At 43.4% G+C, this 288,358-nt stretch overlaps 3 protein-coding genes and 1 long non-coding RNA gene across 5 annotated transcripts; 1 reads left to right on the top strand and 3 right to left on the bottom strand.

Moving 5' to 3' along the window:
• Positions 1 to 129,768: 129,768 nt before the first annotated feature.
• Positions 129,769 to 172,310, bottom strand: LOC140717023 (uncharacterized). 2 transcript variants are annotated; one of them, XM_073030216.1, is made up of 10 exons: positions 172,147 to 172,310; positions 159,560 to 159,865; positions 155,661 to 155,918; positions 149,199 to 149,315; positions 144,231 to 144,311; positions 142,344 to 142,466; positions 142,173 to 142,256; positions 138,785 to 138,892; positions 136,126 to 136,163; positions 129,769 to 130,543 (listed from the first exon to the last, which is right to left on the bottom strand). In XM_073030216.1, exons 1-10 carry the CDS (start codon positions 172,202 to 172,204, stop codon positions 130,526 to 130,528), a joined length of 1,191 nt encoding a protein of 396 aa, XP_072886317.1. In that variant the 5' UTR covers positions 172,205 to 172,310; the 3' UTR covers positions 129,769 to 130,525. The 2 variants fall into 2 exon arrangements, with proteins under 2 accessions (XP_072886317.1, XP_072886319.1); XM_073030218.1 differs by lacking the exon at positions 159,560 to 159,865 and having other exon boundaries at positions 172,147 to 172,305.
• Positions 171,718 to 210,744, top strand: LOC140717048 (uncharacterized). Its single transcript, XR_012096430.1, has 3 exons — positions 171,718 to 171,848; positions 179,934 to 180,004; positions 210,297 to 210,744. It is a non-coding gene; the product is annotated as an uncharacterized lncRNA (long non-coding RNA).
• On the bottom strand, positions 208,949 to 255,427 carry LOC140717041 (uncharacterized). The gene is made up of 9 exons (XM_073030229.1): positions 255,293 to 255,427; positions 234,882 to 235,187; positions 233,807 to 234,064; positions 227,624 to 227,740; positions 222,949 to 223,029; positions 211,786 to 211,908; positions 211,614 to 211,697; positions 210,698 to 210,796; positions 208,949 to 210,372 (listed from the first exon to the last, which is right to left on the bottom strand). Exons 1-9 carry the CDS (start codon positions 255,339 to 255,341, stop codon positions 210,302 to 210,304), a joined length of 1,188 nt encoding a protein of 395 aa, XP_072886330.1. The 5' UTR covers positions 255,342 to 255,427; the 3' UTR covers positions 208,949 to 210,301.
• A 3,978-nt stretch (positions 255,428 to 259,405) lies between these two features.
• LOC140717013 (uncharacterized) lies at positions 259,406 to 268,900 on the bottom strand. The gene is made up of 2 exons (XM_073030209.1): positions 268,698 to 268,900; positions 259,406 to 267,191 (listed from the first exon to the last, which is right to left on the bottom strand). Exon 2 carries the CDS (start codon positions 262,962 to 262,964, stop codon positions 261,369 to 261,371), a length of 1,596 nt encoding a protein of 531 aa, XP_072886310.1. The 5' UTR covers positions 262,965 to 267,191; positions 268,698 to 268,900; the 3' UTR covers positions 259,406 to 261,368.
• Positions 268,901 to 288,358: the final 19,458 nt, after the last annotated feature.

Here is a 288,358-nt window from a genome sequence, read left to right as displayed (position 1 = left end):
CCCACAGTCCATCGTGGGTACATTACGGAGGGCTATGCAAACTTGACCAGGCATTTGCTGCATGAAGAGCTTTTTAAAAATAAAACAACGATAGTGATTTCCCAGAAGAGAGAGCAGAAGCTCTGAAATCGCTCAGGCTAGGCAAGGAGAGCAGTTGTTCGGGATGCTGAGAGTCTGATAGTCCAAAAGTCTGCAAAAGGTGAGTTTTCAGTGATTGGTATTTATCATGTTAAGGCGGGTGTTCTAGTAGACTCACCACTCTCACAGCCGTGGAACTGCTGAGTGACGCTACCACATAGAAATATTTGGTGCTGTCGCCGGAGATTTCTCACAGCACGAATTGGGCCTTGGCTCGTGCACACCAAACAATGGTATTTGGCTCCCAAAACTCCAGCAGTGCATTGGCCGACATGTTCAATAACTCTGGAATCAACCGAGAGCATCAGGAGCACCAGTGTAGGTTTTCAGGAATAAAACAGTGGAGGAACCTTATGTTTAGAAAAATCCGTAGCAAATCATTTATTCAACATCAAAAAACTGAATACAAAGCACATTAAAGGTCCTCTGTATAATTACCTCATCATGTCAGCCAACCGTCTTAAAGTAAATCCCAACCCAATGTTCGTGGTTGTGAATCCTTCACATTTCCATCAATTACATTACCCTACAAGGGCTTCAGCAGACTTCCAAATTTCAGCAGCTTTCCTTCATGTGTATTCAATACCCTTCATTGGTATTGAAGGGTGGACATTGCTGTAGTGTAACTGCACAGCGTTCAAGATTATCACTGAAGAATCAATACAAAGACAGCATTGTTATGGGTCAAGCTGGCAACACAAAGCAAACTTTCCAGGTTGTATTGTGGATGATATTTCAATTGATCTGAATTATGAATTGAAAGAACAAATACAGGTGATTCCAAAAAGATGGTATGTGAGAGGGAAATTTCAAGGTGATTTTCATGATCAGCAGCCCAAAATCCATTAGATACACCCAAAAGTATTCAGGAAGCAAAATCTTTGTGACCAGTGTAACTGTTGCTCTCGTCACATCCTGAAAAACAAATGTGTGAAAAAAAAGCAACCACACAAAATTGGGCAGTGGCCCTTTCCGTTATTGGCCTCTCACTGCCCTGGTCATCTCACTACAGGAAAGATGTGGTTACTATAGAGAGAGTGTAGCGGAGATTTACAAGGATGTTGCCTGGAATGGAGGGAGCATACCTTATGAGAATAGGCTGAGTGAACTTGGCCTTGTCTCCTTAGAGCAACGAAGGATGAGAGGTGACCTGATAGAGGTGTATAAGATGATGAGAAGCATTGATCGTGTGGATACCCAGAGGCTTTTTCCCAGGGCTGAAATGGGCAACACTAGGGGGCACAGTTTTAAGGTGCTTGGAAACCGAGGGGATGTCGGGGTAATTTTTTCACAAAGCTGTGGGAGCGCAGAATGCACTGCTGGCAGCAGCAGTGGAAGCAGATACGATCGTATATTTTAAGAGATATTGAGATAGGTACAAGGCGGTGAAAAAAATAGAGGGCTATGCACTAGAGAAATTTGCGGCAGTTTCTAGAGCAGATTACATGTTTGGCACAACATTGTGGGCTGAAGAGCCTGGAATGTGCTGTAGATTTGTTTGTTTCTCTGTTTATTCACATTTAGGGAAAATGATCCTGAGTCAACGCGTCATGTTAGCTGGAAATAGTGTGTCCTGAAATGTAACAATGAGGTGTTTCCAATGGCAGATTCCCATCCACAGGAACAAAACACATGTAAATTATGAAATTATGTAAACTATGTAAAAAATGTAAACACATAAGAGAACATGTGTTCTCATGGACAATATTTCTCAGCCATTTTAAAGGCTCTGAGGAGATCAGGGTGCAGCATCAACTTCACGCAAATCATGGCGTCCTTCAAATCGAGGCACTACGACAAAGAGAAGAGTTTTTGTTATGTGCTGCGATCAAATCTTTATGCTCATATAGCAGCAGGAAAACAGATGGCAAAGAGAGACAGAAACCACAAGATGGACAAAACAGAGGAGGTAGTGAGATGGGTCTAAATTTACAACCATCCTCACAAACAGACGCAGACTGGATGGAATTAAAATTACAATAAAGAAAATTTAAACAAAATTCATCAAGTTCTGGTGAAACAACCATTTCTCAGCTTTCTGTTAAAGGAGTCCAGCAGAAGTGAGACCTCCTCTTCCTCATACAAAATGAACATGATTATAAGACTTGATACTTACAGCGATACGTTGCAAGGAACACCAAGATGATTGTAACACAGCTGACTATCAGCGCAGTAGGTACGGTCCATGTATAAATGCTGGTGTGACAGCTTTGTTCTGTGAATGTATAGCATCAAACACATTGAGTTCACAATGCACAGCTCACGTGGGAAAATATAAAAACTTGCATTAATGTAGCTTTTTACTGTGTAGAACATTCCAGACAATTCCTCAGGAGCATTATCAAACAAAACTTGATGCTGAATTATCTGAAAGAACATAAAAGTCTGCAGAGCAACAAACAGTCTGTTGAATGGTTGATGAACATCTGTAGGGGAAAGGAACTGTCAACTTTTCTGCTTGAAACTGCATCAGGACTAGAGAGATACTGAGTATAAAGGAGAGAGGGGGAAGAATGAGACAGGGGCCATTTGGTGATTCGTGTGTCAAGGAGGGGTGAAGCATGAAAGGCAGATTGAACAAAGCGGGGGGAGGGAAAGAGGGATGACATTGGCAGTCAGATGAATGATAGATGGAAACAGACAGAAAACAAACAGGCAGATGTAGCCAGGTGGTGGGGCAGGAGGGTAAATGTGAAGACAAAGAGGAGGGAAATAAGCATTGACACGAATGCAACCAGTGCTGGAAAATAAGCAAGGAAGGGGATAATGGCAGCCATTGGGGAGAGGTGCTGAGCAGGTGGACACAAAGACTGATGGGGGAAAGCAGTGGTGCTTGATGATCAACATGTTCCATGGGCAGAAGGGTTTGTTCCATGCTCTCTCTCGCTGTGACTGCAGCAGAAGAATTAGTCCGGAAAGAACACTGCTGTGAACTGGAATTGACATTATGGAGAGAATGGCCTTCTGCATCGCAAAGATATATGGAATTAATTTATGTACAATACCATGTAAGCAAACACTGTAGTAAACTTACTGCTTTGCTGAATCTCCTCCATCAAAATACTGACCAAAATGAGGATCACAGTTATATCATTCATGCAAGTGGAAGGATGAGAATCTATGAAATACAAATGATAATTGGTTTGGAATATATGGTTTTATCTTTAAATCTGGAAATTTTATTAAATAGGCAAATTGCTCCATACCTTTGTTTTCTTGGAATTCCTCAGTAAACAAGCAGCTGGACTTCCGAATGACAACTGGTGCAACAATGGCCAGAAGATGAACACTCACCATGCATAATGCAACGGTGGGGATAAAGTTCACACCTGGAGAGCAAAGATTCAACAATATTTGCTGGTCATTCCTTTGGGAAATTAAACTGATGTGTCACAAGCACACGATTACACATTTTGTACACGTCTTCTAGGGATATTGCTGACTGCATTTGTTCTCTTTAAAATTTTTGCTCTGTACTTCACAGCAGGTAAATCTTTTTCACATTAGATAGATAGATACTTTATTCATCCCCATGGGGAAATTCAACTTTTTTTTTCCAATGTCCCATACACTTATTGTAGCAAAACTAATTACAACCAATACTTAACTCTGTAAAAATATGATATGCCTCTAAATCACTCTCTCAAAAAGCATTAATAATAGCTTTTAAAAAGTTCTTAAATAGTTTACTTAAATACTTTAACATATCTTACTCCTGGCGGTTGAATTGTAAAGCCAAATGGCATTGGGGAGTATTGATCTCTTCATCCTGTCTGAGGAGCATTGCATCGATAGCAACCTATCGCTGAAACTGCTTCTCTGTCTCTGGATGGTGCTATGTAGAGGATGTTCAGGGTTTTCCATAATTGACCGTAGCCTACTCAGCGCCCTTCGCTCTGCTACCGATGTTATACTCTCCAGTACTTTGCCCACAACAGAGCCCGCCTTCCTTACCAGCTTATAAAAGACGTGAGGCGTCCCTCTTCTTAATGCTGCCTCCCCAACACGCCACCACAAAGAAGAGGGCGCTCTCCACAACTGACCTATAGAACATCTTCAGCATCTCACTACAGACATTGAATGACGCCAACCTTCTAAGGAAGTACAGTCAACTCTGCCTTCCTGCACAAGGCATCTGTGTTGGCAGTCCAGTCTAGCTTCTCGTCTAACTGTACTCCCAGATACTTGTAGGTCTTAACCTGCTCCACACATTCTCCATTAATGATCACTGGCTCCATATGAGGCCTAGATCTCCTAAAGTCCACCACCATCTCCTTGGTCTTGGTGATATTTAGACGCAGGTAGTTTGAGTTGCACCATATCACAAATCACCATTAAGCACTACAAACCTTATCCACCTACTCTCAATAAGTCTAGAAAACATAGAAACAAAATGAGGTTATTCGGCCAATTGAGTCTGCTCCGCCATTCCTTCATGGCTGAATTCTCTCTACCACATTCTGCTGCCTTATTTCCATAACCTTTGACACCCTGACTAATCAAGAACCTATCAAAACCCACTGTAAATATACTCAATGACTTGGCATCCACAGCCATCCGTGGCAATGAATTCCACAGATTCACCACCATCTGGCTGAAGAAATTCCTCCTCATTCTGTTCTAAATGGACGTTCCTCTATTCTGAAGATTTGCCCCCGGTCCTGGACTCACTCATTATGGGAAACATCCTCTCCACTTCCACTCAATGTGGATCTCTCAACATTTGATTGGTTTCAGTGACTCCCTTCATGCTTCGACACTCCAGTGAGTACAGGCCCAGAGCCATCAAATTCTCCTCACAAGTTAACCTTTTCATTCCCAGAATATTTCTCACAAACCTCCTCTGGACCCTCTCCAATGCCAGAATATCTTTTCTTAGATAAGAGGAACAAAACTGCTCACAATACTCTGAGTGTGGTCTGATTGCCTTAGCATTACCTCCTTGCTTTTATATTCTAGTGCATTCGAAATGAATGCTAACATCACATTTGCCTTCCTTACCACTGACTCAACCTGCAAGTTGACCATTAGGGAATCCTGCACAAGTCCCTTTGCACCACTGAATTTTGAATTTTCTCCCCATTTAGAAAATAGTCCACGCCTTTATTCATTCTACCAAATTGCATGACAATACACTTCTCTAGACTATATTCTATCTGCACTTCCTTTCCCATTCACACAATCTGCTAAAGTCCACTTGCAGACTCCCTGCTTCCTTACTAATACCTGCCCCCACCCCACCTATCTTTGTATTGTCTGCAAATCTAGCCAGAATACCATCAATTCCGTCATCCAAGTCTTTGACATATAATGTGAAAAGCAGTCCTAATACAGACCCTGCAAAATGCCAGCAGCCAACCAGAAAAGGCCCTCTTTATTCCCGCACTTTGCCTCCTGCCAGTCAGCCAAACTTCTATACGTGCTTGTATCTTTTCTGAAACATCATGTCATGCAGCCGCATGTGCAGGATCTTGTCAAAGGCCTTCTGAAAATCCACTGGCTCATCTTTGTCTACCCTGCTTGTTGTTGCCTCAAAGATTTTGAGAGGCAAGACCTCCAACTGAGGAAACCATGCTGTCTTTCGCCTATTTTATCATGTGCCACCAAGTACCCCAAATCTTCATCCTTAATAATGGACTCCAAAATCTTCCCAACAACTGAAGTCAGGCTAACTGGTTTATATTTCCTTCTTTCTGCCTCCCTCCCTCCCTCCTTAAAGAATGGAAGAACATTTGCAATTTTCCAGTCCTCTGGACCCATTCTTGAAAGATCATTACTAACGCCTCCACAATTGCTTCTGCTACCTCTTTCAGAACACTGGGGCATAGTCTATCTGGTCCAGGTGACCCACCTTCCTTCAGGCTTTTTATCTTCCCAAGCACCTCCTCCTCAGTAATAGCAATGACACTCACTTCTGCCTCCTAACACTCCTGAATTTCTGGCATACTGCTAGAAGACTGGCACAAACTACTTATTTAGTTGGTCTCCTATTACGACGTCTCCAGCATAATTTTTGAGTGGTCAGATATTTACTCTCACATCTCTTTTACTTTTTATATATCTGAAAAAAAGAATTAATAAATACCCACACGTTCCCTCAACCTTCTCAACAAATTTAGAAAGGGTTGCAGTGGAGAGTCTCCAGTGACAGTTTATAATTTCTGAGAAGCTTGTTTGGTACTCCGCTGCACAAAGTGATGTTCAGCTTATGAATGCAGAATTGGATATCAATCACTCCTTATATAAACACTGATTTTTCACAGAACATTATCTAAATATTTTTTGCTGATGTGGAAAATTAATTTCTCAACAAGCCTTATGATTTACCAAAAAAATTCAACATTTGTGTATCTGAAATAGAAGCAACAGCAAGATTTTTAAAGCTGGTCATTTTACATGTCTCCAGATAAAATATAAGAAAAAAAACTGGAGGAAAAAATAATCTGGATATTGGTGACAACTGGAGAATAATGGGCCTCCATTTAATCTCAAAGTGAAACAGTTTGATGATTGAAAGCTAATTTTTAAAGACACACTTTCTTATCTATGCAGGACCCTATTAATATCTTCTTCTATACTAGTGTCTAGCTTACCTTCCTTTTCCATCTTTTCTCTCCTTATTGCTTTGTTTAGTTGCCCTCTGTTTATTTTAAAAGCTTCTCAATCTTATAACTTCCATCTAAATTTTGCTACATTATATGCCCTCTTTTCTTTTTATACTACACCTGACTTCCCTTGTCAGCCACAGTTGCCCCATCCTCCTTTTAGAATACTTCATCTTCTGGATACATCTATCCTGCACCTTCCAAACTGCTCCCAGAAACTCCAGCCGTTCTATCATCATACCTGCTGTGTGCCCTTCCAAGCAACTTTAGCCAATTCGTCTCTCTTATGCCTCTGTAATTTCATTCACTCTACTTTAATACTGAAAGGTCTGACCTTATCTCCTCCCTCTCAAACTGTAGAATGAATTTTACCAAAATGAAACATGTGCCTTCAATTTACACTCGTGTAACCTGCTCACAAAGGCCCAGTTTATGTTTTTATCAGAATCATTTGCATTCAGCTCTCATCATTCTTACTCCACGAGCAATCTGCAGCCTCTACCACCAGGGATCACAAGTGCATTGACACACTCCTATTTCCAGATCCTCTCCAAGTCACTCATCATCCTGAATGACAGACTCATCCACTGATAGTGTGATGGCCACACTGAAGATGACACCAGCATCACGGACATGACACAATCTAGAAATGGACTGAATGTCAGTACGTTGAAAAAGATTCAGGAGCTCACTCGCACCAATACAGGAGTGAGATGTTTGAATTCCACACCTAGTCAGTATTGTTCAAAGTCCTTAAGTTCAAGGTACTTTTGTGATCAAATTATGTATAACATATGTAGCCTGGAGATTCATCTTCGTGCAGCCTGCCACAAAACAAAAACTTAATAGAATCCATGAAAAAACCCACAGGAGGGACCATCAAACATCCAATGTGCAAAAAATAACAAATTAAGTAAACAATATCAAAAGTAAACAAATAACATGTGGCAAATAAACCACAGGCCTGAAAGTGAGACCACGGCCACTGGTCAGTTCATCGCTGAGGAGAGTGCAGGGGGTCAAGACTCTGGCACCTCACACCCAAGGATAGTAGTGAGGAGAGAGGGAGACAGGTCAGATGCTGGCAGATGGAACCACAGCACCATAAGATATAGGAGCAGAATGAGGCCATTTGGCCCATTGAGTCTGCTCTGCCATTTCATCATGGCTGATCCAATGTTCCACTCAGCCCCAATCTCCTGCCTTCTCCCCATATTCCTTCATGTCCTGAGCAATAAGGAAAGCAAGCTCTGCCTTAAATTTACATATAGACTTGGCCTCCACAGCTGCATATGCCAAAGACTTTCAAAGATTCTCCAATCTCCACCTAAAGTAATTCCTCCTTTTCTCAGTTCTAAAAAGAATGCCCCTCTATTCTGAGGCTGTGTCCTCAGGTCCTACACTCTCCCACCATAGGAAACATCCTCTCCACATCCACTCTGTTCAGGCATTTCACCATTTGATAGGTTTCAATGTGGTCACCCCTCATTCTTCTTAATTCCTGCAATTATAAGCCCAGCACCGTCAAAAGCACTTCGTATGCCAAGACATTCATTCCTGGAATCCTTTCTGTGAATCTCCTTTGAACACTCCCCAGTTTCAGCACATCCTTTCTTAGATAAGGGGCCCAACGCTGCTCACAATACTTCAAGTGAGACCTCACCAGTTCTTTATAAAGTCTCAACATTACATCCGTGATTTGATATTCTAGTCCCTGAAATAAATGCAAACATCACATTTGCCTTCCTCACCACAGACTCAACCTGCAAAGTAACCTTTAGGGATTCCTGCACAAGGATTCCCAAATCCCTTTACACCTGTTTTTTTTTGGTATTTTCTCTCTATTTGAGGGTGTTGTGGATAGTCTGGAGGGTTGTCAGAGGGTACAGTGGGACATCAGCAGGATGTAAAACTGGGCTGAGAAGTGGCAGATGGACTTCAACCCAGGTAAGTGTGAAGTGGTTCATTTCTGCAGGTCAAATTTGAAGACAGAATATAATATTAATGCTAAGACTCTAGGCAGTGCGAAGCATTGAGAGATCTTGGGGTCCATGTCCATAGGACACTCAAATCTTCTGCACAGGTTGACGGTGTTGATAAGAAGGCATTCATCAACCATGGGATTGAGTTCAAGAGCAGTGAGGGAATGTTACAGCTATATAAGACCTTGGTCAGACTCCACTTGGAGTACTGTGTTCAGTTCTGGTCACCTTATTTCAGGAAGGATATGGATAATATGGAGAGAGTGCAGAGGAGATTTAGAAGGATTTTGCCTGGACTGGAGGGTGCCCCTTACGAGAACAGTTTGAGAGAACATTGTCTTTTTTCCTTGGAGCAACAGAGGATGAGTGGTGACCTGATAGAGGTGTATAAGGTGGTTGTGTGGATAGCCTGAGACATTTTCCCAGAGCTGAAATGGACAACACGAGGGGGCATAGTTTTAAGGTGCTTGGAAATAGGTACCGAGGGGATGTCAGGGGTAAGTTTTTCACAGAGTTGTGGTAGGTCTGTGGAATGCACTGCCATTGGAATCCACTACTATTATATCTGGAGGTGGTAGAAACAGATACAATAGGGCCTTTTAAGAGACTCTTAGATAGGTCCACGGAGCTTAAAAAACATAGCGGGCTAGGTGCTAGGGAAATTCAAGGCAGTTTCTGGAGTAGGCTACATTGTCAGCAGAACTTTGCGAGCTGAAGGGCCAGTAATGTGCTGTAGATTTCTATGTTCTATGTTAGTAAACAGTCAATACTTATTCTACCAAGGGACATGACCATACACTTCCTGACTCTATTCCACCTGCCATTTCTTTGCCCATTTTCCTAGTGTGTCCAAGTCCTCCTGTAGCCTCTCTACTTGCTCAGAACTCCCTGCTCCACCACCTATCTTCATATCATCAGCAAGCTTTGCAACAAAGTTATCAATTCCAAAATCTAAATCAGTGAAATATAATGTAAGAAGAAACAGTCCCAACACAGATCCCTGTGGAGCACCACTAGTCACAGACAGTCAGCCAGAAAAGGATCCCTTTATTCCCACTCTTTGCCTCCTGCCAATCACCCACTGCTCCATCCATGCTAGCATCTTTCCAGTAATACCACGGGCTTGTAGCTTGTTAAGCAGCCTCATATGTGGCGCCTTGTCAGAGGCCTTCTGAAAATCCAAGAACACCACATCAACCAATTCTCCTTTGTCTATCCTGCTTGTCACTTCTTTAAAGAATTCCAACAGATTTGTCAGGAAAGATTTTCCCTTGAGGAAACTCCGGCTTATTTTATCATATGGCTCCAAGTACCCTGAGTATCCTCAATAATCAACTCTAACATTTTCCCAACCACTGAGGTCAGACTAACTGGCCTATAATTTCCTTTCTTCTGCCTCTCTCTTTTCTTGAACAGTGGAGTGACATTTGCAATTTTCCAGTCTTCCAGAACCATTTGTGAATCCAGTGATTCTTGAACGATCATTGTTAATGTCTCCACAACATCTTAAGCCACCTCTTTCAGAACCATAGGATGTTCACATCTGGTCCAGGTGACTTATCTACCCTCAGATCTTTCAGTTTCCCAATAACCTTCTCTCTACTTATAGTAACTTCACACACTTCATGACTCCTGACACCTGGAACTTCCACCATATTCATGGTGTCTTCCACAATGAAGGATGATGCAAAATACATGTCCAGTTCGTCCACCATTTACTTGTCCCCCATTTTACCTCACCTGCATCATTTTCCAGCGATCTGTTATACACTCTTGCCTCTCTTTTACACTTCATGTATCCGAAGAAACTGTAGGTATCTTCTCTAATATTATGGGCCAGCTTACTTCCATGTTCCATCTTAAAAGTCCTTCTTAATGACATGTTTTGTTGCCTTCTGTTGGTTTTTAGAAGCTTCCCAATCCTCTAATTTCCCACTAAATTTTCCTCTATTATATGCCCTCTCTTTGGCTTTTTTGTTGGCTTTGATTTTTCTTGTTAGCCGTGGTTATGTCATCTTTCCTTTAGAATAGTTCTTCTTCTTTGTGATGCATATATCCTGTGCCTTCTGAATTGCGTCCAAAAAAATTCCAGCCATTGCTGCTCTGCCATCATTCCTGCCATTGTTCTTTACCATTCGATTGTGGCCAACTCCTCTCACAGGCATCTGTAATTCCCTTTACTGCACTGTAATACTGATACACCTGACTTTAGCTTCTCCTCAGATTTCAGAGTGAATTCCATCATATTATGATCACTTTCCCCTAAGAGTTCTTCTAACTTAAGCTTTTTAATCAATTCCAGTTCATTGCACAACACCCAATCCAGAATAGTCGATGCTCTAGAAGGCTCAGCCACGAGCTGCTCTAAAAAACATTCTAGAAATTAACCCTCTTGGATTCCAGCACCAACCTGATTTTCCCAATCTACCTGCATATTGAAGACCCCCATGACAACTGTAACATTGATCTTTTGTATGCATTTTCCATCTTGCATTGTAATTTGTAAATCTCATCCATGCTACTGTTTGGGGGTAGGTATACAACTCCCATCAGGGTCTTTTTACCCTTGCAATTCCTTAGCTCTATCCACAATGATTTAACACCTTCTGATCCTCTGTCACCTCTTTCTAATGATTTGATTTCATTTTTTTTAACCAATAGAGCAACGCCACCCCCTGTGCCTTCCTACCTGTACTTTTGAAACAATGTGTGTCCTTGCTCCCAGCTATAATCTTGCAGCCATGATTCAGTGATGCTTTCAACATCATACCTGCCAATCTGTAACTGTGCTGCAAGTTCGTCTACCTTATTCCGTGTACTGCATGCATTCAAATACAACACCTTCAGTCCTGTATTCAACCTTTTCGATTCTGTCCACCTTTATTGCAACTCATCCAATTGACTGCAATTTTGCCCGGTCAGCATCCTCTCCTCATGACACATTGCCTTTGTCTGCAAACCATCTTCAGTACCATTATCTGCCTTTCCTGCTATACTACTTGCATTGAAATATATGTAGCTCAGGGCACTAGTCGCATCATGCTCAACCGTGTGATTCCTAACTTTGATGTCTTACCAACATCTGCCTCCACTACCTCTCCACTAACTGTTCTGATACTCTGGTTCCCATCCCCCTGTAATGCTAGTTTAAACCCCACCATGCAGCAAACCTTCCCACTAGAGTAATAGTACCCCTCCAGTTCAGGTGCAAACCGACCTTGGAAGAGAGCCCAATGATCCAAAAATTTTATACCCTCCCTCCTACACTAACCCTTATCCACGTATTAAACTGTATAATCTTCCACGATCTGGCCTCACGAGCACGTAGCATGGGTAGCAATCCTGAGATCACAACCCTGGATTTATTTAACGTAGCACCTAATCGCTTGAATACCCTGTGCAAAACCTTGTCACTCATCCTACCCATATCATTGATACCTACATGGACTAAGACTGTTCACCCTCTCACTTAATGAGGTAGTGTTTTGTGCCCAGGTTGGATCAGTCAATGTGCATGCCAAGGAACTCTGTGTTCTTCACACTCTCCACGGCAGAGCCATTGATATGCAATGGAGAGTGGTCAAACTGCACCTTCCTGAAGTCCACAATCATCTCTTTCTCTTGTACATATTAAGACTCAGGTGGTTGTTCTTACACCATTTGACAAGCCTTTCTACAACCCTCTCTAACTGCAAATTCATCATTGTTGCTGACGAGGGCAACCACCGTTGTACTGTCAACAATCTTGATGAGGTGCTTTGAGCTGGATCTGGCAGTGCAGTCATGAGTCACACGATATTATAATAATTTTTCTGGTAAACTCGGTCTGTTTAAAGGACGCATGTATGAACAGAACCAGGTGATCTTAAAGTGAATACAGGAACTGGAGCCCTAGAGTGTGAAAGGGAGCATCGAAATGGACTCAGGTCAATGGATGGGGAGTATGGGAACCAGAGTCCATGAACGGGTGACTGCACGGGAATTGGAACCCCTCTGAATGGAAAGGAAGCACTGACACTCGAGCCCTAGTGGGTGGATGGGAAAATCAGTGACCTTCACCTGGTGAGCTCATTGCCAAACCATTGGGATTTCTGAATTAGATAGGGATAACTGGATCTTTACTGCAATCAGGGTGTTTTGTGTGTACTCAAAGACGTAATCATTCTATTGACTCTCTAATGGCAAATAATGCATCAGTCAAATGACCATTCACATGTTATACATTAATACTTTTAGACTCTCGCTACTTAAACACTTGCACAATATGGTGGCTATTCAGTATATAATCAAACAGGACGCATCTGCTCTATTATTGCTTCATGATTTATGATCCTGCAAAAGAAGATAATTTATTACTCGTAACCATAGAAGCTTGTTGAATCCGCTTGTTGATTTCATTTCCTTCCTTCTAACAGACTTTTATCTCCCTTGCTTAAAATAGGGTTGATTTCTTTTCCATCACACTTTCAGGCTGTTTATCTGTAGCCACATAGCTACAATTACTGTTGTAATTAAGTAGCCACATAAATACAATTACTGCATTCGGGCAGATGGGTCTTGTCAGCCATAGTTGGCAGCTCATCTAGAAGGAAGATTCTGATCTCAAACCTCTGCTGCCTTGCAGCTATACCCACTCATGGGGTATATACCCTGAGGGAAAAATCCGGAGCTGGAGTCCTTAAGGTGGTCCCACATTGAGTCCAACGCTGACTGGCAACTCCTGCAATACTGTTGATATCAAACTGTATTGGTCTCTCCCGTTCCTTTGGGTTCATCAGATGCGTGGAGAGAGAGTTGTACATCAGCAGCAGCTTGCTCTCCACATCACACTGCCTAGGCCTGCATATCTAGACAGCTAGACAGCAACATCTATGGTTGATCTTGACCAACAGAGGCCTCACTCATTCCCTGTTGAAGCAAGATCCATTGATGTGCATGTTTAGATTTCTCCTCACATTGGGCCTTCTACCGTGGGGTTATGGGAGGAAACCAGAGTTCCTGAGGGGAAACGTATGCAGTCCCAGGGAGATTGTACAATCAGAACTCAGAAAACACCAGAAGTTCAGGACTGAACCTGGTTCTCTGGAACTATGAGGCAGCAGTACTTATGTCAGCCAGTGACTTTGTGGCTCTTTTTGAGCGGTGACCAAACTCTGAAACAGACGCTCTAGATTCTCCTCCCTCGTGCCTTCAACACAAGACTCCACTTGAATAACTAATGAGCCAGTGAGATTGAAGACAGATTTCTACTTCAATTCTATTAGGTCACACAGGCTGCTCGTCCATAACTTTATCGTTCCCATTTATATATTATTCCCAATCTTTAAACTTAACTTGCATCAAACACTCAAACAGGCATAATTTGAATTACAACCTCATTAACAGAAACTATGCAACAATTGATATGAGTTGTGCTGCCTCCTTTTTATTATATTGCCACTCTTACCAAGTTCTCACATTTAAAATAGAAAGAGTATTTTGAGCACCTGGATTGATCTCTTCCTGATCAATAGTGTTATAAAATACAGTAAGTTTATATGTAAATGGGTTTGGGTTGTGGGACACACACACACACACACACACACCTTTCACAATGTACAGGCAGATATTACTTCTAAACATCCTGGAGATAATGAAGTGATAGGGTTTACAATTTGTGGATTTACCTTTAATCCCCATCCATGAGGCAAGTGCAACAAAGGTAGCAGCAAGAGACAGAACTCTGAAAATCATCAAGCTCAAAGACGCTGTGGAGATACAATAAAAAACAGTTCAAATCCACTGTCACTCAAGGGGACCTACTCTTTTCCTGTCTACTCTCTTGCTTTTAAAACATCTACATATAAAAGGATTTGGGAATATCTTTGATCTGTTGCTTAAAGACCATTTAATGCCCCCTTTAGCAGTCATAATGGTTTTCTTAATGTAGTTCCTCTATAAACCTCAAATCTCATAATAACAATTTGATAACAACCTGATAAAATGCCTCCTCTTTCTGTCACTCCTCTCTCTTTCTTCCACTCACCAAGACTACTTCCTGCAGACGGATGTTGTTTCCCCTTCAGCAGCTGCATCCAGTCCATCTTTACCAGGTTCTGTCTCATACAACTGAAATCAGCCCTCGACCAATTTATCTCTAATTCAACCTTCTCCATTTCCATGATTAAAGTTTATTCATTTGGGATCACTATTCACTAAAGGTTGCTTTACGGAAACTTCCACTAAAGTAAGGTCAAGTACAACCTGGCCCCTGGTAGGAATTTCTACAGACTACTTTAAAAACACTTCCAGGACACATTTAACAAATTCAACCCCGTCTAGGTCCCTTACACCAAAACAATCTCAGTCAAATATGAGGAAGTTATTGCCAGGAACAAGTGTTCGTCATACAGACAATGGTCACTATAAAGCTATTTTTGCTACATTAATCTACGATGTTTAAAATGTATATTGTTCTCCCAGTCCGAGAACAATGAGAATGGTAATCAGTCTCGGGTGCAACATCCAATAACATCCATTCGACAATGGAACCAGTTCCATTACCTCAGATAAGAAGTGCATGTGTGAATGCATACAGGTATGGCACGTTGTTTTGGTCAGAAATATTTTCTCTGTTCTGTTCTCTGCAGGTAGGACTGATGGAATATTTAGAATAGAAACACAGACACACATTTTCAATGAAGGTCAAGGATGCCAGGTAGTTCAATGAACTGAGTCCAAAGACCATAGTAGCAGCAGGTCCAAGGAAATCCACTGCTTCACCAGGTCTTTAAAGTATTTTCCATCCATAAACACCATTGAGAAGGTTCTCTTGAATGTCTTTTTTCTTTCAATTATTTCCACCTCCCCGCTTCAAGCTTCCCTTGTTTTAGTAACACACTCAAAGAGCTGGAGGAACTCAGCAGATCAGACTAAGGAATAAGCATGTTTCGGGCTGAGACCCTTCTTTAGGACTGGAGAGGAAGGTGGAAAAAGCCAGAATAAGGTGGGTGGTCAGGGGAAGGAGTACAAACTGGCAGGTGATAGGTGAAACTAGGTGAGGGGAAAGGTGTGTGTGTGGGTGAAGTTGATGAGGTAAGAAGCTGAGAAGTGATAGGAGGAAGAAGTAAAGGATTAAAGATGAGGAATCAGACAGGAGAGGACAGTGGATTAGGGAAGGAGATAGGGCATGAGAGGGAGGTGATTGACAGGAAGGAATGGGTGAAAGAGGAACCAGAATGGGAAAAATAAAAGGGAGAGGGACACCTGCGTGTGGCCTCATCTTGATGGTAGAGGAGGCCATCAACAGACATATCGGAGTGGGAGTGGTCTGTGGAATTGAAGTGAGATCCCGCCACTACTGGAGGACTGAGCAAAACGGTCTCCCAGTCTGTGGCAGGTCTCTCCAATGTATAAATGGCCACATTGGTTGCACCGGATACAGTATATCACCCCAGTTGACTCGCAGTTGAAGTGGTGCCTCACCTGAAAGGACACACGCAGGTCGATGGAGCAATACCTTATCTCCTGCCGGCATGAACATTCGACTCACAGACCTCTGTTGATACCCCTGCCCCCCCTTACCCCATCCCTATCTATAATTTTAGGCTGGTTCTCTTTCTCTTTTGTCCCCCCTACTACAATCTCCCCCCAGCCCTACCTTTCTTTATCTTTTATTTCCCATAATTTTCCACCTTCCCCCTAGCCCATTTCCCTCCAGCCTATCACTTCCCAGCTCTCTACTTCATCCCTCTCCCCACTTCCTATCCCCCATCGACCATCCCATGTTACTTCACTCCTGATGAAGGGTTTCGGCCCAAAACATCGCCACTACCTCCTCCCATAGATGCTGTCTGGCCTGCTGAGTTCTGCCAGCATTTTGTGTTTCTATCAGTACATCATTTGACTTACCTGATGATCCAGTGTGCTACTGAGCTTTCCTGCTTGTTCCTGGGCTTGATTGCAACCTGAGGAGGAAAACTTTTGGAATGCATCAGTTAGTCACTGGCCTTGTTGCAAACTTAGTTGTCATCAATGCTTGCTCATTGCTTGAATTATATATTCAAGAAAAACAAACTGGCTGCACACCCACACAGCTTGAAGGAAAGAATGAACTACTGATAGATACACTGACGATATCATGGGATTTACCACTTAGGTTTGCAAATGATTAACATCACTGCTTATCCAAAAAATGGAGAGAGTTTGCCAGGGAGGACTCTTAAAAGGACACGTGTGCCATCTGTGAATGCTTGTACTTCAGGGAATATCTTCAATATAAGTATTCTTATTTAGTTTGCTCCAATAGGCTCACTGAAAAGTATGTAAATTCTTGTATCTTTGAGTAGGTGCTTTCTCTTAAGATGTGGCAGAGGTCATCGGCAGTGGCAATTTGGAATGATACAAATGCTGGTAGGACGAAAGTGACTGTGTACTCTGAGCTCCACGGCAAACCAGTCAAGGCACACACCAGGTCGCATTCAAGTTTGTGGGAGGGGCGGGGGGTGGGTCACAGACCTCACTAACCACAACGAATGAAGTTTGACCACTGACCTTTAAAAAGCAGAGTCTCCAGGGAGACTTTATTATTGTACAAGTCTCTACATAACCTGTTAAATTTCCAGACACAAAGATGTTGCAGTTAGCTTAATTTAAGTTTTAGGCCTAACAAGTGATAGGAAGAATCAAACACCAACACAGAAATGAGACAAGTATCTTGGCAGCTGCTCAGAAACTACAAAAACGTGTTTGTGTTTAAAGGCACCAAGTTAAGCTCACTTTTGAATTACTGCATTTTCACTTTGCAGTTATGTGTGCAAAATTCTACTTGTGGGGAATTTTTAAAAAGACATTTGAGAAAGTTTAAGTATGTTGCAAATCTGAAAGAAAAGCCAACAGTTCATTGACCATCTATGGAGAGTGACAAAGGTTAATGTTTTGGATTAACGGCTTCTTGTCAGGGGTTTTTCTACAGAACAGAGTTAGCTGGAAAGAAATCAAAAGGATCAGAGGTAATTCTTGGATAACAACAGCAAATGGGGTTAGACTCACAAGGTAGAAGTTTTGAGAGATTTCAGAAATAACTAATGATTTTTCACCATGCAACTCTCTATCCTGAGTTTGCAAGCTCCCAACAGTTGGCCCTGAGCCGGTGTGTCTGGTTGGTTGCTGTACCCAGAAAAATCTCCCCATTGCTTGATTCTGCGCAATGCATGGCAGGAAGATTTAACCACAATGGTGGGCTCATCAAGGTGGCACTTTTATTAAACGGACCAGTGCACCTACGGCACATGTCCTGTTTTATGAAGGGGGACAAAATGAAGTCATTAAAGAATTTCATGTTTGAGAAAGTCTGGATCAAAGAAGCATTGCTTTAAAAATTGAACAGGGCCTTTCAGGACTGTTTACAAAAGGCACTTTTTCCAACGAGAGAGTAATAGAAACCTATAAGACATGCCCCTCAGACATTGAGGTTGGGTCAAGTAAGATTTTCAAACTAGAATAACTACATGCAATTATGGCACAGGTGGAAATGGCTTGAAGGATTAGCACCTCTCACCTAATAAAAACACTGTCCTTCCTCAAGATATTACATGGGATTATATACCACTAAGGCAGATTCAGACTAATCTGTTCATACTGGTGCTTATGCTCTATTTCCTACTAGACCACAAGATATAGAAACAGAATTGGGCCATTTGGCCAATGAGTCTGTTCCACCATCTCATCAAGCTTCTGCCTTAAATATAACCAAAGACGGCCTCCGTAATCACCACTCTGTGGCTGAAGATATTCCTTCTCATCTCAGTTTGAAATGCACGTTTCTCTATTCTGAGATGAGTCCTTTGGTCTTCGACTCTCCTACCATAGGAAACACCCTCTCCATTGAGCCCTTTCAATAGTCAATAGGTTTGAATGAGATTCTCCTCATTCTTCTGAATTCCATTGAGTGCAGGCCCACAGTCATCAAACTCTCCACATATTATAAGCCTTTCAAGCTCAGATTAATTTTCTTGAATGTCCTTTGAACTGTCTCCAATATCAGCAAATATTTTCTTCACTAAGAGGCCCAAAACTGCTCACAATAGTCCAAGTGAGGCCTCGCCAGTGCCTTATAAAGCCACAACATTACTGCATTATCCACTCTTAAAATTAATCACTGTGCTTCAATACCTCGACTACAATATCTGCTTTTGCAATTAGATCCTCAATTTCCTCACTTACAGATGCCACTCAGTTTAGATTGGCAACTGCAGCTCCTCCACAATCACCATCAGCACAGAAGCAGCACAAAGCTTTGTACTTATCCACCTCCTATACGCACTTTATACTTATGACTGTGCAGATAAGATAAGTGGATAAGCACAGCTCAAATGCCATATATGCTTGCTGATTCCAGACAGTGCTGTTGGCCATCTCAAAACCGATAACAAATTAGCATATTGGAGGGAGATTGAATTTAACTGAGTGATGCTACAACAACATCTCACAAAATGTCAGGAGGAGGTAACCGGTGATCCGAAGCCCTACACATCGGGATATTAGAGGTGAAGAGGGGCAGCAACTTTAAATTCATTTGTGTTATTAGTTCAGCGGATCTGTCCTGGGTTCAGCATGCAAGTGCTATTATGTAGAAAGTACAGCAGTGCCTCTATTTCTTTGAAGTTTGAAAAGATTCAGCATGTTATCTAAAACTTTGACAAACTTCTACAGCTGTATGGTGGGAAGTATATTGGCTGGTTGCTTCACAGCCTGGTATGGAAACACCAATACCCTTGTGTAAGATTCAAAATTAAGATGTGCGTTTCTGACAGGTCCGGGTTAAAGTCTAGGGACAAGTATGATTTAATTATGTTTAGGGACAACTGTGATTTAATTATGTTTGGGTTAAAGTCTGTAAACAAGTGTGATCTAATTATGAATGCAGAAGCCTTGATAAAATTAACTGTTTGTGGAATCATTGAAGTCCTGAGATATGGACTATTGTTTTACAGAAACGTGTAAAAAAACAACTCCAAATATGGAATGGGATAAGACTATGTACCTCCCGAGTCAGGGAGGAGGGGTGGTAAGGAAGAAGGATAAAACCTGCTGCCCTGTAAGGTTCAGGGTTCCCTTCTCTGAGGGGGCCCAGCTCTGCAGAACTGTTAATAAACTTTGTTTCCTTGAATTTGTCTTGAAGCCATTATTCGGGAGCGTGGCACGTTTCTGACAACTTGGGGCGCTCGGCCGGGATCCACACTCCGGCCGTGAGGGGGGCAAGGAAGGACATCGGAGAAGGTGCACCCTGCCGAGTTCGGCAGTCCCTGATTCCTTGCTCGTCGCCCCGCGCGGCTTGAGCGAGTGATATCCGGCGGACTCAAGGAAACAAAGAGGGGTTGTCGAGGCAGTTGAGACAGTGAGCGATCGAGTAATTTCTGTGCACAGGACCAAGGTAAGAGATCCTGTAGTGACGTGGCACACGAGAATTGTGGAACTACGGGGTTACCCTGAAGGTGAATCCTGCAGAGACGTAGTGCATGAGAATTGTGGAACCACAGGGTAGCCTGCGTGTGGATTCCTGGGCGATCGTGGTAATACAGGTTCCGGAATTGGACAGGAGTGACCGAGCTAGGTGGGTCACATTCAAATTAAATTCCTGCAGAGACGTAGTGCACGAGAATCGTGGAATTACGGGGTGCCTGCGGGTGGATTGGAACCGGGCAAGTCCTCGAGATGGGGAATAAGGGGTCTAAGAGAGACAAGGGTAAAGGAAATCCAGGCGCCAATGATGAAAAATATGCCGGGGTACCCCCTGATAGTCTGTTGGGACGGATGCTAGAAAATTGGGATTACGGGAGGCGAAAAGGGAAGTCAAAGAGAAAAATTATACAGTACTGTGAATTCTGGTCCCGCCAGCCGATCCAAGGGTCGGCTGTGTGGTGGCCTAAGTTCGGGTCTAGCGAGGATTGGGTACAACAAGCCCTTAATCTGTATGTGAATTCAAAACCTAACGTTAAACCCGAAGAAAGTGATTATGCCCTATGCTGGTTACCAACGACAAATAGTTATAAGTTGAAAACGATAAAGGAAGGGGAACAGAAAAAGAATACATGGGAGGTGCTCAACCACCTGCCGCCCCCATATGTGCCCCCTTCCGCTCCGCAAATCGATGACCTTGAGGCAAGGGAAAGTGAAAATGAATCGGCAGCGGCAGCCGGAGAAGATGCAGACCAGGGTGAAGAGGGAACGGAGCGTGCAAAACCGCAGGGTGTAGAAGCTAGGAGGGTGAAAACCAGGTCACAAACAGCTAAAAATCACAAAGAGGAAGTCGAACAGACCGCCAGACTATATCCTCTGAGAGAAGTGCCTATGGGAGGAGCAATTGGAGGGACGGGGTATGTTAATGTTCCCCTGTCTAGCGCTGAGGTACGGAATTTTAAAAAGGAAATGAAAGGCCTATTAGAAGACCCCGGGGGCCTGGCCGAACAGTTGGATCAATTCTTAGGACCCAACATTTATACCTGGGATGAAATGTACTCAATTATGGGAACCTTGTTTTCCACCCAAAGAACGACAAATGATAAGACAGGCGACCATAGTAATGTGGGAAAAGGAAAGGCCAAACGAAGCAGAGCCGCAACAGAAATTCCCTCTTGTGGACCCAGGCTGGGATAAGCAAACGGAGGGGGGCCGGAAAAATATGAGGGATATGCGAGAATTCCTGATAAAGGGGATAAGGCAGGCGGTCCCCAAAGGACACAATTTCACCAAAGCCTTTGGGAACCACCAGAACCCCGATGAGACCCCGACCGATTTCCTGGATAGGATTCGGAAAAATATGCAACAATATGCTGGGGTAGACCCAGAGAAAGAGGTGGGACAACAGTTAATACGAGTGGAGTTTGTGTCTAAAGCCTGGCCAGACATTAGGAAAAAGTTGGAGAAAATAGAAGATTGGAATAGCAAGCCCTTGAGTGAATTACTCCGTGAGGCACAGAAGGTCTTTGTTAGAAGAGACAAGGAGAAACAAAAGAAGGCAGTTAGGATAATGGTCCAGACGGTCCAACAGGTGACCGCAGACAAAAGAGAAAGAAGAGACCCATGGCCGGGACGAAGTGACAGCCAAGATCGAAGTAGGGGACCCAGGAGGGCCCCTAGATGTTTTCACTGTAACGAGGAGGGACACTTCAGGCGCGAGTGCCCCAAATACCGACGGGAAGTGCGCTCGTATGCCATGATGGAAGATGAAGACTAGGGGGGTCGGGGGTTCCTACCCTTGGGGAAAAGAAACTATCGACAGGAACCCCTGGTAAACTTGAAATTAGGTCCCCAAGGGTGTGACACAACCTTTATGGTAGATTTGGGTGCCGAAAGATCTAGCGTAATCCAGATACCTCCCGGCGCCCGGACAGGAACAAAAGTAATGGGGGTATCCGGTATCGGAGGAAAGACAATACAAGTGCCCATTGTGGACAACGTGGAAGTCGGATATGAAGATAGGGCAACAAGGCAAGACCTTCTCCTGCTACCCTCGGCGGGGTTTAACCTATTAGGAAGGGATCTGCAAGTTCAATTGGGTATTGGAACCGTGCCAAGCAATGGAGAAATAATAGTAAAATTATTCGCATTAAAAGAAGAAGACGATCAGAAAATAGAGCCCGAGGTATGGTATAGAGAGGGAAACGGGAGGATTGAACATCAGCCCTTTACAGATCACCTTGCTACCGGATGGTCGCCCAGTGAGGAGGAAGCAGTATCCCATCGCGATGGAGGGAAGAAAAGGGCTGCAGCCGGTGATTGAAGGACTGATCGCTGACGGACTACTGGAGGAATGTATGTCACCGTATAATACCCCAATACTCCCGGTGCGAAAGCCAGATGGGACTTATCGGATGGTACAAGACCTGAAGGGGCCTAAATGCAGTAGTCCAAACCCGATACCCGGTAGTGCCCAACCCCTACACACTGATGAGTAAGATCTCCCCTGACCATGAATGGTTCAGTGTAATAGATCTAAAAGACGCCTTCTGGAGTTGCCCGCTAGAAGAGAGCAGTCGTGACATGTTTACGTTCGAATGGGAAAATCCTACAACGGGGCGGAAAAGACAACTCCGGTGGACGGTCCTGCCACAGGGGTTCACCGAATCACCTAACCTATTTGGGCAGGTCTTGGAGCAAGTACTAGCGGAATTCCAATGTGCTCCAGAGAGCCAACTGCTACAGTATGTGGACGATCTATTACTATCCGGGCCAACACAGGAAGGGGTGCAGGAAGACACCATCAGACTACTGAACTTCCTGGGGAAGCAGGGGCTACGGGTCTCAAAGAAAAAGTTACAATTTGTAGAAAAGGAAGTAAGGTATCTGGGACACCGGGTCAGTAAAGGACAGCGATGCATTACCCCAGAAAGGATAGCTGGAATAATGGGAATGTCACTACCACATACCAAGAAGGAGATACGCACCAGTTAATTTGCGATGCACTTGATTTCGAATGGAAGTACCATACCCCGTGGCATCCCCAGAGTTCGGGAAGAGTAGAACGAATGAACAGCACCCTGAAGGCACAGCTAACCAAGTTGATGTTGGAAACCAAGCTACCATGGACCAAGTGTTTGCCGATCGTTCTCCTGAGAATACGAACTGCACCCCGCAAGGATATAGGAATATCTCCTTATGAGATGCTCTTTGGACTGCCATATTGGAATAAAATAGAGGGGTATCCCACACTACAGGGAGGTGATTTATTTGTAAAGAACAATTTACTGGCCTTGTCCCGTTCCTTTGCAGAACTGCGGAAAAAGGGTCTCTTGGCCCAGACTCCGCTGCTCGATTTTGCTTTACATCAGATCGTGCCTGGAGATTGGGTTCTGGTAAGGACCTGGAAGCCGGAGAAGTTACAGCCACAGTGGGAAGGCCCTTTCCAGGTCCTGCTAACAACAGAGGCGGCTGTACGGACAAAAGAAAAAGGGTGGATACACGCATCCAGGGTAAAAGGACCGGTGAAGCCCGAAAGCCACACTGAGTGGACCTGTGTTCCCGGTGAAGAACCGTTGGTGGTGAGGCTGAAAAGGCAGCAAAAATGAACTCTATGTGGACTGTAACATTATTGACTGTAATATATTTGATTCTATATGTTGGGGAAATTGAAGGGAAATGTGACAAGTGCAGAACCGTGGTACGAGTGGGGCAGAGGGTGTTCCCAGGATCATTTGTGTCCCACTCGCATGTGAATGATCGATGCTATGATCTAAGCAAGAGAGAAACATGTTGGGAGAATAGTAAACCTTATTACCAAGTCTATAATAAAGGAAACATGGGACAGGGGGGGACCATGAGAAGTCTCAGCTGTCCCAGGAAAGACTGGTGGTTGTGTATAAACAAGGGAGGGCAGTGGGACATCCCATCTACACTGGTTAAGGAACATGCAGATAAGGTAAAGAAGATTATAATACAGGATGAGAAGAAAAAGGAGGCGGAAGAGCGCGAGCAAAGGAAGGCGGCAGTGGTCTCCACGGACCCGTCTATATATCAGGAGATAGAGAGAGATATAGTCCTCCCCGATGTTAAAGAGAACCTCTTTATAGACTTAGCGACTCGGATTGCCACGAGCCTAAATGTGAGTGGTTGTTGGGTCTGTGGAGGACCGCACATGAGTGAACAGTGGCCGTGGAGGGGTGAGAGCTTGAGTGTGTGGGAATTGCTTGCGCACAATTGGACAAATGTTCCAGACCGGAAGAAGCAAAGGTGGAAATTGACCAATTACCCGGAGGGACAAGTATGTGTTGAAAGGAAGGGGAAAGTAAAGGTGGGAGAAAGTCCCTGCCGAAGCATTAAATTAGCAAAGAGGGAAGGTAATGTTACCTGGTGGCCAGAGGAGCCAGCATGGTACATAACCAGAGAACCGAATGGCAGTTGCGAGGCCGTAGGAAACGGCTCTAAATTCTGGAAGTGCAGCGGAACGAATCCGTACAAAGGGGTCCCCAGGGTCAGGGAAGTATGGAAGGAAGCACAGAAAGGAGGATTTGCCCCGGAGGGGTTATTCTGGATCTGCGGTAATCAGGCGTATACCAAACTACCGTGGGACTGGGCGGGTGTTTGCTTCCTGGGTCTCATAAGACCGGAGTTCTTCCTCCTGCCTCAGGAGGGTGACCGGAAGCTGGGAATTAAGCTGTTTGATTCATTAAGGAGAGAAACACGGGAGATAAAGGTGGGCGAGTGGGGTGATGAGTGGCCACCGGCTCGCATCATTGAATACTATGGGCCAGCGACCTGGGCCCAGGATGGGTCGTGGGGGTATCGCACTCCTGTCTACATGTTAAACCGAATTATTAGACTGCAGGCGGTGGTGGAAGTGATAACCAATCAAACGGCACTGGCATTGGAGCTGTTGGCAAAACAGCAGAGTCAGATGCGAACAGCAATATACCAGAACAGGCTGGCTGTGGATTACCTATTGGCCTCTGAAGGCGGGGTATGTGGGAAGTTCAATCTTACAAACTGTTGCCTTAAGATAGACGACAGTGGAAAGGCCGTGTTAAAAATATCCGACAAAATTCGGAAGCTGGCCCACGTGCCAGTACAAACCTGGAGATCCCTGGGGAACATGAGTTGGCTAGACGGGCTACTAGGAGGGAGATGGTGGCGCACCGCTCTCCTTGTAGCAGGCGGGGGTCTAATGATTCTCTTGATCCTGCCATGCTTGATTCCTTGTATACAGGCACTGGTCAGGCGTAACGTATCCCAGCTCCAGGCCGTAGCGATATCCCAACATGGGACGAATGAGCTAAAGATTATGCTATTAAAGAAGAAAGTTGACCCTTAAGGGGGGGCGGAGGAAGGGTGGTGGGCCCCCTGGGAGTGAGAGAAATGCTAGCTGAAACGCACATCTTAAAAAGAAAAAGGGTGGTATTTATTGTAAGATTCAAAATTAAGATGTGCGTTTCTGACAGGTCCGGGTTAAAGTCTAGGGACAAGTATGATTTAATTATGTTTAGGGACAACTGTGATTTAATTATGTTTGGGTTAAAGTCTGTAAACAAGTGTGATCTAATTATGAATGCAGAAGCCTTGATAAAATTAACTGTTTGTGGAATCATTGAAGTCCTGAGATATGGACTATTGTTTTACAGAAACGTGTAAAAAAACAACTCCAAATATGGAATGGGAAAACACTGTGTACCTCCCGAGTCAGGGAGGGGAGGGGTAAGGAAGAAGGATAAAACCTGCTGCCCTGTAAGGTTCAGGGTTCCCTTCTCTGAGGGGGCCCAGCTCTGCAGAACTGTTAATAAACTTTGTTTCCTTGAATTTGTCTTGAAGCCATTATTCGGGAGCGTGGCACGTTTCTGACAACTTGTATGAAAAAGCGTACAAGAATGCAGTGGAGATGGCCCTACCCATCATGAGTAAAACCCTCACAAACACAAAGCAAATCTACATGGAGTTCTGTTATAGGAAAGCACCATCCATTATCAAGGACCTCCACCATCCAGTCCATGTTTTCTTCTCAATGCAGCAATCAGGAAGGTACAGGAGCCTCAGGACCCATACCAGCAGATTCAGGAACAGTTATTTCCCCTCAACTATCAGGCTGTTGAAGCAAAGGGATAACTTCACACAACTTCACTCACATCACTGAACTGTGCCCATAACCTGTGAACTCCATCCCATGTTTTCAATACTTAGCTTATTTATTCAATATCATTATTATTTCTTTCTCTTCCTTTTTGTATTTACACACTTTGTTAATTTTTTGCACATCAGTTGTTTGTCCATCCTGTTTGGGTGTGGTCTTTCATTGATTCTATTGTGTTTCTTGTATTTACTGTGACTGCTGCCCAAGTAAGTGAATCTCAGAGTTGCATTTGGTGAGATACATACAGCACCATTAAATTTACTTTGAACCTTGAATGAGAAAGTAGCATGCAGACAGGACATTGCACGAAACCAATCACAGCATGATGACTTACCTCTTCTCATTTTCATGGAGAAATGCAAGGAGATAATAATAATAGCAATGCCAACAGCTGGAAGGATGAATGCAAGTGTTGACTGTGAACCTACACAGAAAAACAAAAGAACATTTGCAATAAAAGCTGATCTGCCTCCATATCCATTGATTTGCCTGTATATTAAAAGCCCATTGATTTCAACCTTGATATGCCCAATATCTGAATATAGACACCTCATCAAGTGGATAATTGCAAATAACCATAAAACTTCTAACCCAAATTGTTATCTTTTCCAGACTCATTGCTGCATTCCTTATTTCTAAGTGAATGAGTTCTTGTCCTGAGTTAAGGACACTTAATTCTCAGTTCCTAGTTATGAATTAAGATTTATTGGTTTCCTTGTTTCATTGGCCACCAACCAGATGTCGCTAATATTCACCAGCATCATTTTAAACTGGAACAGATTGTATCTTATGAAGTTATAATAACTTCTGGCAACAAAGATACAAATATATTTTGATATGTTGAAAATAAACATATTAGCAGAATTAAATTTGCAAGTTATCACACAATATGAGAGATCGCAATATCAAAGCAGGCCTTAGACATCCAGAGAATGAAACACAATGCCAATGGAAAGAAGAAATCACATTCTACCACATAAAACTATATATCTCCTGACAAAAGTTTCTCTGGTAAATATCTATGTCTGAATTCATAATGAAAATTAATTATATAAAGTTGGTGTTCTTAAGCCAAACCTCTGCTCTCCTTTAACAGCCATGAAGATCTCAAACATTAGTTATACTTTATCCTTCCATCAAAGTTCACTTATCTTCATTACAGCATTTTTTTTCTGCAACAACCCAGTTCACAAATATTCCAGGCATTAATCGATTAACTGCTCAGCATCAAGAGCAGTTGAAACTATGCAATCATTATCTTTCAAATATGTGAGTTAATATTAAATTATCCATGGCAGTAAAGTGATAAATTTATACATCATGGACACTGGCTCTTCAGATTATCATATCCACGCCAAAGTTTTTGCACATTACATCTATATCCTTCCACGCCATATTTATTTAAGCACTCCCCATTGCTTTTTAAATATAGTAATTGTATCACACAGTATGGTAGAACACAATTACAGCAACACATTCCAGTGTTTTGGGTACAAATAGCTTTGGTGTATAAGGAGGTTTCTTCTTTTGTGGGAGTTTTCTTTGTGTATTGGGGTTTCTTTACGTTACTGCGTATACAAATCAAAATGGCTTCTTTGTTTTGTTAAAAGTAGGAATGCTTCTTTGTTATGAGAGAGTGCTGGAAGCTTGTTTGGGTTAAAATTTACTGATAACGAGAATTGTATTCATTTGTTAACCAATTTGGATTAATGTTATTCTCTCTCTTCTGAGTCTATAAGCTATTGTTGGCGGGCTTTTGGGGAGTCAGCGCAAGGGGGTGAGAGAGAGAGAGGATGTGATGCTGTAAGCTGGGTGATGGAACAGACCCCAAGCGGGGGTCTGAGGCTAGGAGGTTCAGCGAGGAGAGGAGACATGGATAGATGTGCTTGGTTGACCACTTCAGGTGGTCCTGAGCTGCGAGCCGAGGAGGTCTGAGGGGATCGAATCGTTAATTGAGCTCCAACGGTTGGACTTTGATAAGTTTGGCACCTTTGCTTTACCTTCATATATACTGTATTGTTATTAATCACTTAGTTCTAGTAATATCTACAAAGTAATCATTTAATTGCACATGGTGTACTGTATTAATTGGTGGGGTTGGGGACATCACACAGCATCTACACGAGCTGATTATCCAGTTTGGTGGGGCTGAAGGCTGCTCCCCCTAGAGGGAAGTGAGCCTGATGCTAGCCAGGGGGCTACAGGTGTATATTAAAAGCCTAAATGAGGATAAAAGTCATGATTGCCAAGCCCAGAAAAGACAGAAAACATGGAATTCTGGTAAACAACAAGCAAGATAGTGCTTTAGTACACACATACATAGAATAATGCCATGGGTAGAAAAATGGCAGATGGTGTGCAACAGAAATATTAAAAGCAAGTAGGGATAGTACAATTAGTATTTAAAATATGGAGCATGTTTAGAAAACTACAGGGATATCTGAAGAGTCAGAAGAAATTGAGAAGTTTGTAATATCTGGGTTTAATTTACAGGGCAATATAACAAAAACTTTGTCCACAATGGCCAGCTCCATGCGGATTATGATCTGCTCTCAACACAATATCCAAGGAAGATGTGAATGTATTGAGGGGTGCCGATACATTTTTTGAACATGACCCCTAGAATGAATGACAATTCTTTTAAGGTTTCTGTTGTTTTTTTTATTAATTTTCATTTTGCAATAGAAAATGCTCAATCATAAAATGTATTCACAAAGCAAACTAGGGAAAAGACATCAAGATATAGGAGCAAAATTAGGCTAAATTGGATCGTGGCTGATCCAATTTTCCTCCCAGTCTTTTCACTTTCCCCCCTCCCCCCCCATACCTCTTCATGCCCTGAAGAATCAAGAACATTTCTACCTTCACCTTAAACATAAATAAAGATAGTTTCCACAGCTGCCTGTGGCAAAGTTTTCCATAGATTCAACACCCTTTGGCTAAACAAATTCTTCCTCATCTCCATTCTAAAAGGACACCCCTGTAATCTGGAGCCATGTCCTCTGGTCTTAGACTATCCTGCCATAGGAAACATCCTCTCCACATACATTCTATTAAGGCCTTTCACCATTCAAAAAGTCTCAATTCAGACACCCTTCATTCTTCTGAATTCCAATGAATACAAGCCCTAAGCCATTAAGCACCCTTCATACAACAAGCCAATCAATCCCAGAATCATAATCGTGAACCTACTGCAAACCTTCTCCAGTGTCAGCACATCTGTTCTAAGATAAGGGGCCCAAAACTGCTCACAGTACTCAAAATGAAGCCTCAGTGTTTTACAAAGTCTCAACATTACATCTATGCTTTCTTATTCTTGCCCTCTTGAAATGAATGCCTTCCTCACCATAGGTTATTTGCAGGTTGAATCTACAGGGAATCCAGCACACTGTTGTTGTATTTTCCCTCCATTTAGAAAGCAGTTTACAATTATACATTGAGCCTTTGAGAGACTGCACCTAGAATATTGTGTGCAGATCCTGTGTGAAGAGATTTCGTTAACCTTTACTCGACTGATTCTTAAAATTTGTCATATGAAAAGAGATTAAACAGTCTGGGCCTACACTGGAATTCAGAACAACAAATGATCACATTGAACCATGTTATACAAGATTCCATGGGACGTGGAAGAATGTGTGCAGAAACATTTCCCCTGAATGGGATGTTTAATCTAATCACATCTCGGAGCAGTGCAAGAAAATGATTTTCCAAAGGAGAAGTGAGACTTCGGTATTCTCCAGCTTTGAATGTTTGGTTGCACGGAACAATCAAGACTGATTCCAATGGATTCAATTATAAAGGCAATGAAAGGTTTGTTGGGAAAGGGGGATGTGGAAAATGAGCTGCCATGAACATATTAAATGCAGGAGCGGTCTCTAAGTGGTGAAACTTTAACAGTTGGACGAAACTACTTCAAACCTAGGAAATATACCAATTTTTTTCATTTGCAGTGTCTGTTCTATTCCTGGTGTAGATTCCATTTCCAGAGTAGGTCCCATTCCCGGTCCTGCTGCCAGTGTCATAAATCGGGTGTTGGATCAGGACCCAACTGCAGGACACAGGCACTGGAGTCTCAGAAACAGGACGAGACGGAACCCAAGGACGGGACAGGATGCAGTCTAGGCAGGGGAAACAGGATATGGATATATAGATATAGATATATATCCCTCTCCCTCTCCCCCCCCCCCCCCCCAACAGTTGGCACCCAGCTTAATGGTGCATTACCGCCTCCTTCTGTTCCGGAGTATGCAGTATCACATTCTAAATCCCTTCAACCAATTGCACGCATACACATACCCTAACCTACACTTTATCCTCCCCATCCTAGTACCCTATTTCTGTTTATCCATCATATCTTATAAAAAAAACCCTGTACCCCTTAAGAAAGCTAAAAATACCCTGACCTGTGTTCTCTCACCCATGCCCAGCAACCCTTTTAATGTGAATTCCTGTACCCTCAATTCCCTTAGATTAATTCTCATCATCTCTCTGTATCCCATACTTCCTGCAACTTAGAACTACATGTTCTATTGACTCCTCTTCCTGACATTCCACACACAATCCTGTCTGGTGTTTCCCTATCAATTTCAGTGTTTGGTTTAGTGCACAGTGCCCCAGCCTTAACCTAGTCCACACAATTTCCTCTCTTCTGTATCTACTTCCTACCCTAGTACCTGCAACACTTTTTTGTATTTGATATAAATGCCTCCCTTTCCCCTCCCTGTCCCATCTTTCTTGCCACATTTGGTTATTTTTTTCCCAGATTACACACTTAACCTCTGCTTTACTGATACTAATGTGCATTTCTATATTTTCTTTCTTTATTGCCCTCTTTGCCAACTCATCCACCCTTTCATTGCCCTTCACCCCTACATGAGCTGGAACCCATAGAAATTTAACCTGACCTCCCTGATTTGCAACTCTTGTGACTGATTGAAGGACTTCATGAAGTACATCTTGCTGGCTGTTTGAGTGAGAAGACCTTAAACTTGCTAGAACTGATGATGAATCTGAGCATATCAACGCTTTGACTAGTCTAGCTTTCTCCACCCAATGGAACGCAACCAATACTGCCATCATCTCCACTGTATACACCGCTAACTTATCAGATGTTCTTCTGCTAATAGCTTTTGCTGGTATAGCCACCCCAAACCCTGTCACTCCTGTCTCAGGTTCCTTAGCACCATCTGTATAGACCTGAGTATAATCACTATACTTTTCCATCACATGACAGTTAAATGCACTTAACAAATCAGTTTTATACTTTCCTTTTTACCTCTAACAAATGCCAGTCTATGTCAGGCCATACCAGCTTCCATGGAGCTACAACCGGATAAACTACTGAAGGACTTATCCTTAGATCAAACACTCCACATGATCTAGCAATATCATTCCCTACCCGACTAAAGTTTTCCCTCTGAAACCTCCCATTTTCCCAGGACTCCTGCAACACTCCTTTAGCAGGGTGAGAATCATTGTGTCCCTGCAAATTAACCCAGTAGTTTGCCATCAATTGTATCCTTCTTAATTCCAAAGGCATTATTCCCATTTCTACCTGCAGGGCTGATACTGGTGATGTTTTAAAAGCCCCACTGCACACTCTCAAAACCTAAGCCTGAATCACATCTAGTTTCCTTATAAGAGACCTAGCTGGTGATCCATATGCTACACTTCCATAATCCAACACAGATCTTACTAAAGCCACATACATTCTCTTTAATGCTGAACAACTTGCTCCCATTCCCTACCAATCAAACATCTCATCACGTTTATTATTTTTTACATTTCTCCTCAACTTTCCTGATTATGGTCTGCCCATGTTAATCGTGAATCAAATACAACTCCCAGAAATTTAAATGATCCAACCCTTTCTAATTCAATCCCATACATCCTTAACTTCTTCCCTACTTCAATTCTTTTCCTAGTGAAAAATACAGTTTGAGCTTTTTTCCCACTGAAAATCTACATCCCCAATCATAACCCCACTCTACCACTTCATCAGTTGCTCCTTGTAGTTTCCTGATTATATGCTCCGTGTTCCTGCCTCTTTTCCACAAGGCCCCATCATCCACAAACAGTGACCTACCTATATCCACTGGTACCTTTGTGAAGACATCATTGATCATAATGATGAAAATTAACGGGCTAATCACACTACCCTGAAGTGTGCCATTTCCCACTATTTTGATCATTCTGATCCAATCCAAACTTGAATTTTTCTACCAAACAAAAAATCTTTAATCCAATTAAAAACTCTCCCCCCAACCCCCATCTTGTGCAGTTTAACTAATAATCCTTCCTTCCACATCATATCATAGGCTTTTTCAATGTCAAAAAACACTGCAGCTACTGATTCCTTATTTGCCTGGGCCTTTCTTATTTCAGTCTCTAACCTTATCACTGAGTCCATGGAATTCCTTCCCTTCCTAAAACCACTGATAACTTGCCAGCATTCCTCTCTTCTCAAGATCATATGATAACCTTTCAGTTATCATCCTTTCCATTATCTTACATATATTTGATGTTAGTGCTATTGGCCTGTAGCTAGTGGGTTTTGACGGATCCTTGCCAGGTTTCCTTATTGGAATTACTACTGCTTCTTTGCATGCACTTGGTAATCTTCCCTCTGCCCACACACGGTTATAAAAATGCAGTAACTTCAAGAGCGCTCCTTCTCCTAGATTTTTTAGCATAACATAGCATATTAGATCTTTCCCTGGGGAGGTTGGTCTCGATCTCTTTATTGCTCTCACCATTTCTGCCAAAGTAAATGGATCATCAATTATATCATCTGTTTCTTTCCTCCTGTTTAACATACCTGGGTATTGACTCATTGTTCTTTCCCTTCTCCTACGCCCTTCAGACAAATTTTCTGAACTATCTATCTTTACAAATGACTTGGCCATGATCTCAGCCTTATCCCTGCTGGAGACTGCTGTTTCCTCCTCAGATATTACTGGATACTCCCAATCCCTTCTATCTCCCCCCATCCTCTTAATCATTCCCCATACCTCTCCCACAGGTGTTGTTCTTCCTATTTTGTTGCAAAAACTCCTCCAACTTGCCCTTTTAGCTTGACGTATAGTTCTTCTCACCACTGCCTGTGCCTTCTTATATTGAATCAAATGCTGCATATTATGGGTTCTTTTAACTAGCCTGAATGCTCTGTTGCTCTGTTTCTGTTTGTTTTTTTTTTAATACAGCCTGACAACATTCCTCTGTCCACCATGGCACTATTTTTCTATTCATCCTATTTTTACTCCTGGGTATAGATCCTTCTGCTGCCATAATAATTGCTGAAGTCACCTGACTGTTTAATTCATCTATATTTCCAGAAATGTCAATCTTTGTCAATGCTTCTTCACTTAACTTCTGGAACTTGCCCCAATCTGCTTTTCCAAACACCCACTTTGGGATTCCACCACATGGTCTTACTTCAACTCTTTCACCCACTGAACATAAAACTGGGTAGTGATCACTGCCTACTGTTGAAGCAGTCCAAACTCCCCAGTTATTAATGCCAGCCAAGACATTAGACACTAACGTAATATCTAATACCGACTCAGTTCCTGTTATGTTTATCCTTGTTCCTCTACCATCATTCATACCAAATCCCTTTCTTCCATCAAATCTTCCATTACTGTTCCATTTGAATCTGTAATTGGATCCCCCCCATATTGTGCTGTGAGCATTGAAATCTGCACACCACACTACTTTATGCCTATTTTGTCCTTGTATCCTTAGTAGGCTGTCCAAATCCAACCTTTTACATGGATTGTAGTAGTTAATTATAACCATTCCCTCCCCTCTCTCCCATATTTCCACCACTATGTATTCCTGATCATCTCCTTTTTCCAGTACTCTATACGGTATATCTTGCTTGATTAACATAGCACAACCTCCTCCTTCCCCTAGATTTCCATCTTTCCTGATCATTGTATACCCATGTACCACAAAGTCTAAAGCTGGTTTCAACCAAGTTTCCTGAATACACACTACATCCGGTTTTACAACCATTTCCTTAATAAAGTCCTTAAATTCCTGGCCATTGGCCAGTAAACTCATTGCATTCCATTGCAAAAGAATCGCCATAATGAGTACTAACCAACCCATGACACTTCCTGGCTTGACTGATTAGTGAGGTTCTCCCTCATTTCTTCCCATGTCAGTCCTACTAACCCTAAATGGTTTACTGCTGCTTTGACAACAAGCTGAATTTTGTCACTTTTTGACTTTACCTCAGCCGTACTATTAATCACTCCTGCAATGAATGTTACTAGAGCTTTTTTCCCCCACATTAATCCTGTAATTTACTCTTCACTGCATCTCTTGCATCCCTATTGCTCTCTGGTCATTAGGAGCATTATTTTGTTCTCTTGACATTCTTACAGCTTCTGCACAAGTGATCTTTCTTTTCAATCTTATTTCTTGAATTTTATTCTCCCGTCTCATAACCTCACACCCACTATACGCCACATTATGAGCTTCTCCACAATTACAGCATTTTGGTTGCACTCCTGTTCCACACTTTCCATATTCATGATCATCCCCACATCTAGCACATCTCCTCTGCCTTTTACAGTTTTTAGTTATGTGTTCAAACCTTTGACATTTATAGCACCTCAATGGCTTTGGCACATATACCCTTACTGGGTAACTCATGAAACCCAGGAACACTTTCCTTGGAACGCTTTCTTCATCAAATTCAATCAATACTGTTTTAATTTCCTTTTTCATTCCCTCCTTTGTTGTTTTCAGTCTTAGAACATTAATTACTTTCCCCCCTTTGATATTCCTCTTCAACTCCTCCATGTTGATACTCATTGGTACAGCCGTGATCACTCCTTTACAACCACCATTTCGTGCTCCCACCCTTCCTGTATATTCCACCTTGCATTTCCCTATCTCTTTTAGCTTGAGTGCTTTCTCAAGTTGTTCCTCATTCGCACATCTTACCAATAGATTGCCATCATTAAGGAATTTTGCAAATACTATGTCCCCTATCTTATTTGCCAGAGTTGTTGCTAGCACAAACGGGTTAATATTCTTCACGTGTCCTTGCGCCTTCTCATTAAAACTAATTATGACAATACCTCCTCTCTGAACTTGTTCATCTTCCTCACTTTCAGAACTCTCTCCATTGTCATTTCTTATTCTTTTATTCCCTTTGTCTCGGTTTTCATTCATCCATCCCCTCACTATCTCCTTATTCCCTTTATTTCTCCCTTCACAATAATCCATTTCTCCCCAGCTGCCTACGTCTGATCCCAAATCCCTATCCCGCTCCTTCTCCACCCTCTTTCCCTCAGCCCCTCCTCTCGCCTTGTCTGCCATTACTAGACCCAGGCAACCCCCTCCCAGCAATTCCCTCTCTCTTTCCCTCAACAAGTTCCAAACCACTTTCACACCATGCGCCAACTCCCTTGCCCGTCAGCAATCGTCGGCCGATCACACAACGACGATATTCACTACCAGGGCATTTATATTCCCAGTTCCAATATGAGCCTCACGTGTTTCTAGTTAAGTCCAACAGCAGCAAGGGGCCGCCGGAAAACCTGGAGTCCAGAGTCCACGGACTTCGAACTGAACCACCACAGACAAAGTCGGTTATATCCAAGCGATGGACTGTCAAATTGAAGCTGCAAATTTCCGTTCCCGTTTTGTGGGAGATGGATAATTCATAAACCCCGCTGTCGCTGATCTGCAAATCTCTCAGCAGCAAGGATGCATTCTCCGGAGAAAAAGCTGTCCGGTGTTTATACTGGTCGGAAGTGGTGTTTAGCTGTCCACATTCAGCAAAACTGTGGCTTCTGTTGGACGGGCAACGATAATCCACAATTTCCATCCCTGCTCTGCTCCATTTGATCCGCAGATACCCTTGAATGTCTGAAACTTTACGACAGGCGGGGAAATGTACAGACTGGCCAACGATCCCGTTCAAACGTTCCTGATGTACTTTCAGTGTTACAACGACTATAGGAAATAGTAAATAACTTAATATAAAGGGGCAATACCTGAATAATGAAATAATCGCTTAATTCATAGTATAACTAATTGCTACAAAAATTCACTGTGCTTCATATATTTCAACACCACGTGATATTCTTAAATCCGACGGGTTTACCGCTGGAACGTTCCTTACCCCATGTCTGAGACATTCTTCGACATCGGTAATATTTATTACTAACGATGGACTGGAATCAGTGGAAAGACCGACTCATGTTGCACCTTACTGAAAACCGAATTGTTTACAGTATGCACCAACTGATGAATACAACGCCGGTGTTGTGAGATTGTCTAAATTGATAATATACGCAGTAGAACCGGCTTCAGTTCTGTCCCTCAATTGTTCCAGACAGTTTTCATTCGGTAACTTGAGATTCTGTCCGGAATGGGGGAAAATACACAGACCGAGGTTAATTGGTCCATCCAGCAGGTGCCAGTTCTTTGAAAAACCTTTCTGCTTCGGAGCACTGCCCTCTACACCCCAGCCACGCATACCCGCTTCAGTTTCCCGCAGTTTTATCGTATGTTACCTTACCAAAGCTGTTTTGTTTATTGAATTGACCGCTCGACTCAGCACATTACTTCGACCGCGTTTTATAGCCTATAACCCCTTTGATCACATCCAATTTCCAAAGAAATATTAAAATATATAATTTCTTATACTAATCGTGGAACTTCTTACCGTTAACAACAAAGAGAAAAGTGAAAAGAGTGGCGGTGCACAATCCAGAATTCTCACTAAAATGCATTTTGCTGCAGGTTGTGTGTGTTCAGATAAGTTGAATTTATGGCAGTAATGTCAGGCCGCTTTCAGTCCTGAGATATCGATTCTGATTCTCGTCAATCACGGGTGGGAAAAACTGATAAATCTCTGGCCCCAACAAACCACTATCAGGGCGCAGGTTCACGAATGGGTATTAATTTAACCCATGGTCAACGTCCTGACACCAGGGTGATGTCTACTTCCTGGAAAGCTCACTATAGCTTCAGTGCAGCCTTGGCGAGATACTGGTGAGGTCTTTTAGTCGATGTTATATTTCATGGGCTTTCAGACTGTCATAAAAAAAACAACAAATAAATGTCCACACTAATGCAATTTGCTTCAGGGTGGCCGATACTTTGGGGATAGAAGATTGTTAGTGTGTTATCACCGCTGCAGTATGCAGAACTTGGCAAAAGAATAAGGTAGGTGTCTGTTGAGATCCAAACGGCATTGGCAACAGTGAATTGCACTGAAGACAATTGCAGGGCAGTTCAAAGGTTCAAAAGTCAAATTTAATGTCAGAGAAATGTACACAATATACATGTTTTCTTCGCAAACATCCTCGAAAACAGAGGTACGCCAAAGAATGGACGACAGTTAAACTTGAAACTCCCAAAGTCTCCCCCAGTTCCCCCTCCAGAGAGTAAGCGTCAGCGAGCAGCTATCCCTCCTCCCCCTCCCCCCACCAGCACAAAAAGCGTGCATCGGTACCATCACAGAACCGATGCGTGTGCCAAGCGATAGCAAAGCACAGACCAAAGATACCCCAAAAGCTTCGCATTTCATCCGAAATTCGACAAACCACGGGTTCTCTCTCTCCCTGGCAAGGGAAAGGGAGGTGTCCCGCATTTTCACAGCGACCGGGAGACATAACAACAACCCGTTGGTTTACGAAGTTAAAAGTCCTTTTCGTCGATTTTTTCGGTACATAATTCAATTGGCAAGGGCAAGCACCTGTTATTGGGAGGGAGTGACGGTCTGAGTTTTCACCATTGATCACACCAGGACTGCAAGTTTCACACTGCAATCGATATTGCAACCTAGTTCAAGCAACCTGACAGTCACCACTTTCAAAAAGAAAACTACCCATCTGGAAACATTAAACAAGAGATTCTGCGGTTGTTGAGAATCTAGGGTAACACACACAAAATGATGTACGAACTCAGCGGGTCAGACAGCATCAATGAGAAGGTATTAAAAAGCCATTGTTTCAGGACAGAAACTGTCTTGCTTGTGTTATATGTTCCTCTTAGGAGTGCGAAAAAATATCTACATGTCGTCGAGGTACACAACGCGAACTTGTTAAGTTTTTCCCTCAGAATGTCATTAATAAATGCCTGAAAGACATCTGGAGCGCTGAAAAGCCCAGAGATTCACTAAGTACTCATAATACCCTGTCAGGGTATTAAAAGCTGTCATTCATTCCTCCCGTTCACAAATACGAAATGAATTATAAGCGTTACTCGGGTCCAGTTTTCTGAAACCAGTTTCGCTTTGCAACAATTCAAACGCTCTGTTAGTTAGGGGAAAGAGGCAACGATTCTCAAATATTATTTTATTTAAGTCCTTGTAATCTTTGCAAGGTGATATATTCTGCATGGAGGTCGGTGACCAGTGGTGTGCCTCAGGGATCTGTTCTGGGACCCCTGTTCTTCGTGATTTTTACAAATGGTCTGGATGAGGAAGTGGAGAGATGGGTTAGGAAATTTGCTGATGACACGAAGGTTGGGGATAGTGTGGAGGGCTGTCAGAGGTTACCACAGGACATCGATAGGATGTAAAACAGGGCTGAGAAATGGCACATGGAGTTCAACTCAAATAATTGTGAGGTGGTTCAATTTGGTAGATCAAATATGCTGGCAGAATATAGTATGAATGGTAAGACTCTTGGGAGTTTGGAGGATCAGAGGGATCTTGGGGTCCGAGTCCATAGAACACTCAAAGCTGCATGTACAAGTTGACTCTGTGGTTGAGAAGGCATACGGTGTGTTGGCCTTTATCAACCATGGGACTGAGTTCAGCAGCCGAGAGGTAATGTTGCAGCTGTATAGGACCCTGGTCAGACCCCACTTGGAGTATTGTGCCCAGTTCTGGTCGCCTCACTACAGGAAGGATGTAGAAACTATAGAAAGTGTGCAGAGGAGATTTACAAGGATGCTGCCTGGATTGGGGAGCATGCCTTACGAGAATAGCTACAGAGAACTTTGCCTTTTCGACTTGGAGCGACGGAGGTTGAAATGTGACCTGATAGAGGTGTATAAGATGATGAGAGGCATTGGTCGTGTGGATAGACAGAGGCTTCTGCCCCGGGCTGAAATGGCTATCACGAGAGGGCATCATTTCAAGGTGCTTAGAAATAGGTACAGAGGAGATATCAGGGGTAAGTTTTTTTTTATACAGAGAGTGGGGAGTGCGCGGAATGGGCTGCCGGGGACAGTGGTGGAGGTGCATTCCATAAAGACTCCTGGATAGGTAAATGGAGCTTAGAAAAATAGAGGGATATGGGTAACCCTAGGTTATTTCTAAAGTAAGTACGTTTGGCATAGCATTATGGGCCGAAAAGCCTATATTGTGCTGTAGGTTTTCTTTGTTTCTATGTTTTCATGTCTCAGGATCCCAAATTTATTGGTTCCATATAAAATAATCCTGATCCCGCCGGGGTGTACGTGGTCTGATAGACCCTGAGGCGAGTTCTTTTTTGAATTTACTTGCGTATGGCCAGAATTTCGGGTCCTGAGAGAAAAATGTCTTCGTCCTGCTGGACAGCCCTTGACAATAACACTGTCACAAACATAGCGCCTATCACACGGTAGTGTGATTGCCATCTCTTTACTATAAACCTCAAAGAAGTCTCCAGACTCGGGAGGGGAATTTTTTGAGAGACCATCATTGGTCGTAAATTCAGGAATGTCAGAGGCAGGCTCAGAAAAACGGGTGACCGACTCGGAAAGTCGGAACATCTGGAAGCCCAGTCCAGGATACAGCCATCGGACCAATCCATAAAGGAGCCATAGAAACATAGAAAGCCTACAGCACAATACAGGTTCAAGCTGTGCCGCACATTTCCCAGCCTTAGAACTACCTGGGCTTTACCCATAGCCCTTTATTGTTCTAAGCTCCATGTAGCCATCCAGGGGTCTCTTTGAAGTCCCTATCGTTTCCGCCTCCACCACCACGTCTGGTAGCCCATTCCACGCACTCACCACTCTCTGCGTAAAAAGCTTACCCCTGACATCTCCTCTGTACCTACTTCCTTAACTATGCCCTCTGGTGCTAGCCATTTCAGCCTTGGGGAAAAGCCTTTGACTACCCACACGATCAATACCTGTCATTATCCTGTACACCTTTATCAGGTCACCTCTCATCCTCCGTCGCTCCAAGGAGAAAAGGCCGAGTTCACTCAACCTATTCTCATAAGGCATGCTCCCTAATCCAGGCAACATCCTTGTAATTATCCTCTGCACCCATTCTATGGTTTCCCGTCCTTCCTGTCGTGAGGCGACCAGAATTGAGCACAGTACTCCAAGTGGAGTCTGACCAGGGTCCTATATAGCTACAACATTACCTCTCGGCTCTTAAACTCAATCCCACAATTGATGAAGGCCAATACACCATATGCCGACAGAGTCGACCTGCGTAGCTGCTTTGAGCGTCCTATGGACTCGGACCCCAAGAGCCCTCTGATCCTCCACACTTCCAAGAGTCTTACCATTGGAATGGGCCATGTTGCGACATCAACTCAATAAATCAGCAACAAATGATATTTTACTGTATGACATTTATTTCTAAAATGGAATCAGAAGCAGAGTCAGGTTTTATTATCAACAGCATGTGTCGAGAAAACTGTTAACTTTGTGCGGACGTACAATGTAATACATGATAAATATAGGAAAAATAAATTAAAGTAAGTATGTAAGTATATGTATGTAGATTAAATAGTTAAATTTAAAATAGTACAAAAACAAGACTGATAATAAAGTGAGGTAGTGTGCATAAGTTCTATGTAGGACTCAGATGTCAGGGGGGAAGAAGTTGTTCCGGAATCGATGAGTGTGTGCCTTTAGGCTTCTGTACCTCCTTCCTGACGGTAACACTGAGAAGACGCTATGTCCTGGGTGATGGGTTTCCTTAATAATGGCCGCCGCCTTTCTGATGCACTGCTTCTTGGAGCTGTCTTAGATACTACAGAGGCCAGTACCTGTGGTGTAGCTTCTGTCGATCTGTGCAGTAACCTCCCCACCTCCACACCCTCCCCCGTACCAGACGGCGATGCAGCCTGTCAGAATGCTCTCCATGGTACAATCGTAGAGGTTTTCGAATGTTTTAGGTGACAAACCAAATCTCCTCAAATTTCTAATGGAATATATCCGCTCTAGCATTCTTTATAGTTGCTTCGATATGTTGGGGCCCGGCTGGATGCTCAGATATAGTGAAATAGTGGTGAGGATTTTTTAAGCTTTTGCTGAATATTGGAAGGAGTGCTGTACCAATTTTCAGAAAAGCCGTGGTATTTCGAAATTTCAAATAAAATAATTGTTACAAAGACATATAACTATTCTCGAGTGATTTATCGTCAATGTCAATTTCATCGCGAGAAAGGAATTTCCCCAATGCATCAGGAAAGCTGAATGTATAATTTAAAAAAATGTGAATAATGCAGGCAGGCCTCGGAATATTCCTGAATTTCCATGGTCCTATAATGTGATTTAACGTTCATGGTCATTGAACTTACTTTACACAGTTTAAATAACAAACACGTTTTGACCTGTTGTAAAGACAGAGAAATTGGTAGCAAATAAAGCACGTGTCTGCCATCGCGTGGGGACCAGATATGAGAATGGCATATGTGACCCTAATGTCAAGTGAGATGTCGCCGTCCATATTTCTGAAGTACAGCCGCTCTATCCAGTGGAAGAAAAGTTGGAGAGAAATGCGAAAGAGACGGGCATGTGGTCTGTGCAATATTCCCTTGTGAAATGCAAACAATTACAACATATTTCAGACGAAAGAAAATACTTCCGTCTGAAATCAGGTAGACTATGTAGAGAGCCCAAATCTTCAGGATGTCAGTCCTCCTTAGGTCTGATACAAGATAAAACTTCCGATTGTCAGAAATTAGTATATACGCAATTTGCAATGTGAAAATGAAATGCTGTTTCGTTTCCTTTTCATTCATTGCAAGAGTGTGAGAAACTACGTAAATCAAAGGAATAGGACAGAGAATTAAAGAGGCTGCTAACTCGTCTGGATGTCATCTTGCAGGAACGAATGGAAGAATTTCAGTTCGTTTCGCCAATACAGAGATTGCATAGGAAATATCGAACTAGTTGCTTACCTAATGCCATCAACTCTACTGTGGCAGACTGCCGACAGCAGCTCACCATCGCCCTCTTCTGGCATTATATCTGGAATATATTTACACAGAAAAATAGGAACTGAAATGACATTTTTTTAAGGAAACGCTATATACAGCCAAGCGTGCTTAGATTAATTTTACCTAGGACAGAGGAAGTAAGTGGAATAACAGACATAAACGTACACAACAGTCAGAGAAAACTTCGAAAGATAGTTTCATCAACAAAAACAGGATTCAACACTCCACGCCTGTATAAGAAATTCTGATTTTTTTAAAGTACGCCCCAGTGAACTTAAATGAAACGACAACCCAGGGAAATTGGGAAACTGGGACTATAAACGACAAACTTAACCAATGGAAGAGCATGACCCCCCCCTCCCGCCCCCCAAGGAATACATCTCCATGTTCTGAGCAGACTAGATATCGACAAGGGAGTGTCGAACGCTTAGCTCAGAGTTGGAGACCTCTTCCCAGAAACAGAAGGATTTTTTCAATACAGGATCAAGTGGTTTACACAAAAAAATAAAAGATGCATAATAGAATTCCAACAATTGCAAGACAATAAACGCAGAAAATGCTCGAGAGAAACCAGAAACAATCCAGCACATCACAGGATCCTCTAGCAGTCTACCTCAATCTGATTACTTACACGGCAAACACAATTCACCAAAATCTTGCTCTGAAGAAATAACAACCAGGAAAGACAAAAGGAGAATTGTTTGGGAGTGTGTATTTGGATTTTCAGAAGGCCTTTGACAAGATGCCACACACGAGGCCGATTTACAAGACACGAGCCTATGGTATTACAGGAACGATTCTGGAATGGATATATAGTCCTCCTGAATGCTAACTTTGCATTTGCCTTTCCCACCAGACTCAGCCTGCAAATTAACCTTTAGGGAATGCTGGAAGCTGCCTTGAAGAACACGGACGGTTCCTTTATGTACACTTCAGTGCTGCAAGGAATCTGTGCCCAGCTGATTATACTCCAGTATCTTAAGAAGCTTAAAAAGAGTCATTCTAATTACAGACAAAAAATCAGGCAGTTTGAAACTGCCTTCCATACGTTACATGTTCCTCTGAGGAGTACGACAAAATCTAAATGTACACAAACGCAAACGTATTAAACATTTCCCACAGAATGTCATTAATAAATGCCAAAGGGACATCTCTTCCGGGGCAGAGACCAGCCCAGAGATTCACTAAGTATTCATAATACATTGTCGTGGTATGGAAAGCTGCCATGCACTCCTACCGTTCACAGCACGAATTGAAATATAAGCGTCCTCGAGTCCAGACATCTGAAAATACTTGCCCCTTGCAATAATTCAAAAGCTGTGTTAATTTGGGGAAAGGGATAACGATTCATAACTTATTTTGTTTAAGTCTCTGTAATACATGCAAGGTCTCAGGCTCCCAATTCTATTTTTGATTACAGGAAAGAGAACCCCGTTCCCACCAGAGAAGAGAAGGATCTGATAAATCCTGGGGCGAGAGTCTTTTTGAATTTACTTTCCAATGGCCAGCCTTTCGGGTCCCGACAAAAAAACCTCATGTTGGTCTCAATACTCGGACGGAGGGGAGAGAATTTTTAGAGAACTTCATTGGTCGGAATCTCAGGAATGTCAGAGGCAGACTCCGAAAGATGAGTGACGGACTCGGGAACTCGGGATATCTGAAAGCCCAGGGCAGGATACTGCCATCAGACCATTCTGTAATGGGGCCATGCAGCGGCATCAATTCGCTAAGTCCGCAAAACATATTATTCTATGACATTTGTTACTAAACTAGAATCAGAATCTGAGTCAGTTTTAATATCACCAGCTTATGGCGCGAAGTTTGTTAACATTGCGTGGCAGTACATTGCAATGCATGATAAATATAGGAACAATAAAATGCAGTATGTATACAAATGTATATTAAATAGGTACATTAAAAATAGTAGTGCAAAAATACAAATGGCAAAAAAGTGATTTAGTGTTCATGGGTTTCATTTATAAACCGGATGGCAAAAGGGAAGATGTTGTTCCTGAATCGCTGAATGTGTGCCTTTCGGCATCTGTACATCCCTTCTGACGGTGACAATAAGAAGAGAGCATGTGCTGAGTGATGGGTGTCCTTAATAATGGACGCCGCATTGCCTTGGCACCGCTCCTTGAAGATACAGCAGCATGCAAAAGTTTGCTCATTGCGGCCAAAAAGCTCTATTTGAACTTCATCAGTCCACAGGACTTGTTTCCAAAATGCATCAGGCTTGTTTAGATCTTAACTGATGAAGTTAAAATAGATCTGCCTAGAACTTCCCTAAGGCATTTTTCTAAGTTCCCTCCAGTTATCTAAAAGTCTCCTGAAAGATTCCATTGTATCCGCCTCCACGCAACCACCGCTCTCTGTGTGAAAATTTACCTCGACATACCACATGTGCCTATTCCCAAGCACTTGAAAACTGTTCCCCTCGTATTACCCATTTCATCCCTGGGAAAAAGCCTTTAGCTATCCACGCGATCAATGTCTCTCGTCATTTTACACACCTCTCATCCGCCGTCGCTCCAGGGAAAAAAGGCCAAGTTCACTCAATCTTTTCTCATAAGACATGCTCTCCAATCCAGGCAACATCCTTGTAAATCTTCTTTGCACCCTTTCTCTATAGTAGCCACCTCCTTCCTGTAGTGAGGTGACCAGAAATGAACAGAGTACTCTAATTGGGTCTAACTAAGGTCTTATATAGTTTTAACATTACCTTGCGGCTCTTGAACTCAATCCAATGGTTGATGAAGGCCAAACCACAATATGCCTTCTTAATAACACTGTCAACCTGCGTGGCAGCTTTGAGTATCTTATGGACACGGTTCCCAACATCTTGCTAATCTGCCACACTGCCAAGAGGCTTACCATTAATATTATATTCTGTCTTCAAATTTGACCTAGCAAAATGAACCACCTCACACGCATCTGGGTTGAAGTCCATTTGTCACTTCTCAGGCCAGTTGTTCATCCTATTGATGTCCCGTGAAAACTCTGACAACCCTCCAGACGATCCACAGCACACCCAACTTTTGTGCTATCAGCAAACCTACTAAGCCACCATTCTACTTCCTCACTCAGATCATTTATAAAACAAATCACTCAAACAGACCTGCAGAAGAGGACTGGTCGCCTTCCTCCATACTGAGTATGAACCATCTACAACCACCCTTTGCCTTCTGTGGTCAACCAAATTCTGGATCCACAAAGCACGGACTCCTTGGATCCCATGACTCCTTACTTTCTGAATAAGCCTTGCATGGGAACCTTATCAAATGCCTTCATAAAATCCATATACGCTACATCTACCGCTGTACCTTCCTCAATGTGTTTTGTTGCATCCTCAAAGAATTCAATCAAGCTCGTAAGGCACGACCTGCCTTTCGCAAAGCCATGCTGACTAACCCTAATTAGATTATGTCTCTCCAAATGTTCATAAATCCTGCTTCCCAGGATCTTCTCCAACAACCTGTCCGCCAGTGAAGTAAGATTCGCTGGTCTATAATTTCCTGGGTTATCTCTACTACCTTTCCTGAATGAGGGAACAGGTTTTGCTAACTTCCAATCCACTGGTACTTCTCCCGTCCGAATTGATGATGCAAAGGCCATTGCCAAAGGCTCAGCAATCACCTCCCTCGCTTTCCATAGTAATCTAGGGTATACCTCATCCGATTGCGATGACTTACCTAACTTAGTACCTTTCAAAAGCTCCAACATGTGCTCTTTGTTAATTTCTATACACTCAAGCGATTCTGTCTGCTGTAAGTCATCGCCACATTTGCCAAGCTGCTTTTAGAACATAGAACATAGAACAATACAGCACAGTACAGGGCCTTCGGCCCAGAATGTTGTGCCGACCCTTAAACCCTGCCTCCCATATAACCATCACCTTAAGTTCTTCCATACAGCTGTCTAGTAGTCTTTTAAATTTCACTAGTGTATTTGCCTCCACCACTGATTCAGGCAGTGCATTTCATGCACCAACCACTCTCTGAGTAAAAAACCTTCCTCTAATATCCCCCTTGAACTTCCCTCCCCTTACCTTAAAGTCATGTCGTCTTGTATTGAGCAGTGGTGCCCTGGGGAAGAGACGCTGGCTGTCCACTTTATCTATTGCTCTTAATATCTTGTATACCTCTATCATGTCTCCTCTCATCCTCCTTCTCTCCAGAGAGTAAAGACCTAGCTCCCTTAATCTCTGATCATAATGTACACTCTCTAAACCAAGCAGCATCCTGGTAAATCTCCTTTGTACCCTTTCCAATGCTTCCACATCCTTCCTATAGTGAGGTGACCAGAACTGGACACAATACTCCAAGTGTGGCCTAACCAGTGTTTTATAGAGCTGCATCATTACCCCGCGATGCTTAAACTCTATCCCTCGACTTATGAAAGCTAAGACTCAATAAGATTTCTTAACTATCCTATCTACCTGTGAGGCAACTTTCAGGGATCTGTTGACATGTACCCCCAGATCCCTCTGCTCCTCCACACTTCCAAGTATCCTACCAGTTACTTTGTACTCCGCCTTAGAGTTTGTCCTTCCAAAGCATACCGCTTCACACTTCTCCAAGTTGAACATCTGCCACCGCTCAGCCCACTTCTGCATCCTATCAATGTCTCTCTGCAATCTTCGACAATCCTCTACACTATCCACAACACCACCAACCTTTGTGTCGTCTACAAACTTGCCGACCCACCCTTCCACACCAACATCCAGGTCATTAATAAAAATCGCGAAAAGTAGAGGTCCCAGAACCAATCCTTGTGGGACTCCACTAGTCACAACCCTCCAATCTGAATGTACTCCCTCCAGCATGAACCTCTGCTTTCTGCAGGCAAGCCAATTCAGAATCCACCTGGCCAAACTTCCCTGGATCCCATGCCTTCTGACTTTCTGAATAAGTCTACTGTGTGGTACCTTGAACCTTTTCACTGGTGAATACTGAAGCAAAGTATTCATTAAGTACTTCCACTACCTCCACCGGATCCATGCACATGTTTTCAATGTCGCTACTGATTGGTCCCATTCTCACATGGCTCATCTACTTGCTCTTCACATACTTGTAGAATGCCTTGGGGTTTTCCTTAATCCTATTCGCCAAGGCCTTCTCATGGTTCCTTCCAGCTAATTTCATTCTTCATCTCCTTTCTGGCACCCTTTTAATTTTCTAGAGCTCTACTTGTACCTAATTTCTTGAATCTTCCATAAGCTTTTTCTTTTCTTCTTAACTAGATTTTCTACATCCCTTGTACACCATGATTCCTTTACATTGCCATCCTTTCCCTGCCTCAATGGAATATACCTATGCAGAACGCCATGCCAATGTCCTGAACATTGGCCACATTTCTGCTGTAAATGTGCAGTTATAGTCATCTAACTACAGGCAGGGTATCAGTAAGATTGAAAGAGTGCAGAGAAGATTTACTAGGATGTTGCCGGGTCTTCAGGAGTTGAGTTACAGGGAAAGAATGAACAGGTTAGGACTTCATTCCTTGGAGCGTAGAAGAATGGGGGGGGGGGCGGATTTGATAGAGGTTTACAAAATTATGAGGGGTATAGACAGAGTAAATGCGAGTAGGCTCTTTCCACTTAGATTAGGATAGATAAATACGAGAGGACATGACTTTAGGGTAAAAGAGGAAAGGTTCAGCAGGAACATTAGGGGAAACTACTTCACTCAAAGAGTAGTGGGAGTGTGGAACGAGCCGCCATCTGATGTGGTAAATGCGGGCTCAATCTTAATTTTTAAGAATAAATTGGATAGATACATGCATGGGAGAAGTCTGGATAGTTATGGCCTGAGTGCTGACATGGTCCAGTCCGTGGATTCTGTACTCCGATTATTCTGTTTTTCCCTTGTTCCTCTGGGTGCCTTAATTGAGGCACTTGATTCTCGTTTTGGGCTGGCAAAATAAATAGCGCTGGCGTCCAGTGATTCCTTGCTGACACCTGATCAGGTTCCTTTCCCAATACCAGATCAAGTACAGGCTCGCCTGTAGTTAGCATCTCTACATATTGCATCAGGAAACCTAGCAAACCATACCCCATCTAAACCACTTGCTCTCAGGAGATGCCAGTCAATATTAGGAAAATTACAATCACCCATCACAACAACCCAATTATTATGACGCCATTCCAGAATCTGCCTCCCTATCTGCTCCTTGATGCCTCTATTATTATTCGGTGTCTAGAAAAAACACCCAGTGAGCTATTAGCCCCTTCTGGTTTCTGACTTCCAACCACAATGACTCGGTAGACAATCGCTCCATGACTTCCACCTTTTCTGCAGACGTGATACTGTCCCTGATTAGCAATGCCACTCGCCCACATCTTCTGCCCCCTCCATGTCGTTTTCGAAACTTCTTAAACCCGGCACACTGATTGAAACCCATCAAATGTTGAAAGGACTAGATACGCTGGGTGTGGAGAGGATGTTTCCTTTGGTGGGGTAGAGGGCACAGCCTCAAAATTCAGGGGCCACCCTTTAGAACAAAGATAAGGAGGAATCTTTTAGCCAGAGAGTAATAAATCTGTGGAATGCTCTGCCACAGACTGCGGTGGAGGCAAAGTCCATGTGTATATTTCAAGAGGAAGTTAATCGTTCCCAAATTGGTCAAGAATCAAAGGATATGACGAGAAGGATTGAGTAGAGTCCGGGATCAGCAATGATGGAATGGCAGGGCAGAATCAATGGGTTGAATGGCCGAATCCTGCTCCTATGTCTTATGGTCTTATGGGCTCACATGAAACATATGTGGAGACTGGCGAGTGCACGGAATGGGCTGCCGGCGACGGTGGTGAAGTCAGATACAATAGGGTATTTTAAGCAACTCTTGGATAAGTACCTGGAGCTTAGAAAAATAGAAGGCTATGGGCAATCTAGGTAATTTCTAAAGTAAGTACCTGTACATGTTTGGCATATCATTCTGGGCCGAAGGGCCTGTATTGTGCGGTGGGTTTTCTACATTTCCATGTTTCTATACAGGATTCCTAGAAATTGTTTGCAATGTAAATATAAGATATTGTTTCTTTTCCTCATTATTCATTGCAAGAGTGTGGGAAGCTACGTAAGGAGATGTGAATGGGAATTGAACAGAGCACTAAAGAGGCTGCTAACTGATCTGGAAATCATTTTTCAGGAACGAATGGGCACTTAAAATAAGTTACAGAATTTCCATTCCGTTCACCGATTGCTTTGGAGATATGGTATTAATTGTTTACCTAACCCCATCATTACTACCGAGGCAGAGACGGTCGACGGAAGCTCACCATCGCCGTCTGATGGTATAATATCTTGGTGTGAATCCGATCTGGAAAATTACACAAAACATAACTGAAATAATATTTTTTAGAAAGTACCATTTGCACTCAAAAGCGCTTGGATTCTTAGACAGAAGGAAGAAAAAGAATAACAGACATAAAAAATAGGCAGCAGTCAGATAATAATTCTAAAGATATACATTCATCAACAAAAAGCGGATTCAGTACTCCACACTAGCATATGCAATTCAAGTACTCATAAATAATTTTAAATGAAAGCACAACCCAGAATAAAATAAGAAATTTACGCAATAGAATAAACAGTTAACCAATGGAACAACATGACGCTCCATGGAATATATTCCCTTGGCGTGAGCAGAGTATATATCGACGAGGAAGTGTCAAATGTCTAGCTAGGAGTCGGAGGTCTCTTCCCAGAAACAGGAGGGTTCTCTGTAACAAAATAGGATCCAGAGGCTTACAGAAAAAAAATTATCAAAAATACATTATAAAATACAAACAAATCCAGGAAGATAAAAGTAGAAAACTTTGAGAGAAGCCAGAAACAATCCAACACAATGCAGTATGCTGCAGCAGTTTAACTTAATCTGATTACTTATACAGGCACAAACAAGTAGAAAACATCATTCACCAAAATCTTGCTTTGAAGAAATAACAAGCCGGATAGACGAAGAGAAATCGGCTGGTGTTGTGGAATTGGATTTTCAGAAAGCCTTTGACTAGATGCCACACCTGAGGTTGTTTAATGGTTTTACAGGGAAGATCCATCAAGGATATTCTAGTCTACCAGAAATTAATGCTAACATTAAATTTGCCTTCCTCGCCACAGACTCGATCTGCAAATTAACCTCCAGGGAATCCTGCACAAGGAGTGCGAACACCCTTTACGCCCCAGTTTTTAAATTTTCTCCCAATTTAAAAATAAACAAACCTTTCATTTCTTCTATCGAAGTGCATCACCATATATTTCCCGACAATGTGTTCCATCAGGCATTTCTTTGACAATTATCCAAAGGTGTCAATCTCCTTCTGAAGCTTCTTTACTTCTTCAAAACTACCTGCCCCTGCACCTCCCTTTATATTATCTGCAAACATTAGAATAAAGCCATCAATACCATCATCCAAATCGTTGAAATATAACCTAAAAAGAAATGGTCCCAACACAGAGTTCTGTGGAACACCACTAGACACTGGCAGCCAACCAGAAAATGCTCCGTTTATTCCCACTCTTTGCCTCCTGCCAATCAGCCACTCTTTTTCCGTTGCTAGTATCTTTCCTGTAATATCATGGGCTTGTAGCTTGTTCAGCTGCCTCATGCGTAGCACCTCGTCTAAAGCCTTCTTAAAATCCAAGCACACAATATCAACCGATTTTCCTTTGTCTATCCTGCTTGTTATTCAAAGAATTCCAACAGATTTGTCATGCAAGATTTTCCCTCGAGGGAAATATCTTGACACCTTAGTAATCGGCTCCAACATCTTCCCAACCACTGAGTTCTGACACTGGCCTGTAGTTTCCCTTGTTCTTCCTCTCTCCCTTCATAATGAATGGTGGGACATTTGCCATTATCCAAACTTCTGGAAGCGTTCCAGAATCTAATGATTCTTGAACGGCCATTACTTATGCCTCCACGACCTCTTCAGGCACCTCTTTCAGTACCTTGGGGTGTACACAATTTAGTACAGGTAACTTATCTAACTTCACACCTTTCAGTTTCCCAAGAACCTTCTCTCTATTAATTGTGACTTCACCTGCTTCATGACCCCTGACACCAGGAACTTCCACAATATTGCTAATGTCTCCAACAGCGAAGAATGACACAAAATACTTATTCAGTCCGTTCGCCATTTCGTTGTCGCCCACTACTATATCTCCAACATCCACTTTCTGTCAGGGTCCGATCCGGAACCGCGTTCCGGGTTTTGATCCGGTCCGGGGGCTCCGGACTCCGGGTCCTGCAGTTGTCCCTCCCTTCACCCGTGATCTAGTTAGGACCCTCCTGGTTCAAGGAGACACACCTGTAACTCATTGAGCTGCAGGTGTTTATAAGGGGCCTTGGGACTGGCACCAGACGGGTTGGTCGTTTTGTTCTGTTTCCCCGCCGGCTCCGAACTCGTTTCTGCATTCTGTTATCCTGCCCGGGTTTAGTCCTATTCTTCATCATGCTTCTCTGCCCGTACTAGTATTGCCAGGTTAGTCCGCTCTTCCCCCTTTCTTCCCATGCGCTGGTCCCGCTTCTCCGCTCGGTTTTGTTTCTCGCGCGGTCGCGCTGTCTGCCGGCCGTTTCTGAGTTTCCCGTTGTCATGGCTGTTGTGTTGGTCGACCTGGACCTATGCCTGTTCCTATCCCTTGCCTCCGTCGGGCGGCTCCGGCTGACGGGCCGTGGCCTGGCGGGAGTTCTACCTCCTCCTTCTCTTCCGCCCGAACTCTGGGAGAGTGCCCACACCCGCCTAGGAGTCCGCGTCGTGCCCAGGTCTCCGGTGTTTCCGCCTGGGAGGCGCCCCTATCCGGGATACATGCGGCCCGCCCAGGGAGGGCTCTCTGCTAGCCTATCGCCACCTAGACCTGCCTGAGCCTGGGGGACGGCCCAGCCTGCCTGAGCCTGGGGGACGGCCCAGCCTGCCTGAGCCTGGGGGACGGCCCAGCCTGCCTGAGCCTGGGGGACGGCCCAGCCTGCCTGAGCCTGGGGGACGGCCCAGCCTGCCTGAGCCTGGGGGACGGCCCAGCCTGCCTGAGCCTGGGGGACGGCCCAGCCTGCCTGAGCCTGGGGGACGGCCCAGCCTGCCTGAGCCTGGGGGACGGCCCAGCCTGCCTGAGCCTGGGGGACGGCCCAGCCTGCCTGAGCCTGGGGGACGGCCCAGCCTGCCTGAGCCTGGGGGACGGCCCAGCCTGCCTGAGCCTGGGGGACGGCCCAGCCTGCCTGAGCCTGGGGGACGGCCCAGCCTGCCTGAGCCTGGGGGACGGCCCAGCCTGCCTGAGCCTGGGGGACGGCCCAGCCTGCCTGAGCCTGGGGGACGGCCCAGCCTGCCTGAGCCTGGGGGACGGCCCAGCCTGCCTGAGCCTGGGGGACGGCCCAGCCTGCCTGAGCCTGGGGGACGGCCCAGCCTGCCTGAGCCTGGGGGACGGCCCAGCCTGCCTGAGCCTGGGGGACGGCCCAGCCTGCCTGAGCCTGGGGGACGGCCCAGCCTGCCTGAGCCTGGGGGACGGCCCAGCCTGCCTGAGCCTGGGGGACGGCCCAGCCTGCCTGAGCCTGGGGGACGGCCCAGCCTGCCTGAGCCTGGGGGACGGCCCAGCCTGCCTGAGCCTGGGGGACGGCCCAGCCTGCCTGAGCCTGGGGGACGGCCCAGCCTGCCTGAGCCTGGGGGACGGCCCAGCCTGCCTGAGCCTGGGGGACGGCCCAGCCTGCCTGAGCCTGGGGGACGGCCCAGCCTGCCTGAGCCTGGGGGACGGCCCAGCCTGCGCCTGCCTGAGCCTAACCTTATCTGCCTGAACCCCTGCTACCCTTAAGTGCCATGGCATCCCCATCCTGTCCTTCCCCATAGTACTTCAGTGCCTGCATCCTGCGTTTCAGTCCATCTGGCCCCTCTTGACACTTTCCACTTTTCCAGTGGACTGAAATCCACTCTCTCCACTCTTCTACACTTTACGGATCTGTAAATTCTTTCGTTATCCTCTTTAATGTTATTGTCTAGCTTACTTTCGTATTCCATCTTTACCTTAATGACTTTTTAGTTGCCTTCCGTTGTTTTTAAAAGCTTTCCAATTCTTTAACTTCCCATTTTTAATATTTTTTTTCCTTTTGGGGTTCTTTTGAAGACCCTGACCTGAAGTTGCTGGCTGACTTCGTTCTTTGCAGGAATGGGACCCGCTCTCGCGGTTTCAGGACTGGCCGTTATCTTAGGCTATGCCAAGGGTGTAGCCTAAGAGTTTGGCTCGCTTTTGCGGGCCTAGGATCTCGGGGCTCTGGAGACGAGCGGATCAAAGGTCGGTGTCCCGGACCAGTGTGTCGTGGGAGCTGGAACATCTTTGGCTGTGTCCGGAGTACTGAGATCTTTAGCCACAGAGCTCTGAGCAAACGACACAACGGAGTTTTGACATCGTAAACCAGCGAGTTGTTTGTTATGTCTCCCCTCTCGCTGTGAAACGGAGACATCTTTCTCCTTCATTAGGGAGAGAGCCTGTGTTATGTCGAATACAGGGTGAATGCATGGTCTTTGCGTTGGCTGCAAGTCTGTCTTTGCTGTTGCTTTCCTCACGCTTGAGTGCTTGGTGTCGCGTGCCAATACTTTTTTTTGCCGGTGGGGGAGGGAGATCTTTGCTTACCGCCACTTATCTCAGTGAGAAAAGTGAGTCTTATTTCAGTGGTTGGTAAGTTGATGGAGAAGATCCTGAGAGGCAGGAATTATGAACATTTGGAGAGATATAATATGATTAGGAATAGTCAGCATAGCTTTTTCAAGGGCAGGTCGTGCCGTAGGAGCCTGATTGATTTTCTTGAGGATGACTAAACACATTGATGAAGGCAGAGCTGTAAACGTAGTGTATATGGAATTCAGCAAGGCATTTGATAAGGTACCCCATGCAAGGCTATTCAGAAAGTAAGAAGACATGAGATCCAAGGGGACATTGCTTTATAGACCCAGAACTGGCTTGCACACAGAAGGTGAAGAGTAGTTGTAGACGGGTCATATTCTGCATGGAGATGGGTCACCAGTGGAGTGCCTCACGGATCTGTTCTGGGATCCTTATATTTCGTGATTTTTATAAATGACCTGGATAATGACGTGGAGGGATGCTGATGACACAAAGGTTGGAGATGTTGTGGATAGTGTGGAGGGCTGTCAGAGGTTACAGACGGACATTGATAGCATGCAAAACTGGTCTAAGAAGTGGCAGGTGGAGTTCAACCCAGATAAGTGTGAAGTGGTTCACTTTGGTATGTCAAAAATGATGGCAGAATATAGCATGAATGATAAGACTCTTGGCAGTGTGGAGGATCAGAGGGATCTTGGGGTTCGAGTCCATAGGACGCTCAAAGCAGCAGCGCAGGTTGACACTGTCGTTAAGAAGACGTATGGTGTATTGGCCTTCATCAATCATGGAATTGAATTTAGGAGCTGAGAGGTGATGTTGCAGCTATATAGGACCCTGGTCAGACACCACTTGGAGTACTGTGCTCAGTTCTGGTCGCCTCACTACAGGAAGGACGTGGAAACCATAGTAAGGGTGCAGAGGAGATTTACAAGGATGTTGCCTGGATTGGGGAGCGTGCCTTATGAGAATAGGTTTAGTGAGCTCGGCCTTTTCTCCTTGGAGTGGCAGAGGATTAGAGTTGACCTGATAGAGGTGTATAAGATGAGAGACATTGATCGTGTGGATAGTCAGAGGCTTTTTCCCAGGGTTGAAATGGTTGCCACAAGAGAACACAGGTTTAAGGTGCTGGGGAGTAGGTACAGAGGAGATGTAAGGGGTAAGCTTTTTTTACTCAGAGGGGTGAGTGCATGGAATGGGCTGCCGGCAACGGTGGTGGAGACGGATACAATAGGGTCTTTTAAGAGACTTTTGGAATGGTACATGGAACTTAGAAAAATAGAGGACTATAGGTAAGCCTAATAATTTCTAAGGCAGAGACATTTTTCACACAAATGTGTGGGCTGACGGGCCTGTATTGTGCTGCAGGTTTTCTATGTTTCTAAGAAATACAAAAAGAAAAGAGCCTATTTGAACTTAACAGTCAAATGTACACAAATTGGAGCTCAGAATTTCACTGATCTTCAATCGATCTCGGCACCTAGCTTCATTGACTCACCGTCCCACACCGGGTCGAATTCTGTGACCTGTTCTTTCAGCGTTTTCTCTCATCTCCCGCCAGACCAACCTTAGTGTCCCTCACCAAAGAACCTCCCCCCAGTTCCAGCATCCTAATTGGATGGTACACTTGTCATCATCCCTTATCTTCAACAATAACCCAAACAGGCTGAAAGCAGCACAGACTGCTTTTACAGAACTGCTAAATGAAGTACCTATGACATAACAGTAAAGATGAGAACCACGGCATTGCAAAAATAAATGGAGGTACATTGCACAGACCATCTCGTGGAGAACTTTCTTTCTATTTATGTTTGTATTGTGGCTGCTATTGGTCTGAATTACTTCCGTGTGAAGCCTTTTATACTTTGAATAAAATTTTCTACTTTACTCAATTCTGATTAAACAATGTGCTAACTTGAAACCCAGAATCACAGCCAAGACCATTTAAAAATGGGCGAGGACGTAACATTACACCAATAACTTGTCGTTTATTGATCATGATGCATTTGAAATGGGATACTGGAAATAGTGGCAGCCACGAGATAATGTGAAGTCGAAAGTATCCAACAGCAGCATTAAACTTTCGTTATAACATAGTTTTTAAAAATTTATATATCCATGTTACTACCTCGGAATGCGTTCTAAGAATGTCTTCTGAGATGTTATCATCTGCCCTCAGGAACCCTCTTCTGTGCTGGAGAGATACAATGGGAGTAAAACGGACATGCGCATATTAAGCATCGGGATATGTCAAGGGAAATCTCTTTAGTGCATAAAAGGAACGCAATTTCTCTGTGGTAGTTGAATCCGGATCACATTCAGGACGCCATCTGGTGTACGCGTACATTTATTTATTTTTGTGCTTAAATCAGTCCATGCAGAACAGTCATTTCAATAATGATTTGGAAGCCCAAATTATTACATTTCTTTAATGGTTCTTTGCAAGATAATTTGCGCTTAGGGATTCCTGTGTACAATCTTATCCAGTTTACTCTGCATTTGAAAAAGTAGCATTGAAGCAAGAAAAATCTCCAATTTATTTCAATCAAACTGAAAATCATAAATATATAAGGACATTAATTTCAGAAGTTCTTTTTTGCACGTGATTATCATTCAGTTTTATAACTCACCCGATTTGCCACTACAGGTATTGAAATACGTACAAAATATGTCACGTCTTCCAAAGCAACGCCCCAAACTATTCCAAACTTACCATCCACCTCCTCATTTCCACTGGCCACAATTAATCCTCGCTAGTGCGGTCAGTCGAATAATCTCCTGCGACAGCTTGTTGCTACAGAAAAGCCGCCCCAAATTATGACAACAGCTCAACGTTGACAACTTTAAAATGACCTCCACGTAAAACGTGGTTGTAGTTCACCGTAAATCCTGCTTCGATACAAGTGAATTTCACGCTCTTACCTGATGCAAAGTGATAATAAACTGACAATACAAAAGTCTTAACGTTGTATTCCCCTGTAAGAGTTTATTCTCGTTAATATTGTATAATTACGTTTTTCTGCTGTTAGAGGCTAACTAATGGCTATTGCGACTTTTCTGTCGTGGGATGTTGGGTCTTTCTAAATGCACTACTCGTTGTAGGGTTACAATGGCTGTGGTAGATCTACTGGTGATAATATTTGATGTACTATTGTATGAGATTAATGACCTATTTTCCGCGTTCATTCTTGGATTACATGCCTATTTACATCCTCAGCGTCGCCCTAAACTTTCCAGACATCGATCGCTCCGGCGCTTAACTGTTGCCTTCAAGTTCGATCGTTTCATCGCCATTTCTTTTCAGAAGCTGAGAGGCAAGTATCGTACAGAACGGACTGCAACAAAGGTTACTTTGGCTGTCTTTGGACTAAGTTTGGTACAGAATATTTCAATTTCCTTTCAAAGCGAATAGATAGATAGATAGATACTTTATTCATCCCCATGGGGAAATTCAACTTTTTTTTCCCAATGTCCCATACACTTGTTGTAGCAAAACTAATAACATACAATACTTAACTCAGTAAAAAATATGATATGCATCTAAATAACTATCTCAAAAAGCATTAATAATAGCTTTTAAAAAGTTCTTAAGTCCTGGCGGTTGAATCGTAAAGCCTAATGGCATTGGGGAGTATTGACCTCTTCACCCTGTCTGAGGAGCATTGCATCGATAGTAACCTGTCGCTGAAACTGCTTCTCTGTCTCTGGATGGTGCTATGTAGAGGATGTTCAGAGTTTTCCATAATTGACCGTAGCCTACTCAGCGCCCTTCGCTCAGCTACCGATGTTAAACTCTCCAGTACTTTGCCCACGACAGAGCCCGCCTTCCTTACCAGCTTATTAAGACGTGAGCCGTCCCTCTTCTTAATGCTTCCTCCCCAACACGCCACCACAAAGAAGAGGGCGCTCTCCACAACTGACCTATAGAACATCTTCAGCATCTCACTACAGACATTGAATGACGCCAACCTTCTAAGGAAGTACAGTCGATTCTGTGCCTTCCTGCACAAGGCATCTGTGTTGGCAGTCCAGTCTAGCTTCTCGTCTAACTGTACTCCCAGATACTTGTAGGTCTTAACCTGCTCCACACATTCTCCATTAATGATCACTGGCTCCATATGAGGCCTAGATCTCCTAAAGTCCACCACCATCTCCTTGGTCTTGGTGATATTGAGACGCAATACGTGTATGTTATTGATAATATACCATATTTCTGCAAAGTGAAGACGCATCTCTCTAGTTTACCTATATGTGAAGTCACATCTCCCTAGTATACTTCTTCATTGACATTACATTAACTGCATTGGTATCATTTCTGTTGGTTGCGCTACTTAATGCCCTGATCACCAGAAAAAGAAAGGGACTTATAAGAAAGGAAAGCTCGAGGATTACAATGACCCAGAAATTGTTGATCGCAGAAAATCGATCATGTTGCTGCTCTCTATATCAAGCTGTTTCATACAGCTATGGCTGGTAACATTCGTACATTTCATACGCACACAACTTGGGGGCGTTTGCTTTATGCTCACGGATTATGACGATCCTTTCGCAATCATGGAACACACTGAATACTGTATATGTTTCAGTGCCCGAGTTCTAGGACAAATACATTTATTTATGCCTTGGCTCAGGCTAAGTTCAGAGAAGCATTGGCGAATTATGTTAAATATCCTTTTACTTTTGTTGAACATATTTTGGTGTCATTCAAATCTGAAGTATTCTAACCTCACGCTAGATGTCGCTTAGCATTAATCATAGCCTGGTATCCAAATCCGTTTACATTTGACACGTTATAAAAGATTTTTCAACCACCCAATGATGACATTCCATCTGAAGTTCTGAAACTATTAAATCCACTGGATCATCTCTGAGGTATCTGCATCATCTAATTTAAATGACTCGAGCCTTGAAAACAAATCATAAATGATATGTGAATGATATGCAGATAAATTAAACTCGGATTGTCCCCGTAGAATTTACAGAATGGATTTCCATGTTTGTGCTGTTTCAAAGATGAATCCAAAATTACTATAGAAGTATTGTACAATACAAGAATGCTCTGACTAAACTCTTCAAATTTCTGGGACTCTCCACACCCCCATCAAAATATTTTAATCTGTGTGCAGCGATACAATGAGTCTTCATTTGATGCAACACCAATGTATATCATCTTTGACAGAAGTTTTGTAATTTCTATGGAAAATACCACTTGCAGCTTATTTCCTCATCGGATACCATCTGCCAATTTTCACACTCCACTCTCGGCAGTTAACAGAAATCGTGAATCTGGAGAAACTGCTACAACAGCTGAGGTGAAAACATTAATTTTTCAAAGCGTTAGATGTCGTACTTAGGAACAAATTATCAAGGTATATGGGTAGATCCAGCAAGAATCTGCTTTTCATTTACACTCCGTGGCCACTTAGTTAGCTAGAGGTCTTTCGCTGCTATAGTTCATCCACTTCAACGCTCAACTTGTTGGATGCTCAGAGATTACCTTCTGCTCTCTATTGTTGTAACGCGTGATTAATTAAGTTACTGTCGTCTTCTTATCAGCTTGAGCCAGTCTGGCCATTCTCCTCTGACCTCTCTCAAGGTGTTTTCACCCACAGATGTTTTTTCTGATTTCTGAACCATTCTCTGTAAACTCCAGGACTGTCGTGCATGAAAATTCAAAGGAATCAGCAGTTTCTTGTCATGGTCCCTTCTGGCAATCCCCCCACCTGGCTATTTACCTCGGGAAATCCTCAATCTCCTCGTTTAGTATCCAATGATTCCCAGGTTCCAGTAACTACACACACCTGCTTTCCATCAACAAATGTAGGATAAAAACCCTGTGATCACAACAAGGAGCTGCCAGTTTGTTGATCGACTCTGGTGTGAGTAAACTTGTTTCATAGTTCCTAGGACTGCCAGTTCTAAGTCTAGCATCGCTTCTGGATTCCGATTCCACACTCGCTATGTCAAGAACGCCTCCCGACTCTGCCTCTGTGCCCATGGTCTGCATTTTGGTTTGTCCACCGCCTTGCTCGTGTAACATTTCTGGCAATTTACCACCCTATCTGGCACCAACAATCATTCCACAAACAAAGTCAATTATTTATTTGCCACCCTCCTTTTTTTCCCTCTCTGCCCCTCTCATAATCAGACTTTGCCTGTTCTCCATCTCCCTGTGAGCTCCCCTCCCCCTTTCTTTCTCCCTAGGCCTCCCGTCCCATGATCATTTCACTTCTCCAGCTCTGTATCCCTTTCTCCAATCACCTCTTCAGCTCTTAGTTTCACCCTCCCCACCCCCGTCTTGTCCTATCATTTTGGATTTCCCCCTCTCCCTCCTACTTTCAAATCTCATACTATCTTTTTCAGTTAGTCCTGATGAAGGATCTTGGCCCAAAACTTCAACTGTACTTCTTCCTATAGATGCTGCCTGGCCTGCTGTGTTCCACCAGCATTTTGTGTGTGTTGCTTGAATTTCCAGCATCTGCAGATTTCCTCCAGTTTGATAGATCACACTTCTTGTCTATGCCAGTGTTTGATCTGAACAGCAACTGAACCTCTTGACCATTTCTGTATGCTTTTATGCATTGAGTTGATGATTAGGTTTTGCATTAACGAGCAGGTATACAAGGTCCTTTATAAAGTGGCAAGTGAGTGTTTAAATATAATGTGCATAATACCAGAACAAGGAATATTTCCTTTCTGACTTTTACAGCAGAACTACACAACATGTTTAACTTCTTTGGCAAAAGTGAACATACAGGAACTCTGAAGCCTTTGGAAAATACGTTGTTAGCATTCAGTTTTAGGAATATTCACATTAGGTTTTACGTGGAAATAGTTAATTTGTTGTAGCATGCATTGCTGTTTTTTTTTATAAAGCAAACTCAAAACATTAAAGGATCTTTAGGTGATTGAATCACTTAGTGTCAAACGAAGGCAAGTCCTTGACCAGATGATGTAAAGGTAGGAAAGGTTATTTTTTTGATTTTTGAAAGGCTAGTGTTTACATCACTTATAACAACAAATACATCCTAAGTACAAAATCATTGGCTACATGGCTTAAAGTCAAGTCTTGAAGTTAAACAGATGTACACCTAGAAATGGGCTCTTCAGTGATCAGGTTTAAGCCAACCACCAACTGCCCTTATTCACTAATTCCAATTTATTCCCCACATTCCCATTAATTTTCTCCATATTTCTCTGATGGCAATTGATAGTGGCAAATTAACCTACCCATCTCTAGACCATTGGCATGAGGGTGAAAATGGTAGCACCTGAAGGAACCCCATACTATCACCAGGAGACTATGCAAACTTGCTCTGATAATGCCCAAGTTGGGGATCAAAGCCAAGTCATTGGAGCAGAGAAGCAGTAACACTACTGTCCTGGGGGTGTGCCTTGTACAGATTGTTGAGTCGTTTCCATTTGTGATTGGTTAGTTTAGAGGCTGTAGCTGCTTTTCATGTTGGATCACTGCCTGGTGTTCAGTTTCAAATCCTCTGGGTATATAAAATAGCACGTGGAAGGGGCTGCCTGTTGAATGTATGTATGTTTGCTGTGTATTCAGCTTCGTAACTTGGGAAACATAAATGTTTGGTCAGATTGCTATTGTTTCTGAATAAACTATTAATATACCTATTTGTTCAATGGATTTCCTGTCTCTCTTGCCAGGCCTGCAAACCTGATTCAACATTACAACTACTAACTTCAATCTGTGTCACCAAATGTCCTACACTGTTAACCACCATTTGTTACATTGGCATTAGTGTATCAGTTTTTTTTTCTATCCAGATCATAGAGTCAAAAGATAATACAGAATGAAACAGTTTCTTCAGCTCCACTTGTCCAATGCGCACATGGTGTCCCCAAGCTGATCCCTTTTGTCATGTTTAGTCCATATCCCTCTAAATCTCATCCTCATGTACGTTCCTCAACATCTCCTCAATGTTCTTAATTTGAATCTCTTCTCAAAATGTCCCTGTTCCTCCTCCCCAATGGTAGTAATAGGAACAGAGCATATACTAGATAGTGAGGATCCTAAATAATGCATGGCAGTTCTTGAATCATTGTAATTTTAATGCTATTGTCAAATATATTTATTGTGCCTATGACCGCAAGAAACTGAATTTAAAATATGGTCACAGCCTCGAAACCAACCTTGCTCCATGGCCTCTGTCTCCACTTAATGCTGTCTCAATAAAGCAGGCAGCACAATCAAAGAGCCCACCAGCCTGGACATTCTCTCTTCCCCAATACACGCAAAATGTTCAGCAGTTCAGGCAGCGTCTATGGAAGTGAATGAACAGTCAACGTTTTGGGCTGAGACACTGCTGAGTTCCTGCAGCATTTTGTGTGTTGCTTTCGATTTCCAGCACCTGCAGAATTTGTTGTGTTTATGATTCTCTCTTCTGTGCCTTCCCAAAGGGCAGATGATATAAAAGCCTGAAGCATGTAGAGCCAGGTTCTGATCCTGCTATTATAAGACCATTGAATAATCCTGAGTAGGATGAAGTAGACTCTTAACCTCAACTTGTTATGGCCTTGCACTTTCTTGTTTGTCTGCACAACACTCTCTGTACTACTTTATTCTGCATTCTCTAATTGTTTTACCTTGTACTACCTTAATGCACTGTTGTAATGAATTGATCTGTGTGAAGAGAATGCAAGTTAAAATTGTCACTTTATCTTTCCACGTGTGAAAATAATAAACAATTTATCAATTGTTTATCAGGAACTCAGCAATGTCTCAGCCAGAAATGTTGACTGTTCATTCACTTCCATAGATGCTGCCTGAACTGCTGAACATTTTGCGTGTATTGGGGAAGAGAGAATGTCCAGGCTGGTGGGCTCTTTGATTGTGCTGTCTGCTTTATTAAGACAGCATTAAGTGGAGACAGAGGCCATGGAGCAAGGTTGGTTTCTAGGCTGTGACCATCTTTTTTCCAGTTTTCTTGTGGTCATAGGCACAGAAAATATAATTGACAATAGCATTAAAATTACAATGCTTCAAGAGCTGCCATGCATTATTTAGGATCCTCACAATCTAGTATGTGCTCTGTTCATATTACTACCATTGAGGAGTTACGGGGACATTTTGAGAACAGATTCAATCCCTGTGCCTTCAGATTTCTGTGTGGTCAATCTACGTTTCTGTGCTATTCCTCTATTGCACTACCATATTTATTTATTCATTTTTGTAATATAGTAAGTATGTTTTCACTGTACTGCTGTCACAAAACAACAATTTCATAACATATGCCAGCAATAATCAATCTAATTCCAATTCTGATTGTTAAAATCATATATAGCAAGTTTCATTTATTGTAAGCGAAGATCACAATGAATACAGGTTTCATTGGTGAATGTGTATGAAAGAGAAAACATTGATGACAACTGGATCTTAGCTCATTCCTAAGCTCTTCCAGTCTGGTCATTCAAATCCTCTTCATAACACCAATACAAAGGTATTCCATTAAAAATGCCTCTTTAGGCAGCAAAACAATATTTAAGTACATACATAAATACTTCAAAAATATTCTGTTCTCAGATCCAATAGTAAAAGATCAATGTGCAGAGAAAGAAACGTTCAGTAGACTACCAAGATGCATCGAATGTTAGGAGGCCTGAACAGATTCGATATGGTAATGTTATTTCCCATGGTAGGGGAGTCTAGGACAAGAGTGCACGACTTCAGAATTGAAATAACATTTAAGATAGAGGTGCAGAAAAAATTACTTTAATAAGAAGGTGGTAAATCTGTGGAATTTGTTGCCACGAGTGGCTGTGGAGGCCAAGTCAACAGGTGCATTTAAGGCAGAGATAAATAGGTTCTTGATTAGCCATGACATCAAAGGTTATGTGGAGAAGACAGGGGAGTGGGGATGACTGGAAGAATTCAATCAGCCCATGATAGAATGGTGGAGCAGACTCGATGGGATAAATGGTCCATTTCTGCTCCTGTATCTTATGGTCTTATGCTTGCAGTGCCGATCATCTAAGCGAAAAAGTTATTTACATGTGCTCCACACAGTGGCATACTCGACTGTTTCTTTGGGAAAACGGATGTTCCTTTTTTCCTTGGTACATTCAGGCCATTGAAGTTCTGCATCTTGTGTGCCAGCTTGTTCCTGTGTTTTCTATAAACAAAAAGACAAACAATTTACTGAACTGTACAATGCCATCAGCTCTTCACTGAAATATTTTTGAAAGACATCGGTAAACCAGCTGGTTTTCTACAACAATAAATAAGATGCTTGAGGAACTCAGAGAATCAGGCAACATTTGTAGACAATAGACAATAGGTGCAGGAGTAGGCCATTCGGCCCTTCTAGCCAGCACCGCCATTCACTGTGATCATGGCTGATCATACACAATCAGTACCCCGTTCCTGCCCTCTCCCCATATCCCTTAACCCTGCTATCTGTAAGAGCTCTATCTAACTCTCTCTTGAATGCATCCAGAGACTTGACCTCCACTGCCTTTGGGGCAGAGCATTAAATTAAAGGGAATTAAACTGCTGACAGCAGTTCATCTGGTCTGAGATTTTAACAGCAGTTCATCTTTGTCTTGTTTCATAGTTACCATTCATGATTGGCAATTGGCCAAATAATTCATCTGCATTAGAATGTCCTGATAGGGTAAGCACACATATAGCAAGCAAATATTATAAATCTTCTGCATTCTCATCAATATTTGCATTCCAGTATGCTTATTATTAGAGACCATAGTTACATCCTAAGATAACAAGGCTAGTTCATGAGATCTAATAAGCTAATGTCCACTAAATTCAGCACAATTCTTTGATTTCAGGTATAAGAAGCCATCATTGCACGTGGGTAATGTATTAATGTGTTATTTCAAAATGTTACCAATTCCCTAACCTTTCCTATCAATGTATTTACTTGTGGTCCCATACTCATATACACTCAATCCTCTGCTTCTACAAAGCCTTTGTGAGAGCAAGAGCATATTGTGGGACTGCAACAATGTCCTTCAAGTAAATATACCCCAACATGTTTCAGAGTCCTTTTCTATCAATAACTTTCTAAGAAACATTCATATATGAATTACGTGCAGTAGAAGGCCACGCAGACAGTCAAGCCTGTTTGACATTGTATAAAATTGTTGCTGATGTGAGCGCAACCTTAGCTCTATATTGAATGGTAACCTTACACCAACTTGCCATCATATCTATCTGTTTCTACCTTAAAAGTTCTCAAAGATGCTGCATCGACCACTCTTTTAAGGAGAGTTCACAATCCTAGGGGAGAAAGTGATTGCCTCAACTCTGGTTTATTTTTAAACTGGGAACCTTACTTCTAGATTACAAATCTGAAAATTTCCTCTTTACACTCATCCTACCTCGATCCCTTAAAATCTCAATGTTATCATCATCGTCCCAATTAACTTCTGCAGGTACAAGCCTTACCCGTCCAAGCTTTCCTCATAAGATATACTGCCTATCCTAAGTATAACTCCTGTACCCTGTCTCTGTACTGCTTCCAGCACATTAATATCCATCCTTAAATAAGGATTGGAATGTCTGCCCACCATTTATAGTAAATATAGAATATGCTGCTTCAAGGAGGCAACATCTGTCATCAAAGCACCCCAACATCCAAGCTATGCCATTTTCTCGTAGCAACCATCAGGAAGATTGGGCAAAACCCTGAAGTCCCATACCACCAGGTACAAATACAGCTACTTCCCTTCAACAATTTTGTTCTTGAACCAACTGACAAACCCTTATCATTCCAATTTGTTAACACTATGACCACTTTGATCACTTTGCACTAAAATGAACTTCCCAAAGCTGCTTATATGATGCTATGTGCCTATGATGATGTTGTTAGTAAGTTTTTCTTTGCACCTGTGCACACACGTACTAGTACATATGATAATAAACAACTTTGATCTTGAGTTGAATTCCATCATTTCCCAATTCTATTGGCTTGAAAGATTCTCTGAGAAGTGCATCTCCATCAGGTCTTCATCCTGAAAAAAACCCTGAAGAATGCTGATAAACAGATGGTCAGTCAGCAATTGTGGAGGGAAATGGATAGTCAACATTTCAGGTCAAGCACTTCATTTGCCATGTTGCAGTGTATTTGCTAATTCTAGATCATTTTCTCATTTTGACAGGCATCTCAGCACCTGACCCTGTTTAGGGTATTAGAATGGTCAGAGCATCACTCTGTACCATTGTTAGATCTCTGAGAAGACAACCACTCCATTGTAAAAAACATAATATTCTTATAAACACCAAATCTTCTTGCTAACACTGTCTCAAAGAAAAAACATTGATCCTTGATCACTCTTTAGTGATGGTATCTGAGGAGAGCCATTTGCTCCTGTGGCTAGACTCCATGAAATATGCTGGGAAACTGCTTATGGATCCACAGCATAGCATTTCACTGCCATTACACACTGCAGCTCAATACCCATTCAACATAAGCAGTTTCCCAGCATATTCCATGAAGTCTAGCCACAGGAGCAACCTGAAAGAATCACTGGTGTACTTCTGCAGCTCACAAATTGCATCCAACTCTAAAACAGTGACACATGCACAAACTTAGCAACAGTTTCCCTGACTTTTTGCAGTTCAGTAAACATATTCCTTTAATTTGTTCACTGTTGTGATACTGGTTTTATAAGGCGAGTATTTTTGTCATTGCTAATTGCCCTTGCAAAGGTAGCAGAGAACTACACTCTTGAACCTCTGCAGTGCTTCTAATATAGATTCTGTCTGGTGTGAAAAGTGCCGCATTCAGCATCTGTAACTTAAGGTTGAGCCTGCAAGGTGGCGGTGTTCCCCTTGTAATATTCTTTCTGTCTGGTAATCAAGACTGGGCTTGGAAGGTGCTGTCAACATAATCAAAGCAAGTCATTGCTGTATGTTTTGTAGATAGTGCTAACTTCAGTCAGTGTCTGCCAAAGATGCAGGGGAGGATGCATTGTGATACTGATTCAGCAATGAGATGTGAATAGATTGAGCGAGAAGAACGAAGACTAGCAAATGGAGTTTATAGTGAGGAAGTAAAAGGACTTGCACTTTGTTAAGATATGTCAAAAATGACAGATTGCTATTTATAGTAAATGGAGAGAAATGGAAGAAGTGCAGTGGGAACTAGGTGTACTGATGCATGAATCAGAAAATGATGGAAGAAATGTCCAACAGGTAACCCAGAAGTCAAATGATGTTTTGATCTTCAAGGCAAAGGGATTAGGGGTTTAAAAAAAAAAGAGAAAATTTGTTTCATTTGTACGGTATGTTGGTTAGACTACAATGGATGGGCAAAGTACTGGAGAGTTTAACATCGGTAGCTGAGCGAAGGGCGCTGAGTAGGCTACGGTCAATTATGGAAAACTCTGAACATCCTCTACATAGCACCATCCAGAGACAGAGAAGCAGTTTCAGCGACAGGTTACTATCGATGCAATGCTCCTCAGACAGGATGAAGAGGTCAATACTCCCCAATGCCATTAGGCTTTACAATTCAACCGCCAGGACTTAAGAACTTTTTAAAAGCTATTATTAATGCTTTTTGAGATAGTGATTTAGATGCATATCATATTTTTTACTGAGTTAAGTATTGTATGTAATTAGTTTTGCTACAACAAGTGTATGGGACATTGGAAAAAAAGTTGAATTTCCCCATGGGGATGAATAAAGTATCTATCTATCTATCTATCTATCAAATATAGTTTTGGTCCATAAGACATTGGAGAAGAATTAGGTTATTCAACCGATTGAACTTGCTCCACCATTTGATTGTGGCTGATTTATTTTACCCTCTCAACCTTATTCTCCTGCCTTCTCCTAGTAACCTTTGTTTGATGCCCTCACTAATTAAGTACCTATCAACCACCACAGCCATGTGTGGCACTGAATTCCAGAGATTCACTCCGACTAAAGAAATTTCTCCTTACCTCCTTTCTAAAGAGACATGCTTCTTTTCTGAGTCTGTGTCCTCTGCTCCTAGACTCTGCCACTATTTGAATCATCCTTTGCACATCCTCTGTGATCAGGACTTTCAATCTTTGGCAGGTTTCAAGGAGAACCAATCATTCTTTTAAATTCCAGCAACTACGGGCCCAGAACCATCAAACTCTCCTCATATATTAACTCCTTCGTTCCTGGGATCATTCTCTTAAACCTCTTCTTTACCTTCTCCAATGCCAACAAATCCCCTTTTCTTAGATGTGTTGCCCAGAACTGCTCACTATAGTCCAACTGCAGTTTGACCAAGGACTTCTAAACCTTAAGAATTACATGCTTGCTTATATATTCTGGTTCTCTTGAAATTAATGCTCACATTGCAACATTGAAATTGCCTTCCTTACTACCAACTCAGCCTGTAATTTAACTTGTAAGGAATTCTGCAGTAGGAATCCCAAGTCCTCTTGCACCTCCAATTTCTGAATTTGATCCCCATTTAGAAAAGACAATGCCTTTATTCTTTCTACCAAAGTGCATGACAATCATAGCCTTTATTCCAAATGGCATTTTTGTTGCCCATTCTCCTAATTAAACTACAATACTATATACAAGACATAGGAGCAAAATTAGGCTCCTAATTTAGAAAATAGACAATGCGTTTATTCTTTCTACCAAAGTGCATGACAATCATAGCCTTTATTCCAAATGGCATTTTTGTTGCCCATTCTCCTAATTAAACTACAATACTATATACAAGACATAGGAGCAAAATTAGGCCATTTGGCCCATTGACACTACTCCACCATTCAATCATTGATGATCAGATCTTCCCCTCCTCAGCTCCACTCTCCGGCCTTCTTCCCATAACCTTTAATGTCATGGCCAATCAAGAACCTATCAAACTCTGCCTTAAATACAACCAATCATCTGGCCTCCCCAGCTGGACATGGTAACAAATTCTAGAAATTCACCACCATCATGCTAAAGAAATTTTCCTGCACTCCCATCTACCCTGAGGATGTGCCTCTTGTCCTAGACTCCCTCCCCCAGGGGAAAGTCCTTTCCACATCCACTCTGTCTATGCCATTCAACATTAGAAAGGTTTCAATGAGATTCCCCTCACCCATCTTTTGAAATTCCAGTGAGTACAGGCCGAGAGCCGTCAAACGTTCCTCATATGATAATCCTTTCATTCACAGAATTATCCCTGTGAACCTTCTCTGAACTCTGTCCAAATCCAACACATATTCTCTTAGATAAGGAGCCCAAGACTGTTTACAATACTCAGTGAGGCCTCACCAGTCCCTTATAAAGCCTTAGCATCACATCCCTGTTCTTAAATGCTAGACCTCTTGACATGAACATTAGCATTACATTTGCCTTCCGCACCACTGACTCAATCTGCAAGTTAACCTTTAGGACGTTCTACACAAGGACTCCGGATTCCCTTTGCATCTCAGATTTTTGGATTTTCTCCCATTTAGAAAATAGTCTGCACTTCCATTTCTTCCACCAAAGTGGATGACCATGCATTTTCCAACATTGTTTCATTCACCACATTTTTGCCCATTCTCCAAATCTGTCTAAGTCCTTCTGCAGCCTACCTGTTTCCTCAATACTACCTGCCCCTCCACCAATCTTGGTATCATCTGCAAGTTGGCAACCAAACCATTTATCTCATCATCTAAATCATTGATTGCAACATAAAAAGTAGTGGTCCTAACACAGAGCCCTGGAGAACATCACAGGTCACTGGCAGTTAAATGGAAAAAGGATCATTTTACTCACACTTCCTGCCTCCCTCCTTTTTAAAGAGTGGAGTTATAGCCCTCCAGAATCATGCCAGAATCCAGTGATTCTTCAAAAAACATTACTAAAGCCTCAACAATCTCTACTGCTACCTCTTTCAGAACCTGAGTGTGCAGTTCATCTGCTCTGGGTGACTTTTCCAACTTTACCTCTTTCAGCTTTTATAGCACCATTATTGTTGCAATTGTAAATGTACGCAGTTCTCTTCCCTCACACCCTTCAACATCTGTTGAACCCCGCAAGTGTCTTCCACAGTGAATACCAATGCAAAATACTCATTTCGTTCATCTGCCATCTCCTTGGCTCCCGCTATTATTTCTCTAGCCTCATTTTGTAGCAGTCCTATATCCACTGTCATTTCTCTTATTTTTTCTATACTTGTAAATGGTTTTTCTATCTACCTTGTTGTTTGCTAGCTTGCTTTCATATTTCATCTTTTCCCTCCTTATGATTCTTTTAGTTCCGTTCTGAAGGTTTTTTAAAGCTTCCCAGTCCTCTGTCTTCCCACTAATTTTTGTTTTTGCTCTATGCCCTCTCTTTTGGTTTTACAAAGGCTTTGACTTCCCTTGTCAGCCACGGTTGTATGATATTACCATTTGAGTATTTATTTGTTTTTGGAATACATCTATCCTAAAACTTCCTCATTTTTCCCAGAAGCTCAAGCCATTGCTACTCTGCTGTCATCCCTGTCAGCATCTCCTTCCAATTTACTTTGGCCAAATTTCTCATACCACTGTAATTTCCTTTACTCTACTGTTATGTCAGAAGTTACTTTCTTCCTATCAAATTTCAGGCTGAATTCAATCATATTGTGATCCCTGCCTCCTGATCCTCCTTTACCTTAAATTGCCTAATCACCCCTGGTTCATTGCATAACACCCAATCCAGCATAACTGATCCCCAGCTAGGCTCAATGACAAGCTGCTCTAAAAAGCCACCTCATAGGCTTTCAACAAATTAACTCTTGAGATCCATTACCAACCTAATATTCCAAATCTGCCTGCATGTTAAATTCACCATTACTGTCATGACATTTCTCTTTTTACATGCCTTTTCTATTTCCATTGTTTTCTGTAGTCTCCATTCCAGATACTGTTTGGAGGCCTGTATATAACTGCGTTCAGGGTCAGGGTACCCTTGCGGTTTCTTAACTCAACCCACAAGGATTCAACATCTTCCAGTCCTATGTCATATCTTTCTATTGTTTTGATGCTATTCTTTACCAGCAGAGCCACACCAACCCTCTATCTACCTTCTTATCCCTCTGATACAATCTGTAACTTAGAACATTCATCTTCCAACTACATCGGTCATTCAGCCATGATTCAATCATGGCCAAAACATCATACCCAACCATCTGTAAGGATGCCAAAAAAATCATCCACCTTATTTATAATACTCCGAGCACTGAGATATAACACTTTGAGTACTGTATTTGCTGCCCTTTTTGATTCAGCATCCCTACTGCACCGATACTCACTCTGGCTGTAATTTTATCCAATCATCTGCCTGCCCTTCCTAACTGTCTAGCTGCAAGCTATCACTCCTATCCAGAGTCCCTTCACTCTGTTTCCAATTCCCATGCCAAATTAGTTTAAATCCTCCCCAACAGCCCCAATCCATCCCCCTGCAGCAGCTTCTCAGCCATGCTTTTATCTGCCAAATCATCCTGTTTCTACCCTTACAGGTAGAAATTCAGAATTTACTTAACTGAAAATACTACTTCTCAGCTTTCCACTGTGCTCTCTTCAGGACCTCTTTGCTTTTCCTTCCTATGTCATTGGTACCAATATGTACCAAGACGTTTGGCTACTCCCCCTCCAAAGCACTGTGGATGTGATCCGAGACGTCCCTGACACTGGCACCTGGGAGACAACATTCCATCCGGGTGTCCCGTTCACATCCACAGAATCGATCTGTTCCTCTGCCTAACGAGTCCCCCATCACTACCGCTCCCCTCTTCTTGTTCTTTCCCTTCTGCACCACGAACCCATGCTCAGTGCCGGTAACCTGGTCTCCATGGCACTCCCCTGGGAGATCATCCCCACAACAGCATCCAAAATGGTATATCCATTATTGAGGAAAATGGCCACATGGGTGCTCTGTGCTAACTGCCTATTCACCATCCCATTCCTTCTCCTGACAGTCATCCAGCTACCCACCTCCTGTAACTTAGGGGTGACTATTTCTCTGTAATTCTGATTGATTATCCTCTCACTCTCCCACACAAGTCAAAGATCATTCAGTTGCTGCTTCAGATTCCTAACATGATCTTCTAGGATACATTTCACGCAGATGTAGTTGCCTGGGAGACTCTGGGTCTCCCAGAACTCCAACATCTGGCATAAAGAACACACAATGGCCATTTAAACTACATACACTAAGTACCCCTGACACAGTAAGAAAAAAGGGAAACTTAACAGAACCTTGCCCAGAGTTGAAGCCTCATTTGAGCTAATCTGTCCAAGTCCTTCTGCAGACTCCCTGCCCTCCACTTTGTATCATCCGTAACCTCGGGCACGAAGATCATCCAGATAATTAACATATAACGTGAAATGGAGAAGTATAGACAAAGTAAGAGAGAAAAGTGTGGATAAAAATAAAATAGAAGCAAGTGTTAAAACAGAGAACAGTAAGGATGGAGTGCAAAAAGTTAAGACAAGATTTCTAGATTTTAAAGGCACAATGAATGTAAGGGCACTTTATCTGAATGCTGGTAGCATTCACGACGAAGGCAATGAACCTGTGGCACAAATCAGTATGAAGGGGTATGATTTCATGGCCATTACAGAAACATGGCTGCAGGGTGAAGAGAATTGGGAATTAAATATCCAAGGATATCAGATAATATGGAATGATAGACAGGAATGTAACAGAGGTGGGGTAGCACTCTTAATTAAGGATGACATCAGAGTAACAGTGAGAGACAATATAAGATCAAAGGAGCAGCATGTTGAATCCATCTGGGTAGAGATTAGGAATAGTAAAGCAAAAGAAAATCACTGGTGGGAGCTGTCTATAGGCCATTGAATAACAACATTACAGTGGCACAGGCAATGAACCAAGAACTATCTGAAGCATGTAAGAATGGAACAGCAGTTATTGTGGGGGACTTTATCTTGCACACAGATTGGGTGAATCAAGCTGGTCAAGGCAGTCTTGAGGAAGACTTCATAGAGTTCATACCTGATCGCTTTCTTGAATGGCATGTTACTGACACAACAAGGAAACATATCACCTTGGATCTCGTCTTGTGCAATGAGACAGGTAAAATTAGCAATCTGGTGTCAGGAATCCTCTTGGAAAGAGTGATCATAGTATGACTGAGTTTCTCTTACCAATGGAGGGTGCAATAATTTGACCTAAAATCAGTACATTATGCCCAAACCAGGGAGACTACAACAGGATGAGGGAGGTGTTGGATCGGGAGGACTGGGAACCCAGACTATATGGTGGGATGGTTGAGGAACAGTGGAAAACTTTGAAAGAGATTTTTCATGGTGCTCAACAAAAGTATATTCCAGTTAAAAGCAAGGACAGTGGGGAGAACCAGCAATGGATAACAAAGGAAATAAAGGAAGGTGCCAAACTAAAAGCTCTTGTGTACAGAGTCACAAAGATAGTGGGAAACTGGAAGATTGGGAAACCTTAAGAAAGCAACAAATAACCACTAAGCGAGCAATAACGATAGGCAAGATAGATTATAAAAATAAACTAGCACAAATTACAAAAACAGATAGTAAAAGTTTTCATAATTATATAAAGTGAAAGAGGGTGGTCAAAGTGAATGTAGGACAAGGTGGAATTGATATTGTGCAATGAGGAAATGCCTGAGGCTTTGAATGACTACTTTGTGTCAGTTTTTACAGTGGAAGACACATCTAATATGCCAAAGATGGATGATATGGATGCGATGGGAGGTGAGGATGTTGATACAACAGCTATCACTAAAGAGGTAGTACTAAACAAACTTGTGGGTCTAAAGATAGACAAGTCCCCTGATCTCAGGGTACTGAAAGAAATGACAGAGGTTATAGTAGAGGCTTTGGTGATAATTTATCAAAATTCTCTGGACTCTGGGCAGGTCCTGACAGCTTGGAAGAAGGTGAATGTCACAGCACTGTTGAAAAAAAGGATGTAGGCAAAAGGCAGGTAACTATAGGCTAGTTAGTTTAATATCTATAGTTGGGAAAATGCTTGTAGATATCATTAAAGAAGAAATAGCAAGGTATCTGGAAAGAAGTGGATCCATCATTTTTGTATGTTGTATTTTCCTTGTGGTTTAGAATAAAGGAAGTAGAACATACACTCAGTGGCCACTTTATTAGACAAATCAGCATACTTGCTCATTAAAGCAAATATCTGATCAGATAAACTTGTGGCAACAACTCAACGTGTAGAAACAAACAGACGTGGTCAAGAGATTCAGTTGGTTTTCAGACCAAACATCAGAATGGGGAAGAAATGTAATCAAAGTGACCTTAACCATGAAATCATTGTTGGTGCCAGATGGGGTGTTGGAGTATTTCAGAAACGGCTAATATCTTGGCATTTATACACATGGCAATCTCTAGAGCTTACAGAGAATGGGGTGAAAAGCAAAAACATCCAGTGAGCGGCAGTTCTGTGGGTAAAAACAACTTGTTAATGAGAGCAGACAGAGGACAATGCCCAGACTGGTTCAATCTGATGGAAAGGTGACAGTAACTCAAATAATCACATATTATAACAGTGGTATGCAGAAGAGCATCTTGAAATGCAGAACATGTCGAACCTTGAAGTGCATGGGCTACAGTGGCAGATAACTACAGACATGCACTCAGAGGCTACTTTATTAGCTACAGGAAGTACCTAATGAAGTGGAAACTGTGTGTGCAACAGTACAGTACAGACCTATCAGCTGATGATGTTGTGCCAACCTATATAAACATACTCCACAAACATTCTAACATTTCACTCATACACAGCTCATTACCCTCCATTTTTCTTACAGCCCTGTGCATATCTAAGAGTCTCTTAAATGTCCTTTATTATTTAATTTGGTTTTAGAACCACTTGCTATTGCTCTTAGGGATTCTAATTCTGTTCAGGGTATTAAGAGAGGGAATAAACTACATAAGGTTTCATTACATGCGGATGATTTATTAGTTTACATTTCAGACCCTAGGAAATCTATTCCCTGTATGTTATCTATATTTACTGAATTTAGTATTTTCTCTGGATATAAACTAAACTTACATAAAAGTGAATTATTTCCTATTAATAATTACTCTGATTATTATGATCAAATACCTTTTAATATTGCTAAAAAATATTTTATTTACCTTTGTATTAAAATTACTAAAAATCTTAAAGACCTATATAAGTTTAATTTCTTTCGTCTAATTGAATATATACAACAAACGTTTTCCAAATGCTCGCCTATGTCAATGTCATTAATTGGTCAAATAAATGCTATAAAAATGGTCATTTTACCGAAATTTTTATATACATTTCAAGCAGTTTCATCCTTTGTTCCGAAAATGTTTTTGATAGAATAGATTCCATGATCCTGTCATACATTTGGAATAATAAAAGCTCCAGAGTGAATAAATCTTTATTGCAAAAATCAAAAAAAGGTGAAGGACTGGCATTACCAAATTTTAGATTTTATTATTGGGCAATTAATATTCATTATATCACCTTTTGGATTCACGGTACAGATAACCAGGACTGTCCTTCATAGTTATATTTAGAGGAGAATTCGGTAAGGGGGTTTTCTTTAGCTTCTTTATAGGGAGCTCCTCTTTCTTTTTTGATCTCCAGGATAGGTAAACAAGGTCTTAGTCCTATCGTGAATCATACTTTAAAAATTTGGCGAGCAGCTTATTTAAAAATTTGTTTTCAGTTTGTAGATTTTTTTGATTTAAATAACTTTGTACTCTCTAGTAATATCCATTTTAACTTTTTCTTTAAACCATCAACTCTGGATAAGGCTTTTTTAATATGGAAAACTAAGGGAATAAAAACTTTTTTAGATTTATTTTTAGAGGACTGTTTAATGTCTTTTTCACAACTAGTGGATAAATATGATATATCTAATGCACATTTTTTTTTAGATACTTACAAGTTAGGAATTTTTTATGTGATTTTAACTGAATTATCCATTTGTTCATTTACCAAATATGATACATGCTATTTTTCAGCTTAAACCATTTCAAAAACAATTGATAGCCATTATATATAAACAGTTAATGAATGCATGTATAATGCCTAATGATAAGGTTAAACATGCCTGGGAAATGGAACTTCAGCATTCACTTTCAGATGATCAATGGAGTAAAATTTATTATTTAGTTAACAATTCATCTATCTGCGCACGTCACTCCATAATTCAGTTTAAGATAGTACACAGGGCGCATATGTCAAAAGATAAACTAGCGCATTTTTTTTCTAATATAAGCCCCACCTGTGACAGATGCAACGCTGCGGTGGCTACTTTAACTCATATGTTTTGGTCCTGTGCAAAGTTAAATAATTTTTGAAGGGCTGTTTTTAGAATGTTAACAAAAGTTATAGGTTTGGACTTACAACCTAATTCACTTATGGCAATTTTTGGGATTATTCCAAAGGAAACAGGAAGTGTTCCTGCTTCTGCTCAACATGTGATAACATTTTCAACTTTATTGGCTAGGAGAGCTATCTTGTTATACTGGAACGATTCTAATCCACCTACTGTTTTTCTTTGGCTCTCCTCCATTATGTCCTGTTTAAGTTTGGAGAAAATTAGAAGTTGGACATTTGACACACCTTTTAATTTTGAGCAAACCTGGTGACCTTTTATTCAATGTTTTCATATGATCTAATTTTTTTCTTTCTCTTTCCTTATTTTTTTTTTGGTAAAAATTTTTGTTCTTTCTTTTTTTCCCTCTTTCTCCACGAAGGTTCAGAACTGACCAGAAGGATGTTTTCTTTTCTCTTTTATAATTTTATCCTCAAATGGACTGCCCAGTCTCTTTTTTTTAAAATTTTAGGTTAGTTTACTGGTTTTTTCTCCCCTTTATTATAAAAAAAATTCCAGTCTTTTTTTTTGTATGAATTGCCAAGAGGAGTTGTGTTTCTTTGGTTATACACACTAGCCTAATATTTCAATTATATAACTCTGACAGTATATATCCCTTTCGTTGTTTGTACGTTTATTGCATTATGTATTTGATATAACTTCTCTGATTTGTATCTATTCATTTTTGTTTTTAAAAATCCATAAAAAAATTGAAAATGAAAAATAAAATGAGAAACTACCTCTGGTAGCTCTCCATGGATTTCCTCCATCGACCTGAGATGCAAGTCCTCTACTATGAACCATTGCAACCGTGGGTGTTGGCTCTCCTGTCTATGCCTCTCATAATCTTACATACATCTATCAAATCACCTCTCATTCTCCTTCATTCCAAGAGCAAAGTGCTAGTTCACTCAGCCTATCCTCACAGGACAGACAGCATCCTGGTAAATCTTCTCTGCAACCTCGCCAAAGTTTCAACATCCTGCCAAAAACACAACCAGAACTAACCATAATACTACAAGTGGTCCAAGCTGAGTTTTACAGAGCTGCATCACTGCCTCTTGGCTCTTGAATTTAATCCCAGGACTAATGAAAACCAACACACCATATAGCATCTTAACCCTATCAATTTGTATGGCAACTTTGAGTGATCTATGGACTTGGACCCCAAGATCCTTATGTTCCTCCACACTGCTAAGAATCCTGCTATTCTTTTACTCCACCTTCAAGTTCGACCTTCCAAAGGGTATCACATTACACTTTTCCCAAATGGAAGTCAGTCTGCAATTCTCCACCCTGTTCTGCACCTTGTCTGTATCCTGTTTTAATTTACAACAACCTTCTACACCATTGACAGCATGTTCAACTTTGCTGTCAACTACAAATTTACTAAACCACACTTTCACCTCCTTGTCCAAGTCATTTATAAATATCACTATGGCCAGGTTCCTAAAACAGATCCCTGTGGCACACCACTCATCACTGACCTGCGGGTAGAATGCACTATCTACTACCTCCTCCTGCTTTCCGTGGGCATGCCAATTCCAAATCCTCACAGCCACGCCTCATGATCTTCTGAATTTGCCTACCACAGGGAAACTTGTCAAACACCTTCCCAAAATCCACAAACACTGGACACCCCCCAACCTAATTTCACCAGCTTGCCACTTTCTCAATTAGGCTTCTACAACATAATCTGCCCCTCACAAAGCTATGCTGACTTTCCCTAATAAGACAATGATTCTCCAAAAGCTCATGGATCTCATCACCTTGAATTCTCTCCAGAAGTTTATCTGGCACTAACGTAAGACAAACTGGTCTATAATTCCCAAGAATTCCCAGGAACTCTCTATTACATTTTTTGAATGTTTTTTTATGAAATTAATATTTAGGGAGGTGGATGGGCCATTTAGACCACAATAGTGTTAATTTCTTGATAGCTGTTAAATTAGAGGAATTTAGGCTATTCTGTCACATTCAGGATTTCTGTCTTAGAGATGGTGTGAGCAGGGTAGTTGCGTGCTGTGGGAAGCCCTATAATAGCCAAAGTACTTACTCGGATGCTCCAGTTGAGTTGCTGGTCTGGAACTGAGAAATAAAGAAGCATTAAGTTATATTAAGTGACGTTACTCAGGATTAGCTTTCCACATGGAGAGACAATGACCTTAAAGTAATGTAAAATATTTAAATGGAAAGAAACCTTACTGTCATGATTAACCATTTCTGACACTAATTCTTGGTTTTTCTTCTGGTTTCATGTATATCCATAACTCTACCACAACACACTGCTTCACCAGCATCTGCAACCCAGCTGTTGGAGAAATGACGCTGTTCTTTGCTTTGAGATACCAAGGTCTACAATAAACTCAACGTGTCAGCTAGTTTATGCATTACATGAGGAAGAAACATTTTCGGTTCATGGGTGAGAATAATGACTTAGTGGCTGCAGGAGGCATTTTGATATTCAAGACTGCCAACTCCAGCTTCATGGTACTAGTCAGGCAATAATGTAGATGAGTAGTTCTGAACAGATTGCAGGACTGTTGTCATGGTCTCCAGAAGGGAAGATGAATGCAATGTTATTATTCATTTCAAAATGATTAGAATATAAAAGCAATAATGTTATGCTGAGGCTGTATAACGTGATGAGTATTGTGAACAGTTTTGGGCCCCTTTTTTAAGAAAGGATGTGCTGAAATAAGAAATTTAGAGATTCACAAGAATGAGGTCAGGAAGGAAATGATTATCATACAAGCAGTGATTGAAGGCTTTGGGTTGTTCGCAAATGAATTCAGAAGAATGAGAAGTGATTTCATTGAACCCTATTGAATGCTGAAAGGTCTAGATAGAGTGGATGTGAAGAGGATGTTTCCTTTGGTAGGGGGAGAGGGTGAGAGTCTAGGACCAGAGGGAATTGCTCAAAATAGAAGAATGATATTTAAAACAGAGATGAGAAGGAATTTATTTAGCCAGTGTTTGGTGAATCTCTGGTGTCCTTTGCCACAGGCAGCTGTGGAGGGAAGGTCACTGGGTGCATTTAAGGTGGCGGTTGATACATTGTTGATCAGTCAGGGCATAAAAGGTTATGGGGGAAGTCAAGAGAATAGGGTTGAGAGGGAAATGAATCAAACATTCTGAAATAGGGGGGCAAACCTTTTGGACTGAGTGGCCCGATTCTGCTGCTATATCTTATGATCTTACAAACTAACACAAGCAAGTCTGGAAATATACCCTCACTATAGTACAGATGTCCAACTCTCTCTTGAAAACTCCCTGCTGCTGGTTCAGGATTAGCAAAGCTCTGGAGACAAGGACAATGGCTGCAAATTCTTTCCTCCACCATTATGTTTTCTCAGTAGTCTCATTGCCCAGCTCAGAAGAATAAATTTCTTTTAAAGTAAACATGAGGTTCTCAGGCAACCGAGAGACTTTGTGCATGGAATCCCTCCCACATCTGCTCCTCTCACTGGGCCAAGGCTATTAGAATGGCTACAAATAATCTTCTTCGAAATACCTCCTCCTCTTTGGGCTTATCCTGCCCCATTGACACGTAGCTGATCTCATTCAAATTTGATGAAATGAAGAAAGGAGTTTCCTTTCTTCTCCTGCCTGATTGGACCCCTTTGGTCCTAAATGGTTCTCCTTGTGAAATGTGCCCTGAACTCCAATCTTTTGTCATAAGATGCAGATATCAGACCTGGTGTTCCATGGGGGCAGGTACAATGGAATGTTCTGCCTCAGATGCAGGTGCTGGCTGAACTTTGTGCGCCTCAGAAGATTTCTCCTCTGGAGCAACAAGTTATTAAATGTGGCTCACTTCCCTGCCTCTGTACAGAAATCTGGAGAATACTGGCATCTGTTAGATGATCCTTTAGCAATGTTCAAGCCTTCTGAATCCTCATTTCCACCAAGTCAGTCTCATGACTTCAGTGATTACACTTGCACCCTGTAGCACTCAACATCTTTCCGCTGTTACTGCCTTTTGGATCACTTTAAAAGGGCCACTTGGTCCCAGTTGCAGGGATAGAAGCCGAGGTTAATGACCCATGATGGTCTGGCACTACTGCACCTTAAAATCTCCATTTCCCAAGAAAATACCTGGTTGCGCATTTTCATTCAATATTGATACTTCATCTGCAGGAACAGTTCTTCAGATGCAGAAATTTAACGTTCCTTGAATTTTACATGGAGTATTACAAGTTCCTTTAATCATGGCTTTCTTATCTAAAGCAGAGTCTTTGTGTCTTCTCTGTTGTGATGACTGTGTTAAGTATTTGATTCTACATATCTTGAACCATATTCAAGTATTAATCCATAAATGGGCACCAATCACCTTTAGATATTGTGCTAAACTGTGAAGGAAACTGTTAATTGATATCATACACAAACCATTGACATTTTGCAGACAGTGATTTGGCACAATTTAGAGATTTGTGTGTGAGATAAATTACTACTTCCAGCTGTTTCATGGTCAGCTACCCTTTGCTACTGATGCCAGAAGTGTTTTTTTTTTGGAAACAGGATCCCCTTACGTAGAGGTGCCTGCCTATAGACAAAGCACCTGTAGTAATGAGTGAGGCTGAGAAACGGTGCAATCAAATGAGATCCAGCAGCGTTATCTGCACACAGCATTTTCAAGTGTCTGGGGAAGCTTGCCTCATTACCCATTAATGTGTTACTTTCTCCTCTGGAAGTTCCTATTCAAACCTATTGCACAAAGTTGGCCAGCTCTGATAGCCACCTACTCTTGACAGACTTTACCAACAAGAGATGTTGAGTTGGTACAATATTATTGTCTCTTCTATGATTGTGAAGAAAAGTCAAGGAAGTAGATATGAGGGGGCATAATGGAGTGTTGTTCAAATTGTGCAGCTAACCTTTTCATAGCTACCATAGGGCAGGAGGCATTAATGTCTGAGGTTCCACACCACCAGGTTCAAGAACAGCTAGTTTCCTTCAGCCAAGCAGTTCTTCAACCAACCCGCACAACCATAATCATTACAGTTTGTCAGCACCATGATCACTTTGCACATAAAAATAAGTGTGTTCTGTATGTAATGCTTTTGCAAGGAAGTTTCTCATTGCACCTGTGCGTACAATTACTTGTGCATGTGACAATAAACTCTAATTGGATTACTCTAATAGCAGTCATGGCTCTGCCCAAATGCTCCTGGCCTGCACAAGACTCTTCTTTAAAAAAAGCTCTCTTTAACCACATCTTTGAATCACATATTTTATGTGGACAAATATCAAATTTTGTTTTCTGATTTTCCTCAGCAGTTTATGACATTGAAGGCATGATATAGTTAAGGTCTTTAGCTGGTTATGGAAGCTATGTGGGTACAAATGATTGAGAGGAAAATACCAATATGTGCTTCACTTTGATAAAATGTGAGAGGCAACAAAAACCTTTAAAGTGGTCTAGCCTAGCAGTTAGAAGCACACATAAGTGTTTCAACAGTTGAACTAAGGTGGGAGCAGCATCAGGCAATTTTGCAGAGGTGTTTTATTGCAGATGAACTTCTGACCACAAAGCTACATTTTCACAGTTGACACTATATGCTTGCCAAAAAGTTCCATTTGTGTTTCATTAGATGAGTTGTGGGAATCTTTTGTCTGTCAACCACTAATTATTTTTCTCAGCAACAAGATAGATCTCAACATTGTGTCTGGAGTATTATACTTCCAATCTTCTCCACTCCAACTGTCCTGCAGATAGTGCTCTGGTATCACTTCCACTATTATGCATCTGAACACTTGAAACAAACTCTGACAAAACATTTTATGGACTATCTTTTAAAAATACAGGTGATCCATTTCATTTATGTCTGCATTAAGTCACTTTTTAAATTATTAATTTGGTACTGATCTATCCATTTGTGGCTGCGTGTGTTGCTTTCAATGTTTAATGTTACACTTTTAAATTATGGTTTGAACTCCGTTTGCATAGAATATACAAGACTAAATAGTCTATTGTTAATAAAAGTATCTCCTCTTCCCTTTTTTAAACAGAGATACTCTATTGGTTACTTCCTGACTGAGCAGAAGATGCAGGGAGTCCCATCATCAATGACAATATCTCATAATTAACCACCGAGAGCCATTTGATTGCTTTCTTGATGCTGGTTCATTGGTAGATCTCTATTAAATCCACTCAATATCCATGCAATGGCTCTATATTTCCAACCACATATCCAATTTTTTTAAAAAATTGATTCCAAACCTCAGAATATACCAAATGATTTGGCCTCCACAGCCACCTGCGGCAATGAATTCCGCAGATTCACCACCATTGGCTAAATAAATTCCTCTTCATCTCCATTCCAGCTACTATCCACATTGTTGAATTGCCAGCTTTGTGGCTTTTCAAAACTCCAATTACATAGAAACATAGAAAGCCCACGCTACAGGCCCTCCAGCCCACAAAGTTGTGCTGAACATGTCCCTACCTTAGAAATTACTAGGGTTACCCATAACTCATACCCATTATGATCTGATAATCAATGCAGATCACAAAGAACAGAAGTCTGGGGAGTATTATTGTGTAGTTCTCTGCAATCTGAAAAATCATTGCTCACCACTACTGTATCTCTTCAGTCAATTATGACAATTTCTTTTGAAATTATACAGAATCATCAACTACATGGCCTCCAATAATACTTACATGCCTTCAAAGACCTCAAACAAGATAGTAAACTATAAGTTACTATTAATAAATCTGCACTGTATTTTAGCTGCCGGCCTATACATTATTAATTTCAATTAATTTTGACGTATTTTATTGTTTTTAACTAATTATTCACCTCTGATAAAAGTGTAACTGACTTGTTAATGGCAAATTTGATCAATTTTCCCTTCTTTAGGAGACTTATAGAACTTAAAACCCTCCAGTGCACCAACATTCCATCAAGGAGGCTTGAAAGGCAAGAACGACTTGTTATGAGCAGGCCAGTTGAACTATTATCAGTGGTGAACAAACAGGAGGATTTAAAGACCATAACATTTATAAATCTCTCCCTTATTGATGCGAGATGTGTTTCATCCTGAACAGGGGATACTTCTTCAAACCCATCACTTTAAATTACATTCTTTTTATGCATCCCATCTCCTGCACCAAGAAACATCATTATTAGAACCTGCTTTCCCTTAGTTATTTCAATCTCTACATTTTTCAATCACCCTGAAAGATCTGTGTGGATTCCCTTTCTTGTCTTCACATACAACTCAGTATTTGAATTCTCTACCCCTCTTTGAATAGACAAACCACACTCAATTTTATTAATTTTTAAAATTTATTTTAATTAGAAACATAGCGTGGAACAGGGAATTCCGGCTCAACGAGCTGCACCATCCAGCAACCCACCCACTCTAGCCTAATCATAGGATGAGTTACAATGACCAATTAACCTACTAACTGGTACGCCTTTGGAACATGGAAGGAAACTGGAGCAGCTGGGGAAACTCGTATGCTCACAGGAAGGACATACATACTTCTTATAGACCGTGTCAGAATTAAACTCCAATACCCCTTGATGTAATAGCGTCTCACAAAACACTATGCTACCATAGCGCCAAAATAGCATAATTATTGTTGTACTATCCAATTGTTTTATTCTAGTCCAGATGGATCAGATCACTTCTAATTAAAGAGCACAATACAACAGACCTGGAGAACTGATACATACACAGAAAAGTTCAGTGAAACATACCCCTGTGGCATACCACTAACCAGTACTAGACACTGCAAACATATTCAATGCAAAAGTTATCTTTTTCACCTTTTGCAATTTACTTTCCACCCTTGCATTTTACGTCATTAGTACACTAGTCTACATGAAAACATTTGAAGTTCCCCTATACCCAGTATATCTGGTACCTTCTCACTTGTTATTTTCTCAGTTATTTTGTGGGCTGACATCAGTTGAGTTTTACACGGCTCAGATGAGCTCCAAGCAGAAACTGGAAAGAAAGATAAGATCTGTTGCCTGCTGAATGCAGCAACATCAGTAGCATGTGGTTACTTGACCACCAAAGAATTAAACATCTAATACATGACTGAGTTAGCTATTAACAATTTGTAACAATCAGATTGTTTGCATAATAAACCATTCCTTGTGCCCAGTATATTGAAAAAATACAAGTATTATGCTCTTCACAATTGCAGTTTCATGTGTGTAAAGAATTACAATGCACCTTAATTATATGACAATAAATTTGATCCAATTATTTTTAAAATAATTTGAATCATTTTATTATCCATATTATACTTTGTTAAGAAAGAACATTCCAAACTAAGCATCATTTCTAATGGCACAGATTAGAACATATTTGTAACAAATATTCAAACAATACCAGATGAGCGGCAACATATTGTTGTATATACAGAAGCCTATTGTGTCTCATTGATGAGCATAATGCTGATAGAGTTAGATGTGTTGTTAATAACTTAAAGGGAAATATTCTCCTTATGATCATACTTCTCTAAGTGCAGATTTCCTCAGATTGATTTGAAATTTTCTCAAGCTAATTTAACCCCGAAAGATATTTTTTTTAATGCATTTCATCCCATCTTACCACTTATGATACAGAAATGTCATTGTTTCTCAGGTGTGAAAACTACATGTTTCAGCAAATCTTCAATGCCAACCTTTTAAGGAAAAAAAGATGAGTCCTGTTGCTTATTTACATGCATTACTCTTTAGCTATTCATATAAGTATAACAGACAGAATAAAATAAATGAAATATTTTAGAAAACCTGTTCAAAATTATTAATATTAATCTTTAAAAGATAAATGAGAAATATCATTTCTAAGTAGTATTGTTATTGGAACGATTTACCAGCAAATACTGATGTGTACTCCACACCTGCAAGGATTTCAAAATGCATTATATAATGACACGTGTTCTCGCAACTGTCTAGCTGGCACCAAGCAGGAGTGTGACATTTCCTTGAAAATAACTTATTGCTCACAGGTTGGAAAAAAAAAATTTATTGCTTCGCTTTGCAGTAAAGAAAGTCATTATATATCTTTTTATTATATGTGTAGCCCTGCATGCCATCAAAATTTTAGCGTGTGCCCATTTATCTCCTGCAGTACTATTCTTCACCAGCCTATACAAGTTTGGTTAACCACCAAGAGCACATTTCCAACTGATCAATCAGCTGTCAATGTAGCATCAATTACTGATGAAATGCATGTCTCTTTCGATGAAAGCATTCTGTTTGTCTAAGGATATAAATATGATATTGAGTACAAAACCCTGCAACCTCACCAGTACGTGCTATTGTTTCCATTCTACTGCAGCCATCTTCTGTTTTCAATCCTGTCAATATCTAAAGTGTAGCCCCTTCTCCTTTCTTGTTCATATACTATTGTAAAACTACACAACGGTAACGTCACCCTAAATCTGTCCTGTTAACCCTCTCAGACCTTTGTATGTTTCTGTGAAACAGAAGACCTTGTCAACCCAAACCCTCTTCATTTGGCAATCTTACCATTTGTAATCATCTGTTTCTCTCCTGAAATAGTAATAAATGATAATTTAGCCAAGGGGAAAATTATTTAAGTAGACCTTACTCACAAGTACATGAACATTCATTTACAAAATACGCACTTGCAGTGGAAATAATTTGCATTGATGCCAAAGTCCAGAAACTCATGATTCTTAACAACTTGAATGGGAAACCTTATGCCAAAATGTTATTTCAACCTGCTCTACCGAGGCTAATAAAAAAAAGTGATGCAAATTATTCAGTAATCTGTGCAGAACAGGAAATCACAGTAAACTGCCCTATTTTATTACAGTTTTAAAAAAGTGTCAGTAATGATTTATTATACAACTGATGATTTCAAGTTATTTATGCCCGCAATGCATGTGAGAACCACAATTGCTTAAGATGTTCACATATATTTTTGGTCAGTTTCCTTTGCATTAACACAGATTAGACATGTATTTTTTCATTCCTTCAATCATAATTTTAAAACTATTTGTTTAAAATATCTGTAATGAACACCAGCATTTACTTGAATACAAGTGCAGTATATTTCCTGGGTCAACTGTTTCAGGTCAAATCCTAACCACAGATAGTGCTTTTAGTCACAGGAGAACAGAACATAGAACAAAAGAGCACAGTATAGGCCCCTCAGCCCACAATTTTGTGCTGACATTATTACTTACTTCAAGATCAGTCTCACTCTTCCCTCCCACATAGTCATTCATCTTTCACCCACATGCTTATCTGAAAGTGTCCTATATGTCTCTAACGTATCTGCATCTACAATAATGTCTGGCAGTACTTACCACTCTGTCTAGAAAGAAACTGACTCTGATATCCCCCTATACTTCCATTCATACTTGTAATAGCCATTAGCATTCTGGGAATGGGGCACTGGCTGTCCACTCTATTTATGCCCTTTATCATACTATGCACCTCTATCAAGTCATCTCTCATCCTCCTTTACTCCAATTAGAAAGCCTGATCTCACTCAAACTTATTCAAAAGACATGTCTCTACCCCAGGCCGCATCCTGGCAAATCTCCTCCACATTCTCTCTAAAGCCTTCACATCCTTCCTACAATGTGGTGAACGGAACTCAACACAATACTCCAAGTTTGGTCTGATCAGACATTGATAGAGCTGCAACATTTCCTCGTGTCTCTTGAAATCAATCATCTGAACAATAATTACTAGTATACCACACAACTTCTTAACCATCCTATCAACTTGTGCAGCAACTTTGAGAAATCTATGGGTTTGGACTGCAAGATCCCTCTGTTCCTCCACAGTGCTAAGAACCTGCTATTGTCCTTGTATTCTGCAATCAAGTACAACCTTCCAAAATTTATCACTTGTCACATTTCTAGATTGAATTGCACCTCCCACTTCTCAGCCCAGTTCTGCATCCTGACAATGTCCTCTGAGAGCGTTCTGCATTATCCGCCACTCTGCAACCCTGGTGTCATATGCAAAATCACTGGCTCATCCTTCTTCTTCAACCAAATCATTTCTAAAATTCACAAAGATCAGGGCCCCAGAACAGATCCTTGTAGAACACACGTCATCATGGACTTCAAGGCAGAATACGTTTAATCTACTACCCCCCTCTGCCATCTGTAGGCAAACAAATTCCAAACCCACAGATCCAGGTTTCCTTGCATTTCATGCCTCATGACATTCATACTGTGCGTACATGGGAACTCTTAGTCAAGTACTTACTGATTTCCAAATAAACCACATTACCGCATTACCTTCTTCAATTTTGTTTGTCATACTTTTATCCTCAAGCTATTCTGCCTCAGCATTGCCCCATGTTCGAAAATAATTAGTCTTGCTAAAATGGTCTTTAGTGTCACCTGCAAACATGCTCATTTAGACAATACCATAAGACATAGGAGCAGAACTAGGCCATTTGTCCCATTGAGTATTCTCTGCCATCCCACCGTGGCTGATTTATTATCCCTCCCAACCTCATTCTCCCACCTTCTTCCTGTTACCTTTGATATCTTAACTAAAAATCAAACTATCCACTTCAAATATAATGAATAACTTGGCCTCCATGGCAATAAATTCCACAAAATCATGACCATCTGGCTGAAGAAAACTGGCCTCACATCAGTCTAAGTAGATGTCTCTCTAGGCTGAGGCTATTTCCCCCTAATCCTAGGCTCAGCAACCATAGGAAACATCTGCCCCACATCCATTCTATCCAAATCTTTCAATATTCAATAGGTTTCAATGAGATCACACCCCATCCCCATTCTGCTACACTCCACCAATTCCATCATACAAATCATTCATATAATCTGAAAAGAAGTGGTTCCAACACCAGTCTCTGCAGATCACCATGAGTCACCAGAAGCCAATCAGAGAAGTTCCACTTTATCCCACATATTGCCAACCACCTATCAGTCAATCTTCTATTCATGCTAGTATCATTCCTGTAATATCATGTAGTATCTTGTTAAGCAGCCTCATGTGCGGCACCTTAAAGACCTTCTGAAAATCCAAGTAAGCAACATTCACTGCCTCTCCTTTGTCTATCTTGCTTGCTATTTCCTCAAAGAATTCCAACAGAATTCAGGCAATGTTTTTCCTTTACAGAAACCATGCTGACTTTGGCCTATTTTACCATGTGCCTTCAAATAACACAGAACTTCATCCTCAGTAATGGACTCCAATATCTCCCAACCACTGTAGTCAGGCTAACTGGCCAAAAATTTCATTTCTTCTCCCTTCCTCCCTTCTTAAAGTGTGAAGTGACATTAGCATTTCTCCAGTCTTCTGGAATCATTACAGACCAGGTCCGACACTCTCTTCAGCTACCACTTTCAAACCCTGGGGTGAAGTCATTCTGGTCAGGGTGACTTATCTACCTTCTGACTTTCCAACTTCCTAACAACTTTCTCCTTAGTAATAGCAACTGCACTCAAATCTACCCCATGACACTCTCAAGTTCCTGGCATACTGTTGGTATCTGCCATAGTGAAGAGTGACACAAAATACTTACTATTAATCCACTATTTTTTGTCTCAAATCACTGCCTCTGCAGCTTCATTTTCAAGTGGTCTAATATCCACTTTTTTTCTCTTTTACTCTTTGTATATCTGAAAAATTATTTTGCTATCCTCTTTTATATTATTAGCTAGCTTCATTTTTCATCACCTCTCTTCTAATGGCTTTTTAAATTGCCTTCTGTTTGCTTTTCAAAACTTCCCACTAAGTTTTGCTTCACTATATGCCCTCACTTTTGCTTTTGTACTGTCTTTGACTTCTCTTGTCAGCCAAGGTTGCATCATCCTCCCTGTAGAATACTTCATCTTTGGGATGTATCTATCCTGCACATTCTGAATTGCTAGTGTCGTACACAGGGATCATATGAGGAGCATGTGATGGGTTTTGGCCTGAACTCATGGTGATTTTGAAGAATTAGTGGGAGGAGGGGAAATCTCATTGGAACCTCTCAAATAACTGAAGGCCTAGCATGAACATGGCAAAGATTGTTCCATGCATGGGACAGACTAAGACCAGAGGGCTCATCATCAGAATAGAGGGATATCAATTTGGAACAGAAACAAGGAATAGGTATGTGGTGAATCTATGGCATTCATTGCCACAGGTGGATGTGGAGTCAGGTCATTGTGTGTATTTAAGGCAGAGGTTGATAGAGTCTTGATTAGTCATGCTGTGAACAGTTACCAGAAGACTGGAGAATTTGGTTGAAGGAGAATAAATAAGCCACGATGAAATGACGTAGCAGACTCATTGGACTGAATGGTCCAATTCTGCCCATATCTCTTTTGATTTTATGGTCTATGTCCCCTTCCAATCAGCTTTGACCAGCACCTCCCTAATGCCTCTGTAACTCCCTTTACCCCACTGTAATACTGATACATTGTCTCCCCCTCAAGCTGCAAAGTGAATTGAATCATATTATAATCACTGTTTCCTAAGGGTTCCTTTGCTTTAAGCTCCGGAATCTAGAATTGCCCTTCCCTGATGGGTTCAACCAAAAGCTGCTGCAAAAAGCCAACTCAGGTATTCTACAAATTCACTCATGGAATCCAATCTACCTGCATACAGAAGCCCTTCATAACTATTGCAACATTTCCCTTTTCACATGCCTTTTCCATCTCCAATTGTAATTTGTATCCCACATCCTGGCTGCTATTTGGAGGCCATCAGCGTCTTTTTACCCTTGCAGCTTCTTAACTCTACCCACGAGGATTCTAGATCCTTGATGTTATCTCACATCTCACTAAAGATTTGATTTCATTTTTTTTGCAACAGAGCCACCCTACCCCCTCTGCCTAACTGCTTACCTGACTTTCCTTTTGATACAAAGTGTATCCTTCAATGTTTAGCTCACAATTATAGTCTTCTTTCAGCCACGATTCAGTCATGCACATAACGAGGTACCAGCTAATTCTCTAATGCACTACAGCATCATCTACCTGAATCCATATATTGTATGCATTCAGAAATAATACCTTCAGCCCTATAGCCATTGACCTTTTTGATTTTATCCCACTATGTTACACAATCTCAGCCTACTGACTGTAGTTTTGCCCTACTATCCTTCCTCAGTCCCGCTACACACTGCATCAACTTGTATACCAACTGCCCCACTTTCAGTCCTATCACTCCAGTTCCCGTACACTTGCCAAATTTGTTTAAATCCTCCCCAATGACTCCAGCAAACTTGCCCATGAGGATATTGGTCAGCTTCAGGTTCAGGAGTAACTCATTCTTTATGTGCCGGTCATACCTTCCTCAGCGGAGATCCCAATTATTCAGAAATCTGAAATCCTGTCCCCTGCTCCAATACCCCACCCACAAATTCCTCAGATACATCATCCTATCCTTACCTTCACTGGCACAAGGCACAAGCAGAAATCCATAGATTCCTACCCTGGTGATCCTACTTTTCAGCTTTTCTATCAATTTTCATACCTGTGCCAATAGTACCAATGTAGCACAACTCCTCACTCTAGCTCCTATATATCACCTCCTCATTCTCCTGACTGAGCCAAAAACAATTGAACTGCAGCTCCAGTTCCTTAAAACAGTCTCTAAGGAGGTGCAGCTTAGTGCACTTCTGTACTGATGTAGTTATCAGGGAGGATAGAGGACTGCCAAAGTACCCACATCTCACACAAGCAACATACTATTAAATATGGACATTTAAAGTGCATTAGTTAGGTAGGAACAGGAAAAAAATTACCACAGACTTATTTATACCCTGCATCTTTGTTTACCTATAGCTGTTCTCAATGAAGCTGTTGAGACAAAGTTGAACTACTCAAACACTGCCCAACTCAAACAATAGCCGCTCCAGCAATTTCTTCAAAGCTACATTTTTACTTAATCTCATTTTATTTCTATTTATATTTCACATATCTCTAACTCAACACATTTGAAACTCTGCTTTTGGCTTTATCTCTAATCGTTTTTGGAGAACACTTCATTGAGCTGGTTAAAAAAAGGTTCAAGGATTCATTTTATTGTCAAAGTATGCACATACAATACGACTCCGATATTTGACTTTTCCAGATAGCCATGAAATACAGTATACGATGGTAGTCATTGCTAGAAAAGATACCAACGTCACTCCCCCCTCCACATGAAAATAACAGGAAACAAAGCTCGCAAAGTCCAACCCTTTCCCCCAAACCATCCCTCATATGAAAACCCAAAAGAACACTCACCTGCAACATCAAAAACTCCAAATCATTAACCCCTCCCTTACAAAAAAACTACAACAAAATCAAATCCCCAAACTCCTCCTACACAAACTAGAATACTGCCAACAGCACGAACCACCCCCTAGCTCCTCTCTCCCACACAAAAAAACTAACATATCACCCACACACAAATAAAACATCAAACCCCAGATCTCCAAACCCTCCCTCACATAAAACCCAACATCACCCATCCAGAAACCCAACCCACAAATCGGGAACAAAAACAAAAACACAGAAAACTGAAGGAAAGTAATATAAACTACAGACCAATAATCACATAAATCTCAGAATTTCATAAACTTCCTACTGGCAGAATTGAGGAGACCTGCGGTCTTCCGACTGCCCGACGCTGCCTTCTAAAAGTGGTGATAAGTGTACAAAGCAAATTGCATACATTTATACTTTCTATATCCCTGTGATAGGGACGGCTTGGCAGGTTCAGCACAAAAGTTAAAACAGTTAGAGAGGAAGTATTACAATAGGTATCAATCTGTGTGAAGTACAACAAGCAGCAAGTTGGAATTAAGGTCTAATATATTCAGTTGCTAGGAAAATGGAAAGTTTGGAAATAGTTCAGAACCAAACACCCAAGCTTGTGAAACAATACTATCTGTACATCATTAGACTTACCTGATGATCCAGTGTGCTATTGAGCTTTACTGCTTGTTCCTGGGCTTGTTTGCAACCTGAGGAGGAAAACTTTTGTTAATCATCTGTTATGCATCAGTCAGTTGTCGGTCTCATTGCAAACATAGTTGTCATCAATGCTTGCTCATTACACTAATCGTATATTTAAGAAAAATGAACTGGCTGCACACCCACACAGCTTGAAGGAAAGAATGAACTACTGATAGATACATCGCTAGTGGGATTTACCACTTAGGTTTGCAAATGATTAATATAACTGCTTATCTAAAACATGGAGAGAGTTTGGCAGGGAGGACTCTTAAAAGGACACGTGTGCCATCTGTGAATGCTTGTACTTTAGGGAATATCTCCAATACAAGTATTCTTAATTAGTTTGCTCCAGTAGGCTCACTGAAAAGTATATAAATTCTTGTATCTTTGAGTAGGTGCTTTCTCTTAAGATGTGGCAGAAGTCATCAGCAGTGGCAATTTGGAATGATACAAATGCTGGCAGGATGAAGGTGACTGTGTACTCTGACCTCCAGGACCAAACCAGTCAAGGTACACACCAGGTTGTATTCAGGTTTGTAGGGGGGTGGGGGGGTGGCATCACAGACCTCACTGACCACAACGGTTTGACCACTGACCTTTAAAAAGCAGAGTCTCCAGGGAGACTTTATTATTCTACAAGTTTCTACATAAACTGTTAAATTTCCAGCCACAAGGATCTTGTAGTTAGCTTAATTTAAGTTTTAGGCCTAACAATTGATGGGAAGAATCAAACACCAACACAGAAATGAGACAAGTATCTTGGCAGCTGCTCATAAACTCCAAAAATGTGTTTATGTTTGATAGACACTAAGTTATGCTCACTTTTGAATTACTGAATTTTTACTTTGCAGTTATATGTGCAAAATTCTACTTGTGCAGACTTTTTTAAAAGACATTTGAAAAATTTTAAGAATGTTGCAAATTTGAAAGAAAAGCCAACAGTTCAATAACCATCTATGGAGAGTGACAAAGGTTAATATTTTAGATTAATGGCTTCTTGTCAGGGGTTTTTCTACAGAACAGAGTTATCTGGAAAGAAAGCAAAAGGATCGGAGGTAATCCTTGGATAACAACAGCAAATGGGCTTAGACTCAAAAGGTAGAAGTTTTGAGAGATTTCAGAAATAACTAATGATTTTTCACCATTCAGCTCTCTATCAAGAGCTTGCAAACTCCCAACAGTTGATCCTTAGCCGATGTGTCTGGTTGGTTGCTGTACCCAGAAAAATCTCCCCATTGCTTAATTCTGAGCAATGCATGGCAGGAAGATTTAACCACAATGGCGGGTTTATCAAGGTGGCACTTTTGTTAAGTGCACCTACGGCATATGCCCTGTTGTATGAAGTGGTATGAAATGAAGTGATTAAAGAATTTCATGTTTGAGAAAGTCTGGATCAAAGGAGCATTGCTTTAAAAATTGAACAGGGCTTTTCAGGACTGTTTACAGATGGTACATTTTCCAACAAGAGGGTAATAGAAGCCTATAAGCCACTCCCCTCAGACATTGGGGTTGGGTCAAGTAAGATTTTAACACTAGAATAACTACATGCAATTATGGCACAGGTGGAAATGGCTTGAAGGAGTATCACCTCTCACCTAATGGAAACACTGTCCTTCCTCAAGATATTACATGGGATTATATACCACTAAGGCAGATTCAGACAAATCTGTACATGCTGGTGCTTATGCTTTATTTCCTATTAGACCTCAAGATATAGAAACAGAATTGGGCCATTTGGCCAATGAGTCTGTCCCGCCATCTCATCATGCTGATCTATTTCTCTCTCAGCCCCAATTCCCATATCCCTTCATGCCTCAACTAATAAAGAATCTATCAGCTTCTGCCTCAAGTATGACCAAAGACGGCCTCCATAATCACCACACCGTGGCTGAAGATATTCCTTCTAATCTCAATTTGAAATGGACGTTTCTCTATTCTGAGATGAGTCCTTTGGTCTTCGACTCTCCTCCCATAGGAAACACCCTCTCCATTGAGCCCTTTCAATATTCAATAGGTTTGAACGAGATTCTCCTCATTCTTCTGAATTCCAGTGAGTGCAGGCCCACAGTCATCAAACTCTCCACATATTATAAGCCTTTCAATCTCGGAATAATTTTTGTGAACTTCCTTTGAACTGTCTCCAATGTCAGCAAATACTTTCTTCACCAAGAGGCCCAAAACTGCTCACAATTATCCAAGTGAGGCCTGACCAATGCATTGTAAAGCCACAACACTACATCCATGCTTTTATGTTCTTGTCCTCTCGAAATGATTGCTAACATCACATTTGCTTTCCTCACCACTGTCTCAACCTGCAAATTAATCTTTATGAAATACTGCCTGAGGACTCCCAAGTCCTCCTTCACTTCATATTTTTTTGAATTTTCTCTCCATTTAGAAATTAGTCTACAGTGATTTCTTCTACTGAAGTGCATGGTCATACACTTTCCAACACTGTTCCATCTGCCACTTCATTGTCCATTCTCCTAATCTGTCTTTCTGCAGCCTCTGCTTCCTCAGCACCACCTGCCCCTCCATCTACCTCTGTATTGTCCACAAACCTGGCCACAAAGCCATCAATTTGGTCATCAAAATCATTGACTACAACATAAAAAGCAGTTCCAAAACAGACCCTTGTGGAACACCACTAGTCACTGGCAGCCAACCAGGAAAGGCTCCCTTTATTCCCATTCTTTGTCTCCAATCAATCAATGCTCTATCCATGCAAGTATCTTTCCAAAACTAACAGCAGCTCTTAACTTTTCCTATCTTTTCTCAATAAAACTGATGTTCTCAGTAGTTGTTTAAATACCGATTCCCAGCTGTATGGCACATCTGGAGTATTGGTTGAAAGCTTAGCAAGTAGAAACAAACTGAGCATTACCATAAATCCATGCAGGCACTTCAAAAGTTGTGAGTATATACTTACAATATACAAACCACTTAATATGTTTTCCTGGAACACCTTGGAATTGCTGACATGGCAGTGGGGCTGAGTAGATATGTTGTGTCAATGGAAGTAAACCTACCGGCAGTAAGTTAAATCTTTCTCTATAGTGTTAAACTGTATTGTTTATTTAGTTAAACATCAGTAGCAATCCTGTGCTTTCCTGGTGATCTATAACTCCTCTGTCAATCTCCATGTAAACTTCCTTGACTAAAGAAATCAATCTCAACTAATTAAAATTATAGTGCTGAGCAGGTCAGGCAGCATCAATTGAGCAAGAAAACTAGTTTACAGATTCAATTGGATAACATTTTATCTGAGGTTTGTCAACTTTAACATTAACTCTGTTTTATTATCCACGTGAAATACACTGCCTGAATTTAAAAGAGCTTGTGGTATTTTTGGACCTTATTTTGCTTTACCAGCATTTGCAGTATTTGGGTTTTGTAAGCAGAGTGTAAGCTGAGAGACATAGGCTTGAGTGAGTGAAGTGCAGGTAAACAAGTGCCGAGTTCATAAGCAGCCTGAATTGGAAACTAATAAAATATCGTGGTTTCCTTGTGGTTAGACACTTGATTGGCCAGAAGGAATCAACCCTAAATAGACCAACATCTTCCATAAAGTATTTAATTTCAGATCATAAATGCACATTCATATTCAAAAATACTACCACAAAACCAGAAATACAGTTCACTCTAACATTGTTTAGCCCATATATGTCAAACTCAAGGCCCGCGGGCCAAATCCGGCCCGCGGTGGAATTATCTTTGGCCCGTGAGATAATATCTAATTACTATTAAAGCTGGCCCCAGTAATCGAAGCGCCTATCGCGTATGATATGGCTAATGTTGAGTTTATTCAGGTACCAGGTTTTCAGGGTTTTTAGTGTTTATTAGGCAGTCTTCTTCATAAGAAACGGAATTTGTAAAGTGAAACACTTTGTAGTTATAGCAGAGACTGAGACACATGAGAGCAGGCTGAAAAAACGGAGGCAACGAAAGCTGCGTTCGCACGCATCCGACTGATCAGGCCCGCATGAAGCTGCATTTTGCTCAATCCGGCCCGTGACCTAAAATGAGTTTGACACCCCTGGTAGCCAATCGCTTCTAAATTTCTTAATTCCTTGTAATAACCCAGCTCATTGTTAGGGATAAGATTTTTTTTATGATTACCTACTCCATGTATTTGCATTATAAGTTGATAAACTGTTTCCAATATTTTCTGTAGCCTACTGAAATTCTGCAGGAAAGTTACTCCTTATAACATTATCTGCAAGTGCTGTCAACTCCTTATAAATTAGACTCATGCCCTGACATTAACACGAGTGAATCTGCAGATGCTGGAAAAAATAAAAACACAAAACGCTGGCAGAACTCGGCAGGCCAGACGGCATCTATGGGAGGAGGTAGTGACGATGTTTCAGGCCTGAGTTCTGCCAGCATTTTGTGTTTTTAAAACAGGAGTAACTTTTCTTCTGAAATTCAGCAAAAATAGGAAATATCAGAACTTTTGGAAACAATCACAATCACATGGAACAGATACTCTTAGATAGAGATAAAATGTATCCCAAAATAAAGAGCTGCATGATTACAGAGAGAAAAGGCTTAGAAACAAACTGGAGGAAAAGTACAAACCCAGAGGAAGTTCAAAGGAAATGTAACAAAACAATATCAATGTAATAGCTATACTTTGCAACGAGTGTTTAATTTGAAAATCACTGGATATTTTCAAAATCCATAGAAGTTGTGGGTAGGATCAAAATCACGTTAATAAGTCTTACATTTCAAGCAAAGTTTTCTGTCAAAGTCATAAAAAAATAAGCAGTCACTCTTTACTACATGTTTAAAAATGCTTGGTAACCGGTTGAGGTGTTAAATTGGATTAGAATTGTCATTGCAGGAGAAGGCACAACATGGTATGAAATGATTGCCACTCTCACTGGAGGCCAGTGACTTGTGGTGTGCTGCAAGGATCATTGTGGATCCATTGTTGTTTGTCACCAACATCAATGATCTGAATGATAACTGGATCAGCAAATTTGTGCATGACACCAAGATTGGCAGTGCAGTGGACAGTGAGGAAGACTATCAATACTTGCACCAGGATTTGGACCAAATTGAGAAAGGGAAGTTGGAACTTAATGCAAACAAGTGAGGTGTTCCACATGGGAGGACAAACCAGGGTAGGTTATACACATACTGAGCATTTGGCACTGTAGAGTGTGGTAGAACAGAGGGATCTTGTATTCCAAATCCATAACTCCTTTAAAGAAATATCACAGATTGATAGAGTCATAAAGAAAGCTTTTATCACATTGGCTTTCTGTAATCAAAGTATTGGGTACAGGAGCTGGAATGTTATGTCAAAATGGTACCAGACATTGGTGAGGGCTAATTTGCAGTATTGTGTGCAGTTGTGGTTACCTACTTGCTAGAAAGAGGTCCATAAGACTGAAATAGTGCAGAAAAATTTACAAGGATGTTTTCAGGAATTGAGGACCTGAGTTATAGCGAAAGGTTGAATAAGGTAGGATTTTATTTTCTTCAGCACAGAAGATTAGGGGAGCTTTAATAGAAATATACACATTTGGGTGGTGGTATGGTGATACGTTCCTACCAAAAGAGATGTAAGGCACCACTCACCTCAGACAGCCTGTAAGGTGTACACCTGCCTAGCCTCCTGATCAGGGTCACATGAAACCAAGGGAGCAGATGGTGGATGGTTGTATGAGCAACTGGTGCATATCATAAGTCCAGGCTATGCGACCACTGATGCAAGCCAAACAATTTCTGAAGAGTGTTGATAATGGCTGGAGTCAGTCATCATGTAAAGACACTTCCCATATGGCAACAGTAAACCACTTCTGTCAAAAATATTTGCCAAAAGCAACCATGGTTGTGGATAAGATAATGATGATACATGGGGTGAGCTGGCTTTTTTCCACTGAGGTTGGGTGAGACTAGAAATAGAGGTTACGAGTTAGAGTGAAAGATGAAATACTTAAGAGGAACATAAATAGGCCATTAAGAGTGTGGAACGAGCCCCCAGTGGAAGTGATTTATGTGGGCTTAGTTTCAAAATTTAAGATATATTTGGATAGTTACATGGATGGGAGGAGTATGGAGCGCTGTGGTCTGGGACCAGGTCGATGGGACTCGCAAGATAAATAGTTCAGCACAGAGTAGATCAGCTGAAATGCCTGTTTCTGTGTTGTAATATTCTATGACTCTATCACTCTGTAACAACTGGAAAATAGCTGAAAGTAAAACTTCAGAATTTGGTCAAGGATGCAGTACCTGGTTCCATGTAGTAAAATCAATTGCTCAGAAGTGATTCAGTTTGTTAATCTGGCTCTCCCCACAATAAGAGAGAACACTATAATAATTGAAGCAGTAGCTCCTTCAATTCCACGTGTAGGATTACATTAACTACAATAATAATCCTCATAAATTTGTAAGTTTAGGTACATTTGTACACACATAGGTGACATCAAGGCTTTGCTCCCAGCTGAACTCAGTGCCTTTTCTGCTTGGTTTGACCATCAGAACATGGAGTTGCCTTCATGAACTCTCTAAGCCCATAGTGATCCAGTGATTTCACTCTGAGGCTGATATGAGAACAGCTTTTAGGAGGGTGAACTCACAGAAAGCATCTGGACTAGACAGGGTACCTGATCAAGTACTAAAAACATGTGTTGATTAACTGGTTGGAGTATTCACCAATATCTTTACACTCACTTCAGCAGTGTAAGGTATTCATCTGCTTCAAGTAGGGTAACTATGAAGAATGTGGTAGCATACTCAATAACTATCATCCTATTATAACTATCACTATCACCCATTGAGGTAAAGAGTTTTGAAAGATTGATAATGTAATATGTCAACTCCTGCCTGAGACGTGACTTGGATTCACTCCAATTTGTGTACTGTCATAACAGATCTACAGCAGATACCACTTTCTTTGCTCTTCACTCAATACTGAAATGTCTGGATGGCAAGGATTCATACATTAGGATGCTCTTCATTGACTACAGATTGGCATTCAATACTATCCACTCTTAAAATTAATCACTGAGCTTCAATACCTAGGCTACAATATCTGCTTTTGCAATTAGATCCTCAATTTCCTCACTTACAGAGGCCACTCAGTTTAGATTGGCAAGTACATCTCCTCCACAATCACCATCAGCACAGAAGCAGCACAAGGCTGTGCACTTATCCACCTCCTCTACGCACTTTATACTTATGACTGTCTAGATAAGCTATGGGGATAAGCACAGTTCCAATGCCATATACACTTGCTCATTTCACCCAGTGTTGGCCATCTGAAAAGTGGTAACAAATTAGCATATTGGAGGGAGATTAAACATAACTGACTGATGCTATAACAACTTCTCACAAAATGTCAAGCGGAGTAACTGGAAATCCTGAGCCATACACATCGGGATAATAGAGGTGAAGAGGGGCAGCAACTTTAAATTCATTTGTGATATCAGTTCAGCTGGTCTGTCCTGGTTTCAGCATGCAAGTGCCATTGTGTAGAAAGTAGAGCAGAGCCTCTATTTCTTAGAAGTTTGCAAAGATTCAGCATGTAATCTAAAACTTTGACAACTTCTACAGCTGTATGGTGGAAAGTATATTGACTGGTTGCTTCACAGCCCGGTACGGAAACACCAATGCCCTTGCATGCAAAAGCCTACAGGAATGGGGTGGAGATGGCCCTGTCCATCATGAGTAAAACCCTCACAACCACAAAGCAAATCTACATGGAGTTCTGTTATAGGAAAGCACCATCCATTATCAAAGACCTCCACCATCCAGTCTATGTTTTCTTCTCAATGCAGCAATCAGGAAGGTACAGAAGACTCAGGACCCATACCACCAGATTCAGGAACAGTTATTACCCCTCAACTATCAGGCTGTTGAAGCAAAGGGATAACTTCACACAATTTCACTCACAACACTTAACTGTGCCCACAACCTGTGAACTCCATCCCATGTTTTCAATACTTATTGCTTATTTATTCAATATCATTATTATTTCTTTCTCTTACTTTTTGTATTTGCACACTTTGTTAATTTTTTGCATATCAGTTGTTTGCTTGTTCTGTTTGGGTGTGGTCTTTCATTGATTCTATTGTGTTTCTTGTATTTACTGCGACTGCTGCCCAAGTAAATGAATCTCAGAGTTGCATTTGGTGAGACACATACAGCACCATTAAATTTACTTTGAACCTTGAATGAGAAAGTAGCATGCAGACAGGACATTGCCCGAAACCAATCACAGCATGATGACTTACCTCTTCTCATTTTCATGGAGAAATGCAAGGAGATAATAATAATAGCAATGCCAACAGCTCGAAGGATGAATACAAGTGTTGACTGTGAACCTACACAGAAAAACAAAAGAACATTTGGCATGAAAGCTGATTTGCCTCCATATCTGTTGATTTGCCTGGATGTTAAAAGACCATTGATTTCAACCTTGATATGCCCAATATCTGAATATAGACACCTCATCAAGTGGATAATTGCAAATAACCATAGAGCTTATAACCCAAAATGTTAACTTTTCCAGGCTCATTACTGCATTCATCATTTCTAGATGAATGAATTCTTATCCTGAGTTAGTAACTGGTTATGAATTAAGATTTATTGGTTTCCTTGTTTCATTGGCCACCAACCAGATGTCGCTAATATTCACCAGCATCATTTTAAACTGGAAACAGATTATACCTTATGAAGTTATAATAACTTCTGGCAAAAAGGATACAAATACATTTTGATATGTTGAAAATAAACATATTAGCAGAATTAAATTTGCAAGTTATCACACAATATGAGAGAACGCAATATCAAAGCAGGCCTTAGACATCCAGAGAATGAAGCACGATGCCAATGGAAAAAAAGAAATCACATTCTACCACATAACACGATAAATCTCCTGAAAACTGGTAAATATTTATGTCTGAATTTATAACGAAAACTAATTATGTAAAGTTGGTGTTCTTAAGACAAACCTCTGCTCTCCTTTAACAGCCATGAAGATCTCAAGAGCATTAGTTATACTTTATCCTTCCATAAAAGCTTACTTACCTTCATTACAGCATCTTTTTTTTTCTGCACAACCCAATTCACAAATATTCCAGGTATTAATCGATTAACTGCTCAGCATCAAGAGCAGTTGAAACTATGAAGTCATGTTCTTTATTTCAAATATTAAATTATTCATGGCAGTAAAGTGATATAGCTATACATCACAGACACTGGCTCTTCAGATCACCATATCCACGCCAAAGATTTTGCCCATTACATCTATATCCTTCCATGCCATAATTATATAAGCACTTCCCAAATGTCTTTTAAATGTAGTAATTGTATCACACTGTATGGTAGAACACAATTACAGCAACACATTCCAGTGCTTTGGGTACAAATAGCTTTGGTGTATATTAATCATCTAAATGAGGATAAAATTCATGATCGCAAAGACCACAAAAGACAGAAAACATTGAAATCTGATAAACAACAAGCAAAGTAGTGCTTTAGTACATTCATACATAGAATAATGCCATGGGTTAGAAATCTGACAGATCGTGTGCAACAGAAATATTGAAAGCAAGTAGGGTTAGTACAAATGGTATTTAAAATATGGAGCAGGATTAGAAAGTTACAAGAATATCTGAAGAGTCAGAAGAAATTGAGGAGTTTGTAATGATCTGGGTTTTTATTTACAGGGCAATATAACAAAATCTTTGTGCACAATGGCCAGCTCCATGTGGATTATGATCTGCTCTGAACACAATATCTAAGGAAGATGTGAATGTATTGAGAGGTGCCAAAGCATTTTTGAAGCATTTTTTTAGATTAAACGACATCAATTTTTTTAAGGTTTGAGTTTTTTTTAAATTTTCATTCTGCAATTGAACATGATGCTCAAAATCATAAAGGTTTTCACAAAAGAAACTAGGAAAAAATTGTTTCTGTTGCAGAGAGATCTATAGAATGAGACTGCTGGTGTAAAAAGAATGAAAGATAACATGAAAGGAATTAAAATCATTGCAGAATATCCTCTATGGAATAGATAAGAATTAGGTAATTGCTGTTCCAGTAATACTTTGCAAAAGGAAATAGAACAAATGCATAAATTGGAAACATTTATACAACTGTCAAAAAGGACTAAGAGTGAGGTTAATCTCAAGGAGCCCACACAGGAATAATATGCCAAATAGTTATTTCTGGAAAAAGAATTCTTATTTATTCCACTTCAGTCTGGTGAAAATACTCAAGAGGTGAACAATATTACTTACACTCAGATAGCTCTCCATACACCACAATGGATTTGTAGAACACCACAAGATATAGGAGCAGAATTAGGCTAAATTGGATCATAGTTGATCGAATTTTCCTCCCAGTCCCGGTCACCTCACTTTTTCCCATACTTCTTCATGCCCTGATGAATCAAGAATATTTCTACCTTCACCTGAAACATAAATAAAGATGGTTTCCACAGCTGCCTGTGGCAAAGTTTTCCATAGATTCAACACCCTTTGGCTAAATAAATTCCTCCTCATCTCCATTCTAAATGGACGCCCCTCTAATCTGGGGCCATGTCCTCTGGTCTTAGACTATCCTGCCATAGGAAACATCCTCTCCACATACATTCTATCAAGGCCTTTCACCATTCAAAAAGTTTCAATTCGGCCTCCTTTCATTCTTCTGAATTCCAATGAATACAAGCCCTAAACCATTAAGCACACTTCATACGACAAGTCACTCAATCCCGGAATCATATTTTCGTGAACCTACTGCAAACTTTCTCCAGTGTCAGCACATCTGTTCTAAGATCAGGGACCCAAAACTGCTCACAGTACTCAAAATGAGGCCTCAGTGCCTTACAAAGTCTCAACATTACATCCATGCTTTTCTATTCTAGTCCTCTTGAAATGAATTGCTTTCTCACCATCGATTCAACCTGCAAATAACCTACAGGAAGTCCTGCACAAGGACTCCTAAGTCCCTTTGCACCTCACGGTGTTGTATTTTCTTTCCATTTAGAAAATATTCTACCCTTATAACATTAAGCCTTTGAGAGACTGCACCTAGAATATCGTGTGCAGATCCTGTCTCCTTAACTACCTCTGATGAAGCGATTTCATTAACCTTCACTCGGCTGATTCTTAAAATGTGTCATATGAAGACAGATTAAACAGCCTGGGCCTACACAATACTCAGAACAATAACAAATGATCACATTGAAACATAATACATGATTCCATGGGACGTGGAAGAATAGATGCAAAAATGTTGTTTCCCCTGGATGGGATGTCTAATCTAATCACATCTCGGAGTAGCGCAAGAAGAAAGTTATTTTCCAAAGGAGTAGTGAGACTTTGGAAAATAACTTTCTTCTTGCGCTACTCCGGAATTCTTCGGTATTTTCCCGCTTTGAATGTTTGGTTGCCCGGAACAATCAAGACTGATTCAAATGAATTCGGTTATAAAGGGAATAAAAGGTTTGTTGGGAAAGGGGGATGAGGAAAATGACCTGCCAAGATCAAATTAAGTGCAGGAGCGGTGTCTAAGTGGTGAAACTTTAACAGTTGGACGAAACTACTTCAAACCTAGGAAATATACCAACTTTTTTCATTCGCAGTGTCGGTTCTATTCCCGGTGTAGATTCTATTGCCGGAGTAGGTCCCATTCCCGGTTTCGGTCCTGCTGCCCGTGTCGGTTATATCCAAGAGATGGACTGTCAAATTGAAGCTGCAATTTTCCGTTCCCGTATTGTGGGAGATGGATAATCCATAAACCCCGCTGTCGCTGATCTGCAAATCTCTCAGCAGCAAGGATGCATTCTCCGGAGAAAAAGCTGTCCGGTGTTTATACTGGTCGGAAGTGGTGTTTAGCTGTCCACATTCAGCAAAACTGTGGGTTCTGTTGGACGGGCAACGATAATCCACAATTTCCTTCCCTGCTCTGCTCCATTTGATCCGCAGATACCCTTGAATGTCTGAAACTTTATGACAGGCGGGGAAATGTACGGTCTGGCCAACGGTCCCATTCAATCGTTCCTGATGTACTTTCGGTGTTACAACGACTATAGGAAATAGTAACTGTTTTAATATAAATGGACAATACCTGAATAATGAAATAATTGTTTAATTCATAGTATTATTAATTGCTGCAAACATTCACTGTGCTTCATATATTTCAACACCACGTGATGTTCTTAAATCCGACGGGTTTACCGCTGGAACTTTCCTCTCGCCATGTCTGAGACATTCTTCGACATCGGTAATATTTATTACTAACGATAGACTGGAATCAGTGGAAAGACCGACTCGTGTGGCACCTTACTGAAAACCAAATTGTTTACAGTATGCACCAACTGATGAAAACAACGCTGGTGTTGTGAAATTGTCTAAATTGATAATGTATTCAGTAGAACCGGCTTCAGTTCGGTCCCTCAGTTGTTCCAGACAGTTTTCATTCCGTAACTTGTGATTCTGTTCGGAATGGGGAAAATACACAGACCGAGGTTAATCGGTCCATCCAGCAGGTGCCAGTCCTTTGAAAAACCTTTCTGCTTCGGAGCACTGCCCTCTACACCCCAGCCACGCACACCCGCTTCAGTTTCCCGCAGTTTTATCGTATGTTACCTTACCAAAGCTGTTTTGTTTATTGAATTGGCTGTTCGACTCAGCACATCACTTCCACCGCGTTTTATAGCTTATAACCCCTTTGATCACATCCAAATTCCAAAGAAAATTTAAAATATATAAATTCTTATACTAATCGTGGAACTTCTTACCGTTATCAACAAAGAGAAAAGTGAAAAGAATAGCGGTGCACAATCCAGAATTCTCACTAAAATGCATTTTGCTGCAGGTTGTGTGTGTTCAGATAAGTTGAATTTATGGCAGTAATGTCAGGCCGCTTTCAGTCCTGAGATATCGATTCTGATTCTCGTCAATCGCGGGTGAGAAAGGCTGATAAATCTCTGGCCCCAACAAACACCATCAGGGCACAGATTCACGAATGGGCATTAATTTAACTTATGATCAGCGTTTTGACACCAGGGTGATGTCTACTTCCTGGAACACTCGCTATAGCTTCAGAGCAGCCTTAGCGAGATACCCATGAGGTCTGTTTCAGTCGCTCTTACATTTCATAAGTTTTCAGTTTTATCAGAAACAACAAATAAAGCTTCTCATTAATGCAACTAACATTTGCTTCTGGATGGCCGAAACACCGTTGATTGAAGATTATTCGTGTGTTATCACCGCTGCAGTGCGCAGAACTTGATAAGACAGAGAGGTAGGTGTCTTTTGAGATTCAAACTGTGAATTGCACTGAAGACAATTTCAGGGCAGTTTGGCAAGGACAAACAGCTGCTACTGGGAGCGAGTGACCGTATGAGCTTTCACCATAGATCACACCAGGACTGGTCGAAGCCATTTCCACAATACAATCGATATTGCAATCAAGATTAAACAACCTGACATTTCAACACTTTCAAACAGAAAACTATCGATCTGGAAACACTAAACTCAAGAGATTCTGTCGTTGCTGTAAATCCAAAGTAACACACACAAAATGCCGAAGGAACTCAGCAGCATCGATAGAAGGAATAAAGCGTCTCCGCCTGAACCGTCTTAATTCCTTTCCATAGGCGCCGCCTGAACCGCTCAGTCACTCCAGCATTTTGTGTGAGTTTCTGAAACTCTAGCCCTTTCTCTTAAAGTAGAAAAACGTAACAATTCCATGTCGCCGATTCAAACACTATCGCACAAAATGAAAATTCACCTTTCCGTTTTAGATATATGTGGACTCGGAACAGATCAATCTCCTGAGGCAATTGTATGATTGAGTACGAGAAATGATCCTACAGTACTCTACATGGAATTGCAGGCTTTGGTTTGCCAAGCTTCCGGTTCAGCTGCTGCTAACAATCGGCACATGGACTCTAATGTCAAGGATAACAATCAGGGACTCGAGGTGAAAAAGTCAGTCTGGATCTTAGAATCCAAAATAGCTAAGAAGCCCCATAGCCACCAATTCTTTATCTCTCAAAAAAAATACCCCTGTTAATTTTAAATACAATTAATGAGCTAGACTTTGACTAATCTCTGGAGTAGAGAATTCCAGAGATTCGTCTCTCCTGTTATTACTACCCAATATGTAAATACAAGGTGAAATAGGCATCGTGTGAAGCTGCAACTTTGGATTCAAGAGCAAGTTTACACAGAGACTCTGAAAGGTTAAGCAAAACTAGGATTTTTTTAAAGGAGAAGGAGACAAAAAAAAAAAGCACAGTAGAACTTACAAGGTCTTGGATAATTCGGAACAACTCAGCCGGAATATCACTAGGAAAGGATCAGCGCTAGAACCTAGCACCGAGTAGTTAGCACTGTGTAGTACACAAAGCAATCTTTCGCAAGGCGATTAAGCCCAAGAGTCTTACGAATGTTGCAAATAACTATTCTAATTTCAAAAGTCAATCGTACACCTGCAAAATCTCCAAGAGAATTGGAAGTATCCAAGCACAATTGCAACTTAAATGTAAACTAGAGAAGACCTAACTACAACGCATAAAAACCCCAAAGCGCAAGATCACATCATAATTGTAATTAATAAAACGCAGAGAATACAAAAAAAGACAACGGCAAAAAAAACTCATAGCCCTTAGCCCGCAGGCTGTGACAGATTCCCTACAATTACGGCCGGCATCTAACGGCCCGGAACTATCTCGCTGTAAGCAATGGAATTCTGAAATAATGTCAGAATCCAGAATATCCCGGGAAGATGAACCCCGCACCGTTCCTCCGGACCATATCCCTCCCAGTCTGCCAAGTATTGTAGTTGTCCCCTTAACTTGTCCGTGAATTAAGCTGTCTAGGACTGTGTAGGCACTTTCGCCGTCTATGACACTTGGTAGAGCGGGCTTGGGAATCCGGGCCAAGGAGCTAGAAAGTAAAGGTTTCAATTGGGAAACATGAAAAGCGGGATGAATTCTCATAGAAAGGGGAAGTTGTAACGTGAATGTTACGGGTTACTTTTACTAACGACTTTAACTGAATCCATAAAGCGTGTGCTAATTTTCGCTATTCTAGTTTAAATGAAAGATATTTAGTTGAAAGCCTGTCCCGCTGACCAATATAGAAAGAAAGACGCAGGCGCCTCTTTCTTTGCGCCTTGGGTTTGTTGCCGGTCAGAAAGCTTCTCGAGTTTCTTTGGCCTCGAGCCGCTTTGTTTGCATCTCTAAACAAATTTTTCGCTGAGGGAACTCCAATCTGTGCCTTCTAAATAGGGAAGAGAGAGGGCTGATACCCAAATTGACATCCGAAAGGGTTCATACCCAATGATGAATGGTGAAACGCATTTTAGGCGAAAAGTGCCCAGATTAAATGGTCACTCCAGGAGGAAGGGTTGCCGGACAATAGGCAGCGAAGGGTTCGCTCCTGGTCCTGGTTCATCCTCCCAGTCTATCCATTAGTCTGAGGATGGAACCCAAAGATAGGACTAGAGGTAGCTCCCAATCAACTTGAAAAATGTTTGCCAAAATTTGAAGGTGAATTCGGGTCCTCTGTCCGAAGCAACATCAATAGGAAAACCATGAATACGGAAACCTAGTGTGTGAGAAGTTCTGCGGTCTTTCGTGCTGATGGCACAATAGTTCAAGAAACGAATCGGCAAGACGTGGAGAATCTGTCGATCACAACTAAAATACTGGGTAAGTAACGTGATGGGGGTCAGACCGATTTTGAAATCTAGAGAAAGGTAAGACCAGGGGCGTGAAGGAATGTGTAGAGGTTTAAGAAGGCCTTGGGGTGGGGAATTGGGATCTTTGTTACAAACGCAAATGTCATACGCCTGCATGAACAAGTTAATGTTATATATACCCGACCACCGGTATCCTCTTGTAATGAACTCCAGAACCCGTGCGATACTCCGGTGACCTGTGATCTTAGAAGTCTGATCCCATTTCAGAACCTCAGATCGCAACAAATAATCAACCAGAATACCACCTGCTGGAATCTGGTTAAGCCCTTCTAGGACTGGCAATCTATATCCCACGACATGGGGGACACTAAACCTTCGCCCGGTATAAAAATGGGTTCTATCCTCTCCACCTAATCTAGGAGATCGAATTGTCTCGATAACGCATCAAGTTTCTGATTTTTAGATCCGGGACGATGTCACAAAGAACTTAAACGACTGAAGCTCAACGCCGACAAATGACGCGGGCTTGACGAGAATTCAGCCTTTTCGCGTCCTGAATACAAGTCAAGTTTTCTGATCTGTCCACAGGATGAATGGATGCCTAGCCCCCTCAAGCCAATGCCACCACTCCTCCAGTGCCAACTTCCCCGCAAAGAGTTTTCTATTCCTGATGCCGTAATTCAACTCAGCCGATGACAGACGTCCTGAAAAGTAGGCACAGGGATGTAGTTTCTGGCTCATCTGTAGATTTCTAAGATAAAACGGCACCCACTCGAATATCAGAGGCATCTACCTCAACAATGTGCTCAGGAGGGCGCAGAATTGTCTAGTAACAAAACAGTTTTAAAGTTATTAAAATCTGCTTTAGCCTCAGCTTCTGGGACCAACGGCAAGAACCCGATGCCTTTCTGGTCAATCTCGTCAGAGAGGCCGCTATTGAGCTAAGGTTTCGAATATACTTCCTGTAAAAATATGCGAACCCCAAAATCCGTTGAACTTGTTAAACAGAAGTAGCTGGGAGCCACTTTCGCTCCATATGTTTTTTCCCAGGGACCACTAGAATATTCCTTTGGGGATGAGAAATCCCAAAGCAGAAACTTCGGAGTTGTGGAACTCACTCTTCTCTCATTTTGCAACAGTCGTTTCTTTAATACGCACTGAAGAACCAGCCTTATGTGTGTTACATATTCCGACGTAGGGGTACGAAAAACTCAAAATGTCATCGGGGCACGCAAACACGAACTTATTAAGCATTTGCCGAAGAACTTCATTAATAAATATCTGAAAGGCGGTTGGAGTGTTGACCAGCCCAAAGATAATCAATAAGTATTCATAATGGCCTGTCGGGGTAATAAAAGCTGACTTCCAATCGTCCCATTCGCAAATACAAGTTCAATTATAAACGTTCCTCTGGTTCAGTTTTGTGAAAATAGTTGCCCCTTGCAACAATTCGAACGCTTTTTTAATTAGTGGAAAAGAGTAGCGATTCTTAATTATTATTTTGTTTAAGTCCCTGTAATCTATGCAAGGTTTCAGGCTCCCGTCTTTCTTGGTTGCAAAAACAGAACCGTGCTCCCACAGATGAAGTTGAGGGTCTGATAAGCCTGAGGCGAGTGCATATTGAATATACTTGTCCACGTAGCCTTTCCGGTCCATACTGGGGAAAAGTCTACCTCATGGTGGACAGGTCCCTGTCAATACTCCATGTCACAATCATTCCCCAACATCAAACTCATAAAAGAAACCACATCATACTATAACTACAAGCTTTATGTGTCATGAGGGGACATGAGACTGGACCCAAATGCAGGACGCAGGCACCGAAGTACGAGGGGCAGCACGGGATAAGCTAAAGGATAGGACAAGGTGTGGAGACAGTGGCGTTCGTGGAGACCGTGGCGTTCAGAGGTGATCTAGGAGTTCAGGGTGGTCCCGAGGCTTGGCTAGAGGCGGGGCTCTTGAGGCTTGGCTAGAGGCGGGGGTCTTGAGGCTTGGCTAGAGGCAGGGGTCTTGAGGCTTGGCTAGAGGCAGGGGTTATTGGGTCTAGGAATGCTGGGAGAATAGCCCCCTGGGCGGGCTGCAGAACTCCTGGGCGGGACCCGGACCTCCCAGGCAGGACACAGGGGTCTGGGCAGGTCGTGGGGCACAACCCGTCGGAGGCAAGGGATTGGAAGGGGCAGAGCCCTCCGCCAGGCAACGGTAATTCTGGCCTGGCTTATCCGACGGAGGCAAGGGATAGGAAGGGAGCTCGGTCCAGGGTGACTTCAAGACTCACTGCAGCTGGAAGACTCGGGCGGGCTATGGAGCAGCCCAGTCCATAACTCACTCACAGAACTCGTTGTTAACGGTGGCACTCCAAGCGGGGACGGACAGGATGACCCCTCAACTATCCTCTCTCTCTTGTTCTTGTTTTACGGCGGTTGGCACCCAGCTTAATGGTGCATTACCGCCACCTTCTGCTCCGGAGTATGCGATGGACTCACATTCTAAATCCCTTCACTCAATCGCACACATACACGTACCCTAACCTACACTTTATCCTCCCCATCCTAGTACCCTATTTCTGTTTATCCATCATATCCTATAAAAAAACCCTGTACCCCTTAAGAAAGCTAAAAATACCCTGACCTGTGTTCTCTCACCCATGCCCAGCAACCCTTTTTAATGTGAATTCCTGCGAATTCCTGCACCCCCAATTCCCTTAGATTAATTCTCATCATCTCTCTCTCTGTATCCCCATCAACTATCCTCAATCCCAGAGCCCCTTATATTCACAGCCAACCAATAAGCATCAGGTGTACCTCCTTGAGCCCAACCGAGCTAAGAGGACCCTCAGGTGTGAGTATTTGAGTTCAAGGCGAAATGAGGGGTGGTCAAAGGACCCAGAGTCCGCGGACCAGATTAAGAACCGGAATGCGGACTTCGGACCCGACCATAACGTGATGCAGTTTTGGTGTCAAAGTACAACAAATTATGTTACGTCCGAGCCGTTATTACAGACAGAACAATCCATAACTACCGTTTGGATATAATAGTACAGGATAAGCAAGCAATAATGGCTTACTTAAGAGATACAGCCGTTCCAAGCGCACGTAACATACAGAAAATAATAAGTGAAAAATCACCAGAAAGAGGAATTTAATAAAGGATTTTTGTAAAAAAATCACTATGGAATATGAAGAGGATATACATTGCCCCAATAGTCATATCTACAACAGGTATCATCCCAAAGTCACTACACAGTAGCATTAAAGAGTTAGGGATACACAACAATATCTACGTAAATCTCCAGAAGGCCGCAGTACTAAATACCATTAGAATAGTTCGAAAGATCCTAGCAATTGAGAAATAAGCATGCTTGGCTATGCCAATACCTCAGAATGTACCCACTTGAGCGGAGAAAAAATATAATAATGGAAATTTGACCTTAGTCAGGTGAAAAGAATACTCGACTCCCGAGTCACGTTTTGGGACCTTTATTTTACTTGGTACTAAGGAGAGAGAGGGCTAGTCTCCATCAGCTCCCAACTCTACTCTCCTGTTACAATAGCGTCCTTTTATACCATATATGTCAAACTCAAGGCCCGCGGGCCAAATCCGGCCCGCGGTGGAATTATCTTTGGCCCGCGAGATAATATCTAATTACTATTAAAGCTGGCCCCAGTAATCGAAGCGCCTATGGCGTATGATATGGCTAATGCTGAGTTTATTCAGGTACCAGGTTTTCAGGGTTTTTAGTGTTTATTCAGCAGTCTTGCTCGGCAGTCTTCTTCATAAGAAACGGAATTTGTAAAGTGAAACACTTTGTAGTTATAGCAGAGACTGAAACACATGAGAGCAGGCTGAAAAAACGGAGGCAACGAAAGCTGCGTTCGCACGCGTCCGACTGATCCAGCCCGCAAGAAGCTGCATTTTGCTCAATCCGGCCCGTGACCTAAAATGAGTTTGACACCCCTGTACAGTTCAGCACAGAAATAGCAACTTATTACAACATATCGAATCGTTGTATAGAAATATCACAACACTAACAATAAATTACCCTTCAGCAAAAAAAAACAGGGTGAAAGGAGCAGTTACAAGTTAAACTATCTTGCAGAGCTCAGCACTTTAGTTTCTGTTTCTGTGGTCGCAGCAGATTAGACTCGTACCTTAGCTCGTAAGAATTAACACGTACTGTTCTCTATTTGCACACAAGGTTCACTGTCCCTAGTCACGTAGTTCATTAACCCTTTTCCCCCACAGTTATGCAAACATTTAACAGCACACTGACAGAATACAACGGAAATGGTCCAATGAAAAGACCCAAAACAAAACACGTCAACAAAATTTGCAAAAATTGTTAATACTCTCAATGATATTATATTACCACAATATTTAGGAAAACTAGAAACATTTGAAGAACTACTCACAATAACATAATGAGCCAGACTAACAGCCGTGCAGTGAAATGTTTCCACAATAGAGGCATTCATTAATAGAAACACAAAACTGAGTAATGAAATGAGAACACCAGAATGTCAGAAGAGATTAAAAAATCTTAAGAGCAGAAATACCACCCCCCCTTCCCCCGCTTAATGGAGTATAAAATAGATCATCCAAGCAAGAAAGTTAAGAAAAAAGAGCTAAGAAGATAAAGGTCCATACAAGATACGCTCAACCTAATAGAAGTATTGTAGAATTTATAGATACACTACAAAGGCATGGTGCATACAAGGCCATACCAAATAGATATATTAAGTGTGCCAGAAAAAAACCCAATAGTGATCAGTTCAGGAACAGTGAAAAAGATTTATACAGGACACCTCAACTAAATTTGACACAACAAAATGTCACCAACTCTAGGCCAGGATTACCAGCAAACAGATTTTTAAAAAATGTTGGTCTAGTCACTGGTCCAACAGGGTGATGCAAGCTGGATTAGGGAGGAAAAAGAATGCACTCACACAATTGAATACAACAAACACCTGAAGTTACAGTGGATATGCCAAAAGTGATTATAAAAGGGAACGACAACTGGAAAAGTACCAGCAGTGATAATATTCATAAATTATTGATATCAAAAATGACTTGCCTTCATACATAGCTATTAACACATAATAAAACTTTCCTTTTTAATCCTGGAAAAGTGCTCGAATTTTGGACAGATGATAAAAAATCTCTTACCTAAAAGAGAAATCACAAATGATCCATCAAAATATTGTCCTACTACTTATTTAGAAACTAATTCTAAAATTGTAATATCATGCAGCTCACAAATAATCTCCAGAACCGGTCTGTGCCATGAAAGTTGTTAATTTAGCAGCCGTTCAATGCAATACATAATATAAAAGGGAAAAAATTATAAATAAATGAATTTCAGTATATGTATCTGGAATAGATTTAAATTGTGCAAAGGCAGAAATAATATATATTTTTAAATTGAGGTAGTATTTATGGGTTCAATGTCCACTTAGGATTTGGAGGTCAGTGGGGAGAAAGCTGCTCCTGAATCAATGAGTGTGTGCCTACATTCTATACCTCCTACCTGACAGCATACCCGAGGTGCTGGAGGTCCTTATTAATAGACACTGCCTTTCTGAGATGTCCTGTGTACTTTGTAGGCTAGTACCCATGATGGAGCTGACTAATTTTACCCTTTCTGTGCAGTAGTCCACCCCATACCAGACAGTGATACAGACTGTCAGAATGCTCTCCAGAATAGATCTGTAGAAGTTTTTAACATACCAAATCCCATCAAACTCCTAATGAAGTATAGTCACTTTCTTGACTTATTTATAGCTGTATTGATTCATAAATGGACACGGAACCCTGGAACACTACATCATTTTTTAACATACTGTATATTATTTAAGACCTTAAGATATAGGAGAAGTAGGCCATTCGGCCCATCGAATCTGCTCTGCCATTTAATCATGGGATGATGCAATTCTTCCAGTTATCCTAATTCTCCTGCCTTCTCCCCGTACTCTTTGACACCCTGGCTAATCAAGAACCTAACTGTATCTCTGCCTTAAGTGCATCCAATGGCTTTCCCTCCACAGCCGCTCGTGGCAACAAATTTCACTGATTTACCACCCTCTGACTAAAGGGAAGTCAAAGGCAGTATAAAAATAAAAGAGAAGAAATATGACATAGCAAAGATGAGTGGGAAGCCAGAGTATTGGGAAACTTTTAAAGAGCAGCAGACGATAACTGAAAAGGCAATTCGGGGAGAAAAGATGATAAGCTAGCCAAGAATATAAAGGAGGATAGTAAAGGAATGTGAAGAGGAAAAAATTAGTTAAGACAAAGTTGGGCCCCTGAAGACAGAAATGGGTGAATTTATTATGGGGAACAAGGAAATGGCAGACGTGTTGAACAGGTACTTTGGATCTGTCTTCACTAGAGAAGACACAAACAATCTCCCAGATGTAATAGTGGCCAGAGGACCTCGGGTAATGGAGGAACTGAAGGAAATCACATTAGGCAGAAAATGGTGTTTGGTAGACTTAATGGACAGAAGGCAAATAACTCCCCAGGGCCTGATGGTCTGCATCCCAGGATACTTAAGGAGATGGCTCTAGAAATTGTGGACGCATTGGTAGTCATTTTCCAATGTTCTATGGATTCAGGATCAGTTCCTGAGGATTGGAGGGTAGCTAATGTTATTCCACTTTTTAAGAAAAGAGGGAGAGAGAAAACAGGGTATTATAGACCAGTTAGCCTGACGTAAGTGGTGGGGAAGATCCTGGAGTCAATTATAAAAGATGAAATAGCAGCACATCTGGATAGCAGTAACAGGATCAGTCTGAGACAGCAGGGATTTATGAAGGGAAAATCATGCTTGACTAATCTTCTGGAATTTTTTGAGGATGTAACTATGAAAATGGACAAGGGAGAGCCAGTGGATGTAGTGTACCTGGATTTTCAGAAAGCCTTTGATAAGGTCCCACATAGGAGATTAGTGGACAAAATTAGAGCACATTGTATTGGGGGTAGGGTACTGACATGGATAGAAAATTGGTTGGAAGACAGAAAACAAAGAGTAGGGATTAACGGGTCCCTTTTAGAGTGGCAGGCAGTGACTAGTGGGGTACCGCAAGGCTCGGTGCTGGGACCACAGCTATTTACAATATACATTAATGATTTAGATGAAGGGATTAAAAGTAACATTAGCAAATATGCAGATGACAAAAAGCTGGGTAGTAGTGTGAAATATGAGGAGGATGTTATGAGAATGCGGGGTGACTTGGGCAGGTTGGGTGAGTGGGCGGATGCATGGCAGATGCAGTTTAATGTGGATAAATGTGAGGTTATCCACTTTGGTGGCAAGAACAGAAAGACAGATTACTATCTGAATGGTGTCAAGTCAGGAAAAGGGAACGTACAACGAGATCTAGGTGTCCTTGTTCATCAGTCACTGAAAGTAAGCATGCATGTACAGCAGGCAGTGAAAAAAGCTATCGGCATGTTGGCCTTCATAACAAGGGGAATTGAGTATAGGAGCAAAGAGGTCCTTTTGCAGTTGTACAGGGCACTGGTGAGACCACAACTGGAGTATTGTGTGCAGTTTTGGTCTCCAAATTTGAGGAAGGACATTCTTGCTATTGAGGGAGTGCAGCGTAGATTTATGAGTTTAATTCCCGGGATGGCAGGGCTGTCATATGTTGAAAGATTGGAGCGACTGGGCTTGTATACACTGGAATTTAGAAGGAAGAGAGGGGATCTGAGTGAAACATGTAAGATTATTAAGGGATTGGACACGCTAGAGTCAGGAAACATGTTCCCGATGTTGGGGGAGTCCAGAACCAAAGGCCACAGATTAAGAATATGGTGTAGGCCATTTAGAACGGAATTGAGGAAAACCTTTTTCACCCACGGAGTTGCAGATCTGTGGAATGCTCTGCCTCAGAAGGCAGTGGAGGCCAATTTTCTGGATGCTTTCAAGGAAGAGTTAAATACATCTCTTAAAGATAGTGGAGCCAAGGGATATGGGGAGAAAGCAGGAACGGGGGTACTGATTACGGGGGGATGATCAGCCATGATTACAGTAAATGGCAGTGCTGGCTCGAAGGGCCGAATGGCCTACTCCTGTACCTATTGCCTATTGTCTATAAAGTAATTTCTCCGCCTCTTTGTTCTAAATGGACGACCTTCAATCCTGAATTTGTGCTCTCTTGTCCTGGACTCCCCTACTATGGGAAATAACTGTCATATCTAAGCTGTTCAGGCCTTTTAACATTCAGAATGTTTCTATTAGATCCTCCCTCCCTCTCCTGAACTCCAGGGAATACAGCCCAAGAGCTGCCAGACGTTTCTCATACGGTAACCCTTTCATTCCTGGAATCATTCTTGTGTATTTCTGATTTTGCATGATTTTAATCTATTCATTATACATATACTGTGACTTATTTATTTATTACAGCTGCATCAATTTCTTGGGACCAGGTTAACTCCCCAGAGATCTTGACACCCAGGAACTTGAAACTGCTCACTATCTTCACTTCTGATCTGTCTATGAGGATTGGTAAATATTCCTTCGTCTTATCCTTCCTGAAGTCCACAATCAGCTCTCTCGTCCTATAGATGTTGCGTGCAAAATTGTTGCTGCAGCACCACTTCACTAGTTGGTATATCTCACTCCTCTACACCCTCGTCTCCATCTACCAACAATGGTTGTATTGTGGCGACCAACTTCCCAGCGCACTCGAACCGGCTCACAAACTGGCGAGCGCCGGCAATGAGGCCGGTCCCAAAAACGGCGCCAAACCTGCTTCACCAGCAAGGGGAAAAGCCCGCGCGCGGGACGGGACTTACCCTGCTTGGGGAGGGCTGGAACAGGAAGGCTTTAAAGCGAGGCCGCGAAATTTGAATAAATCTCTTTTGCAACTGCAACTCACCGACTGCGTGTCGTTATTTCAGCGCTGTGTGTAGCACACCGCTACAATTGGTGACCCTGAGGGCCCAAACGATATTTGGACTGGAGATGAATAATGCCGCATCTGTTCATGCAGTTTCGTTAAAACTGCCAAGCTTCTGCACGCTGCGACCTCACCAATGGTTCCAACAGGCAGAAGCCCAATTCCACATTCGGCAGATAACCTCGGATGCCACACGTTACTACTACGTGGTGAGCTCCCTCGACCAGGAAACAGCGGCCCAGTTTGAGGAGTTCATACAGTCGCCCCTGGAGGATGGCAAATACGCAGAATTCAAAGCCCTGCTCATAAGGACTTCCGGACTCTCACGGCGCGAGCGAGCTGCCCGCTTTCTGCACCTGGATGGTTTGGAAGACAGACCGCCATCGGTTTTGATGAACGAGATGCTGGCCCTGGCTGGAGGTCACAAGCCCTGCCTCATGTTTGAGCAGGCATTCCTGGAGCAGCTGCCCGACGTGGATTTCAGCGACCCCCGGAAGGTGGCGGCCCGGGCAGACGTGCTGTGGAAAGCCAAGAGGGAGAGTGGGGCGTCCGTCGCACAGATCACCAGGCCACGCTCCCAGCAGCAAACCAGACCGAGCCCGGCTGCAGAGCCCGCTAACCCCAGAGGCAGGGGTGAGGAGGCCAAAGAACAATGGTGCTTTTACCACCAGCGGTGGGGCGCAGAAGCCCGCCGCTGTCGCCCGCCCTGCAAATTCCCGGGAAACGCCAGGGCCAGCCGCCACTGATGGCTGCGGCGGCTGGCCATCGGGATAGCCTCCTGTATGTGTGGGACAAGCAGTCGGGACGCCGCTTTTTGGTCGACACCGGAGCCGAGATCAACGTCTTACCTCTGACGAGTTACGACACCCGCAACAGAGAACTGGGTCCCACCCTGAGAGCCGCGAACGGCAGCACAGTAAGGACCTACGGCACCCGTACGGTGCTGCTACAGTTCGGCTCCAGCCAGTTCACGTGGGACTTCACACTGGCCGCCGTAGCCCAACCGCTCCTGGGAGCGGATTTTTTGCGAGCTCACAGCCTACTGGTCGACCTGCCCAGGAAGAGACTGATCCACGCCGAGACCTTTCAGACGTTCTCCCTGGGTGAAGCCCAGTTGCAGGCCCCACACCTAGACTCCATCACGCTGTCTGACAACGACTTCACCAGAGTCCTGGCGGATTTCCCATCGGTTCTGGCACCGCAGTTCACGGCAGCCATGCCCAGACACGGAGTACAGCACCACATCCCGACCCACGGACCTCCCCTCCACTCCCGTGCTTGAAGACTTCTCCCGGACCAGCTCCGACTGGCGAAGGAGGAGTTCAAGAGGGTGGAGGAATTGGGGACCATACAGCGGTCCGACAGCCCATGGGCCTCCCCTCTGCACATGGTGCCCAAAGCAACAGGGGGCTGGAGACCGACCATGCGGCGACTACCGCAGGCTGAACGAGGCTACAACACCGGACCGCTACCCTGTGCCGCACACTCAGGACTTTGCAGCAAACCTGCACGTCGCACGGATCTTCTCCAAGGTAAACCTCGTCCGGGGATATCATCAAATCCCGATGCATCCGGACGACGTCCCCAAAACGGCACTCATCACCCCGTTCGGCCTTTTCAAGTTCTTCCGTATGCCGTTCGGCATAAAGAATACCGCACAGACGTTCCAGCGGTTAATGGACGCGGTGGGACGCGACCTGGACTTCGCTTTCATCTATTTGGACGACACCCTCATAGCCAGCGGTAGTCGTCAGGAGCATCTGTCCCACCTCCGTCAACTCTACGCCCGACTGAGTGAATACGGCCTAACAATCAACCCGGCCAAGTGCCAGTTCGGGCTCGACACCATCGACTTCCTGGGCCACAGGATTACTAAAGACGGGGCAACCCCTCTGCCCGCCAAGGTAAACACGGTTCTCCACTTCCCCCGACCCAACACAAAGGTCTGCAGAAATTCGTGGGTATGATGAATTTCTACCACCGCTTCCTCCCCTCAGCAGCCTGAATCATGCGCCCCCTGTTCGCCCTAATGTCGGGTAAGGGCAAGGACATTATCTGGGACGACGTGTCTGCAGCCGCTTTCGTTAAAACCAGATACTAGTGCACCCCAGAACGGACGTCCCAACCGCCCTCACAGTGGACGCATCTAACACGGTGCAGGGCTGGAACAACTCACCGAGGGGCGCTGGCAACCCCTGGCGTTCTTCAGCATACACCTACGACCACCCGAGCTTAAATACAGTGCTTTCGACCGGGAACTGTTGGCGCTATACCTGGCAATCCGGCATTTCAGGTGGTACTTAGAAGGTAGGCCCTTCACCGCGTTCACGGACCACAAGCCACTTACCTTTGCGTTCACGAAAGCGTCCGGCCCCTGGTCGTCCCTCCAGCAGTGACATCTGTCCTACCTCTCCGAATACACGACGGATGTCCGGCATGTCTCAGGAAAGGACAATGTCGTGGCGGACGCTCACTCCAGACCTAACATCCAAGCCCTGTCCTAGGGGGTAGACTATGAAGCGCTGGCGGAGGCGCAGCAGGCAGACGAGGAGAACCCTAGTTACAGAACTGCATTCTCTGGTTTGCAGCTCCAGGACCTCCCCGTAGGCCCAGGTGAGAGGACCGTACTCTGTGACGTCACCACCGGCCAACGCCGCCCAACCCTGCCCCGTCGTCTCGGCAGCCTGGCGGCGGCGCGTTTTCCATTCCATTCATAACTTAGCGCACCCCTCCATCGGGACAACCGTCCGGATGGTCTCCAATAAGTTCGTTTGGCACGGACTCCGCAAGCAGGTCAGTGAATGGGCCAAAACGTATATGCACTGCCAAACAGCCAAGGTGCAGCGGCACACCAAAGCTCTGCCGCAGCAGTTCCACCCCCACCCCGCCGGCGTTTCGACCACATTCATGTGGATATCGTGGACCCCCTGCCAGTGTCGCGAGGAGCGCGGTACCTCCTGACTATCGTAGACCGGTTCACAAGATGGCCAGACGTAGTCCCGCTCACCGACAACACCTCCGAATCCTACGCCTGAGCACTGATTGCCACCTGGGTATCTCGCTTTGGTGTACCGGCCCACATTACCTCCGACAGAGGCGCCCAGTTCACCTCCAGCCTGTGGTCAGCTATGGCCAGCCTTTTGGGGACAGAGCTGCACCACACAACTGCCTATCACCCACAGTCGAACGGACTAGTGGAGCGTTTCCACCATCACCTGAAGTCGGCTCTCATGGCCCGCCTCAAAGGGCCTAACTGGGTGGACGAGCTTCCCTGGGTCCTGCTCGGAATCCGCACGGCGCCCAAAGAGGATCTGCACACCTCGTCGGCCGAGTTGGTCTACGGTGCACCCCTGGTCGTCCCAGGAGAGTTCATACCGGCCCCAAGGGGGCAAGAGGAAGAACCCGCAGCAGTCCTGGACAGACTACGTGAAAGGCTCGGTAACCTGGCCCCCGTACCCACTTCACAGCATGGGCAGAACCCAACCTGCGTACCCAAAGACATGCAGAACTATAAGTTTGTTTTTGTACGACGGGGCGGACATCGGCCACCGCTACAGCGGCCCGACGAGGGGCCATTTACGGTGATCAGAAACAACGGGTCCACATTCGTGCTGGACATTGGGGGGAGAGAGGAGGTTTTCACAGTGGACCGACTCAAACCGGACCATGTGGACTTGGCGCAGCCGGTCGAGATTGAGGCAACGCGGCGCAGAGGCAGACCTCCCAAACAGGGACCGATCCAGACTGTGGACATTGGGGGTATATCGCCGGTTCTGGGGGCGGGGGGGGGTTATGTGGCGACCCACTTCTCAGCTCACTCGAACCGGCTCACAAAGTGGCTCGCGCCGGCATTAAGGCCGGTCCCAAAGGGGGCGCCAAGCCTGCTTCACCAGCAAGGGGAAAAGCCCGCGCGCGGGACGGGACAGTGAATACGCGCCCCCTATAGCATTCCCGCCCGGGGAGGGTGGGAACAGGAAGGGTTTAAAGCGAGGCCGCGAAGTTTGAATAAGTCTCTTTTGCAACTGCAACTCACCGACTGCGTGTCGTTATTTCAGCGCTGTGTGTAGCACACCGCTACAGTATCATCAGCCAATGTATAGATGATATTTGAGCTACGCTACTCACACGGTAGTGTGTACAGAGAGAGTAGAGGAGTGGGCTTAAGCACACACCCCTGAGGTGAACCGGTGTTGATCAGCAGTGAGGAGGAGATATTATCACCAATCCACACAGATTGTGGTCTTCCGATTAGGAAGTCGAGGATCCAATTGCAGTGGGAGGTACAGAGGCCCAGGTTCTGTAACTACTCAGTCAGGATTGTGGGAATGATGGTGTTAAAATCTGAGCTATAATCGATGAGGAACATCCTGACATAGGTGTTTGTATTATCCAGGTGGTCTAAGACCGTGTGGAGAGCCATTGAGATTGCATCTGTCGTTGAGCTGTTGTGGCAATAGGCAAATTGCAGTGGATCCAGGTCATTTAGATAACTACAATATACTTACAGAAGAGCAGAAATTATGCCGTAAGGGTATGGAAGAATGGAACGAACAATTGATAATAGACTCTAATTCCAAATCAATCCCGGAGGAAATACAGAAATCTTTCATGGTGTCGTATTGACTACCAAAACACATTTGATTCTGAATGACACTCATGGTTAATAGGAGTTCTTAATTTATAAAAACTCCACACAATACTTAAAACCCTCCTAAATCAGAGGACGCATTGCAATAGATAGCAATAATCATGCTATCTATTAACAACCACCACTATCAACATAAACTGAGACTTCTTTCAGGACGACACGCTAAGCACACAATGAATGTTGTCCAATGAAAATTGTAGTCATAATTACATTTAGATCAGCGATACCTGATCTATACCCTAGAGGTCATATTTAGAACTCATGCAAAAGGCAGACTTTACAGTGAGCAACTGAAGGGAATTAACCTTATCACAGATCTCAGGTTTGAATTTACACATACACCAAATGAATGCATAAATAGGACAAGTCAATAGATGAGGCAATTAGTTTTGGCACAAATGATCTAGATTAAGATGGCGTGTGACCAATTTCGTCACTGTGTTTCCATAATATCCCTGAGAAGAATTAAAGAAGGACACAAAGTTGTTAGATCACAATGCTGGACAAGGAAAGGATCATGTGATTGCTAAGTACCTGTAGACAGGCTGTGAAGGCGGATGAAGGCTGCAACAAATCCATCAGCTCTAATCGTCGTGGTTTCCATACCATTGGAATCAGTTGGTTGATTTGTGAAGTAACGTGTGCTTCATGGAGTGCAATATCAAGCACATGTTAAACAAATACACGCATAGGCCTCTTCACTCTGTGGGTTCAACGGAACGAAGTCCATCATCCTCGAACTCGAAGGATAGCCACGACGTCGACGACAATAAGACCTAACATTGGCGAGTTCTGTAATGGTTCTTCTCTGAGGATTGTCACTTTGTCATGGTGGAGAGGTTTGGGAGCTCCTGAAATCCCAAGAGCAATGCCATGTGGAGGTTAACCATCTGGCTCTTAGCCCCTGGTAGTGCCACCCAAGCCAGTCAGGTCAAGGGGGAGGTTCCAAACATCGATCAAACCATGACCTAAATTGTGCAGCTGGCAGATGATGATGCATCACAATGGCAGTGATGTGGAGGAAGGCTGTAGTGGTGAAGCATCCCGTCATCTTCCGTTCCCAGTTACTGAACACTGACCCTGATCTGCCAAGGACTATGTGATGGCTGCCCATGCATCAGCCTCCCCACATTAAGCAAGCTCACGCACAGGTGTTCTCAATTAAGGGAATCCCCCTTAACATCCTGGATTAAGTCTTGTGGTGTGGTGATAAGCAAGTAGCGATGGGGACAGGATTGTGAGATCAGAATACTGGATGTGGATCTTGGATTGGCCTCTACCACCCCATGAAGATCCTCCAGGAGACAACTTTTTAGGGGAAGATCATACTCGACTCAAGTGATTGCACTGCTACTTTTGTACTGCGTCTGGTATGTATTGGGATATCCAACATCCAGAGGAATTAACTGCATCTGAAAGTTGATTTGATACCTGCACACGTTATGAGTCATTTCATCCTGTATGTCGTGAGTGGATAAGATTAGTAACAAAGCATAAATAACAATCGTCATCAGACTGAGCTTTGCCATCTTCAGGAATGTGTTCAACATCTTCTGGCTGGTTAGTGATTTAATCACGGTAGCTGAATGGGCTAGGCACTGTGTGAGAGGTTACAAGTATACTAACCCCAGGTCCACATTCAAGATTTAAAAGCAAAGCTTCGCACCAGGTTTCTCTTAATTGGACTATTCACGCCAGGCTACATAAGAGCCACCTTTTAATAAAGACGTTCGAGATTTCAAAGGCAGAGCTACGCTGCAGTTTCTCCGAGTTGTCGAGCGACAAATCAACCAGAGCAAACACGAGGAAATCTGCAGATGCTGGAAATTCAAACAACAACACACGCAAAATGCTGGTGGAACACAGCAGGCTAGGAAAAATCTATAAAGAGAAGCACTGCCGATGTTTCAGGCCGAGACTCTCGGCCCGAAACGTCGACAGTGCTTCTCTTTATAGATGCTGCCTAGCCTGCTGTGTTCAGTCAACCAGAGGCAGTGTGTAAAAAGAGCTACCTTGTAGTCAGGTCCGTGTTCTAGATTTAAAAGCATAGCTTCGCGCCAGCTTTCTCTGGGTTTGATAATGTATAAAAGGGCTGCGTAAAAACAGGTATCTTTTAAGCAGAAGAAAAAGTATTTCAGGATGTATATTATATACATTTCTCTGACATTAAATGTACCTTTGAATCGAGATTTTAAAGGCACAATTCTGGAGCGACCAATCAACAAGGATTCAAAGGGCCCATAGGAATAATTCATGTACAAGCGAAGCGGCCATTCTATTGACTATACCAGTGTATAGTGTGGCTTTTGCCCATCAGGTTTGGGTGAGGTATATTGTCTTATAAGTTATTCTGTCTGTGTGTCCTTATTTGTTCATTACTCATCTGTTCTGGCATAGTAGATTCGTCCGCCACAACTTGGATCAACATGTTGACGTCGTGTGGAGGCTTGTGTGCTTCAAGGACTCCATCAGGTGAAGCCATCTCGGACCGCCCATGTTGCAATGGTTGTGGACAAGATGCAATACGAAGATTGATCAAACCGCGGCTCCCGAACAGACAGAATCACGTTTGCCCCTCCTGGGCCTCTCTTCATCATCTTGACAAAAACCAATTAGAAATGTGAAGAGAAAAACACCCGCCATACAAAACAACAGATAGATTAGTGGGAATGGCTCCAGAGGCAGTGATTTGTACTCTATATGGGATGCGGGAAGTCTGGGAAACATCCAGCCTCCGGGATAAACACATCTCCGCCAGCTGCAGCTCCAGAGAGGGCATATTATGGAACTGGAGCTGCAGCTTGATGATCTTTGACTCACACGGGAGAATGAGGAGGTGAGAGACAGGAGCTACAGGGAGGTAGTAATGCCGAGGTTGCAGGAGACCAGTAACTGGATGACTGTCAGGAGAAGGAGGGGAAATGCACAGCCAGTGCAGAGTACACCTGTGACCATTCCCCTCAACAACATTAGATACTATTAAGGGGGACAAACTGCCGGGGGAGGGGAGACACAGACAAAAGATCCCTGGCACTAAGTCTGGTGCTGTGGCTCAGAAGAGCGGAGAGGTGAACTGCACTGTTGATAGATTCCTTGATCAGATGAAACGAGATTGGGTTCCGTAGTCACGATAGACATATCGGATGGCACGTTGCCTCCCTGGGTCCAGCGTCAGAGATGTCTTAGATCAAGTCCATGGCATTCTCATGGGTGAGAGATTGGCACCAATGATATAGGTAAACAAAGTGAGGAGGTCCTGAAGAGAGATCTTAGGGAGCTAGATAGAAAGCTGAGAAACAGGACCTCCAGGGTAGTAATCCCTGGTTCGCTGCCTGTGCCACACGCCACTGCGGGTTTTTTATTTTTTTTGGGGGGGGGGGGGGGTCGCAATGCTCTGATGTTTTGGGAAATCATGTTCGAGGCAATACAGCAGTGGTTTGCCATTGCCTTCTGCCGGGTGAGTTTTTTTAAGAGATCGCCAGCTCTTAACGGTTGGATTCGAATCTCTCGGACCACTCTCCCGAAGTCCAGCGCTGATGCCACGACGCCACCAGCCGGCCCCAGCGAGGGTAAGAATAGAAGTTTGGTAGGTGGATGTGTGGCTGAGGAACTGGAACGGGGGCAAAGGTTTAGATTTATAGACTATTGTGATCTTTCCTGGAGAAGGTATGACCTGTACAAAAGAGACTGGTTACACTTGAACCCAAAGGGGACCAGTATCCCTACGGGCAGGTTGGCTAGAGTCGTTCCGGTGGGGTTAAGGTAATTTGGAAGAGGGTTGGAAGCCAGAGTGATTGTGCTGAAGATGAGGTCGGTGATTTACAGAGGCAGTGTGTAGTGAGACTCCGAGCAAGGAGAAGTTAATGATAGGGCAAAATTGCAGTCAACGGGATGAGTTGCAACGTAAAAGACGGACAGAATCGAATAGTGTGAATACAAAACTGAAGTTGTTATACTGCAGCGCACAGTATACAACGTAATGTAGGTGAAGTTACAGATTGGCATGTGTGATGTTGTAGGCATCACTGAATTATAGCTAAAAGAAGATTATAGCTGGGAGCTTAATATCCAAGGATACACATTGTATTGAAAGGAGAGGCAGGAAGGCAGAGGGGGTAATGTTGCTCTGTTGGTAAAAATTAAATCAAATCATTAGATAGATATAGCCTAGGGTCAGAAGGTGTTGAGTCGTTGTGGATAGAGCTAAGGAACTGTAAGGGTAAAAGACCCTGAAGTTATATATAGACCCCCAAACAGATGTGGTCTACAAATTACACTGGGAGATAGAAAATGTATACCAAAAGGGGCATTTTACAATAGGTATGGGGGATTTCAATATGCAGGGCAATTGCAAAAATCAGGAGGGTGCTAGATTCCAAAAGGGGGTATTTCTAAAATGCCTATGAGATTGTTTTTTTAGAAAAACTCATGGCTGAGCCCACTAGGGGATCAGCTATTCTGGATTGGGTGTTGTGCAATGAAATGAAATTGAGCAGAGAGCTTAAGGTACAAGAACCTTTAGGAGAAAGTGTACATTATATAATTGAATTTCCCCCAGAAATTTGAGAAGGAGAAGCTAAAGTCAGATGTATCAGTATTACAGTGGAGTAAAGGGCATTACAGAGGCATGAGAGAAGAATTGGCCAGAATTGATTGGAAAAGAACACTAGCAGGGATGACATTAGAGCAGCAATGGCTGGAATATTGGAAACCAATTCGGAAGGCATAGGATGTATTCATTCCAAAGAGGAAGAAGCATTCTATAAGCAAGATAACACAACCGTGGCTAACAAGAGAAATAAAAGCCAAAATGAGGGTATATAATACAGCAAAAGTTAGTCGAAAGTTAGAGGATTGGGAAGCTTTCAAATACCAAGAGAAGACAACTAAAATAGTCATCAAGGTAAAGATGGAATACAAAAGTAAGATGGCCAATAATATTAAAAAGGACTATCAAAAGTTTCTACAAATACGTAAAGTATAAAGGGAGGTGAGAGTGAATATTATACCATTGGAAAACAATGCTGGAGTGGTAGTGATGGGGAACAAGGAAATGGTAGATGAAAAAGTATTTTGCATCAGTCTTCACTGTGGAAGACAATAGCAGTATGGTGGAAGTTCCAGGTGTCAGGGGTCACGAGTTGTGAGAAATTACCATTACTAGGGATTAGGTTCTTGGGAAAGCCTTGAGAAGGTCTGGAGGGAGATAAGTCATCTGGACCAGCTGGTGTGGACACCAGGGTTCTGAAAGAGGTGGCTGAAAAGATCGTGCAGCATTAGTAGTGATCTTTCAAGAATCACTAGATTCTGGAATGATTCTGGAAGACTGGAAAACTGTAAATGTCATTCCACTCAAGAGGGAGAGAGGCTAAAAGAAAAAGTATAGGCCAGTTACTCTGACCTCAGTGGTTGAGAAGATGTTGGAGTCAATTATTAAGGATGTGGTTTCAGGGAACTTGGAGGCACATGATAAAATAGGCTGTAGTCAGTAGGTGAAAAATCTGTTCGAATCCTTTGAAGAAATAACAAGCAGGAAAGACAAAGGAGAATCAATGAATGTTTTGTACTTGGATTTTCAGAAAGCATACGACAAGGTGCCACACATGAGGCTGCTGAACAAGCTATGAGTCCATTGTATTACAGGAAAGATTCTAGTATGGATAGAGCAGTGGCCAACTGGTAGGAGGCAGAGTGGGAAAACAGGGAGCTTCTTGTGGGTTGGCTGCCAGTGACTAGTGGTGTTCAACAGGGCTCTGTGTTGGGTCCAATTATTTTACATAATGTGGAATTGATGGCTTTGTTGCAAATTTTGCAGACTCTACAAAGAAAGGTGGAGGGGCAGGTAGAATTGAGGAAGTAGAGAGGCTAAAGGAGGACTCAGACCAATTAGTATAACGGGCAAAGAAGTGGCAGATGGAATACAGTGTCAGGAAGTGTATGGTCATGCACTTTGGTCGAAGGGATGAAAGTTGACCATTTTCTAAATAGAAGAGAACTAAAATAAAACTGAGATGCAAAAGGACTTTTAGTGCTTCTGCAGGATTTCCTGAAGGTTAATTTGCAAATTGATTCTGTGGTGATGAAGGCAAATGTGATGTTAGCATTCATTTCAAGACGAATAGAATATAAAAGCAGGGATGTAGTGTTGCGACTTTATAATGCACTGTTGAAGACTCACTTGGATTATTGTAAGCAGTTTGAGGCCCTTTATTAGAAAGGATGTGTTGAAACTGGAGAGGGTTCAAAGGAGGTTCATGAAAATGATTCCTATGCCCAGCTGTTCAATTTCCCACCATTTAGGACAACTTTGCTCTGTTAGAACACTGAGCTTGCATTTCTCAAATATGCTTTATGTTTGTATGTGCTAGAGGGTTCAAGTTTGTTCTTACCATGTTAGTTGATAGATTCACTTCATTTATATTTTTTACACCTTTCCATACGGTCCTTTTTTGCTGCATTGTCCACTGATCCATTTCTACAGCTTTCAACTTTGTCCATTTTACAGCGGCTTATACATTTCAATACAGTCATTTCTGATGCCAATTGCAAGATCTGCATTAATTCTTGTACCAGCTGGCCATTTTTGATGAGGGTTCCAAGACCTGTAAGAAATCCACATTGCCCCATAGATTTCCAGAATTGTGAACTCCAAAAGCATATCAGAAGTCTCTGTAGATGTTAATGTTTTTTTTTCCATCTTAAAGACCTCAATCAGGGCTTTTAATACTATTTGTTGCAGAGGTATATCAGGAGCCATACTTCCTGATACGTGCACTTCATTTTCAGAGATAACTCATCCAGACATTTAACATCTTTAACCATCGAGCTATCTTGCAATTTCTCACAGTCCTTTTTCTTGTCTCATTTGTTTAATTAATGCAGATCGACTCTATAGAAGTTTTACTGACTGTAATTTGTCACAGTTCTCCTTTTCCTTTCTCATAGTTCAGTTAACACACACTGTGAGTTAGACCTCAGTCTTTCTCATGATGACACTTGTACTAACACATTCTCGCGTAGTTGTGATAAGACTACGAATGTCTATTTCATTTTCTTCTTTCCCTCATGCATTCTCTGGATCTTGCCCAATGCTCTTGTAATATCATCCACCTGACATATTACATTCGAGTGTCCTGGTGAATATTACATTAGAGTCAGGATTGGCAGTATATTTTGTTCTGATTTCTTCAGCAGTCTTATCCAACTGGATCATCAGAGTGTGTGTGGTCAGAAAGTGTCATTAAATGACAGCAAGTAAAATCAGGAAGATTCAAAAGATTCAAAAAAATTCAAAGTATTCAAAATATACATATTGTTATCAAATTATGTATGCATCCTTCCCAAAGAAAGCCAAAAAACAAAGAAACACTATGGATCCCATTCAAAGAAAACATTAAAAAACCAAGCACACCATTATAAAAAAGAACAAATCACACAAAGGGAACCAAAAAACTGAGCAAACTAACACACAGAATGTTCAACATCAAACCACAGAGTGCTTGAAACAGTTTAGTTCAGTTCAATTTAGCACTATCTCATTCACTGACTGCAGCTGCAGAGCCAGTCTGTGACAAAGAGCTCCAATCAAAATTGGGCTAAAGAGCAATAAAAAGAGAAACACGTGTAACATCAACCACAGACCCTGTTCAAAAAAAAGAGCAATCCACAAACTGCACCAATCAAGCCGTGCCCAAGCCCCAAGACTCCTGCGGCAATGTCTGAGAGGGAGAGGGAGACTGGTCAATGCAGGCAGACTGCACTTAACACCTGCTTGCCTTCTGCTTTCATCCTTGTCGATTTCAATTTTACCTGATGCATAAACTGGTGAGATTGTTGAGTAATGCAGCCAATCTTGGGTTCACATTCCACCATTTTGCCGCACACTCCATTCTCAAACAAACCAAATTCCCTTGGAGACAGCAAGGGCACCAGATCACTCAATTGTCCCAAAAACAAATTGTCAAAATGTAAGTTACAGGCACACAGTTTAGTATTAGAAACAAATTCAAAAGACGGAGAAGTAGTAGTAATTTAATGAAATGTATGCAGGACATCCCTGGTGGTCTCATTGGTCACTGGTGCCATCTTGAAAATTCATGTAACCAGCAAGTAAAAGCAAAACATTAAGAACTTAAACTCATGCTCTTCCTTTATGCTGCAACACAATCTGAAATACTACAAGTGGTCATACAAACAAATAAGTAATGAAAACTAAAACTATACTGTACACAAAAAAAACAAAGAGACTCAAGAAAACACCAATCAGTACTGTAATCCAATAAAAACATTTCCTACTCCCCTTGGGTAATTTATTTGGTATAAGTATGGAATTTTCTAATTTCAGGTCATTTACACCCCACTAATACATCTGTTTTCTCCCCCTTCCCTTGTTACCTTTTCCATCCATTATTTGTTATCAACTATCATGCACAAGCCTTCTGAAACAGCAACTATTTCTCAGTCAACACTCTCAGCCCTGATGCAGGATCTTAATCTGAAATTTCGGCTGCCGCATTGCCTCCACAGATTCTGCTTGTTGCTCTGAGTTTGTCAAACAGTTTACTTCTTTTGCTCCAGATTCTGGCATCTATAGACTCTGTATTGCCTTCAGTCCTCAGGTCCACCAAATGGCAGTAGTCAAGTGCAAGTCCTACAATTACTGCTCCATTGATGTTCTGTTCACATCAAACTCGAACACAATGTGAAAAAACCACCACACCATTTCAAGGTTGATTCTCTGGTTAGAAACTCTTAGTTTGGTGAGGGTGCTTCTTATATCAGACACCAAGTAATGTATCCTAACAGTGCTTTGAAAGTAAAAAAAATTACTGAAATCATACAAAGGGCTGTAACAATATGTTTCAAATAACAATGCCATTCCATAGGAATGAAGACATGTATTTGCCCTATTGATGGACAAAGTTTTTCCACTGGTACTCAGTTCCAAAATTGATACCCGGTATATCCATTTTAAAGAGCCTGAAGCGAATCGGCTGTTAACACCCAGATCCATGTCAATAATACTGAAATCTTACAAGTCTTCATTATCCTAAAAAGAACAAAGCATATTGGTTATATGCAGGAATCAAACATTTTCTCCAATTGCCAGCAGTAGAAAACAGTACTGAACAGAGAAATGGGCAAAATAGACAGTGGAAGTTTACAACGATCCTTATACCAGATGCATTGTGGGGAATATTCTAATAAAGAAGGGAAAACATATATCATCTACATGCATTTCACAAATAATGCATTAGTTAGCAAAATTCTGGCACGTGAAATTAAAGGTTCATGATTGGCTGGGTTAGAAATAGACTTAAGGGCAGGAAACATGAGCAGGGGTTGATGTGGGTGCAGACATTCCCAGCCCAGAGACACTAGGCCAGGTAATTTGATTACAAACAATTGGTTTATTGAGCATTACAGAATGGCTCTTGGTGCTTCCCACTTCTTCCTCTCTCAGTTCCCCTTTTCCCAACTATGACTCCGCTCTCTTTGACCCCTTCCCACTTTCAGCCTGCAATAGAGATCCATATCAGAATCGGGTTTATCATCACTCACACAAATCATGATTTTTTTTTTGCTGCAGCAGGAATACAGTGCACCACATAAAATTCCTGCAGTGCTGTCTAAAGGTCTTCAGCACACTAGCTATACAGTATTTTGTACAGTACTGTATGTGAAAATGTCAGAGCATGTTTTGGTAGCAATTCACAATGGGTATGAAATCCAAGTTTCATAACTAATAGCATTAGCTGCAAAGGCAGAGATATTATATTGATTTTGGCTATTTGGTGGACTATGACTTCAGGTACTTCAAAACCACATCTTTAACAGTGGACTTCAACAGCTCTGCCTGCCTCCCTCCCCTCTTAAAGAATGGAGTGACATTTGCAATTTTCTATCCCTCAGAAACTATTCCAGAATCTTGAAAGATCATTAGTAATACCACCACAATCTCTTCAGCTACCTCCTTCAAAACCCCAGGTGTAGTCCATCTGGTCCAGAAACTTATCAACCTTCAAGATCATTCATCTTCCCACGCACTTCCATAATAGCAATGACACTCATGTCTTCCTCATGAATTTCTGGCATACTGCTAGTGTCTTCCACAGTGAAGATTGATGCAAAATACTTATTAAGTTTATCTGCCATTTCTTTGTCCCCCATCACTAACTCTCTAGCATCATTTTCCAGCAGTCCAACGTCCACTCTCGCATCTCTTTTACTCTTTATATATCTGATCTTTTGATATCCTCTTTTATATAATTGTCTACCTTACCTTCTTATTTCATCTGTTCTCTAAGTAAACAAGCCAGAAACCCAAGAAATTCTACAGATGATGGATATACAGAGCAATGCACACAAAATGCTAAATGAACTCAGCAAGTCAGACACCATCCATAGAAATGAATACTCTGCCGACGTTTTGGTCTTTTTGTAAGGCATTTTAATTGCCTTCTGTTGAGTTTTTAAAACATCCCAAACTTCTTACTTCATACTAATTTTTGCTATCCTATATGCCTAGTTTTGCTTTTACGCTGTCTTTGACTTCCCTGTCAGCCACAATTGCCTCACCTTCCCTTTAGAATACCTCTTCATCTTGGGGATGTATCTATCCTGCACGTTCCAATAAGTACTCAGAAACTCAGGCGATTGCTCTTCTGCCATAATCCCTGCTAGTGTCTGATTCCAATCAATTTTGGCTAGTTCTTCTATCATTCCTTTTAATTCCGTTTCCTCCACTGTAATGTTGTTACATAGAACCATAGAACACTACAGCACAGAAAACAGGTCATTTGGCCCTCCTAGTTTCTGCTGAAAATTTATTGCACTAGACCCATTGACCTTCACCCAGTCCATAACCCTCCAGACCTCCATGTATCTATCCAAATTATTCTTAAAACTTGAGTGAGTCCACATTTACCACATCAGATGGCAGCTTGTTCCACACTCCTACCACTCTCTATGTGAAGAAGTTCCCCCTAATGTTCCCCCTGAACCTTTTCCCTTTCACCCCAAAGCAATGTACTCTCGTATTTATCTCTCCTAATCTAAGTGGAAAGAGCCTATTCGCATGTACTCTGTCTATACCCCTCATAATTTTGTAAACCTCTATCAAATCCCCCTCATTCTTTTATGCTCCAAGGAATAAAGTCCTAATCTGTTCAATCTTTCCCTGTAACTCAACTCCTCAAGACCCGGCAACATCCTAGTAAATCTTCTCTGCACTCTTTCAATCTTACTGATATCCTTCCTATAGTTAGGTGACCAGAACTGCACACAATACTCCAAATTTGGCCTCACCAATGTCTTACACAACCTCACCATAACATCCCAACTCCTATACTCAATACTTTGATTTATGAATGCCAGGCTGCCAAAAGCCTTCTTTACAACCCTGTCTACCTGTGACGCCACTTTCAGGGAATTATGTATCTGAACTCCCAGATCCCTTTGTTCCTCTGCACCCCTCAGTGTCCTACCATTTATTGTGTATGTCCTACCTTGATTTGTCCTTCCAAAATGCAACACCTCACACTTCTCTGCATTAAATTCCATCTGCCATTTTCTGGCGCATTTTTCCAGTTGGTCCAGATCCCTCTGCAAGCTCTGGAAGCCTTCCTTGCTATCCACAATGCCTCCAATCTCAGTGTCATCAGCAAACTTGCTCATCCATTTTACCAGATTATCATCTAGATTATTGATACAACAATGGTCCCAGCACAATCCCTGAGGCACACCACTAGTCAAGGCCTCCAGTCTGAGAAACAATCATCCACTACCACCCTGTCTTCTCCCACATAGCCAATTTCAAATCCAGTTTACAACATCTCCACGGATACCTAGTGTCTGAACTTTCTGAACTAATCTCCCATGTGGGACCTTGTCAAAGGCCTTACTAAAGTCCGTGTAGACAACTGACTTTAGCTTCTCCCTCTCTAACTGCAAGATGAATTCTAACATATTAAGATCACTGACTCCCAAGGGCTTCTTTACATTAAGCTCCCTAATGAAATGTGGTTCATTACACAACATCCAATATACAACAATATTCCCCCAGTGGGTTTAATCACAAGCTGCTCTAAAAAGCCATCTCATAGGCATTCCACAAATTCTCCCTCTTGGGATCCAGCATCAACCTCATTCTCCCAATCTATCCGCACATTAGAATTCCCATGACTATTGTAATATTGCTCTTTTGACATGTACTTACCGTCTTCCATTGTAATTTCTCTCCTACCTCCTGGCTACTGTTCAGAGGTCTGTATCTGACTTTCATCAGTTTCTTTTTACCCTTGCAATTTCTTAACTTCACCCACAAGGATTCTACATCTTCCAGTTTTGTGTCACCACTTTGTCAGGATTTGATTTCATCTTTTTTAACCAACAGAGCCACCCTCTGCCTACCTGCCTCTTCTTTCAACACAATAGGGATGTTAGGCTTGCAACTATGATGTTCTTTCAGCCACGTCCTACAATGTCTACAAAGTATCTACAATGTCATGCCTGCCAGTCTCTAACTGCATTACAAAATTATCTACCTTATTCTGTATATGGCATGTATTCAAATATAACCCCTTCAGTCCTGCATTCATCACAATTTTGCCACCACATTGCATTTCATCTCATCCAATTGATTGCAATTTTGCCCTATTATCTGCCTGCTCTGCCTCACAGACTCACTACAGAATGTTTCGACTGCCCGTCCTCAGCCCAATCACTTCAGTTCCCACCCGCTGCCAAATTAGTTTAAACACTCACTAGCAGCCTTATCAAACCTCCCCAAACGATTTTGGTCCCGCTTGAGTTCATGTGTAACCTGCCTCTTTCGTACAGGTCCTACCTTCCCCAGAAAAGATCCTAATGATCCAGAAGTCTGAAATCCTGCCCCATGCACCACGTCCTCAGCTTCTCATTCATCAGCACAATCATCCTATTACTGCCCTAACAAGCACATGCCAGAAGTACTCCAGATATTACGATCTTGGAGGTCCTGATCTTCAGCTTCTTCCCCAACTCCCTACACTCACTGCACAGGACCTCTTTCCCCTTTCTACCCATGTCATTGGTGCCATTTATACACCACAATGTCTGGCTGCTCACTCTCTCTCTTGAAAACCCTCTGCAGCTGCTTTCAAACATCCTGCACTCTAGCACCAGGGAGGCAACACACCATTCTGGTGTGCCTTTCGTGGCCACAGAATCTCCTGGCCATCCCTGTAACTCTTGAGTCTCTGATGACATGACTGCATCCTTCCTGGCAGAGCATCAGAGCCGGACACACTGCCACAGGCCTGGCTGCTGCTGCAGCACCCTGATAGGTCATCCACCCTCCACTCGCCAGTATCCAAAGGGGCATACTTGTTGCTGAGGGGAACGGCCACAGGGAGTGGAAACCAATCCTCATAGGGGGGATCAGAAATGGAGAGAGTGAGCAGTTTCAAGTTCCTAGGTGTTAAGATCTCTGAGGATCAAACCTGGTCCTAACATATTGATACAGTTATAAAGAAGGAAAGAAAGCAACTATACTTCATTTGGAGGTCGAAGAGAATTGGTATGTCAACAAATATACTCAAAAATTTCTATAGATGTACCGTGGAGAGCTTTCTGACAGGCTGCATCACTGTCTGGTATTGAGGGGCTACTGCACAGGACCGAAAGAAGCTGCAGAGGGCTGTAAATTTAGTCGGCTCCGTCTTGGGTACTAGCCTACAAATTACCCAGGACATCTTCAAGGAGTGGTGTCTAAGAAAGGCGGTGCCTATTATTAAAGACCTCCAGCACCCAGGGCGTGCCCTTTTCTGACTGTTATCATCAGGTAGGAGGTACAGAAGCCTGAAGGCACACACTCAGTGATTCAGGAACAGCTTCTTTCCCTCTGCCATCTGATTCCTAAATGGATATTGTACCTGTGAACATTACCTCACTTCATTAATATACATGTTATTTCTTTTTTTCACTATTTTTAATCAATTCTCTCTCTCTCTCTATATATATATATATACACACACACACACACACACTGTAATTGATTTATTTATTATTATATTTTTTCTTCTATATTAAGTATTGCATTGAACTGCTGTTGCTAAGTTAACAGATTTCACAACACATGCCGGTGGATAATAAACCTGATTCGGCTTCTGAACCCTGCTCTAAGTGATTACTCCCCTTACCTCTCCCGATGGTCATGATGATAATCTAGAACTCACTGTGGTTAAAACTATATCAATCAAAGCTTTCAGAAGTGAATTACTCAGACAAATGAGAAAATATTATTTGCAAGTCATGGGGGGGGGGGGGGGGAGGGTTAGGCCACAGAAAGCAGTGGAATGAAACTGATGGGATTTCTGTAATAAATCTTCCATAACTCTAATGGACCAAATTGCCTCCTTCTGCATTGTAACAATTCTATGGAAAAACAGATTTTAGAAATTACTTTAAATCATGAAAAATTTGGTACATGCTCAATGATATTAAACCCTCAAACCCACTCTCTGGCTGAAACCAGATTTGCCACATTAAACTAGCCCAAAGCAAGTATTACATCACATTTTAGTAAACACATGTTAAACTTGCCTTATAACACAGTCATAGACAATTAAAGACATTTAGATGATAACATACCTGCTGTCTTACTTCAATGCTTGCATTTTCATTTCTGTCTATAACAAATGAAATAAATCTTTATAAATTCCAGATAATTAACAAAGAATCTTACTCCTCATCACCATTTTTTCTGTGGAAAAGTCAGATTTGACTCGATTGCTCATATTTGGTCTGGTAAATGTGGTTTCCCTTTAGCTGTAATTGAACATACCACAGGGATCTCAGGAACAATAGACACTAGAAGAGGTCTAGATCATCAACGTAAAATCATTTTACTCATTTTGTGGAGCTGATTTCATTGGGTGTACCGTGAAATTATATTCAAGTGGTCTGTGACTTCAAGACTGTAAGAACACAAGGAGCAGAATTAGGCCATTCAGCCCATCAAGTCTACTCTGCCATTCCATCATGGTAGATCCCAGATCCCACTCAACCAAATACACCTGACTTTTCACCATATCCTTTGATACCCTGGCCAATAAGGAAACTATCAACTTCTGCTTTAAATATAGCCACAGACTTGGCCTCCACTGTGCTCTTGGCAGAGCATTCTGCAGACTGTCTACTCTCTGGCTAAAATAAATTTGCTTCTTCTCTCTGTTCTAAAAGGTCACCCCTCAATTTTGAGGCTATGCCTTCTAGTTCTGGATAACCCCACCACAAGAAACATCCTCTCCACATCCAACTTATCTAGTCCTTTCAACATTCAGTAGGTTTCAGTGAGATCCCCCTGCATTTTTTTCTGAATTCCAGTGAGCCACTTTTTTGCTGATTCTTCCAATTTGTCTAGGTCCTGCTGCAATCACATTGCTTCCACAGCACTACCTACCCCTCCACCTATTATTGTATCATTTGCAAGCTTTGCCACAAAGCCATCAATTACATTATCTAAATCATTGACAATGTTGAAAAAATTTAAGTCCCAGTACTGACGCCTGAGAAACGCCACTGGTCACTGACAGCTGACCAGAAAATGCCCCCTTTATTCCCACTCACTGCCTCCTGCCTGTCAGCCATTCCTTATTCATATCAGTACCTTTCCTGTAACACTGCAAGATTTAATCTTGTTAAATAAATAATTTTATTTGGATATAAACTCCTGGACTCAACAGATATACAGTGGTGCTAGAAAGTTTGTGAACCCTGTAGAAATTTCTCAATTTCTGCATAAATACGACCTAAATGTGATCAGATCTTCACTAAAACTAGACAAAGAGAACCTAATTAAATAAATAACACAAAAAACATCATATTTGTTTGCTTATTTATTGAGAAAAAATATCCAATATTACATGTATTATGAACCTCTGGGATAATGCTTTCTACAAAAGCTATTTGGAGTCCAGAGTTTCAATCAATGAGATGAGATTGGAGGAGTGGGTTGCACAGATGCCATGCCCTATAGAACAGACATACAAGGTCAGGTTACTGAAAAAGCCTGATCTTCTCAAGAAATATCTGTTTTGTGTGCACCATGCCTTGATCAAAACAACTTTCAGAGGACCTTATCAGTAGAATTGTACAGATGTATCAAGCTAGAAAAGGATACAAAAGCATTTCTAAAGACCTGAGTGTTCTTCAGTCCACCCTAAGAGAAACTGTCTACAAATGGAGGAAATTCCATACTGTTGCTACTCTCCCTAGGAGTGGGAATCCAGCAAAGATCACACCAAGAGCATAATGTGCAATTCTGAAGGAGGTGAAAAAGAACCCAAGGGTAACAGCAAAAGACCTGCAGAAAATCCTATAACTTACTAAAGTCTCTGTCCATGTGTCCAGTACAAGAAAAACACTGAACAAGAATGGAGGAATGACACCATGGAGGAAACCACTGTTCTCCAAAAACTAAACATTTCTGCATTTCTAAAGTTTACAAAAGACCACCTGGATGTTCTACAATGCTTCTGGGACAATGTTGTGAGCACAGATGAGACAGAAGTTGAACTTCTTTGGCAGGAATGCACATTGCTATGTTTGAAGGAAAAGGGCACTGCAAACCAACACCAAAACCTCAACCTCATCCCAACTGTGAAGCATGGTGGAAGGAGCATCATGGATTGGGGCTACCTCAGTGCCTGGACATCTTGCAAGCATTGAAGGAACAATGAATTCAAAACTGTATCAACACATTTTACAGGAGAATGTCAGAATCACAGTCCATCACCTGAAGCTTAATAGAAGACAATGATCCAGAAGACAAGATTAAATCAACAACAGAATGGTTTCAAAAGGAGAAAGATTGTGCTTTGGAATTTCTGAGTCAAGGTCCTGACCTTAATCCTATAGAAGTGCTGTGAAAGGACCTGAAGCAAGCAGTTCATGCAAGGACGCTCGCCAACATCCCAGAGTTGAAGCAGTTTTGTAAGAAGGAATGACCTAAAGTTCCTCCAAGCCGATGTGCAGGACTGACCAGTGGTTACCAGAAACATTTGGTTGAGGCTATTGATGTATAAGAGTTATTGAAAGCAAAGGTTCACATACTTGTTCCAACAAATACATGTAATATCAGATCACTTTTCTCAATAAATGAATGAACAAGTATAACATCCTCATGTTATTTATTTAATTTGGTCCTCTTTATCTAGTTTTAGGACTTGGTGGAATATCTGAACAAATTTTAGGTCATCCATTCTGAATACTTCAGGAAGTGAAAGTGAGCAAATGATTTGATACTTACGGTATTTACAGCGATATGTTGCAAGGAATACAGTCATTATAATAACACAGCTGACCAATAATGCAATCGGTATGCTCCATGTTAAGATGCTGGTGTGACAACTTTGATCTGAAAATGTGTGACAATGAAACACTGTGTAAATTGAATGTCCCCCAATACAACACTTATTTAGCACCTTCACCATGGTAAACAACCCAAAGAATTTTTAATAAGCATTAGCAAACAAACTTGACACCATACCACAGAAGCAAATGTTATGATATACAGTACAGGTATGCACCGCTTAATATCCATTCGGACAATGTCCAATCAGGACTATGGACGTAATATGCAATTGATTGAAAAGAGAAATCCATGTCATTAGCAATATTTCCCTCTCCCAAACACAAAAGAGAATCCCTCTCAGCATGTTAATGATCACTGCTAAGGCTCGGAGCTTGTTCAAAATGCTTAAAGAAAAAGTGCTTCAAACAATGATTTTTGTTGCATAATGAGAAAGTCAGTGATAAGTCTGCAAGTGCTAATGCAAAGGCAGCAGAAGCAAAATTATAGCGTACAGTATACGTGTAAGTTCTTGGCTATTTAGTCATTACAGGTGTGTGTGTGTGTGTGTGTGTGTGTGTGTGTGTGTGTGTGTGTGTGTGTGTGTGTGTGTGTGTGTGTGTGTGTGTGTGTGTGTGTGTGTGTGTGTGTGTGTGTGTGTGTGTGTGTGTGTGTGTGTGTGTGTGTGTGTGTGTGTGTGTGTGTGTGTGTGTGTGTGTGTGTGTGTGTGTGTGTGTGTGCATAACTCCTGGTGAAGTCCTCAGGGCGCCATCATGACAAGCTTTTTGCACCCATCTTTTTCGGTGATTGCTCATCATACAGCGTGTCTTGGGCATCTGAAACCTGGCGGAGACCATCCCTCTCCGGGTTTTTTTACGAGGTCGAGTTGCTAGCTCGACACTCAACCCAGGCACAGGTGGAGAGCGTGCAAGGGAGCCAAACTCGGATTCGAACTCGGGACCTCTTGCCCCAAAGTCCAGCACTGATGCCACTACACTGCCAGCCACACTACAGTACAGTACTCCATATAGGTTTGCAAAGTATATAATATTGTGTTCACACAACGTCCAAATTGCATAACGCCCAACTTCACAGAACGTATTGAGGACGTTAAGTGACGCATACCTGTACACAGGGAGACCTAAGTGCTGGACAATCACATTCAACACAATTATGTACACTCTACCACCTGGAGTTTGTGCCAAATTGAGAAGTTCGAGTCAAAAAATAGTCAAGTAATGGATATACTGGGCATCATGGTCCGTATCAAATGCCCCAAGAGTCTTTCACCATGCCTGGCTGGATCTTTGCATGCAAAGACTCGGCAGGAAATCACACAGTAGTATAGAAGCAAAAGCCGGGGACTATGCAAGTCCTCTTTATTAATTCTTAACTCCATAAATTCCCAAGCCAAAGTCAAGTGCACGCAAAGGAGCCTCCTGTTTACCACCAACTACCCTCCCTCAGCAAATTAATTAGAACTCTCCACATTGAACGCCACTTGAAGTGGCCTGGAGTAGAGCGAGGAGACAAAATCTACTCCAGCAGGGGTCTTCAATGTCCAATAGTATGGCATCAGGATTGACCTCACTGAAGGAGCTTTTAAGCAGACAGCTGTGGCAAATGGAAAGAATCAGCGTGATGAAAAATCGCTCCACACATTAAGTTGGTAAATTGGTTTGTTATTTTTAAATTTACCGAGGTGCAGTGAAAAAATAATTTTGTCTGCCATCCATACTGGTCATTGTATCAGTGGCCAGCTGGTGGCGCAATGACATCAGCATTGGACTCCACAGCGAAGGCTCCTAAGTTCGAATCCAAGTCAGACCATCCCCAAGCACGCTTTCCATCCATGCCGGGTTAAGTATCGAGCTAGCCACTCGGCCTCATAATAAATACAAAGGATCAAGGCAGGAACGTTCACGTCACCCGGTTAATCCTGACACTGCGCGTCAGACAAGAATGGCCGGCTGACTGGTGCGACACGCTGAAAAAAAGATTGTATCAATGCAGTGAAAAGAAGTGAAAGTAAGAAAAGAATGCAGAATATAGTGACAGAGAAAGTACAGTGTGGGAAGACAAGGTGCAAGACCATGACAAGGTCGATTCTGAGGTCAAAAGTCCATCTTATCATACTAGAGGGCCGTTCAGTAGTATTATAACAGAGGGATAACAACTGCCCTCGGGTCTCCTGGTTCTGGTTTTCAGGCTTTTATATCTTCTGCCTGATGGAAATGGGGTGGTATGGGGGGGGGGGGGGGGAGGAGAGAGAATGTCTGAGATCAGGGAGGCCTTTATCAAGAAGACTGAGAGGGTTCAGGGAGGCTGCTTTATCAAGGGAACAAGAAGTGTAGACAGTCTATGAAGAGGAGGCTGATTTTCATGATATACTGAGCTGTTTCCAGTTCTCCCAGCACTTTATTATGGTCATGGGCAAAACAGTTTCCATACCAGGCTATGATGCATCTTAAAAGGAAGCTTTCTGTGGTGCATCTATAAAAATTGGGGATATACCACATTTCTTTAGCCTCCTAAGGAAGCAGAGGCATGGTGCACCTTCTTGGCCATGGCATCAAGGGTACAGAGGAGATTTACCAGGATGCTGCCTGGTTTAGAGAGTATGGATTATGATCAGAGATTAAGGGAGCTAGGGCTTTACTCTTTGGAGAGAAAGAGGATGAGAGGAGACATGATAGAGGTGTACAAGATATTAAAGAGTAATGGACAGAGTGGACAGCCAGCGCCTCTTCCCCAGGGCACCACAGCTCAGTACAAGAGGACATGGCTTTAAGGTAAGGGGAGGGAAGTTCAAGAGGGATATTAGAGGAAGGTTTTTCACTCAGAGAGTGGTTGGTGCAAGGAATACACTGCCTGAGTCAGTGGTGGAGGCAGATACACTAGTGAAGTTTAAGAGACTACTAGACAGGTATATGGAGGAATTTAAGGTGGGGTTTATATGGGAGACAGGGTTTGAGAGTCAGCACAACATTGTGGGCCAAAGGGCCTGTAATGTGCTGTAATATTCTATGTTCTATGTATCAACATGGTTAGACCAAGACAGGCAATTAGTGAGTTTCACTCCTAAGAACCTGAAGTTTTCAATCCGCTCGACATCAGAACTTTTGATGTAAACAGGAGTGTGTGCACTCCCTGTTATCAACAACCAGCTCGATTGTTTAGCCAATACTAAAGTAAGGCTTGTACATCCATAGAAAATAAAATGTATAGATTGCAGATTAATCTGGGTTTAACCATGGTGATGGGAGTGGCCACTTCACACAGTACCTGTAACTTCAAAAACATGCTGAGTACACAGAAATGCCAATGTTTGCAACATTAGACTCACTGTTTTGCTGAATCTCTTCCTTTAGGACAGTGATTGAAATGGGAATTATGATGAAACCACTCAAGGCAATGAAAGGTTGAGATCCTGTCAAATGTAAATGATATAATTAGTTGCAAGTATAGTTTTACTGTTAAACCAAGAAATTTTGTACAATAATGAACTGTTCTTTACCTTTTGTTCTTTGGAATTTCCCATTAAAGGAACAGCCAAATTTCAGAATAACAATTGGTGTAATTATGGCCAAAAACAGGGCACAGACAGTGCATAACGCAACAACAGATATAAAGGCAGCACCTAGAGGAAAGATTCAACAATACTGGTTAGTAATTCATAACACATATAAATTTGTTTCAAATTCATATTTTGGGGGTCTGGGTAGACCTTGGGAGCACAGCTGGTGAAGATTCGAAGGATTCAAAAGATTCAAATTTCAAAGGATATATGCAGTATACAACTTTGAGATTCATCTTTTCCAACGACAGCCACAAAACAAAGAAAACCATGGTACCCTTTCAAAGAAAAACATCAACCCCACCCCCCCCCAAGTGCACCTCCCTCACGCGCAAAAGGGAACAAGGAGGAATGATCAAAATCACAGAAATATAAAACACAAAATCAAAATGGTCCATATTCAGTTCAGCTTAGTATTCATTATCTACAGGCTGCAACGTTGCACAAAATAGTAACAGATAAAGGAGCAACCAGGGAATACAGTCCAATCTATAAACTGCAGACCCAGAACTTCGGTATCATCCTCTGTCAGCATCGAGGGAGAGTGAGGTCATTCAAGTGCAGGGAATTTTCCCTTCGGATCAGTGAGCAAGTGGGAGAGACCATCACATGCAAAGAACTTCCTCCGGCAGCAGCAAGCAAAAGACTGGTATCCGAACACTCACTCACATTCCACACTCGCCTTGCTGTTTCAATCCTCTTCATTGCTTTCATCGGTGAGATTGGTGAGAAATGGTGTTGATCTTGGACTCGTGCCCATTTCTAACCTTCCTGGGCAAGAGGCCTCCCATTACCTTCTTGCAGACAGCAAGGCACCAGGAAATACTCCCATACTGACATAAGACTCAGCAACAATGAAAATTAGAGACACATTTGCAAATCAGAATCGTTATGACTTGGAAAGGAACCAATTGGTGATTGTGACTTCATACACCTACTGTCCTTTCCTTGGCAATTTGAGGTGCGGATTTGGAAAGAAATGTCCTTCTAAAATATCAATGTGAATACAGTGTGGGACAACCAAAAGAATTTTCAATGGTAGGTTGAAGCATTAAGAATAACATCTGGACCTGTACATTGCTTTGATTTTCTTGACAAAGGTAGTTTTAGCCTCATCTAGATACCCTCATTTTTGTCTGAACCTAAGCCTTCTTACATGAGCAGATGAACTACATACATTCTCCACAAGGATTTGGAGATGAACCCAGTAATTATTGTTCCATTGCATTTTTCACTTTCCTACTAATCATTCTATTCCTTACTAAATAGTTCTTTCTCCTTGAATGAACAATGCAGAATAAGCTTTCAAATTTTGGATATTTCATTTAAATACACAGCTTCCACTGCATCAGTCATGAATAGGTTCTTGATTAGCCTGGGCATCAAAGGGTATGGGAAAAAGGCAGGGGAGATGGGATGACTGGAAGATTTGGATCAGCCATGATTGAATAGCGGAGCAAACTCGATGGGGCGAATGTCCTACTTCTGTTACTGTATCTTATGGTCTTATGGTCCAATTTAATGTACTGAAGATTGTGTTATACTTGCACTAACTGGAATTGATTCCCCTGAGGAGTGACCTGATACAGGTTATCAAGTCATGAGAACACATTCCTTTTCCAGGATAAGGAAATTTAAGGTTCCTGAGATTCGAAGAGCATGTGAGATGCCAGTTTTTCTACTTATTCCACTTAGAGGGTGCTGGACATATGCAATAAGCTGCCAGAGAAAGTGGTAGAGATGGGTACAATAACAATTCACAAAGGACATTTGGAGAGGGTCACTGAGCTTGAGAAGGATGTGGACCAAACATATCTTTGTGCTCACCTTTAATCGCAATCCAGGAGATGAGGGCAACGAAGGTAGCAACAACAGACAAAATGTTGCAATTAATGAGGCTCTGAAACACTGCAGAGGAAATAACAATAACGTTAGAATGGCTTAATTCCACTTCAACCTACTTGATAGCTATTTATAAATATGAATAAAATGCACACAACCATCATCTCAGGTAATATTGAAGGGACCTGGGTGGGTAAGATTGACAGTGACACTGATGGCTCATAGATTGTTATGAAATACAAAGCTAACACTCAGTTTTACTCTCCCAAATTCAACATTTTTGTCTCTTATGCTTCACTTTCAATAAAATACTAAGTGTACCTGGATTATTCATTGATTAAAACCATTAGTTTCTCTGCACATTCCTTCCTTTCCTTTTTGTTGTTGAACCAACCTCACCAAACATCTTCTACTGTCTTGTATAAAATTTCTCTAAACACATGCTGAAAATATCCAACTCCCAATCACAACACCATATCAGAGTTCTATTGGTTCATAATCCTAACAGTGCGCCCTTCTCAAATACAACTCCTACTATTTACAAATCAGACATCACCGTTCTGTATAAAAACTCATTCATAAATATTAGCAGTCCATCCCCAAGCTCTACTGCATCTCCAAAGACATATGACACAAGTAAACAGTTAACGTTTTGAGCCGAGACCCTTCATCAGGACTGGTTGAATGTTCACTCTTTTCCATAGATGCTGCCTGGCCTGCTGAGTTCCTCCACCATTTTCTGTGTTGCTTGAACTTCCAGCATTTACAGAATTTCTGTTATAGGTGTTAGATGAAACCAGGAGAGGGAGGGAGGTGAAGTAAAGCTCTGGGAAGTTGACTGGTGAAAGAGATAAAGGGCTGGAGAAGGGGAAATCTGATAGGAGAGGACAGAAGAACATGGAAGAGAAGGGAAGGGAAGGGAGAGGAACGCCAAGGGGAGGTGATGGACAGGTAAGGAGATAATGTAAGAGAGGGAAATAGGGGAAAATGGGAATGGGGAATGCTGAAGGGTGGTGGGGAGGCATTACCAGGAGTTTGAGAAATTGATGTTCATGCCATCAGGTTGGAGGCATCAGGTTGCTGCTCCTCCAACCTGAGTGTAACCTCATCATGACAGTAGAGGAGGCCATGGACGGAGATGGGCTGTACAGTTATAATGGGTGGACTCTGGGAGACCCCGCTTTCTCTAGCGGATGGAGCGAAATCCCAATCTATGTCATGTCTCACCAATATACAGGAAGCTATGCTGGGAACACTGCACACAGTAAATGACCCACAACAGATCACAGGTGAGGTGTTACCTCACCTGGAAGGACTGCTTGGTGCTCTGAATGGTAGTGAGGGAGGAGGTGTAGGGGCAGGTGTAGCACTTGTTCCAATTGCAAGGATAAGTGCCAGGAGGGAGATCAGCGGGGAAAACCAAATGGACAAGGAAATCCCTGTGGAAAGCAGAAAGTACGTGGAAGGGAAAGATGTGCTTGGTAGTGGGATCCCACTGGAAATGGCAGAAGTTATGGAGAGTTATGTGCTGGACACAGAAACTGGTGGGGTGGTAGGTAAGGAGATGAAAACCCTATCCCTGGAGGGGTGGCAGGAGATGGAGTGAGGGCAGAAGTGCGCGAAATGGAAGAGATGCGGGTAAGAGCAGCATAGATGGTGGAAGAAAGGAAGCCCCTTTCTTTGAAGGAGGAGGACATCTCCGTAATTCTGGAATGAACTGTATATATACACATGCATATTCTGCATTGTTGTATTTTTACTGATACTCCATATGGCTTGTTGATGTATGTGCAAGAACTGGGAATTGTGTCATGGGGCGGGGTGGGAGGAGAGGTGATGGGTGTTAGGACACCTATTATGTGATTAAAGCTGTCAGTAGTGCAATCTATCAAATATCTGGGGAGCATTCTCTCTGAGGATAGTGGCATTGACAATGACATCCAGGGCCACATTAAACAGGCATCAGCTGCCTTTGGGAGACTTCAGTGTAGAGTCTTTCAGAACAGTGTCCTTCGTCACTCCACAAAGGTCGCTGTATATTAAGCGGTGTGTGTCACCACCCTCCTTTATAGCTGTGAACCTTGGGTAACCTACAGCCGTCACATCAAGCCCCTGGAGCGCTTCCACATAATCTGCCTCCAGCGCATCCTGGGAATTACCTGGCGTGAACGGGTGCCTCACACTGAAATACTTGTAAAGACCAACTGCAGAAGTATTGAGGCCATGATCACCCAGTGTCAGCTGCAGTGGCTGGGGCACATGATAAGGATGCCCCCATGTCGGCTACCCCGCAGAGTGTTCTACAGCCAGCTACATCATGGCCGACGCTCAGCTGGAGGGCCGAAGAAGCGCTATAAGGATCAGATGAAGAATGCTTTAAGTGCAAGATCAGACCCGAGGACCTGGAGGATGTTGCTGCTGACTGTAACACTTGGCGACAACTGTGTAGGGACGGGGTTTGTATTCTGGAGATGGAAAGAACAACCAGAAAATAGCAGAAGAGAACCAGGAGAAATGCAGCCATGATTGCCATCACTACCACATATACACGTCCCACCTGCAATAGAGCTTGTGGGTCCAGGGTAGGACTGTATAATCAAAGATCTCACTGTTAAAAAGAGTGGACGTCATCCTCGGATTTAGGAGGACAACCGAAGAAGATTACGTGATTGATATTTTGTCTGTGCTTACTGTGTGTGACTGTTGTTAATGTGTCTTTGCACCTTGGCCCCCGAGTAACACTACCTCATTTGGCTATATTCACTCATATTCATATACAGTTAAACAACAATTAAACTTGAATTGAATTGAAAGCCTCATCCTGAGAGCAGATGCAGTGAGGATGGAGGAATTGAGACAAAGGGGATGGCATTTCTACAATTAACAGGGTGGGAAGTATATTCCAGATTCCTGTGAGCATTTGCCCCTCCCCACTGATCTCCCTGCTGGCACTTACCTTGCAAACTGAATAAGTGCTATACCTGCCCCTATACCTCCTCCCTCACTACCATTCAGAGCCCCCAACAGTCCTTTCAGGTGAGGTGACACTTCATCTGTGAGACTGCTGGGGTCATCTACTGTATCCAGTTCTCTCAGTGCAGCCTCCTGTAAATCAGTGACACCCAACATAGATTGGGAGCCCATTTCACTGAGCACCTATGTTCCATCCGCCAGAAAAAGTGGGATCTCCCAGTGGCTAATCATTTTAGTTCTACTTCCCATTCTGACATGTCAGTCCACGGTCTTCTCCACTGCTGTGATGAGGCCGCACTCAGGTTGGAGGAGCAACACCTTAATGTTCCATCCGAGTAGCCTCCAACCTACTGGCATGAACAGCGATTTCTCAAACTTCCGGTAATGCCCCCCTACCTTATCATTCCCATTCCCTCTCTCATGCATCTCCTTACCTGCCCATCACCTCCCCCTGGTGCTCCTCTTCCTTCCCTTTCTTCCATGGCCTTCTGTCCTCTTCTATCAGATTCACCTTTCTCCAGCCCTTTCTCTTTCACCAGTCCTAACTCTTTGCTTCACCGCTCCTCCCACTCCTGGTTTCACTTATCACTCGTGTTCTTTCTTCCACACACCCCACCTTCTTACTCTGACTTCACATCTTTTCTCCTCCAGTCCTGATGAAGAGACTCAGCCCAATCAGCGACTGTACTCTTTTGCATAGATGCTGCCTGGCCTGCAGAGTTCCTCCAGCATTTTGTGTGTGTTGCTTAGATTTCCAGCATCTGCAGATTTTCTCCTGTTTCTGAGGTAAAATATTTTGAATGTATTTGTCTTATTGTATTTCAGTACAGCTGACAATTTATTGCCCGTCCCTAACCGCCCTTGTCTGAGCATCAGTGAATAAGTTATTGGTGAAAAGGTATTTAATAGCACTTTTAATGACAGATTCAGTCACTTTGCTGTTGATTCCAATTGGGTTGATGCGGCATTAATTAGTTGGATTGAAGTTGTCCGGCTTTTTTGTCTCCTGTCCAACTTTCTACAAGGTTGAGTATATAGATGTCAGTGTTGCAACTGTATGGTATGGCATGCCGGGAACAGAATGATATGTTCTTAAAAGTGAAAAAAGTGAAAGCCAGAAGATAATGATACATCTCAGTCTGAATGCGAGATCCCTGACATTACAGAGGCTATTCTCCAATCAGTTTGATCCACTTCACATGAGATCGAGAAGGAGATGATTGTACTGGGTACAAAAAAGGCTATGAAACACATAACATCTCATCTATAGTATTGATGACCTGCACTCCAGAAAGTCTACTAACACCATGCTGTATCCATATGCATATCTGCCATTGAAAATGATCCACTATGTGCCACAAGAGAGCACAGGTTTAAGGTGCTTGGGAGCAAGTACAGAGGAAATGCAGGGGTTAAGTGTTTTTTTTTTTTACACAGACAGTGGCGAGTGCATGGAATGGGCTGCTGACAATGGTGGTGGAGGCAGATATGATAGGGTCTTTTAAGAGACTTTTGGATAGATACATGGAGCTTAGAAAAATAGGTTATGGGTAACCCTAGTAATTTCTAAGGTAGGGACATGTTCGGCACAACTTTGTGGGCCGAAGGGCCTGTATTGTGCTGTCGGTTTTCTATGTTTCACGGATGCCTAGTTTTAAAGCTGCCAAATCTGTTCTACTACAAGTCAATCCTATTCAGCATGCTTGCAGAGAAATACAACATGATGGAAGGTGCAAAGACTTGCCTTCACAAGGCTTGTGTGGCACTCACTTCCACTAACGCTATTGTCGACAGAAGATTCCGCTACAGGTGGATTAGGAAGGATAAAGCCAAGTCAGTTTATGCCTCCCATGCCTTGGACCCATTCTGACAGTGATATCTTTCTGGCTAGCTGGTTGATTTATTGAGGTGATACCCAGCAAAACTCAGTGATGGATATTGAAGCCTCCCAACCTATTCAACATTTAACACATACATTACCTTGGTTTGAATTCTTCTCCAACCATGACAGAAGCAAGGATCCACTGTGAGATACCAAAGATGATACCAGTCCTGTGATTGATGCAATAATAATTATAGAGTCTTCACCAGAAGCACCTGTTATTGAAATATTCACATAATAGAACAGAGTCAGAGAGTTATAAAGAAAAAAACAGGTGCTTTGACCCAACTTCTCCAGGTCGACCAAAGTATCTTTCGGAGATGGTCCCAGTTACCTACCTTTAGCCCATAACCATCCAAACCTGGGGCCCTTGCCAAATTCTATTAGTCCGTGGTGTATAAAGATCCTGAACCCCTGTTCATAACCTTTTCTATACATATACCTCTCTGAATGTATTTTAAATTTTGTAATTGCCTCTACTGCTTTATCTGACAGCTTGATCCATATACCCACCCCCTCAAGTGTGAAACACCTTTCCTTCAGCTCCCCGAGTCTTTCCCTTCTCACCTTAAACCTATGACCTCTAGCTTTAGACTCCTCTACCCAAGGAAAAAGACTGCGACAATCCATCTTTCCAACGTTTTCCTGATTGCCTTTAACATTCTATTATGATCACCCACCTGATAGCCTCCTTTTTACCAGTGAGTCCAAGCCCATCTAATCACACAATTTAAAAAGGCATTAGAGAATATGACTATTAGTACTCCCATATTTCAATACAGGCCATTTGGTATACCCATCTGTCAGGAAATTGAGATTAAGTTAGGGTTGATGTTGCTTCAAATCCATAATGACTGAAGGCTCTTGTCCACTGCATTACTGCAACTGAGTTATCATGCCTCCAGGAATGCATGGTGAAGGTGGTCTATTCAGTGAGGCCTGCATTAATTTAGTTGGTTGTTCAACTCATTGCCGACATTGGTGAATTTATGTGTAGTTATAAAACAAAACCTTGTTCTATCCAGTGTATTCTTAGAGAATGTGATGCCTTATATGATTTCACTGTTGCAATTTGTAAGAGGAAGATTTAATCTGCTGAAACAGAAAATCTAATTTGTTAATACTGGTTGAGAGATAAATATTCCAGAGCACAAGAGTGAACTCAATCAGAATCAGGTTTAATATCACCAGCATACATTGTGAAATTTGTTGACTTTGTGACTGCAGTACAATGCAATATATATATATAATAGGATTAAAAAACTGAATTGCAGTATGTATATATATGTGCCATCAGGCTTCTATACCTCCTTCCTGATGGAAGCAATGAAAACAAGGAATGACCTGGGTGATAAGGTTACTTAATGATGGACTCTGTCTTTTTGAGGCATCGCTCCTTGAAGAGGTCCTGAATACTACAGAGGTTAGTGCACATGGTGGAACTGGCTAACTTTACAACTCTCTGCAGGTTACTTCGATCCTCTCTTTCTCTACTGAAAGAAGTACCACACCCAAAACAGGGCCATGGCTCAGAAAGCACTTCTGGGATTATGTGCTTACCTTGCAGTATTTGTAGGCCATTGCTTCCTACAGGGCGAAACCTAACATCATGGCTTTTGTGGTTGGCAGCCAGTGACTAGTGGTTTTCCACAGGGGTCAGTGTTGGGACCACTTCTTTTTATGCTGTGCATCAATGATTTAGATGATAGAATTGATGGCTTTGCTGCCAAGTTTGCAGATGATACGAAGATTGGTGGAGGGGCAGGTAGTGTTGAAGAAACAGGTAGGATGCAGAAGGACTTAGACAGATTAGAAGAATGGGCAAGAAAGTGGCAAATGAAATACAATGTTGGAAAATGCATGGTCGTGCATTTTGGTAGAAGAAATAAATGTGTAGACTATTTAATAAATGGCAAGAAAATCCAAAAATCTGAGATGCAAAGGGACTTGGGAGTCCTTGTGCAGAAACCCTAAAAGTTAACTTGCAGGTAGAGTCGGGGGTGAGGGAAATGCATTGTTAGCATCCATTTCAAGTGGTCTAGAGTGCGGAAACAGGGTGTGATGCTGAGGCTTTGTGGAGCACTGAAGAGGCTTTGCTTGGATATTGTCAACAGTTTTGGGTTCCTCAGATAAAAGATGTGGGAAGAGATGTACTGGCATTGGGGGGGAGAGGTTCAGAGGAGGTTAATGCAGATGATTCTGTGATTGAAAAGATTATCATACAAGGAACGTTTAGTGCCTCTGGGTCTGGACTCACTGGAATTTAGAAGGATGAGGCAGGATCCCATTGAAACCTTTCAAGTGTTGAAAGGCCTAGACAGAGTAGATGTGGAAAGGATGTTTCCCATGGTGAGGGAGTCAAGGACAAGGGGGCACAACCTCATGATAGAGGGGCATCCATTTAAAACAGATGCGGAGAAATTTCTTTAGCCAGAAGGTGGTGCATCTGTGGAATTTAATACCACATGTAGCTGTGGAGGCCAGGTCGTTGGTGTACTTAAGGCAGAGTTTGATAGGTTCTTGATTAGACAGGTCATCAAATGTTATGGGGAGAAGACTGGGGAATGGGGCTGACGAGGGGAAAATAAAATCAGCCATGATTGAATTGGGGAGCAGACTCAATGGGCCAAATGGCCTAATTCTGCTCCTATGTCTTATGGTCTTACGAATGTCTCTGATGCTTCAACTCCAGATGAGTTAAACACCTTTCATGAAGACTTTGAAAGAGAGAATAAAACTAGACCTGTGTGGGTCCCTGCAGCAGCTGGTGACCCTATAATTTGTCTTAAGAGGCCAATGTCAGAACATTTTTCATGAGGGCAAGCCTTTGCAGAATGTTGGGCTCTGATGTACCTGGTAGGCCACTGAAAACCTGTGCCAACCAGCTGGTGGGAATATTGAAGAACATCATCAAACTCTGACTGCTGCTGTTGGAGATTCCCAGCTGCTTCAAAAGGGCGACCATTACAGTGGTGCCCAAAATGAGCTGGGTGAGCTGTCTCAACAACCATTGCTCAGAGGTATTCATATCTACTGTGATGAGCTGCTTGGAGAGGTTGGTCATGATGAGAATCAACTCCTGCCTAAGCAAGGAGCTGTACCACTGCAGTTTGCCTATTACCAACATACATCTATAGTGGATGCAATCTCACTGGCACTCCACTCAGCCATGGATCACCTGGACAACAGTAATACCTTTGTTAGGCTGCTGTTTATTGATTACAACTCAGTTTAACACCGTCATGCCCTCAGTACCAATCAACAAGCTCCAAACTTGGGCTTCTGTACCTCCCTTTGCAACTGGATCCTTGACTTCCTCAACAGGGGCTGACAGTCAGAATAGATTGGAAGCAATGGTCTAGTCTCTCTACACACATAACTGTATGGCGAGGCATAGGTCAAACGCCATCTACAAATTTGCTGATGACATAACTATTGTTGGCAGAATTTCAAATGGTGACAAGGAGGCATACAGAAGCAAGATAGATCAGCTCGTTGAGTGGTGTCACCACAACCCAGTGTTCAGTGTCAGTAATTCCAAATAAATGATTGTGGACTTCAGGGATGGGAAGTCAAGGGCACACACATCAGTCCTCATCAAGGGATCAACAGTGGAACGGGTGAGTAGTTTCAAGTTTCAGCGTGCAACTTTTCTGAAGATCTATACTGGGCCCAACACTTTGACGCAATTACAAAGAGGGCACAACAGTGGCTATATTTCATTAGGAGTTTGAAGAGACTTAGTATGTCACCAAAGACACTCACAGATTTCTACAGATGTACTGTGGGGAGCTCTCCAACCAATTGCATCACCGTTTGATATGGAGGGGGCACGACACAGGATCATAGACAGCTGCAGAAAGTTACACACGAGCCAGCTCCACATTGGCACTTGCATCCCCAGCATCGTGGATAACTTCAGATGGCAAAGCCTCAAAATGTGGTATCCAGCAATAAGAACCCCCATCACCCAGGACATATTTTCTTCTCAATGCGACCACCAAGGAGGTCATACAGGAGCCTGAAGACACATGCACAATGTTTTACTAATAGCTTTTTGACAACAACCATAGAACTTTTCAATGGACATTGAAACCAGGTACACTAAATCATTATTTTTGTCTATTTGCTCTCTTTTGCACTTATTTAATTATATAGTTACTGGTTGTATTTTTATTATGTATTCCAATGTACTGCTGCTGCACAACAACAAATTTCATGACATATGCCAGTGATATTAAACCTGGATCTGATTCTGATTAAGATATTAGAATGAGATCTGAACCCACAATCTGGAATTGAGGTGAGAACACCGCCACATGAGGCAGAGCTGACACCAAGGGAAAGGGTCACAGTGGGCAATAACAGAAAGACATCACATTGATTCTCAGGGAACTATCAAATAGAACTGTCAGTTCTCACCTGCTGAGAGCCTGTATTAGGGACTGCGAGCAAATTGTCAATTGATGGAAAGTTGCTGAGGACATGTTTTCATTGGGTGATACTTCAGTGCATCCTCAGGAAGTTAACCCAGTACTTAATCTGCTTGCAAAGGATGCTGATACCATAAAGAGTTAAATGGAAGAGGTAACATTTTTCTCCAAAAGAGAAAAAGAGGCCTCTTGTGATTTTTACGATGACATCCAAAACAACTGCTGTCATCATTAATCGAGGAAAGGAGAATTCTTCTTCAAGGACTGAATCTAAGAACAGTCGAACATATTTGATTAAAATCACCGTCCCCTGCACTTGGTGATCCGTTGTGTGTGTACAAGCACAGAAAGATGTACTGCAGGTATCAAAAGCAGAAGATATCAGGTAATTGTTCCAGCTCAGCAGCTGTCTAAATATTTTGGTAGGGAGGAAGAAATAATCAGGACTGGGAACCAATCAATGAAATTAGCCATACATGGTACACAGAGTGGGTGCTGACTGAACAACAGTGTTTTATACTACATTTTATTTTTGTACAGGTGTGTTGATGAAAAATAACAGATATCTCCGTTCCCCACTGTAGGCCTAAGCTTTATTTTCTCTGCACATTCTTACAGAGGATCTAAAGCCCTGTTTACCCAAGTAGTCTCTTATCCCAATCCCATTCAATACTGGCAGTGAATTATTTGTTCTGACATGCAGAGCCAATCAGGATGTGATCAATGTTCTACATACCACATGAGAAGAAAGTAAAAATCAGTCAGTCTCCCAATTTCCAATCACTGTAAAGTTCAACACAAAAGACTGACAGATGGTTTGACAGAGTGAGGAAGGGTGACTCCTTCTGGCTGGGTAAAAGGATTGCCAATTAGATATCACTTAAAGAAAGATGAAGGGTAACAAGGAGAAACTGGCGGAACCTGAACTGTTCTGTGACGGGAATTGGGTGAGACGATGCCCAATGATCAGGATAAAAAGAAAAATCAGTAAATCTCCCCATTTGCAATCACTGTAAAGTAAATTCCACACTTACACTGATTATGCATTCTTGCCAGGAACAGCGCTGTCATATCCAAGAAGCTCGATATTCTACACCTACTGTCAAACCTGCCCGGTTTATAAGCTGCTTGAGCCAGATAACTGAAGACCAAGGAAATTCGGCTTCAGCATTCTTATGACAGAAAGGATACTAAACAAATCAATATGACGGTTCGTGACCGTGGGGTGGCAAGAGAAAAGTTTGGATCTGAAATTCAGAAACTCTAATATTGTAAAACCAATACGCAACAGATTCTACAGATGCTGGAAATCTAGAGCAACATACAAAAAACATGATAGAATGATCATCAATTTCTCTAACTTCCCATAACCACACACTGTTTCCCATCAACCTCTGCCTCCACCACTGTCCTTTGTTTTCCCTTATTGCAGTGGCCTCTCACCTCACCTCTTAGCCAACACTGACCTCATGACTTGTCCATCGCCTCTCTCAGGTTCCCCACCTTCCTCCCTTTGTTTTATGGTCTACTATCCTGCCAGATTCCTCCTTTAGCCCTTTATTGCTACCACCTATCACCTCTTTGCCTCTCACATCATTCATTCCCTTTCATCCCTATTCTCGTATTTCCTGCCAGCTTGTCGTCCTTCCCCTCCCCCTAACCTTATATTCTGGATTCTGCCTCCTTCCATTCCTGTCCTGATGAAGGATCTCTACCTGAAACCTGAGCTGTTCATTTTCTCCAGTAGATATATTCTGACCTATTGAGTTGTCTAGCATTTTGTGTGTGTGTGTGTGTTGTTCATGTTGTAAAACTAATTGGATTTCCCCCACAGAATTCAAAAGGGCATTGTCTCACCCAATCCCTGTCAGAGAGCAGTTCAGGATCCACCAGCTTCTCCTGATTACCCTTCTCTGCATCTTTCTCTGAGTGATAGCTAATTGGCAATTCATTCACCCAGCCAGAAGGAGTCACCCTTCCTCACTCAGTCAAACCCTTTGTAGCAAAATATCTATTAATTCCACTATTGGCAATCATTGCTACTGTTCGATTAACACAGCCTGCATTCCAATGTCCACAAAGATCGTGACTTATAGCTTTAAGATATTGTTTATAAATGAAGTTTACCTGAGGGATTTAAGGTGTAATTTGCCTGGGCAGAGCTGACAGGATTGGTAGCAACACAGGTGTACGTTCCACATTCATTTGTCAAGTCAGTCAAGATGATCAGGCTTCTGTTTTCATTAATTAGCCAGTGACGCTGGGAGATCTCCCCTCTATTTTTCAGCCACTCATATTTATGAGGATTTCCTTTAACCTCACAGGTCAGTTTCATGGTGTTGCCAGTGGCGCTATAGTTCCTTATGAAAGTTTTGGACAGCTCATCTGGAGGAAAAATGTTGAATAATGAGCAGTAATATTTCATTCTTTTTTTTTCAAACTAGCCCTCACTGGTCGAGTTATGAAAAAATAAATGCATTTCACAGAATGATTGTAGATCAACAGAATAAACCAAAAAAACAGCGGATGATAAGACAGTTTGAAATTGGAGCCAATGCTTTATGTATGAAATTTGAACACTTTTCTACAGAAAGGATATTCAAAATTTTCTTCTACAAAAGGTAAATGATACCAGTCCAAACGTTGCTTCTAAGTTTGTGAATTTACTGCTGGAAATTTGCTGCTGCCAACTACACAATGTTACCAGCAGGGGGCCCTCCAGCAGGCAGAGAGACGAGTCACCAGTAAATGTATCGATAAACGCCTTTTATGGAATGGCAGTCAAGGCTATTTTTCTGTTTGAAGTCCTCAGTGCATCAGCTCCTAACTCCATGGAAATAATGACTGGGGAAAGGAGAGTCTGTTGTCATGACAATCCTGGGTTTGGCTCTCAATGGCTGCGTGATTGAACCCAACATTTTAATAAGACCTCCCGAAAACCTGCAAAGCCTTCATTACAATTAAACCTGCAAAGCCTGCAAGCAGGGAAGATACTACCAGGTTCCAATGAAGGACAGGGGATTTCTACCTACTAGTGACAAATCTTCGGTGAAGAAATTAATTCCTCATTTCCAAAAGGATTTTCTGCCTTAAATACCAAGTCAGTCACAAAAGGTTATAGAGAAATAGTACAGAAACTTTTAATAGGAGGGATCAGACTCGTCACGTACACGCAATGCTGTAAAAGTATCAGCAGGAACAGAACACATCTGGAGTCTGGTTTTGCTGTTAACACTGTTTTGTTAGTAACTACGTAATATAGTAACTTAAACCAGGTAAATCAAGAGTTAAAGGTGTTATGCATATATAGGTGTAAAACAAAAATAAAGTTCCCAAACTTATTCAAGCTCAGGTGACAAGAGTTACAGTCTTACGATGGGATGTAAGAAAGGTTCAGTTCATTGCATGGGATTGAAGTGAGAGAGATACTGGTAATCTGAATAAACAGGTGTCATCGATCATCCCTGATGTCCTCCAAATCTTCCAAGTCAGACAAATGTGACCAATTTAAGAGTGCCATCTTCAAGTTATAATCTACCAACCCAGGCAAGGGTTAGACACACCGGTAGATTCCAGTGTCGCCCTTAAACACACTAATAGTCACGGATCGATTCTTCTTAATCAATCCACAGCCCCACCCTATGTGGGTACTTAAAAGTTCAGTGACAATTTTGACCACCACCCTTCGTGCGTCTGCATGTCCTGTGAAACAAGGAGTAACGCTCGTTTAAATACCATCGAACTGAAAACCAGCTGTCCATCATTAGCTCCTCCTCTCTCTCTCTCTCTCTCTCTCTCTCTCTAACAAGCTGCTTGTGCTGCAGCTGGTCTTCCGCTGCCATTCGTCTCACTCTCTCTCACACAGATGGTGGTTCTTAAAGGCACAGTCATTAATGAATAAAACTTAAGATTCCATCACACTCCCAATAAGGGGAAACATCCCTGTGCCCAGTGTTTCTTGCTCTCAGAATTTTATGTTTCAAGTTCAAATTCAAGTTTCATGTCTTCTGACTGTAGGTATATACAACCAAACAACGTTCCTACAGACCACAGTGCGCCCATAATACAAAATGTATATCACACACATAAAACAATATTACAATAAATAATAAACTATCATTCAAAAATACATACAGATAACTGTACAATGGAACAGTTCACTGTCCTTGTGATGAGACCTTGGTGGTAGCCGGGTATTCATTAGATTTAGAGTTAGGGTTAATCTCACAGCCTTAGTGAAGAACCTGTTACCCTATCTGGTCATCCTACTGATACACCTCTAACTCCTTGCTGATGATAGTGGATCAAAGAGATTGTGTGATGGATGGTAGGGTTTCTCAACAATACTTCGGGTGCCCTGTCTACAACACTTCCAGTAGAAGTCACAAATAGGGGAGAGTGAGTCTCCGATGATCCTCTCGGTTTTTTTCTATCCTCAGTATGGTCTTGCAGTCTGATGCCTTGCAGCTGCCGTGCCATAAAATGATGCTGCCGGACTGGACACTCAATGGTACTCCTGTACAAAGTTCTTGGATGGGGGCAGAGAGCCTTTCACGCCTCAATCTCCTCAAAGTGTAGATGCTCCTGTGCCTTCCCGACTGTTACTCATTGGGGTTTACTCATCTCTGCGCTAAACTGAAGCCGTGGCTGCGACTAACGGACTCCTGGACTTGCTGCAGTGATGACTGGCTTTGTCACTGTGAACATACTTCCTTGAACTTTATTTCTGAATGTAATTTCTTTCTATCATTTGCATGATTTGCTTTTTTTAATTAGAATTCTGGCTAATGATGATATAGAAGCTGTCAGGACAAAAGAGGTGTATATCAGGTATAGGCAACTGGGATCATGAATCCAGGGACAGGGTTCCTCTTGTCCTCGCTGACCCCTCCCCAATTTCTGCTTTCCATAGGGTTCGCTCCCTATGCAACTCATTTGATCATTCGTTCTCCCCCCCCCCCCCCCCCAACACTGATCTCCCTCCTGGCACTTATCATTGCAAGCGGAACAAGTTCTACACCTGCCCTCACTACCATTCAGAGCCCTAAACAGTCCTTCCAGGTGAGGCAACACTTCACCTGTGAGTCTGTTGGCATGATTTACTGTGTTTGGTGCTCCCGGAATGGCCTCCTGTACACCGGTGAGACACAACGCAAATTGGGAGACAGCTTCGCTGAGCAACTATGCACCATCTCCCAGGAAAAAGTGCGATCTTCCAGTGGCCACCCATTTTAGTTCCACGTCCCATTCCCATTCTGAAATATCCAGCCATGGCCTCCTCCACTATTGTGATGAGGCCACACTTAGGTTGGAGGAACAACACCTTGTATTCCGTTTGGGTAGACTCCAACCTGATGGCATGAACATTCATTTCTCAAAATTCTGGTAATGATCCCAACCCCTTCCTTCCCCCCCCCCCCCCAACTTCTCTATTTCCCATCCCTTTTTCCTTGTCTCACCTCATCTCCTTGACAGCCCACTGCCTCCCTTTGGTGCTCCTTCCCACTTTGCTTTCTTCCATGGCCTTCTGTCTCTTTCACCAATCACCCTCCCAGCTCTTCACTTCATCCCTCCCCTCCAGGTTTCACCTATCACCTGGTGGTTCTCTCACCCATTCCTCCACTTTCCAAATCTACTCCTCAGCTTTTTTTTCTCCAATCCTACCAAAGGGTTTCAGCCTGAAACGCGTATTGTTTTTTTTCCATAGATGCTATCTGGCCTGCTGTGTGTGTTGCCTGGATTTGCAACAACTGCACATTTTCTTTTGTCTGGGTTCATCTCACCGGGACAGAATTATATGGTAGACCACAATTCCATAGCAACTCCTCAGGAGGGAGATTAAATATATATGCAAATACAATAGAGGCCGACTGAACAGCTACGTTTTACTAATGTTAATCTTCCGGGTGAAGAAACTAATTTAATTTACAATAGTATCAATAATCACAAACCCTGTGTGTACAGTTCTTAAGCAAATGAATAAATAATTCAACAGCTTCAGCATTTTCAAAGAAGTGAATACTTACAGAAGAGACACAATTCTATTGTAGTTGTTCTTCTCTCATTGACCTCAAAATTATAAACACCTTGATCCTCAGGTTTCATCCTGTCTACCAGCAGACAGCCAGTAGAAGCGTTAAACTGTAAACGGGATCTGAATTGTTCATTTGGTTCCTCCACAGGTTTACCTGGAACGTAATCCAAAATAGTAACAGGGCTTTTGTTGCTGCTGGTGAAGGTCCATAAAATTTCACTCCTGCTGAGATCACCTTGGTGTTCAGGATCCAGTAAAACCGATGAACCAATGGTCCCAATTACTACTTTCTGTTTCTCTAATTTGGATTAAAAAAAAACATTCTTTGAACTCTAGTGGTAAAACTCTGATTGTTCAGCAACATAACAGGTATAATCACAAATCACAATATATTATATCAACAGACGTTTATAGAATGCCATCCTAGAGTTTTGGAACTTGGCCTTGTGGAACTAGAATTTCCATCAGTAGTGTCAACCAAGTTAATGGGTTCATCCACATCACAGAACAGTACAGCCAAGAACAGGCCCTTCAGCCCATGATAACAAATGAAACAAATCCCACCTGCCTGAACATGATCTGTAACATTCGATTCCCTTCATTTTCATGTACCTTTTGAAATTCCTCTAAAACACAGCAACAATCACCTGGCCTCTCCAAGCTCCCTGAAGAGGTCAGAGGGAAGATCACCATATTCAAAATATGGTAAACTGCCTTTGCAGCTGTGCCAATAAATATAGTAATGTATACACAACTAAAGGGACGTTCAACAGCTACAAATGCACCTGTCTTCCTATGTATGTTCTTTTACTCATTAACCACTATCTACATTTGCATTGCAGTAAGATCACAGATGTGTGCTTAGTCCAATGCTGTACTCTCTCTGCACTCTTGAGTGTGTACTAAGTGCTATTCATGTGGCATCTATAAATTCACAGATGACACCACTATAGTTGGTAAAATCTCAAATAGCAAAGCAGAGGACAGAGGAGTGAGACATTAGCCAGCAGAGTGCTGTTGCAACAACAAACTGTGATCACTGTCAGCAAGATACAGAAAGTGATTGTGGACCAGAAAGGATAAGTCAGAACAACACATACCAGTCCTCAGGATCAGTGGAAAGAGTGAGCTGCTTCAAGATCCTGGTAATCAGCACTTCAGAGGAACTAGCCCAGTACACTGATGCAGTCGTGAAAGCAGCACACCAGCAGCTCTAATTCTTTCAGAGTTTGAGAAGAATTATTACGTCACCAAAGACTGCAGAAGTTTGCAAACTCAGCCAAACCCATTGCATACACAACCCTCACCATCAAGGATCACTTCAAAAGACAATAACTTAAAAAGGTAACATCCGTCATAAGCCTATAAGATGTAGGAGAAGAAGTAGGCCATTCAGCCAATCAAGTCTGCTCCGCCATTCAATCATTGGCTGATTTAACTCTTTCAGTCATTGCCACTCCCCTGCCTTCTCCCCATACCCTTTGATACCCTGGCTAATCAAGAACCTAACTGCATCTCTGCCTTAAATGCATCTAATGGCTTGGCCTCCACAGCTGCTCATGGCAACAAATTCCACAGATTTACCACCCTCTCAATAAAGTGATTTCTCCTGCTCTCTGTTCTAAATGGACGTCCTTCAATCCTGAAGTTGTGCCGTCCTGTACCAGACTCTCCTACCATGGGTAATAACTTTGCCATATCTAATCTGTTCAGGCCTTTTAACATTCAGAATGTTTCTATGAGATGCTCCCTCATTCTCCTGAACTCCAGGGAACACAGCCAAAGAGCTGCCAGACCTTCCTCAATACGGTAACCCTTTCATGCCAGGAATCATTCTCGTGGATCTTCTCTGAACGGCCTCCAATGTCAGTATATCCTCTCTAAAATAAGGAGCCCAAAACTGCACACAATACTCCAAGTATGGTCTCAAGAATACCTTATAGAGCCTCAACGTCACATTCCTGCTCTTATATTCTGTACCTATAGAAATGAATGCCAACATTCATGCCAACTCAACCTGGAGGTTAACCTTTATGGTATCTTGCACAAGGTCTCCGAAGTCCCTTTGCATCTCTGCATTTTGAATTCTCTCCCCATCTCAATAATAGTCTGCCCACTTATTTTTTCCACCAGAGTAAATGACCATACACTTTCCAACATTGTATTTCATTTGCCACTTCTTTGCCCATTCCATTAAACTATCTATGTCCCTCTGCAGGCTCCATTTCCTCAACACTACCCACTCCTCCACCTAACTTTGTATCATTGACATACTTAGCCACAAATCCATTAATCCATTTAATTCCAAATCATTGACATACATCATAAAAAGTAGCGGTCCCAACTCCAACCCCTGTGGAACTTCTCTGGTAACCAGCAGCCAGCTAGAATAGGATCCCTTTATTCACACTCTCTGTTTTCTGCTAATCAACCAATGCTCCACCCACACTAGTAACTTCTCTGTAATTCCATCAGCTCTTATCTTGCTAAGCAGCTACTTGTGTGGCACCTTGTCAAAAGCCTTCTGAAAATCCAGGTATACCACGTCTACTGCAACTCCTTTGTCTACCCTGCCTGTAATTTCCTCAAAACATTGCAGTAGGTTTGTCAGGCAGGATTTTCCTTTCAGGCAACCAGGCTGGCTTTGGCCTATCTTGACATGTGCATCCAGGTAGACTGTGATCTCACCCCTAACAATTGATTCCAACAACTTCCCAACCACTGATGTCAGGTTAACAGGTCTATAGTTTCCTTTCTGCTGACTCCCACCCTTCTTAAATAGCAGAGTAACATTTGCAATTTTCCGGGCATCCAGTACAATGCCAGAATCTATCAATTCTTTAAATATCATTGTTAATGCCTCTGCAATCTCTACAGCTACTTCCTTCAGAACCCGAGAGTGCATTCCATCAGGTCCACCCTCAGACCATTAAGTTTCCTGAGCATCTTCTGAGTCATAATTTTTACTGCACATACTTCACTTCCCTGACACTCCTGAGTGTCCGGTATACTGCAGTTCTCTTCCACTCTGAAGACTGATGCACAATACGCATTCACTTCTCTTCCATCTCTGCACATCTCATTACAATATCTCCAGCATCATTTTCTATTTATCCCATATCTACCCTCGACTCTCTTTTACCCTTTATATCCTTAAAAAAAAAGCTTTTAGTATCTTCTTTGATATTAGTTGACAGCTTCCTTTCATAATTCGCCTTTTCCTTCCTACTGAACTTCTTAGTTTCCTTCGGCAAGTTATTAAAAGTTTCCCAGTCTTCTATCTTCCCACTAGCTTTGGCTTCTTTGTATGCACTCTCTTTTCCTTTTACTTTAGCTCTGATTTCACTTGTCAGCCATGGTAGTGTCCTTTCATTTGAAAATTTCTTTTTTGGAGTATATCTGTCTTGCACTTCCCTCATTTTTTGCAGAAACTCCAGCCATTACTACTCTGCTGTCCTTCCTGCTGGTGTCCCTTTCCAGTGAACTTTGGCCAGTTCTCCTCTAATGCCATTGTAATTTCCATTATTCCACTGAAATAATGACACACTGGCTTTACATACCCTGTGGGTATCTTGTGACTGTCGCATGATCATGATGTAATTCAGTATCTGGTGAGCATGATGTAATGGTCGTGATGGCGGAGTGATGTAATTTCCTGCCAGTGTGAGGTCACATGATGTAATTTTCCCACCAGTGAGAGGTCATGTGATGGCCTGTTTCAACAGGTATAAAACGGGAAAGCCTTGCTGTGACGCAGGTCAGTTCATTGTTTAATTCGTCAGTGACTCCATTTTGCTGCATATTTGTCTCATGACGCAGTCTTGTTTTAAAGCGGAGTTTTACTTTCTATTGTAAGTGTGCCAGCAGTTTCTAAACCCACTGCCGGTTGTGATTTGGCTTCTACCTTTGCAATTCAGAGAGTGAAGAATTTACCGAAATATGGAAAACCCAAAGGATCGAGAAAATTTGGTGTTGTCGGCAGTTTACTGCAGAAGCAACCTTAATGAATTCTCATTTAAAGAAGATAGTAACCTGCATCCGAGATAGTCCCTGCTATAAGAGAAGAAAGAATTGGAGCAGGGTTATTCATTAAGGAGAAGATCAGTGCTTTTAAGCAGTTTTTAATTTCCTTCATCGTAAATCCTTTGGGCAAGGCATATTTTGGCTGGGATCAGCAGTAACATCACGTCGTCAAGGAATTTGTTACTTCAGGGAGAGAATCAAGGAATTTGTTACTTCAGGGAAGTCTCTCCTAATTGATTGTACAAATCATTTGGACTTTCGCATTTATCGCTTTAAGAACTGTGTTCACATTTATCGTTTTAGGATCTGTTCGAGTTGCTGTATAGCAGTTAACTTCCAGTTATTAGTCATTTGCTTACTTGTCATTTTTATTGAGCAGTGTTTAACAAATGTTTTATTTGTTAATCAAAAACCTGTCCCAATTCTATATTCATTTTTCCCGTATCATAACACTGGAATTTAGTTTCACCACCTCAAATTTCAAAGTAAACACTATCATATTGAGTGCGCTGTTCCCTAAAGGTTCCTTAACCTTAAGCTCTCTTATCACCTCTGGATCATTACACAACACCGAATCCAGCACAGCTAATCTCCTAGTGGGCTCAAAAACAAGCTGTTCTAAAACGCTATCACTGAGACGTTCTACAAATTCTCTCTCGAGGTCCAGTACTGGCCTGGTTTTTTCAATTCACTTACATGTTAAAATCCCCAACGATCATCATGACATTGCCCTTCTGACACGCCTTTTCTGTCTCCTGCAATCCACACCCACATCAATCCACATTTGCAATCCACACCCACATCAATCCACATCACAGCTGCTGTTTGGAGGCCTGTATACAACTGTCATTTTAGCCTTGCCATTTCTTAACTCAGTCCATAGAGACTCTACACGTTCCGATCCTATGTCATCCTTTTCTAATGATTTAATATTATTTCTTATACACAGGGCCACATCACCCCCTCTGTGGACTAACCTATCTTTCCAATACACTGTATATCCTTATTCAGCTCCCAATGACAGCCATCCTTCAGAGATGGCCAAAATGTCATACTTGCCAATCTGTAGCTGAAATTCAAGATCATCTATTTTATTTCTTATGCTGCATGCATTCAAATATAACACTCTCAGTCCAGTATTTGTTGCTTTCTGTTTTAACGGCACCACGCCTCTATGTAACTCATCCCACTGGCTGTGATTATGCCTCATCTCCTGCCTGTCCTTTCTATCATCTCTGTTGCACGCTATCTTTGTTTTATTTCTGTTTATCCCTTCCTCAGCCCTATCACTCCCATTCCCATGCCAAATTAGAGTAAACCCTCCCTAACAGCTCTGTTGTACCTTGCCTGCGAGGATATTGGACGCTTTTGGGTATTGATCACCAAGCGCGCACAACATTCAGGGCATGCCTTCTTCATGCTAAAAAGCCACACTCAGTGATTTAGTTATACCTTCTCCCCTCCACCAACATACTTAGAAACAGTTCATGAACACATGGATACTGCCTTATTTTTGCTCTTTTTATTTATCCTGTAATTTATAGAAATGTTTTGTCTGTTATGAACCCACAGGTTTTGTTTACTGTGGACTGTTGCTTTAAGCGCCTGAGTGAGGCAGGACTATGACGTCAGTCACAGGCTGAAGGGGTTTGCTTCAGGTTTTTACACAGAGAGAGAACGACCTTCAGGGGAGGGAGAGATGGAGAGAGGGAGAGAAAGAAAAAGAAAAAAAAGAATGGACAAGCAAGCTGAAACTTCAGCTTGTCACTGCTATGGTTTGGAACTCTTTTAAGCCCAAAAGATTGTGTTAAACATCGGCACACGGTGCACAACAAATGTAGGACTGTCACTTTGTATAATCCATAGGAGTGGATTTTGGGATATCTTGTGGAACCACTTGTGTAGCTCTTGCCTGGGTATGTTGTGTGGTAACCACTGGAAGATGATATTCCTATGACAGGTCGCTTTCAGTAATAATTTGTATATTGTTACGTAAACCCCGTAACCAGGTAACTTACCAGCAAAGATAGATGGGTCAGCTGAGTCGGATGCTACTATTTTCAAACGTTTTATTCAAAAAGGGGCACAAACGTATGGTTAATACAAAACATTCAGATCATATACATCGTCAAAACTCAATCTAAACACCGGTGTAATAATCATTCAAAACACAAGCTCGATCGTCGTCTAGGGGTAATGTAGATTTTATATCGTTCGCTGGATATCTAAAAGTCTTTTAGATCACGGCAGTTTCACTTAGTTGCCGGCGGAAGTGTCGCGTTGGTGCACTTTTGTTAGAAAGACAGAGAACATGAAGCATTTACCCGACAGGTTTTCCAACCTGTAGGAGGTAGTCGGAAGTCTCGTTGGGGGAATGGACTCTCATCTGTGGCTTCCCCTGTAGCTAGGCCGTCTTCCGTGGTGAAGTCGCCAATCCCAGGCAAGGGAAGGACGCACACGAACCCCACCACCGGCTGTAGCTATTAAAACGCTGTCGCAGGATTTCTAGCGTTTCTCCTTCGTGTGTTTCCTTGGTGCATCTGGGTGCGTCTGAGGTGCATCTGAGGGTCCTCCCCTCAGACCCGCCTTTATACTTCTTCACGGGATCGCAGGTGTCAATCAAGTTGCAGGTAATGCGATCTCTCTCTCAACCAGCCCACTTTGCCCGAGGGCTTTTCAGGTGGTCTCCATGAGACAATAGTCAAAGTCACCTTTATTCTGCTTCTTGGGAGAACGTGGTCTTCCGCACGTCTCTCTCTCTTGGGTCAGTTGACCCGCCTTAACTAGAGTTCTTGCGATTTTCACAAAGGAGGGGGCCAACGGCATAACAATATGGATTTGGAATGTCAATACGGACAAGATTTACGGCGACTGTTATCTTGATTTACCAGCATGGAACCTGTGGATACTTCGTACTTGCCTTCTCTCTCCAGTACAAAGTGGATTACAAATATCTCTTTCCTATCATTTATTCCATGGAGGACTGAACTTTACTACTTCACCATCTCAAGACTCTAAGTCTTATTCCCCCAAGCTCAATAGTCTGGGAGTTATACTTTCACACATATACATATAAATCTGTTAACTTCTGTTTATTTTCTTTAAATTACTATACCATAAATAGTTACTAATAAAGATAGTGGTTTTAACATCAGAACCAGACTCCATGTGTAACCTATTGTTGCTGGTTCATTTCTAAAATGTTACATTTCGTACCATGTCTTTGTTGTGAAACAACAAATTTTATGTTTTAATAAACTTGACTCTGACAAATTATTGTACTGATTCTGTGTCCTAGAATCAAAATAGAACTCAATATTTCATTACTTGTGCTACCTTTTTCCACCTGGATCCTATCTTCACAAGGTTCATTCTTCCCTTTTTGGAACTCTATACCTCTGTCTTAGCCACCTTATCAGGTAAACCTGCTTGGTAATGCAAATATCTAATCAGCCAAACATGGGACAGCAATTCAATATGTAAAAACATTCAAACATGGACAAAAGTGCAGCTGAGGAAGTAGGGAGTCTGCAAAAGGACTGACAGATTAGGGCTCTGAACAAAGAAGTGGCAGGTGGAATACAATGTAGGGAAGTGTATAGTTTCACACTTGGGTAGAAAGAAAAAGGATGTAGAAGATTTTCTAAACAGGGATCAAATTCAGAAATCAAAGTTGCAAAGGGACTCAGGAGTCCTAGTGGACGATACTCTCAAAATTAACTTGCAGGTTCAGTCAGTAGTGAGCAACATAAATGAAACATTAGCGTACATATTGAGAGGACTAGAATATAAACACAAGGAAATCATTCTGAGAACTAATAACAGACTGGTTAGACGACACTTGGAATATAGTGAACAATTTTGGGCCCCTTATCTAAGAAAGGATAGGCAGTGAAGGAGGTAAACAAGAATGATCTCTGGAATGAAAAGAGTTACTATTTGAGGAGTGTTTGACAGCTCTGGGTTTATGGTGTTTTGAAGAATGGGGGGCGTGAGGAAAAAGGTGAAATGAAATTTATTGAATATTGAAAAGTCTAGACAGAATAGATGTGGTGAAGATATTTCCAAGAGTGGAGGAGCCTTAGTATACAAGGATGGGAAGATGGAGCTAAGATCAGGAATGAAATTGGAGCTACAATCCAGAGCACAGGTAGGATGTGTTTGTAAGATTGTGCTGGGAATGTGGGTATATGTTTATCCAGAACCAGTTATTAGGAGTGCTATGGGAATGTGAGTAGGTGTTATCAGGATTGTGATACAGGTGTGTGACTGGCATCAGGTGCTGCAGTATCTGCACACCCAATTAAGTCAAGCTTCATCTGCAAATTGAGTAGTAAAATATTATGGTAGAGTTCCTTCTCAATTTAATAAGACAGCCAGCTGATCCAACATGAGAGCAGTTGGGGGGAAAAACTGCCTTTTATCTGCAGGCAGTGTCCTTTTTTAATAACGCTCTATGTTCTAGGCTGTGGTGGGAGTTCATGGATCTCAAAATGAAATTAATTGTGTAATTGGGTAATTCAAGGCTACCATCAAGGACCCCACCACAAGGGTCCCATTCCTATCGTCAGACGAGAGGTTCAGAAGTCTGCAGCTCCACAGGAGCAGCTACTTTACTATGACCATCAGGTTCTTGAACCAATCTGCACAACCTCAGCAAAGGAATATTTTGCACAACCATGGATTTATCATTTTGTTTTCCAACAACATCTTTATTTCTTCACTGTCTAGTGTACTTTAAACTGTGTGATCTCTGAACCTACATGCCCATAATGTTGATGCAAGCAAGTCTTCCATCACCTCATACCTCACCACACTTGTGGAAATGACAATAAACTTCATTTGCCTTGACTCTGGGCTTTATCACACTCCTTAACCAATGTCTTTATACGTCTCCTTTAATGAGGTTCAGGTAATTTCTGATCCTCATAAATAGAGTACAATTGGAGTATTTGAGATCCATATTCAACACAATTCTACGCTGAGTCTCTGACAATGGGTGGGGTGTGCTGGAAGTGGTAGAATGTTGGTGGATGTACTACAGGATACACAGAATGCAGCACATTGGCACTCAACCTCACAGCTCCAGTAATCTAGTTTAAATCCTGACCTCTGGCATTATCTCAAGTTTGCACATTCGCCCTGTGACAATGCGGATTTTCTCTGGGTACTCTGGTTTCCTCCAACATCCCAACAACACCAGCCTGGCAGGTTAGTGAAGAATGTAAGTAGTCTGCTGTGCAGTTTGGATGGTAATGTGTACAGAAATGCCAGAAGAACAGCCAATAGGAAATGGGGTAGGGATGGGATTCCTCTGTGAGCTGGCATAGATGATGGGTTATGTTGTAAGGAACTATGGAGATGGTGCATACTGCAGGAATGGAAATACTGGAGATTATAAACAGGGGAGGGAAAGGTGTTAAGTATGCAAAAAGTAATGACAGAGAGGTCTGTCATGGTTTGAGTTTGCCAGCTATACGGAGGATAGCACCTGAGGATTTCTCAAAGCCTTATTGAAAAAGTATAAGATCAGCTAAACTAATGGGAATTCTGAGGTATTTAACATAGGGAGCATTTCAGATAGCTTTGAGAGCATTAGATCCACATTGGGAGTTCACTCTGTATTCCCAATCTAAACATCCAGGGCACTCTCCACATCAAACAGCTCTAGACCCACCTAGACACAGCTCTAGACCCTCTAACTGTAGAGGGTATGTGCATCATATGGCTTCAAAGTATGAAATACTAACAGATCCGATGCCATGCATTGGAATATATTGTGGTGAGCATTCAGCCCATGATGACAGACGAGGAGAACTCATTTAACCCAACAGCCACTTTATTGTAACAACTAAAAAAAACAGAAAGGGAACTATGACCCAGGGAGAAAACACACCCAGTCACATGGGGAAGTGAGTGATTATTACACACCCCAATTACAGTCAGAATGACCCACATACAAGCAAATAACTGTATAACCCAAGCTAACTGTAGCAATAAACGAACTTGAACATCCCACCATAATCACATGAATCTATCTGAAAACAACAATAATAAATACCGCTGGCCATTAGGAACACTGGAGCGGGCTGATGAACCCCAGAATGCCACACTGCCCCTACATGAAGGGTCAGCCATCACCAGCAGCTCCAAACTCCACAAAAAAGTCCCAAAAGTCCTGGTGGAGTACGATGCCGCTGCCTGGGATGCAGTTGGCTAGCCACACCTTGTGCTCTACCATCTTTCCACCACTGCAATGCCCAGTGAACCCTTCCCTCTCATTGCCACATAGTCACTAGAGATCATAGCCAGCTGGACTGCCACCATTGTCCACCTAGATGGGGATGGCCGGTCCACTCAAATGTTTGATGGTGATGGTTGACCCCGTATCCACCAACACAAGGCATCTGAAGCCCTCCAACATGCAGTCCTCCCATAAGCCTGCTCTTCACCCAAACGGCCCACCTGGAGAGGTGATAACAGAGAGGATTCTGCTGGAGGTCTCGGGCAGTGCTCAGCGTTTCCCCACGGCTGCACTAGTCTGTGGTGTGGTGCAGTGAGGCAGTCCCGGGCCAAATGGCCTGACTCACCACAACGGTAGCAGAGATCACTCCCTGGCACGTGACAGGGCGAACGCGGAGTAGGTCGGACCTGTCTCACGGGATCCTCCTCGTCAGTTTCCTCCTCCGACTTGGTGATACAAGCCCGGGTAAGCGGCGTGCGGGGCGACGCTGGAACAGCTTGGGAGGCTAAAATTGCTTCTGCCCTCTCCCCCTCTGCCAGTGCCTCGACCAGCAATGATGGTGGTTTCAGGTGAACATGCTGCCGAAGGCACTCCAGTGTCAGCTCCTTTACAGAAGCGTGGAGGGCAAGCTCTTCCTGGACCGCGGGAGGGAACTAGGGGTAGCCATGCGGAGTACAGTGGCAGTGATCTCCTGTGAATGCCCCCAAGGATTCTTCCACATGATGCTGTGAACTGCCCAGTTCTTCGCTCATTGCTTCCTCTAACAGCCTCTGCCTGAAACACCGCTCCAGTCCTGCAACGACAGCCCCATAGTCACACTACTCAGCTGGCATTAGGTTGGGGAGGGCATCCATCTGCAGGGTGAGGTGCACCGCCGTCTCGGTGGGGTTCCACCTGTTGTGCCATGCCACAAGACTGACTTGCACCAGGTAAGGTTCCAGGTGGCCGGTACCTGGGGATCTTCAGGATCAACCTTGTGGCATTAATTGCTGAGGCCCTTTGGTCTTCCTCCTGTTCTGGCAGCATCGGTGGTGTTTACCATGTTGCACATTCTCCCACATTTATAGTGTCTTTGGGTCCCCGATGTGGGCCACGAGTGAGGTCGGTCTAGGATGCTTGGTTTCCTGGTCCTCCCTCCAGGTCTCATCTTCAGGAGGCCAGTGCAGGGGCAGGCATACTGCTCACTCCCTTGACTTATTCCCTCAGTTTTCAGGTGCTCCATCTGATGTCATAGCTCTTCAATATCATCATCACTCCTGACACCACTGTGGTGAGCTTTCAGACCATGATGACAGACGAGAAGAGCTTGTTTAACTCAACAGCTGTTTTTTTATTACTAAAATATACTTTATTCACAATTATTAACAATAAACCATTCAATAACTGTGAATGCTTTACAGACAGTACAATTATATTCTATACAGTTTCACGATTTCAGCCACTCACGTGGCAATTTACTAGTTCATATTGCATAACCATTGTTGAGGGGGTATACTTCCCGCCACACAAACCCCCCCCCCCCTACTCCCGCGGGAGAAGAGCCCTAAACCGTGGTCCTTCCCCACCAGGTCCTTGCGGTGGCTGCACCAAGTTTCAGTGCGTCCCTCAGCGCGTACCCCTGCAGCCGAGAAGTTGCCAGTTGGCAGCATTCTGCCATGGACACCTCGATGTCCATCAAGTTTTGGGCCGAACAAACAGCGTCTTTCACCAAGTTGATGATCTGCCAGCAGTACCGGATGTTTGTATCCGGGAACAGCCCGTAGATCAGAGAGTCCTCTGCTACGCAGCTGCCGGGGATGAAGCGTGAAACCAGCTTTCATCCTTCTTCGATGCGCAAAGAGGCGGGTTACTGATTCCGCCCCCATTGCATTCCTCTCGTGGGTAGTGGGGTGTGGAAACGATGTTCCGGGCGTACGGAGGGATCTGACTGGGAGGACCCCTCTTGTGACGAACACAAAAAACAAAGCGGGCGCCGTGACCCGAGCAGAGAACCCACTCAGTCACATACAGACGGGTAGGTGATTAATACGCACCCCGGTAACAGGGTGACCTACAAGCAAATTAACCGTATAACCCAAGCTAAAATGTAACAATAAATAAACGTCCCACCAGAATCCCATGAACACATTTTAAAACAAGAACAATAAATAGCGTTGGCCATTAAGAATTCTGGACCGTGATGACGACCACAATCACGCCCCCCTCCCCCGCTCACCACGAACCAATAACGGAGTTTACATTTGGCAAAATTTATCAGTAGGTACTGAGATGAGAATATGTTTTCCACTGTCCCGTGGTGGTTAGAATCTTACCTGAAGATCCCAACGACAACAACAGAAAGAGCGAGAGGAAATGAGAGCAGAACAACATGTCGAATCAGCATCAACTTCACCGTTTTTCTACAGGGGCGGTGGGTAAGAGTGGGAGGGATTCGGAGTCCGGATATGCGTCAGTTTATTTGTTGCCTCTGATGGTTTCTTGCTCTCTTCGTACAATGTTTTATTTCCAATCCACCCCCCCCCCCGCCCCGCCCATGTCGATATCCGTTTTGGGGCTGTAATTCTCACAGGCAAGATAAGTAAGATATGCAAATCGAGGTCCGCAGTGCCTGCCTTACGAAAGTTAAATATTTAATTGTAAGCTGGTTTATATTTAATATATTCTTGATAAAATATATTATTTCTGGTAGCACAAGCGAAGTTATTAAATTACACTCGTTAAACGGCAATGGAAAAGTGCATTCAGTTCAGAGGGGTAGTTTATGCTTTTTAAATTATGTTAATTAGGTTATTGTCCTTTTCTCCGATTGTTTTTATGCAAATCGTATATCCGTTTTTCCCTGCTGTATTTGTAGAGAATGACTGCTGTACTACTGTTTCTTTGTGAGTGTGTGTGTGTGTGTCTGTCTGTCTTTCTTGGTTATGTATATTGATGCTCCAACTGCATAGATCAGTTACTTAGCAACGACTGCCTATGGGTTTCCAAGGGCCTTGTTGCTTTATGGAATAAAGCAAATACTGATTTTTACAGCAGCCAGTCTTCAGACCTCAATGCCGATTATAGATTGAATTTAAACTGTGGCTCTGAATAATGCTGCATTTTGGGGGTTTGTTGTAGACAAAGAAACACTCCATTTGGTCGTAGAAGTCTGCATGTGCATGAATACAGCCCTGAGTTAGAGGGAATTAACATTCATTTTGGGTGCCTGGAGAGTGGGTGTTTAGATGGAAGGGGTTCAAAGTTATATGTAATTCAAAGGGAGCGATGTAGAAACATTGTGTCTATAGAATTATCCTGCTGTTACATTTGATCGTAGCTTTGAAAAATGTTATACAGTATAACATTGGGTCTCACAAGAGGAAATCTGCAGATGCTGGAAATTCAAACAACAACACACACAAAATGCTGGTAGAACACAGCAGACTAGGCAGCATCTATGGGGAGAAGCACTGGCGACGTTTCAGGCCGAGACACTTCGTCAGGACTAACCAAAAGAAAAGATAGTAAGAGATTTGAAAGTAGAGGGGGGGAGGGGGAAATGCAAAATGATAGGAGTAGACCGGAGGGGGTGGGATGAAGCTAAGAGCTGGAAAGGTGATTGGCGAAAGTGATACAGAGCTGGAGAAGGAAAAGGATCATGGGACGGGAGGCCTCAGGAGAAAGAAAGGGGGGGAGCACCAGAGGGAGATGGAGAACAGGCAAACAACTAAATATGTCAGGGATGGGGTAAGAAGGGGAGGAGGGGCATTAACGGAAGTTAGAGAAGTCAATGTTCATGCCATCAGGTTGGAGGCTACCCAGCCGATATATAAGGTGTTGTTCCTCCAACCTGAGTTTGGATTCATTTTGACAATAGAGGAGGCCATGGATAGACATATCAGAATGGGAATGGGACGTGGAATTAAAATGTGTGGCCACTGGGAGATCCTGCTTTTTCTGGTGGACCGAGCGTAGGTGTTCCGCGAAACTGTCTCCCAGTCTGCGTCGGGTCTCACTAATGTATAAAAGGCCACACCAGGAGCACCGGACACAGTATACCACACCAGCTGACTCACAGGTGAAGTGTCGCCTCACCTGGAAGGACTGTCTGGGGCCCTGAATGGTGGTGAGGGAGGAAGTGTAAGGGCAGGTGTAGCACTTGTTCCGCTTACAAGGATAAGTGCCAGGAGGGAGATTGGTGGGAAGGGATGGGGGGGGGGGGGGGGGGATGAGTGGACAAGGGAGTCTCGTAGAGCACTGGACGCAGTATACCATTGGGTCTGGCAGGCCTCTCCTTCCAAGAGTGCCTCTAATGCTGAATGATGCCTGTTGCTTGTTTATTGCTAAATAAAAAACACTTCTATATCCACTAGCTTCAGTGTCTCTCTGGTGACGTTGTTCACTTTACAACACTGCTATGGTTAAGCAGGAGGTACAGAAGCCTACTTTCTGACAAATGTGAGGTTCTTGAATTGCCCTGCACAACCCCGACCCTGCCTCAGCAATAAACACGAGGGACCACGTTTTGCACTACCACTACCATGGACTTGCCTCTGATTGTCTCTTGCATCATGATCTTGTGTTTGCAGTCTTTTTTCCCTCCTCTCTTCATGGTCCTGTATATTTTATGTGATTTACCGTATATGCTGTGTGTTGTCTGTATCTACATGCCTGTTGGTCAAATCGTGGATATTCAGAAAGGTTGTCAACTGATGCAGCAGGCTATACGTTAGATTCATTGAAAATTTGGGCGGAGATATGATGTGAGTTATTGAATTGACGTTATTACTTGCATAAAAAAACTTTACATTGCATCTCTCTATAAATGTGCAATGTATAGTAATTTGTAATAAATCGTATATACATCAGGACAGTCAATAGAACATAGAAATACAATTGTGTCAGCATGTATTAATCAGTCTGATGGCCTAGTGGAAGAAGCTGTCCCTGAGCCTGTTGGTCCTGGCTTTTATGCTGTGGTACCATTTCCCAGATGATAGCAGCTGGACTAGTTTGTGGTTGGGGTGACTCAGGTCTCCAATGATACTTCAGGCCCTTTTTGCACACCTGTCTTTGAAAATGACCTGAATAGTGGGAAGTTCGCATCTACAGATGTGCTGGGCTGTCCGCACCACTCTCTGCAGAATCCTGCGAATGAGAGTACAGCTCCCTGCAACCGCATCCTATTACTGCAATTTTTAGTTTACCAATGGTGGATAATAGTTGTTTATCCCCTCAGCTCAGTGGATGATTGCATTTGTTATGCTAATGGCTAGAAAATCTATCCTATTGAATTGGAAAGAAATTAATCCTGCAACCATATTTCAGTGGTTTTCTCAAACTATTTCTTGTTTGAGTTTTAAAAAAATTAGAAGTGTTGTTTTTGACCCTTCAATTAAATTTGAAGAAACTTGGAGACCATTTATTCAATATTTTCATATGAGCTAAACTGACTTTTCCTAAACCTTACTTTTATTATCCTTAATTATTTGGATGGAGGTACAGAGTTATTGACGCTACTGTGTATATTTGACATAATGCAATGGCCCATGTTGGTTAGGTTTTTTTTTTGGAGGTTTTTTTTTCTAATTTACTCCTTTTTTCATAATTACTATGAGTTTGGGAGGTTATTATATGTGGATTATCATCTATTTGTATTTATACTTTAACCTATTACCGGTAATTATGTATTCTCAAACTCTCTGTATCTATGTTTCTCTTATGTTTGTTTAAAATTAATAAAAAGATATAAAAAGAGAGTACCGTTCCCGTACCAGGCAGTGATGCAGCCGGTCAGGATGCCCTCAATTGTGCCCCTGTTGGATGTCTTAGGATTTGAGGGCATATACTAAACTTCTTCAACCATCTGAGGTGAAAGAGATGCTGTTGTGCCTTTTTTGCCACATAGCCAGTATGTACAGACCATGTGAGATCCTCAGTGATGTGGATGCCAAGTAACTTAAAGATGTTCACTCTCTCAACCCCAGATCCATTGATGTCAATAGAGGTTAGCCTGTTTCCAGTCTTCCTGTAGTCCACAAAACAGCTCCTTTGTTTCTGCGACATTAAGGGTGAGGTTGTTTTCTTGACACCACTGTGTTAGGGTGATGAGTTCTCAAATAATAATGAAGCTGCCTACAGAGATTAGGCCAATTACTGCGGTATGATCAGTAAATTTATTAAGCAGATTGGAGTCATGGGTGGTGAAACAGACATTGGTATATAGAGAGTAAAAGAGGGGGATTAGGACACAGCCCTGAGGGGCTCCTGTGTTGAGGGTCAGAGAGGCAGAGGTGAGGGACCCCACTCTTACCACCTGCTGGTGATCTGACAGGAAGTCCAGGATCCCACTGCACAAGGCAGGGTGAAGGACGAGGTCTCTGAGCTTCTTGTTGAGCCTCGAAGGAATTATGGTATTGAATGCTGAACTGTAGTCCGAACAGCATTCTCTCATAAGCATCCCTCTTCTTTATCTGGAGAGGCCAAAGATATAAGTGTACGGTAAGTGGTACGGCTGACTCTTAGGAGGACTGACATGCAGAAGAATATTGTGAAAGTCCACAGCTCCCTGAAAATGGCAACACAAGCAGATAGAGCAGTAAAACAAAAGGAATCGGTATGCATACTTTCCTCAGTCAGGGTAGAATGAGAAAGCCATGATGCAACTATATAAAACTTTGGTTAAGTCACATTTTGAACATTGTCTGCTCATAATAGGAAGTATATGGAAAGGGTGCAGGAGAGTTTTACCAGGATGTTGTCTGGACTGGAGAATATTTGCCATAAGGAGAGGATGGATTGTATTAAGAATACCAGAGAGGCAAGCTGTTGAAGCATATAAAACTATAAAAGGCGTAGATAGATTAGAAATACCACTTTCTGCAGGAAGGAGTTTCTGTGCAACTCCTTAGTCCGTTCATCCTTCCCATCTGATCTCTCTGCTGCACTTATCCTTGCAAGCAGAACAATAACCACACCTCCTCCCTCATCACCATTCAGGATCTAAACAGTCCTTCCAAGTGAGCAAATATTTCACTTGTGAGTCTGTTGTGTTCATCTACTCTATCCGGTGTTCCAGGCGATTAACCTCTTGTAAATTGGTGAGACACGACATAGATTGGGAGACGGCTTCACCTACACTCAGTCAGAAAAAGCCAGATCGACCAGTGGTCACCCATTTTAATTCTACTTCCCATTCGCATTCTGACATGTCAGACCATGGCTTCCTCTACTCCCACCATGAGGCCACACTCAGGTTGGAGGAGAAACACCTCATTTTCTATCTGGGTAGCCTCCAATCTGATGGCATGAACATCAATTTCTCAAAATTCTGTTAATTGTTCCCCCTCCCCTTCACCATTCCCCATTCCCATTTTCCACTCTCACCTTATCTCCTTACCTGCCCAACACCTCCCTCTGATGCTCCTTTCCCCTTCCCTTCCTTCAAGGGCCTTTTGTCTTCTATCAGATTCCCCCTTTTCTAGCCCTTTATATCATTCACCAATCAACTTCCTAGCTCTTAACTTAATCCCTACCCCTCTTTCATCTATCACCTACCCCCTTGTACATCTTCCTTCCCTCCCCCTACTTTCGTAATCTGATTTCTTATCTTTTTCTCCAGTCCCGATGAAGGATCTTGGCCTGAAATGTCAACTGTTTCTCTTTTTCATAGATGCTCTCTGGCCTGCTGCATTGTTCCAGCATTTTTGTGTGTGTTCCTTGGAATTTCTTTCTGTAACAGCGAGTAAATCTTTAGATTCTTCTCGCCTGGAAGGGTGTGGAGATCCTGTCATTGAGTTCAATCAAAATAGAGATAAATAGATTTCTGGATAGTGAGGACATGTAGGGTTAAGGGAACAGTTCTGGAAAATGGAACTGAGGGACAGTATATCATTATCTCAATGAATGGCACGGTCCCAAAAGGCTGAATTGCCTGTTCCTATCTCTTCTGTTCTAAAAACTGTCAGTGCTTTTCACAGCTAACAACTAAAATTATGTATGCAGCTGTGTAAACAAAGACAAATTTGACAGTTGTGAGCCAGTACCATTTACCTAAGCAAATAACGAAAAAAGTTGTTGAAATACATCCGAACTGTGTAAACACAACTATAAACTTAAATCTTCAGATATGGATTGGGTGCTTTGAACTTTGACTTTCATTATTGGGACTGACAGCAGGTATGCCATGTGAAAATCTACAGGAAACACACGCCAGGACTTACCTGATTAGATAAAGCGTCTAATAATGATAGATTATATCAACAACAGCTGGAACGGCAACAGTGAAGGATGTCAAAGTTCAAAGTAAAATTTATTAGCAGAGTTAGTACATTTCACCACACAAAACCCTAAGATTCTTTTCCTGTGGGCGTACGATAGTACAGAAACTGTAAACATCAGGAACTGTTCACTGTAAACAAACTGTGCAAATGCAGATAGCAATAAAATAAATTGCATTAAATAATGAGCATGACATTACAATGAGTGTCATGAGTCCTTCAATGAGTGGAGCTATCCCCTTTTGTTCAAGACCTTGCTGGTTGAGGGGTAGTAACTGTTCTTGAACATGATGGTGTGAGTCTGGGACACCTGTATCTTCTACCCAATTGTGGCAGTAAGAAAAGAACATGACCTGGATGGTGAGGATTTTTTTGATGATGGATGCTGCTTTCCTATGGCAACCTTTCATGTGGATGTGTTCAATGGTTGGGGGGTGGGGTTACTTCTGATGGGTTCATTTCAGGCCCTTTGAGATACTGACACCAAGGAATTTAAAGCTACTGACCCTCTCCAAATCTGATCCTCTGATACCCAGCTCATGGATTTCTGGCTTCTCTGTCTTGGAGTCTGATGGTGCCGGTGTACATCGGTGACTCTCTGTGGGCTGGAGGAATTTGGATATCCAAAATTAGATCTTCATCAGCTGAGTAAATGGCTGATGAATGGGAAATGGACTTTAATTCAGATAATTGGCTGGTATTACATTTTGGAAAGTCAATTCAAGATAGAATTCTCACAGTGAAGGGAGTTTTGTTGAACAGAGGAACCGTGAAGTTCAGGTTCATGGTTCCATACAGGTAGAATCAAGGTAGAGTGGTGAAGAAGGATTTTGGCACAGCAGACTTCATGAGTCAGGGCATTAACGGTGAAGTTGGCCAGTTATGATACAGCTGCACAAAAGGCAGATGAGGCTACAGTCAGAGTATGGTGTTCAGCTTTGGGTCATCCTGCTATATAATACTATTATTAAATCAATAGGATTGCCAAAAATATTTCCAGTGATGCTGCCAGGACTCAAGGGACTGAGTTATAGGGAAGTGGCTGGACAGGCTTTAATTATTTTCCTTCATAAGAGAATGAGAGGCGATCTTACAGAGATAATGGTGGACATTGATAGGATGAATATATTTCTCCTATGATTGGGAACCCCCAAACATGAGGGCTTAGTTTGAAGTTGAGAGGGGAAAAATGTACTTGGAACTTGAGAGGCAACTATACTATTTTTAAATAGAGGGTGGTACATATGTAAATTGAATTGTCAGAGGAAGTGGTTGAGGCAGATGCAGTACAATAACAACTTTTAAAAGACAGTTGTTTGGATACGTGGACAGGAAAGGTTTATAATGCCTTAGGCCAAACTTGAGCAAATGGGACTAGTTTGGATCAGTATGTTGGCTAATATGGAGTATCTGGGTGAAAGAATCAGTTTGCATACTGCCTGACTGTATGAACAGTAGTAATGCATTCAGATTGAAACAAGTTATTTTAACACAAATGTTTCAGTTTGAATGGACTCAGGCTGAATTTCTCCCAGGCGAACAGGATCCAACACTTACTGCAGTTTTTGTCCAAACATGAATCCAGAAGCTAAAATTTAAAGGTGAAGCAAGTGTGTCTGCACATGACATCAAGTCAACACTTCAAATAAGTGTGGTGATAAGGGGAAAATGTTCCAACTGTTGCCGGAGAAAGCTGCATATTGTGTTTGGTGGAGCTCAATTGTCCCTACCCTGGAAGTCACTGCAGGAGTTCCTAGGCTCAACCATCTTCAGCTGCATTCCTTCAAAATGTCAGCAGTTGCAATATTAATGAATGTTTCATTCCATTCAATATTCCTCAGGAAATGACTGCATGCAGCAAGACCTCGGTACCATTCAGGAATGGGTGATAAGCGCTTCAGAAAAGCACCAGGCAAGTATCATCTCCAGTCAGAGACTGCAGCAACCTACTCTTGACATTCAATGGGATGACATTACCAAACCCCTACTCCCAACATCCTGTGGAATCACCCATTGATTACAATCCCAAAGGGGCCAGCCATCTGCTGTTGAACTCTGCTAGTCCAGCACACTCAGGTCTTTGATGGTCAATTTGTAGATTTTCTGGACTTCCAAAAAAGCAACTTTTTGTTTAACGTTACACAGCTTGATATTTATTTTTTCCAGTAAGATTGCACTGGAGCTCTGGTGACTGTAGTTGGAGTGTAGGAGCTGGGGGTTCCAGTGAGTCGTACTTCAGCATGGAGTCTATGGCCCTGATAATGTTAGAAGCAGTAGGGAAACCAGGGGTCCAATATGTGGAATAGGAATCAGGGCTCTAGTATGTTAGAAGTCCTGTGGCAACCAGAGCTTTATTTTGGTATAGGGAGCACAGGAACTAGAGAACAAGATAGTGAATGGGAGCTTCAGACATAGGCTGGAGTAACAAGTGGATTCTGAAAACACTAACACAACAGCCAAATGCTGAGTTATCAGGATTTTCCGGCTCAACTTAGCTAGCAGAATGTTAACTTTTGTTATAAGTGATTCAACAAGAGCAGGTCAGAAGCTGGATATCAGTACATAAATACCTCAATTCATATTCCAAAGGTTTTCTTCATCAGAAGGTTGACATCAGGAGTGACATGGAATAACCTCGAGTTGTTCAATTGAATGGCACTGCAACAGCATTCAGGAAGTTTGGTAGCACCCATAAAACCACTTTCCCACCACTTTAAATATTGATACCTTTCACCACTAGCTGTGTACCATCTATAAAGCCCATTCTGTAAAAGGGCTGAATGGTTTGGAGTTTGTAAAATGTGTGCAGGATAGTTTTTTGCAGCAGTGCATAGAGGTACCAGCTAGAGAAGGGGCAGTGTTGGATCTCCTGTTAGGGAATGAGATAGGTCAGGTGACTGAGGTATGTGTTGGGTAGCACTTTGGGTCCAGTGATCACAATACCATTAGTTTCAGTATAATTATGGAGAAGGACTCAGGGTTGAGATTTTTGATTGGAGAAAGGCTAACTTTGAAGAAATGTGAAAGGAATTAGAAGGAGTTGATTGGGATAATTTGTTTGATGGGAAGGATGTAATAGAGAAATGGAGGTCATTTAAAGGTGAAATTTTGAGGGTACAGAATCTTTATGTTCCTGTTAGGTTGAAAGGAAAGGTTAAAAGTTTGAGACAGCCATGGTTTTCCAGGGATATTAGAAATTTGGTTCAGAAAAAGAGAGATATCTACAATAAATATAGGCAGCATGGAGTAAATGAGGTGCTCAAGGAATATAAAGAGTAAAATGAATCTTAAGAAAGAAATTAGAAAAGCTAAAAGAAGATATGAGGTTGCTTTGGCAAGTAAGGTGAAAATAAATCCAAAGGGTTTCTACAGTTATATTAATAGCAAAAGGATAGTGAGGGATAAAATTCATCCCTTAGCAAATCAGCGTGAACAGCTATGTGTGGAGCCAAAAGAGATGGGGTATATTTTGAACAATTTATTTTCTTTGGTATTTACTAAGGAGAAGGATATTGAATTGTGTAAGGTAGGGAAACAAGTAGGGAAGTTATGGAAACTATGATGATTAAAGAAGAGGAAGTACTGACGCTTTTAAAGAATAGAAAAGTGCATAAGTCTCTGGGTCCTGACAGGATATTCCCTACGACCTTGAGGGAAGTTGGTGTAAAAATAGCAGGGGCTCTGACAGAAATATTTCAAATATCATTAGAAATGGGGATGGTGCCGGATGATTGGTGTATTGCTCATGTGGTACCATTGTTTAAAAAGGTTTCTTAGAGTAAACCTAGCAATTATTGGCCTGTAAGTTTAATGACAGTTGTGGGTAAATTAATGGAAAGTATTCTTAGAGATGGTATATATAATTATCTGGATAGACAGGGTCTGATTAGGAACAGTTAACATGGATTTGTGCGTGTAAGGTCATGTTTGACAAATCTTATCGAATTTTTTGAAGAGGATTCTAGGAAAGTTGATGAGCTTAAAGCAGTGGATGTTGTCTATATGGACTTCAGTAAGACCTTTGACAAGGTTCCACATGGAAGGTTAGTTAAGAAGGTTCAATCGTTAGGTATTAATATTGAAGTAGTAAAATGGATTCAACAGTGGCTGGATGGGAGATGCCAGAGAGTAGTGGTGGATAACTGTTTGTCAGGTTGGAGGCTGGTGATTAGTGGTGTGCCTCAAGGATCTGTACTGGGTCCAATGTTGTTTGTCATATACATTAATGATCTAGATCATATATGTCAAACTCAAGGCCCGTGGGCCAAATCCAGCCCGCGGTGGAATTATCTTTGGCCCGCGAGATAATGTCTAATTACTATTAAAGCTGGCCCCAGTAATCGAAGCGCCTATGGCGTATGATATGGCTAATGCTAAGTTTATTCAGGTACCAGGTTTTCAGAGTTTTTAGTGTTTATTCGGCAGTCTTCTTCATAAGAAACGGAATTTGTAAAGTTTGTAGTTATAGCAGAGACTGAGACACCTGAGAGCAGGCTGAAAAAACGGAGGCAATGAAAGTTGCGTTCGCTTGCGTCCGACTGATCCGGCCCGCATGAAGCTGCATTTTGCTCAATCCGGCCCCTGACCTAAAATGAGTTTGACACCCCTGATCTAGATGATGGACTGGTAAATTGGATTAGTAAGTATGCAGATGATACTAAGCTAGGTGGCGTTGTGGATAATGAAGTAGGTTTTCAAAGCTTGCAGAGAGATTTAGGCCAGGTAGGAGAGTGGGCTGAAAGATGGCAGATGGAGTTTAATGCTGATAAGTGTGAGGAGCTACATTTTGGTAGGAATAATCAAAATAGGACATACGTGGTAAATGGTAGGGCATTGAAGAATGCAGTAGATCAGAGTGATCTAGGAATAATGGTGCATAGTTCCCTGAAGGTGGAATCTCATGTGGATAGGGCGGTGAAGAAAGCTTTTGGTATGCTGGCCTTTATAAATCAGAGCATTGAGTATAGGAGTTGGGATGTAATGTTAAAATTGTACAAGGCATTGGTGTAGCCAAATTTGGAGTATTGTGTACAGTTCTGGTCACTGAATTATAGGAAAGATGTCAACAAAATAGAGAGAGTACAGAGGAGATTTACTAGAATGTTACCTGGGTTTCAGCACCTAAGTTACAGAGAAACGTTGAACAAGTTAGGTCTTTATTCTTTGGAGCATAGAAGGTTGAGGGGGGACTTGATAGAGGTATTTAAAATTATGAGGGGGATAGATAGAGTTGACGTGGATAGGCTTTTTCCATTGAGAGTAGGGGAGATTCAAACAAGAGGACATGAGTTGAGAGTTAGTGCAAAAGTTTAGGGGTAACACACAAGGGGGAACTTCTTTACTCAGAGAGTGGTAGCTGTGTGGAACGAGCTTGCAGTACAAGTGGTAGAGGCAGGTTCGATATTGTCATTTAAAAAAATATTGGATGGGTATATGGACAGGAAAGGAATGGAGGGTTATGTGCTGAGTTCAGGTCAGTGGGACTAGGTGAGAGTAAGCATTCAGCACGGACTAGAAGGGCCGAGATGGCCTGTTTCCGTGCTGTAATTGTTATATGGTTATAACATGGACTCGCCCCAGTCTACCTTGACAATGCCTCCCAAATATGTCAGCCCCACCACTGAGAACTGACGGCAACAGAAACACAGAAATCTCCAAGCCATTGATCATATACACTACGTGGCCACTTTATTAGCAGTGCTTATCAATGCAAATATCTAATCAGCCAATGCATAAAAGCATTGCAGTTATGGTGAAGAGGTTTAGTTGTTGTATAAACCAAACAGCAGAATAGACAAGAAATGTGATCTTTAGCCATGGAATGATTGTTAGTGGCAGACTGTGTGGTTTGAGTATCTCAGAAACTAATCTCCTTGGATTTTCATCCACAATCGTCTTTAGAGTTTACAAAGAATGACATGAAAAACAACAAACATCAACTGAGAAGCAGTTCTGTGGGTGAAAACCTTGTTAATGAGAAAGGTCAAAGGGGAATGGCCAGGCTAGTTCAAGCTGGCAGGAAGGTGACAGTAACGCAAATAACCACTCGTTATAACAATGGTGTGCGGAAGAACATCTCTGAACACACATGTCGAACTTTGAAGTGAATGGGCTACAGCAACCAAAGGCCACACAGGGTTCCAGTCCTGAACCTAATGAATAGGCCACTGAATATATATGGATATATTTTGTCATCTGCTCTAAATCCAGGAATTCCATCATGAGCCACATTGAGAACACTGTCACCAGATGAACTGCAGCGAGCTGTTCATGTATGTACTTTACAAACCACAATCAGCGTAGAGTGGAACACTAGACAGGAAATGTTTTCAAAAGTGGTGTTTCCTGAGAATTTTTTTTTTGCTTATGATAGACGGATTGAAGCTGAACACAAATATAGTTTCAGCCTCCTTGTATTGTTACGTACCCCGTAACTGGGTGTCTTACCAGCAAAGATTGAAGTGTCCATTGGAGTCTGGTGGTACTATTTTCAACAGGGTTTATTAGTAAAAATATACAAATCAATATCAATGCAAATATACAGATAATACACGTTAGCAATACTAAACCTAAAAGTGTGGGTATAATAATAATCAATAATAAACAAACTCTATTGTTGTCTAGGGGATAAGGAATTATCATGGGAGTATATAAAGTTCAGTTCAGTTCATGCAGGCTGAGGTAGTTGTTGGTCGATTGTTGGAGAGAGAAAGCGAGAGAGAGAGAGAGAGAGAGAGAGAGAGAGAGAGAGAGAGAGAGAGAGAGAGAGAGAGAGAGAGCGATCAAACAATGACAGCTATTGTCCTTGCAAACCTTCCTTTACAATCTTGATCTGTCGATGTGTTGTTGTGGCCATTCAAGTATGACCCCTCTGTCCTTTAGCTAGACCGTTCTTCTGTGGTGGACTCGTCACCCAGGCAAGGGTGGACACACACACAAGCCCCCACCAGCCTCGCTGTAAACACTGTGAGTTAAAATTGACTGATCCGTTCGGTCCCCAATGCCCCACACTTTCTCGTGGGTTTCTGATGCTCACTAGTGTGTCTCCTGGTGCGTCTGAGGGGTGTCACCTCAGACCTCACTTTTATCCCCACTCACGGGGTCTCCGGTGTCAATCAGGTTTGAATGACTTAACCCATCAAACCAGCCCACTCTGGCTGTCCACTGAGGAATTTTAATGAGCAGGATGGTACCACATAAACAGCCCTCTCTGCAGCCATAAGTCTTTCGGGAGTCATAACATGGTGGATAAACATAACTCTCTCTCAGGCTGTTATCAGTAACCGATGTCCTTGCCTGTTCTCTTTTGTCTCTCTTACTCTCTTGTTAGCAGCATCGAAATAGTACCTGTTTGCGATTCTCCAAAAGGCGGGGCATGGGCAACTCTGCACCCTTCTGCCCATCAGAGTTGTTCATCCTTCATAACACCCCCATCCTTCTAGGAATTTTCACCAAAGGGGAAAATTAACTAATATAGAGTCTTACAGAATTACAGAATCTAACAAAATACAGAAGGGTTTTTTTTACTACAGAGCAATACAGATATACATTCAACTTAGCATCTAGGTAAGCAGTCAGCGATTACATTGTCACTTCCTTTAATATGTTGTATCTTAATATCAAATTCTTGCAGCATCAGACTCCAACTTAACAACCTCCTGTTTTTATTTTTCATGTTAGCCAGGAATACCAACGGGTTGTGATCTGTATAAACAATTAAGGGTCTTTGTGCTGAACAAATGTACACTTCAAAATGTTGTATTGCCAAAACAGGTGCCAACAATTCCTTTTCCACGGTAGAGTAATTCCTCTGGTGCACATTGAACTTCCGAGAGAAATACGCTACCGGGTGTTCCACTCCATCCCCTGCTTTTTGCAATAGGACTGCCCCTGCAGCCTCATCACTTGCATCAGTCGCCAGGGAGAAGGGTTCTAACAAGTCAGGTGCCTTTAACACAGGGTGATGGCACAGTATGGTTTTTAACTTTTCAAAAGCATCCTGACAAGAATTGCTCCATTCAAATTTTTCCTCCTTTCATAGGAGTTTTGTAAGTGGGAGGACAATATCCGCAAAATTTTTACAGAATTTTCGGTAGTATCCCACCATGTCCAAAAATCTTCTCAGTGCTCATTTATTGGTGGGTACAGGAACCTCGGAAATAGCCTGCACTTTTGCTTGCACAGGAGGCAAATGCCCCTGTCCTACCACATACCCCAAGTACGTGATTGTGGCATGACCAAATTCACTCTTTGCAAGGTTCACTGTAAGTTGGGCTGCAGACATTCTTTTAAACAGGTTTTCTACAGCCTCAATGTGCTCCTCCCAGGTGTCACTCCAAACTACCACATGGTCAATATAAGCCTTGGTGTTGGTTAACCCTTTTATCACTGTGTCAATCATCCTCTGGAATGTCCCTGGTGCATTTTTCATTCCGAACTGCAAAAAATTGTACTCGTAAAACCCGGATGGTGTGACAAAGGCTGAAATTTCTCGAGCCCTGTCCGTTAAAGGAACGCACCAGTACCCCTTTAACAAGTCAATCTTAGAGATGTACCTCGCCTTCCCCATTTTATCAATGCAATCGTCCACCCTAAGGACAGGGTAAGCATCTGTCTGCATGACAGCATTCACCTTTCTGTAATCGGTACAGAATCTTATGGTACCGTCTGGTTTTGGTACGAGTACACAGGGAGAGGCCCACGCAGAAGAGGATTCGCAGATTATACCAGCAGCTAGCATATGCTCAATCTCTTTTTCTACTAGCTTGCTCTTTTCTGAATTCATCCGATAAGGGGATTGTTTAATAGGCTGGGTCGAGGTAACAATCACATCGTGCTCTGTTCCTTTACACCTCCTTGAAACATCTGGACATAAATCTGTATGCCGTTTAATGAGCTGTGTTAACTGCTCTCTTTCTTCAGGCTCTAAGTGACTGACTTTATCAGCAAGGTTTGTTAAAATAACAGAGTTCTCTAATCTGTTGGGTACTATGCTTATCTTTTCAAACCGCTCTGGTTCCTCCTCAACACTCCTTTCTGCCTCATCAGTTTTCGTGACTGCACCGACCACTGCGGGGGTCGTTTCATGATAACCTTTCATCATGTTCACGTGAACCAACTGGCTCGGCTTTCGTCTATCAGGTGTTTCAATCACATAATTCAGTGAGTCTATTTTCTTAATCACTTTATACGGTCCTTGAAACCTTGCCTGTAGGGGGTTGGTAACTACAGGAAATAGGACCAAAACCTTATCGCCCACGTGAAATTCTTGCTCTCTCGTTCGTTTGTCATACCATTGTTTCATTCTTGTCTAGGAGTCTTTAAGATTTTCTTTTGCCAAGGCGCATACCTTATGGAGTCTTTCCCGGAATTTCAAAACGTAGTCAATCACACTGACTTGAACGTTCGGACTAGACCACTTCTCTTTAAGTAGGGTTAAAGGTCCACTGGGCCTGTGACCAAAAACGAGCTCAAACGGACTGAACCCCAGATATTCCTGAACTGTATCCCTTACTGCAAATAACAGAAGTGGTAATGCATCATCCCAGTCTCGAAAGTTTTCCTGACAGTAAGTTTTAATCATGGTCTTTAGTGTAGCGTGGAATCTTTCCAACGCTCCTTGGGATTCCGGATGGTATGCAGAAGCTAAAATTTGTTTGACTCCCATCTGGGTCATCATTTGCTGAAATGCTTTGGATGTAAATGTACTCCCCTGATCTGACTGTATTTCCTTAGGTAGCCCCACTGTGGTAAAGAATTTAATGAGGGCTTTCACCACTGCAGGGGTCCTAATATTCCCCAGAGGCACAGCCTCTGGAAATCGTGTATCTGCACACATCATGGTCATGACTTACTGTTGCCCACTCACAGTTTTAGGTAAAGGGCCCACAAAATCCACAATGATTCGGGAGAAAGGCTCCTCAAAAGCAGGTATTGGTCTGTGAGGTGCCTTAGGGATAACCTGGTTTGGCTTTCCTACCACCTGACATGTATGGCACCTTTTACAATAATCAGCAATATCTTTTCTCATGTTTGGCCAATAGAAATCTTTCATAACCCTATCCACTGTCTTCCTTACTCCCAGATGTCCACCTAAACGTCCCTTGTGAGCTAAGTTCAAAATTTCATCCCGATACACCTTCAGAACTACCACCTGATGTACCACCGCCCAATCCTCATCGACCAGCACTGTGGTTGGTCTCCACTTCCTCATTAACACACCCTCCTTCAGGCAGTAACCCTCTGGCTCTTTCTCAATTTCTGTCTCAGAAAGAACTGACTCTCTCAATGCCACCAGTTCCTCATCACGTCCCTGCTCTTTTATAAATTCTCTTCTTGCTAAGGGTAGGTCTACCTCCTCTCCTTTACTCCCTTTCACCTCCCTATTCTCCGTGGTACAGGGTCAGTAAAAATGTCTCAGCCAAATCAACACTGGACTCATTTAAACTGTCCTCTTTCTCAGCTGCCTTTCTCAACATGCTGCGAGTGATCGCGCATGCAGGATAGATCTTAGAATCCAGGGGCGGGTCCACAGCACTCACAGGCTTGCTTGTCAGTTACACTGCTGACCTCACCTCACCACCTGCTAAATCATTACCAAGAAGGACGTCCACGCCGTCTCTCGGTAATTCTGACCACACCCCTATTTCAACTGGACCAGATACCAGGTGTTACGTACTCGTGACACGTGACAGTGGTACCCTTGTCACGTGACTGGGGTTGAAGCTATACTGGACTTGAGGTAATGGTCTTATGATGGTGGAGTGACGTCATTTTCCCACCAGTAGAGATCATGTGACAGGTTTTTTTTACAGAGTATAAGAGGAGGACCCCTCCCTGTGAGGTGAGGCAGTTCGTGGCTGGATTTGCCATGTTGACTTCATGCCACTGCGTGATTTAATGTGATGACGCAGTTTAGTTGAAAGATGAAGTTTTATCTAATGCCTAAAGTTTAAAAGGTCATTGCCAGCAGTTTCTTTACAATACTGTTGGTTAAGTATCAGTGGAGAGTGAAGATCGGAGTTCGGGAGTTAAAGATCGAGGAGAATCAATTTTCGACGGTGAAAAAGGTTTGACCTTATTTGATCCTTATTCGGAAGGATTTCGTTGACTATTCTCATGTTAATCCCTGGGATGACCAGAAAGGATTTGAGAATGGTATTAAAGGAAAGGTCAGTGCCTTTAAGCCGTTACATTTCATAAAATTCTTCATGGGAAGAGTTTGACTTTGGAAACTGAAGAAAAACGATGTGAAAAAGAATTTAAATCATCTTAAAAAGTCTCTCCCTTAAATGGACTGTGAGCATTTTGAACTTTTGGCAATACCACTTTAAAGAACTGTTTTTGCAACATCGCTTTAAGAACTGTTTGAGCTGCATCGCTTTAAGGGCTGTTTAAGCTGCCACACAGCAGAAGATTTCTGGTTACGTTAGTGATTTGTTTACTTTTGGGGGTTTGTTTTCAGTATTTAATAAACGTGTTATTTGTTATGAAAACCCTTGCCTAACTCACATATATTTATTGTTGCCTGAATACGTAACACAGGTCACAATTTATAATGATCCCATGCAAAGGTACAGCTTCTGTTCCTTTTCCTATGCCTCTCAAAACTACTTCTCCAGTCTCAGGACCAAAATCTAGCACCTTACTTAAGATCAATGACTGATCAGCCCCAGTATCTCTCCAGATCCTCATAGGAACTGGGGTTTCTCCTTCTTTCACAGACACCGTCCCTTCTGAAATAAATTTCTCACGCCCCTCTCGTATTTTATCTACCTTGGCCTTTCTCGTCGATTTGCTGATCGACTCAATACACCCTGTAGGGACTGCGGCTTTCCCTTTTCCTGTCTCCTTCTTCAGAGCAAAGCACTTAGATGCAATATGACCAACCTTTCCACAATTATAACAGGTCAAGCCAGGAACTTTCCTGCCAGCCTGCTTTTCCTCCTCCTTACTTTTACTACTAACTCCCAGCTTATTCTCTACCTTAGCCGGTGGACTTTCTTTACTATCCCTACTACCTTTCTGGTAACTCAAATTTGAGGAAAACTTTGCCTTGTGGGTTAGGGCATATTCATCTGCGAACCTGGCAAATTCCGATATAGACTTATTCGGCTTCTCGTTCAGATACATCCAGATATTATCCGAAACACAACCTTTAAATTCCTCAATCAGAATTAACTCTCTGAATCAATGGAAATCCTCCTCCACCTTTTCAGCAGCACACCAATGATCCAAGAGCACACCCTTTTCATAGGCAAACACTGCATGCGTCTGATTCCACACTTCCTTTAAATCTCTGAACTTTTGTCTATATGCCTCAGGTACCAACTCGTAGGCCCGAAGGATAGCCTCTTTTATTTCCTCATAATCCGTAGGCACGTCCATGGACAATGCCGCATATGCCTGTTGAGCCTTCCCTCTTAATGCACTTTGTAACAACGCCACCCACTGATCTCTGGGCCACTTCTGATTCACTGCCACCTTTTCAAAATGCAAGAAGTAACTGTCAACATGTGTCTCCTCGAACGGAGGTACTAACTTAAACTCCCTACTAACATTAAACTTCTCCGCTTGGTCTGCCCCTTGGACTCTTCCCTGTTGCTTTAACTTCTCCATGTCCAGCTCATGCTGCCTCTGTTTCTCCTTTTCCTTTTCCTCTGCTTCCAGCTGATTTAACCTAAGTTCATGCTCCCTCTCCTTTTCAGCTCTTTCCTTCTCCCTTTTCGCCTCTAACTCCCTTAGCTGGAGCTCATACTCCCTTTTCTACTTTTCCACGTCCAACCTTAATTTTTCCAACTCTAACTGAACCATCCCAACAACTGGTTTCTTTTCCGGGAACAGATCCAATACCCCAGCCGAAAACACATCCTTGTCCATATAATACTGGGCTATGGCCCTCTGTATCTCCCACTTTTTCATTGACGACTTCACCTCTGTGATATTTAAACCTTTCGCAATATTCACCAAGTCCGTCTTTGTGGCATCCTCTAGCGCCTTCAAAGTCGGACTTGCTAAACATTTGTCTAAATCCATCTTTTCTGGTTTCCTGTCTGGTTACCCATGCAACCAGATCAAAGTCTGGACGTATAGCCCAATTCACTGGCCCCCCAATTTGGTATCAAATCCCGGACGAGCCCCCAATTTGTTATGTACCCCGTAACTGGGTGTCTTACCAGCAAAGATAGAAGTGTTCGTTGGAGTCTGGTGGTACTATTTTCAACAGGGTTTATTAGTAAAAATATACAAATCAATATCAATGCAAATATACAGATAATACACGTTAGCAATACTAAACCTAAAAGTGTGGGTATAATAATAATCAATAATAAACAAACTCTATTGTTACCTGGGGATAAGGAATTATCATGGGAGTATATAAAGTTCAGTTCAGTTCGTGCAGGCTGAGGTAGTTGTTGGTCGATGTGTTGTAATTGTTGGAGAAAGAGAGAGGGCGATCAAACAGTGACAGCTATTGTCCTCGCAAACCTTCCTTTACAATCTTGATCCGTCGATGGTGTTGTTGTGGCCATTCAAGTATGACCCCTCTGTCCTTTAGCTAGACTGTTCTTTCGTGGTGGACTCGTCACCCAGGCAAGAGTGGACACACACACACAAGCCCCTACCGGCCTGGCTACAAACACTGTGAGGTAAAACTGACTGATCTGTTCAGTCCCCGATGCCCCACAATTTCTCGTGGGTTTCTGATGCTCACTAGTGTGTCTCCTGGTGCGCCTGAGGGGTACCACCTCAGCCCTCACTTTTATCCCCACTCACGGGGTCTCTGGTGTCAATCAGGTTTGAATGACTTAACCCATCAAACCAGCCCACTCTGGATGTCCGCTGAGGAATTTTAATGAGCAGGATGATACCACATAAACAGCCCTCTCCACAGCCATAAGTCTTTCGGGAGTCATAACATGGAGGATAAACATAACTCTCTCTCAGGCTGTTATCAGTAACAGATGTCCTTGCCTGTTCTCTTTTGTCTCTCTTACTCTCTTGTTAGCAGCATCGAAATAGTACCTGTTTGCGATTCTCCAAAAGGCGGGGCATGGGTAACTCTGCACCCTTCTGACCATCAGAGTTGTTCATCCTTCGTAACAGTATCACGTAGGAATTTGTAGAAACAAGAAATTAACTTCTATTGAATATAATGCATTTAATTGTGTAATGGTGCTCACACCATGCAATAGTTCAACTACGCTAAAAATGTGTTATTGATGATTTTTTGTACTCAGTGACTGATGCTTCCCTCTTAAATGCTCAACAATGATCAGCTAGCATTGATGAATTCCAGATACTCTGATAATGTTTCTCCATGATACCAAGCTCCTGGTGAAATCTTTCACTGTGCTTGTCACTGACAGAGCCAGAATTTGCAGGGAAGAAGTCTAAATGGGAATGCAGAAAATGAATCTTTAGTGACATGTGGCACTTCATGGTTTTGTTTGCTTGAAGCAAGTTTCCAACCAGCTGCACATAGTTTGGTATTTTGCATTTGCCAAGAAAAACAAAATCTGGATCTTTGAATGCCTTCCGTGAGATTTTCTCCAGTCCCATAAGTTCTTTGAATTACCTGTCATTGATTACCAGTTTTATTTGTGGACCAACAAAAATAACGTATTTAATCTTGGCATCCATTATTTTGGGAAACATTTGTCTCAAATAACAAAATCTTTCACATTCCTTCTTCATTGCATTCACAAAATTTTTCATAAGCCCCAGTTGCATAAGAAGAGGAGGCAGGAGTCAAAAATATCTTTGTTGGGTCAACAAGTGGCTTATGTGGCACACTTTTCTGCCCTAGAACCAACTGCTTATGGAATAGCAATCCTCCTTAATGTAATGAGATTCTTTAGCATGGCTGTCCCATTCACAAATTAAACAACAGTCCTTTGTGTATCCAAGCTTCATTCCTAGTAGCAGCACAACTACTTTCAGATCAAATGATCCATCTATAACCAAAGTATGTATGCAGTACACAACTCTGAAATTCATCTTCTCCAGATAGCCACGAGAAAAAGGAAAGCATGGAAGTGGTTCATAAGAAAATCAAGCCTGCCCTGCGCCCACACAAACAAGAACATCAACAAGATAATCAGTGCCGAACCCACCCCCTCTCGTGCACAACAGAAAACTAACAAAACATGCTAACAAAATAAGGGTAAAAACACAGCAGATAAAAGCCAGAAGATTGAAGAAGCTCACAGTTCATAATTCAATTGTCCAATGCAGAACCTCAGTACCACAAATAGACAATAGGTGCAGAAGTAGATCATTCAGCCCTTCAAGCCTGCACTGCCATTCTGAGATCATGGCTGATCATCTACTATCAATACCCGGTTCCTGCCTTGTCTCCATATCCCTTGATTCCCCTATCCATAAGATACCTATCTAGCTCCTTCTTGAAAGCATCCAGAGAATTGGCCACCACTGCCTTCTGAGGCAGTGCATTCCACATCCCCACAACTCTCTGGGAGAAGAAGTTTTTCCATAATTCTGTCCTAAATGACCTACCCCTTATTGTTAAACCATGCCCTCTGGTACTGGACTCTCCCAGCATCTGGAACATATTTCCTGCCTCTATCTTGTCCAACCCCTTAATAATCTTGTATGTTGTAATCAGATCCCCTCTCAATCTCCTTAATTCCAGCGTGTACAAGCCCAGTCTCTCTAACCTCTTTGCGTAAGACAGTCCAGACATCCCAGGAATTAACCTTGTGAAACTACGGTGCACTTCCTCTACAGCCAGGATGTCCTTCCTTGACCCTGGAGATCACAACTGTACACAATACTCCAGGTGTGGTCTCACCAGGGTGCTGTACAAATGCAAAAGGATTTCCTTGCTCTTGTACTCAATTCCCTTTGTAATAAAGGCCAACATTCCATTAGCCTTCTTCACTGCCTGCTGCACTTGCTCATTCACCTTCAGTGACTGATGAACAAGGACTCCTAGATCTCTTTGTATTTCTCCCTTACCTAACTCTACACTGTTCAGATAATAATCTGCCTTCCTGTTCTTACTACCAAAGTGGATAACCTCACACTTATTCACATTAAACATCATCTGCCAAGTATCTGCCCACTCACCCAGCCTATCCAAGTCACCCTGAATTCTCCTAACATCCTCATCACGTCACACTGCCCACCTAGCTTAGTATCATCAGCAAACTTGCTGATGTTATTCTCAATGCCTTCATCTAAATCATTGATGTAAATTGAAAACAGCTGTGGTCCCAATACCGAGCCCTGTGGCACCCCACTAGCCATTTCGAGAAACACCAATTCACCACTACCCTTTGCTTTCTATCTTCCCCCCAATGCCATGAGCTTTGATTTTACCCACCAATCTCCTATGTGGGACCTTATCAAATGCCTTCTGAAAATCGAGGTACACTACATCCACTGGATCTCCCTTGTCTAGACAACTTCCTGGTTACATCCTCGAAAAACTCCAATAGATTAGTCAAGCATGATTTGCCGTTGGTAAATCCATGCTGGCTCGGCCCAATCCTATCACTGCTATCTAGATATGCCACTATTTCATCTTTAATAGTGGACTCTAGCATCTTCCCCACTACTGATGTTAGGCTGACAGGATGATAGTTCTGTTTTCTCCCTCCCTCCTTTCTTAAAAAGTGGGATAACATTAGCCATTCTCCAATCCTCAGGAACTGATCCTGAATCTAAGGAACATTGGAAAATGATTACCAATGCATCCGCAATTTCCAAAGCCACCTCCTTTAGTACCCTAGGATGCAGACCATGTGGACCTGGGGATTTGTTAGCATTCAGTCCCATCAGTCTACTCATCACCGTTTCCTTCCTAATGTCAATCTGTTTCATTTCCTCTGTTACCCTATGTCCTTGGCCCATCCATACATCTGGGAGATTGCTTGTGTCTTCCCTAGTGAAGACAGATCTAAAGTACTTATTAAATTCCTCTGCCATTTCTCTGTTCCCCATAACAATTTCACCCAATTCATTCTTCAAGGGCCCAACATTGTTCTTAACAATCTTCTTTCTCTTCACATACCTAAAAAAGCTTTTGCTATCCTCCTTTATATTCCTGGCTAGCTTGCGTTCGTACCTCATTTTTTCTCCCCGTATTGCCTTTTTAGTTAAGTTCTGTTGTTCCTTAAAATTTTCCCAATCATCTGTCTTCCCACTCACCTTAGCTCTGTCATACTTTTTTTTAATGCTATGCAATCTCTGACTTCCTTTGTCAACCACTGTAGCCCCTTTCCCCCCTTTGAATCCTTCCTTCTCCGGGGGATGAACTGATCTTGCACTTTATGCATTATTCCCAAGAGTACCTGTCATTGCTGTTCCTCTGTCTTTTCTGCTAGGATATCCGTCCAGTTAACTTTGGCCAGCTCCTCCCTCATGGCTCCATAGTCTCCTTTGTTCAACTGCAACACTGACACCTCCGATCTGCCCTTATCCTTCTCAAATTGCAGATAAAAACTTATCATATTATGGTCACTACCTCCTAATGGCTCCTTTACTTCAAGATCGCTTATCAAATCCTGTTCATTACACAACACTAAACCCCGAATAGCCTTGTCCCTGGTCGGCTCTCGTAAAAGCTGTTCCAAGAATGCATCCCGTAGGGAGTTTGTAGAGTGCCTATCCTGGGGTCCAGCACCAAGCTGACTCTCCCAGTTCACCTGCATGTTGAAATCCCCCATAACTACTGCGACATTACCTTTGCCACATGCCAATGTTAACTCCCTATTCAACTTGAACCCAATATCCATGCTACTGTTTGGTGGCCTGTAGACAACACCCATTAGGTTCTTTTTGCCCTTACTGTTCCTCAGTTCTATCCACACAGACTCTACTTCTCCTGATTCTATGTTCCCCCTTGCAAAGGACTGAATCTCACTCCTCACCAACAGGGCCACCCCACCCCCTCTGCCTACATTTCTGTCCCTACGATAGCATGTATACCCTTGTACATTCATTTCCCAGGTCTGATCTCCCTACAGCCATGTCTCCGTTATCCCAACGACATCATAGTCACCCATTTGCACCTGAGCTTCAAGCTCATCCGCCTTATTTCTGACACTTCGTGCATTCAGATATAGAATTTTTAGCCCATTTCTCCTCTCTGTTTAAATCGCTGCCTATTGTGCTTAACCCAGCTCCCCGAACTCCCATCGGGCTATATGCCCCTTGAATTTTGTTGTCCTTCCTAAATTTACTTATTCTTTCTGCACATTTAACTCCATGTTCCGTCAGACCATCCCTCTGTACATGTGTCCTCCTTATCACTTGTTCCGCCTCACCTTTCTCTACTACACACTTAATATTCCGGAACCGTGTAGTCCCCACCTGTCCTTTATTCTTCATCTCGCTATCCTCTCTCACATTCTGGATCCCTGCCCCCTGCAAATTTAGTTTAAACCCCCCCCCCCCCCCCCACCCCCCGAGCAGCACTAGCAAACTTTCCTGCAAGAATGTTAGTACCGCTCCAGTTCAGGTTCCAGATGAGGTTCTGCAGGTTTTCACAAACAAACAGCACAAGTGTGAGGTTGAGAAAAAACTGTAGTAACTGACTCACTGAATACCAAAACAACTGCACACAAAACAGTAGAAGTCTTTTATGTAATTGCCTCCTCATGTCAGACCATAAGGTAGAGAAGCTGAATTAAGACATTTGGTCTGTCGACTCTGGTCCACTATTTCATCATGACTGATAACTCCATTCTCTTGTTTTCTCAATGTATCCTTTCATGCCCTGAGCAATTAAGAATCTATCAGGCTCTGCCTAAAATGTACATAAAGATTTGGCCTCCACAGCTGCCTGTGGCAAAGAATTCCACAAATAATGTGAACCCCAACCCAACGATAACTTCTGAATTCTAGACATTTCCACCAATTACTTTACCCGTCAGTGGCTCACCCCCAAAATTAACTAAAACTGCCAGTGTGAGCCTGTTCGGTGCTTGAACAAGGGTTCCAGCTTGGGTCCTATGTTCCGTGGGTGGAGGAACAGCAGGGGTCTCTGACTCATCCAAAGGTGTGTTGACATGCTCATCGTCAAGTTGTGATGGCAGGAACATGGTAGCTGATTCCTCCAGATCTTGGTGGGCCAGTTTAAGGTGATCCACCAAAATATATTCAGGCTTTCCTCTCTCATCTATGACAAATATCTTTTCTTCCTGTTCCAAAGCACGAAATGGGCCTAAGCAGATGTTGGTTTGCATCATGATGGACAAAAATAAATGAGGTGGAATGTAGCCACACACACACACAAAATGCTGGAAGAGCTCAGCAGACCAGATCTATGGAAAAAATTACAGTCCATGTTTCAGGCCAAAACACTTCAGCAGGACTGGAGAGAAAAAAAGCTGAGGAATAGATTTAAAAGGTGAGGAGGAGGGGAGCAAGAACCACAAGGTGATAGGTAAAACCTCGAGGGGGCAGGATAAAGTAGAGTTGGGAAGTAGATTGGTGAGATGACATGACAGGGAAAAGGGGACTGGGGGAGCATTACTGGAAGTTTGAGAAATCGATGTTTCTGCCATCAGGTTGGAGGCTACCCAAACGGAGTACAAGGTGGTGTTACTCCAACCCAAGTCTGGCGTCATCACAACGGTGCAGAAGGCCATGGATAGACATATGGGAATGGGAAGTGGAATTAAAATGGGTGGCCACTGGAAGATCCCACATGTTCCGGTGGATGGAGCGTAGGTGCTTGGTAAAGCAGTCTCCCAATCTATGTCGGGTCTCACCAGTATACAGGAGGCCACACTGGGAGCACCAAACACAGTAAATGACCCCAACAGACTCACGGGTGAAGTGTCGCCTCACCTGGAAGGACTGGTTAGGGCCTTGGATGGTAGTGAGGGAGGAGGTGTAGTTCCACAGGAACCCCAGACTGCTGCACACTATAATGGGAGGTAGGAATAGGCATGAAGAAATTGAATTTACTGAGAAGACTGGGGCGCAGATGAGAGGCTACCCATATACCAACTCAGCTGTAGACAACTGAAGGTCCTCTTTTGAATCTCTTCTGAGCCTCAGCAGGACCCATGGAGGACAGTCATGCCATCAGAGTAGATTTTAAGGCACGGTGAAACACACGCATTGGCCATTGGACTGCAGCTGAATCGCCATGGTGTGATCTACCCTAATGCCGAGGTTCTGGGCCATCGCAGCCCAGGCGATCTGATATGAATTGGGGAACTCAGTCAGAGCAAATATCAGATAGGGTGCTGAACCACGTCTGCAGCCATCATCAATGCTAGAGGGACGACCTCTAGCCACCTGGTGGTCCGGTTCACCATGGTAAAGAGGTGCGTGATCCCAAGGAGGGGGGGGGGGGGCAGGGAAGAGGGCCAACAAGGTCCACGTTGACATGGTCAAACATTAAAATATGCCAATGGCGCCTGGACATGATGGTTACTTTTTGCCCACTGCCGCTCCACACAGGCTTCAGTCCAGTCATGTACGTCCTTTCTAAGGCTATGCCACACAAGCTTTAGTGCAACCAGCTTTTGCGAGGCCTTCCAGCCCAGATACGAGAAGGCATTTATGGAGTCAAAAATAGTCTGCCTGCAGTTTGCAAGCACTATGGGGCAAGGGTGATTGGTTGAAACATCACACAGGAGAGAAACCCCAGCTTTCCCAAACATAATGTCAGCCACTGCAGGCCTGTGACTGACGTTCGGTAAGCCTGAACCTCTTGGTCAGTTGCCGTGCTGGTGTGGTTGATGCTGCAATGCAGTCAGCACTGCCGAGCATTTGTACCAAAGTGAGCATGGTTAAAAACACAGGCACTGCCGAGCATTTGTACCAAAGCGAGCATGGTTAAAAACACAGGCACTGCCGAGCATTTGTACCAAAGCGAGCATGGTTAAAAACACAGGCACTGCCGAGCATTTGTACCACAGCGAGCATGGTTAAAAACACAGGCACTGCCGAGCGTTTGTACCACAGCGAGCATGGTTAAAAACACAGGCACTGCCGAGCGTTTGTACCACAGCGAGCATGGTTAAAAACACAGGCACTGCCGAGCATTTGTACCAAAGCGAGCATGGTTAAAAACACAGGCACTGCCGAGCATTTGTACCAAAGCGAGCATGGTTAAAAACACAGGCACTGCCGAGCATTTGTACCAAAGCGAGCATGGTTAAAAACACAGGCACTGCCGAGCATTTGTACCAAAGTGAGCATGGTTAAAAACACAGGCACTGCCGAGCAATTGTACCAAAGCGAGCATGGTTAAAAACACAGGCACTGCCGAGCGTTTGTACCAAAGCGAGCATGGTTAAAAACACAGGCACTGCCGAGCGTTTGTACCACAGCGAGCATGGTTAAAAACACAGGCACTGCCGAGCGTTTGTACCACAGCGAGCATGGTTAAAAACACAGGCACTGCCGAGCATTTGTACCAAAGCGAGCATGGTTAAAAACACAGGCACTGCCGAGCGTTTGTACCACAGCGAGCATGGTTAAAAACACAGGCACTGCCGAGCGTTTGTACCACAGCGAGCATGGTTAAAAACACAGGCACTGCCGAGCGTTTGTACCACAGCGAGCATGGTTAAAAACACAGGCACTGCCGAGCGTTTGTACCACAGCGAGCATGGTTAAAAACACAGGCACTGCCGAGCATTTGTACCAAAGCGAGCATGGTTAAAAACACAGGCACTGCCGAGCATTTGTACCAAAGGGAGCATGGTTAAAAACACAGGCACTGCCGAGCATTTGTACCAAAGCGAGCATGGTTAAAAACAAAGGCACTGCCGAGCATTTGTACCAAAGCGAGCATGGTTAAAAACACAGGCACTGCCGAGCATTTGTACCACAGCGAGCATGGTTAAAAACACAGGCACTGTCGAGCATTTGTACCACAGCGAGCATGGTTAAAAACACAGGCACTGCCGAGCATTTGTACCACAGCGAGCATGGTTAAAAACACAGGCACTGCCGAGCATTTGTACCAAAGCGAGCATGGTTAAGAACACAGGCACTGCCGAGCATTTGTACCACAGCGAGCATGGTTAAAAACACAGGCACTGCCGAGCATTTGTACCAAAGCGAGCATGGTTAAGAACACAGGCACTGCCGAGCGTTTGTACCACAGCGAGCATGGTTAAAAACACAGGCACTGCCGAGCGTTTGTACCAAAGCGAGCATGGTTAAAACACAGGCACTGCCGAGCGTTTGTACCACAGCGAGCATGGTTAAAAACACAGGCACTGCCGAGCGTTTGTACCAATGCGAGCATGGTTAAAACACAGGCACTGCCGAGCATTTGTACCAAAGCGAGCATGGTTAAAAACACAGGCACTGCCGAGCGTTTGTACCACAGCGAGCATGGTTAAAAACACAGGCACTGCCGAGCATTTGTACCAAAGCGAGCATGGTTAAAAACACAGGCACTGCCGAGCGTTTGTACCACAGCGAGCATGGTTAAAAACACAGGCACTGCCGAGCATTTGTACCAAAGCGAGCATGGTTAAAAACACAGGCACTGCCGAGCATTTGTACCACAGCGAGCATGGTTAAAAACACAGGCACTGCCGAGCGTTTGTACCAAAGCGAGCATGGTTAAAAACACAGGCACTGCCGAGCGTTTGTACCACAGCGAGCATGGTTAAAAACACAGGCACTGCCGAGCGTTTGTACCAAAGCGAGCATGGTTAAAAACACAGGCACTGCCGAGCGTTTGTACCACAGCGAGCATGGTTAAAAACACAGGCACTGCCGAGCGTTTGTACCAAAGTGAGCATGGTTAAAAACACAGGCACTGTCGAGCGTTTGTACCAAAGTGAGCATGGTTAAAAACACAGGCACTGCCGAGCGTTTGTACCACAGCGAGCATGGTTAAAAACACAGGCACTGCCGAGGATTTGTACCAAAGCGAGCATGGTTAAAAACACAGGCACTGTCGAGCATTTGTACCACAGCGAGCATGGTTAAAAACACAGGCACTGCCGAGCATTTGTACCAAAGCGAGCATGGTTAAAAACACAGGCACTGCCGAGGATTTGTACCAAAGCGAGCATGGTTAAAAACACAGGCACTGCCGAGCATTTGTACCAAAGCGAGCATGGTTAAAAACACAGGCACTGCCGAGCATTTGTACCAAAGTGAGCATGGTTAAAAACACAGGCACTGCCGAGCATTTGTACCAAAGCGAGCATGGTTAAAAACACAGGCACTGCTGAGCATTTGTACCAAAGCGAGCATGGTTAAAAACACAGGCACTGCCGAGCATTTGTACCAAAGTGAGCATGGTTAAGAACACAGGCACTGCCGAGGATTTGTACCAAAGCGAGCATGGTTAAAAACACAGGCACTGCCGAGCATTTGTACCAAAGCGAGCATGGTTAAGAACACAGGCACTGCCGAGGATTTGTACCAAAGCGAGCATGGTTAAAAACACAGGCACTGCCGAGCATTTGTACCAAAGCGAGCATGGTTAAAAACACAGGCACTGCCGAGCATTTGTACCAAAGTGAGCATGGTTAAAAACACAGGCACTGCCGAGCATTTGTACCAAAGCGAGCATGGTTAAAAACACAGGCACTGCTGAGCATTTGTACCAAAGCGAGCATGGTTAAAAACACAGGCACTGCCGAGCATTTGTACCAAAGTGAGCATGGTTAAGAACACAGGCACTGCCGAGGATTTGTACCAAAGCGAGCATGGTTAAAAACACAGGCACTGCCGAGCATTTGTACCAAAGCGAGCATGGTTAAGAACACAGGCACTGCCGAGGATTTGTACCAAAGCGAGCATGGTTAAAAACACAGGCACTGCCGAGGATTTGTACCAAAGCGAGCATTGTTAAAAACACAGGCACTGCCGAGCATTTGTACCACAGGGAGCATGGTTAAAAACACAGGCACTGCCGAGGATTTGTACCAAAGCGAGCATGGTTAAAAACACAGGCACTGCCGAGCATTTGTACCACAGCGAGCATGGTTAAAAACACAGGCACTGCCGAGCATTTGTACCACAGCGAGCATGGTTAAAAACACAGGCACTGCCGAGGATTTGTACCAAAGCGAGCATGGTTAAAAACACAGGCACTGCCGAGCATTTGTACCACAGGGAGCATGGTTAAAAACACAGGCACTGCCGAGCATTTGTACCAAAGCGAGCATGGTTAAAAACACAGGCACTGCCGAGCATTTGTACCAAAGCGAGCATGGTTAAAAACACAGGCACTGCCGAGCGTTTGTACCACAGCGAGCTTGGTTAAAAACACAGGCACTGCCGAGCATTTGTACCAAAGCGAGCATGGTTAAAAACACAGGCACTGCCGAGCATTTGTACCAAAGTGAGCATGGTTAAAAACACAGGCACTGACGAGCGTTTGTACCACAGCGAGCATGGTTAAAAACACAGGCACTGCCGAGCATTTGTACCAAAGCGAGCATGGTTAAAAACACAGGCACTGCCGAGCATTTGTACCACAGCGAGCATGGTTAAAAACACAGGCACTGCCGAGCATTTGTACCAAAGCGAGCATGGTTAAAAACACAGGCACTGTCGAGCATTTGTACCACAGCGAGCATGGTTAAAAACACAGGCACTGCCGAGCATTTGTACCAAAGTGAGCATGGTTAAAAACACAGGCACTGTCGAGCATTTGTACCAAAGTGAGCATGGTTAAAAACACAGGCACTGCCGAGCATTTGTACCAAAGTGAGCATGGTTAAAAACACAGGCACTGCCGAGCGTTTGTACCAAAGTGAGCATGGTTAAAAACACAGGCACTGCCGAGCATTTGTACCAAAGCGAGCATGGTTAAAAACACAGGCACTGCCGAGCGTTTGTACCAAAGCGAGCATGGTTAAAAACACAGGCACTGCCGAGGATTTGTACCAAAGCGAGCATGGTTAAAAACACAGGCACTGTCGAGCATTTGTACCAAAGCGAGCATGGTTAAAAACACAGGCACTGCCGAGCATTTGTACCAAAGCGAGCATGGTTAAAAACACAGGCACTGCCGAGCATTTGTACCAAAGCGAGCATGGTTAAAAACACAGGCACTGCCGAGCATTTGTACCAAAGCGAGCATGGTTAAAAACACAGGCACTGCCGAGCATTTGTACCAAAGCGAGCATGGTTAAAAACACAGGCACTGCCGAGCAATTGTACCAAAGCGAGCATGGTTAAAAACACAGGCACTGCCGAGCGTTTGTACCAAAGCGAGCATGGTTAAAAACACAGGCACTGCCGAGCGTTTGTACCACAGCGAGCATGGTTAAAAACACAGGCACTGCCGAGCATTTGTACCAAAGCGAGCATGGTTAAAAACACAGGCACTGCCGAGCGTTTGTACCACAGCGAGCATGGTTAAAAACACAGGCACTGCCGAGCGTTTGTACCACAGCGAGCATGGTTAAAAACACAGGCACTGCCGAGCGTTTGTACCACAGCGAGCATGGTTAAAAACACAGGCACTGCCGAGCGTTTGTACCACAGCGAGCATGGTTAAAAACACAGGCACTGCCGAGCATTTGTACCAAAGCGAGCATGGTTAAAAACACAGGCACTGCCGAGCATTTGTACCAAAGGGAGCATGGTTAAAAACACAGGCACTGCCGAGCATTTGTACCAAAGCGAGCATGGTTAAAAACACAGGCACTGCCGAGCATTTGTACCAAAGCGAGCATGGTTAAAAACACAGGCACTGCCGAGCATTTGTACCACAGCGAGCATGGTTAAAAACACAGGCACTGTCGAGCATTTGTACCACAGCGAGCATGGTTAAAAACACAGGCACTGCCGAGCATTTGTACCACAGCGAGCATGGTTAAAAACACAGGCACTGCCGAGCATTTGTACCAAAGCGAGCATGGTTAAGAACACAGGCACTGCCGAGCATTTGTACCACAGCGAGCATGGTTAAAAACACAGGCACTGCCGAGCATTTGTACCAAAGCGAGCATGGTTAAGAACACAGGCACTGCCGAGCGTTTGTACCACAGCGAGCATGGTTAAAAACACAGGCACTGCCGAGCGTTTGTACCAAAGCGAGCATGGTTAAAACACAGGCACTGCCGAGCGTTTGTACCACAGCGAGCATGGTTAAAAACACAGGCACTGCCGAGCGTTTGTACCAATGCGAGCATGGTTAAAACACAGGCACTGCCGAGCATTTGTACCAAAGTGAGCATGGTTAAAAACACAGGCACTGCCGAGCGTTTGTACCACAGCGAGCATGGTTAAAAACACAGGCACTGCCGAGCATTTGTACCAAAGCGAGCATGGTTAAAAACACAGGCACTGCCGAGCATTTGTACCACAGCGAGCATGGTTAAAAACACAGGCACTGCCGAGCGTTTGTACCAAAGCGAGCATGGTTAAAAACACAGGCACTGCCGAGCGTTTGTACCACAGCGAGCATGGTTAAAAACACAGGCACTGCCGAGCGTTTGTACCAAAGCGAGCATGGTTAAAAACACAGGCACTGCCGAGCGTTTGTACCACAGCGAGCATGGTTAAAAACACAGGCACTGCCGAGGATTTGTACCAAAGTGAGCATGGTTAAAAACACAGGCACTGTCGAGCGTTTGTACCAAAGTGAGCATGGTTAAAAACACAGGCACTGCCGAGGATTTGTACCAAAGCGAGCATGGTTAAAAACACAGGCACTGCCGAGGATTTGTACCAAAGCGAGCATGGTTAAAAACACAGGCACTGCCGAGCGTTTGTACCAAAGCGAGCATGGTTAAAAACACAGGCACTGCCGAGCGTTTGTACCACAGCGAGCATGGTTAAAAACACAGGCACTGCCGAGCATTTGTACCAAAGCGAGCATGGTTAAAAACACAGGCACTGCCGAGCATTTGTACCAAAGCGAGCATGGTTAAAAACACAGGCACTGCCGAGCATTTGTACCAAAGGGAGCATGGTTAAAAACACAGGCACTGCCGAGCATTTGTACCAAAGCGAGCATGGTTAAAAACACAGGCACTGCCGAGCATTTGTACCAAAGCGAGCATGGTTAAAAACACAGGCACTGCCGAGCATTTGTACCACAGCGAGCATGGTTAAAAACACAGGCACTGTCGAGCATTTGTACCACAGCGAGCATGGTTAAAAACACAGGCACTGCCGAGCATTTGTACCACAGCGAGCATGGTTAAAAACACAGGCACTGCCGAGCATTTGTACCAAAGCGAGCATGGTTAAGAACACAGGCACTGCCGAGCATTTGTACCACAGCGAGCATGGTTAAAAACACAGGCACTGCCGAGCATTTGTACCAAAGCGAGCATGGTTAAGAACACAGGCACTGCCGAGCGTTTGTACCACAGCGAGCATGGTTAAAAACACAGGCACTGCCGAGCGTTTGTACCAAAGCGAGCATGGTTAAAACACAGGCACTGCCGAGCGTTTGTACCACAGCGAGCATGGTTAAAAACACAGGCACTGCCGAGCGTTTGTACCAATGCGAGCATGGTTAAAACACAGGCACTGCCGAGCATTTGTACCAAAGTGAGCATGGTTAAAAACACAGGCACTGCCGAGCGTTTGTACCACAGCGAGCATGGTTAAAAACACAGGCACTGCCGAGCATTTGTACCAAAGCGAGCATGGTTAAAAACACAGGCACTGCCGAGCATTTGTACCACAGCGAGCATGGTTAAAAACACAGGCACTGCCGAGCGTTTGTACCAAAGCGAGCATGGTTAAAAACACAGGCACTGCCGAGCGTTTGTACCACAGCGAGCATGGTTAAAAACACAGGCACTGCCGAGCGTTTGTACCAAAGCGAGCATGGTTAAAAACACAGGCACTGCCGAGCGTTTGTACCACAGCGAGCATGGTTAAAAACACAGGCACTGCCGAGGATTTGTACCAAAGTGAGCATGGTTAAAAACACAGGCACTGTCGAGTGTTTGTACCAAAGTGAGCATGGTTAAAAACACAGGCACTGCCGAGCGTTTGTACCACAGCGAGCATGGTTAAAAACACAGGCACTGCCGAGGATTTGTACCAAAGCGAGCATGGTTAAAAACACAGGCACTGTCGAGCATTTGTACCACAGCGAGCATGGTTAAAAACACAGGCACTGCCGAGCATTTGTACAAAAGCGAGCATGGTTAAAAACACAGGCACTGCCGAGGATTTGTACCAAAGCGAGCATGGTTAAAAACACAGGCACTGCCGAGCATTTGTACCAAAGCGAGCATGGTTAAAAACACAGGCACTGCCGAGCATTTGTACCAAAGTGAGCATGGTTAAAAACACAGGCACTGCCGAGCATTTGTACCAAAGCGAGCATGGTTAAGAACACAGGCACTGCTGAGCATTTGTACCAAAGCGAGCATGGTTAAAAACACAGGCACTGCCGAGCATTTGTACCAAAGTGAGCATGGTTAAGAACACAGGCACTGCCGAGGATTTGTACCAAAGCGAGCATGGTTAAAAACACAGGCACTGCCGAGCATTTGTACCAAAGCGAGCATGGTTAAGAACACAGGCACTGCCGAGGATTTGTACCAAAGCGAGCATGGTTAAAAACACAGGCACTGCCGAGGATTTGTACCAAAGCGAGCATGGTTAAAAACACAGGCACTGCCGAGCATTTGTACCACAGGGAGCATGGTTAAAAACACAGGCACTGCCGAGGATTTGTACCAAAGCGAGCATGGTTAAAAACACAGGCACTGCCGAGCATTTGTACCACAGCGAGCATGGTTAAAAACACAGGCACTGCCGAGCATTTGTACCACAGCGAGCATGGTTAAAAACACAGGCACTGCCGAGGATTTGTACCAAAGCGAGCATGGTTAAAAACACAGGCACTGCCGAGCATTTGTACCACAGGGAGCATGGTTAAAAACACAGGCACTGCCGAGCATTTGTACCAAAGCGAGCATGGTTAAAAACACAGGCACTGCCGAGCATTTGTACCAAAGCGAGCATGGTTAAAAACACAGGCACTGCCGAGCATTTGTACCACAGCGAGCTTGGTTAAAAACACAGGCACTGCCGAGCATTTGTACCAAAGCGAGCATGGTTAAAAACACAGGCACTGCCGAGCATTTGTACCAAAGTGAGCATGGTTAAAAACACAGGCACTGCCGAGCGTTTGTACCACAGCGAGCATGGTTAAAAACACAGGCACTGCCGAGCATTTGTACCAAAGCGAGCATGGTTAAAAACACAGGCACTGCCGAGCATTTGTACCACAGCGAGCATGGTTAAAAACACAGGCACTGCCGAGCGTTTGTACCAAAGCGAGCATGGTTAAAAACACAGGCACTGCCGAGCATTTGTACCAAAGCGAGCATGGTTAAAAACACAGGCACTGCCGAGCGTTTGTACCAAAGCGAGCATGGTTAAAAACACAGGCACTGCCGAGCGTTTGTACCAAAGCGAGCATGGTTAAAAACACAGGCACTGCCGAACGTTTGTACCACAGCGAGCATGGTTAAAAACACAGGCACTGCCGAGCATTTGTACCAAAGTGAGCATGGTTAAAAACACAGGCACTGTCGAGCATTTGTACCAAAGTGAGCATGGTTAAAAACACAGGCACTGCCGAGCATTTGTACCAAAGTGAGCATGGTTAAAAACACAGGCACTGCCGAGCATTTGTACCAAAGTGAGCATGGTTAAAAACACAGGCACTGCTGAGCATTTGTACCAAAGCGAGCATGGTTAAAAACACAGGCACTGCCGAGCGTTTGTACCAAAGCGAGCATGGTTAAAAACACAGGCACTGCCGAGGATTTGTACCAAAGCGAGCATGGTTAAAAACACAGGCACTGTCGAGCGTTTGTACCACAGCGAGCATGGTTAAAAACACAGGCACTGCCGAGGATTTGTACCAAAGTGAGCATGGTTAAAAACACAGGCACTGTCGAGCGTTTGTACCACAGCGAGCATGGTTAAAAACACAGGCACTGCCGAGGATTTGTACCAAAGCGAGCATGGTTAAAAACACAGGCACTGTCGAGCATTTGTACCACAGCGAGCATGGTTAAAAACACAGGCACTGCCGAGCATTTGTACCAAAGCGAGCATGGTTAAAAACACAGGCACTGCCGAGGATTTGTACCAAAGCGAGCGAGCATGGTTAAGAACACAGGCACTGCCGAGCGTTTGTACCACAGCGAGCATGGTTAAAAACACAGGCACTGCCGAGCATTTGTACCAAAGTGAGCATGGTTAAAAACACAGTCACTGCCGAGCATTTGTACCAAAGTGAGCATGGTTAAAAACACAAGCCCGGTGTCATCTCTTTCACAGCCACAGGTGTCCTTACATTGGAGGCTTTGCTGACTGGGCTTATTTGAGGAGGAGAGAATGATGTACCGTTGCCTGGCTCAGTTTCATCTATCAGCCTTTTTAGCAATTTCCCCACAGTCTATCGTGGGTACATTACGGAGGGCTATGCAAACTTGACCAGGCATTTGCTGCATGAAGAGCTTTTGAAAAATAAAACAACGATAGTGATTTCCCAGAAGAGAGAGCAGAAGCTCTGAAATCGCTCAGGCTAGGCAAGGAGAGCAGTTGTTCGGGATGCTGAGAGTCTGATAGTCCAAAAGTCTGCAAAAGGTGAGTTTTCAGTGATTGGTATTTATCATGTTAAGGCGGGTGTTCTAGTAGACTCACCACTCTCACAGCCGTGGAACTGCTGAGTGACGCTACCACATAGAAATATTTGGTGCTGTCGCCGGAGATTTCTCACAGCATGAATTGGGCCTTGGTTTGTGCACACCAAACAATGGTATTTGGCTCCCAAAACTCCAGCAGTGCATTGGCCGACATGTTCAATAACTCTGGAATCAACTGAGAGCATCAGGAGCACCAGTGTAGGTTTTCAGGAATAAAACAGTGGAGGAACCTTATGTTTAGAAAAATCCGTAGCAAATCATTTATTCAACATCAAAAAACTGAATACAAAGCACATTAAAGGTCCTCTATATAATTACCTCATCATGTCAGCCAACCGTCTTAAAGTAAATCCCAACCCAATGTTCGTGGTTGTGAATCCTTCATATTTCCATCAATTACATTACCCTACAATTGCTTCAGCAGACTTCCAAATTTCAGCAGCTTTCCTTCATGTGTATTCAATACCCTTCATTGGTATTGAAGGGTGGACATTGCTGTAGTGTAACTGCACAGTGTTCAAGATTATCATTGAAGAATCAATACAAAGACAGCATTGTTATGGGTCAGGCTGGCAACACAAAGCAAACTTTCCAGGTTGTATTGTGGACGATATTTCAATTGATCTGAATTATGAATTGAAAGAACAAATACAGGTGATTCCAAAAAGATGGTATGTGAGAGGGAAATTTCAAGGTGATTTTCATGATCAGCAGCCCAAAATCCATTAGATACACCCAAAAGTATTCAGGAAGCAAAATCTTTGTGACCAGTGTAACTGTTGCTCTCTTCACATCCTGAAATACAAATGTGTGAAAAAAAAGCAACCACACAAAATTGTGAAGTGGCCCTTTCCATTACTGGCCTCTCACTGCCCTGGTCATCTCACTACAGGAAAGATGTGGATACTATAGAGAGAGTGTAGAGGAGATTTACAAGGATGTTGCCTGGAATGGAGGGAGCATACCTTATGAGAATAGGCTGAGTGAACTTGGCCTTGTCTCCTTGGAGCGACGAAGGATGAGAGGTGACCTGATAGAGGTGTATAAGATGATGAGAAGCATTGATCGTGTGGATACCCAGAGGCTTTTTCCCAGGGCTGAAATGGGCAACACTAGGGGGCACAGTTTTAAGGTGCTTGGAAACAGGTACCGAGGGGATGTCGGGGTAATTTTTTCACAAAGCTGTGGGAGCGCAGAATGCACTGCTGGCAGCAGCAGTGGAAGCAGATACGATCGCATATTTTAAGAGATATTGAGATAGGTACAAGGCGGTGAAAAAAATAGAGGGCTATGCACTAGAGAAATTTGCGGCAGTTTCTAGAGCAGTTTACATGTTTGGCACAACATTGTGGGCCGAAGAACCTGGAATGTGCTGTAGATTTGTTTGTTTCTCTGTTTATTCACATTTAGGGGATGATCCTGAGTCAACGCGTCATGTTAGCTGGAAATAGTGTGTCCTGAAATGTAACAATGAGGTGTTTCCAATGGCAGATTCCCATCCACAGGAACAAAACACATGTAAATTATGAAATTATGTAAACTATGTAAAAAATGTAAACACATATGAGAACATGTGTTCTCATGGACAATATTTCTCAGCCATTTTAAAGGCTCTGAGGAGATCCGGGTGCAGCATCAACTTCACGGAAATCATGGCGTCCTTCAAATCGAGGCACTACGACAAAGAGAAGAGTTTTTGTTATGTGCTGCGATCAAATCTTTATGCTCATATAGCAGCAGGAAAACAGATGGCAAAGAGAGACAGAAACCACAAGATGGACAAAACAGAGGAGGTAGTGAGATGGGTCTAAATTTACAACCATCCTCACAAACAGACGCACACTGGATGGAATTAAAATTACAATAAAGAAAATTTAAACAAAATTCATCAAGTTCTGGTGAAACAACCATTTCTCAGCTTTCTGTTAAAGGAGTCCAGCAGAAGTGAGACCTCCTCTTCCTCATACAAAATGAACATGATTATAAGACTTGATACTTACAGCGATACGTTGCAAGGAACACCAAGATGACTGTAACACAGCTGACTATCAGCGCAGTAGGTACGGTCCATGTATAAATGCTGGTGTGACAGCTTTGTTCTGTGAATGTATAACATCGAACACACTGAGTTCACAATGCACAGCTCACGTGGGAAAATATAAAAACTTGCATTAATGTAGCTTTTTACTGTGTAGAACATTCCAGAGAATTCCTCAGGAGCATTATCAAACAAAACTTGATGCTGAATTATCTGAAAGAACATAAAAGTCTGCAGAGCAACAAACAGTCTGTTGAATGGTTGATGAACATCTGTAGGGGAAAGGAACTGTCAACTTTTCTGCTTGAAACTGCATCAGGACTAGAGAGATACTGAGTATAAAGGAGAGAGGGGGAAGAATGAGACAGGGGCCATTTGGTGATTCGTGTGTCAAGGAGGGGTGAAGCATGAAAGGCAGATTGAACAAAGCGGGGGGAGGGAAAGAGGGATGACATTGGCAGTCAGATGAATGATAGATGGAACCAGACAGAAAACAAACAGGCAGATGTAGCCAGGTGGTGGGGCAGGAGGGTAAATGTGAAGACAAAGAGGAGGGAAATAAGCATTGACATGAATGCAACCAGTGCTGGAAAATAAGCAAGGAAGGGGATAACGGCAGCCATTGGGGAGAGGTGCTGAGCAGGTGGACACAAAGACTGATAGGGGAAAGCAGTGGTGCTTGATGATCAACATGTTCCATCGGCAGAAGGGTTTGTTCCATGCTCTCTCTCTCAGTGAGTGCAGCAGAAGAATTAGTCCAGAAAGAACACTGCTGTGAGCTGGAATTGACCTTATGGACAGAATGGCCTTCTGCATCACAAAGAAATATGGAATTAATTTATGTACAATACCATGTAAGCAAACACTAGTAAACTTACTGCTTTGCTGAATCTCCTCCATCAAAATACTGACCAAAATGAGGATCACAGTCATATCTTTCAAGCAAGTGGAAGGATGAGAATCTATGAAATACAAATGATAATTGGTTTGGAATATTTGGTTTTATCTTTAAATCTGGAAATTTTATTAAATAGGCAAATTGCTCCATACCTTTCTTTTCTTGGAATTCCTCAGTAAACAAGCAGCTGGACTTCCGAATGACAACTGGTGCAACAATGGCCAGAAGACGAACACTCACCATGCATAATGCAACGGTGGGGATAAAGTTCACACCTGGAGAGCAAAGATTCAACAATATTTGCTGGTCATTCCTTTGGGAAATTAAACTGATGTGTCACAAGCACACGATTACACATTTTGTACACGTCTTCTAGGGATATTGCTGACTGCATTTGTTCTCTTTAAAATTTTTGCTCTGTACTTCACAGCAGGTAAATCTTTTTCACATTAGATAGATAGATACTTTATTCATCCCCATGGGGAAATTCAACTTTTTTTTTCCAATGTCCCATACACTTATTGTAGCAAAACTAATTACAACCAATACTTAACTCTGTAAAAATATGATATGCCTCTAAATCACTCTCTCAAAAAGCATTAATAATAGCTTTTAAAAAGTTCTTAAATAGTTTACTTAAATACTTTAACATATCTTACTCCTGGCGGTTGAATTGTAAAGCCAAATGGCATTGGGGAGTATTGATCTCTTCATCCTGTCTGAGGAGCATTGCATCGATAGCAACCTATCGCTGAAACTGCTTCTCTGTCTCTGGATGGTGCTATGTAGAGGATATTCAGGGTTTTCCATAATTGACCGTAGCCTACTCAGCGCCCTTCGCTCTGCTACCGATGTTATACTCTCCAGTACTTTGCCCACGACAGAGCCCGCCTTCCTTACCAGCTTATAAAAGACGTGAGGCGTCCCTCTTCTTAATGCTGCCTCCCCAACACGCCACCACAAAGAAGAGGGCGCTCTCCACAACTGACCTATAGAACATCTTCAGCATCTCACTACAGACATTGAATGACGCCAACCTTCTAAGGAAGTACAGTCAACTCTGCCTTCCTGCACAAGGCATCTGTGTTGGCAGTCCAGTCTAGCTTCTCGTCTAACTGTACTCCCAGATACTTGTAGGTCTTAACCTGCTCCACACATTCTCCATTAATGATCACTGGCTCCATATGAGGCCTAGATCTCCTGAAGTCCACCACCATCTCCTTGGTCTTGGTGATATTTAGACGCAGGTAGTTTGAGTTGCACCATATCACAAATCACCATTAAGCACTACAAACCTTATCCACCTACTCTCAATAAGTCTAGAAAACATAGAAACAAAATGAGGTTATTCGGCCAATTGAGTCTGCTCCGCCATTCCTTCATGGCTGAATTCTCTCTACCACATTCTGCTGCCTTATTTCCATAACCTTTGACACCCTGACTAATCAAGAACCTATCAAAACCCACTGTAAATATACTCAATGACTTGGCATCCACAGCCATCCGTGGCAATGAATTCCACAGATTCACCACCATCTGGCTGAAGAAATTCCTCCTCATTCTGTTCTAAATGGACGTTCCTCTATTCTGAAGATTTGCCCCCGGTCCTGGACTCACTCATTATGGGAAACATCCTCTCCACTTCCACTCAATGTGGATCTCTCAACATTTGATTGGTTTCAGTGACTCCCTTCATGCTTCGACACTCCAGTGAGTACAGGCCCAGAGCCATCAAATTCTCCTCACAAGTTAACCTTTTCATTCCCAGAATATTTCTCACAAACCTCCTCTGGACCCTCTCCAATGCCAGAATATCTTTTCTTAGATAAGAGGAACAAAACTGCTCACAATACTCTGAGTGTGGTCTGATTGCCTTAGCATTACCTCCTTGCTTTTATATTCTAGTGCATTCGAAATGAATGCTAACATCACATTTGCCTTCCTTACCACTGACTCAACCTGCAAGTTGACCATTAGGGAATCCTGCACAAGTCCCTTTGCACCACTGAATTTTGAATTTTCTCCCCATTTAGAAAATAGTCCACGCCTTTATTCATTCTACCAAATTGCATGACAATACACTTCTCTAGACTATATTCTATCTGCACTTCCTTTCCCATTCACACAATCTGCTAAAGTCCACTTGCAGACTCCCTGCTTCCTTACTAATACCTGCCCCCACCCCACCTATCTTTGTATTGTCTGCAAATCTAGCCAGAATACCATCAATTCCGTCATCCAAGTCTTTGACATATAATGTGAAAAGCAGTCCTAATACAGACCCTGCAAAATGCCAGCAGCCAACCAGAAAAGGCCCTCTTTATTCCCGCATTTTGCCTCCTGCCAATCAGCCAAACTTCTATACGTGCTTGTATCTTTTCTGAAACATCATGTCATGCAGCCGCATGTGCAGGATCTTGTCAAAGGCCTTCTGAAAATCCACTGGCTCATCTTTGTCTACCCTGCTTGTTGTTGCCTCAAAGATTTTGAGAGGCAAGACCTCCAACTGAGGAAACCATGCTGTCTTTCGCCTATTTTATCATGTGCCACCAAGTACCCCAAATCTTCATCCTTAATAATGGACTCCAAAATCTTCCCAACAACTGAAGTCAGGCTAACTGGTTTATATTTCCTTCTTTCTGCCTCCCTCCCTCCCTCCTTAAAGAATGGAAGAACATTTGCAATTTTCCAGTCCTCTGGACCCATTCTTGAAAGATCATTACTAACGCCTCCACAATTGCTTCTGCTACCTCTTTCAGAACACTGGGGCATAGTCTATCTGGTCCAGGTGACCCACCTTCCTTCAGGCTTTTTATCTTCCCAAGCACCTCCTCCTCAGTAATAGCAATGACACTCACTTCTGCCTCCTAACACTCCTGAATTTCTGGCATACTGCTAGAAGACTGGCACAAACTACTTATTTAGTTGGTCTCCTATTACGACGTCTCCAGCATAATTTTTGAGTGGTCAGATATTTACTCTCACATCTCTTTTACTTTTTATATATCTGAAAAAAAGAATTAATAAATACCCACACGTTCCCTCAACCTTCTCAACAAATTTAGAAAGGGTTGCAGTGGAGAGTCTCCAGTGACAGTTTATAATTTCTGAGAAGCTTGTTTGGTACTCCGCTGCACAAAGTGATGTTCAGCTTATGAATGCAGAATTGGATATCAATCACTCCTTATATAAACACTGATTTTTCACAGAACATTATCTAAATATTTTTTGCTGATGTGGAAAATTAATTTCTCAACAAGCCTTATGATTTACCAAAAAAATTCAACATTTGTGTATCTGAAATAGAAGCAACAGCAAGATTTTTAAAGCTGGTCATTTTACATGTCTCCAGATAAAATATAAGAAAAAAAACTGGAGGAAAAAATAATCTGGATATTGGTGACAACTGGAGAATAATGGGCCTCCATTTAATCTCAAAGTGAAACAGTTTGATGATTGAAAGCTAATTTTTAAAGACACACTTTCTTATCTATGCAGGACCCTATTAATATCTTCTTCTATACTAGTGTCTAGCTTACCTTCCTTTTCCATCTTTTCTCTCCTTATTGCTTTGTTTAGTTGCCCTCTGTTTATTTTAAAAGCTTCTCAATCTTCTAACTTCCATCTAAATTTTGCTACATTATATGCCCTCTTTTCTTTTTATACTACACCTGACTTCCCTTGTCAGCCACAGTTGCCCCATCCTCCTTTTAGAATACTTCATCTTCTGGATACATCTATCCTGCACCTTCCAAACTGCTCCCAGAAACTCCAGCCGTTCTATCATCATACCTGCTGTGTGCCCTTCCGAGCAACTTTAGCCAATTCGTCTCTCTTATGCCTCTGTAATTTCATTCACTCTACTTTAATACTGAAAGGTCTGACCTTATCTCCTCCCTCTCAAACTGTAGAATGAATTTTACCAAAATGAAACATGTGCCTTCAATTTACACTCGTGTAACCTGCTCACAAATGCCCAGTTTATGTTTTTATCAGAATCATTTGCATTCAGCTCTCATCATTCTTACTCCACGAGCAATCTGCAGCCTCTACCACCAGGGATCACAAGTGCATTGACACACTCCTATTTCCAGATCCTCTCCAAGTCACTCATCATCCTGAATGACATACTCATCCACTGATAGTGTGATGGCCACACTGAAGATGACACCAGCATCACGGACATGACACAATCTAGAAATGGACTGAATGTCAGAACGTTGAAAAAGATTCAGGAGCTCACTCGCACCAATACAGGAGTGAGATGTTTGAATTCCACACCTAGTCAGTATTGTTCAAAGTCCTTAAGTTCAAGGTACTTTTGTGATCAAATTATGTATAACATATGTAGCCTGGAGATTCATCTTCGTGCAGCCTGCCACAAAACAAAAACTTAATAGAATCCATGAAAAAACCCACAGGAGGGACCATCAAACATCCAATGTGCAAAAAATAACAAATTAAGTAAACAATATCAAAAGTAAACAAATAACATGTGGCAAATAAACCACAGGCCTGAAAGTGAGACCACGGCCACTGGTCAGTTCATCGCTGAGGCGAGTGCAGGGGGTCAAGACTCTGGCACCTCACACCCAAGGATAGTAGTGAGGAGAGAGGGAGACAGGTCAGATGCTGGCAGATGGAACCACAGCACCATAAGATATAGGAGCAGAATGAGGCCATTTGGCCCATTGAGTCTGCTCTGCCATTTCATCATGGCTGATCCAATGTTCCACTCAGCCCCAATCTCCTGCCTTCTCCCCATATTCCTTCATGTCCTGAGCAATAAGGAAAGCAAGCTCTGCCTTAAATTTACATATAGACTTGGCCTCCACAGCTGCATATGCCAAAGACTTTCAAAGATTCTCCAATCTCCACCTAAAGTAATTCCTCCTTTTCTCAGTTCTAAAAAGAATGCCCCTCTATTCTGAGGCTGTGTCCTCAGGTCCTACACTCTCCCACCATAGGAAACATCCTCTCCACATCCACTCTGTTCAGGCATTTCACCATTTGATAGGTTTCAATGTGGTCACCCCTCATTCTTCTTAATTCCTGCAATTATAAGCCCAGCACCGTCAAAAGCACTTCGTATGCCAAGACATTCATTCCTGGAATCCTTTCTGTGAATCTCCTTTGAACACTCCCCAGTTTCAGCACATCCTTTCTTAGATAAGGGGCCCAACGCTGCTCACAATACTTCAAGTGAGACCTCACCAGTTCTTTATAAAGTCTCAACATTACATCCGTGATTTGATATTCTAGTCCCTGAAATAAATGCAAACATCACATTTGCCTTCCTCACCACAGACTCAACCTGCAAAGTAACCTTTAGGGATTCCTGCACAAGGATTCCCAAATCCCTTTACACCTGTTTTTTTTTTGGTATTTTCTCTCTATTTGAGGGTGTTGTGGATAGTCTGGAGGGTTGTCAGAGGGTACACTGGGACATCAGCAGGATGTAAAACTGGGCTGAGAAGTGGCAGATGGACTTCAACCCAGGTAAGTGTGAAGTGGTTCATTTCTGCAGGTCAAATTTGAAGACAGAATATAATATTAATGCTAAGACTCTAGGCAGTGCGAAGCATTGAGAGATCTTGGGGTCCATGTCCATAGGACACTCAAATCTTCTGCACAGGTTGACGGTGTTGATAAGAAGGCATTCATCAACCATGGGATTGAGTTCAAGAGCAGTGAGGGAATGTTACAGCTATATAAGACCTTGGTCAGACTCCACTTGGAGTACTGTGTTCAGTTCTGGTCACCTTATTTCAGGAAGGATATGGATAATATGGAGAGAGTGCAGAGGAGATTTAGAAGGATTTTGCCTGGACTGGAGGGTGCCCCTTACGAGAACAGTTTGAGAGAACATTGTCTTTTTTCCTTGGAGCAACAGAGGATGAGTGGTGACCTGATAGAGGTGTATAAGGTGGTTGTGTGGATAGCCTGAGACATTTTCCCAGAGCTGAAATGGACAACACGAGGGGGCATAGTTTTAAGGTGCTTGGAAATAGGTACCGAGGGGATGTCAGGGGTAAGTTTTTCACAGAGTTGAGGTAGGTCTGTGGAATGCACTGCCATTGGAATCCACTACTATTATATCTGGAGGTGGTAGAAACAGATACAATAGGGCCTTTTAAGAGACTCTTAGATAGGTCCACGGAGCTTAAAAAACATAGCGGGCTAGGTGCTAGGGAAATTCAAGGCAGTTTCTGGAGTAGGCTACATTGTCAGCAGAACTTTGCGTGCTGAAGGGCCAGTAATGTGCTGTAGATTTCTATGTTCTATGTTAGTAAACAGTCAATACTTATTCTACCAAGGGACATGACCATACACTTCCTGACTCTATTCCACCTGCCATTTCTTTGCCCATTTTCCTAGTGTGTCCAAGTCCTCCTGTAGCCTCTCTACTTGCTCAGAACTCCCTGCTCCACCACCTATCTTCATATCATCAGCAAGCTTTGCAACAAAGTTATCAATTCCAAAATCTAAATCAGTGAAATATAATGTAAGAAGAAACAGTCCCAACACAGATCCCTGTGGAGCACCACTAGTCACAGACAGACAGCCAGAAAAGGATCCCTTTATTCCCACTCTTTGCCTCCTGCCAATCACCCACTTCTCCATCCATGCTAGCATCTTTCCAGTAATACCACGGGCTTGTAGCTTGTTAAGCAGCCTCATATGTGGCGCCTTGTCAGAGGCCTTCTGAAAATCCAAGAACACCACATCAACCAATTCTCCTTTGTCTATCCTGCTTGTCACTTCTTTAAAGAATTCCAACAGATTTGTCAGGAAAGATTTTCCCTTGAGGAAACTCCGGCTTATTTTATCATATGGCTCCAAGTACCCTGAGTATCCTCAATAATCAACTCTAACATTTTCCCAACCACTGAGGTCAGACTAACTGGCCTATAATTTCCTTTCTTCTGCCTCTCTCTTTTCTTGAACAGTGGAGTGACATTTGCAATTTTCCAGTCTTCCAGAACCATTTGTGAATCCAGTGATTCTTGAACGATCATTGTTAATGTCTCCACAACATCTTAAGCCACCTCTTTCAGAACCATAGGATGTTCACATCTGGTCCAGGTGACTTATCTACCCTCAGATCTTTCAGTTTCCCAATAACCTTCTCTCTACTTATAGTAACTTCACACACTTCATGACTCCTGACACCTGGAACTTCCACCATATTCATGGTGTCTTCCACAATGAAGGATGATGCAAAATACATGTCCAGTTCGTCCACCATTTACTTGTCCCCCATTTTACCTCACCTGCATCATTTTCCAGCGATCTGTTATACACTCTTGCCTCTCTTTTACACTTCATGTATCCGAAGAAACTGTAGGTATCTTCTCTAATATTATGGGCCAGCTTACTTCCATGTTCCATCTTAAAAGTCCTTCTTAATGACATGTTTTGTTGCCTTCTGTTGGTTTTTAGAAGCTTCCCAATCCTCTAATTTCCCACTAAATTTTCCTCTATTATATGCCCTCTCTTTGGCTTTTTTGTTGGCTTTGATTTTTCTTGTTAGCCGTGGTTATGTCATCTTTCCTTTAGAATAGTTCTTCTTCTTTGTGATGCATATATCCTGTGCCTTCTGAATTGCGTCCAAAAAAATTCCAGCCATTGCTGCTCTGCCATCATTCCTGCCATTGTTCTTTACCATTCGATTGTGGCCAACTCCTCTCACAGGCATCTGTAATTCCCTTTACTGCACTGTAATACTGATACACCTGACTTTAGCTTCTCCTCAGATTTCAGAGTGAATTCCATCATATTATGATCACTTTCCCCTAAGAGTTCTTCTAACTTAAGCTTTTTAATCAATTCCAGTTCATTGCACAACACCCAATCCAGAATAGTCGATGCTCTAGAAGGCTCAGCCACGAGCTGCTCTAAAAAACATTCTAGAAATTAACCCTCTTGGATTCCAGCACCAACCTGATTTTCCCAATCTACCTGCATATTGAAGACCCCCATGACAACTGTAACATTGATCTTTTGTATGCATTTTCCATCTTGCATTGTAATTTGTAAATCTCATCCATGCTACTGTTTGGGGGTAGGTATACAACTCCCATCAGGGTCTTTTTACCCTTGCAATTCCTTAGCTCTATCCACAATGATTTAACACCTTCTGATCCTCTGTCACCTCTTTCTAATGATTTGATTTCATTTTTTTTAACCAATAGAGCAACGCCACCCCCTGTGCCTTCCTACCTGTACTTTTGAAACAATGTGTGTCCTTGCTCCCAGCTATAATCTTGCAGCCATGATTCAGTGATGCTTTCAACATCATACCTGCCAATCTGTAACTGTGCTGCAAGTTCGTCTACCTTATTCCGTGTACTGCATGCATTCAAATACAACACCTTCAGTCCTGTATTCAACCTTTTCGATTCTGTCCACCTTTATTGCAACTCATCCAATTGACTGCAATTTTGCCCGGTCAGCATCCTCTCCTCATGACACATTGCCTTTGTCTGCAAACCATCTTCAGTACCATTATCTGCCTTTCCTGCAATACTTCTTGCATTGAAATATATGTAGCTCAGGGCACTAGTCGCATCATGCTCAACCGTGTGATTCCTAACTTTGATGTCTTACCAACATCTGCCTCCACTACCTCTCCACTAACTGTTCTGATACTCTGGTTCCCATCCCCCTGTAATGCTAGTTTAAACCCCACCATGCAGCAAACCTTCCCACTAGAGTAATAGTACCCCTCCAGTTCAGGTGCAAACCGACCTTGGAAGAGAGCCCAATGATCCAAAAATTTTATACCCTCCCTCCTACACTAACCCTTATCCACGTATTAAACTGTATAATCTTCCACGATCTGGCCTCACGAGCACGTAGCATGGGTAGCAATCCTGAGATCACAACCCTGGATTTATTTAACGTAGCACCTAATCGCTTGAATACCCTGTGCAAAACCTTGTCACTCATCCTACCCATATCATTGATACCTACATGGACTAAGACTGTTCACCCTCTCACTTAATGAGGTAGTGTTTTGTGCCCAGGTTGGATCAGTCAATGTGCATGCCAAGGAACTCTGTGTTCTTCACACTCTCCACGGCAGAGCCATTGATATGCAATGGAGAGTGGTCAAACTGCACCTTCCTGAAGTCCACAATCATCTCTTTCTCTTGTACATATTAAGACTCAGGTGGTTGTTCTTACACCATTTGACAAGCCTTTCTACAACCCTCTCTAACTGCAAATTCATCATTGTTGCTGACGAGGGCAACCACCGTTGTACTGTCAACAATCTTGATGAGGTGCTTTGAGCTGGATCTGGCAGTGCAGTCATGAGTCACACGATATTATAATAATTTTTCTGGTAAACTCGGTCTGTTTAAAGGACGCATGTATGAACAGAACCAGGTGATCTTAAAGTGAATACAGGAACTGGAGCCCTAGAGTGTGAAAGGGAGCATCGAAATGGACTCAGGTCAATGGATGGGGAGTATGGGAACCAGAGTCCATGAACGGGTGACTGCACGGGAATTGGAACCCCTCTGAATGGAAAGGAAGCACTGACACTCGAGCCCTAGTGGGTGGATGGGAAAATCAGTGACCTTCACCTGGTGAGCTCATTGCCAAACCATTGGGATTTCTGAATTAGATAGGGATAACTGGATCTTTACTGCAATCAGGGTGTTTTGTGTGTACTCAAAGACGTAATCATTCTATTGACTCTCTAATGGCAAATAATGCATCAGTCAAATGACCATTCACATGTTATACATTAATACTTTTAGACTCTCGCTACTTAAACACTTGCACAATATGGTGGCTATTCAGTATATAATCAAACAGGACGCATCTGCTCTATTATTGCTTCATGATTTATGATCCTGCAAAAGAAGATAATTTATTACTCGTAACCATAGAAGCTTGTTGAATCCGCTTGTTGATTTCATTTCCTTCCTTCTAACAGACTTTTATCTCCCTTGCTTAAAATAGGGTTGATTTCTTTTCCATCACACTTTCAGGCTGTTTATCTGTAGCCACATAGCTACAATTACTGTTGTAATTAAGTAGCCACATAAATACAATTACTGCATTCGGGCAGATGGGTCTTGTCAGCCATAGTTGGCAGCTCATCTAGAAGGAAGATTCTGATCTCAAACCTCTGCTGCCTTGCAGCTATACCCACTCATGGGGTATATACCCTGAGGGAAAAATCCGGAGCTGGAGTCCTTAAGGTGGTCCCACATTGAGTCCAACGCTGACTGGCAACTCCTGCAATACTGTTGATATCAAACTGTATTGGTCTCTCCCGTTCCTTTGGGTTCATCAGATGCGTGGAGAGAGAGTTGTACATCAGCAGCAGCTTGCTCTCCACATCACACTGCCTAGGCCTGCATATCTAGACAGCTAGACAGCAACATCTATGGTCAATCTTGACCAACAGAGGCCTCACTCATTCCCTGTTGAAGCAAGATCCATTGATGCGCATGTTTAGATTTCTCCTCACTTTGGGCCTTCTACCGTGGGGTTATGGGAGGAAACCAGAGTTCCTGAGGGGAAACGTATGCAGTCCCAGGGAGATTGTACAATCAGAACTCAGAAAACACCAGAAGTTCAGGACTGAACCTGGTTCTCTGGAACTATGAGGCAGCAGTACTTATGTCAGCCAGTGACTTTGTGGCTCTTTTTGAGCGGTGACCAAACTCTGAAACAGACGCTCTAGATTCTTCTCCCTCGTGCCTTCAACACAAGACTCCACTTGAATAACTAATGAGCCAGTGAGATTGAAGACAGATTTCTACTTCAATTCTATTAGGTCACACAGGCTGCTCGTCCATAACTTTATCGTTCCCATTTATATATTATTTCCAACCTTTAAACTTAACTTGCATCAAACACAGACATAATTTGAATTACAACCTCATTAACAGAAACTATGCAACAATTGATATGAGTGGTGCTGCCTCCTTTTCATTATATTGCCACTCTTACCAAGTTCTCACACTTAAAATAGAAAGAGTATTTTGAGCACCTGGATTGATCTCTTCCTGGTCAATAGTGTCATAAAATACAGTAAGTTTATATGTAAATGGGTATAGGTTGTGGGGCGTGCGCACACACACACACACACACACACACACACACACACACACACACACACACACACACACACACACACACACACACACACACACACACACACACACACACACACACACACACACACACACACACACACCACCTTCCCCCCCCTTTCACAATGTACAGGCAGATATTATTTCTAAACGTCCTGGAAATAATGAAGTGATAGGGTTTACAATTTGTGGACTTACCTTTAATCCCGATCCATGAGGCAAGTGCAACAATGGTAGCAGCAAGAGACAGAACTCTGAAAATCATCAAGCTCAAAGACGCTGTGGAGATACAATAAAAAACAGTTCAAATCCACTGTCACTCAAGGGGACCTACTCTTTTACTGCCTACTCTCTTGCTTTTAAAACATCTACATATAAAAGGATTTGGGAATTTCTTTGATCTGTTGCTCAAAGGCCATTTAATGCCCCCTTTAGCAGTCATAATGGTTTTCTTAATGTAGTTCCTCTATAAACCTCAAATCTCATAATAACAATTTGATAAAAACCTGATAAAATACCTCTTTCTGTCACTCCTCTCTCTTTCTTCCACTCACCAAGACTGCTTCCTGCAGTCGGCTGTTGTTTCCCCTTCAGCAGCTGCATCCAGTCCATCTTTACCAGGTTCTGTCACATACTACTGAAATCAGCCCTCGACTGATTTATCTCTAATTCAACCTTCTCCATTTCCATGACTGAAGTTTATTCATTTGGGATCACTATTCACTACAGGTTGCTTTACAGAAACTTCCACTAAAGTAAGGTCAAGTACACCCCTGCCCCTGTTAGGAATTTCTACAGACTACTTTAAAAACACTTCCAGGACACATTTAACAAATTCAACCCCGTCTAGGTCCCTTACACCAAAACAATCTCAGTCAAATATGAGGAAGTTATTGCCAGGAACAAGTGTTCGTCATACAGACGATAGTTACTATAAAGGTATTTTTGCTACATTAATCTACTATGTTTAAAATGTATATTGTTCTCCCAGTCCGAGAACAATGAGAATGGTAATCAGTCTCGGGTGCAACAGCCAATAACATCCATTCGACAATGGAACCAGTTCCATTACCTCAGATAAGAACAGCGTGTGTGAATGTATACAGGCATGGCACATTGTTCTGATCAGAAATATTTTCTCTCTTCTGTTCTCTGTAGGTAGGACTGACGGAATATTTAGAATAGAAACACAGACACACAATTTCAATGAAGGTCAAGGATGCCAGGTAGTTCAATGAACTGAGTCCAAAGACCATAGTAGCAGCAGGTCCAAGGAAATCCACTGCTTCACCAGGTCTTTAAAATATTATCCATCTTTAAACACCATTGAGAAGGTACTCTTGAATGCCTTTTTTCTTTCACTATTTCCACCACCCCGCTTCAAGCTTCCCTTGTTTTAGTAACACACTCAAAGAGCTGGAGGAACTCAGCAGATCAGACTAAGGATGTTTCGGACTAAGACCCATCTTTAGGACTGGAGAGGAAAGAGGAAAAAGCCAAAATAAGGTGGGTGGTCAGGGGAAGGAGTACAAACTGGCAGGTGATAGGTGAAACTCAGTGAGTGGAAAGATGGGTAGGTGGGTGAAGTTGATGAAGTAAGAAGCTGAGAGGTGATAGGAGGAAGAAGTAAAGGACTAAAGAGGTGGAATCAGATAGGAGAGAACAATGGACTAGGGAAGGAGATAAGGCATGAGAGGGAGGTGATAGTCAGGAGAGAAGGGGTGCAAAAGGAACTAGAATGGGGAAAATAAAAGGGAGAGGGAGAGGGGGGAAAATTACCCAAAGTTAGAAAATGGATGTTTGTGCCATCTGGTTGGACGCTCATTACATCTTCCAGCCATCACCCCCAGCTTTTTACTTCTTCCTCCCCCCCCCCCCCCACACACACACACACACACACACACACACACACCTTCTTTCTCACCTGGTTTCACTCACCACCTGCCAGTTTGTACTCCTTCCCCTCCCCCCACTTTCTTATTCTGGTTTCTTCCCTCTTTCTTTCCAGTTCTGATGAAGGGTAGGTGATCAAGGTTTCTAAAGCAGAGCTTCGCACCAGTTTCTCTGAGTCGGACGGTGACCAATCAGAAAGAGGAATTCATTAGACCGGGTGATAAAAGTAACGCAAGTGTAAGCTCAGCGGCCATTCCGATTGTGCCCGTTTCAGAGCGGCTTTGGCTCCTCGGGCTTGGGCTAGGGAAAGTATCCAGTAAGTTTTCCTCCTCCTGTTCTTATTTGTTCATTCCTCATCTATTAGGACATAGTAGTGTAGTGACAATGGCTCTGGGGGCAGTGTGTGAAATGTAGGAAGTCTGGACAACTCAAGTCTCCCAGATAACAACACCTGCACCAGGTGCACTGAGCTGCAGCTCCTCAGAAAATGTATTTAGAGGAACTGGAGCCACAGCCCGATGACCTTCGACTCACAAGGGAGAATGAGGAAGTGCTGGACAGGAGCTACAGGCAGGTAGTCACTCCTAGACTACAGGAGCTAGGTAACTGAATGGCAGATGGAATACAGCAGTGGGAAATGTATAATAATGCATTATGGGAAAAGGAACAATAGTTCGGACTATTATCTAAATGGGGAGAAGGTTCAAACATCAGAGGGACTTGGGGGTCCTCATGTAAGAATCCTAGAAGGTTAATTTACAGGTTGAGTTTGTGGTAAAGACAGCAAATGCAATGTTGGCATTTATTTCAAGGGGAATAGAATATAAAAGCAAGGAGATGATGCTGAGGATTTTTAAGATATTAGTCAGGCCGCACTTGGAGTATTGTCAACATTTTCGGGCACCATTTCTCAGAAATGATGTGTTGTCACTGGGGAGAGCCCAGAGGAGATTCACGAGGATGATCCCAGTAATGAAGGTGTTAACATATGAGGAGCGTTTGGAAGCTTTGGGACTGTACTCAATAGAATTTGGAAGAATGTGTAGGATCTCACTGAAATCTACCAAACGTTCAAAGGGCTAGAGAGGGTGGATGTGGAGAGGGTGTTTCCTATGGTTGGGGTACTCAGAACTAGAAGACACTGCCTCAAAATGGAGAACAGCAGTAAGGAGGATGTTTTTTAATCCAGAGAGTAGCAAATCTGTGAAATGCTCTGCCACAGACTCTGGTGGAGGTCAAGTCTGTGCATATATTTAAAGTGGAAGTAAAAAACAGCTTCTTTCATGCAATATACAACTAGTCATAGGTATCATGTACCTTTGATGTCCATGAATTTTATTTTTAGTTCATGTTTGGGACAAGGCTAATGATAAGACAAGAACTTGTATATCCTGAAATGTGCAGTGTTACAACTGTCAATGACACGTTTGATCTGTGCAAAAGCAGAAATTTTTCCACAGAAACTGTATGACAGTGTCTTCTACCGACACTATTATAGATGGATGCATCTACCACAGGAAGACCAGTAAGGACAAACTCATTACTTGTATCAGAACCATTTTAACAGCTATGTGTTTCAGGACTTGGCAGTTCATCCATGATGGTAATAGGCAGCCATCTTTGGTGGACAGTAAACTTGTCAAGTTTGGAGGCTTGAGTGCTTCAATGGCCCAGAGAGGTATGTTGCCTGGAGTCTGGGCTTTGTGCATTGACTCTTGGTAGAGTCACCCATGCCAAACAGGTCAAAGGGAAGAGTAGTCCATTGGTCCTCCAGTTTCAGGGGTTCAGCTCAGGGCCACCAACACCGAATGGTCAAAAAAATTACAGAAAGAGCAATGAAGCAAATCTGTATCTGTGTGCGACAGTATTCCTGATATCCACCCAAATTTCCATGACTGACAGCAGCGAAAACCGAATGGAAGCTACTGGCATAGTCAAGCCAGTCCCGAACACCACCAATATCAAGACCAAAATTGTTTGTGTTATGACCCCAGCCCCCTCCTTTGTGAGAATCGCCAGAGCCCTAGTGAAGGGGGGGTCAATGACCCAAGAGAAGAGAAAGACACGTGCGGTGTCCCTCGTATCATGGCGAGGCAAAAGCTGGCGACTGTGTCATTGTCTCGTGGAGACACCTTTGTGAATTGGGAACTGTACTACGTGTATACCCTCAGGGCAACGTGGGTGGAGAGACGGAGAGAGATTGCATCATCCCAACCTGATTGACATCTGAGACCCTGTGAGTTCAGATAAAAGAGGGGTTGTAAAGACGGCCCCCCCCAGACGCACCAGAAGGCACGCTAGAAATCCTGTGACAGCGTTTAATAGCGACAGCCGGGGTGGGGGGGGGGGGGGGGTTCGTGTGCGTCTTTTCCTTGCCTGGGATTGGCGACCTCACCACGGAAGAACGGCTTAGCTACAGGAGAGGCCACAAGTGAGCGGCCATTCCCCAACGAGACTCCGACGGATCGAACTCATAAAGGTTGGAAAAACCCGCCGGATAACTGTTCCATTCAATCTCTATCTCTCTCTCTCCAACAAAGTGCACCACCGCGACACCCCAAAAGACGGCAGCTGGTGGAACTGCAGTGACCGCAAGAGACTTTCAGATATACATTGGACAATAAATACATTACCCCTAGACAACGATAGAGCTTATTTCTTATTGATTATTACTATACCTGCACTTTAGATTGAGTATTGACGACGTATGTTATCTGAATGTTTGTATTAACCTTACTTTTGTGCCCCTTTATAAATAAAAACGTTTAAAAATGGTACCATCAGACTTCAGCGGACCTCTCTATCTTTGCTGGTAAGTGACCCAGTTACGGGGATACGTAACAGTTGGAAGAAGATGGCCAAGGACAGACAGACAGGGAGGACATTCATTGCTGCCTTAAATGCCAGAAGTATAACAGGCAGTAAATAACTTTGGCAAAAGATACTGAAATTTCCAACGTTTTCAACATTTGACACATACCTCGCTTTGATTTCTTCTCCAAACACCACAGAAGCAATGATCCACCAGCACACACCAAAGAAAATACCAGCCCTGAGATCAATGCAGTAATAATTATAGAGTCTTCACTGGAAATGCCTGCAATTAAAATATTTATATAATAAATTACACAGTACGGGAGAAAATGACCAGAAGTGCCCCTACATCAGTCACAACCCAACTGTCGTGTTGAAGTTCTTTAGGCAGTGAACATGCCAGTCCTGCTTGGGTCTGGTTTTCAAGTTTCAAACCCATAATGATTGTTTTTTTTCTTTTTTGCCCAGGTGAATTACTGTCAGAAACTGTTGCCATTCAAAGCAAGAATGGGTGGTGCACATGATATTCTGTAACACCTGCATTAATAATATTCCATGCACTTAGTTTCGTAGTGGGTTGAGTTAGTAAATCAATAGGTATTAAAAAAACTTAACAGCATCTTTCAAATTCCAATATGTTCCAAAAAGTTCCCAGGTGACAGAATACCTTAAATGCAGTCACTCTTGCAATGTGGGACTTGCAATCAGAACTCAGTGAAGTTCAATGTGAAAAAACAGAGAATCCACTTTGTGACTATTGGTTGTGATATGCATTCTTAAGCACCTCCCCCTCTCTTCTGAAATGAGTGGACTGGTTCTCCACCCAAGCAAACCAAAGCATTTATTCTCAGAGAACACTTTGTTAGCCCTCCTACAGGTTTTATCTGTAATTGTGTGCTGAAGGGATTAGATAGATAGATACTTTATTCATCCCCATGGGGAAATTCAACATTTTTTCCAATGTCCCATACACTTATTGTAGCAAAACTAATTACATACAATACTTAACTCAGTAAAAATATGATATGCATCTAAAATCACCCTCTCAAAAAGCATTAATAATAGCTTTTAAAAAGTTCTTAAGTAGTTTAAGTTTAAGTAGTTTACTTAAATACATTGAAATCTGAAACCCCAACCTGTAATTCAGAGCTGAGAATTACAACTAAGGCAGATCTGAGACCAAGGAGAAGACACTACAGATTCTCAGGGAATTACAAAATAGAATTGTGGGCATTTCACCCGTTGGGAACAGGTCCCAATGACTGAGAATAAATTGTCAGTTGATGGAAAGTGGCTGAGAGTGACTCTTGAATCACACTGCAAACCTGGTGGGTAGGAAAGGCCCTTCCCCATACTCTGTGAATCCATGAGTTAAGTGGTTGGCGGCTGTGGACCAGCAAGAGAAACATTTGGATCAGAAACCGAATGGAATTCAGAAACTGCAGTGTTGAAAAATCAATGAACACTGTCTCACTCAATCCATGTCACAGAACAGCCCAGGCTCCACCAACCCCAGTAAAGAGTTTCTCCTGATCCTTCCTCTTTCTGAGAGACAACTAATTAAAGATCCTGTTTCCCAGTCAGAAGTTACCCTTCCTCACCCTGTCAAAGCCCTTTGTAAGTCGCAGTAACAACTCCATTAAATCTGCTGTGTGCTGTCCTTGATACCGTGTGATGCACCATCAATAACTCACGCTGAGACGTGGTAAGCGAGATATCGGCTTTTATTGACTGGAAGAATAAACAACACTACATCCTGGGGAAAATGAGGGAGAGCAGCAGCCCACAGTCGCCTTTATACAGGGGTCTGTGGGAGGAGCCACAGGAGCAGTCAGCAGGGTCTGTGGGAGGAGCCACAGGAGCAGTCAGACAGGTATATCTAGTTCACCACATTCACCCCCCCCCCCCTTTGTTTTAACAGAGTTCCCAAGTATATTTACAGGTTAAGTCTATCAGGTGGTCGAATCGTCCGCTGCGATCTACGTAGCTCCGGCTGCAATTGCACAGGAGCCGGAGGTGGTGACGGCACAGGTGCCGGAGGTGGTGTTTGCACCGGAGGCGGAGAGTGGGTTGGTTCTGTCCCAACTGGAGGTGTCAGGGATCCCTCGCGTGTGTGCGAGGCCCCCGGAATAGACGCATACGAGATGCCCGGTACATGAGCGTCGTGAGGAGTCTGGGTGTGGCACGGTGTGTGCGGTGTCACCTCGGGTACAGGGTTCATAGTTACCGTGGAGTGTACGGGGTAGTGGTCTGCTGCTCTGGCAGGCGCCAGGTCACGGACAGAGACCGTGTCCTCCCGCCCATCAGGCAAGACCACGTAGGCATACTGGGGATTAGCATGCAGGAGGTGAACCTTCTCGACCAGCGGGGAGTACTTATTACTCCTCACATGTTTACGTAGCAGCACTGGCCCCGGGGACGTCAGCCAAACTGGTAGGGTGGTCCCAGTGACAGACTTCCTGGGAAAAGAGAATAGGCGTTCGTGAGGGGTGGCATTAGTGGACGTACACAACAGGGAGCGGATAGAGTGGAGTGCCTCAGGGAGGACCTCCTGCCATCGGGAGACCGGCAACCCTTTTGACTTAAGGGCTAAAAGTGTGGCCTTCCACACTGTGGCATTCTCCCTCTCCACCTGGCCATTCCCCCGGGGATTATAACTCGTGGTTCGACTAGTAGCAATGCTCCTAGCTAGCAGGAACCGGCGCAACTCGTCACTTATAAAGGAGGACCCTCTATCACTGTGGATATAGCAGGGATATCCGAACAGAGTGAAGAGCTGGCGCAGGGCTTTTATGACCGACGTGGTAGTAGTGTCGGGGCAGGGAATGGCAAAGGGGAATCGCGAGTACTCGTCAATAATACTGAGAAAATAGACATTGCGGTCGGTGGAGGGAAGGGGGCCCTTAAAGTCAACACTCAGTTGCACAAAAGGGCGGGTGGCCTTGACAAGCTGCGCAGTGTCAGGACGGTAGAACTGCGGTTTGCACTCAGCGCAGATCTGGCAGTCCCTGGTCATCGTCCTGATGTCCTCCAGGGAGTACGGCAGGTTTCGGGCTTTAATGAAATGGTGAAATCGGGTGACCCCCGGATGGCAAAGATGGGCATGAAGGGCATATAGCTGGTCGAGCTGTGCGCTAGCTCACATTCCCCGGGATAGGGCATCAGAGGGTTCATTGAGTCTGCCAGGCCGGTACAGGATATCATAATTGTAGGTGGAGAGTTCTATTCTCCACCGCAAAATTTTATCATTTTTGATTTTGCCCCGCTGTTGGTTGCTGAACATGAACGCAACCGAGCGCTGGTCGGTCAGCAAGGTGAATCTTTTGCCAGCGAGATAGTGCCTCCAGTGCCTAATAGCTTCCACTATGGCCTGGGCTTCTTTCTCCACCGCGGAGTGCCGAAGTTCAGAGCCTTGAAGGGTACGAGAAAAAAACGCCACTGGTCTGCCTTCCTGATTGAGGGTAGCAGCCAGCGCGAAGTCAGAGGCGTCACTCTCTACTTGGAAGGGAATGGTCTCGTCCACCGCATGCATCGTTGCTTTGGCAATGTCCCCTTTAATGCAGCTGAAGGCCGAGCAGGCCTCGGCAGAGAGGGGAAAAGTGGTAGACTTGACCGGGGGCGGGCCTTGTCTGTGTAATGGGGGACCCATTGGGCGTAATTGGAAGAAAAAAAACAGGCACCGCCAGAGGGCCTTGAGAGTGGTGGGAAGAGGAAGTTCTAACAGGGGGCGCATATGGTCGGGGTCAGGGCCAATGACCCCGTTCTCCACGACATACCCAAGGATAGCGAGTCGGGTGGTTCTGAACACACACTTGTCCCTGTTATAAGTGAGGTTCAAAGCGTCGGCCACTTGGAAAAATCATTGGAGGTTGGTGTTGTGATCCGGCCAGTCGCGACCACAGATGGTGATGTTATCTAGATAGGGAAATGTGGCCTTCAGTTTGTACTGGTCCACCATCCGGTCCATTTCCCTCTGGAAGACCAAGATACCATTTGTGACACCGAAGGGGACGCACATGAAGTGATAGAGCCTGCCACCCGCCTCAAAGGTGGTGTAGGGGCGGTCCTCTGGGCGGATGGGGAGCTGGTGATAAGCGGATTTCAGATCTATTGTCGAGTACACCTTGTACTGAGCTATCTGGTTGACCATATCCGCGATGCGGGGTAGGGGGTACGCGTCAAGCTGTGTGAATCTATTGATGGTCTGGCTATAGCCCACAACCATCCTATTTTTCTGCCCAGTCCGAACAACAACCACCTGGGACCGCCATGGGCTTGTGCTCGGCTCAATGATCCCCTCCCCGAGCAGCCGCTGCACCTCTGAATGAATAAAGGCCCTGTCCCCTGCACTGTACTTCCTGCTTTTAGTCGCCACCGGTTTACAGTCGGGGGTCAGGTTGGTGAACAGCGATGGGGGAGGGATCTTGAGGGTGGAGAGGCTGCAAGTAGTGTCAGTAGCACAGCTATCGGCATGGTGCTGGGCGGGATGTGTGGTTCGGTGTGTATGTGCGTGTGGTAACGGAGTATATGGCGAAGTCCCACCAAACTGAGGATTCCTGACAGTGAGTGGTGGGAGGGGCCCGTTATATGCCATAGTCACACTTTTGAGATGGCTCTGGAAGTCGAGCCCCAACAGCACAGGTGCACACAGTCGAGGCATGACCAGGAACGCAAAGTTCCGATATTCTGTGCCCTGCACCACCAATGTCGCTACACAACCCACCCAGATGTCTGTGGAATGCGACCCAGAAGCCAAGGTGATCTTCTGACGTACCGGCCGTGTCACGAGTCCACAGCATTGCACTGTGGCCGGGTCAATAAAACTCTCAGTGCTGGCCGTGTCAAACAGGCAGCTAGTCCTGTGTCCCTGCACCAGGATGTCCATCATCGACCTTGCGAGCTGGTGCGGAGCGCTTTGATCGAGGGTCACGGAAGCCAGCGTTGAACGGGGCGAGTCGGGGGCGGGGCATGGTGACGCCGGCAAAGATGGTTGTTCACATCCGGGCATGCAAGATGGCGGCTCCCAGGTCGCACACGGGTAGGTAGGGGCGGGGCATGGTGACGCCGGCAAAGATGGTTGTTCACATCCGGGCATGCAAGATGGCGGCTCCCAGGTCGCCCACGGGTAGGTAGGGGCGGGGCATGGTGACGCCGGCAAAGATGGTTGTTCACATCCGGGCATGCAAAATGGCGGCCCCCAGGTCTCAGACGCAGCGCTGCTCGACCCCGGGCGAGGTTTAGATTTACAGACCTTGGCGAAATGGCCCTTCTTCCCGCAGCTGGAACAAGTCGCTTCGCGAGCCGGGCAGCTGTTTCTGGAATGTTTCCGAAACCCACAAAAGTAACAAAGTTTTATGCCTGGCGAGGTCGGGGAGTTCGTGACACCGCGACTGGCAGCGGCGTTGGCGAATTCGCCCGCAGGAACAGGTGGCGGCGGGGAATCACGCAGCTGGACCGTCTCGGCGTACAGCTGTGCAGCCTCCAATGTATCAGCCGTCTCTATCGCGGAGCGTAAGGTAAGATCAGCTTTTTCCAGCAGCCGCTGGCGCAAATACACTGACCTGACTCCGGTCACAAAGGTGTCTCGGACCAAGAGTTCCGCATGCTGTTCCGCTGTGAGCGTTTTGCAGTCACAAGTCCGCACGAGTGCCTGTAGAGCTTGGAGAAATTCAGCAGTCGACTCCGTAGGCCGCTGTTTTCGGGTAGCCAAGCGATGCCGGGCATAAACTGCGTTCACTGGCCGCAGGTACTGTCTTTTGAGGGCGTCAAGCGCCCCCTCGTAGGTCGAGAGGTCCCTGATGAATGAATAAACTTTTGGGGCGACCCTCGAGAGGAGAAGTCTGTGCCTAACAGCTGGGTCGGTTGCATGAACCTCCTCCAAGTATGAGTGGAAGCATACAAGCCAGTGTTCAAAGGCAAGGGCTGCTTCAGGGTCCTGGGGATCCAAATCTAAACGTTCTGGGCGTAAAAAGGTTGCCATGTTTTAACTTCCAGTCAATAAAATTGATGCACCATCAATAACTCACGCTGAGACGTGGGAAGCGAGATATCAGCTTTTATTGACTGGAAGAATAAACAACACTACATCCTGGGGAAAATGAGGGAGAGCAGCAGCCCACAGTCACCTTTATACAGGGGTCTGAGGGAGGAGCCACAGGAGCAGTCAGCAGGGTCTGTGGGAGGAGCCACAGGAGCAGTCAGCAGGGTCTGTGGGAGGAGCCACAGGAGCAGTCAGACAGGTATATCTAGTTCACCACACCGTGTGATATAAGCAGATTGCATTGCAAAGTTCACAAAGATCATAACGTTTGCTCTCAAGGGCTCATCTACATCCATAAATGAAGCTTACCTGGGAGATTTATGATGTAATTTGCCTGGGCAGAGCTGACAGGATTGGTAGCGACACAGGTGTATGTTCCACATTCACCTGTCAAGTCCGTCAAGATGACGAGGCTTCTGTTTCCATTAATTAGCCAGTGATGCTGGGAGATTTTCCCTCCATTTCTCAGCCATTCATATTTCTGCGGATTTCCATCAACCTCACAGGTGAGTTGGATGGTGTAACCAGGGGCACTATAGCTCCTTATCAAAGTTTTTGACAGCTCATCTAGAGGAATAAATATTAATGAATTTATAATATTTCACTCTTCACTTCCAATTAGCACTCATTGGTTGAGATAAGAAGAATCTTGCATTTAGATAGAATGATTGCTCATCCACAGATCTAATTAAAAATGGTTACTCCCAACAAATGTACTGCTATTTTAACTAGATGACAGGTAATAAGATGTTGAGGTCCTGAACGAGTGGAATTGGGGAACTGGATCACAATTTAAAGAAATATTTCCAAAATGGCACATCAGTTTCACAGTAATGTGTGGCATTAAGTTGTATTGGGTGCAGGAGAATCAATAATGTGTTTGCAACAGACTCCAAAGTTTCAAAGTACAATTATTATCAAAGTATGCATAAATTATACAACCTTGAGATTCGTCTGCTTACAGGCAGCCATAAAACAAGAAACGTGAAAGAACCCAATTTTAAAAAAAGACCAATGCCCAATGTGCAGAGAAAGAGGAAAAACTAAACAAATCATACAAACAATAAAGCCATCATCAGCATTCAGAACAAAATTGAATCCACAAACCCAGAGCCCAGAGCAGTCAGTGTAGGTCCATAGCCTTAGTTCAGTTCATCACACAGTAGGGCAAATGAGGGGCCGAAGGCTTGTATCGGTGATGTCCTAGCCTATGATCGAAGAGCTGCATTCATTTACTAATGGTTCTTTCCACTGGGTGAATAAATGAGTTTTGTTTGCATCAAGGCAACAATCACAAACCCCCATGTGAACTGTTCTTGGGTAAATCAGCAAATTATTCACCAGCTTCAGTGCTTCCAAGATACACAATCAAGTGAATACTTACAGAAGAGAAGCAATTCGATTGTAGTTGTTCTTCTCTCATCTACATCAAAATTATAAACACCTTGATCCTCAGGTTTTATCCTGTCTACCAGCAGACAGCCAGTAGAAGCGTTAAACTGTAAACGGGATCTGAATTGTTCATTTGGTTCCTCCACAGGTTTATCTGGAACGTAATCCAAAATAGTAACAGGGCCTTTGTTGCTGCTGGTGAAGGTCCATAGAATTTCACTCCTGCTGAGATCACCTTGGAGTTCAGGATCCAGGAAAACCGATGAACCAATGGTCCCAATTACTTCCTTACTCCTCACTGTTTAGAATTAAAACAGAAAATCATTATACTGATGTGGTGAAATACAGATATCTTACAGCACAAAGTAAAGAGAGAACAGCAGCTTCTTTTTGAAGTAACTGTGTATCACTGAAGACAGTGCAGCAGATAGTTCCAGAACACTACAGCACAGAAGCAGGCCCTTCGGCCCATCTAGTCTCCGCCAAACTATTAACCTGCCTCGTCCTACAGCCGGACAATAGCCCTCCATGCTCCTCCAAATTTCTGGTTGGTAGGTTAATTGGTCATTGTAAATTGTCCCATGATTAGGCTAGGATTAAAAACTGGGAAATTGGCAGGCGATGTGGCTCGAACGGCCAAAAGAGAGGAGGTGCAGGGACAGGTGTAGCGCTTATGCTTGCAGGGGTTGTAGGGACAGGGATTATCCCTGTAAGCGTAAGTGCTACACCTGTCCCAACTCCTCTCTTACCATTATTCAGGGCCCCAAACAGTCCTTCCAGGTGAGGCAACACTTCACTTGCGAGTCTGTTGGGGTCATCTATTGCATCCGGTGCTATCGGTGCGGCCTCCTCTACATCGGCCAGACCTAACAGAGATTGGGGGACCACTTCGTCGAGCACCTCTGCTCCATCCGCCACAACAGACAGGATCTCCCAGTTGCCACCTACTTCAACTCTGCTTCACATTCCCATTCGGATATGTCCATACATGGCCTCCTCTACTGCCATGATGAGGCCAAACTCAGGTTGGAGGAGCAACACCTCATATACCGTCTGGGTAGTCTCCAGCCCCTTGCTATGAACATCGAACTCTCCAATTTCTGGTAATTCCCTCCCTCTCCCTTGCCCCATCCCACTTTCACTCTGTCTCCTCTTCTAGCTTCCTATCACCTCTCTCATGATTCTGCCATCTTCTATTACCTATAGTGCTTTCCCCTTAGATTCCTTCTTCACCTCTCCTGCCTATCCCCTCCCTGCTTCCCCTCCCCCACCGCTTGATCTTTCCTCTGATTGGTTTTTCACCTGGCACCTTCCACCCTCCCCCCACCTTCTTTATAGGGCCCCTGCCCCCTCCTTCTTTAGTCCTGACGAAGGGTCTCGGCCCGAAACGTTGACTGCTCCTTTCAACGGATGCTACCCGACCTGCTGAGTTCCTCCAGCTTGTTTGTACGTGTTGATTTTACCACAGCATCTGCAGTGTACTTTGTGTTTACTATGGGATATGTGATACTGGCTTAATTTACTCAGGTCTTCAATAAAAGAACAGAGAGGTTATGCACAACTTTATAAAACATCAATCAGACCTGAGCTGGAGTATTCTGTGCAGCTCGGGTCACAGTACAGGAGGCGGATGATCTGACTTGCTGCAGCTGTCATCTGCTTTCACAGCCACTGAGATCTAACGTTTTTCTTATCAGATTCATTGCTGAAGACTTATTTGCTGACGTGTTTTCAGATTCAGTACAGGTCACGGGGCCTTCCCCAGCATCTTGGGAGAAGTTTCACACATTTAACCCTGTATGACTGTTCTGTACTTAATCTGTTGCCTCGCTTCCATGAGAAAAGGCAAGTTTGGACTTCATCGAGGTTCATACAGCAGTAAAGCATACTGGAAGGCCACCTCATCATTCACACTTCGGCTCAATCTTTCAACGAGGATTTAAATCATTCGAGTAAGGCTACATCCACACTAGAACGGATAATTTTGAAAACGCTGGTTTCGCGTAAAAATGAGAGGCGTCCACACTATGCATTTAAAAAAATATCTCTATCCACATTGAAACGGAGATTTCGTCGAATCTCCTCCTACTGCGCATGCGCAGGACACATCTACCAAAAACAAGCGACATGTTTGGTGTTGAATCTCGCCGTGAAAGACGGTGCGTGTTTGTTCAGTTACAGACTAGAAAAACTTAAACGACGGGCAGCTGTTGGCTCTCGCACAGGAAGATTTAAAAGTAACAAAAAACAAATACTGAAGCGTATGGAGGCAACCGACAGGGAGTTCACAGACCGTATGACCTGGCTGACGACGAACATTGAAAAACTGACTAACTCTGTTCCCTTAATGAAGCACCTTGTTAAATGAGTAAAACATGTCTGCATCAGTATTTTCTTGTATTTCCATACAATGTTACGTTAGGCTGTTACACATCTATTGTCAGAGAAGTACTTGCATAAATAGGTAAACCACCTTCATACGAGCAAGGTCAGAAACCAGGGCAAAGTGAGTACAGTATACTTACTTATTCAGTAAGTTATGGGTCAAAGTATTTGGTGAGTACATTTCTAACTCTTCTGGCTTCAGTCTCATTGCCGTCTGTTCTGAAATTGTTAGGTTGCGTTCAAGAAAACAATGAAATAGCGTGCTGCCGTCTGACAGAATTTTCAGAAGTCTCCGCTTACCCCATTCACACTGATCTGCCCGAGCAGCGTTTTCAAATGTACGCACCCTGGAAAGTGTTTCTGAAAAGCTTCAGTTGCAGGGGACGAAAATGCCGTTTTAGTGTGGACGGAGGGTAAAAGCGAGGAGAAAAAGCTTCGGCTACGGAGTTATCTGGCGTAGTGTGGACGTAGCCTAAAACTCATTTCCTCTCCTTACTTCCCCTCAATTCTTAATTGACTTCCCTTTGAATAAATTCATTTTCAAGCAGTATCAAATGTTCCTATTATTGGCCAGTCACTAATACGCTGACTATATTGTGCTAATATGATGAACTGATAGGTAAGGTTTTGGGCCTATGGGTTCAGATCTGAGGACTCATTTTTGGTTTGGAATGCTGTTTGCTTCAGTTGTTCGTATGATATTTCCTCTCTTTTCTCTTTCATTTGTGCATCAAGTGCTGGTCTTTTATTTTTTAAATTGGGTTCTTTTGGGTTTCTTGCTTTGTGGCTCCCTGCGAGCAAGCAAATCTCAAGCTTGTATAATTTGTACATTCTTTGATAATAAATGTTCTTGAATCTTGTCAGCCATTTAGGAGCTCACCCCAAATCCTATTCCTGCATTACCTAAAAGTTTTCCCACTTAAGTGGACACACAAACCTGTATTATTGTTTAATGCAGGTCGGCTGTACTGAACTTGCAGAGTAAAATACGAAACCCACAAACTAATGGCAGCTAACGTTGAATAAAACAAATCAACTTGAACTGACTTTTAAAACAAACACCTTACAACTTTGGACTGAGGCTACAGCTGCTCCTGGCAACCAGAGGATAAAGAACTGATTTCCCACACTGAGGGTTTAGCTGGGTAAAGTAACACCTTTTAAAGAATGAGAATAGAATTAGTGACTGAAAGCACGGAAACATGATCAGATGAATCTAATCTGTAAAAACAGCCAGTCAGTAATTATTGGGCTTCTTTCAGGCTGAAGATTTAGGAACAAAAATGTGAGAATGACTGAAACCTTTGGAAGGGCCGCAGGATTGCTGAGAGCTCTCATTTATTAATTTCAACACAAGAGGAACAAATATGGACCCGAATTAGCTCGTTGCGTTCATACGATATCATAATAAGCACAACATTGGCTGAAAGAAATGAGGCTTAAAATCTATTCTAGTGTTGCAAGCATTTACCTTCACACAGGTATGAATCCAACCACTCTGATAGCAGGCTGAATCACGCAAAGCGGAAACGGGCTATAACATTGCAAAAAAAAAGGGTAAATCCCAAGACTGGAAATATTTCAGAATTCAGCAGAGGGCCAGGAAGGAAAGGGAAAGTAGAACCCCAAAGTGGCCTAGAGAGGAGCACTTGGTACAATTGAGGAATTAAAAGGGCTAAAACCTAACTGACTTATTAGCAGCTTGACAAGTCCTGCTGTGAGAATTATTTATGAACAAAGAAGTCTTGGTTGCATGAAAAAGCTGCTCTGTCTACCCTTATCAAAATACATACGTGATAACTTGCTAATAAACAGTATGCACTTGTAAGTAAACTGTGTTGGACTATTATTCCCTGGGGCTGAACCTGAAGGCCTCTGGTAGAGAGGCAGATCAACATCTTGGCACAGCAGCGAGCAGGGTCCCAATATGTGGTAGACCCCTCGCCAAAACTGAATAAGTGGACGAACAGACCGTTGGGGTGAATCAGAGACGAATGTGCCCACAAGGTAAGCTTCAACCTTGGTTCCTCTCTGCTCTCTGACGACTCTGTTTGTTTTCTCATTTTAGCGGGGAAAATCCACTGATGGGACCCAAAGGGAATCAAGAGGATGGGTGGTTCAAGTCCCACTGAATAATAAGTCAAGACAGGTGACTCAAGTCCTCAAAATACAATGGGTGTGCACTTAGACAAGCGTTGTTCCAATTGTCTAAACATTTGGGAAGAGACAATTGTCCAGCAAGAGGTACATTTGATTTCAATTTAATACGGCAGGCGGAATAGGGAATATATAAAGGGAAGGCAGGGAAAGAGTAGGGTTTCCTGATTGGCTATGGTGAAAAGAGGCAAAAATATAAGAAGACAGACACAAGTTAAATTGTTGGACCGATAACACTAAGCAAAGAGGTATAAGCGTACATGATAGAAGAGGCAATCCTAGGAGGTAGCAAGAGTTGAGAGTGATTTGTGAAGAATGGGATAAGGGACAGAAACAGACAAAGGAGACGGGGGAAGAAATTGTACCAGAGACAAACCACACTGACCTTGGAAAAACGAATGAAGGGAAAAGGGGAACAGAAAATAAAAATAATTCTGGGGTAACCCGCCTCTATCCAGGCACACCGACTGATACCCCAAACGATACTGATGATGATTGAGAATGGGCGACCTAATCATCCTGCCATACTCTCCACAGCTGCTCGGCACCTGTTTTACCATGGTTAGGTTCCCCACCCCCATATTCTCGCCCTATTGAACCCAGGTTCTCGCCCTGTTGACCCTATTGAACTCAGGTTCTCGACAGTTATTGCATCACCACCAACTGATGTAGTTCCTCCAGAATGGTTGGGAAGCCCAATACCGGCTGGGACGGGACTGGACCCCTGAACAAGGGCGATTGGTTTTACTAGGACCAATACAGTCTCAGCATCAATTGCCCATGAGGATTGTTCCTAACCCCGAAGCCGGAGTGGCGGGACAAGTAGCTACGATGCAAATCCATTAACCCTGGACCCCTTCCGAACTCTGTGGTACACTGAAAGCTGCCCCTGACAGAAAGGTCGACCCCCAAGGGTTCTGTAATTATTTAAGAACTGTCCTGACTATTTATTCCGTTAACTCCCGAGATTTGTTTCCTCTGGCTAAGGCTGCCCTTACTCCAATTGATGAGACATGATTCACCACTCGGCTCGGGCAAGGCAACTACGACCAGTTAATCGCGACTGGGCAAACCGAACCGCGGATGATTGAAGATATTGGACGCCTTGCCCCACGTTCTGGCCCCCTCCCCATAGATGTAACTAAGGTCTAGTGTAAACCCAGGAAAGGTGAGAGCCCTGACAATTTCCTAGAACGCTTTAATGCCGTTTATTCAGCACGATTGGGCGATCCACTGAAGGCAGCAGGGAACCAGTCCCCACAGTACTGTGTTCTCCTCCTCCAACCCGCTCCCCCACCAGAAATGTGGCCGACAGGGTTAAAGTCAACAATATGAACTGGCTAGAATCCACTGAAACTTCAGAAAGCCATTTAAAATTAGTTAGTCGTTCACAAAGACAAAGTATTTCTCGGAAAGCTGTAAATCCTATAACCTTATATCCTTTGGCTATAACCAGAGCACTAATCATGTGTTGGACAACGGGGAAGGTTCAGACATAAAAGGAAGACACTGTCTAGTGGAGCGGTCATCAACGGAGTGGTCTGAGTCAGAGTGGTAGGGCTTTGGCTCATTCGGGTTTCGGCGAGGTAAGTGGGAAAGTGGACTTCGTATTTCCCTTGCATTTTTTGAGGAATAAAGAGCATGTCTGTAGGGTTAGTACTTTGCTCTGGGAGTCCTGTGAATCTTCCAGTCTCCAGATGGCCACAGCTGCTCAAGATGCAGCTCCTGAGAGACTGTTAGGGATCTGGAGCTACAGCTCAATGACCTACAGCTTATTCAGGAGAGTTAACAGGAGATAGAGAGGAGCTACAGGGAGTTAGTCACCCAGAGGCTGCAGGAGTTAGACAAGTGGGTGACTGTCAGGGAAGGGATGGGAGGAGCTCAGATAGTAGAGAGCACCCCTGTGGCCATCCCCATCAGTAATCATTATCTCATTTTGGATGCTGTTGAGGAGGATGACCTGACAGAGGATGACCACGGCGATCGGGTCTCTGGTACTGAGCCTGGTTCCATGGTGCAGAAGGGAGAGAAGATGATGAGGAATGCAGTAGACATAGGGGATTTAATAGTGAGGGGAACAGATAGGAGGTTCGTTCTGTCAGCCTGATAGAAATACCCGCATGGTGTGTTACCTCCCAGGTGCCAGGGTACAGCATGTCTTGGATCGGGTGCACAGTATTCTGAAGGGAGAGGGTGAACAGCCAGAAGTCTTGATAACACGTTGGTACCAATTACAGGTAGAAAAAGGGACGTGGTCCTGAAGAGAGTATTCGTGGAGTTGGGTAGCAAGCTGAAAAGCAGGACCTCCAGGGTAGTAATCTCAGGACTGCTGCCTATGCCATGTGCTAACCAGCGCAAGAATAGTATGATCAGGCATATTAATGCATGGCTGAGAGACTGGTGTAGTGGGCAGGGCTTTGGGTTCCTGTATCATTGGGGCCACTTCTGGGGGAGGTAAGACCTGTACAAAAAGAATGGGTTACACCCGAACCCTAAGGGGTCCAATATCCTAGCAGGCAGGTTTAATAAAGCTGTTATGGAGGGTTTAAATTAATTTGGCAGGGGGATGGGAACCAGAGTGTTAGGGCTGAGGAAGGGGAAAACAGAAATAAATCAAAGATAGCGGGCAACAGAGATGTCAGAAAGGACAGGCAGCAGATGAGGCATAACCACAGCTAGTGGGATGATTTACAGTGCAATAGAAGCGTGGTGCAGTTAACAGAAAGCAACAAATACTGGACTGAAAGTGTTATTATAAATGCATGCAGCATAAGAAATAAAATGGACGATCTTGAAATTCGGCTACAGATTGGCAAGTATGAATGACATTGTGGCCATTTTTGAAACTTGGCTACAGGATGGCTGCCATTGGGAGCTCAATGTCCAAGGATATACAGTGTATCGGAAAGCTAGGTTAGCAGGCAGAGGGGGTGGTGTGGCCCTATGTACAGGCAGTCCCCGGGTTACATACAAGTTCCATTCCTGAGTCCGTCTTTAAGTCGGATTTGTACGTCAGTCGGAACAAGTACATCCAGTATTATTTAGCGTCAGTTTGTCAAACGTTTGTCTTAGTATATAGTATATATTTTACCTTTCTATGCATATAAAACACTTAAGAAACATATGTATTCCAGTAATTAAACCACTGCGTCGCTTAGTAATAATTGTAGCTTTCATCGGGGCAGGGACTTTCACATGCTCCATTATTCTCACTTTATCCATTATCCTTTAAAATTGTTCTGATCGTTGACCGACTGTAGCCTAACGCTTTTCCAATGACTGATGGTGTTTCACCTCTTTCCAAATGCTTTCTTATTTCCACTTTATTTTCAATCACAATCATTTCCCGTCAATGAAGCAGAAACACTGCGGGCGGTGGGTCCCGACCTCTGCTGGCTCCTGAAGTCCGCTGGGTCCTAAGGACCACCACACTGAGACAGGCAAAATGGGACAAGTGGGGGCTGTGCTGGGTTTGTGTATTTGATCCTCCACATATGCGGAGGTGGCAGTGTTTTTTTTACGAGGTCCAGAAGCGAGCTTGACATCAACCCGGCACGGATGGTACAGGAGTCACTGGATCGACATCAACCGCCCGGCACGGGAGTGGACTGTATTGGAGTATAAAAGTATAAATTTTAAACTTGCTATTTGCTATGCATGTACCCAATTTAGTAGGAGAATGAAATCCTAAAAATGTAGGAGACAATGGTATGTTAATGAGAGGTAGCTAAGAGATGTAGATTAGAACATGATTAAGTCAATGGGTAGAAACAATAGTGGCAGGATGTACGTGTGATACGCAACTATAGTTATGCTAATTCAACTGGACCAGGAGATTGCTATAAAAAATGCTATGTCCAAAGGATCGGTGGCAATCAGTGACTAGCTCAATGACTGTCTCAGCTTTGATTTGCAAATTAAAGTTTAATACTTCTTGAAGAATCTTCTCCGTCTCCTGGTCATTTGTGGGGCACGAGAAACCACGACAAAATTGGCGACCGCGGCAGGACTGGAAAGAGACCCGCGGAAAGGAAACGGCAGATTGGGGATGCTTCCCAGTCCTCTAGGGACCCCCACAAGGCTAACAGAATTAAGGGTGCACCCAAACAAAAGGTAAGCGCTTTTTGCGACAATTTGGACTAAGAATTCTGTTGGCTTTGGGGAGGTCTTGGAGTCTCAGAAGTGTGGAACCACTGTCGAAGGGTTTCTCCGGTCCAAAGAATCTGGCAGAATTGGGGGTTAACAGAGGAGGCTCAGAGGATTGATCAAGAACACTGCAGTGAGGGCAAGTACAAATAAGTTAATAAGAAGTTAAGTTAAGAAAAAGTCCACTTGGTGTTGGTAAATCCCTGTGGGTACCGCTTCGTATGAAACGAAGGGCTGAACGGGCAGGGAAAGGAAAATAGAATAGAATTAGAGTAGAAAATCCTCGTGGATACCGCCTTAAGAGATAAAGGTCTGAACAGACGAGGTGCAAAGAGCAAGTTCAATGGGTACCGCTCTGAATAGAGGTCTGCACGGGCAGAACAGAATAGACTAGGCATAGAATTAGAGTAAATAATATTATCCAGTAAACGAACTGTGAATCTCTGAAATACCTTAAAAGAGAGAATAACATGACAGGTAAAGGAACGGCAGTAGAGATTCTGAGCAAAAAATTCCCGATAAATAAATATGAGATCACAAAAACTTCAGAAAAATGGGAAAAAAAGAACCAAAAACCTGGTCACAAAGTGGCCAAGAGAAGGAACGTTTGATGTAAGTTTGTGCAAAGAAATGGAAGGACCATTTAAACATCTAGTGATCGATTACGTAGACATGATAAAGACAGTGAGAGGGAAAAGATACATGCTGGTAGTAATTGATCGATTTAGCAGATGGGTGGAGGCGGTACCTTCAAGAGATCAAGGGGCAAAGACAGTGGTAAAATTTCTGACAAATGAAGTGATCCAAAGGTTTAGAATACCTACAGAAGTTAGCTCAGACAATGGTTCAGCTTTTATCCAGAAAGTGGTCAAACTGGTACTACAGGAGCTGAGGATAAAGCAAAGATTTGGATGTGTATACCACCCTCAGTCGCAGGGCATGGTAGAGAGAATTAATGGAACCCTGAAAGCCAAACTAAACAAAATTTGTGCAGACACTAAACTTAATTGGGTCGATGCTTTATCGTTAGCATTGATGAGTTACCGCATGCAAACTAATCGAGTGACATGCCTGACACCGCATGAGATGCTCACTGGGAAGCTATCATACCTGTGATAGGGGTAAGCAAAAATGTTGAATGGATAAACTATATATACTACAATCAACAGAGATTCATCAACTACACCGATGATGCACTGGAGGCCTTAGGGCAACAGCTGGATGCAACTAGCAGGGTGGCGTGGCAAAACAGACAGGTACTGGATTGGCTTTTGGCAGAAAAAGGGGGTGTGTGTGTGATGTTTGGAGAACAATGCTGCACTTTCATACCGCACAATACTAGCCCAGAAGGGTCTTTCACCAGAGCAATGAATAAATTAAAGAATCTGCGGACGGAGGTCAAACAGAATGCAGGGTTCGGACATCAGTTCTTTGATTGGTTAGAAAGTAGGCTCGGAGGATGGGGAGCATGGCTGACTAAAATAGCAATAACTGTCAGTATTACATTGTTGAGCTGTGCACTTGTGCTGTGCTGTTTTCTTCCTTGTCTCAAATCTCTTGTAGTGCGTGCTGCAACCAAACAATTTCCAATGCTCGTGGCAATTACTGAAGCAAGCTTAGTGGAAAAAGAAACACCGAAAATGTATCGTTACAGCCTACAACACCTGCAGGATGAACAAGAGCAGAACGACAGTGTGGGAGTAGATTGTAAGGGCTTCTGAGTTTTTTCCCTGTCTCAGGTACAGAGGGACAGGTTTTTGGCTCAGCGGCCCAGGGTAACAGGGAGAGAATACTTTGAGGTCTTGGCGCAGAAAATTATAGTTTAACCTGAGATTTGGGAATAAGTGCTTGAGTTTATTGGGGCTTTTGTGCGCAGACTCTCAGTCTTTTCTCTGTGTGAGACCCTCTGGGTCTCAAAGGGGGGATATATTGGAGTATAAAAGTATAAATTTTAAACTTGCTATTTGCTATGCATGTACCCAATTTAGTAGGAGAATGAAATCCTAAAAATGTAGGAGACAATGGTGTGTTAATGAGAGGTAGCTAAGAGATGTAGATTAGAACATGATTAAGTCAATGGGTAGAAACAATAGTGGCAGGATGTATGTGTGATATGCAACTATAGTTATGCTAATGCACTGGACCAGGAGATTGCTATAAAAAATGCTATGTCCAAAGGATCGGTGGGCAATCAGTGACTAGCTCAATGACTGTCTCAGCTTTGATTTGCAAATTAAAGTTTAATACTTCTTGAAGAATCTTCTCCGTCTCCTGGTCATTTGTGGGGCACGAGAAACCACAACTGTCACTGGATCGAACCTCCGTTCTCGAGCCCGGCACTGATCTCACTGCGCCACCAGCTGACCGGAACAGCGGGGGGGGGGGGGGAGTTGGGTCAGGGTGAATCTTAATAAAGAACAATTCAAGCCAAATACAAAGTTAAACACTCAACACAGTGTCAACGGCAATGACTTAAAATGGCGTATGGCGTCGTTGCGATCCGACTTAAAATGGCGGATGGTGTTCTCCTTCCTCGGTTCATAAGTACGAGTTGTCCGTAAGTCGGACATTTGTAAGTCAGGGACTACCTGTATAAGAAGTAATATTAAATGAATAGAAAGGGACGACATAGGATCAGAAGGTATAATCCAAACAGCCTCTGGGATCTGGATTACAAATTACAGCAGGAGATAGAAAAGGTGTGTCAGAAAGGCAATGTCATGATGATCTTTGGGGATTTTAACACGAAAGTGGATTGGGAAAACCAGGCCAGTAATGGACACCAAGAGAGAGAATTTGTAGAATGTCTAAGGGATGGCTTTTTAGAACAGCTTGCTATTGAACCCTCTAGGGGGATCGTCTGTGCTAGATTGGATTTTGTGTAATGATCTGGAGGTGGTAAGAGAGCTTAAAGTTAAGGAACGCTTAGGGAACAGTGATCACAATATGATAGTGTTGACTTTGAAATCTGAGGAGAAACTGAATTCCAATGTGTTGGTATTTCAGTGGAATAAAGAGAATTACAATGGCATGAAAGGGGAACTGGCCAAAGATGACTGGAAAGAGACACTAGCAGGAAGGACAGCAGAGCAGTAATGGCTGGAGTTTCGTGAAAAATGAGGGAAGTGCAAGACAGATATATTCCAAGTAAGAAGAAATTTTCAAATGGAAGGACACTACCATGGCTGACAAGTGAAGTCAGAGCCAAAGTAAAAGCAAAAGAGAGGGCATACAAGGAAGCCAAAGCTAGTGGGAAGATAGAGGATTGGGAAGCTTTCAAAAACTTGCGGAAGGAAACTAAGAAGATCATTCTTAGTTAAGAAGATCGACTGTACTTCCTTAGAAGGTTGGCGTCATTCAATGTCTGTAGTGAGATGCTGAAGATGTTCTATAGGTCAGTTGTGGAGAGCGCCCTCTTCTTTGTGGTGGCGTGTTGGGGAGGCAGCATTAAGAAGAGGGACGCCTCACGTCTTAATAAGCTGGTAAGGAAGGCGGGCTCTGTCGTGGGCAAAGTACTGGAGAGTATAACATCGGTAGCTGAGTGAAGGGCGCTGAGTAGGCTACGGTCAATTATGGAAAACCCTGAACATCCTCTACATAGCACCATCCAGAGACAGAGAAGCAGTTTCAGCGACAGGTTGCTATCGATGCAATGCTCCTCAGACAGGATGAAGAGGTCAATACTCCCCAATGCCATTAGGCTTTACAATTCAAACCGCCAGGAGTAAGATATGTTAAAGTGCCGGGGTTGATTGTATTTAATGTATTTAAGTAAACTACTTAAGAACCTTTTAAAAGCTATTATTAATGCTTTTTGAGAGAGTGATTTAGATGCATATCATATTTTTACTGAGTTAAGTATTGTATGTAATTAGTTTTGCTACAACAAGTGTATGGGACATTGGAAAAAATGTTGAATTTCCCCATGGGGATGAATAAAGTATCTATCTATCTATCTATCATCTATCTATTAGGAAGGAAGAGATGAATTATGAAAGGAAGCTTGCGACTAATATCAAAGAAGATACTAAAAACTTTTTTAAATATATAAAGGGTAAATGAGTTCAGGGTAGATATAGGACCAATAGAAAATGATGCTGGAGATATTGCAATGAGAGACACAGAGATAGTAGAGGAACTGAATGCATATTTTGCTTCAGTCTTCACAGTGGAAGACATCTGCAGTATACCAGACATTGAAGAGTGTCAGGGAAGTGAAGTATATGCAGTGAAAATTACAACTGAGAAGGTGATCAGGAAGCTTAATGGTCTGAGGGTGGATAAATCTCTGGGACCTGAATGAACGCACCCTCGGGTCCTGAAGGAAGTAGCTGGAGAGATTGCGGAGGCATTAACAATGATCTTTCAAGAATCAATAGATTCTGGCATTGTATGGGATGACTGGAAAATTGCAAATGCTACTCTATTTATGAAACGTGGGAGGCAGCAGAAAGAAAACTATAGACCTGTTAGCCTGACATCAGTGGTTGGGAAATTGTTGGAATGGATTGCTAGGGATGAGATTATGGAGTACCTGGAGGCACATAACAAGATAGGCCAAAGACAGCACGGATTCCTGAAAGGAAAATCCTGCCTGACTAACCTACTGCAGTTTTTTGAGGAAATTACAAGCAGGATATACAAAGGAGATGCAATAGATATGGTGTACTTGGATTTTCAGAAGGCCTTTGACAAGGTGCCGCACATGAGGATGCTTAGCAAGAAAAGAGCCCATGGAATTACAGGGAAGTTACCAGCACAGGTGGAGCATCAACTGATTGGCAGAAAACAGAGAGCGGGAATAAAGGGGTTCCTGGCTACCGGTTACCAGTGGAATTCCACAGGGATTGCTGTTGGGACCGTTGCTTTGTACGAAGTATGTCAATGAGTTGGTCTACGGTATTAATGGATTTGTGGCTAAATTTGCCGATGATACAAAGTTAGGTGGAGGAGCAGTTAGTGTAGAGGAAACAGAGAGCCGACAGATAGACTTAGATAGTTTAGGGGAATGGACAAAGAAGTGGCAAATGAAATACGACATTGGAAAGTGTATGGTCATGCATGTTGGTGGATGAATTAAACAGGCATCTATTATTTAGATAGGAAGAGAATTCAAAATGCAGAGATGCAAATGGACTTGAGAGTCCTTGTGCAGGATACCCTAAAGATTATCCTCTTGGTTGAGTCAGTGGTGAAGAAAGTGAATGCAATGTTGGCATTCATTTCCAGAGGTATAGACTATAAGAGCAGGGATGTAATGTTGAGGCTCTATAAGGCACTCATGAAACCAGACTTGGATTATTGTATGCAGATTTGAGCTCCTTATTTTAGAAAGGATATACTGACATTGGAGAGGGTTTGAGAGAAGATTGACTAGAATGATTCCAGGAATAAAAGGGTTACCGTATGAGGAACAACTAGCAGCTCTTGGGCTGTATTCCCTGGAGTTCAGGAGAATGAAAAGGAGTTCAGGGATCTCACAGAAACATTCTGAATGTTAAAAGACCTGAACAGATTAGAGTGCACGACTTCAGGATTGAAGGACGTCCTTTTAGAACTGAGACGCCGAGAAATTACTTTAGTCAGAGGATGGTAAATCTGTGGAATTTATTGCCACGAGTGGCTGTGGAGGCCAAGTCATTGGGTACATTTAAGGCAGAGATAGATAGGTTCTTTATTAGCCAGGGCATAAAAGGATATGGGGAGAAGTCAGGGGAGTGGGGATGATTGGAAGAATTGGATCAGTCCGTGACTGAATGGCGGAGCAGACTCGATGGGCTGAATGGCCTACTCTGCTCCTATATCTTATGATCTTATTACTACCTCACCAGCATCATTTTCCAGTGATCCAATATTAACTCTCAATTCCCTTTTACTCTTTATATAATTGAAAAAACTTACAGTGTCCTACTTTATATTACTGGATAGTTTGCCCTCATACCTCAACTTTTCCCTTCGTATAGATTTTTTAGTTGTATTTTGTTGGATTTAAAATCTTTCCAATCATTCAACTTTCCACTCACTTTTGCTAGCTTATATGCCTTGTCCTTGGTATTACCCATGGTTAATAGAAACAAAGAAATCTACAGCACATTACAGGCCCTTCAGCCCACAATGTTGTGCCAACCATGTAACCTACTCTGGAAACTGCTTCGAATTTCCCTACCACATAGCCCTCTATCTTTCTAAGCTCCATGTACCTACCTAAGAGTTTCTTAAAAGACCCTATTGTATCCACCTCTACCACCTTTGCTGGCAGTGAATTCCACGCACCCACCACTCTCTGTGAGAAAAACTTACCTCTGACATCCCCATTGTACCTACTTCCAAGCACCTTAAAACTATGCCCCATCGTGTTAGCCATTTCAGCCCTGGGAAGTAGCCTCTACCTATCTCCACAATCAACAGAGCTCATCTTCTTATACTTCTCTATCAGGTCATATTTCATCCTCTGTTACTCCAAGGAGAAAAGGACAAGTTCACTCAACCTATTCTCATAAGGCATCCTTTCAAAGTATATCCTTTGATGTTAAGCTCCCAACTATGCCTTCATTCAGCCACGACTCAGTGATGCCCACAATGACATACGTCAATCTTTAATGGGCAACAAGTTCAGTCCGGCATTCTTCGTGCTTTTGAATTTTGCCTCTGTGGTACAATTTAACTCTTTGCCCTGTCTGCATTTGTACCCAATCACTGGCTTGTCCTTCCTTACATTTATGTTACATCCATCATCTACTGGTAAACTTACTGGCTCATCCTCAGCTCTATCATGCTTGTACCCATCCCCCTGTCACATTAATTTAAACCACTCCCAACAGCTCTAGTGTAACATCTACAGTTATATTCAAATCCTCTTGCAACACAGGCCAATATTCCTTTTATCTTCCTAATGTTTGCTCTAACCATATGTTAATAAGCTTTATATACACAAAACACCTGGCACCTTTGAACAGCAGAAGTATTCAGTTTCACAATTTAAATAATGCATGTGTATTCATGGTCTCCTGCTGCTGTAGCCCATCCACCTCAAGTTTTGATGTATTGTGTATTCAGAAATGGTCTTCTGCACACTACAGTTGTGGGTATTTGAGTTACTGTTGCCTCCGTCAGCTTGAACCTGTCTGTCCATTCTCCTCTAACCTCTCTCATTAACAAGGTAATTTTGCCCACAGAACTGCCACTCACTGGATGTATTCTTTGTTTTTCATACCATTCTCTGTCATCTCTGCACGGAAAATCCCAAGAGATCAGTTTCTGAGATACTCAAGCCACCCTGTTTGGCACCAACGATCAGTCCATGGTCAAAGTCACTTGAATCACATTTCTTCCCCATTCTGATGTTTGGTCTGAATAACAACTAACCATCTTGATCATGTCTGCGTGCTTTCATGCATTGAGTTGCTGCCCCATGATTGGCTGATTAGATATTTGCATTAACAAGCAGGTGTACCTCAAAGTGACCACTGAGTGTACTTGACATTTCTACATTTCAACCCCCCCCCCCCAACATTGAATTCCATTTGAAAAATTCCTCCCATTCTATTTTGCTCAGAATACTCTCAATCCTCCTCATAACCAGCTTTTTCTCTACAGTAAATCTGAATATACTAAAGAATTGGTTGTACACTTCAGGAAGGGAAGTCTGGAAAACACACACCATTCCTCATTGTGGGGCCAGCGGTGGAAAGGCTTAGCAGCATCAAGTTCCTGGGCAACAACATCTCCAAAGGTATACCCTGGAACCAACATGCCCTCTTCTCATTACTACCAAGAGGAACAGGATCCTGAAGCCTCACACTCAATGAATCAGGAACAACTCCTCCTCTATGAGACTTCTGAACAGTCCATGAACACTACCTTGTTCTTTTTGCACTGCTTATATTTGAAATTGAGAGTAATTTTATATCTTTTACACTGTTCTGCTGCAGCCTACAAGACTGATAATAAATCTGAATTCATGTCTGAATATATTATACATCCTCCCATGGTGAAGATGAGGCTGTAGTGGTCAGGAAATTGAAAAGTTTTTTAAATGACGGAGAGTGTACCAGACATCCCAGAGGTCAACTGGAAGGGACTGAACACGGGGAAAACAAGATGGAGTCTAGGGATGAGGAGATTCGTTCAGTGGGTCAGGAGCAGGCAGGAACAATAGGGCTACTAGGCTAGACTTGGGTGGGAGGGAGAAAGTTGCAGTGCGGAGTCGGACACTATCAGGTTGGATGTTGTGAAGGGGACTGATCATGGAGGCAGAGATGATGAAAGAACAGTTCAAACTTATGGTAGGCCTGCCTGGACCTGGTGAGGTGAAGTCTCAGCTGAGGACAGACAACTGCATTCGAGAGAAGGGTAATCAGGATGGTAAAGACACAGCAGGGGTTGGACCTGGGGTCAGACATAAAATCAGAGAGTCCAGAGGGATGGAAGACTTCAGTGGGTAGGGGTGGTGTGAAGAAGAGGGCTTGGATGAAAGAGGGGATATGAGGGTGGGATATGAGATCAGGTGTGGGTGAGGGATGTGGTGTGATCAATGGTAGTGACAAGTGACAGCACCTGCAAGAAAGGGTCTTTGGATGAAATTTGAATGTGTGATGGTTACTGAATAAATTTACTACTTGTTTTCTCCTTAGGACCTCTGTGGTGCAGCTGTCACCAAGATTTACAGATGACTCAAAAAGCACAAAGTGTTTCTTCCCCCACAACTGTTAAGAATGATTAATATCAAAATTATCATGAGAATCATATCAACCTTTCAGAATGTTGACTTATCAAAATTTCCCCACAGTCAAGATGTTTTCTACATGGTCTTTAGCATGTAGAAAAACTCCACAAGTTTGGTTAGGCACAAAGCCATGCTGACTGTCCCTAATCAGTCCCTGTCTATCTAAATACTCATACATCCAGTCCTTTAGAATATTTTCCAGTAACATTCCCACTACTGATGTCAGGCTTACAGGCCGCTAAATCCCTGGTTCATTTTTAGAGCCTTTCTTAAGCAGTGGAACGACATTAATGATCATCCAACCCTTTGGTACCTCAACTGTCACTGAGGATGATTTAAATATCTCTGCTAGGGACACGGCAATTTCTGCACTTGCCTCCCGCAGGGTCCAAAGTAGCACCTTGTCAGGCCCTGGGGATTTATCCACCCCAATTTCCATCAAGACAGCAAACACATTGTCCTCTGTAATCTGTACAGGGTCCGTGACCTTGCGGCTGCTTTGTCTCACTTCTATAGAATTGCTGTCCGTCTCCCGAGTAAATACAGATGCAAGAACCCATTGTCTTGCAAGGGCAAACTCATGCCCTCTTTTAGCCCTCCTGATTTATTTCTTAAGTATTCTCTTGCATTTCTTATACTCCCTCATTTGTTCTTCCCTGCCTATACTGGCTATGCACCTTCTTCATTTTCTTAACCAAGGCTTCAATATCTCTTGAAAACCAAGGGTCCATACACCTTTTACCTTTATCTTTTATTCTGACAGGTGCATAAAAGCTTTGTGCTGTCATGATTTCACTTTTGAAGGCCTCCCACTTACTAAGTACACCTTTGCCAGAAAACAGCTTGTCGCAGTCCACATCTTCCAGATCCTTTCCGATACCATCAAAATTGGCCTTTCTCCAATTTAGAATCTCAACCCAAGGATCAGACTTGTCTTTTTCCATATTTTCTTTGTAACTAATGGCATTGTGACCACTAGATGCAAAGTGTTCATCGACACAAACTTCTGTCACCTCTCTGTCTCATTCCCCAATAGCAGATCAAGTATTGCACACTCTCTCTTTGGGACTTCCATGTATTGATGAAGGAAACTTTCCTGAACACATTTGTTATCGCATCTCGTTCTTTTACAGAATGGGAGTCCCAGTCAATATGTGGAAAAATCACCTACTATAACAACGTTATGATTCTTGCAATAGTCTGATGTCTCTCTACAGACTTGGTCCTCTAGATCCTATGGACTGTTGGATGAGAAATAATACAGCCCCATTAATGTAGTCATATCTTCCTTGTTTTCAGTATGAACCATGAAGCCAAATATAGTCGAGTTCTCCAGTGTGTCCTGACGGAACACAGTCATGATGCTTTCCCCAACTAATAGCACCACCTCTCTCCCATTTAATCCCTCCCGCTGTGTCGTGTCTAGAACAGCAGATCCCCAGAATATTGAGCTAACAGACCTGCCCCTTCTGGAACCAAGTCTCACTAATGGTTACAATGTCATAATTCCACACACTGATCCACGCTCTAAGCTCATCCGCCTTTCCTACAATACTCTTTGCCTTGAAATGTACACAGCTCAGAGCATTAATCCTACCATGATCATTACTTGGATTCCTGACTTTTGTATGTAGGTTAAGGATATCTTTCTCCACACCACTCCACTATCTGTCCTGGCGCTCTGTTTCCCCATCTCCCTGTAACTCTAGTTTAAACCCCACCCTCACCCTGTGCAACACTAGCAAACCTTCAACACCACCCCCCCCCCCCCCCACAGCTAGGGTGAAAAACGTCTCTTCTGTACAGATCCTACCTTTCCTAGAAGAGAGCTAATGATTCAAATATTTTATGTCCCCTCTCCTACACCAGCTCCTTACACGTGTTAAACTGTATGATCTTCCTTTTTCTAGCCTCACTTGCACTTGGCACGGGTAGCAATCCGGAGTTCACAACCCTGAATGTCACAATACCGCTGTGCGACATCTGAAACAAATTTTAAAGATGGCTGAGAAATCATATGCCAAGGGCCATCACCAACAAAGCCACGAGTGTGCCGGACTATCCTATCCAACTTTAACAATATTGCAGTTTCTTTCCCTGTGTCACAATCCCTGGCTCCGTTGAACACAAATATTTTGTTCATAAGAACAATTTGCACATTCAGTTCTACACGTGTACCTTTAAGGTCATTACCGCCATCTTTTGCACTGGAATGTGGGTCAGAATATCTAAATCCTTCTATTTATATTACTATCAAATACGATAAAACACCTGTATACTTAAGGAACTGCACTATACACTTAAAGCGATAATCCTGTGGTCCTTTCTGCAAAATGTTGTTAAATTGTATTTTTCGTGATAACTTAAAATTAATCATCCTGTCTCTTGATTAGATCTTGAACACCTCACCAGCACGTGCCGAACCGTTCCGAGCCGATTGCAACACTCACACCTCCCATTATTGTGTTTCTTCATTAAAACCAATGTAATATTTAACCCAGTGAGCCCAAACTTCAATCTCGCTAAAATCACCACCTCCCTCTTGCTCTTTCCTGCATTCCTCAACCAACACACTTCTTTCTGGATACTGTATTATAAAAATGTCTTCCTGTTCTTTCTTCATCCCATTGTTTCCTCCACATTTTTAAATTTCACTTTTAATAATGGCCCTCATTTCTATTTTAATGTAATGTATACCAATATCCACTTCTGCTCGTCTAATTGCCTCCTTTGCTAATTTATCCGCTTACTCATTCTCTCTGATGACAACGTGCTGGAATTCACCTAAACATACAGAGTCTCCTCAGTTTAAGTTGAAATAATTTTTGTACAATCTCAACTTTCAGACTCCTGAGTTGTGCTTGAATCGGACAATATTCCAACTTTCCTTTGTCTCACTTCCCCTCGCCACTGTAAAGCTAATAAATGGTGCAGCTGTCGGGGTGAGATCGGAGCCCGCAGCGCGATTTACAAGAGAGCCACGTTCTTACCTGCGACTCCGAACGATGGTATAAGTAACAGAAGAACAGAGAGAAACATGCCCAGTGTTGCGAAATCCTGACAACGAGGTCGCTAAACATGGAAATGTGGCGACACACTTTCTGCGTAGGCGTTTCGGCTCACAAATAGCCCGCGCTCGGGGAGGGACTTGTATGTGGTGAACAACATATACCAGTGTGGTTTGCTCCCAACAGACCCCTGCTGACTGCTCCTGTGGCTCCTCCCACAAAACCCTGTATAAAGGCGAATGTCATTCTCCAGGATGTTGTGTTGTTCATTCTTCCAGTCAATAAAAGCCGATATCTAATTTCTTACGTCTCAGAGTGAGTTATTGATGGTGCATCATTGTAATACCCCCAAAGTCAGAGAGGGAGGAAAGGGCGTAAAAGCTAGCGCAGCCAGATTTGAGAAAACCAGTCTCGAGTGCAACCCACAGATTGCGTGTCGTCATTTCTAGCTCTGTGTGTAGCACATCGCTACAGTGGTGACCCCGACAGTCCAAACGAGATTTGGACCAAAGATGACCGACTCTTCATCTGTTCACGCTGTTTCGCTACAACTGCCGACTTTCTGGACGCTGCGACCACGCGTGTGGTTTAGCCAAGCAGAAGCCCAGTTCCAGATTCGGCAGATATCTTCTGATTCCATGCGTTACCATTACGCGGTGAGCTCCCTTGACCGGGAGACAGCCACCTGGGTTGAGGATTTCATACAGTTACCCCTGGAAGAAGGCAAATATGTAGCATTCAAAGCGCTGCTCATAGGGACCTTTGGCCTCTCACGGCGTGAGCGAGGTGCCCGCTTGCTGCACCTGGATGGTTTGGGAGACAGGCCGCCTTCAGTATTAATGAACAAGATGCTGGTCCTGGCTGAAGGACACAAGCCCTGCCTCATGTTTGAGCAGGTGTTCCTAGAGCAACTGCCCGAGGACATACATCTGCTGCTGGCCGACGCAGATTTCAGTTTACCACAGAAGGTGGCAGCCTGGGCAGACGTGCCGTGGAAAGCCAAGAGGGAGAGCGTCAGACAGACTACCAAGCCACGCTCCAAACAGCAGTCCAGACCAGGCCCGGCAACGGAGCGCACACAACCCACAGACAGGAGTGAGGAGGCCAATGAACAGTGGTGTTTCTACCACCAGCGGTGGGGCACAAAAGCCCGCCGTTGTCACCCGCCCTGCAAGGGCCAGGGCCAGCCACCGCTAATGGCTATGGCGGCTGGCCGCCAGGACAGCCTCTTGTACGTCAGGACGCCGCCTCTTGGTCGACTCTGGAGTGGAAATCAGTGGCTTACCCCCGAAGGGGTATGACACTCTCAACAAGAAGCCAGGACCCACCCTGAAGGCCGCAAACGGCAGCACGATATGGACCTATGGCACCCGCACAGTGCAGCTGCAGTTCGGCGCCAGCCGGTTCACGTGGGACTTCACACTGGCTGCCGTGGCCTAACTATTCCTCGGGGCAGACTTCTTGCGAGCTCACAGCCTGCTGGCTAACTTGCAAGGGAAAAGACTGGTCCATGCCAAGACTTTCCAGACGTTCTCCCTGGGTGAAGCCAGGTTGCCGGCCCCACACATGGACTCAATCGCGCTGTCTGACAATGAATTCACCGGAATCCTGGCGGACTTTCCATCGATTCTGGTACCGCAGTTCACGGCAGCCATGCGCAGACATGGAGTACGGCACCGCATCCCGACCCAAGGACCACCCCTCCACGCCCACGCATGAATGGTCCCCCGGACAAGCTCCGACTAGCGAAGGAGGAGTTCAAGAGGATGGAGGAATTGGGGATCATATGGTGGTCTGACAGCCCATGGGGCTCCCCCCTGCACATCCCGATGTCCGATCCTTGGTCGGCCCGCTAGCAGTGACATCTGTCCTACATCTCCGAGTACACGACGGACATCCAGCATGTCTCGGAAAAAGACAACATCGTGGCGCACTCTCCAGACCAGCTATCCAGGTCCTGTCCCTGGGGGTAGACTATGCAGCAGTGGCGGAGGCGCAGCAGGCAGACGACAAGATGACCAGCTACAGGACCGCAGAATCGGGTTTGCAGCTGCAAGACTTCCTCATAGGCCCTGGCAAGAAGACCCTCCTGTGTGATGTGGCTACCGGCCAACCTTGCCCCATCATCCCAGCAGCCTGGCGGCAGTGAGTTTTCAACTCCATACACAGCTTGGCGCACCCATCTATCAGGCCAACCATCTGGCTGGTCTCCAGCAAGTTTGTGTGGCACGGACTTTGCAAACAGGTCTGTGAATGGGCCAGAACGTGCACGCGGTGCCAAACAGCCAAGGAGCAGCAGCACACCAAAGCCCCGCCGCAGCAGTTCGAACCCACCCGCCGGAGGTTCAACCACATTCATGTGGATATTGTTGGGCCCCTGCCAGTGTCACAAGGAGTGCGGTACCTCCTAACTATGGTAGACTGGTTCACAAGATGGCCAAAGGCGGCCCTGCTTACTGACACCACCGCCAATTCCTGCGCCCAAGTGCTGATTGCAACCTGGGTAGCACACTTCGGCGTACCAACCCACATTACCTCCAACAGAGGCGCCCAGTTCAGCTCCACCCAGTACAGCTACACCACACAACTGCCTACCACCCACAGTGGAACGGATTAGTGGAACGCTTCCACCGTCACTTGAAGTCGGCTCTCATGGCCCACCTGAGAGGGCCTAACTGGGTGGATGAGCTACCCTGGGTCCTGCTCGGAATCCGCACGGCGCCCAAAGAGGATCTGCACACCTCCTCGGCTGAGCTGGTGTACGGTGCACCCCTGGTCATCCCAGGAGAGTTCATACCAGCCCCAAGTGGGCAAGAGGAAGAACCCGCAGCAGTCCTGGACAGACTACGTGAAAGGCTCGGTAACCTAGCCCCCGTACCCACTTCACAGCATGGGCAGATCCCGACCTGTGTACCCAAAGTTACCTGCAGAACTGTAAGCTTGTATTTGTACGAAGGGGCGCACACCGGGCACTGCTACAGCGGCCGTACAAGGGGCCATTCAAGGTGATCGAGAACAATGGGTCCACGTACGTTCTGGACATTGGAGGAAAGAGTAGGTTTTCACAGTGGACCGACTCAAACCAGCCCATGTTGACTCGGCGCAGCCGGTCGAGGTTCAGGCCCCGCGGTGCAGAGGCAGACCGCCCAAGACTGATCCAGACTGCGGACATTGGGGGGTGTATCACCGGTTCTGGCGGGGGAGTTTATGTGGCGACCCACTTTCTACACAGGCAAACCGCTCACAAATAGCCTACATGCAGGGAGAGAATTTTGTACTGCACCTCTGACGTCATTTCTGCCCAGAGAGGGTGGGAACGGTACTGCGTGAAAGCCAGCGCCGCAAAGTTTGAAAAAACTAGTCTCGAATGCAACTTACAGACTGCGTGTCGTTATTTCTAGCTCTGTTTGTAGCACATGGCTGCAGAAAGTTAATATAACCCACGTGACCCCTTTTGGCACGATTTTGACAGGAAGAATAATGAAAACAGTACAATTTCACATTGGTGATCAGTACGTTCAGAACTGTTAACTTTTATAGAGTTATTTCAGATCAAGTTCGAGTTTATTTTAAATTAAGTGTGTGCTTACTACGTGCCATGTTATAGCTTATGGAATTCACAATTTTTTACATGTAGTCGTAAGAAATTCTTTAAATGTACAAGAATGTTTAATTAATCTAAATACAAGATTACTCAAATATTATTGAAATATCAAACACACAACACTCCCTGCTTATCTATAAACTCCAATTCAATGTTGAGTGCATCTCAACTATATAGAAACATTGAAACATAGAAAACCTACAGCACAATACAGACCCTTTGGCCCACAATGCTGTGCCGAACATGCACTTACTTCAGAAATTATCTAGGGTTACCTATAGCCCTCTATCTTTCTAAGCCTCATGTACCTATTCAGGAATCTCAAGACCCTATCCTATCCACCCCCACCACCGTTGCCAGCAACTCATTCCACGCACTCGCCACTCTCTGCATAAAAAACTTACCCCTGACATCCCCTTTGTACTGTTACGTATCCCATAACTGGATCACTTACCAGCAAAGATAGAGAGGTCCGCTGAAGTCTGATGGTACCATTTTTAAACGTTTTTATTTATAAAGGGGCACAAAAGTAAGGTTAATACAAACATTTAGATAACACACGTTGTCAATACTCAATCTAAAGCGCAGGTATAGTAATAATCAATCAGACATAAGCTCTATCGTTGTCTAGGGGATAATATATTGTCCATTGGAAATATAAAAGTCATTCAGGAGTCTGCAGGATTCAGCCTTTTGGGAACCGCTGGGTTTCCCATGTTGGAGAGAGAGAGAGAGATTGGTGAGAAAAGGAACACTTGCCTGGGTCTTTACGAAGCAAAGCCGTGGAATCAGGGGAGCAGGCTTCCCTGTTGTTAGTTAAAAGCGGTTTTCCATGATTTCAGCCACAGACTCCAGATTCGGTATCTAACGCACGTGGCTTCCTTCAAAATGGCTTCCCGCTACGATGGGATAGCTATCGTGTCTCCTTGGTGCGTCTAAAGGGGTCGTCTTCCCCAGACCCTCCTTTATACTTCCTCATGGGATCGCCGGTGTCAATCAGGTTGCAGGTATCAATCTCTCTCTCAACCAGCCCACTTTGCCCGAGTGCTTTACACGTGATCTCCATGAGACAATAGTCAATGTCGCCTTATTCTGCATCCCGGTGGAACGCGGTATTCAGCACCTCTCTCTCTCTCTCTCTCCCATTTCCTGTGTCTATTCAGCACGTCTCTCTCTTCTCTTGGGTCATCGACCCCCCCTTCACTAGGGCTCTTGCGATTCTCACAAAGAGGGGTCTGGGATCATAACACCTCCCCTCTTAAACATTTTTTACCAGCGGTTAAAAACAGTGGTACAGAGTCTTACAGGATTTTTGAATCTAACACAATACACAAGCTTTTCTTTTCACAGAGTACTACTGTTATACATTCAAGTCAGTATCTAAACGGTTAATGATTACAGTGTCCCTTTCTTTAATATCTTAATATCGCGTACCGTACTAAAATCTTGTAGCATCAGACTTCAATTCAATAACCACCTATTTATTTATTTTTTTTTCTTCAGCAACAAAACTAAGGAGGTATGATCTTAGCTTAGGCGCATCTACAAAAGTGTATGCAAATACTAATCGTTTCGGTCGTTTCACTTCACCGGCAGGTCTCCAACGGTCTGTCTTTATTATTCACAGGCTTTGGCACAAACCCGTACAACCTGCTTTGCTGTTTAAAAATGGCATCCCCATTAACCATCGCCTCTTTTTCGGTGAGTCCCCCCGTGGGGAACTTGAGTAATTTGGCGTGGTGAACTCCCGCCCGTCTCGTTCATCGGGGTCATTTTATCAACACCACTTAGACCATTTCCACCCAATTCTTTAATTTTACCCAGGTGGCTAGCCCTTTTGTCAGGACCCTTCAGGCTATTGGTTTTTAATTCGAACTCTTCGTTCACGTAGCATTTTGAATGCGGCCTCTTCCCACCCCACCCTGGCATAACAATAGTGTGGGGGGGCCCTGCTATCTCCCGGCTCACTCTGTGAGCGAGCTGCCAGGTTTAAGATTTCTTCCTTCAATTTGGGAACTACAGACTTTCCGTTTCCTTCAATAACAATCTTTATGCCCCCAGGTCGAGTTCCACTTTAAGGTTCACCACCCCTTCGTGTACAAACACCTGGGAACCCTCCCTTCCCCCAATTACCAGGGTTAACCCTGTCTTCACTGAGCCCAGTCCATCTGACCCACAGGGACTGCATTCCTTTTCAACTGAATCAAATACCTCAGACTTTTTCTGAGCTCCATTACTAAGTTCAGTACCACGTGCATCCACATCTTGGACACATTCAAACGGGACATCTGCCTCTTCCAGGCTTTCAATATCTGTACCCTTTTCAAATTCTAAATTCCCCTGATCCTCCCAGTTCCTCTCTGGGCAACTCCCTTCCGGAGTAAACTCAACCCAGCGGGCTGAAATAACCTCGTCTGCCAACCCAGCAGACCTCTCCAAGGTAATGGCATCCTTTTAATCTAGGACTGCCTTCATCTCATTATCGAGAACACCTTGACAACTCTCAACTTCTTCAAACAGGGCTGCCACCCCCGACAGATCATCCATGTCCAACTCTGGACCTTTTAACAGCTTTTTCCGTTTCTCATCTTTATTTCCTACCTCTAGGACCTTTCTCTTCGCTAAGGGCAGACCTAGCTCCTCTCCCTTAACCCCTTTCACTTTACTACTCTTCGGTTTACCACCCTCAGAACCCTTGTGGTACAGGGTCGGTAGGACCGTCTCGGCCAAATCAATACTGGCCAGATTTAAACTGCTCGCTTTCTCAGCTGCCTTTCTCGACAGGCTGCGAATGCTCGCGCCTGTGGTACAGACTGGAGAGGCGAGGGGCGGGGCTGCAATCCTCACAGGCTGTTTGAGCCGTGTCACCCTTGTCCAAACCTGCCCCCCGGCTAAATCATTTCCGAGGAGGACGTCCGCGTCAGTTCTCGGGAATTCTGATGGCACCCCAATTTCGACTGGTCCAGATACCAGCTCACAATCCATAATTACCTGATGTAGGGGCACCATTTCTATTCTTGTACCTATCCCCTTCACGGCGACCATTCCCCTTCTCCGACCGAAATCTAGTATCTCACGGCAGATCAACGACAGCTCCGCCCCGGTGTCTCGCCAGATTCGGACGGGAATGGGTGGGTCTCCCCCCTTCACGGACACGGTTCCGGGTGACAGCCAAGTCTCTGACACCTCTCGTACTCTGTCTACCCGGGGCTCTCTCGTAGATTTACTGATTACAACGGCACACCCGATAGGGACCACTGCTTTCCCTTTTTCTGGCTCCTTTCTCGGAGCAAAGCACCTAGAGGCAATATGTCCTCCCTTCCCACAATTAAAACAGGTCAAGCCCGGAAATCTCGGGCCACCTGGCCTTTCCCCCTCAACCTTACCACTAGCTCCCGGCGGGACCTCTGCCTCAGCCGGCGGACTTTCCCTACCGTTCCGACGGTCTCTTGGGTAACCTTTTGGCGAGGAAGACTTTATCCTGTGGGTTAGGGCATATTCATCTGCGAACCTAGCAATTTCTGAGATGGACTTATTCGGCTTCTCATTCAAATACATCCGGATCTCCTCCGGAACACACCCTTTTAATTCCTCAATCAAAAATAACTCCCTGATACGCCCATAATCCCCGTCCACCTGTTCCGCGGTGCACCAACGGTCCAAGAGCACACCCTTTTCATACGCTAGCTCGGTATACATTTGATTCCACCCTTTCCGTAAATTTCTGAACCTTTGTCTATAAGCTTCAGGTACTAGCTCGTAACTCTGCAGAATGGCCTCCTTTACTTTGGCATAATTTTCCGCTTCCCCTTCCTCGACGGCCAAGGCCGCATATGCTCGTTGTGCCTTCCCCTTTAACACACTTTGTAACAACACCACCCACTGCTCTTTGGGCCACTTTTGATTTACTGCCACCTTTTCAAAAAGCAAAAAATAACTATCAACATCCGACTCTTCGAATGGAGGTACTACCCTCAACTCCCGACTAACATTAAACCTCCTGTCTCGATCTAACCCTAGATCTCTTCGCTCTTTCTTTAACTTCTCCATCTCCAAGTCATGTTCCTTCTGTTCTCATTTCTCCTCATACTCTCTTTGCTTTTCAGGTCATTCCCTCTCGTTCTCGGCTACTTCTAGCTCTTTTAGCTGAATTTCATGCTGTCTTTGCTTTTCAGCTTGGTCCTGCTCTTTTTTCACCTCTAACCCCTTTAGTTGGAGCTCCTGGTCCCGTTTCACCTCTAACTCCTTTATGTGGAACGCCTGCTCCCTTTCTCTCTCAGCCCGTTCTTTCTCTCTCTCAGCCCGTTTCCAGCTGCTTTATTTTAAATTCATGTTCCAACCTTAATTTCTCCAACTCTAGCTGATCCATCCCACTAGCTGGTACTTTTTCAGGGATATTTTCCACTACCTCAGCTTTGAACACATTCTTCCCAATGTAATACTGAGTTATGGCCCCTCGCACCTCCTGCTTTTTCATGGATGACCTCACTTCTGTGAGGTCCAATCCCTTCACCAAATTTAACAAGTCTGATTTGGTGGCCGCCTCTAGCGCCTCCACAGTCGGGTTTTTCATAAATTCATCCACGTCCATCTTTGCTGGTTTCCCGTCTGGCTACCCGCGTACCAGATCCAAATTTTTTTTGACTTACAAACCCAATTCACTACCCTCCCAATTTGGTTTCAAATCTCGAGACGAGGCCCCACGTTGTTACATATCCCGTAACTGGATCACTTACCAGCAAAGATAGAGAGGTCCGCTGAAGTCTGATGGTACCATTTTTAAACGTTTTTATTTATAAAGGGGCACAAAAGTAAGGTTAATACAAACATTTAGATAACACATGTCGTCAATACTCAAGCTAAAGCGCAGGTATAGTAATAATCAATCAGACATAAGCTCTATCGTTGTCTAGGGGATAATATATTGTCCATTGGAAATATAAAAGTCATTCAGGAGTCTGCAGGATTCAGCCTTTTGGGAACCGCTGGGTTTCCCGTGTTGGAGAGAGAGAGAGAGGGAGAGATTGGAGAGAAAAGGAACACTTGCCCGGGTCTTCACGAAGCAAAGCCGTGGAATCAGGGGAGCAGGCTTCCCTGGTGTTAGTTAAAAGCGGTTTTCCGTGATTCCAGCCACAGACTCCAGATTCGGAATCTAACTAACGTGGCTTCCTTCAAAATGGCTTCCCGCTACAACGGGATCGCTATCGTGTCTCCTTGGTGCGTCTAAAGGGGTCGTCCTCCCCAGACCCTCCTTTATACTTCCTCACGGGATTGCCGGTGTCAATCAGGTTGCAGGTGTCAATCTCTCTCTCAACCAGCCCACTTTGCCCGAGTGCTTTACACGTGATCTCCATGAGACAATAGTCAATGTCGCCTTATTCTGCATCCCGGTGGAACGCGGTATTCAGCACGTCTCTCTCTCTCTCTCCCATTTCCTGTGTCTATTCAGCACGTCTCTCTCTTCTCTTGGGTCATTGACCCCCCCTTCACTAGGGCTCTTGTGATTCTCACAAAGGAGGGGGCTGGGATCATAACAGTACCGACTTCCAAGGACCTTAAAACTGTGCCCTCTGATTTTAGCCACTTCAGCCCTGGGAAAAAGCTCTGATTATCCAAATGATCAATGCCTCTCGTCATCTTCTTCACCCCTATCAGGCCACCTCTCATCATCCGTCTAGAAAAGGCTGAGCTCACTCAACTTATTCTCATAAGGCATGCTTCCCAATCCAGGCAAGATCCTTCTAAATCTCCTCTGCACCCTCTCTATAGTTTCCACATCCTTCCTGTAGTGAGGTGACCAGAATTGAGCACAATACTCCAAGTGGGGTCTGACCAGGGTCCTATATAGCTGTAACATTACCTCTTGGCTCTTGAACTCAGTTCCCACATTTGATGAAGTTCAATGCACCGTATGCTTTCTTAACCACAGAGTCAACCTGTGCAGCAGCTTTGAGCGTCCTATGGACTCAGACCTCAGGATCCCTCTGATCCTCCACACTGCCAAGAGTCTTACAATTAATAATATGTTCTGCTATCATATTTGACCTACTGAAATGAACCAGCTCACACTTATCTGGGTTGAACTCCATCTGCCACTTCTCAGCCCAGTTTTGCATCCTATCAATGTCCCACTGTAACCTCTGACAGCCCTCCACACTATCCACAACACCCCCAACCTTTGTGTCATCAGCAAATTCACTCCCCCATCCCTCCACTTCCTCATTCAGGTCATTTATAAAAATCATCAAGAGTAAGAGTCACAGAACAGATCCCTGAGGCACACCACTGGTCACCAACCTCCATGCAGAATATGACCAATCTACAACCACTCTTTGCCTTCTGTGGGCAAGCCAATTCTGGATCCACAAAGCAAGGTCCCCTTGGATCCCATGCCTCCTTATTTTCTCAATAAGCCTTACATGGGGTACCTTATCAAATGCCTTACCAAAATCCATATACACTACATCTACTGCTCTTCCTTTATCAATGTGTTTAGTCACATCCTCAAAAAATTCAAACAGCCTCGTAAGGCATGACCTGCCTTTCACAAAGCCATGCTGACTATTCCTGATCATATTATGCTTTTCCAAATATTCATAAGCACTGCCTCTTGGGATCTTTTCCATCAACTTACCAACACTGAAGTAAGACTCACTGGTCTATAATTTCCTGGACTATCTCTATTCCCTTTCTTGAATATTGCAACCTTCCAATCCTCTGGAATCTCCCCCATCCCCATTGATGATGTAAAGATCATTGCCAGAGGCTCAGCAATCTTCTCCCTCGCCTCCCACAGTAGCCTGAAGTACGCCTCTTCTGGTCCCGGTGACCTATCCAACTTAATGCTTTCCAAAAACTCCTGCACATCCTCTTTCTTAATGAAAAGCTCAAGCTTTTCAGTCCACTGTAAGTCATCCATACAATCGCCAAGATCCTTTTCCATAGTGAACACTGAAGCAAAGTATTCATTAAGTACCTCTGCTATCTCTTCTGGTTCCGTGCACACTTTTCCATCATCACACTTGATTGGTCCTATTCTCTCATGCCTTATCCTTTTGCTCTTCACATACTTGTAGAATGCCTTGGGGTTTTCCTTAATTCTGCCCGCCAAGGCCATCTCATGGCCCCTTCTGAATCTCCTAATTTCATTCTTAAGATCCTTCCTGCTAGCCTTATAATCTTCTAATTCTCTATCATTACTTAGTTTTCTGAAACTTTCATCAGCTTTTCTTCTTGATTAGATTTTCAACAGCCTTTGTACACCACAGTTCCTGTACCCTACCATCCTTTCCCTGTCTCATTGGAATGTACCTATGCAGAACGCCATGCAAATATCCCCTGAACATTTGCCACATTCCAATCCCTCTCCAATGCTATGATAAAGGAGATAAAATTATGATCACTATCTCCAAAATGCTCCCGCTCTGAGAGACCTGACACCTGACCGTGTTCATTTCCCAATACCAGATCAAGTGCAGTCTTTTCTCCTGTGTCAGGAAACCTTCCTGAACACACCTAACAAACTCCACCCCATCTAAACCCTTTACTTTTGGGAGATGCCAATAAATATTTGGGAAATTAAAATCTCCCACCACAACAACTGTTATTAATATTCCTTTCCAGAATCTGTCTCCCTATCTGTTCCCTGATGTCCCTGTTACTAATGGGTGGTCTACAAAAACACCCAGTAGAGTTATTGGCCCCTTCCTTTTTCTAATTTACACTCACAGAGACTCAGTAGACAATGCCTCCATGACTTCCTCCTTTTCTGCAGCCCTGACACTATCTCTGATCAACAGTGCCACGTCCCCACCTTTTTTGCCTCCTTCCCTCTCCTTTCTCAAACATCTAAAGCCTGGAACTCTAAGTAACCAACCCTGCCCCTGATTCATCCAAGTCTCTGTAATGGCCACAATGTCATAGCACCTACGCTCTGTCTGCCAGAAGAAGCGGGATCTCGCAGTGGCGACGCATTTTATTCCCAGTTCCCATTCCCATTCCGATACATCAATCCATGACCACCTCTACTGTCACGATGAGGCCACACTCAGGTTGGAGGAACAATATCTTATATTCCGTCTGGGTAGCCTCCAACTTGATGGCATGAACATCAATTTCTCCAACTTCCGGTAATCTCTTTGCCTGCCCATCGCCTCCCACTGTTGATCCTCACCCCTTTACTTTCTTCCATGGTATCACTCCTTCCACAGCAAGAGGGAGACCAACAGCTCACTGCATGAACGTTACAGTCTGCAGCATCGCTTTAGTTCAAGTTCCCTGAAAAAAAAGACAGGGAGAAAGATCACTGAGTGCAGAGACCTACGACAGCCTCACCAGCTGTCTCGAATTCCCGCGATGCATCCGGTCCTGTCCTATTAGATTCCCCCTTCTCCAGCCCTGTATCTCTTCCAACAATCAACTTCCCAGCTCTTTACTTCATCCCACCTCTCCTGGTTTCACCCATCACCTTGCGCTTCTCTCTCCCCTCCCCCCACCTTTTAAATCTACTCCTCATCTTTTTTTCCTCCAGTCCTGCCGGAGTGTCTTGTCCCGAAACGCCGACTGTCCATAGATGCTGCCTGGCTTGCTGAGTCCCTCTGGCATTTTGTGTGTGCAGTCTGGTTGGCAGTGAAAACAATCTCAGGTTCAGGGAACTCTTCTGCTGTGTTTGTAGGAGTCGGCTCTGAGACTGAAGTGGTTCTGACGGTGGTAGCCACCTTTCTTTTTCTTATTCTTGTTGGGAAGGTGCACGTAGTTCACTGGAGTTTTCTCTTGTTAGTCGTTTTATTGCTCCCTTTACAATCTCGACTCTCCTCGTGGTTTCCCTATCCACAGGCATCATCTGACAAATCTTCTGTTTTCATATCTCCAGTTACTCATTTGGGGGGGGGGGAAGGGGCTTCCATTCATCAAGCTGAGCTGTGGTCTTTGCATATAATTTTACAGGCAACTTTTTGTCTCCCTCTTGAAGTTCATGCGATAACTTTAATGCACGGAGAGCATAGGTGACCACTGGGAGATCCTGCTTTCTCTGATGGACAGAGAAAGTCCTTCCAGGTGAGGCAACACTTCACCTGTGAGTCGGCTGGTGTGGTATACTGCATCCGGTGCTCCCAGTGCGGCCTTCTATATATTGGTGAGACCTGACACAGCCTGGAAGACTGTTTCGCTGAACACCTACGCTCTGTCCGCCAGAGAAAAGCAGTATCTCCCAGTGGCCACACATTTCAGTTCTATTTCCCATTCCCATTCTGTTGTGTCTGTCCATGGCTCCTCTACTGTCAAGATGAAGCCACACTCAGGTTGGAGGAACTACACCTTATACTCTGTCTGGGTAGCCTCCAATCTGATGGCATGAACATTGATTTCTCTAACTTCTGTTAATGCCCCTCCTCCCTTCTTACCCCATCCCTTATCTATTTACCACCCCCCCTTTCCCCTCTCTGCCCCTCTCACAATCACTCTTTGCCTGTTCTCCATCTCCCTCTGGTGCTCGCCTTCCCCTTTCTTTCTCCCTGGGCCTCCCGTCCCGTGATCCTTTCCCTTCTCCAGCTCTGTATCACTTTTGCCAATCACCTTTCCAGCTCTTAGCTTCACCCCTCCCCCTCCGGTCTTCTCCTATCATTTCGCATTTCCCCCTCCTACTTTCAAATCTCTTACTATCTTTTCTTTCAGTTAGTCCTGACAAAGGGTCTCAGCCCAAAACGTCGACAGTGCTTCTCCCTATAGATGCTGCCTGGCCTGCTGTGTTCCACTAGCATTTTGTGTGTGTTGCTTGCTTACCTATGGTTAACTTTCATACTGTTAATCAGGAGTGGACGGGAAGATTTGCGCCTTCGGGGCCCTATTGCTCGCCGGTGTTGCCATCCGGAGCGTCACGGGAGATCGGTACATCGAGACGGCGGGTGCGGTTGTCGTAGGTCTCGGCACTCTCTCGCTCCCTATCTCTCTCTCCAGGGAACTCGAATTAAAGCGATGCTGCAGACTGTAACATCCACACAGCGAGCTGTTGGCCTCTCTCGCTGTGGAAGGAGTGATACCGTTCTTCCTCACTAGAGGGCGAGAGAGCCTGTGACATGTCGAAGTGCTGAGTTATGATCGACTCTAGATCATGGTCTCTTTGGGGGCTTAGCTTGCATGCGTCGTGGTGGTGGTGGTGGTGGTGGTGGTGGGGGGGGGCGGTTGATGCCTTTCTGGAATAAGTGGAGGGAGGGCGAGGGGGAGGTTTGATGCCTTCCTGCTGTTTGAGCGTGGGAGAGGGAGAGTGGCTTTGGCTCTAGTAGAGTCATAGAGAAGTACAGCACAGTAACGGGACTTTCTGCCTATTTAGTCCGTGCCGAAAACATTTAAACTGCTTACTCCCATCGACCCGCACCGGGATCCCAGCCCTTCATATCCCTACTATCCATGTACCTATCAAAACTTCTCTTAAACGTTGAAACTGATCTCGCATGCACCACTTGTGCTGGCAGCTCATTCCACTCTCACAACCCTCTGAGTGAAAAGTTTCTCCTCACGTTCCCCTTAGACTTCCAACCGTGACCTCTGATTGTAGTCCCACCCAACTTCGGTGGCAAAAGCCTACTTGCATTTACCCTATCTAAACCCCTCATAATTTTGTGTACCTCTATCAAATCTCCCCTCAATCTTCTACGTTCTAAAGAATACAGTCCTTACCCACTTAATCGTTCCTCCTCACTCAACGTCCAGACCCGAAATCATCCTTGTAAAATTCCTCTACACTTCCAACTGCCTTTACATCTTTCCTGTGGGTAGGTGACCAAAACTGCACACAGTAACGTCTTATACAACAGTCATTCTTTGGGGTTTCCCTCGGTTCCGTGGCTGTCTGCAAAGATTCATTTCAGATCCTATACTGCATACATTTTCTGATTATTAAATGGAACCACTGAACGTCAGCCAATTGCCTGTCGTGCAGTCAAACTCGCCAAAGTCCCCGATTTAGTCAGCAATTTCTAATTTTTTAATGCTTATTATCATCCGGTCCTCACTCTTTAAGAACCCTGAATTCTTCTGTTTTCCGAGTTTTCTTTTAAAAAATCCTGTCCTCCCTTCCGAAGAACACTGCTTTCAAATTAAAAACTTGACCCGTCTCTGACGTGCAGCCTGATTCTTTTCACCCGCTGTTGTTTTCAGTAAGTTTTTAGTTCGAACGTCTCTTTCCGCTTCAACCGGTCGGTAACCGTGACGGGTTCGGTTTAAAAATACCTCGTCGCCAGTGTTATGTTTGGAAGCTTCAAACCATTAAGCTAACTCAAAGAAACTCACGGATTTGCGAAAACACTGGTGTAAACCATAAGGCATAGGAGCAGAAATAGGCCATTCAGCCCATCGTGTCTGCTCCGCCATTCCATCATGGCTGATCCTGGATCCCATACACCCGTCTTCTCGCCATAATCTTTGATGCCCTGACTGATCAGGAAACAATCAACTTCCACTTTAAATATACCCACGGACTTGGCCTCCACCGCTGTCTGTGGCAGAGTATTCCACAAATTCACTACCCCCCGGCTTAAAAAAGTATCCTTTGCCCCATTCTAAAAGGTCACCCCTCAATTTTGAGGCTGTGCCCTCTGGTTCTGGATACCCCACCACAGGAAACATCCTCTCCACATCCACCCTATCTAGTTCTTTCAACATTCGGGAGGTTTCAATGAGACACTTGGAGTTCTGTGCTCAATTCCGGTCGCCTCAGTATAGGAAGGATGTGGAAACCATAGAAAGGGTGCAGAGGAGATTTTGCAAGGATGTTGCCTGGATTGGGGAGCATGCCTTATGAGAATAGGTTGAGTGAACTCAGCTTTTTTCCCTTGCAGCGACGGAGGATGAGAGGTGAGCTGATAGATGTGTATAAGATGATGAGAGGCATTGATTGTGTGGATAGTCAGAGGCTTTGTCCCTGGGCTAGCACGAGAGGACACAGTTTTAAGGTGCTTGGAAGTAGGTACAGAGGAGATTTCAGGGGTAAGTTTTTTTTATGCAGAGAGTGGTGAGTGTGTAGTCTTTTAAGAGACTCCTGGATAGGTACATGGAGCTTAGAAAAATAGAGGGCTACGGGTAACCCTAGATAATTTCTAAGGTAAGTGCATGTTCAGCACAGCTTTGTGGGCTGAAGGGCCTGTATCGTGCTGTAGGTTTTCTATGTTTCTATGAGATCCTCATGCATTCTTCTAAATTCCAGTGAGTACAGGCCCAAAGCTGCCAAATACCCCTCATATAATAACCCCTTCATTCCCAGACTCATACTTCTGAACCTCTTCTGGACTCTCTCCAATGACAACACATCTTTTTTGAGACATGCGGCCCCAAAAGTGTTGACAACACTCCAAGTGCAGCCTGACTAGAGTTATGAAACCCCAGCATTATCTCCTCACTTCTATATTCTGTTCCCCTTTAAATAAATGCCAACATTGCATTTGTCTTCTCTACCACAGACTCAACCTGTAAATTAACTTTCAGGGAGTTTTGCCCAAGGACCCCCCAAGACCCTCTGCACCTCTAATGTTTGAACCTTCTCCCCATTTAGAGAATTTTTCCCACTATTGTTTCTTTTACCAAAATGCATTACCATACATTTCTCAGCACTGTATTCCATCTGCCATTTTTTGCCCATTTTTCCAATTTCTCTTAAGTCCTGCTGCCATCACATTGCTTCCTCAGCACTTCCTCCCCTCCACCTATTTTTGTATCATCTGCAAACTTTGCCACAAAGCCATCAATTCCATTATCTAAATTGGACAAACAATGTGAAAAGTAGCGGTCCCAATACTGACCCCTGAGGTTCACCACTAGTCACTGGCAGTCAACCAGAAAAAGCACCTTCCCACTTATTGGCTCCTGTCTGTCAGCCATAACTCTGTACATGCCAGTATCTTTCCCGTAACACCATAGTATTTTATCTTGTTAAGCAGCCTCATGTGTGGCACTTTATCAAGTGCCTTCTGAAAATCAAAGTGAATGACACCTATTGCCTCTCTTTTGTCCACCCTGCTTGTTACTTCCTTGAAGAATTCTAACAGATTTGTCAAGCAAGATTTCCATTGCCAGAAACCATGCTGACTTTGACTTATTTTAGTAGTCTCCAAGTACCCGGAAAAAAAAAGCCTTAATAATAGACTCCAACGTTCTTCCAACCACTGAGGTTAGGCTGACTGGCCTGTAATTTTCTTTCTTTTGCCTTACTCCCTTTTTAAAGAATGGAGTGACATTTGCAATCTTCCAGTCCTCCGGGAGTATGCCAGAATCTCTCTCAGTACTCTGGGATGTAGTCCATCTGGACCAGGTGACTTATCCACCTTAGGACCTTTGAGTTTGCTTAGCACCTTTTCCTTTGCAATTCCAATGACACTCACTTCTCCTCCATGACAGTCACACCTCTGGCACTCTGCTAGTGTCTTCCACAGTGAAGACTGATGTAAAGTCTCTAACAAGTTCATCTGCCATTTCTTTGTCCTCCATTACTACCTCACCAGCATCATTTTCCAGTGATCCAGTATTAACTCTCAACTCCCTTATACTTCATATATAACTCAAGAAACTTTCAATGTCCTACTTTATATTACTGGACAGTTGGCCCTCATATCTCATCTTTTCCCTTCGTATAGCTTTTTTAGTTGTTTTTTGTTGGATTTTACATTTGTCCCAATTATCCAACTTCCTACTCACTATTGCTAGATTATATGCCCTTTACTTTTCTGCAGTCCTTAACTTCCCTTGTCAGCCATGGTTGCCTACCCCTGCCATTTGAGAACTTATTTTGTGGGACATATCTACCCTGCGCCTTGTGAACTATTCCCAGAAATTTCAGCCATCTCTGCTCTGCCGTCACTCCCACCAGTATCCCCCTCCAATCCACCTGGGCAAGCTCCTCTCTCAGGACTCTGTAATTCCCTTTATTCTATTGCGATACTGTTACATGTGACTTCTGCTTATCCCTCTCGAATTGCAGTATGAATTCAATCTCAATATTATCGGTATATCCTCAGGGTTCCTTTACATTATTCTCCCTAATAAGATCTGGTTATTACACAATACCCAATCTGAGATAACCTTTCCCCAAGAAGATTCAAGCACAAGCTGTTCTAAAAAGCCATCTCATAGAATTCAAGGAATTCATCTCAAGGAATTCAACAAATTCTTTCTCTTGCGATCCAACACTAACCTGATTTTCCCAATCCCCTTTCATATTGAAGTCCCCCATTACAATTGTGTCATTACACTTATGACGTGTCTTTTCCAGCTCCCTTTGCAATCTGAACCCCACATCTTAGCTACTGTTTGCAGAACTGTATATGAATCCCATAATGATTTTTTTATGCAGTTTCTGAACTCCACCCACAAAGCTTCAACATTCTCTGACATAGGGTGTAATTCCATCTCTTACCAACAGAGCCACACCACCAGCTCTGCCTCCCTTCCTGTCCTTTCAATACAAAGTAGATGCTTTGATGTTAATCTCCCAAATATAGCCTTCTTTCAGCCTCGACTCAATGATGCCCACAATGTCATACAGACCAATCTCTAACTGCGCCATGTGTCCGTCGACTTCATGCTAAATGCCTCATGTATTTAAATGCAACACTTTCAGTCCTGATTTCGTCGCCCTTTTAAATTTGGTCTCTGTGGTACAATTTAACTCTTTGCTCTGTCTGCATTTGTACCCAATCATTGGCTTGTCCTTCCTTATATCCATATTACATACATCATCTACTTATATACCTGCTAGCTCATCCTCAGCTCTCTCATACTGGTTCCCATCCCCCTGCTGTATTAGTTTGAGGTTACTTTCTTTAAGCAAGATTACGCAAATATTATTGAAATATCGAGTACTGTACACAACTCTGATGATGCAGTCTGGCGTAGCAGCAGATTTATAAATTATATTGTTAGGAAAATGCAGATAGCTATTAATGAAGTCGTGGAATTGGAACATCAATGGGGGAATCAGTTTTCTGTTGTAAAGACTCAAGTTGTTTGTTTTTCTAAAAAGGATCATTACACACACACTTGATCCCCAGTTATATGGTAAATCTTTTAAACAATAGTCAGTGATAAAGTTTCTACATGCGTGGATGGACACAAGGATAACATTTGAAGTGTATGTGAATAAAATTCTAGAGAAGTGTAAAATAAACTCGGCCTTTTCTCCTTGGAGTGACAGAGGATAAGGGGTGACCTGATAGAGGTGTACAAGATAATGAGAGGCATTGATTGTGTGGATAGTCAGAGGCTTTTCTCCAGGGCTGAAATGGCTAGCATGAGAGGGCATAAGGTGCTTGGAAGTAGGTACAGAGGAGATGTCAGGGTTAAGTTCTTTTACGTAGAGAGTGGTGAGTGCGTGGAATGGGCTGCCGGCGGTGGTGGTGGATGCAGAAATGATAGAGTCCTTTAAGAGACTCCTTGATGGCTACATGGAACTTAGAAAAATAGAGGGCTATGGGTAAAGCCTAGGTAGTTCTAAGGTAGGGACATGTTCGGCACAGCCCTGTGGGCCGAAGGGCCTGTATTGTGCTGTATGTTTTCTATGTTTCTAAAAACTTTCACCTGTTCAAGTGCTTAGTTGGGTGTGATTGCGGCGTGAGCAGGAAGTCACTGGAACAATTTATATTAGTTCAATCAGATCTGTCTTTGATTATCGATATGTCGCTTATGGGTCAGTCTCACCAGTGGTCCTGAAGCCCCAAGATGAAATGCAAACTCAAAAATTGAGATTGTTAAATTGATGACTGAGATTATGCTGTGGTGCTGTGGTGGCGACTGCTCTAACAAACCAACACCGCAGACACTAGAATACTACAGCACAGTACAGGCCCTTCGACCCTCTATGTTGTGCCAACCCAAAGAGTCCGTAAAAAAAGTACTAAACCCACACTACCCTGTAACCCTCTATTTTTCTTTCATCCATGTGCCTGTCCAAGATGCTCTTAAATACCCCTAATGTTTTAGCCTCCACCACCATCCCTGGCAAGTCATTCCAGGCACCCACAACCCTCTGTAAAAAACTTACCCCTGATGTCTCCCCTAAACTCCCCTTAACTTTGTACATATGCCCTCTGCTGTTTGCTATTCATGCCCTGGGAAACAGGTACTGACAAGTCACCCTAGCTATGCCTCTCATAATCATGTAGACCTCTATCAGGTCCCCTCTCATCCTTCTACGCTTCAAAGAGAAAAGTCCCAGCTCTGCTAACCTTGCTTCATAAGACTTGTTTTCCAATCAAGGCAACATCCTGGTAAATCTCCTTTGCACCCTCTCCATGACTTCCACATCGTTCCTACAATGAGGTGCCAGAACTGAACACAATACTCAAGTGTGGTCTCACCAGAGATTTGTAGAGTTGCAACATGACCTCTCTACTCTTGAACTCAATCCCCCTGTTAATGAAGCCTAGCATCACATAGGCCTTCTTAACTACCCTATCAACCTGTGCAGTGACCTTGAGGGATGTATGGATTTGAACCCCAAGGTCCCTCTGTTCATCCACACTCATAAGTAACCGACCATTAACTCTGTACTCTGCCTTCTGGTTTGTCCTTCCAAAATGCATCACCTCACACTTATCCGGAATGAACTCCATCTGCCACTTTTCTGCCCAACTCTGCATCTTGTCTATATCCTCTTGAAACCTTTGACAACCTACAGCTCCATCCACAACTCCTCCAATCTTCGTGCCATACGCAAACTTGCTCACCCAGCCTTCTGCCTCTTCATCCAGGTCATTCATAAAAATCACAAAGAGCAGGGGTCCCAGGACAGATCCTTGCGGCACTCCACTAGTCACTGACCTCCAGGCAGAATACTTTCCTTCCACTACTACTAAAAAAAAATTAGGTAAGTATATGGACAGGAAGGGAATGGAGGGTTATGGGCTGAGTGCAGGTCGGTGGGACTAGGTGAGAGTAAGTGTTTGGCATGGACTAGAAGGGCCGGGATGGCCTGTTTCGGTACTGTAATTTTATACAGTTATATGGTTACTACACTCTGCTTTCTTTCTGTAAGCCAATTTTTTATCCAAACAGCCAAGGTTCCACTGATCCCATGCCTCATGACTTTTTGGATGAGTCTTTCCTGAGGGACCTTGTCAAATGCCTTGATAAAATCCATGTAGACCACATCTATCACCCTACCCTCATCAATTTCTTTTGTTACCTCTTCAAAAAACTCAATTAGGCTCATGAGGCAAGACCTTCCCTTCACAAAGCCATGTTGACTATCCTTGAGTAGACTGTAGTTCTCCAAGTGCTCATAGTTCCTATCCTTAAGAATCCTTTCCAATAGTTTGCAGACCACAGACGTAAGGCTCACCGGTCTATAGTTCCCAGGATTCTCCCTATTACCTTTTTTAAACTGGGGAATTACATTTGCTATTCTTCAATCCTCTGGCACCTCCCCGCAGCCAAAGAGGATTCAAAGATCATAGCTACTGCTCCAGCAATCTCTCTCTCTCACTTCCCACAGCAACCTGGGGTACATCACATCCGGCCCTGGTGATTTATCAATCTTGATGTTTTTAAGAACATCCAACACTTCTTCTTCCTTAATCTCCACATTGTCCAGCACACAGGCCTGTTTGATTTTGACCTCACCTGACCAAGGTCCTTTTCACTTGTGAATACTGAAGCAAAGTATTAATTTAGGGTATCCCAACCTCCTCTGCCTCCAGGCACATGTTGCCCTCTTTATCTTTTAGCAGCCCAACCTTCATTCTTGTCATCCCTCTGTTCTTCACATACACATAGAATGCCTTGGGGTTCTCCTTAATCCTACATGCTGAGGCCTTCTCTTGCCCCCTTCGAGCTCTCCTAAGTCCTTTCTTAAGCTCCTTCCTAACTACTCTATATTTCTCATGAGCCCCTCTTGCTTCCTGCTTCTTATATCTAACATACGCTTCCTTCTTCCTCATGAGGAGTTGCCTCACATGTTTCATCAGCCACGGTTCCCTTTTCCTGCCATTTCTTCCCCTGTCTCGGTGGGACAAACCTATCCTGAACCCAGCACAAGTGGTCCCTAATCTTCCTCCACATTACTTCTGTGGTTTCACCCTTGAACATCTGTTTCCAATTTACGCTCGCTAGTTGCTGCCTCATCCCTTCATAGTTAGCCATTCCCCAGTTAAGCACTTCCCCATTTTGTCTGTTTTCATCCTTTTCCATAGCATGGACAATGACTTCCATCCACTCCATAATGTACTGGTTAGGCACAGGAGTACATTCAGCCAGAGACTCATTCCACCGAGATGTAACACTGAGGATCATAGGACGTCATTCCTGCCTGTGGCCATCAAACTTTACAACTTTGGTAAACTCCAAGGTTTACAGTATGGCCCCTCCTCTCGTCGGCCAGTCCACATACTGTGTCAGGAATTCTTCTTGAACACACCTGACAAATTCAGCCCCATCTACCCTTTTACAGTCAGGAGGTGACAGTCAATATGAGGGAAGTTGAAATCATCCATAACTATGACCCTGTATTTCCTGCACCATTCTAAAATCTGCCTGTTTATCTGCTCCTTGGTGTCCAGAGGACTATTTGGGGGCCTATAAACTATTCCCAGCACAATGATTGATCCCTTCCTATTTCTGACTTCCACCCACACTGACACAGTGGACACTGCCTCTGCAGCGTCCTCCCTTTCTAAACCCCAGTACCTGCATCATCCAATCCTGCCTTTCCTCCAGCCAAGTTTCAGTAATGGCCACAACATCGTAGTTGCACGTACTGATCCATGCTCTAAGTTCATCCCTTTATTCCTAATACTCCTAGCATTGAAATAGACACATTTCAACCCCTCTAACTGGCTACATTTATGTTTTGTCCCTTGCCTGTCCTTCCTCACCAACTCAGAACACATAGCATCATGCCCTTGTCCTTCTACCCTAATCTCTGCACTCACATTCTGATTTCCACCCCCCTGCCTAACTAGTTGAAACCCTCCCCAACAGCTCTAGCAAACCTGCCCGCCAGGATATTGGTCCCTTTCCAGTTCAGGTGCAGCCCATCCTTTTTGTACAGGTCAGACCTTTCCCAGAAGAGATCCCAATGATCCAGAAATCTGAACTCCTGCCCCCTGCACCAACTCTTCAACCATGCATTCATCTGCCATAACTTCCTGTTCCTACCCTCTCTGTCTCGTGAAACAGGCAGCAATTCAGAGATTACCACCCTTGAGGTCCTGCTTTTTAACTTCTATCCTAACTCCCTATATTCCTTCTTCAGCACCTCATCCCTACTCCTATCTATGTCATTGACCCCCACGTGGACCACGACATCTGGCTGCTCACCCTCTCAACTGAGAATACTGAGAACTCGATCCGAGATATCACAAACCCTGGCACCAATGAGGCAATAGACCATCCCAGATTCTCGATCTCTCCCACAGAACCTCTTATCTGTTCCCCTAACTATCGAATCCCCTATCACTACTGCACTCCTCTTTTCCCTCCTTCCTTTCTGAGCTGAGGGTCCAGTCTTGGTCCCAGAGATGCAACCACTGCAACTTATCCCTGGTAGGTCATCCCAACCAATGGTATCCAAAACAATATACTTATTGTTGATGGGAACTGCCACAGGGGTGCTCTGCTCTTCCTGTCTATTCCCCTTCCCTCTCCTGACAGTCACCCAGCTACCTGCCTCCTGACTTTTAGGGGTAATTGTCTCCCTGAAACTCCTGTCTATTTTTGCCTCTCAGGGTAGGTATGTTCATCTGGCTCCAGCTCCAGTTCCCTAACTCAGTTTAACTGGAGCTGCAGCTGGATGCACCTTTTGCAGGTGTAGTCATCAGAGACAATTGTGCTGTGCCTGACTTCCCACATCCTACAATCGGAGCACTGGACTGCCCTATCTACTGCCTCCATTACCAACTCCCAATTTAATTAAATTAATTAAAGAAACTTACCTGGTCTTACCTCAATGGGATCAAGTTTGCCCTCAGCCTCTGCTCGCCAAAGCCTCTCGAGACAAAGCCTCAAAGCCCCACTCCTTCACTGGCCCACTCACTCACTGAGTTAGAGACCAAGCATGGGCAGTTCATCCTGTTGAACGCAGCTTCTGATCCAACCCAATAATGTTGGTCAAAGCCGAAGAATTGTATTCGATCCTTTTTTAAACAAGTAGCAAAAGACAATCTGTAAACAATAAAACTAAATAAACTAAAACTAGTGATATTAAATGTAATTAAGTGAATTTAAGAGTCAATGAGCAATGTAAAGATAATTAAGCAGTCAACTAAATGACATCATACCCAGCTGGCTCTGACTGCAGCCTAAAAAAACCCCCACTAAGAATGAATATATAATACAAACCCTTTTACAGCTGCCCCACCCATGTGACTCACTACCATAATAAGCATAATAAATGCAAAATACAAAATACAATGCAGAGACATGCTCCTCCGGCTATTAAATCATCTCCAATTTCAGCATTACTGGTAGAAGTAGCTTTGCATCTATGCAGGTTTCAGTTAACAAGGTTTTTCAGGTTTAGGTAAGAAGGCATAAAGATGGTCATTCAATATTGGCAAGATTAGCAGAATGTCGGGAGCGCTGCATTTGTGAGGTCTTCAATTATGGATGGGTGGGATATGAACGGGCACAAAATCTTCAGTTGTTTAATGTGGAATATTCTCCCAGAGTACTTCTTTCTGTCACTCCTCCATGGATTTTCCCTTTGCCTATAGTTAATTTAAGCCTTAAGGAAGATCTAGATCAGTGGTTCCCAACATGGGGCATACGCCCCACAGGGGGGTAATTTGATTTTTAAGGGGGGCAATTCGAGAATGAGTTATTAACAGTGAATTTTTTCTAGTAAGTCTGTGTGAGTATGAGTGTGTGTGCGAATTAATACATATGTGTATATACAGTATGCATACATAAAAATACTTGTGTGTATGTACATGTGTAATTGCGTATGTACTGTATATATAGTGTATCACCATCAATACAACCATCAAATGGCTTTCATAATTAAATTAATGAATTGACTGATGTAGGAAGGAACGAATGAACAAGTCCAAACGCGTAAGAAACTCGTACGAGGTTGCGCCAATGCTGCTTTTTGCAGTAGCTTTCGGTTCTTGGTGGTGTGAAGGTGTGTACATTGCATCATCTCTTTTAAATGGTGTATCTGTCTTTGTATGCTGTAGAAACGAATCGGCATTGTTTTATTTATTTATTATTATTATTATTATTTTAATATCACTTAATGTTCTTTTTTTTAACAATTAGTAATTTCTTCCTCAGAACTTTAACAGTCCTTTGGTTCTTTTATTTTTCTCTTTCATGAATGCCATGTTCTTTGGAAGCTTGTTTAAACCAAGTTAATGGTCTTTTAGGCTTCCTCCAGGTGAATAGGAGTTCACTTTTTGAATAATAAGAATTATATATCACCACAGGGGGCATCAGGATTTTAGAGGTGATTAGGTGGGGCATGGCCAAAAAAAGGTTGGGAACCACTGCTCTAGATGAAGACTGGTTGTATATCAGTGGCACAGGAATTTCAGTAATACATGCAAGGCTGATATTATGTTTCTTCCATATCTATACAGATGGTTCAAAAGATCAGGGACAGGGTATTCAGGTGTTTTCATTTCTGTTACAAAGTTTCAGGTGACTTAAGAAAAGATTACCAGACAAAGTAGCATGTCTGAAAAGTTTGCTATTATTGTAGCTTTGGAATGGGCTGAAGAAGTACCCCCTGATTATATATTTATGTGCTCTGATTCATTCTCAGTTTAGACATCTATTAAAACAGGTATTTCAAATTGTAGGCTAGATATTTGAATTTTGGAGCGGGCTGTTAGTGGACATATTTCCTCTCTCTTTGCGCCACACTCCCACTCAATAGGTGGCAGTAATGCACTGCATGTTGGCCTGCCAACTGCCATTAAACATTACAAGAAGAAACTTAACCTCTCCATGGCCAGTCACGGAGGAGCGCAGACTGTGGTCTTTCCCCACATTTTCCACGGGCTGCACCAACCGCAGTGCGTCCCTCAGCACACACATACTCCCATAAGCTGGAATGTGCCACCAGCAGCGCTTCTTTACAGGCAGGTCGCTGTGCTGGAGTTACAGTCACACCAAAGGGCTGATGACTGATCTATGGGCTGTATCCAAGGACACACATTGGAAGGTCACCAACACCAATGAAACACACTGCTGGAGGGCTCAGAGGGCGGAGAGCCTGCACCAGGACAGGAGGCAGACGATAGAGTATAAAGAGGAATGAGGGCTAGGGTGTGCAAAGACCTACCAAGGGGCTGGTAGGTAACAGCAGCTGGTGGCTGATCAGATAACACAAAGGCTACCAGTGTTGGGATCTGAAAATTCAGCCCCGCTGTCACAAGAATTGTCACAGAAAATCTTGCCTACCAATTGCAATAAGCATATACAACAATTCATCTTTGACAGGAGAACACATATCATAATACAATAGTCTCTGCTTTATTATTTCATACATTATTATTGCACATTGGTAAATTATTTAAATGTTGCTGCAGTAACAAAAGAATTTCCCACTCAAGATCAATAAAGTACATTATTATTATTATTATTATTATTAAGGAAGGTGAAACATTAGGCAGAGGTGAAGGGCAGACAGAACCAGGTGGTGAGATGATATGATGGGTAGAGGGTTGAAGAACCAGTGCAGGGATAAGAATGGATTGTGGGTGGGGTGGGGGGTGGGGTTGGGGGGGCATAAACAAATGGGAAAGTCAATAAAAACTTTGGATATCTGTCCAGATAGGAAGGATGAAGGCCAATGGGTTTATGAGCCCAGAGACTGAGACCATAAGACCAAGGAGCAGAAGTCGGCCATTCGGCCCATCGAGTCTGCTCTGCCATTTCATCATGAGCTGATCCAATCTCCCCTTAGTCCCATTCCCCCGCCTTCTCACCAAAACCTTTGATGCCCTGACTACTCAGATACCTATCAATCTCTGCATTAAATACACCCAATGACTCGGCCTCCACTGCCGCCTGTGGCAACAAATTCCACAGATTCACCACCCTCTAGCTAAAAATTTTTTTTCACATCTCCGTTCTGAATGGGCACCCTGAAATCCTCATTCATGTCCTCTCGTACTAGACTCCCCCACCATGGGAAACAACTTTGCTACATCTACTCTGTCCATGCCTTTCAACATTCGAAATGTTTCTATGAGGTCCCCCCTCATTCTTCTAAAACTCCAAGGAGTACAGTCCAAGAGCAGTCAAACGTTCCTCATATATTAACCCTCTCATTCCCAGAATCATTCTAGTGAATCTTTTCTGAACTCCCTCCAACGTCAGCACATCCTTTCTTAAATAAGGAGCCCAAAATTGCACACAGTATTCCAAGTGAGGTCTTACCAGTGCCTTATAGAGCCTTAACATCACATCCCTGCTCCTATACTCTATTCTTCTAGAAATGAATGCCAACATTGCATTCACCTTCTTCACCACCGACTCAACCTGGAGGTTAACCATAAGGGTATCCTGCACGAGAACTCCCAAGTCCCGTTGCATCTCAGAACTTTGAATTCTCTCCCCATTTATATAATAGGCTGCTGGTTTATTTCTTCTACCAAAGTGCATGACCGTACACTTTCTGACATTGTAATTCATTTGCCACTTTTTTTGCCCATTCCCCCAATCTATCTAAGTCTCTCTGCAGACTCTCTGTTTCCTCAACACTACTGGCCCCTCCACCTATCTTTGTATCATCAGCAAACTTAGCCACCAAGCCATCTATTCCATAACCCAACTCTTTGATATACAACGTAAAAAGAAGCGGCCCCAACACAGACCCCTGCAAAACACCACTGGTAACTGGCAGCCAGCCAAAATGGGATCCCTTTATTCCCACTCTCTGTTTCCTGCCAATCAACCAACGCTCTATCCACATATGGATAGACCTTGATTATGGGGTGCTGTCATCAGCCAGTTGGGGGAATCGTTACTGAAGATTGAAACTAGAAGGTCGTTAGGAAGTTTAGAAGTTGAACCCTGATAGCCAAAGACTGGAGACCGATGGCCTAGAGGCCTGTCCTGGTTTTGGAGGAGTGTCCATGTTAGTGGGAGGGTGGGAAGGAGGGAGGGAGGAAAGCAGCTGTTGATGATTTGTTGCTGTTGTATCCTGTGTTGTCTGGCTGAATATCGTGAACATTCTGCGTTGGCACTAGAATGTGTGGAGACACCTGCAGGCTGTCCCCAGTACATCCTTTGGTTGTGTTGGTTGTTAACGCAAGTGATGTGTTTCACTGTATATTTTGATGTCCATGTGATAAATAAATGAATCTGAAAAATGGGAGGACTGCGGGCAGATCAGGGAACACCAGAGGTGTGGGTTATCTGAAACTGGTAAACTCAGTAGGTTGTAGTCTACCCCAACAGAATATGAGCGGTCATTCCTCTGGTTTGTGTTGGGCTTAACGGTGGCCTTGGAATAGGAAAGGATGGACAGGTTGGTGTAGGAATGAGAACAGGAGTCAGAATGGAATGCAACTGGGAGCTCAATTAGTCTTGTAAATTAAAGAACAGCTGGACTGTTGTAAAGTCCAAAAGGTATCACAATGTATTTGAGTCCACCCTCGTTCCCCCCATGTTCCACTCACCCCTTGGCAGATGTGGATCAGTTTCTATGCACCCCATAGATACAGTTTAGTGAAGTGTTTTGAATGTGCTAGCCATCAAGGTGAGAGAGTAACATTTTTTAATGATTTGAATCCACAGTTGTCAGTGCCGGGGCAAAGACCCTATTTTTATTCTTGGAAAAGAAGAATCCTATATTGGCTGGGGAGTGGGATAGTCGAATGAAGCTATGCTATAGCACTTTGACAATGTGGTCATCCATGGCTTGGGTCTCAGGAGGGTAAACAGAGAAGAAATGGCCTCAGTGAAGGATGGTGCCCTGGAGGAGGTCAACCCTGCAGTCGTGTGGTCTGTGAGGTGCAGGGTGAAGGCAATAGCTAAATGGTGGTATTCCCATAGCAGCTTGGTGAGGAGGAGGGTTTCTTCCCCCTCCACAGATTTACCGGGTGAGTTCAACTGAATTGTAGGCAAGTGGGTCCCCAGTTCAGCAGTGCACCGGATGACCAGGTGAGTGAGGGTCATGAGTGGAGAATCAGGAGTAGCCCAAGATTAGAGGAGTGTTGGTGGAGTCTCCAATTCTCATGTGCGTAGGCCATGTGTGCAGTGTGACTATCCGAGACCCCAGTGATGTCGGTCAATGGCCATGATATTGATGGTGTACGAGATAGATTCAGTAGGGACTCCAAGCTGCATACACAGATTCTGCTACATGAGAATCCATCGGAGCCTCTTGTGTGTGTAGAGCCAATGGAGTGTACAGGAGAAAAATGAGAGTGAAACAATCTATGGTGCTGCAATGAGGGGCCAGGGAGAACCTGTCCGTCTCTACCTGGAGGTGCCTTTACTCCAACACAGTGGGCATTTGATATGACGGTGGTCAACTGCTCTGCAGTAGCCTCACAAGTTTATTCTCCATGATGCTTGTGTTGAGGGATGGGGGTTGAGGGAGCTCTCCTTAACTTCATGGGTTTGGAAGGCATGGATGTTGAGAGCTCTGCAGCCTGAAATGGTTAGAAATGTAAAAAAAAAACCTACAGCACAATACAGGCCCTTTGGCCCACGAAGCTGTGCCGAACGTGTCCTTACCTTAGAAATTACCTAGGGTTACCATAGCCCTCTATCTTTCTGAGTTTCATGTACCTGTCCAGGAGTCTCTTAAAAGACCCCATCATATCTGCCTACACCACTGTCGCCAGCTGACCATTTCATGCGTTCACCACTCTGCGTAAAATACTTACCCCCAACATATCCTCTGTACCTACTTCCAAGCACCTTAAAACTGTGCCCTCTCATGCTAACCACTTCAGCCCTGGGAAAAAGCCTCTGACTATCCATATGATTAATTCCTCTCATCATCTTATACACCTCTATCATGTCACTTCTCATCCTCCGTTGATCAAAGGAAAAAAGACCGAGTTCACTCAACCTATTCTCATAAGGCATGCTCCCCAATCCAGTCAACATCCTTGTAAATCTCCTCTGCACCCTTTCTATGGTTTCCATATCCTTCCTGTAGTGAGGCGACCAGAACTGAGCACAATACTCCAAGTGGGGTCTGACCAGGGTCCTATATAGTTGCAACATTACCTCTCGGCTCTTAAACTCAAACCCACAATTGATAAAGGCCAATGCACCATATGCTTTCTTAATCACAGAGTCAATCTGTGCAGCAGCTTTGAGTGTCCTATGGACTCAGACCCCAAGATCCCTCTGATCCCCCACACTGCCAAGAATCTTACCATTAATGCTATATTATGCCATCATATTTGACGTACCAAAATGAACCACTTCACACTTATCTGGGTTGAACTCCATCTGCCACTTCCCAGCCCCATTTTGCATCCTGTCAATGTCCCTCTGACAGCTCTCCACACTATCCATAACACCTCCAACCTTTTTGTCATCCGCAAATTTACTAACCCATCCCTCCACTTCCTCATCCAGGTAATTTATAAAATTCACAAAGAGATGGGGTCCCAGAACAGATCCCTGAGGCACTCCACTGGTTACCAACTTCCATGCAGAAAATGACCCGTCTACAATCTCTCTTTGCCTTCTGTGGGTAAGCCAGTTCTGGATCTACAAATCATGGGGTACCTTATCAAAAACCTTGCTGAAATCTGTATACGCTATATCTATAACTCTTCCTTCATCAATGTGTTTAGTCACATCTACAAAAAATTAAATCAGGCTCATAAGGCACGACCTGCCTTTCACAAAGCCATGCTGACTATTCCTAATCATATTATACCTGTTCATAAATGATTCCTCTCAGGATCTTCTCCCTCAACTTACCAACCACTGAAGTAAGTCTCACTGGTCTACAATTTCCTGGGCCACCTCTACTCCCTTTCTTGAATAAAGGAACAACATCCGGAACCCTCCAATCTTCCGGAACCACTCTCATCCCCATTGATGATGCAAAGATCATCGCCAGAGGCTCAACAGTCTCCTCCCTCACCTCCCACAGTAGCCTGGGGTACATCTCGTCCAGTCCTGGTGACTTATCCAACTTGATGCTTTCCAAAAGCTCCAGCACATCCTCTTTCTTAATATCTACATGCTCAAGCTTTTCAGTCTGCTGCAACTCATCACTACAATCACTAAGATCCTTTTCCATAGTGAATACTGAAGTAAAGTATTCATGAAGTATCTCTGCTATTTCCTCTGGTTCCATACACACTTTCCCACTGTCACACTTGATTGGTCCTATTCTCTCATGTCTTATCCTCTTGCTCCTCACATGCTTGGATAAAACCTTGAGACTTTCCTTAATCCTGTCCACCAAGACCTTCTCATGGCCCTTTCTGGCTCTCCTAATTTCTTTCTTAAGCTGCTTCCTGCTAGCCTTATAATCTTCTAGATCTCCATCATTACCTAGTTTTTTGAACCTTTTGTAAGCTCTTCTTTCCTTCTTGACAAGATTTACACCATGGTTCCTGTACCCTACCATACTTTACATGTCTCATTGGAATGTATCTAGACAGAACCTCACATAAATATCCCCTGAACATTTGTCACATTTCTGCTGTACATTTCCCTGAGAACATCTATTCCCAATTTATGCTTCGAAGTTCTTGTCTGATAGCCTCATATTTCCCCTTACTCCAATTAAATGCTCTCCTATCTTGTCTGTTCCAATCCCTCTCCAATGCTATGGTAAAGGAGATATAATTGTGATCAGTGTCTCCAAAATGCTCTCCCACTGAGAGATCTGACACCTGACTAGGTTCATTTCCCAGTACCAGATCAAGTACAGCCTCTCCTCTTATAGGCTTATCTAAATATTGTGTGAAGAAACCTTCCTGAACACATCTAACAAACTCCACCCCATCTAAACCCCTCACTCTAGGGAGATGCCAATCAATATTTGGGAAATTAAAATCTCCCATCATGACAACTCTGTTATTATTACACCTTTCCAGAATCTGTCTCCCTATCTGCTCTTGGGTCTCCCTGTAACTATTGGGTGGTCTATAAAAAACACCCAGTAGAGTTATTGACCCCTTCCTGTTCCTAGCTTCCACCCACAGAGACTCCATAGATAATCCCTCCATGTCTTCCTCCTTTTCTGCAGCTGTGACACTATCTCTGATCAACAGTGCCATGTTTCCACCTTTTTTGCCTTTATCCCTGCCTTTTTTGAAGCATCTAAAGCCTGGCACCCAAAGTAACCATTCCTGTCCCTGAGCTATCCAAGTCTCTATACTGGACACAACATCATAGCTCCAAGTAATGATCCACGCTCTAAGCTCATCTGCTTTGTTCATAATACTCCTTGCATTAAAATAGACACATCTCAAACCATCCCTTCTCTTCTGCTTATCCTCCCTCTCACACTATCTCCAAGCTTTCTTTATTTGTGAGCCAACCACCTCTTCCTCCATCTCTTCTGTTTGATTCCCACCCCCTAGCAATCCTAGTTTAAACTCTCCCCAATAGCCTTAGCAAACCTCCCTGCCAGGATATTGGTCCCCCGGGATTGAAGTGCAATCTGTCCTTATTGTACATGTCATTCCTGCCCCAAAAGAGGTCCCAATAATCCAGAGATCTGAATTCCTGGCCCCTGATCCAATCTGTCAGCTACGCATTTATCCTCCACCTCACACTATTCCTATTCTCTCTGTCGCGTGGCACAGGCAGTAATCCCGAGATTACTACCTTTGCGGTCCTGCTTCTCAACTTCCTTCCTAACTCCTTGTAATCTGCTTTCAGCACCTCCTCCCTTTTCCTGGTTCAGGGAATGGAACTGGGAGTCCGGCTGATATCATAAGATGCTTATAAATAGGGAATGATGAGGCTTTATTACATTGCTGGGCAGCCTTTGGGTATACAGCTCAACTTTTAAAGTGCTCCGCAAGGCGTTGCTGGTAATGGGCCAGGAGCGTTTCCACATTACAGCCACACTGTGCCGCAAGGATCCCGAATTCCACAGTGTAATCCAGCATGGAGCAGAAGTGTCAACACAGGCAAAGAATCAGATCTCCTGCCTCCCTTCTACTTCTTGGATGGTTGAAAAGCTAGTGAATCTCTGTAGTGAAATCCTCATATTTTTGTAAATGTTGGATTTTTTGTCCCAGTTAGCGGTGGCCCAGGTCAGAGCTCGCTCAGTCGAGAGAATGGGGAAGGCAATCTTGGCCCGGTCTGCAGAATATGATGATGACTGGAGTTGAAAGTGTAAGACACCTTAGGACAGGAGATCCACCAGAGTGTTCGGGCACTGGAATCTGGGATTCAGAGGGATGAGGTTGACTGGTGCAGAGTTGCTACACTGAGGTCCAGAGTTGGATAAGAATGGCAGACAGATGGTTTCCTGCTGCTTCTGGATTGTGTGCACAAGTTCGCAGATGACT

The sequence above is a fragment of the Hemitrygon akajei genome, chromosome 2 (genome assembly GCF_048418815.1).
Source record: "Hemitrygon akajei chromosome 2, sHemAka1.3, whole genome shotgun sequence".
Taxonomy (NCBI): Eukaryota; Metazoa; Chordata; class Chondrichthyes; order Myliobatiformes; family Dasyatidae; genus Hemitrygon; species Hemitrygon akajei.
Note: the sequence above shows the minus strand (reverse complement) of the source record. Positions and strands in the feature narration are given on the sequence as shown.

Bases quoted from the DNA above. Each gene is read 5' to 3' on its own strand.
- LOC140717023 (XM_073030216.1), bottom strand. From the start codon at position 172,204: ATGTTGTTCTGCTCTCATTTCCTCTCGCTCTTTCTGTTGTTGTCGTTG. The intron at 159,866-172,146 runs GTAAGATTCTAA...AATCCAAATTAG, and splicing joins GTTGTCGTTGGGATCTTCAG to AGAAACAGAAAGTAGTAATT. The intron at 155,919-159,559 runs GTAAGTATTCAC...TTTTTCCTCCAG, and splicing joins AATAGAATTGTGTCTCTTCT to ATGAGCTGTCCAAAACTTTC.
- LOC140717041 (XM_073030229.1), bottom strand. From the start codon at position 255,341: ATGTTTCTCTCTGTTCTTCTGTTACTTATACCATCGTTCGGAGTCGCA. The intron at 211,698-211,785 runs GTATGGAGCAAT...TGTATTTCATAG, and splicing joins GGAATTCCAAGAAAAGAAAG to ATTCTCATCCTTCCACTTGC. The intron at 210,797-211,613 runs GTAAGTTTACTA...ATACATTCACAG, and splicing joins GGAGGAGATTCAGCAAAGCA to AACAAAGCTGTCACACCAGC.
- LOC140717013 (XM_073030209.1), bottom strand. From the start codon at position 262,964: ATGGAGAAGTTAAAGAAAGAGCGAAGAGATCTAGGGTTAGATCGAGAC.